General features: G+C 39.3%; 37 protein-coding genes across 41 annotated transcripts; 17 read left to right on the forward strand and 20 right to left on the reverse strand.

Moving 5' to 3' along the window:
- Window positions 1–223: 223 nt before the first annotated feature.
- On the reverse strand, window positions 224–27,609 carry LOC115627157 (protein strawberry notch). Its single transcript, XM_030522740.1, has 11 exons — window positions 27,173–27,609; window positions 19,916–20,033; window positions 11,713–12,051; window positions 4,988–5,431; window positions 4,535–4,920; window positions 4,052–4,458; window positions 3,500–3,934; window positions 1,701–3,406; window positions 1,406–1,544; window positions 946–1,327; window positions 224–865 (listed from the first exon to the last, which is right to left on the reverse strand). Exons 1-11 carry the CDS (start codon window positions 27,173–27,175, stop codon window positions 635–637), a joined length of 4,590 nt encoding a protein of 1,529 aa, XP_030378600.1. The 5' UTR covers window positions 27,176–27,609; the 3' UTR covers window positions 224–634.
- Window positions 7,257–8,706, reverse strand: LOC115627158. The gene has a single exon (XM_030522741.1). The coding sequence runs from the start codon at window positions 8,425–8,427 to the stop codon at window positions 7,330–7,332; it is 1,098 nt and encodes a 365-aa protein (XP_030378601.1). The 5' UTR covers window positions 8,428–8,706; the 3' UTR covers window positions 7,257–7,329.
- Window positions 27,610–29,193: 1,584 nt separating the features above from the next.
- LOC115627361 (protein suppressor of sable) lies at window positions 29,194–37,793 on the reverse strand. The gene is made up of 6 exons (XM_030523010.1): window positions 37,681–37,793; window positions 34,990–35,448; window positions 34,643–34,902; window positions 32,150–33,474; window positions 31,335–31,474; window positions 29,194–31,274 (listed from the first exon to the last, which is right to left on the reverse strand). The coding sequence occupies exons 2-6, from the start codon at window positions 35,318–35,320 to the stop codon at window positions 29,194–29,196; spliced, it is 4,137 nt and encodes a 1,378-aa protein (XP_030378870.1). The 5' UTR covers window positions 35,321–35,448; window positions 37,681–37,793.
- Window positions 37,794–38,403: 610 nt separating this feature from the next.
- On the forward strand, window positions 38,404–39,074 carry LOC115627314 (probable small nuclear ribonucleoprotein G). The gene is made up of 3 exons (XM_030522957.1): window positions 38,404–38,517; window positions 38,585–38,732; window positions 38,793–39,074. Exons 1-3 carry the CDS (start codon window positions 38,486–38,488, stop codon window positions 38,841–38,843), a joined length of 231 nt encoding a protein of 76 aa, XP_030378817.1. The 5' UTR covers window positions 38,404–38,485; the 3' UTR covers window positions 38,844–39,074.
- A 786-nt stretch (window positions 39,075–39,860) lies between these two features.
- Window positions 39,861–40,926, reverse strand: LOC115627144 (40S ribosomal protein S19a). Its single transcript, XM_030522721.1, has 3 exons — window positions 40,869–40,926; window positions 40,485–40,555; window positions 39,861–40,407 (listed from the first exon to the last, which is right to left on the reverse strand). The coding sequence occupies exons 2-3, from the start codon at window positions 40,553–40,555 to the stop codon at window positions 40,008–40,010; spliced, it is 471 nt and encodes a 156-aa protein (XP_030378581.1). The 5' UTR covers window positions 40,869–40,926; the 3' UTR covers window positions 39,861–40,007.
- A 160-nt stretch (window positions 40,927–41,086) lies between these two features.
- On the reverse strand, window positions 41,087–43,403 carry LOC115627195 (CWF19-like protein 2 homolog). Its single transcript, XM_030522809.1, has 3 exons — window positions 42,073–43,403; window positions 41,285–42,007; window positions 41,087–41,227 (listed from the first exon to the last, which is right to left on the reverse strand). The coding sequence occupies exons 1-3, from the start codon at window positions 43,396–43,398 to the stop codon at window positions 41,099–41,101; spliced, it is 2,178 nt and encodes a 725-aa protein (XP_030378669.1). The 5' UTR covers window positions 43,399–43,403; the 3' UTR covers window positions 41,087–41,098.
- Window positions 43,404–43,590: 187 nt separating this feature from the next.
- Window positions 43,591–45,076, forward strand: LOC115627268 (actin-related protein 10). The gene is made up of 3 exons (XM_030522896.1): window positions 43,591–43,729; window positions 43,811–43,963; window positions 44,031–45,076. The coding sequence occupies exons 1-3, from the start codon at window positions 43,659–43,661 to the stop codon at window positions 44,941–44,943; spliced, it is 1,137 nt and encodes a 378-aa protein (XP_030378756.1). The 5' UTR covers window positions 43,591–43,658; the 3' UTR covers window positions 44,944–45,076.
- A 454-nt stretch (window positions 45,077–45,530) lies between these two features.
- Window positions 45,531–51,437, reverse strand: LOC115627187 (exportin-5). The gene is made up of 3 exons (XM_030522790.1): window positions 51,173–51,437; window positions 48,613–51,074; window positions 45,531–47,643 (listed from the first exon to the last, which is right to left on the reverse strand). Exons 2-3 carry the CDS (start codon window positions 51,042–51,044, stop codon window positions 46,347–46,349), a joined length of 3,729 nt encoding a protein of 1,242 aa, XP_030378650.1. The 5' UTR covers window positions 51,045–51,074; window positions 51,173–51,437; the 3' UTR covers window positions 45,531–46,346.
- A 1,286-nt stretch (window positions 51,438–52,723) lies between these two features.
- On the forward strand, window positions 52,724–59,947 carry LOC115627112 (protein ELYS homolog). Its single transcript, XM_030522678.1, has 9 exons — window positions 52,724–52,765; window positions 52,821–53,212; window positions 53,284–53,898; window positions 53,963–54,279; window positions 54,356–54,719; window positions 54,973–55,163; window positions 55,290–55,629; window positions 55,689–56,212; window positions 56,277–59,947. Exons 2-9 carry the CDS (start codon window positions 53,125–53,127, stop codon window positions 59,739–59,741), a joined length of 5,904 nt encoding a protein of 1,967 aa, XP_030378538.1. The 5' UTR covers window positions 52,724–52,765; window positions 52,821–53,124; the 3' UTR covers window positions 59,742–59,947.
- A 684-nt stretch (window positions 59,948–60,631) lies between these two features.
- On the reverse strand, window positions 60,632–63,460 carry LOC115627175. Its single transcript, XM_030522774.1, has 2 exons — window positions 62,526–63,460; window positions 60,632–61,794 (listed from the first exon to the last, which is right to left on the reverse strand). Exons 1-2 carry the CDS (start codon window positions 63,406–63,408, stop codon window positions 60,878–60,880), a joined length of 1,800 nt encoding a protein of 599 aa, XP_030378634.1. The 5' UTR covers window positions 63,409–63,460; the 3' UTR covers window positions 60,632–60,877.
- A 3,429-nt stretch (window positions 63,461–66,889) lies between these two features.
- On the forward strand, window positions 66,890–68,333 carry LOC115627176 (RNA polymerase II subunit A C-terminal domain phosphatase SSU72). Its single transcript, XM_030522775.1, has 3 exons — window positions 66,890–67,186; window positions 67,268–67,526; window positions 67,597–68,333. The coding sequence occupies exons 1-3, from the start codon at window positions 66,960–66,962 to the stop codon at window positions 67,696–67,698; spliced, it is 588 nt and encodes a 195-aa protein (XP_030378635.1). The 5' UTR covers window positions 66,890–66,959; the 3' UTR covers window positions 67,699–68,333.
- Window positions 68,334–71,315: 2,982 nt separating this feature from the next.
- LOC115627412 (glucose-6-phosphate 1-dehydrogenase) lies at window positions 71,316–77,253 on the forward strand. Of its 2 annotated transcripts, none has more exons than XM_030523072.1 (5): window positions 71,316–71,671; window positions 74,710–74,831; window positions 74,893–75,039; window positions 75,676–75,893; window positions 75,954–77,253. In XM_030523072.1, the coding sequence occupies exons 1-5, from the start codon at window positions 71,653–71,655 to the stop codon at window positions 77,023–77,025; spliced, it is 1,578 nt and encodes a 525-aa protein (XP_030378932.1). In that variant the 5' UTR covers window positions 71,316–71,652; the 3' UTR covers window positions 77,026–77,253. The 2 variants fall into 2 exon arrangements, with proteins under 2 accessions (XP_030378932.1, XP_030378933.1); XM_030523073.1 differs by lacking the exon at window positions 71,316–71,671 and adding an exon at window positions 74,468–74,486.
- Window positions 77,254–78,473: 1,220 nt separating this feature from the next.
- On the reverse strand, window positions 78,474–81,591 carry LOC115627362. Its single transcript, XM_030523012.1, has 3 exons — window positions 81,492–81,591; window positions 80,831–81,302; window positions 78,474–79,663 (listed from the first exon to the last, which is right to left on the reverse strand). Exons 1-3 carry the CDS (start codon window positions 81,589–81,591, stop codon window positions 78,511–78,513), a joined length of 1,725 nt encoding a protein of 574 aa, XP_030378872.1. The 3' UTR covers window positions 78,474–78,510.
- A 4,220-nt stretch (window positions 81,592–85,811) lies between these two features.
- On the reverse strand, window positions 85,812–91,534 carry LOC115627210 (cytokine receptor-like). The gene is made up of 3 exons (XM_030522830.1): window positions 90,027–91,534; window positions 88,007–89,073; window positions 85,812–87,570 (listed from the first exon to the last, which is right to left on the reverse strand). Exons 1-3 carry the CDS (start codon window positions 91,181–91,183, stop codon window positions 86,042–86,044), a joined length of 3,753 nt encoding a protein of 1,250 aa, XP_030378690.1. The 5' UTR covers window positions 91,184–91,534; the 3' UTR covers window positions 85,812–86,041.
- Window positions 91,535–91,762: 228 nt separating this feature from the next.
- On the forward strand, window positions 91,763–96,095 carry LOC115627186 (ubiquilin-1). Its single transcript, XM_030522789.1, has 3 exons — window positions 91,763–91,987; window positions 92,387–93,887; window positions 94,254–96,095. The coding sequence occupies exons 1-3, from the start codon at window positions 91,892–91,894 to the stop codon at window positions 94,328–94,330; spliced, it is 1,674 nt and encodes a 557-aa protein (XP_030378649.1). The 5' UTR covers window positions 91,763–91,891; the 3' UTR covers window positions 94,331–96,095.
- Window positions 96,096–97,019: 924 nt separating this feature from the next.
- Window positions 97,020–100,005, reverse strand: LOC115627094 (moesin/ezrin/radixin homolog 2). Its single transcript, XM_030522647.1, has 5 exons — window positions 98,950–100,005; window positions 98,780–98,882; window positions 98,477–98,686; window positions 98,166–98,402; window positions 97,020–98,111 (listed from the first exon to the last, which is right to left on the reverse strand). The coding sequence occupies exons 1-5, from the start codon at window positions 99,501–99,503 to the stop codon at window positions 97,308–97,310; spliced, it is 1,908 nt and encodes a 635-aa protein (XP_030378507.1). The 5' UTR covers window positions 99,504–100,005; the 3' UTR covers window positions 97,020–97,307.
- Window positions 100,006–100,613: 608 nt separating this feature from the next.
- LOC115627288 lies at window positions 100,614–101,582 on the reverse strand. The gene is made up of 2 exons (XM_030522919.1): window positions 101,456–101,582; window positions 100,614–101,258 (listed from the first exon to the last, which is right to left on the reverse strand). Exons 1-2 carry the CDS (start codon window positions 101,476–101,478, stop codon window positions 100,931–100,933), a joined length of 351 nt encoding a protein of 116 aa, XP_030378779.1. The 5' UTR covers window positions 101,479–101,582; the 3' UTR covers window positions 100,614–100,930.
- A 72-nt stretch (window positions 101,583–101,654) lies between these two features.
- LOC115627046 (cdc42 homolog) lies at window positions 101,655–104,840 on the forward strand. The gene is made up of 3 exons (XM_030522583.1): window positions 101,655–101,756; window positions 104,104–104,420; window positions 104,505–104,840. The coding sequence occupies exons 2-3, from the start codon at window positions 104,133–104,135 to the stop codon at window positions 104,790–104,792; spliced, it is 576 nt and encodes a 191-aa protein (XP_030378443.1). The 5' UTR covers window positions 101,655–101,756; window positions 104,104–104,132; the 3' UTR covers window positions 104,793–104,840.
- A 964-nt stretch (window positions 104,841–105,804) lies between these two features.
- Window positions 105,805–107,323, reverse strand: LOC115627363 (probable tRNA N6-adenosine threonylcarbamoyltransferase, mitochondrial). Its single transcript, XM_030523013.1, has 2 exons — window positions 107,160–107,323; window positions 105,805–107,098 (listed from the first exon to the last, which is right to left on the reverse strand). The coding sequence occupies exons 1-2, from the start codon at window positions 107,321–107,323 to the stop codon at window positions 106,048–106,050; spliced, it is 1,215 nt and encodes a 404-aa protein (XP_030378873.1). The 3' UTR covers window positions 105,805–106,047.
- A 694-nt stretch (window positions 107,324–108,017) lies between these two features.
- LOC115627057 (Golgi resident protein GCP60) lies at window positions 108,018–110,358 on the reverse strand. The gene is made up of 4 exons (XM_030522603.1): window positions 110,203–110,358; window positions 109,684–110,111; window positions 108,725–109,231; window positions 108,018–108,656 (listed from the first exon to the last, which is right to left on the reverse strand). The coding sequence occupies exons 1-4, from the start codon at window positions 110,306–110,308 to the stop codon at window positions 108,234–108,236; spliced, it is 1,464 nt and encodes a 487-aa protein (XP_030378463.1). The 5' UTR covers window positions 110,309–110,358; the 3' UTR covers window positions 108,018–108,233.
- Window positions 110,359–110,568: 210 nt separating this feature from the next.
- Window positions 110,569–112,626, forward strand: LOC115627056 (probable RNA-binding protein CG14230). Its single transcript, XM_030522602.1, has 4 exons — window positions 110,569–110,927; window positions 110,990–111,279; window positions 111,344–112,382; window positions 112,460–112,626. Exons 1-4 carry the CDS (start codon window positions 110,756–110,758, stop codon window positions 112,618–112,620), a joined length of 1,662 nt encoding a protein of 553 aa, XP_030378462.1. The 5' UTR covers window positions 110,569–110,755; the 3' UTR covers window positions 112,621–112,626.
- Window positions 112,627–113,483: 857 nt separating this feature from the next.
- On the reverse strand, window positions 113,484–122,948 carry LOC115627222. The gene is made up of 5 exons (XM_030522844.1): window positions 122,836–122,948; window positions 121,104–121,553; window positions 116,198–117,129; window positions 116,056–116,124; window positions 113,484–114,840 (listed from the first exon to the last, which is right to left on the reverse strand). Exons 2-5 carry the CDS (start codon window positions 121,104–121,106, stop codon window positions 114,246–114,248), a joined length of 1,599 nt encoding a protein of 532 aa, XP_030378704.1. The 5' UTR covers window positions 121,107–121,553; window positions 122,836–122,948; the 3' UTR covers window positions 113,484–114,245.
- Window positions 122,949–137,362: 14,414 nt separating this feature from the next.
- Window positions 137,363–152,194, forward strand: LOC115627229 (probable cationic amino acid transporter). The gene is made up of 13 exons (XM_030522852.1): window positions 137,363–137,853; window positions 143,207–143,332; window positions 144,765–144,918; window positions 144,992–145,123; window positions 145,908–146,006; window positions 146,144–146,352; window positions 146,436–146,607; window positions 148,648–148,831; window positions 148,905–149,485; window positions 149,772–149,937; window positions 150,009–150,222; window positions 150,295–150,394; window positions 150,876–152,194. The coding sequence occupies exons 1-13, from the start codon at window positions 137,818–137,820 to the stop codon at window positions 151,133–151,135; spliced, it is 2,433 nt and encodes an 810-aa protein (XP_030378712.1). The 5' UTR covers window positions 137,363–137,817; the 3' UTR covers window positions 151,136–152,194.
- A 4,952-nt stretch (window positions 152,195–157,146) lies between these two features.
- LOC115627260 (AP-1 complex subunit beta-1) lies at window positions 157,147–160,974 on the forward strand. Its single transcript, XM_030522887.1, has 2 exons — window positions 157,147–157,265; window positions 157,610–160,974. The coding sequence occupies exon 2, from the start codon at window positions 157,646–157,648 to the stop codon at window positions 160,403–160,405; it is 2,760 nt and encodes a 919-aa protein (XP_030378747.1). The 5' UTR covers window positions 157,147–157,265; window positions 157,610–157,645; the 3' UTR covers window positions 160,406–160,974.
- A 3,922-nt stretch (window positions 160,975–164,896) lies between these two features.
- On the forward strand, window positions 164,897–168,426 carry LOC115627339 (transmembrane protein 198). The gene is made up of 5 exons (XM_030522984.1): window positions 164,897–165,021; window positions 165,960–166,325; window positions 166,412–166,576; window positions 166,654–166,980; window positions 168,210–168,426. Exons 1-5 carry the CDS (start codon window positions 164,941–164,943, stop codon window positions 168,393–168,395), a joined length of 1,125 nt encoding a protein of 374 aa, XP_030378844.1. The 5' UTR covers window positions 164,897–164,940; the 3' UTR covers window positions 168,396–168,426.
- A 4,278-nt stretch (window positions 168,427–172,704) lies between these two features.
- Window positions 172,705–176,144, reverse strand: LOC115627180 (NFX1-type zinc finger-containing protein 1). Its single transcript, XM_030522781.1, has 7 exons — window positions 175,975–176,144; window positions 175,297–175,907; window positions 174,780–175,235; window positions 174,557–174,724; window positions 173,472–174,497; window positions 173,196–173,339; window positions 172,705–173,135 (listed from the first exon to the last, which is right to left on the reverse strand). The coding sequence occupies exons 1-7, from the start codon at window positions 176,114–176,116 to the stop codon at window positions 172,845–172,847; spliced, it is 2,838 nt and encodes a 945-aa protein (XP_030378641.1). The 5' UTR covers window positions 176,117–176,144; the 3' UTR covers window positions 172,705–172,844.
- A 728-nt stretch (window positions 176,145–176,872) lies between these two features.
- On the reverse strand, window positions 176,873–181,075 carry LOC115627284 (cytochrome c oxidase subunit 6B). Its single transcript, XM_030522916.1, has 2 exons — window positions 180,972–181,075; window positions 176,873–177,455 (listed from the first exon to the last, which is right to left on the reverse strand). Exon 2 carries the CDS (start codon window positions 177,425–177,427, stop codon window positions 177,194–177,196), a length of 234 nt encoding a protein of 77 aa, XP_030378776.1. The 5' UTR covers window positions 177,428–177,455; window positions 180,972–181,075; the 3' UTR covers window positions 176,873–177,193.
- On the reverse strand, window positions 178,309–180,958 carry LOC115627283 (arginine/serine-rich coiled-coil protein 2). 2 transcript variants are annotated; one of them, XM_030522915.1, is made up of 2 exons: window positions 180,209–180,958; window positions 178,309–179,651 (listed from the first exon to the last, which is right to left on the reverse strand). In XM_030522915.1, exon 2 carries the CDS (start codon window positions 179,605–179,607, stop codon window positions 178,471–178,473), a length of 1,137 nt encoding a protein of 378 aa, XP_030378775.1. In that variant the 5' UTR covers window positions 179,608–179,651; window positions 180,209–180,958; the 3' UTR covers window positions 178,309–178,470. The 2 variants fall into 2 exon arrangements, with proteins under 2 accessions (XP_030378775.1, XP_030378774.1); XM_030522914.1 differs by having other exon boundaries at window positions 178,309–179,663; window positions 180,209–180,957.
- Window positions 181,076–181,158: 83 nt separating the features above from the next.
- Window positions 181,159–181,940, forward strand: LOC115627242 (ribonuclease P protein subunit p20). Its single transcript, XM_030522865.1, has 2 exons — window positions 181,159–181,420; window positions 181,481–181,940. The coding sequence occupies exons 1-2, from the start codon at window positions 181,262–181,264 to the stop codon at window positions 181,901–181,903; spliced, it is 582 nt and encodes a 193-aa protein (XP_030378725.1). The 5' UTR covers window positions 181,159–181,261; the 3' UTR covers window positions 181,904–181,940.
- On the forward strand, window positions 181,879–182,415 carry LOC115627245 (transmembrane protein 203). Its single transcript, XM_030522866.1, has one exon. The coding sequence runs from the start codon at window positions 181,910–181,912 to the stop codon at window positions 182,342–182,344; it is 435 nt and encodes a 144-aa protein (XP_030378726.1). The 5' UTR covers window positions 181,879–181,909; the 3' UTR covers window positions 182,345–182,415.
- Window positions 182,416–182,522: 107 nt separating this feature from the next.
- Window positions 182,523–183,181, forward strand: LOC115627228 (uncharacterized protein C24H6.02c). Its single transcript, XM_030522851.1, has 2 exons — window positions 182,523–182,755; window positions 182,816–183,181. Exons 1-2 carry the CDS (start codon window positions 182,567–182,569, stop codon window positions 183,131–183,133), a joined length of 507 nt encoding a protein of 168 aa, XP_030378711.1. The 5' UTR covers window positions 182,523–182,566; the 3' UTR covers window positions 183,134–183,181.
- On the reverse strand, window positions 183,146–184,238 carry LOC115627227. Its single transcript, XM_030522850.1, has one exon. It carries the CDS (start codon window positions 184,207–184,209, stop codon window positions 183,157–183,159), a length of 1,053 nt encoding a protein of 350 aa, XP_030378710.1. The 5' UTR covers window positions 184,210–184,238; the 3' UTR covers window positions 183,146–183,156.
- Window positions 184,239–184,380: 142 nt separating this feature from the next.
- LOC115627155 (DNA repair protein XRCC3-like) lies at window positions 184,381–185,951 on the forward strand. Of its 2 annotated transcripts, XM_030522735.1 has the most exons (5): window positions 184,440–184,498; window positions 184,569–184,625; window positions 184,692–184,934; window positions 184,990–185,333; window positions 185,388–185,951. In XM_030522735.1, exons 2-5 carry the CDS (start codon window positions 184,571–184,573, stop codon window positions 185,868–185,870), a joined length of 1,125 nt encoding a protein of 374 aa, XP_030378595.1. In that variant the 5' UTR covers window positions 184,440–184,498; window positions 184,569–184,570; the 3' UTR covers window positions 185,871–185,951. The 2 variants fall into 2 exon arrangements, with proteins under 2 accessions (XP_030378596.1, XP_030378595.1); XM_030522736.1 differs by having other exon boundaries at window positions 184,381–184,622.
- On the reverse strand, window positions 185,878–186,832 carry LOC115627156 (probable U3 small nucleolar RNA-associated protein 11). Of its 2 annotated transcripts, none has more exons than XM_030522739.1 (2): window positions 186,251–186,832; window positions 185,878–186,179 (listed from the first exon to the last, which is right to left on the reverse strand). In XM_030522739.1, exons 1-2 carry the CDS (start codon window positions 186,755–186,757, stop codon window positions 185,976–185,978), a joined length of 711 nt encoding a protein of 236 aa, XP_030378599.1. In that variant the 5' UTR covers window positions 186,758–186,832; the 3' UTR covers window positions 185,878–185,975. The 2 variants fall into 2 exon arrangements, with proteins under 2 accessions (XP_030378599.1, XP_030378598.1); XM_030522738.1 differs by having other exon boundaries at window positions 185,878–186,182; window positions 186,251–186,826.
- Window positions 186,833–187,337: 505 nt separating this feature from the next.
- Window positions 187,338–191,473, forward strand: LOC115627251 (RNA cytidine acetyltransferase). The gene is made up of 6 exons (XM_030522877.1): window positions 187,338–187,588; window positions 187,650–188,097; window positions 188,791–189,444; window positions 189,501–190,125; window positions 190,210–191,185; window positions 191,258–191,473. Exons 1-6 carry the CDS (start codon window positions 187,386–187,388, stop codon window positions 191,373–191,375), a joined length of 3,024 nt encoding a protein of 1,007 aa, XP_030378737.1. The 5' UTR covers window positions 187,338–187,385; the 3' UTR covers window positions 191,376–191,473.
- On the reverse strand, window positions 191,392–193,195 carry LOC115627252 (ribosome biogenesis protein NOP53). Its single transcript, XM_030522879.1, has 5 exons — window positions 193,027–193,195; window positions 192,784–192,957; window positions 192,398–192,715; window positions 191,934–192,335; window positions 191,392–191,867 (listed from the first exon to the last, which is right to left on the reverse strand). The coding sequence occupies exons 1-5, from the start codon at window positions 193,140–193,142 to the stop codon at window positions 191,468–191,470; spliced, it is 1,410 nt and encodes a 469-aa protein (XP_030378739.1). The 5' UTR covers window positions 193,143–193,195; the 3' UTR covers window positions 191,392–191,467.
- Window positions 193,196–193,385: 190 nt separating this feature from the next.
- On the forward strand, window positions 193,386–195,106 carry LOC115627143. The gene has a single exon (XM_030522720.1). It carries the CDS (start codon window positions 193,699–193,701, stop codon window positions 194,956–194,958), a length of 1,260 nt encoding a protein of 419 aa, XP_030378580.1. The 5' UTR covers window positions 193,386–193,698; the 3' UTR covers window positions 194,959–195,106.
- Window positions 195,107–258,282: the final 63,176 nt, after the last annotated feature.

Raw genomic sequence — 258,282 nt, forward strand, 5'->3', positions numbered from 1 at the left:
TACTTTGTGTTTGATAACATTAGTGGCTAAACTTATATTAAACATTTAAACATTCTAATTACAATCTTCTGGTTTCCCTGCTCAAATTATAACTTAATTTGAAGCAAATCAAAATGCCTTTTTGTCATATAGTCATTTAATTTAAAATTAGAAAAAGCCGCGCTGCGCTGCAGCATAAATTAATTAAAATTAATTAAATTAATTTATATATATATGTGTGTATATAAATAATTAAGAAAAAGTAGTCCATATTTTAAGCGTTTTCAAGTCATATCTTTCGTTCATTCTGTGTGGGCATGTACTCCTTATCTCATCTCATTCGGTTTTGCATTTCATACATAATTATTTGCAATACCATATAATATTTTACTTGCTATGGTTTGTAAGAATGTATATGTAGGTGAGTGTAAAATACAAATAGTTTACGTACGACTACATATTTAAAAAAAAAAATTAATAATAGTAATTAACGTTTAAGCTAATGCCAAAGCGCTTCTTGCTGTTCGTTCCATATCTTCAACACATACTACTCGCGAGATTATCTGTGTTTCTCTGTTTCCATATCCATTGATATTGCTTGGCTTTAAACTCGGAAGGAAATGTTTAAACATGTAACAATACATTTAACCAATATCTAATAGTTAAACTCCTCTTGCTTCTCGGAATCACTGCGCAGATCATTCATGAGCGGCTCAAAGCACGACTTCGGTATCATGGTGCCAACAATTTTCTCACCCTCAGTGGTCTTCATGCGTATCACTTGCATTTTGCTGTTGGAACGCGTATTCAATATATGCTCGACACGTCCCCAAACGGAAAGCACAGATCCGGCTAACACGTGATACAAACGTTGCCGCAAACCCACCTGTAACATCAAAATAAAAAAAATTACATTTTTAGCAACAGCAATTCAAATTCGATTAACATTAATTAGGCGACACACACCTCACAATCATTGCCTAGGTTCACATTTCGACAATTGCCATTCCAATACGCATGTGAACACGTCTGTACCGATGCATCATACTGTTCCGTCCAGTGAGGCTCAGCATCCTCACTATCCACCTTACGATACTTCTTCTCCAGCTCGAACAGCGATTCGTGTCGCACTTGTAACCCCGTATTGGGTCTATAAATCTGGCACATGATTTCTTTTTTGCTTTTTGGTTTTGATGCCTTCTTCTGCGCTGATTTGCTGCTGCTCTCTGAATCCGAAGTGGTGCGGGACTGCTGTTCGATGAGGACGACCAGAATGGCGGTTCGTTTGTGGTTGCGCAACTGATGGGACACATAGAAGCCTTCGTGCTCATTAAACAGGTCCGCATATCTAAGCAAGCAGAAGTGAAGAATATACTTGTAATATATTTTAAAATGTTCTCATTAATATTCTTTTCGTTTTACTGACTTGTCAATGGCTTCCTGCCAGATCATTCCGCGTTCCACCCGCACTGTGTGCAGCTCCGTAGGTGCCACACCTGTTGCATGTTTACGCATAAAGCGCACCAAGCGCACACGCGTCACATTTTCTCCCGCTGCGCCCAGATCTGTAAGCAAAATAAAAATTTATTATAAAGTGTTTCCTAAGAGGTGGTAGCTGGAAAATATTTAGCCCTCAATGGAGTCATTACTTGGTATTGCATTTAATTAAGCTTTATACTTTGTTTTTATTTTATTTTATTTTTTTTAACCGATTTACTTACCCACAATTCCCAAATCGAAACGTCCGCCACGCTTGGCTTGATTGATAATTGCGGTCATGGTATCGGTAAAATATTTAAAGAGACGATTCTGCAAGTCAACGGGACAGCCAAGTATACGATTGAGAAACTTGGATATGTTATTGTAGTCCTTGTCGAGACTGAGCACGCCCGGATGGCTCTCACTGTTCACAATAATGCCAACGCCCACCAGTGCACCCGCAATATCCTTGAAGAACTCGCCACTGTAATCTGTTGGCGGCGGCACCAGCGGCGTCTCGTAGCCCATTATGGTGCGCATTACTGTCTCCAGAGCCTGCCGGCCATACTTGTTGTCTATATTGAATTGGGACAAGTCTCGCGTTTCTGTTGCACGACGATCGCCATGCGTGAGGGCGCCGAGCGATTCAAGTCGCTTGGCCACCGTCGATGCGAAACGCCGCTCGCCGGCCAGATCCGAAATAAGAAAGATGTACTCGGGCGCATTAACTTGGTTGGAACGATGTGTGCGTCCGAATTGTTGTATGGCCCGATCGGCCGACCACGGCAACTCCAGGGTAATGTGCACGCGTCGTCGTTGGTTAAACACGCGACGATCGCTCTGGAGTGAAATGCCACTGGAAGCTGCCTCTGATATGATGGCCACATCTTTCTGGCCATCCATGAAGCGTTGCTTCTCTGTTATGTTCAGCGTCTCGAGCGGCACATCGGATTCTGTGCGGGACTCATACTGTATGGAGCCATCGTCGCTTTGGACGACACGTCCCCGACGACCCGTCATCTCGGCCACATTATCGGGCCCGCCCAGCTCGTCAATCAGTTGGTCGAGCGTATTGGGGGGCAAGCGTGAGCCCAATCGCTCAATTTTGCGCAACAGCTCCTCCTTCATGGTGCAGGCACGCTCGATGGCATCTTTTGGCGGTGGGCCATAATTGAGTTTGACGCCATTGACGCCCACGGGCGTCACAGTGCCTTTTAGCTCCTGTTTCTTTTGGAGGAAGTCTTGAATTTTATCCTGCGTCGAAAGCTGGGCTTTGCGACTCTTAACCGCATTTAGGGCTGCGGCCACAGCTGCAGACATGGCTACGTTTGCGCTGCCACTGGCATCGGTGGTCGTCGTGTTATTGTTGTTGGTGCCGCTGGTTGACTGTGATTTTGATTTGTTAGCCCCCTTTGATTGTTTCTTTGTTTTCTTCTTCTTCTTTTTGGTGGACTTTTTATTTCGCGCATTGACCCAGGGATCGATGTCGCTATCGGAACCGCTAAAGAATGGATTGAAATCGGAGGAGGCGTCACTCGCGTCATTGGCATCACTGTCCCCTTCTTGATCTTCGTCATCATCGTCATCACCATCGCCAAAGGGTCCATCCTCGTCACTGTTCGCCGCATCGCTATCGCTATCGGATTGTTGAAGGTCCAAATCGTTGGTGGGTGATAGCGCTCCTTCATCATCACTGTCGCTGAAGTGCCACGATCCGCAGCGCTTCTTCTTCTTACTTCCGACACCGCGGCTATCCGTGCTATTCCGCGCTGCGCCCTTACGCTTGCCTATTCTACTACTACTATTACTATTGTTGTTGTTCAGACTGGACGTCTCCAATAGCTTTTGCTTGTGCATAGAGACATCGTCATATAAACCCAAAATACGGTTGATCCGATTGCGATCGGGCGCTGGAAAGTGACGCTCAACAAACGACTGAAAGACGCCCCTACAAGACAATAGAGGAATGAAAAAATGGAAGAATTGGGCAAAGAGTTAACAAAGTTTTCGATTGGTGGGAATTTCTGCAGAGTTCACTTACTTGGCTGTCGATACAAAGTCGGTTAGCTCCCCATCATCTCGTTCCAACTGATCCAGGGTGCGCGCCTCACCCGTTGACTGCAGACCAATGACCACACACTTGCCATACTTGATGGACTCGCGTGCCACCTGCACAGCATGATTCACCTTGGCCGCTATACACAGATATTTGAAGAAGCGTTGATGCGACGACCAGAACTGACCCCACATCGTTTTCTTCATCCGACTCTCGGCATCGATTAGCTCGGCGGCCTCTGTAAACTTTTGCATCGCCTCCACCCAGAGCTCGACGGATTGATCATAAATTTTTCGAAATTCTTTGGACAGCGGTACCTCTTCAATCTTGAAGCTGACGCCTTTGAAGCTCAGTTGTCGGGCAATGTACATTCCACGCAGTTTCATGTCCATGGCCACAATCTCCATGGCGCCAACGCCGCTACAAAAATAAATAGTAATACATTTTTTATATAAATATTAAGGACTTTTTATTAAACACCTCTGATTTGAAACGCAAATATGTAAACTATGGTGGGAAATACTTGACTTGACTTACCGTCGTTCCACAGCCGTAATAAACTCGCCAAAATTTGCGAAAGCCGTTCCCTGACCCCACAGGCCCAAACGCACCATGTAGGCCATATTTTTGGGCTCGGAAGCGCCCGTAGCCGATGCATAGACGACACGCGCCTTTGGCAACTTTTGCTGCAGCTCCAGCACCGTCTGACCCGTTTTTGTGGGCTTACCCGATCCCACCGGGCACAGATTCTTCGCTTTGTGACACTCATCGAATATGATGAGACCCTCAAAGTCCTCGCCACACCATTGCAGCAGTTGGCGGAACCGTGAACGATACTTTCCCGTCTTGTTGTTCGACTCACCAATGAGCGCCGAGTAGGTGCTGAAAATGACGCCGCGCTTGCAATTGTTGTTGACATCCGAACTGATTTTGGCGTACTTGAACTGTTCCGGGGGGGATGGGTCAAAGCGAGACATTTTAGCGGGATCTTAAGACTGTGTGGGATGTGTTGTAACGCACCTTGTTTAGCGCATGCACCTCAATACGTGTGGCACCAATGTCGCTCAAGTCCCGCTCTGCATCGTACTTTAAATCGTTGGACACCGATATCCAGAGCGCCTTCTTACGTCCCTTCAGGTAGTTCTCATAGATAATGCCCGCTATGGTGCGACCTTTGCCAACGCCAGCGCCATCTCCGATGAGGAAACCGGCTCGACTGCCATCGGGCAGTAAATGGTCGTGAGCCTGCGATGCATATGTGATGGACTCCAGTTGCAGGGCGCTGAGCTGGCCACTATTAATGGTCTCGAAGGGTATAGAGAGCTTGTAATACACATCAGATGGTTCCACAGAGCTCAAGGAAGCGGTCTCTACCACAGCATCTGGATGCTTCCTCCCCAGTTTTACTGTATAATGGCGAAACAGCAATTACAACTTAAAGTATTCGAATTGTGGGGGAAAAAAACCACTTACGTTTGGCTGGCCAATAGTCGGCATAGGTCTCAGCTACGCCCATTTCCTCATAGTCCACCTCATCCTCCTCCTGTTGGACAATTGCCGCCGCAGCCGCTGCAGCTGCCACACTCGACTGTGCCATTGGCATCGAAATGGAAGGCATTGGCAGCGATTGCGGACCCATGCGCATAGGCTGCATAAACAGCTGGGTCATCACGTGGTTGGGTATGCCACTCGTCAAGTATTCCGGATGCAGGGCAATCAGTTTCTGCAGCTTGTCAAGCATAAGAGTGTTGACTTTCATGCCGCCACCACCGGCGCCGGCAGCACCTGCCGCTGCAGCCGCTGCTGCATTGTTCACCGTCATAGTGTTGCTCGACATTGGTGCAGTGCCTCCGCCGCCGCCGGCAACGTTCGCAACACGTGTGCCGCCTGTGGTGCCGCCGCTGCTAGCATAACTCACTGCAAGACAAGTGTGGTGTGGGATGTTGTGGTCAACCGATTTGTTTTTGGTTGGTTGTTGGTTTTTTTTTTTTTTGGAATGTTGGTTGTTTCATGTGGTTTAGTCGGAATGTTTGGGTAAGTGAGTGGAAGAGGGAGAGAGAGAGAGAGAGAAAGAGAGAGAGAGCGTGCATGATTTGCTTGTGATTAGTATGATTAAAAATTGGTTGGAATTGAGTTGCAAAACGCTTCTACATCGAACACAACACACATTAATTACATTATCATGCCTTGTTGGAAACAATTTAAGAACTTTCCGTTCAATAAGTTCCCATTTCGTCAAGCTTCAACCTTCACATTTCTTGGCATCACCATGCATCCATAAAAGACATTTTCATAAACGTGCAAATGATTTCAAGCAATCTTAACATATGTACATACATATGTTCTACTGTACAGTTCAAATAATAGAGGAAACACATGAAAAAGATGAAGACATATATGGAGAATGTGCCATGCCTGGCGACATTGTCTAGAAAAAGAACAAGAAAAGAATGCTAAAGTCGAGCAAGCTCAACTCTTAAATACCCTGTACCTCCCACCAAAAAGAAAAAAATGAAAACAAACAAATTTTTTTTATAATTAAAAAAAGTATATTATATATACTAATGGGATGTAGCTACATAATTTTAGTTCGAAATTTCAAGAACTACGGGAGTTATGGAAAAAAACACGAAATTATGGGGAGGGGGGGGGAGGGGGGTGTATCAGAGATAAAAAAATAAACTTGACCTGCCTAGGGCTTATGGGAATCTGTGTACCGAGTTTGGTTATTCTAGCTCTTCTACCTTCTGAGATCCTTGCGCTCATACAGACGGACGGACGGACGGACATGGCTATATCGACTCGGCTTGTCGGCCTGATCAAGAATATATATACTTTGGGGTCTGCCACGCCTACTTCTGTGTGTTACATACATTCGCACAAAACTAGTATAGCCTTTCACCCTTTGGGTACAGGCTATAAAAAGTACAATGGAGTAAGACATCAGGGTTGTCCATGCTAGGGACGAATTGACTCTTTTCTTACTTTTGTATTTTGAATCAATTAGGATACGTACCTACTAATGCCATTATTTTTCATATTTTGGCTTACAAATATTTATACATTTAAAAACAATATTTAAAAAATGCGAACTATTTAAAGCTTAATTTGTAATACGAATACGGCCAGATAATACAGCCCTGCTTGGAGCTCTATTCTAAAAATAAAATATATATGTTCTCTTTACACAGCTGGCAATATACTCGCCCATATTATACTCCAAAACTCACTTTTATATGGCTTTTAATTATGAGGCATTCGATTTTCAGAAATAATAATAAAACAATTTGATTGCTAGATGGACAGGCCCGGTTCAGTCGTAAATTTTTCAAATAAAGTTAAGCACGTATCAATAAATAGAAGCCAGCTTTTAGATTCTTAGTGGTGCTTGCAAGGAGACTAGAGACGAAAGCATGAGCATTCATATTATTGCACAGTTGAAGATATCTATTTGAATTATTACAAAAGTTTTGAATTTGCATTTCGATTTAAAAATGGAGAAAATAAAGAGAAGAATTATTTTTGAACAAAAATTAAAATATACTCCTGTGTATATCTATGAATATGAATATGAATATGCCTCCGTTAGCATCATTCTTATCATTTGCATATATTTTGTCACCACCAAACGAAGCTAGAATAAAGTTCATAAGAAGAGCCAATAGATGAAGGTTAATAATTATATGATAAATCGCTTTACGACCCCCATCCGCCACCTACACATTAGAAGAAAACAATTAAATTGTTGAACGCACTTAGGATCTATTCACGAGCTCTTTGAGGGGAATACAAGTATGTATAGCATTGTTCCATCCTTAGCTCTCAGAGTCGTTGTCACTACTACACAATGGTCGCTGCAGCTTGGTACCCTTATAGAGCGGATAGGCATTATTGTGGACACCCCAGTGGCGGCGCAGCGGAACGCAGCGCCTATAGCGGTTCAGGTGGAGAGAGAAGCGCGACTTCTTCAGCATCAACATGTTCAATTCGAATAATTGTTGCTCCAAGCGATGTAGCTCAGCGGGCGGAATCTCCTCCAAGCGTTTCAGGCGCGTCGACGATGTCTCTGAACTGCACCAGGCAGAGTTCCGCGGACTGAGGAGACTGACGAGCCGATTGCGCAGGGGCAGGGCAGAGCATTCAGTCACCAATTCATCATCATTGGTCTTGATATTCGAATTCGACGCATTCGGATCACAGTGTGGATTGCGATAGATGCACAACATTTTCTTAGTCAGATGTCCTCTCACCGATGTCAGGCTTTTTTCAGAGGCTTTTTGGCTGCTGTGGCGACTTATGGTTTCCTTGGGCTCCTCCAATGGCCCAGCAATGCATTTCAATGGTCTTTTGTGCGTTCCCAACGTTTGCCCATCTCCGCTTATTGACGAGATCGTCGGACTATTGCTGCTATGTCCACTGGTCGAGGAGAGCTCACATGTGAATTTGCTTCGTCGGCGCCCGCCAAAAACAGCCGCTTCGAAATTCTGCTTGACACGCCTCATTGGGGAGGTAGAGCGACGGGAGGAGCTCTGTGAGTCCCGCTGAGGACTTCTGCCTACATTGATCACCAGCGGATGCACGTTCTTAACGTTGTTCAGCAATTGAAGGACACGACGAATCAGTTGCTCCTGCTCCTCCCGAGTGACGGGCCTGTCACGGGCGGTCTGCAGGCGTGGCATCAAGTCCTCCATAATCAGTTGCTCCAGTTTGTTCAGCGCGCTCGAATGCACGGAATAAAAGTTATCCATGGCATGAGATACTTCGATTTTGATAAGACGCTGCACCTCGTCCCATGTGAAGTTAGCGGGTCTTGCCCTTTTTACCTCCCTCGAGACTGGCTCACTGGAGTCGCTGGTATCATCTATGGAGGACGATTTCCTAAACGTTTTTCCACACAATGCCATTGAACTCATGGCAGTTTCTGTGCGCTTCAACTGGTCTCTTTGGAATTTGGAATTTTTCTTTTCTTTCTTTTCTTTTTTGAATTTAGAGGCTATTTTCAATTTTTGTTTGTGGGACGTGCAATTTAGTGGGCTAAAAAACTGAGAAAACAAAACAAAATCAAGACGAATAATTATAACTCTTCTTCTCGAAACTATCAAAACACGACTAAACAAGCCTGACACACGGACAGAGAAGAAATATCAAAACAAAAGCCTGCTACCTTGACTACCTCGCCTAGGCAAATAAAAAGGAATACCCGATTTGGGGAAGAGTAATTGAAGAAATCGCTATTGAAATAGATGATGCAAAATATAAAAAAAATTAAAAAATTAGGGATTCATTTGTGGTGTGAGGTGAAAAGAATGGATCGAAATGAAAACATCGAAACATTTTATTTTAAAGATTCCTATCAAAAGAAATTGCAGTTCCGGACCGGAACTATCGGTTTTAGTTAGTTGCTCCAGCTATTCTAGACAGCTTTCGATGTTCCTATAAGCTTATAGTATGTATGTGATTCTTTTGCAATTATCTCAAAACAAGAGAGAACGCTACAGTCGAGCAAGCCTCACAGTAAAATACTCTGTACTCTCCACAAAAAGGAGAATTTAAAATAATTGCTTAAAAAAATTAATTAATTAAATTAAATATAAAATATTCAATACATATGTAAATAGATACACACATATTGATTGTTCTAGCTCTTATACTTTCTGAGATCCTTGCGTTCATACAGACGGACAGACAGACGGACATGGCTATAGCGACTCGGCTTGTCATCCTGATCAATAATATAGTATATATATATACTTTTAGGGGTCTGCCACGCCTCCTTCTGTCTGTTACATACATTCGCACAAAACAAGTATACCCTTGCACCCTTTGGGTTCAGCATATAAAAAATAAGTTGCAAAATATCTTAAGTTTTAGGGATTACTTCAGGATGCAAATAGACCAGCAATACTATGAGATATCAATAATTTTTCTCATATAAATAAATGCATACATATATAAGTATTAATAGGGTATATGGGGTATATAAAATTAACTCACCATGTGGAATTGACTTAAAAAATGAAAAATATTGTGAGGTTTGCAAACTTTTTAATAATTTTCGAATCGTAACGCCTGTTGTTGGCATCCAAACTCCGAGTAGAACAAAATCAGCCACAATACAAATGTATGCAAACAATATAAAAACAGGATAAAAACGAAAAACGAACAACCAAAGGCTTATACAAGCATATATGCATGTGTATGTACAAATGGATATAAAATCGGTATCTACATCAAATGTACGAGTACGACTACAAATAGGTTTCATTAAAATGCAAACTATCGATTGGTTTGGCATTCGCTCGGCCAATCTTGCGATTGCTAGATTACTTTAACCTGCTATAGTATATATAGTAATAACGTTAATTTCTTAATGCATTTTGCGCGGAATTCTTGGTTGTTACCAACATTACAGGACTTACTCTGCGCCAATAAAGACGCGGCCATATTAAAATTAGCAGCAGAGGCAGCCGAGCTGGAAGTCGACGCAGCAGCAGAGGCAACCGCCGGCCCCCCGGCTGGGTAAAAGTTTGAGGCGCTGCCAGCGGCAGGCGGTGTACCACCCTTGGAGGCAACATAGGCGGCCAGGCTCATTAGCTCGTTGGTGCTGAGGCTGTTCAGATAGCTGCCAGCGCCGCTGCTTAGATAGGCGCTGGCAGAGTTTAAGCCGCCGCCGCCACCGCCGCCACCACCGACGCCACTGCCGCCAATGCCACCGCTGGCGGCAGCAGTTAGAGCAGCGCTCAGTCCAGCAGCCATGGATGCTGTAGAGGCTGTGGATGTGGTGTTGATACCCGCACCACCGCCAGGGCTTGGCATTAGACTGTTCCTGGATGTGGCCAAGGCGGTGTTGGTTGTCATGCCAAGCGCTGCAGCAGCCCAGAATGGAGCAAAGAGTGAAGGCAGAGAGGCAAAGAAGGCGGAGTGGAGGAGCAAACAAAAAGGGGTGTACAACAACAAACAACAGAACCAAAGACAATAATAAACAAATGCAACAAAATTGAATTCATAATTGTATATAAAAAAACAAATGCAACATGTGAAACAGGAACGGGAGTTAGATGTAGACGTAGAGAGAAAGAGAGAGATAGAGAGAGAGAGAAAGAGTTGGGAAAGAGAAAAAGAAAGAGAACAACACAACAGCATTAATTTATTTTTTTTTTATGCAGCTTAGATTTTTTCTCTGCCAACTGCTTTCTGTCTTTTCTTATAAATAATAGTGGTCTTTGGAATGCTTGCATGTTGTGTCTGTCTGTCTGTCTGTGTGTGTTTGTGTGTGTGTTTGTGTGTTTGTGCCAGTGCGTAGTGCTGTTGTGCATGTCCTGTACAATCTGCGATGTGTTCTACATTTCGCTTCCTTAGTTGTGCAATCGCTTGAAAAAGCTACACATTTGTCAACTAAATGTCTGTGGTTTTCAGAACAAAGAAAAGAAAAACAAAACTAATATGTACCTGCATACAATTTTTCTGTTTGTCTTTTAAAACATCTAACTATTCCTAAATAAACGAATAATATCTTAACCCCCCAAACACCTTCATTTATACTTCGTTTATACGAGCACGAAAGCAGGAAATCCCTTCAAGATGGGCGCAAAATCTTGATTTCGAGTTAAACACAAATCTTGTTCATTTCATTCTTTATTTTTTTAGTGCTGCGAGAATTTAAGTTTATAGTATATAACTTATTTGTTTTTCTGTTAAAGTAACTAACTATTGCAAAATAAACAAATAAATTTGGAACCCCCATACACTTTCATTTATACTTCGTTTATACGAGCACGAAAGCAGGAAATCCCTTCAAGATTCGAGTTAAACACAAAACTTGTCCCATTTCTTTACTGCATCTGAACGCCAATCAACTGTCTTATTATCGCGCTACTTTTAAAATTTCTGGCAACAATATATTGAGGATGAGGACAACTAATTCAAGAAATCCTCATGCATGATCCTGATTTCGAATTTGCAAGTGTTGGCAGCTCTATGTCACTATTATTTGGCATCTCCTCCTCCTGCCCTATCATTGTCGATTAAAGCTGCGTTTATTAAAATGCAAATCTCATCAATTAAAACTCACGAAGATTCGATTGGGTTGATACGCTTGTTAGTAAATAGGTTTTGTAGAGCACCTTGGATTTGTAGTTTGCTTTGGATTTTAGTTGGAGGCGAAATGCAGAACACTTGGAATGTTGTAACGCACTTACCCGATATTGTATTATTCAATTTCTTTGGCATGTTGTTTAAACTATTCTCTAATGCTAATTTCGTTATCACTCCTCCTCCGCCAACTGGTGCAATGGGCTTCACTGTAATTGCGGCCGCCGGCTTTATCGTCGTCTTCGTGCCACCCACAACGCGACCGTCCACTCGGTTAATTCTCAGCAGCGAACTGCCCCTATTATTGTTGATAATTTTACTGGGGCCCAGGGTACTACTGCCGGTGCTGTTACTGCTGGAGCTGGCGGCGCTGCTGTTGGTAATACCACTACCGCCTCGTATATTTTTGGCGTAGGTAACAGCTGTCTCCAGATCACGACCACCACCTAGAATACAAAGTGGAGAACGTGGCTTTAAATAAGAGTCACTTAATTGCGTAAGTTCTTTTTTGTTTAGAAATCTCCCAAGTTGTAAGCTAGTCAGTTCTTATATCAGCAGAGCTTTTTGCTCAAAAGTGTGTGTTTTTGATTTTGAAAATTATAGATATTACCTTATATGTACGACTGTTGGAAGCGTACTAACTAGGAGCAGATCCCATGTTGAAGATTTGATTAGAATGAGGAGGCGAATGGCATTAAACAATTATTTATATGGCCATATTAGCTGGCAAAGAAATCCACTTACGAAAATAGTGCTTTACAGATTGCTTTAAAAAAACATCTGAACTATTTATGCCTTAAAACTATTTGTCGATGATCTTTTTTATGAGCTCTGCAGAGAATAATTTCCAAGTTTTTTTTTTTTTTTAATTATCTTTACAATCTAGATGTTATTCAATAGTATTTGAAGTCATAGATTATTTTAAAGGTCTTCTATTAAAGACTAAGTTGTACAGTGGAAAAGAACATTTCAAACAGCGGGACCAGTCCGCAAGGATCTATTTGAAATCTATGTCTTGCAATGGTTAAACAAAAATTCCCAAAAAGTTTTTATGGATATAAAGAAAGACTTGAACTTCTCATATTGGGGATATTTTTTTTATAAAAAAAATATATAATATCTAGTGTCGTGTTGTAGTTTCAGGCTGTAGCTTTGACAAAAATTGAGCCCAACTTTTATAGTTCTGTGAAAAATAATTATATAATATAGATATACTATATAGGTATAGCTTTGACAAATCGAGCCCAACTTTTATATTCTGTTAAAAATATTTATATAATATTCAAACTGTTTAAAGGTAACTACGACAAAGAATTAATGCGTACTCCAGTGTTAACTTATTAGTTAATTACTGGACTGGGCCGTTACTAGTTCCCTTCAACTGATTAATAGGTCTTACGCAAAACTCTGTTTGACAAACTGGAGAAGGTGTGGTACGAGTATTGGGGCTGGCAACTCATTATTGTATTAATTAGATTGCTCATTGCTTTCGGATCGACCACGACGATTGCATACTTATTAGTCGACAAGAGGAGAGGACTGCCACACAAAGCTCATACCATATACAAGTAAGTACATATGTGTATTATGTATATATGTATGTATGTATGTATGTATGTATGTATGTATGTATGTATGTATGTATGTATATGTGCATATGGTATGTTCTCGCGTAATTAGCAATATATGTGAAGGGACAATAAAGCAGGCATATGTATATCCACTTGTATATATGTATACATATTTATGTGAGTATGTACATAGGCAGGGCCTGGCCGTGTGGTTGTGCGGTCGAGTGCGGTTCGTTGCATACGAAGGAGACCACAGTCAGTTGCATTCAGGTGGCTATCGTCTGTGCAGCTGGCTCTGCAGCTGGCAGACCTCAAGACGCAGTCCCCGATGGTCCAAACCAAAAACCAAAATCTAACACGCTGACAGCTTCACACAAAACACAGCGATTTGCTTGTGGCCGGTCAATGGGGGTTCTGCTTAGCTTATTGTTGCTGCTGTTATTGTTGTTGTTGCGATTTTCGATTGTCTTAACCGTTTGTTGTTTATGACATCGAAATGAAAATTGTAGCGGTTAGCTTAGGCATGCATCTTGCATATGACAGTTTGACAAGCTCTGGGCCGATGCTGAACGCCTCGAGGCAAACAGGGCCCCGAGCTGTCGAGACAGGCCCGGTCTGGTGCGGTCCGAGCCTTGCATTAATTTAATTAACAGGACTAAACACTGCGGCAGTCCACATCAAAGTCCAGTTCAGTACGTGCATCTCTCCATACCCCCTTGGTTGTCGAGTGATGCGCAATAGCCTTGCATTCATAATGAAATTATATCAGACTTGATGAGTTGGTCGAAGCGAAATTAGCAGGACACGGGCGAGGCTGTGAAATGTATTTTTAGAAGGCAAAATGCAACAGTTAATCAAAACAAATACAAAAAAAAAGGTCATCTAAAAACTTAATCTGCTCTCGCTACTATTGCAAATTAATGCACACTTCCACATCAGACTTCTTCCCCATTTTTCCTTCAACATTGCAGATTAATTTTCACTTTTGTATCTTGTGTGGAAAACACTTTCGATTTTCATTTATACAAATACAGAGCGGCTGGCCTCGCTTCCTTTGGGCTGCAGCCACACTCCTCCTTGGCTTGGCCAGCAATGCCAGGCAATTGAGCGACCAAGCTATGAAAATAAATTACAATTAAGGACTATTTTTGTTGTTGTCTGACAGCACATTTAACCACACAGCATCAGTGGATTTGTGAATATTCGCCTTCATTGTGTGTGTGATGCACAGTGGCCTGGTCTTAAACAAAAGCGTAATCCGTATCGAAGAAAAACAAAACATAAGGCAAGCTATAGGTCCTTCAAAAACTAACTCTGGTAGCAGGACTATTCATTTAAGCAACATTGCATGCTGTTTAGTTATGCTTAGTACTCTTTATAAATATCCTTTCATCTATGATATATTTATTATTTGTTTACTTGTTATTTATTTATTTATTATTTGTTTATTTTACTTATTGTGCGACAATTAAACCATTGGTTTTTAAACAGAATTTATTTATGTATATAGAATGACATTTACATACTCAAAAAAAAAATAGTCTATAGTAATTGGAATAAGCAATTCAATAAGAAATATCGAGGAAAACGTACTGCAATCTCTCAACTACAAACAACTTTGTTGTGTCAATCATTTCTATAACAGAGTTATAAAGGTTACTTAAAATAATTCAGATGTACGATGTTGGCACCAAGCTTAATTTCTAAGGTGCTTACCACAATTATAAGACACCTCAAAATTTTAGTTTCAGCCTTGTATTTTAAGAAAAGTAAAAATATTATAGGTATATACTATAGGGTATTGGCTTTGCGAACAACCAAGTCATTCCTTATTTGCGATTTTTGCTTATCTGCAACTGATAATGATAAGATACATATTAAAAAGTGCAGCGTATGTAATTAGTTCAGCAAATTTTTTGTGGCTTACATTATAAACAAATAAAATAAGATATTTTTACATTTTGGCGCGGAAAACTTTTAACCAGCCAAGAAAAAGGCCTAATTATGGCGTATAACAAATCCGGATGGAATAATAGCCAAATTTCAAGAGAAATTGGACGAAGTCGCACTGAAATCGCTAATTTCTTCAAAGATATGGAGTTAAGCGAAGTTCTGGAAGAAAGCCAATATCTTCTGCACGCGACAAAAGGCAAATAATAAATAAAGCGAGCAATTTGAACTTCGACCAATCGTTTCTAATGCAGTTAAATGATATAGTAATCACATTTCGATGAAACTCATAAACACAACTTTAGCTTAAGATATCTTTATAAACAGAAAAGCTCTCCTGCTAAGGGTGCCACTCAACCGTTCGGTCTTACGGAGGCTATATAAAACAATGAGTACATATATGGGTTTAAAATAAACTTGCTCTGAGTTTGGTAATAGTTATGGTGAAAAGTTCTTGGTGCTCATGCAGACAGACAAGTCAATGCGGATCATTACATGAAGCCTGCCATGCCTTCTTCAACAAAATATCAACTGTGGTGACGCAGTTATGGCTCCAAAATTCTCGACGCTCATACGAAACATATGTCTATAGATTAATTTCGCAATGCTGATCATATATGTGGTTTAATTTATATTTCAGATAGTATTTTTGTATGCCTTTTAAAGACGTAGTTAATGTCTAGATTTTCAAAAGATGACAATCGGTACGAGTTTGCTAGACCAATAGTGTCTTCCCACAGTTAGGAATAGTATTTCAGAAATACATACTCAACAAGGGAGAACGTTACAGCCCAGGTAAACTTCCGACACTGCGCTATATGCGCCTCTAGCAGAAGCAAAAAGAAGAAGAAGAAGAGCGAACTTGATGCTGCAGCTTGTGGACGTAGTACTGGAGTGAAATTGTTTCGCTAATAACTTTTCAATGAATTAACCGATTTAGATGAAATTTGAAACAGAAGTAGATATAGAATATAGAATTATATAGAAATTGTGTGTGCAAAGTTTGGTTAGCGTAGCTTTTGAAATGTGGGCGGTATTGACGAAATTCTGTAGGGGGGGAAAATGCAAAAAATAAAATAAACTCGTCCTTTCTCGGACCTAGGAGAATCTGGATACCAACTTTGGTTATTCCAGCTCTTATAGTTTCTGAGATCCTTGCGTTCATCCAGACGGACGGACAGACGGACGGACGGACATGTCGAGATCGAATTCTCTCGTCATGCTGATTCAGAATATACTTGTATATACTTTATGGGGTCGGAGATGCTTCCTTCTGCCTGTTACATACTTTGCACAAGCCTAATATACCCTTTTTACCCTACGGGTACAGGATATAAAAAGATGAAATGCTCAGAAACTATGCACTTTTACATAATTTCTGTCAGATGATTTCTATTAAGGCATGTTCTTTTCATTTCAGGACTACTGTGCACTGACACGCTTGCCGTATTAGTTATAAATACTTGATTTCAAATTAAGTTTTTGGTCTAGAACAAGACTTGATGCCTACCAACTTGCGATCAGGAGAAGTGGGAAGGTGACTAAAATATGTATTGGGGACAGTTCGGGAAATGTGTGTATGTTTAGGGGTAATACAAAGCGTTGCTTTGTGCATGGCAAATGAAGTATTCGAATGTACATAAGACATACTGCTACGTAGGAGCATGCATTATAATTATACATATAGTATACGAGTATTTGCGTAGAGATTGCTATGAAGTTTGATTATTAACATGAGACGTGCGACGAATGGCGGTCTCTGTTCATAGTTTCGGACCGAATTCCATGTTGCATATACCTGAAGCAATACTCTACTCTGCTATATAATGAGTGGCTGGGGGTAGATGGGTAGATGGGTTGATGGGTGAATGTGTGGATGGGTGTGTACCACATAACTAGATTTTCCAACTGTTCGCTCACAAACTGTTTTAACCACACACACACACACACACACACACACACACACACACACACACACACACACACACACACACACACACACACACACACACACACACACATTTCTGTTGCTGTTGCTGCGCTGCTGTTTGTGTTGCTGTTGTTGTTGTTGTTGCTGTTAGCAGTGTTATTGCCAGCGTCTGGTCCTTCCCATTCTCCTGGTCCCAGACACGCGATACTCTTTGGCAGAGACATGGGCAACTAACAAACTGCCTGTGCTCCGTACATGACTCTATTTATATGTGTGTAGTTGTGTATGCCTTTACGTATGTATGTATGTATATGGATGCATGTATTTATGTACTTGGGGTATCTATATGCATAATGGGTACATGCTATATAGCAACTATCGAGCAAGTCTAATGCAAACAATCCACACATAAATGCAAACACACACTCCCACACACACACTGGGGCATGAAGACATCTTGCCTGGTGTGCCAGGTGTCCTGTAGGATGCTTGTGGTTGGATGGTGGTGGCTTGGTGGTGCAACCAAACAACGTTTAATGCATTGCCTAGTTGCGGTTGTTGTTGTTGCTGTTCCTTTTGTTGTTGATGCACTTGCTTTTATAGCGAAGCATAAACATGGGAGCAGGACTGGGACAGTGACAGGGACAGGGACAGGGAGAGACAGAGACTGGACACTCTTGGCCATGGCAGCTTGTCCTTTTGATTACAAATTGCATGGCATTTCATTAATGTTTCAGTTTATAATGCACGTTGACTTTTAATTAATATTGAAATGGACATAAGTAGATTTTGGATGGGCAATGGCGAACTCTCAACTATAATCATATATTTATATACACACACATATATATATATATATATATATATATAGCTTGTGGCACAAAAAACAATAGGCATTTGTTTGATGAGGACTATCTTTACATATAATACCTACATGCCCATATGCTAGAAATCGAAAACCAAATTAATTTGCCCAGACACTAGTGAAGTGCTAGGCTTTGTTTCTGTGCGAGAGCAAGACGACGTCGAAATGGATGTGGATTGAATACAAGTATAACGTACAGCCTGTAAGGTACATAGTTGCCCCCTAACCCCAAACCTGCACTACCATAACTTTTATTTTACTTCCAATCGTTCAAAAGGCAGTTTGACTCATCTTTTTTGAATATACTGAGGCATTACAGGACTCCTTTACAAATATATTACATTTAGTTCCAACATCGCAATAGACAGAATAATTATTTCACAAAGAATGAAATGATTATTTTATAATATAATTAAGCTCTAAATGGTTTGTAATTCGCTTGATCTGTTTATGCATAAGTTATCCATGGCTACATCGATTCGGGCTGCGCTTCTATCTACGTCTTAATCATATATTCAGACTTTTTGATATACCCTTTCGCCGCTCGAATTCGGAAAATAAAACCGTGAGAGTTTAGCAACTGGAGCTCATAATTGCACGTTTTCTTGAGCCTTATTGAGCTTTATATGTGGCGTGTTCCATGGCCCTGTTTGAGTAATAAATAGAATATTGCAAGAGTAAGTAAAACTTCCCCCATTGCATTTAATGTAGGTATTCGATTCGGGTCTAATAATGTCTTCATTTGATGAAAGGGTATTTCCTATTTACTCGTCAACTGCATAAATATCAGCCATAAATCGCTCTAATTCGGCTAATTCTATGATTTTGCACTTTTGCTTCAAAGATGATAGTTTATAGAAGTTAAAAAGTAGGTCCTATTTTTCAGGTAACCTCCTGCTACATGAATATCTTACTATAATGATGGATAGTTTATGCCAGCTTGAGACTGCTTATTAAATTAGTTTGTATATTTACATATTTTCTTTGTTATTTTTGTGTGTAACTTCAAACTCCTTGTATACAAAGTTATTTAGCTATTGCTTTATTTATGACCTAGTTATCGTTAACTTAAGATTGAATCAGTCTTACGAGCTCACCAAATCGTAAGTTTGAACCGATAAACCGTGAATAATATTTAGCTTGGCTCTTTACTTAATAATTGAAAACAATATTGATGTTTTACATTTTATACCAAGATATTTTAGAATGATCTAATATATTATTTCATTTCAATTAATTTGCCTGTAAAATGGAATGTCTTTTTTTTAACGTCGCCATTATATGCTTTGTAGAAAGAAGAATATAGTATTATATTTTAGCTTTATAATGACTAACCAGATTAGAAAGGGGATTGATTCCCTATGCCCGAAGATTTCCGCCCAAAAATGTTCAACTTTTTGCTATTTTTTCAAAATATATGTCAGCTTTTCAGAATTTTGAATTGAAGCTGTGCTCCTTATATTGAGTGTATACTGTAGCTGTGACTGTGCTCTCCTAAATTCCAGTTGAAATTGGTAACTAACTCAACTGCAGTGCAGCTTAACGAAAACTATAGGGAAGATTGTGGCACTGCCACCAAACTTTCCAGTGAGTCGCTGCTCTGAGTGCCCACCAAACCACCAACAGCATCAACCCCCTTGATTGAAAAGCAACGTTTACGCTTGTGTTGCTGCTGCCGTCAGAATTTTCCTAAACAATGGAACTTGGTAGGACAGAGAAATCCCCACAATCCACTACTGGCATGCAACTGGGCAGCTGGCAGCTGTTGCCCGTTTGTAAGGAAAAAGGACCGACAAGGGAAAATCATCAAACATGGTAAAGTTTTGTGCAAGTTTCATCGTGAAAATTCCTAAACTTTATATACGTACTTATGTACAAACATAAATGCATGTGTATATGTACATATAAGATTATGTATGCATTTGAAAGTGTGCAAGTGGTGTCAATTCTGTTGGGCAACGGAAAGCAGTGAATCCAAGGAACAAACAACTTACCGGGCACTTCTATTTTATCTGGGTCTTCATCATCATCGAAATCTGATCCCGAATCATCATCGTCAAAATCGATCAATTCGTCGTCGAGGACTAACAGGCTTTTTCGTTTTTTGGATGTCTGTAAAAGCAAATCAAATTTTTGTTGAGAAAGAGAGATCCAATTATGTCTATGTATGTAGATTATTGATGCATGACAAAACAATTACAATTACTGAATCGCTGTTCTTATAGACTAAGGCCTAACATTGCTTTTAACTATTGATTGTGTACCAGACACCAGAAATCTATGTACATTAATATATCAAATACCTAATAAACAAAGTATCCAAGCAATACACTAGTATTAGTAGTATCAGTACCTTCGCTTTTTCGCTTTCTTTGTAATTTTGTTTAATGCAGAATTTGTAAGATCTATTTCAAAATTTGCAGTTAAAAGGCACGAAGAAAATGTTGTATACATATGTATGTAAACAAAAATACAAAACCACAACCAAAATAAACAAACACGTGTTCTCTCCACGATCGTTTTTAACGGCCTTTTTTATGGAATCAAGTTACATGCTCAACGAGCCAGCAGGAATCCCACAATGTGAGTTCGTTTCTTGAGTAGGCACTCGGTTCGAGGTTCACGCCGCAACTATCATGACAGAACATGATTAAAAATTGTCATAAAATTTAATATCTGTTCCACCTAGGACAGATCTTCAAAAAAGATTAAAGATTTACAAAAAAAAAGAAGTTACAAGCAAGCTTTCCTCATCGATCATGACTCTAGCCGCTTAATGAAATTAATCATAAATTGTAGATTTCAAACACAAAACTTTAACTGCTGATGAAATATAGTATCCATACGGACATGAAGAAGTATCAACATGTCTATACAGATGTCTATTTTGATTATACATATATGTACGAGCATTTAGGTAAAAAAAAGTATTCATCAACGAACCACATTCATTTGGTTTTACTTTGTTCAAAATGATTGGCAATGGCAATACTTTCAGAAAGGACTTTAAATCCTTATTTCATGTTTCGAAATCGTATAAATAGGTCGATTTACCGCAACATTGTGTGTCAACTTAACGGGGGAATCACCAAAAACAAAGCGGGAGAGAAATTTAAAAAAAAAAATCGTAGCACACTTTTATGCGCCCACCACGCGTTTCTGCAGTCTCCGTTTTTTGTTGAGCAAACACACATACATAGAAGAAAAATGCGAAGCGAAAGATAAAGGGAGAGAGCACAACAGTATGACAGTACAAAAAAAAAAGATTCGCACTGTTTAGAAAAAACGGCACAAAAAGTACGAGCAAAAAAATAAGCACAGCATGCTTTGGAGCGCTAAAAACGCAGCAGACAGGCACTCTTACACACACACGCCTGTATTTGATGTACGTGTGTGTGTGTGTCTGTTTGCCTGCATGTGCATACATACATACTCACACACACACAGAGAGCGGATGAACTCTTTTTTGGTTGGCACTTGAACTAATCACAATGCACGACTGATATTATTATTATTATGAGTATTATTATTATACTGGCACTGTGCTGATTGGGACTGCAATTGCGACTGGTCGGGCGCTCGCTTTGGACGCAACTGCTGCGACTTGACTCGACTCGATTGTGTGGCGGCCAGAGCGGGCATAGAAATTTGACAAATGAAATTTTGAGCAATACACGCTTGCAGTTTTTCGGCGGCGGTCGACGGCGCCAGCAGTGCCAACCAACAATATACTGGCTATGAGTGCGATACGACGGACGGATTTTGCCAAGGCTCTACACCCTAGGGGCACGCACCCTTGCCCTGACCGCACACGGGAGCAGGGCTGGCACCGGCGCTCAGACTGAGGCTGAGGTTGAAACTGGTGAGCGCGGTGGGGCAGGGCGAACGGGGCGTGCGGGGCGGTGGTTCGTTGGTTGGCCAACTTCGAACGGACAGCCGAAATTTTCGCAGCACTGCGAACAACGTCGAGAAACGCCGATAAACATAGAGAACAGAGCAAAACTAGCAATTAAGCGCAAAGCAACGACCAACAGCAACAACAACAACAACACTACCAACCCCGTTCGATTGATGTGCGTGCAGTTTGGAGCGTGGGGTGGAATAGTAGGATGCGTAGGATGGAGAGGGCTAAGGCAAATACTTTCAAAATTGGGGGGTGAGGCACGCGCGACGTTTACGCGCTTAAAACACATAGTTGTACAGTCCCCCCCACCCCATGCCCCCTGCTATACACACCACCAACAAATACTCATGCCACGGCTTCTTGATGCATGTGCCCCTTTCGTTGGCACAGTGCACAGTGGGCCAGGCCAACCATGGCCATGAAATCGTCTCAATAATGCGTTTGATACATTTTCCAAGCTCCAAACTCTCCTTATGGGTGGGTCGTTGATTTGTCATAACTATCATTAGTATTATTACTATCAATCAAACAATACACAATATTGCTACAGCAATTTTCCCACAAAAACGTTCTTAAAATATTTGGAACAATCAAACAAAATAATTAGAGACAAAAAAGCTGGCAGTAGTTTCTGTCGTACTTGTATCCCCATTTCTACAGCATTTCGGGTTATGCGTCTTCACCAAACACCTGCAATATCCCTTTCAGACCCTGATGCATCGATTGTGCGGGTAGGTTCTGACCACAATATTTCCATTTATTTTTATCGAATGTTAAAAAGACAATCGATGCATGATTGTGCATGTTATTGTTTATGTTTGTTTCCCACATTGTTCCCCAGTTCGCTTTACCGTTAATTGAACATGAGTGAATTTCTCGAGAAACTTCTCAGTTTTGACAAAATAAGCTGTACAAGTAAGAAGACACTTAAATTAAAAGTTAAAATTACAGCGAATAAATAGCAAAAATACCGCATTTTAAATTTTTTTAAAATAACTTTTAGTGTTTAAAATGAGTTTCAGTAATTTGTGGCAGAAAAAAAAATGCTTTTCACCTAAAATTTTAAACGGATGTCCTGAAAATCGACGAAGGATATTAAAATTGCGAGACCTAGACATTGAGAATATTTTCATAAAATATAAAGACCATTTATTCCAAAAATCATAAAATATATATTTAGTAGTTTGTGGTGGGGTCTGAAAGGGACATAGTTTTGTCGAATGTTGATAGAGCTGGCTGTGTGCAAAGGAGTTATGATTTGATCTCACCGATTTGTGTCGAATAAAACAATCATATTGTTACTTCACAGGCGTGTTTTTTGTATACACAAATATTTCTATTTTTTTATTTTATACATTAATAGCAATATCTTGAGGCATTGAAAGTTAAAAAAGAAATATAGGAAAACAGCTGATGCTATTTGGATTCTCAACATTTGTCAGCAAGGGAACTAAAGTGTCTTTTTTAGCTACTCTATGAATCAATAATCTTTCTTGAACGTGTTAACAAGTATTAAATTCAAATGACTTTGGAGCTTCATAGTATCATATTTAAATTAAATATCAAAGATATAACCTATTGCATTGAAATAAATTATATTGTCCATTCACCAAGTGAAACATTTTGGTCCACTGTGCAAGCGGCCAAACTAACGGTTGGACAGTTCAGCTGGCAAGCTTCGGCTGTAGGTCGCTACACCGTCCTTCTCACCATCACCCCCCACCCCCCCCCCCCCGGCACCCACCCACCAACGCGCACCACTCACATAGCAGAAGGGTTGAATGTTGTGTTTGGGTGCGCGCACACACCACATCGTGCTCTATGAACAAACTTGAAGGCAGGAGAGCTGATGGAAGGCGGGCGGGCGGACAAACAGTCGAAAATGTTTGGCATGCACAGATACTACAAAATATGCATATACCATCGCTCCAACCCTCCCACACACCCTTGCCAATTTCCAGCCCACCTCTACTAAAACAAAAGGGTTGCTTTGCCTGCCTAACTGGATGGCTGCCTGGCTGCCTGGCTGGCTGCCCGGGGTAGGAGGTGTAGTTCTCTTGGCGCTTGTATGCGTAAGGCATGTACAACAATTAGAGCAAGATAGAATGACTTGCCTGCTGGGTTGGCTGCCTGGCTAAATCAGCGACGAAAGTGGGCCCAAAAGCAAAACACGCGTGCATAGAGTGTGCAACGTGGCAGACGAACACACAAATGTGTAAGCAATTCAATAGACGACGACAGTGAGCCCTATAAGATTGGGACTGAACTGGAAATACTGTGACTACCGCTTTATGTCAGTATTGGCGAACGAAACTCCTATGCTAACAAAAACAATTCAAAAAAAACTTCAAGCTTATTATTTTCTTATCTTATTTTCTTGCATTTTTACGTTTAAATCATACTATTTAGGCTACTCATTTTTCAGGACTGAAAGCTTACGTCAGGTCTTACTCTTGTACTCTGAAAAATCAAATTAAAGTGACTCCGACCAACAAATACAAGCAAGGGCTTAGCTTATTCCAATACTTAACATAATAAGGAAAACATTTGTATTGCGATCTTATAAAGGAATAATTTCATATAAGCTAATTAATCAAGTCTTTCGGAATATATTAGTAACAATTGGAGTAATATGCAACCATAATACAAATTGTTCCTTTAATCAATTGACTGAAATAAATTTTCAGCAGCCCTTTTCTCACAGACTCCTTGGGTTTCTTAGCCTATACAGAGAAATGCATACATTCATTTGAAGTCGATATTTTCTTGTAAAGGCTATCTTGTTTCCCATGAAACAAATTAAAATTTTGTCAATTGAAGTGCTAAAACAATGCAGAGACCCATATCGTACAGTTTTCAAGGAAAAATCAGTCTAGAAATCAATAGACATATGAGAGAAGGCTGCACATCCAAAAATTAAGCCTACATGCTGTTAAGATTTACAATCGCATCATACATATGAATACAGACATACACACATACATATATAAATGCATATACATACGTAAGTATATACACCTATGTACATATGTATAAAAACAATAATTAATAACTTCGTATTAGATATTTTTATGAAACAGCCTCAGGGACTATGTGCAAAATATGTTTAGTTTAAATGCATGTGTGTTGCACACATCATATGTACTTCATCCATTAATCGAATTATTTTTCGATCAATACAATAATTCCACTTGACAACTGCAACGACAGATAGATAGACAGAATTCGAAATATACGCCTTCACTAATCCATCTCCAATCCATCAGTCTCTCCAGCAGTTATTTCTCATCAAATGCACACTCATTTTAATCAATAACAAAACAAACATCTATCCATCTATACAATCCATTCCATCCGCCCCATATTCAAAAAATAATAAAAACACATGAGCTACATTTTTCGGCTGACACACAAAATAAAATCACAACGAATGACCTTGGAATCAAGGAAGTGAGGAACATTTTATCCCAAAAAACATGTGTTTTACATTCCCATCCGTCCGTGCCTGTGTTTATACATATCTATGTATGTACGAGTATGTGCGTGGGTTATGCGTGTGTGTGTATGTGTCTGCAGCTTTCAAGCATTATCAGAAGATACGTATGCGTATGTATGTATGTATATATATGTACATCAACATGTTGTTACAAAATGAAACGAACGGCGATACGAAAACAAAAAAAGCGCGCTAAAATTATGGAAAAAAGGCATACAAAAACACAAGGCAGACAAAACAGCGGGCCGGGCAACAATAAGAAAGGAAAAGAAAAAAAAGGAGCATTCATTCGTTGGAATTTTTAAAAATGTACCAAAATGCACTGCACTGGGTGGTGGGCGGTACACGAAGGGGTTATCTGCTTTAGCTCCACATCCTGAGGGTGATTCAGGAGGCGCATGCGCCAAGCTGGACCTGCGAATGCAACAAACAAAACGAACAGCCCGATAAATAAGCTGCTTAGGCTGGGGAAGTGTGAGCCGCCGAGCAGAGCAGCGCAGCAAGTGGGAGTGGCATGCAACGCAGTGCGTATGCACTGCACATTGTACATAAAAACACAAGTGTAAATACATATATACACATGTATGTATGTACATATATTTACACATTAAAACTTGCTAGCAACTTCGTGCATTTCATAATGAGATTACCAGCTAGCAACAGATCTTTAGCGGACGCAACAGAAGTCGCAATAAAAAGTAAACCAACAGTCTTACACAGCGTTTTTCCGCAGTCTTCAGCCAATGAATGAAGCTGTTTTTGAAAAGTAAGCATTACGGGCTGACCAACTAATACAAAGTACTTACTAGTGTATGTACATATACATACATATATGTAAATATGTCAACTTTTTTTAGGTGCTTGCACACACTTACACATAGTGGACTGCTGGCCGCAGGTTCATGTCTTTGCTAAGCAACAAGTGCAATTGTAGCACGAGGGTCAACCAACCAGCAAACTAACCTAACCTAACACAATCAAATGGCACTTTGAACTCAATAGAAATGTTAATAGAGGGAAAAGCATATGTCAGAACAATAATAAACAAGGCGCGCTTCGTTTTACCCTGATGCTTCACCATGACAACACATGGCCTTAACCCTAACCTAGCACAACTTTAGCGTGGGCACTGCCGGCAGTAATCAATTAATTTAAATTGCTTGCCTACCATCTCGCGCCGTGGAAGTGTCAAAAACTATAACCACATTAATTTGTTTTAAACACACTATGCAAGACATCAGATTAAAACTAGCTAAACAATTTCGAACGTTATCCCAAAAAGCGCGATATTTGCTTGCATAAACATACGTACATACAAATGTACATGCACACATATATACATGCAGACATATGTATATATGCATATGTATGTACACAAAACTGAATGATTTTAGTTTCTTGAATTAAATGTTTTGTTTTTGGTATTTTTTTCGCGGCCTACCATGTGGCCAGACACCATGCGGGAGCTAGAGCGAGACAACTAGCTCGTATACGCTCAGCTGCTGCTGATGTGTTGGGAAAATATAAAAGAAATATATGTATGTAGAAATTGTGTGTGCGTACAAAAAGAAGAGTCATATCCTATATGAACAGGGAAAAGTGTGCTACTAAAATTTGCTTACAAATTGCATTTTATATTTTATTTTATTCAAAAAAGAACTAGCACAAGTCATGGAGTTGTATGGCTTGCTTATGGTTCATAAAATTGCAGCAAGAGCTGGGCAAAGGGACGCGACAACGACACAGCATGCGCACACACAAACACATGGCCAGACGTCATATCAAGCCACAACAACAATGCCAATGCAAATGAGCCATATTTTGGCATGCTTATATTATTTATTAACTTACCATTTCACTTCAGATAAAGTTGCCTGAGTTGTCGCAGTTTTAGAGATTTTTGTTGTTACTCCGGTTTTCCTCGCCGTTGTTATAGTTATAGAACTTTTGTTGGCGCTAATGCCGCTGCCGGAAGAGAACGCGCGCGTTTGGACTTAAACGGCGACACTTCCAGCCACGCATATATATATTTTTTATTATTGTACAATTACTTGCTTTTTATCAAAAACACACGGTTTCTTTCGTTCAGCTGGCCTCAAAAACAACAAAAAATCGCGTCAAATGCGGCACGCGGGGCGAATTCTTTCGGTGGCTACTACTTTTGGAACCCGCGCACAAACATACAGACTGCTATAAAATGCAATGCAATTATTAGCACACAGGTAAAAAGCAAATAATTGGATATTTGTATTTAAATACGCAACGCAAAAAAAATAGCAGTATTCTGCTACTGCAGCCACTCCAACGCAGTCACGCACAGACAATAACAACAAAGGCGAACCCACGTAACATACTCTCTACGATAACGATTAACGCGATAGGCGGTGCTAATCGAGTACTCATACGGTCACCGTAGTAGTCGCTTTTTTACACCACACCTTCCATCGCATTCAACTTATTCACCTACAGCAACGTAATGTTTCGTCAAAAGTTTCTCCTACCACTTCACATAATTCCCCTGAAGATATATTCCAAATTCTGTGGACGGTGTCAGCTTAAACAGTCCCAAAAATAAATCCATCTAACGAATAGCATAAAATTATGGTCGCCAAATACCCAGAAACCTTTACTTTGTAATCATGTTTCCTAAATCAATTCATATTCTGTTCTATATACATATGTACATATTTCGTTTGTTGCAAATATATTTACACCTGAAAGTATTACATTCTACAACAGCATATTACATGTGCCTTGTAAGCCTTAATGTTAATCTTACTCCGAAAAATTATTTTGTATTTAGAATATCTTATCTTAATAACTTAAATAATTTATTTTTGGCGCACAGTATGTAATTGTTACGTATGTATGCTTGTGGTCGCACATCCAGAATAGCAATGGAACCAAAATATAGCGTAATAAAGGAAAATTGATTTAAGTAAATGTACTTATAGTATTTACATAAATCAGTCTATTAGTCTTCCTAAAAGAGTGGAACCTGAACTGACGAAATATATAAAGGGCATCCAATGCAACTAGTTTTAAACATATAAAGTTTTTGAGCTTCAAATATATAAAATATAAAAATAACAAAATTTGTAATAACGATTCACTGAAATGACTTTTGTGTTTCTGTCATTAACTAGTACATTGTCCCCAAAATCAGGTGGCAACGCTAGGAAGAAATGTGGCAGCCCGCCTGTGCTTGACTCATTTACTGGGTCGCACTGGCGCCACCAAATATTTAAATCCCATTTTAATTGAAGTTTCAGTTGCATTTCAAAATTTGAAAGTGCCATTAATCTATAATACTTAAGATTGTTTATTTTCTATGCCTGCTTACATTACATGATTTAAAATGTACGAGCTTTAATTCTAATTTGCATAAATATACAAAATAAATGAATTTGTCTACTTTATCAGTACGTAGAAGGTAGTTGTTAATAAGGCTTTTCAGCAAAAAAAAAAAAAAAAAACTAACTAAACTGTATATATATATATATACATATATATACATAAATATTAAAAAAACCAGCATAGACACATACATGCACATAAATGTAAATGTCTTTGAGTGTAGTTTAAATTGCAATTAAGTAGGAAATGGTGCTTGGCTGTTGTGTGAAATCATAACGCATGTCATTCGATCATTCTGCCAATAAATTGGTTCGAAGCTTAAACGGCACTGAGTGGGCGAATCCTTACAACAGGCATGTACACATCAATCATGATTTATGGTAATGGTTATATTTGTGTGTATGTTTGTGTTTGTGTAACCGCCTAAAGTCGGAGCAAGGGGTAGGAGCCTATATCATATAAGTCTTTTAAGTGTGGGGGGCATGGGGCGCATACATAAGGAGCTGCATCATTATCTAAATGTTGTTGCGGCTTCGATTGCCGCCACCTCCGCCGCGTTGATTGCGGTTCGCAACGCCACCACCACCCCCAAAGTGACGATTTCCACCCCCCTGATTATTCATACCACCACCCCCGCCGAAGTTTCTCATCGGTCCAACACCAATTCCATTAAAGGGCACGCCCAAGTTTCCAATATTTACAGGACCCATGCCAGGACCAGGGCCAGGACCACCCCCTCCGCCAAATGGCTTGAATGGATTATTAGCCCCGCTCCCGAGACCGGCCATCATCATATTGCCCACGTTTCGCGGCATGCCCAGCAGGCGGGGCCGTGCATTCGGAGGCGGTTGATTAAACGGCGGCAATCCCATTTGGAGCAATGTAGTCGGCCCCATTGGTCCACAAAGATTGGGCGGGGGCTGGCGAATCAGATTTGCTAAATTTGGCGGCGGCTGTGACATGTTGGGCAACATGACCGGCATATTTGGGACGGCAGCGGGTGTATTGGCCGGGCCCGCACTGCCGCTCGTCGGCGGCCCATCGTCCAGTAGCTGCACCACCAGGCCATTGTCATCAATGTAGATGTGAAGCTGGCCGAAAATCTGCTGCAGCGTCCGATTATTCACAATAAAGCTCACATCGAAGATCTTGTTCGGCTGCTCCAACTGATGGAACTTCTTGAGCTCCGTGAAGACAAGCGCCAGCTGCTGATTCACCATTATTTTGTTGTTCGAGCCGAGATTCTTGTACCAATTGGATGCCTGGAGTACGTTGCGTATTTCACCGATTTGCCGGTTACCGCCGCCGGATCCAGCCGAAGCTGCAGCCCCTCCTGCAGCGCCGGCATAATTATTATTACTGTTAGCCAGATGGGCTCGCCGGGGATCACGACGCGGATCTGTACGTACTGAGGTGGCCGACGTTTCGGTACCGAGTAGCAAATTTGGCGGTGGGATGTTCATAATTGGCGGTGGAACAGACATAGAAGGCAGATGTACTGATGGCGGTGGCGGCGATGTAGGCTGTGCATCTCGCCCGGATGGCGACATTTGCACCGATTCCGGCGATGATATGCAGGCACTGGTTTTTCGCTCACGCTCCTCATGGGCCAGGCCGTCGGGATGATCGGGCAAGCCGAGGACGCGACGTATGCGCGGATCACGTATGTCGCGCTCTTCCTTGTAGGCAGCAGCTAGCCGGAGCTCTGCATAGGAGGCCAACTCCACATCGACCTCCTGCAGCTGCCAGCGTATTGGGCTGTGCGAGAAGATTGCTGCATCAATCTCGGTGGCGGGCAAATAGTGTTTCATGGGTTCGAATGGCAGACGCATGTCAATATCACGATCTGTGCCCACGCACATTTGCGGTCGCAGATCCTTGTCCGCTTTACGTGCAGCTGCGCGAGCAGCCTGCTGCTCGACCCTCACTGGATCAAAGTCGTACATGGTGGTGCGCGTGTAGAGCGATGGTTTGGCTGGTGTCGCTCCTCCTCCTCCGGCAGCAATCACTGCTGCTGCTTCCGCAGCTGTTGCTGCTATTTTTCCAGCTAAAACCTCCTCCAGCGGCTTGGGTGACTGGGAGCCCGGCTCGGGTGTGCTGGAGGAGCCTGTGGGCGTTGGTGTCAGCGAGCGTGAATCATGCTGGGCGTAGAACTCACCACCGCTATTGGAATTGTCATTATCAGCATCGCCGATGTGCGTTTTAAAGGGATTTCGAATGATATCGCGATAGAAGGCGGCCCGGGCCTCAGGATCCGGGTGCTTATCGCCAAAGATTATTTTGCTAAATATTGTAGCGCCGGAGTTATCGGCATTGGCTTTTGTCTCGCTCGGTGATGTGGCTGAGGTTAGTGTTGTTGTGCTGCTGGTTGGAAGAGCTATGCTTTCGCTGCTATTGTTGGCTATTGTTGTGGGTGGATCGGCCTTATTGTCCTTAAGCATGTTGCTCATAAACGAGGGAAGATCAAATACGGATGGCAAAGGTGTATCGTCCTCGTCTTGCAACTGTAGGGCAGACGACTTCTTCTTGCGCTCGTCTTCCGACTCATTCCCATCATCAATGACCAGCTGCTCCTCATCGTCACAATCGTCCTCTACTGGAACAAACCAAAGATTAGAAGATCTGTTGCCGATGCTAATGCTTCAGCGGCACTTACGTGGATCGTTCCGGTCGAAGTTCACATGAGCATCCTTCAGATATTGTGTGTAGTCTACCATAATAAAGCCATTGCTATTGCTATTCGAATTCGATGATGAGGCGTTGTTCACATCCGTCTCCGGTTTTTTCTGGTTGGAGCTAAAATGTCCATGGCAAGAAATTATAGCATCGATGTGAAGCGTAAGGTATTTTCAGTAGTCATATAACTATCGGAATATATATACTATTATTAAAGTACTGATCACTATCTTATCTTGCTAGAAGAGACACGATTTACAGGCCCAGAGCTCTCGCGAAAGTGACGAAAACTCTGGAAATCCTTTCTAGCTATTATAATTTACACAATGATGTTTGTGATTAAACCGGTTTTAACAATTCTGCAAAAAAAAAAACTATTCCAAAATCGAAATAAATTTTGCAATTAAAATCTGCTTTAAGATCTTGAAGAGAGTTCTGGAAGGTAGGAGAACCGTTTCTATTACTTAACGATACCGCAAGGCTGGCAATTATTGTACTTTCTTTTATGATGCTCATAATAGTCTCTTTAAAAACCACAATGTTATTAGAGCTTTGGGTGTTTGGAAACCCCAGATCATTACGTGAACTTTTTAAGATAAAATTTGTTATAACAATTCTCCTAATAGCGTCTTCCATAATCAAAATAGTATTTCAATTGAAATCTGCTTCAATCTTAAAATCAGCTAGAAGAATTCCGTAAATTCTGTGCTTTTTCTCATAGAAGTACACTTCATGAAAATATTAGCAAATAATATAGTCTTCAATACTTAAAATAGTTTTGGATCATGCACTCACCCCGTGTCTGGGTTGTCGTTTTGCTTTGCAGCTTGCTGATCGGCTGAAGTGTCGGCCACCGCGGCGGCCTTGCGCTGAATCTCACCAATCTCGACGAGCGTTAGACCCACCTCGGTTAGCTTACCGAAAGGCACTTGCATCATCTCTTCCAGATTGCTGATTCCCAGTTTATTTAGCTTCGACATGTGATCAGCGCTCAACACATTTGTCAGATTCTTCAGATCCAGATGGGCAGGTAGCTTTGTGTCCGAAGATTCACAGGTAGATCCAGCTGCGGGGGCGGAACTCGTCGCTGATGTACCAGTCGCAGCTGTTGTTGGTGCTGAAGCTGTTGCTGATGCCAGAGCCGCTGCTGTTGTCGAGGACTTATTAGCAGTAGACTTTTCCGCCCAACGCGACTTACGCTTTTTATCCGCCTTGTCGGCCAGATTCGGTGGCGGGTTGATGACCATGTCTAGCAGCGAAGGTATGGGCGCCAAAGTAGCCGCCGTTTGCGCGACTTGTGGTGGCGGTTGTGACATCAATTGTTGCTGCTGCTGCTGTTGCTGCTGATTCTGCTGCTGGTTGACCTGTTCTTGTCGTCTATTGTTGGCATTCGCCAAAATGTTGTTCCAAGTGTTCTCCACCTTGTACTCCTCACACAAGGCCTCGTGCCGTCTCGTCATCTGCACCATGGCCTGATCACGTGAGATGCGCTTGAAGTCGCCAAGAATCTCTTTAGGAGCGGTCTCCATATGCTTAAGCAGAATATTCCGCAGCTGCTCGGTCAACGGCTCCCCATGATGGAAGAGGCAATCGTCACCAGCATGGCACTCCATACCCAGGTAATAGTACTTACAGGGGAACTCCTTGTGCATGTAAGAGCATTTGTCGCGCTTGGCACAACAGTCCATTAAATAGAATTTGCAAAGCTCCAGTTTGCGGGGCTCGCGTTTTTCCTCAATGGCGGTGTTGCCGCCCGAATCGCGACGATTGCGTTTTCCATCGTGTCGTCGATCATTGTCGCGATCACGATCGCGTCGCTTCCGACCGCGACTCTCCTTGTCCCGGCGTTGGCGCCGTGGCTGATTGGCATTGGATCCAGGACCGACAGTGTCATCGTCCGAATAGGAATCATAGGAGCTGTAATCTTGGGCCGTTTCGTAACTTATGCCACCTTCGGCCATATCCGCCCAATCGCCGGGAAAACGGGGCAAGCTAGACGGTGGAACACCACCTGCAGCACCACCCGGCGGTGGACTACCACCTCGCACATTCATCATTTCGTACTCGTCCATATCCTCGCTGCCCGGTGCCTCTTCCAAGGAGTCTTGGCGCGGTCGTTTCTGCTAAAAATACAATAAGTGGATACACATACATACATACATATATACATACATAAGTGGAGAAGCCAGACAAAAATACCTCAATGACGCAGATAACCGTTGTTTTTTTTAAATCGAAATGTTAAAAATTTTTAAACAACGCTTTTCGGTATTCAAAAACTCAATTTATACATACACTTAGATACGTAATTGGATTTTCTTTTATAATATTAAAACGAATTTCACGCTCCAAAGCAAAAACTCATCAACTATTTCGAATTGCGAAAAAAGAAGAAGAAAAGTTTGACAGCTCAAACCTAGAGATTTGCAATTAATTAGGACCTAGTGAGGAAATCCCATCCCTAGGGACAAGAGTATTATAAAGTATACTGAATGTGAAGCTGGTCGGTAAAACTAGAACCTAACCTAATGTTCGAAAATGTTATGCACCTAATGGCTGATTAATTATGTCCAAAAGCAATGCCAAATGCGGTCTTAACCTAATACCAAGCAGTCAATAACAATTTAAAATAGTTTAAATAACCCAAGTCTCAAAAATCATATTGCTTTGATCTTAATCAATATTCTACACTCTCTAATCGTCTCTGTATTTACAATAATCATCGCTTGAAACTATATTCATTTACATACATATGTATGTATATGCCCTTAATAATTATTATCATATTATTCTAAATAATGGATATGCAATTGAAAATAAATACGTTAAATAGATGTAAACATGTGGCATGAGAAAAATAGTTGCATTTCTAAAAAGTTTCGGTAGATTCAACAATGCCCTTACTAAAGATATTCGATAAAAATATCTTATAATGTACATAGTTAGTCACCATATCCATGCTGCAAAATGAGAATGATATTATCTTACTAGATGATGGGTTGTTAGTAAATGAAAACAAAATTTGAAATAAATCTTCCTTTTTTAAAAAACTTCACTATGGAGAGACATTTAGAGCCCCCGACTGACCTTTATACCCATTGCTAAGGAACTGAAAAATGTAAAATAAACAAGACAGTCTATAACTTTCCCAATTTTACACCTAAACGCGCATGAAATTGTCGATTTATTTTATATATGAGCCAAACGGTTGGTCAAGGGACTAAATGACCAATAAATAAACGCGTCATGTTTAAAGGTCTGGCTTGAATCAGTCGCTCCGTCTCTTACCTTGTGCTCTTTATCCTTCTTTTGTTCGCGTTCCCTTTCCTTTTTGCGCTTCCGTCGGCGACTACTTCGACTTTGTTGTTGCTGCTGCTGTAAAGCTTTACTGGAATCGGAAGTGGGGCCATCTACGGAAGCAGCAGCACTTGTCGTTGCTGTGGCATCGGATTCGCAACTGGTGTTCAACATTTTGGGCATTGGCGGTTCGATACCCTTCTTTTTTAATGCATTGGCAATGGCGATTTCAATGCTGACCGCATGATCGTCTGTGGATGGGGATTTAGAGTAGAATTTTGCTCGAAGGGAGAGTGGGGGTATTGGTGATGGTATATGGCCATCAATGGGCTCTTTACCTTCCAGAGGTCGTGGCTTCTTTGATTTACTGCTGCTGCTGTTGTTGCTGTTCTCTGGCGGTGTTGCAGCTGCGCCGCCGCCACCACCACTGTTGACCATGCCCATAAAAATAATATCATCATCTGGGTTATGCTTGTCGGCTGTGTCCATGGCCACAAATTGCACATCATCGTCATCGTGCTTGTCTCGCTCAGTCTTTGATTTGCTGGAGCCAACCAGCTGTGGCTCATCATCATCATCGTCATCAATCTCACCATCCTCAAGATCCTCATCCAAATCAATGAGTGTTGTCACAGCGCTCTCGCTGTTTGTGGCCACGACAGAAGACATGTTGTTATGTGTACAGTGGGTCAAAGCCAATTTGGCATAGGAACAAAACTATGAAGTATTTTCTTGATTTCTTATTTGATTTTCGATTTGGTATGCTTAACGTATCACGACTTCGCTTGTTAATTGTGCTGTAAGGTGTGAAGAAATATCTGGTATTAGCGTTACGCATGAACATACATACATACATTGGCAAACATATGTATACATATGTTTCCATTCATGTACATACATATATTAACTATTTAACTACTGTTCCAACAATGAAGCATAAATGATGTTTGGCAAAAAGTCGCACTATGTTAAGAACTGCAAAAGACATTATTGCATACATATGTATATACATATGTACATATGCATGTATGATGAAGGTTTGTATTTGTATCAAATTTCTATACATACATAAGTATGTGCATGTGAATGTAAAAACAATGCTACATAGAATATTTACAAATGTATGTAAGTACATACATACATATGTACTTCGAACTTTTACTTCAATGTAACAAACACACATACGGATGTATTTAAATTGGTGCAACACATACATACATATGCAAACTTCAGAGGTTTTCTTTTTTGTATTTTTTTACATTACAACATGTTGCAACGCGTGATATTTACAAGTGCGTGACTAACAGCGCACTGTTAACAAGAGTTGAGAGCGCCATTCACCTATTAACAGCCCCTATCACTATGTTACACCTGAAAACAGCAGGTGATTAACTAACATCAATTGTTCCTACAAACACATACTCGTACATAGATTATGAAAAAGTGCAAGCATTTTGGCATGTTAATAAATACTTCCGACTCTCTCGCTGTGCAAAAAAACCTTAAGTAAAACCAGTTCCCATGTTCGATTGAACAATAATTTCAAACTTTGTTGTAAGAGCGGCATAGCAACAGCTTTTTTATACGCTGTACGCCTCTTTTACATTATAAGCGGAGCAACTACACATACAGACATGCTTGCTCTCCCTACTCTCACACACACAAACATACATGTCACTTTCCCATCGTTCAATTCTGCACACATATTTTTCTAAAAATTCACTCACTTTTTGTGTGTTTCATTTTAGCAACAACAATACACAGCAAGCTGACAAGCAGGTATGATGAAAGGGACTTTGCTAGAGATTCGCAAAATGCATACATATGCCCGCAATTGTGCTGTTTAAAATATAATTTTGTACTTGTGTACGTGTGTGTATATGCAGTTTACTTCACATACAAAAACAATGCTCTCAGACGCTCATTGTGAATCATTTGTCTCACTTGGGCGCATGGGTTTAGCATAGGTCGTTTAGAGAGCATACAAACAGACATACATACATACATACTTGTTGGAAACAAGCGCCGACTGACTGACTGACTGATTGACAGAATATCAGATTTTTTGATTGAACGTAATGGATAAAATGCGTAATTACAGGTGGGATTCATATCAACGCAGCTGAACTTGTTGTTGTTGTTATTGCTTCATGTTACACTTATTTGTGATGTTATTTTTTGAACTTTTTTCCATTTGTTTGCATTTGTTTTTCTACTCGATGCTACTACTTTGGATTGTAATGGTCGAAAATTTTCCCTTATTATAAATACATATGTACAAATGTGTGTATGTACATACATATGGATACACATGTATTTTAATTAACCAATGTGCCGCTTCACCTCCCTTCGACATAGCAATGACGAATTCTAAAATACGGACGTAGCAGCTGCGCAGTTTACTATATACATACATGCATACAAATCTGTATGTATGTTTGCACATACATACATATCTATGTATGGAAGCGCATAAGGCCCCGTGCAAGACGCCTTTGTTAATTTTGCAACAACAAAATGTAAAAACGCTTGCTGGGGTATTTGCGTGCGTTGTACAGTTTACAATGAAAAACAATACAAATGTACGAGTTTCATACTTTTAGAAAACTTTAAACTGCTTGCCATTTGCTGCGCGACAGGGCGGGGCAGGGCCTGAGCTGGCTGACTAATAGTTTGGGCATTGAACATTTACGTTTAACATTTAGGTTTTGCATTTGCAATAAAATTAGCCACAGCCTTGAAGATATTTTCCTTACGTTTTAGCGATCGATGGTTTCAGAAAATTACAGTTTATAATAGTTTATAACATTTCTGTTGGTTTTTAAATAGGTTATAGGTTTGTTGATTTGCTTTTCGTTTTTGTTGGCGATCCCGCTGCTTACATAATGAGGTGGTACAGTAGGTGAATAAATATATATGTATATATAAAGTACATGATGGTATATAGACATATATATGTATGTAGCAATATGTGTACATATATATGTATACATATATGAATTGATAAATAATTTTGTTCGTTTTTATACTATTATATATGCAAGCTGTCGCTGTCTCTTTCTGTGGCCCTGGCCTCTGTATATGTCTGTCCCTTTCTTTCTGTTTCGCTCATAGACAGAATACAATATGCAATACATTAAAATAATTAAAACTTCTTAACATGAGCGTTGTCGTTGTGAACAATTGAACCAATTCAACTTGAATGAAAAGACGCCTGTGACCGAAAAAGCATCGATACCATAGCAACACCGATGTCAACTATGTATCGATAGAATACCGATACCAAAAATCATCGAAGCTTTTAAAGTCCTTAGAAAAATGCCACCCCATTTAAATATTTGACCTTTAATAAGCTTACATATGCCATTATACCTTACCTGCAAGTTTGCAATACCAACGTGCGATAGGAGTTTCAATCTTGCAAATGAAATTGCAATAAATATTTTCATAGAGACTCGGCACAGTGAAATTGTCAGTGACAATACGTTGCTGTGCTACCTAGATTACCTTATCCCAACATTTATTGCTTAATTATATCCGTGCTGTTTTTCATTTATGTCGTAATTTTTAAGTCTACGATTAATTCATGCAAGTAAAATATTTCCTTATTGCTATGATTTGAAACTTAATTCAATGCAAATAACATTCGAAATATGCAGAAATGTTTGTAGTACTTTAGCTCTAACTTCAGAAATCGCTGCTTATCGATAACTGTAATGTAATAAGTGCATCACCATGGATGCGAATAAATCGAATCTTTTACACATCTCCATCCACAAGCACACATTCGCGTTTATTTTCTGATTATATTTTAATAGAAACCTTTACAACAAAATGTCTAAGGCACATCCTCCAGAGCTAAAGAAGTACGTAACGTATTACATTGTTAGTGAACGTGTTCTAAGATTCAATAATGGGCGTCTTTCCTTTTAGGTATATGGACAAGCGCATGATGCTCAAGCTAAATGGCGGACGCGCTGTTACCGGCATTTTGCGTGGATTCGATCCATTCATGAATGTAGTGCTTGACGAAACCATCGAAGAATGCAAGGACAACACAAAAGGCAACATCGGCATGGTGGTAAGCCAAACATATTAACCATCCAACCTATTATAAATAACACATACTTTTTCCCTTTAGGTCATTCGCGGCAATAGCATCGTTATGGTCGAAGCACTTGACCGGGTTTAACACTAGGATTGGTTGCTGCTGGTGCTGAATGATCCATAGAAAATAATTTAAATGTAACAAATATTACAAATTAGTCGTAAGTGTCAGAAAAACACTCACAAACTGCAAATGAAACAGAAATGCATAATATGAAGAACGTGTAATTTTGTATGTAGTTCGTATGCATATTCATTTACATTCTTTCTGAGTGATAATAAACCGTGGCGAGTTAAATTATTAAAATGGAATAAATATAAATGCATTTTTCTGCAGTCGGATCTCGAACATCAAATTAAGCTTATTTGTTACAACTACATATTTGAAGAGAAGCCATCATTATGCATATATTCGATAAATACTGCGGCGCGATTCATATACTTATAAAAAAGGAGCTAATCTCAGCTGAAACTTCCCATAAAAAATAATGGTTCCCACTAATTAAAACATGTCGGCCCGAGTATGGATTTAAATGTTTAACTTAGAATGAAATCTTTTATGTTTTAGCGTACGCACTAAAATGAATTTGAAAACATATAGTATTTTATGCGCAAAAAGTTCCGACGAATATATGTACAAGTATGTATGGGCATTGTGAAATTTGTCTCTTCATTACGATGTGCCGGACCAATTCAAATATGCGATACTAACTACCTTATTGAAAATATATAGTTCTGTTATACATACATATATAGCAAGTTTGCATTTCAGGCTTTGAAGCCCCAGCCTCTAAATTCTCATGCTGTGTTTATTATGAGTTTTAATCTGACTATAATAAAGCTTTCCTTTAGTTTTGACATTTTGTGGCCATTATACGAATGTATTTTCTACCTTCTAGCAAAATAAATGAAATACACTGCATCTCAGTTATAGCAAATTAACTTGCGAATTCCCAAATCCACATGAACTTGGTGCATAACTCCTCTTCATGGCCATTAATGCACATTTTAAACTTCTGCAGCACGCAATAATATACATTTCTTTTTAAATGTTGCACCCAGTCATTTTAATACGATAACCACAAAGGAACAATTTCACATATTTACGCTTTTTTTGTAGAATTTTATGAATAGGTTATATATTTTCTTGTCTCTCGTGCAAACAAAAAAACGCTTACAACAGAAGTTCGAAGATGTTTTCCCATTTCAGCAGGAGCTTCTAATTTTCCCCCACACAGGAACGCAATTTTTACTTGGAAATAACGATGGGACCAGACTGTTTGGCGGCGTCACGCTGCTTAGCAACGATTTGGTTGGCAATGCGATCCAAATCACGCTGTCCGATGGAGCTCAATTTGCGGCCACCCTCGGGGTGCTTCTCGACCAAGCGAGCGTGTTCCAGAGCTTGCAGGGCCTTACGGGCAGCACCGTCGGCGGCGCGGCAGAAGTGAGAGGGGTGCACACCATTGCGCTTGCGGCCACCATAAATTTTAGTGATGGAGCCAACACCAGCTGGGCTGCGGTGATACAAGTGGCGCAAAATCGAAGCGCAACGCACGTAAAACCAGTCAGGGTCATAAGGGGCCAGCTCCTTGAATTTGGCAGTCTTGATGATGTCCATCTGATCGGGCACCTTCAATTTGCCAGTCCTAAACAAAATACAAACAAATTATATTGTGAGGTTATGGTATGGTATATATTGGATCGTTTATAAAGAGGCACTCACTTCTTGAGGAAGACGGCGACCGCCTTGGTAACGGCATGTTGATCAATATCCTTCACAGTGACGCCTGGCATCTAAAATGCGAGAGGAACATGAAATTTGTTAATACTAGGATTTATCAAAGCACGTTAGTAGCTGACAACACTCGCACACGCTTATCCACACTGACGCACACAAACATGCAAACAGAGACACAACAAAAACCCTATCGCTCCATGCGCCTTGATTTAACGTTAATTTTTGGCGCGCCCGTGCTTTGGAACTCAACACAAATTAATTATTTGCTGTCAGCCAATTTCATTACAACTTTTTCATTGATTCCATTATGTTTTTAGCACTATTTCAGCGAATATAAAAAAAAATCTTGAAAAAGTACGCGAACACTACCTTTCTCGCTAAAGTCAACCGGAAAAAAGAACAATACGCGTGAAGTTGGCTGCGCTGGTCATCGATGACATATTACGGATAAAGTTGCCATACTCCTTGAAAAACAGTGCTGACAGCTGATAGAGCTAAGCTTTTAAAATTCGATAATCAAAGTATCGATTAGTTTAACAAGTTAAGAAATTTACGTTTATTTTTAAAAATCATATATTCAGGTAACATATTATGATTAATCACGACTCAGTGCAGTCATATTTCTTCCAGCACTCGGCAAATGCTTTAACTTTGCCAATTGAGTTTTTTTCCTTAGAAGGTTTTCGCCATGTATTTGGACTAAGCTCGAGCATGCCGCCAATTATTTCCTAAAAAACATCAGAATGAGAAAATTTGTGTAAACATACAAGGTATATTAGACAAACCTGAGCAAAATTAGATGGGAAGCGATCTTCATCCTCAATAACGTGAGCAAATCCAGAATCCATGCCGAAATTCACCCACAAGTATGGCAAACCCTTTGGTATGGCAGAGCGTACAGATTTCTTACGCAATGATACAAGCTGTTTATTGATGCACCACTCCTGTTCAGATTCCTCGATGGCCTTCTTGAAATAAAAAGGAGCCATCTCAGCTTGTGCCTCCGGTATGGGTATGCAGTGCAGGGTGAGATGCGGACGCTTGTGCAGCTTGTTGGCTATCTCATAGAAAATTACATCCTTGTTCTGCGTCGCAAACATACGTGTAAGAGCTTTGCGAAAGTTATTCAGCTCCTCCCAAGCGTCTTCGTCCAGCTGAGTGCAGCAGCTAACATGCTGCATGGTCGTCAAAATGCAATGACCGGGCTGCAAGCCCACGTGCCAGGGTAGAGTAAGATAGATTTTCTGGCCCATGGACACGAGAAGCTGCTTGTTTAATTTCTTTGAATCGAAGCAGTGCTCACAATTCTCCAAAGTGGCTGTAAGTTTCTCGTGGTCACGTATAGCCTGCTGCATCTCACGCTTATCAGCTTTTTCTTCCGAAATATTCTTGCGCACCTTGTCAACAAATATGTCCTCGAGATCATCGTTGGGATTTTTGTGCTTGGACAGAATGTCAGCAAATTGCATATTGGAATCGGCAGCACTTGAATGTTTTTCGCGTTCAAACTGAAATAAAATTTAACAAAATTAAAGCTATTGAGTTTAAATTAATTGGTGAATTCTTCACATACCATTTGCTTAATGTCATAACGATCATCGTCTGCAAAGTAGCGAACGCGTTGACCATCCTCATGGGTTTCGACCTTCTTCTTTGTCTTGCCACCATGTTTCTCGCCTTTCCGGCCCCCATATTCGCCATGGCGTGCCTCTGAGCGCGACTGCATTAGTGGTCGGACATTTCCACGTTGGTCTGTCTGTGTCAGTAGGACGTGGTCTGTAGATGGCTTTGATGGTGCCGACGATCGTTTGGAAATTGGTTTACCAGCTGCTAACAGAGCCGCACGAACTTTTCGCGCATTTTCCAGCTGTTGATTTAAGTTTGCTGCTAACTCGTCTTTGCCTTTGAGTTCAGCTTTAATGGCTCGTGCAGCTAATTCATTTATTTGCTGGTCGTTTAAGCATTTAGGCCCTTCTTGATCATCTTCCTTTGACTCTGAAGGTGAACTTTTTTCGTCGCTCGATGAACCCGAAGCACTATCATTGGATGATGAATAATGGCGAGGTGATTTTGTCGGTGGGCTTTCAGGCTTTTTATTAACGCAGTCCTTGGATGTTTTCTGCCAGTTGCGTTTGCCTTCAACACGATGTGTTGCACGATGTGCAAGTCGATCATCGGCCGCATCATCATCAACTTTAGGTTTTTGAAATTCTGGTAGACCAGTGCCGTTACTTTTCCAATATGGATTCAGTTCGTGCTTGCTTCTGGCCGGATCATAGGCATCTATTTTCTGTTGTCTTTCGTTTGGCTTCGTTGGTTCCTTGCGCTCGCGTGTGAATGTCTTCAGTGCTAATGTTTCTGATGTCATCCAGCTGTCTCTTTGAAGAAGTCCTGCTGTGCCACTCGACGACTCCAGCTCCTTAGCAGCCCCTGATGGCTTTTCTATCCATTCCTCTTCGCCTTCGCTTCCACTGTCGCTTTCACTATCGCTTTTAGTTTTCCTGCTTTTTTTCGACTTCTTTTTGTGCCGTTTACGCTTCTTTTCCTCCTCGCTGCTGCTGTCGGAAGAGCTTGAAGAGGAACTGTCGGTATCACTGCTACTGCTTTTACGCTTCTTGCGTTTCTTTTTCACAGCACCTGATTTTATTGAGTGTGACTTGGACTTACGCTTTGCTTTCCTTTGTTTGGATTTTGAAGATGCATTGCTCAGTTTATCCAGTTTTTTTGTCATTGCCGGCAACATCCAGTTGCTTTCCCCACGCAGCTCATTTCGTAGCTCCCGTTGTTGGCGCTGCTCTGCTCTTTCTTGCGCCTCTTTGAGCAGCTCCGCCCGTGCCTCTTTAAGTTGTTGGCGCGCCTTTTCCTTTTCACGTGCGCTTTCAAATTTTATGTAACTCATATTTGATTTAAAATAAAATTGTAAATACACAATGCTATTAGCATTGCTAGTTTTAAGTTTTCACAGACTAAGCGTTGCCACTGCGACTATATTCTAAACTGTATACGTTGGAGTAAACAGCTGATTTTGTGTTGGCGATGTGGCAGTGCCGCCGTTATATCCATATGAAGACTTGACGATTTTGTTGTTTGTTTGGCGGTGGAAATTAATAATTATTATTTTCCCGGTACAAATACTGTACAAAAGAAACATTGAGAGAGATGCCGCTTTATGAAAGTGTAATTCAAGAAAAGCCACCAATTGTGCTGGATATTGGCAATGCCTATACAAAGTAAATAAACTTCACGGCACGGGCTGGCAAGAATGATATCATCGCTTACATTTTGGTGGCTTTCGTTTCCGTTTCTTGCAGGCTTGGCTTTGCAGCCGAAGCGCATCCACGTAAAATAATACCCACAACTGTCGTGCTGTCTACCACAAGCGAAACGAAGCGGCTCTTTGATTTTGCGGACACAACCGAGTTTTACGATCAAATAGTGGATTTTCTGCAAATGATATTCTTTAAGTAAATCCATATAATGTTAATTGTATAGCTATGGTTTGAAATTAATGATTGAAATTTACATTTACAGACACCTGTTGGTCAGCCCCAAAGAGCGTAAAATAGTTGTGGTGGAGAACATCTTTGGCCAGACTGTAACTCGTGAGACTTTGGCACGTGTGCTCTTCAAGCACTTCGATATGTCTTCGGTGCTGTTTGTCCCAGCGCACTTAATTTCGCTCTCAACTCTGGCGCTGCCCACCGCCGTTGTAGTGGACATTGGTTACAGTGAAGTAACCGTGATGCCAGTCTTTAGTGGTGTCCAAATAATGCCCGCTTTTATGGATCAAAGCTACGGCGGCTCTGCTGTCCACAATGAGATTAAGCGTCAGTTGGTGGCATCAGGTATCAAGGAATCGTTGTTGACCGAAAATGTTTTAGAGGATATAAAAGTGCGCGTGTGTTTTGTGACCACCTTTGAGCGTGCACAGGCGCGTCTGAAGGGCAACGAACCACAGCCGACACCATCACCCAGCGTTGATTATCCCATTTGCGATTATGACACGATTATCGAAATTCCAGGCATCGTACGTGAGACCGTCTACGAGATAATGTTTGAGCAGAGCAACGAGCGTGACAGTCTGCCACATTTAATACTACGCGCCATACTCGAATGTAGCGTTGACGTGCGTCGGGCACTGCTTGAAAGCATTTTTCTGATTGGTGGCGGGGCTATGGTAATGGGATTACTGCCGCGTCTGAAGCAGGAGCTGCAACATCTGCTCGAGACAGATGCATACTACAAGGACCGGTTTCATGGGGAGGTGGAGTTTAAATTTTACAAGCCAATCGGAAAAGAGAATTTTACTGCTTGGCTTGGTGGCGCCCTTTGTGGCGCCACCGACTTAATTCAAACCCGTTCGCTTACGAAGGATGCGTACGCAAGAAACGAACATGTGCCGGACTGGACCAATCTCTGCGATAATCGACATGCAGGCTCCTAGGCTTAGTCATACCTATCATATATGTATTTATTAGAACTGCATTATTTATACTATTCTGTTGCAGTGAATTCAGTATGTCAATATCTTATTTTTACTTCAACTGGAAGTTGGAAGTCCTAAAAGCAACAACCGACTTAATAAATAAAAAAATAATAATTAATAATAAAGAAATTAAATTTAACCATAAATCTGAGACTTCAGCTCTTGAGCAGTGTTATAATTTCTGCCCTTGAAACAATTTTTAAGAGATTGCTAATGGGGAATAAAAAGCATGCACTTAAGCGCATTATTTTTCCATTTTAAACATAATATTAAACTTCCTTTCTGGTTCTTCATTATTCGTTTCTTTTTAGCCATGCGTTAAGGTAACTCCCAAATAAAATGTAACTTCTGCAGATTACAAAACATGTTCTTCAGTTAAACATTATTCTTTTCTGAAATCAATATTTCTAATTCTCTCTTCCATAATAAATACAATTTGTAATCGTTTTAATTTATAATTTTTATTTCAATTTATTCGCTCATTTCGATTTGTATGATTTTTCGTTTTTATATAATTTCAGTATGAATATTATATACTCGTATTATATTCCCGATGTGTTTGGGTGTATGTATATTTATATATGTATATGTAGGTATAGGCTTGTATTATATAATAATAACTCGTTCTTATTAGCTAGGGGGCCTAAGCATAATTTCAAAATTTCCTCATAATAGAAAAACAATATGCAATTATATGTATGTATATTATGTATAGGTGAATATACAAACAATAAACATTTTCTCTATGTTAAATAGCTTCCTTGACGCGCATCCGCACACATTTAGAAAAAAAAAATCAATCAAAATTTTAAAAAACCGAGATAGCCATAGCCGCCACTGGATATTAAAATTTGTTGGTCTAATTGGTATAATTGTTTTTCGAGTATTTCCGAATGTTGTTTTTCGTTTTTGGTGCGTATAAAATTATTTAAACAATTTTGAATAATAAATATATAACAGTAATAAAGTTTAAAATTATAACAAAAAACCATTGCTTGTGTTTTTGTTTCAGGAAGGGGCCGGGAGTGTTGCAGATGCCGTCGATGATTAGCAGATAAAAACACTACTGGCTGCATAGGAAAGGAATTGTGGGGCCAACAACAAAATGTTTTATATTTAAAAAATAAATAATAGATAGGTAATAGGGTAATAGATAGGGCAAGCCCAAGCTGAAGCTGCGGATGCGGATCTTAATAATGCGCTTGCACAATTGGCTCGTTTAACTAGTTTACAATTAAATTAAGTTCAGTCGTCGTCTTCGTGGTCCTCGTCGCCGCATTCGCTGCCAGTGTGGTCGCAGCTCCGCTATCGACACCTTTGTTTGTGGTGGAACGATGGCGGCGGCGACGGTTTTGTGCCTGTCACTTTTTGGTGGAAAACAATTTGCTTAGATCCGCGTTTTGATTGCTGTCCATGATGTCCGCTGCTGTCTTTGTTTTAGGCTGCATGGGTGGCAGATTGGCAATTTGGATTTCATGGCGGAACAATTGATTGACACTGCGGCCAACTAATTGGGCAGTAAGCTTCTTGAATATATCTTTCTTGGCACGATCCACCTTGTTGCCCTTAACGGGCGCCACAGAGATTTTCTCGTCGAATTTTTGTATATCAGCCGCATTAACACTGGGAATGTGCTGCAATACCTCGGTCAGAATGGGAAATTTTGGACGTAGCAGTTCATAGAACTGAACACCGAGCGTGACCAAACCAGACTGATTTGCATCGTGCTGACCATGCACCTGCATACCCTGAAGGACAGCTGTGAAGGCACTTACCGCCTTGTTCTCATCCATGAGCTGCTCAGCGGCCAGGAAGCGCATGACAGGCGCCGCAATATTAACCGCCTTCATACTGCACATACCATCGTTCCAGGCAATCGCATTAAGCAGCGTCATCAGTATGTAATTACTCATCATGGTATTGCGCAACAGCTTTCCACCGAGATCGCTGATAATGTCAGAGAGCAGAGCCGACTGGGAGGCACGCGATTGGGGCACACTATCCATGGAATGTTCCTCGTTCTCCATGGCCACATCGTTGCCTACTCCTCCAACGACATGGGCAACGCCGCTGCCCGAACGATCCACGCCGCCCACATGATCGGCTCCGATTTGGCCACCCACTAACGCAATTTTTAACACATCCAGATACTCACGTGTCAGCGTCCGATTCAGCTGATCCTCGAGCACCTCTTGTGTGTCATTGACCTCGCCATTTAACTGGCCGGACTCGTACAGCGATGATATGTACACCCAACGGCGGGTTAGACGCTCGCACATTAGTGGCGTTATGTGGGCAAACAACGGCACTAGAACACTGTCGTAGAAGCAAGGCGGGCAGGAGTAGACGAAGGGCTTGAAGAACACCCGAATGATTGGGCGCAAGCGGTAGTCGGGTATAATGTCTATGCAGCTGAACACATTGCTTATGATTACATCCGCCAGGCCCACCAACTGATATAGGTCGCGACCCAGTGATGGTCCTGCCGATCCCATCAAATGGTAGCAGCCCTCCGTCACCATCGCCATGAATGTTTGCATTTTCTCAAAGGGCGTCGGATCACTCTTAATGGTGGTGTCCAGAGGATCAGCTGGTATGGCGCATACACCCATTAGTAGCTTCTTTTCGTGCTCCAGCATACCGTGTATGTTGCGATAACTGCAAAAATATCAATGTTTACCTTAGGATTTTCCATTTAACAAACTTAAAGCTTTAAATGTTGAATTAACAAGTAAAAAAGCTAAAGTCGGGTGTCCCGACTTTGAAATACTCTGTACATATGTTTACAATAATTATAGAAAATAAAAAAAATTAAGAAAATAAAAAAAAATTTGATCGATTTTACCTCTCTCGGTATTCGAACTCACGTAAAGGGTTTATAATTGCACATTAACATAGCAATTGCGTCTGTGTGAGTGTATGTATGCCTATGCGCATCTATTCGTGTCTGTGTAAGCATTTTCGCAGTCAACCAAATAGCAACATCAACAACAGCCGCGGGCAGCGCTTGAGCAGCGCTGCAGCAGCAAATATATTTATGGCTATAACTTCTTGTTAAATCGGTCTATCATAGTGAAACTTAGCATACGGACACATAATAACTAACTGGGGGTATTTGCAAAATTTTAGTTCGAAATTCCAAGAATTACGGGAGTTACGATTTGTGGGGTAGAGGGGGGAGGGAGGGAAATTCCAAAATATACATTTTCTGCGTATTCACATAAGGACTAAAATTTGGTGTTCCTAGGTCTTATAGTCTCCGAGATATAGGCGATTATACGAATGGAAAATCGGGAAAACCCCCATAGGGGGAAGTGGGGGGGAAAATCAAAAAAATAAAACAAACTCGTATAGAATACACACATAACGCATCTTTGTGCAAAATTTGGTGTCTCTATCTCTTATAGTCTCTGAGATCCAGGTGTTCATACGGACGGACAGACGGACAGACAGGGCTAGATCGACTCGTCTCGTCATGCTGATCAAGAATATATATACTTTGTGGGGTCTGCCACGCCTCCTTCTGCCTGTTACATTTTTCAGCTCCCGCAAACCTAATATACTTCTGTACATTTCATGTACAGAGTATAAAAACTATGTATGTTCTTCAATATTCGCAAAACTTACCCTTCGGACAGCGCCGCTAACGCCTCTGGTCTGAAGAGCTCATTGAGCACCCGCATCAACGACAGCAGATGGGAGAGTAATGGCACCACGTGCTTCGTGGCCGGATTACGGCATATAGGATTGCCCAAATCAGTGCAACCAATGACGAAACCACCACGTTGTGCACGATCCGGATCATCAGGCCAGGTGCAGCGTTTCACGACCCCCAGTACTACGTGCAGTGCGTCCAGAATACGTGAACGATTTGTTAACGACGGATCATTTTCTATGGGATACACTGGTGGCTTATCTAGACCCACAAAGCGTTGGAAGTCCAAGGCCGTCTTGAAGGCTTCGCCAAAAGCCAACCATTCGGATCGTTTCTCCTGAACAATATGCTCAACGAAGGCAGTCTGGCGATTGAAGTCACAAAAGTGGTTTGATATTAAGATGAGGGCCTCCTGAAGCATAGTGCGCACCAACCGGCACAGATTATGCTGGTTGGGCTCCTTGAGCAGGCACTCAACATTCGTATTGATCTGATCGAAGACTGGCAGCAACAGTAGCGGATATTTGTGGGCCAATTTGACAAGCAGAGAGGCGGCATGTCGTTGCAGATTCTTCACCGACTTTATTTGCACCTTCTCTAACTGATTAGATGGCTTGAGCACCAACGCACGAAAGATTTTGTCGAGGACACGTGGTAGCAACGTCACTCCGCTCATGGCTACACAATTGTTCGGAGTTATCTGGCACGAGGACATGCTTAGGAACACAAACAGTGCCGATATGCAGGACAGCAATATGGAATAGATGAGCGGATTAGTTGTTTCCAGCTTCAGGCATTCCTCTAAAAGCCGCAGACCCGATGGCACCGACGGCCGTTCCGCTACTAGCAAAATGCGACTCAGCACACCATCGATGACACATACTAAGGCATCCCACTCCAAATAAATGGGATCTAGAACACTGCAGGTGACATTGCCGGTTTCGGTAAGGGCATTGCGCAAACGCTGCTGTAGCCACTGCTCACAATACCCATAGGTGACCAACGGCTGCACAAGAGTGGCCTGCCGAAAGATCTCAAGGAAGTCGGTGCGACAGCGAAAGAAATAAACGGCAAACTCCTCCTCGCTATCGTACTCCATGCGAATGTATGACTCTGTGGTTACACTTGTTGCTGAGCAGTGTGTGCTAGACGTGGGATACGGCATCTTGACAATGCGTGGAGCTATTGTGTGTATCAACTTGGGAATGTAGGCGATCATGGCATAGTCTTTAGAGCAGAGGTCGTGCTTGAGCAGTAGCTGCCAGATTAGCGTCGCTCCATGAGCTACCGTTATTGATGGGTGCTGGACAAGCAGGAGCAGACACTCGAACATAATTTCAAGATGTGCAGGCCGCTGTGTAGTATCATCCTTGCCCCAGAGCACGGTCAACTGCTGCACCATGCCATTGAGTACCTGCAGTAGCTTTTTTAAGAAATTGTGCTGCTGTTCCACGGCCTGTGCTGAGCTGGTGTCGGCTGGAATTTGGCTAGCGGAAAAGATGTAGCGCAGCAGCTCCTCTGTATACAAATGCAACAGCGGCTTCCGTTCTCTCACCTGACCCTTGCGATTGGTGATTTGTGCGAGACACTCAGCGGCATTGCATTGGAATGCTTTGTCGTTCAGTAAAATGCATAGAAAATGCATTAGTTTGCCATTGCTCGACATGATGTGCTGTATGCTAACCCATTCGACAAAGCCGCTTAGTGTTAGCAGTACCATCTCGACGACACGGCTGTGAGCATTCGCCTGATGGAAGTTGCCCAGTCGCGTAGTCTCGCGAAATGCCGTCACATGTTGCTCCACCAGGCGCAAGAAGAATTCGAATATATCGGTCATATTATTGTTTAATGCCTGATACATGTCCTTGCGTCGTTGATTTGATTCTATTGTCTGCAGTAGAGCCACATCCTCGACGAGACGGAGAAAGACGAGCAGAACCAACTCCGTTTGGGCCTCGCCCTTATTGCAGGCTTGCGACAGTTCGGGCAACAGATCAGACCATTGCTGTGGCCACTCGCGCTTAATCATTTCGACAATAATGCGTGACAGTGCATCCTTTAAATGCAGCAAACTACGATCTTCTGCCGGTCCGACGCCGTTATATAGCATTTTTATGGCATTGTCTTTTATGAAGACTTTCTCCTCGTGTGTGATACAGTTCCACTTAAACTTAATTGTGTACTCAATCAACTGTAGGCCAAAATGACGTACTTGCTGATGATATTGCACCGAGTTAGCCAGAAATAGTCCGACTTGGGCGCACATGGGCGACTCCTCTTTAAACCGCTCGCAGGCCATGTAAGCTTCCAAGCGTGCCTGCTGGGGCGTCATTGGATGCAATATGAGGTCGACCGCCTTTGCCAGCTCTGCGGCAAGGGCTTCTGTGCCACCGTGCTGAGCCATATCTGCCTACCGAGTCTTCTCTCTTGGCCTCTGTAAAGAGATTAATGTGCAAATTAAAATACGTCGCGTTTTACACGAAAACTTCACTATATTTATTTAAATTGTATTTTTTTGAAGTTTTAAATTACCTGCCCGTGAGCTACCTCTGGCCTTTGTATTCTTTCTGCACCTTAATGCTTCTTTTCGGGCCACCGCACGTTCTTTCACTGTCAATTTTTGTTGTTGTTGTGTGTGGATTTGCTCAATTTTTTGCCAATGCGGTTAGGGCCAGACTTTTGCGAATATTTGTAGAACTCCTAATGATGCCGAATACAACAATATATTTAATATTTACAAAAAGTTTAATGTTGTGCTTAGGCCAACAAAAATTCATTTACAATGGAAACATTTCACATTTATGCTTGGATTCAATAAAATGGTGTATTATTCCGGCAATTCTGTCGCGTTTAGAACAATGTGCAATGGGGTCTAGGATTTCATCAGACATTTCCCAGCACTATTGTGAATTAAGTGCTGCCACTTTTATTGCCAATCATGTAATGTTCCGGCCCATTACGAAATGTCAACGAATCAAACATTTCCTAGCAAAAACAACAAAACTAAAAAGGAAAAAAGTGCTTATGCAAGTTTCTGATTCGATGGTGTTATGTATGTAGCAAGCACTAGGCTTATAGCGCAAATAAATGTTAACCTTAAGCAGACATTTCTTGCTTTTCAACACTCTTCTTCAACAGCGTCTCATTAAAAATCAACAACATACACTACTTCTGCAACCGTCAACAACGGAGATGGAAAATCTTATTGTTAGTTTCGTGTTTTCTAATATTTTGCGTAATAAAAAGTATCGCTACGGCAGAGCAGTAAATATTTGTATATTTTTTTTACCGGGAGAAAATTGCATTAGGATATCAAAAAACTGAAGAATCAAATAATTTGACGTTTAAGTACTGTTTACCATATTACACTGAGGAATAATTAAAATAAATATTCAGATTAGCAATAAAAGAAAACATAATATATGTAAAATTAAATTTCTACAATATCAATTCCTGAAGCACCACTGGGATGTTATATCAACTTTATAACAATTCGTTATTTTTTTCACTCACAGTAGCTATAAACTTGATTGCATGTGTTTCTCTATTTACATTAGATTTTACTTAACCAATGTTCTTAACAAATTATGAAGTAAATCCGCTTGTTTTTATCTTAGGAACTTAGTTACCAATAGATAATTAAAAAAGAATTGGAAAGAGTTTGTTTTATTTATAATTTACCACTGGAAAATGCCTTACTTCACAGCATTGAATACAAGATAAATTTAAATGAATTGTTGTAGTATAGATCGAGTCTTAAAATTTAATTAATTTTAAAGAACTGAATTTTGATGTAGTTTTGTTTTTTAATAAAGCTATAACAAGTTACAATAGTTTCAGAGGTTCTAGCACCTGTACATTTTAAATAAATGACATTGCTTTCACGGATAGCACTGTTTCAAATTTCAGTTAAAGTAACACATATTTAAGTTCGGTACTTTCCTTGTAAAAATTACTTAACAAATTTACGCCATTCTGTTCTCACTCATTTTTAACAAACCTTGGTTCAGCAAATACTATAATAGAACGCGAGAATCATGCTAAATAACCACCTTTGGAGTGCACACGGTTTTGAAAGGCTACTCTGGTAAAAATTAATGTGGTAAACAGGGACATGTGGCTCAGGTAATGTGCTGAACAACGCATATTGTAATTTTATTAAATATTTTAAATTCAACAGCACAAGACGTTGCACAACACTATTAAAATGAAGGGCAGCTTACCATTCCTTTAGCAGGAGTTTTAAGCACAGAACGCAGCGACACAGACTTTTTAGAGACAATCAACATATGCATTAAATTATATAGTTACCATTTTCAAAAAACTTGTTAGCGTTTTTGGCCATTTATTTGTTTAGGCCTTTGGGTCTAAAGTAAGTTAATTGGCAGGAAAAAAAGTAGTGACCGGCATACATATGTGGTGAAATGTCAAATTAATCGTGAGCGATAGGTATTATTAGTAAAAGTAATAAAAATATATTAAAAATGGACTGGTATGAAATTAAATTGAACAGCAACCGGTCCGCAAAATTCCCAGAACGTGCTTTGCCCGGCGGCAAACCGGACCCAGATGGTAAGTCTTTTAGGCAGAATTTTGAAGAGATTTCGCAAATTAAATACACAACAATCGCATTGGAATTTAAGGAATTTACATTGGTGGCATCATTTATGACGAAAAATGGGGTTGGATTACGCGCCAATACTCGTCTGACGCTACACTACTCATATGTTGGCTGGACACTGGAGACTGGGTTGCCAGACACACATTTACGAATGAACGCGGCGACTCCGAACGTTGCAATATTCGGTGCGTCGAGGAGATCTCCTCTAAACATGAGAAATTAAAGCTTCTAGGTGTTTGTGTCGAAACGTGGGATCTGCCCGACGCGCGCCCAAGCGACAGTCGACGCGTTAAAATGCACATAGCCATCTATTCGCCCACATACAAGCAAGTGTTGCGCTTTGTCCAAGTGGATGGCCTCCATGTGAGCACTCTCACATGCATCGATTATGAAGTCTGCCGTCACACGTGTCTGGAACTGTTCGATGGTTGCCTGGCCATAGGTACAGATGAGGGGACTGTTCTGCTAATGGACATGAATTTTCAACATATACTTGATTCACGCAATCGCAATATACTTTTGCCCGCCAATAAAATTAAGTGCGCCAACATTAAGCGTATAAGCCCTTTCGCTTTAGATGAAACATCATTGTCACGTTGCAGAAAGGATGACGAGCACTTGGTGCTCGAAATGAGTGGTAAGGTTACACCTTAACCATCAGAGTCACTAAATCTAAACTCTGTCTCTCTTGATATCGCCAGGTCCGCAGCCCAAAAGCGCTGTACGGTGCCTAGTGCCTGTTGAGATGATATCGAGCATAGCTGCTGGTCTGAACGATGGCCGCATTGCAATATACGATCTGAACACATTTAAGTTAATCTCCGTGGTAAAAGCACCTGAAGAGGAACTTCAGATGGCAGCTGAACGCCTTTGCTGCATTGTGCCGCAAGATGATCCAGCGCCCTGCTTTTATATATGCGCTATGTACAGCAATGGTGATAGTCTAACAACAGCACTACATTCCGTGTTCTACCAACGCTCCCGCGTCGATTCTCAAAGCAATAGCATGCGTTATGAGGTAAGTCTAATACCAATTAAATTTAAGAAGCTTTTAATATATGGATATACAAACATATCTAATACCTTTCAAACAGCGTGTTCTCACCTGCTCTACGCGTCTACGCTTGCTGCTAGATAGCAGTTACCCGGCCGCTATAAACTGCAACGTAGTCTCCACCGGCCCACGTTCCGGCGACAACGGCGTTATTCTGGTCGCTCTTAGCTGGTATTCGCCAGCTGAGCGTAAAAGCAAACTTGTCCTATTTGACATTAATCAATGGTATAAGGAGGCGCTGCCCAGCACCATACGTCCGGTTAATAAAAACGTGTATATGGCGGGATACATACTGAATGGATTGACCACGGGTCTGGCGTTATTTCTAAAATCCTCCTCTATCAGTCATTTCAAGGCCATGCAGCGCTACGATGAGCATTTACATCCAAGTGCCCTGACTTTTGGTAAGTTGTAAACAATTTTGTAACACCAGTCAATCAAATGTTTGTATACATTATTCCAAATAAGAGGCATTAACTCCTACCTTAGTCCCTTTCCTGGAATCCTGGAATCTGCTGATTGAGCAACCATTTTTCCCTGAAGAAATGAGATCGTTTTTCAGTGTAGCTCCCCACTGGTGGTTTCATTCGATGCTGCAAAACTTTCAAAAAATTTAAAATATTGAAATATCATTGCATTTTAAAATTTATTTCGCAGAGTGTTCGCTTCTGACCATTAAAGGCTGTGATTATTATACGCATGAAGGTGTACAGCAGCGGTTCCTGAACATGCTGGGATGTCAGAATGCTTCGTTATTTCTCAATCCTCAGCCTTGTCACGACGAAATAATGCGCCTTCGTCTGATTCCTCAGTTCTGTGAGCTAAATCCGGATGCTACATTTTCCAAGGTATTGCCCATGTCTCTCTCTCTCTCTCTCTTTCTCTATCTCTCTCGCTCTATCTGTATTTTGTCTTCTCTGTCGTTTTTATTGTCATTTTGTTAATGGCTGTTGACATTTTGTTGATCTTTACAGAGCGCCATGTACGAAGTGATATTGTCGGTTGCACTGGAAAACAGTTGCATTGGCTTGTTGAACGATTGTGCCAGGAGGTGGATGGATGGCAGCTACCTCTGTGACAAGCGCGATCCCACAGAGCTCTCTTTATCGACACTTACAAACTGGATAGTGAAACGGGCATCCCAAATCAAAACGCGCTCCATTGAAATTTTTCAGGAAATATTTGATCACGGTGGCTATCGGCTCGACGACGCTGAGCGGAAGGAGTTTCAGGATCTATCGTGGCAGCTTCGTCAATTAAAAAATGTGCAGGAAAAGATTGTCAATATGGGCAAGGGAATACTGACGAAAAAATGTATGTTTTCTGCATGATCCGTGATATAGAATACTAATTATTAACTTTTTTATTGACAGTGCTCAACGATCTAGTCGACGTGGAGAAAGCCATTGGCGTGGTCTTCGAATATCAGCGTGTACTCTTTTGGTTCGTAGATCGTGACGTGTTTCCTGAGATTCAGGATGGTGCAGAAGTTGGAAACCGACCTTTGGAGCTAATTCGCAACTTCTACGGGCGACGTCGAACCGAGTTGGCCAAATTGCCAAGAGACATTGACGGTAGAAGTGGAAGTACGCTGTACATTGATGCGCTGCTAAAACATAGATCCTTTGGAGAAGGATTGCGTGAGCATTGGCTACAGAATGGTGGCGATGGTCTCTATCCGCCTACGTCGCTGAAGGCCATGTTGTACGTAATGCTCACACAGGAGGAACAGCTCGAACAAAAACACGAAATCATCCTATACTTTTTGCTTGATCTCAATGAGCAATTGGGTTACAATGGATCGATTGCCATGGATTTTGAAACGGCATTTCGCGTTAGTGAGAATTTGCGTAGATCTGTAAAATCCTTTTGGCATTTGGATCACGGAAACTATAAGGTAAATAATGAACAAACGCATTTGCAAATTCATTGACTCACATGCAATCATCTTTCATATTTAGGAAGCTGCCAATGAGTTGTTTGGTGCCTGCACCAGAATTCGACACTACCAGGAGTGGCAAGTGAAACTGCTAATCGATGTGCTGTTAGCCCATAAAGCCGTCAACCTGGCTGCCCAGGTAGTGAACCTGCCTCCAGGAAACGTGTCTCCGCTGCTGCGTCTGCGCGTCCTACTGGCCAATAACAATATGTCAGATGCATTTTGTCATGCGCGTCTATACGACGACGATGACGGTCAGACGCTGCTTGAACGATTTTTCCGCCATTGCATAAGCAACCGTAAATATAAAGTCCTTGCAGAGCTATTTCTGCGTGAGCACGAGCAAAGGCTTGTCTATCGGCTGCTAAGCGAAAGCAAATCGAAGGATGCTGACTGTGTTCAGCTTATCTTGCTGCTGAAAAGGTCAAAGTATATCGAGGCTGTTTCTTTTATGGATAAGATCGCAGCGGAGCCCAACAATGGAGAGTCTTCCAAAGATATTGTGACCGCTGGCAGTAACTACTATGACGTCTCGAACACGATTTTATCAGCTTACAGAGCCACAATGGCGCCAGTCACTCGAAATATTGCAGACACGTATTTCAACATAAAGGACAGACTCGATCCATCCCAGCTAGAAAACAAATCACCGGTCCCCTTCAGCTGTCAGCTCGTAAAACAGAATGCCAACAAGATGCTGGGTGGTATATTTCAAAGCTCCGCTTTGAGCGTACATTGGGCGACTCGGTATCAGGGCGATAGCGCGATGATAAGCACTGATAATGTTCCTTTCTTGCGCCATCCACAATACGGAATGAGTGCGTGTCCAGAGGTGGCGCCGAGTCGACATGTGGTGCGTCCCACGCCTTTTGTGGACACAGAGAAACGACAGCGTGATTTAGAGGAGGAGGGAGAGGTGCCAGTCCAGAGAAATATGCAGCCAAGCAAGCGTAGGCGTTTGCTCGGCGATGAGATCAAGCATGTCCACGAACAATACACAAAAAAACTAACTATGACCAACCAGCCGAGCAATTCTTTTAGTTCGGCCACGTCTGTGTTAGGATACTGCCCGCTGCCTCCACCTGCGCAACCACCAATACTGAAACGGCGTCCAATTGACAATACCGTTGTCACAGCAGATGAGAGACAGGGCGAGGAAATGGAGGTGGACAGCGATTCGCAAGGTGCCGATGAAATTATTCTAGAAATTGAACCTGCCGTCTCGGACAGCGATCAACTGCAGGCTTCAGAACAACTTGAGACGCCCATACAAAACAAATCAAAAGGCAATCGGACCCTATCACCATCAGCTTCTCTCTCGGATTCCGAGTATCTATCACCACTGTCTTCGGCCAATGTCTCATTTGCGAGTCCACCGCATCGTCAATATTCTGGACCAAAGCCACGTATCTCGCTGCTGGAGGTGCGCGAACCCATAGAGCAGACGACGGCAGCGACTAGCAGCGAGCAGGCTAGCAGCGGCATTGGCAGCTTTGAGCAACCGGAAGGTGCCTTGCATGTGGCCAATACCGTTTCCTTGCGACCCGGAGAGTTTGTTCCCATGGTGTGCTCCTCAAAGATGCATGATAGCGGTCTTTCGCACGCCAAAATGTCGGAGCGCACTACCATATGCGTAAATACGCTGAGTTCCAACCTTTTGCGAGAACCAAGCTCTTTGGCAGAGCCGAGCAGTGAGTACCGCTTGCTAGAGAGTGCTACTAACTGGGAAGCGGTAGCGCAACCAGTCCAAATGCTGAACACTACACTGGGGATGTCAAGCTACGATCTGACTACGCTAGATGCAACGCATGCGGTGCAACCAGCCCCCGAAAGCGATGTGGAGGAAGTAGCTCTAGAGTCGTCTAATGCTCCAATGGAAGAATTTTATTATGAAGAGCGCGTCAGCACTCATTCTCCCAATGAGATGGTAGAGGAGCAGGACTTGGATTATAACTGCTTGTCTACAGAAGAACTTGAGCCTAGAGAGCGCGTGCCCTCGTCCAGCTTCAGTCTGTGCAGCGACATATTGGAGTCGTCGTCATCTGAGGGGGACAATCGGCGAACCACGAGCCAATTGCAGGACGATCGCATGTATTGCATAGTTGCCGACTCGACCGGCTCAATCACCACCTCGCGTTCCGTCACCCACACTCCCACATCGTTTCTGCCCAGCGATACAAATGTTTCGCAGAACTCAAGTCCACGCGATGCACATGGGGCTGGCGATCGTTCCCCTAGGTCCCTTTATGGCGCCAATAGCTTGGAGACGGTAAACGATCTGGACACCACGAAGGGTTCGCTGGAAGACGAGGAGGAGGATGATGATTGCGTGATCGCGTTAGATGGTACCGAAGTGCGGAGCTATGTGCCGCGTCCGTCACAAACCGCCGAATGTAGCAGTGCCGAATTGTTTGCATTTAAGGATGAGCGCAAAGAGGAGGCCGAGGGAAAAGTACAATCGCCAGAGGATGGCACGGCCAACAGTGACTCTGTCATGGTCCACATGGACAGCAATGACGGTCACGCAGGCAGTAGTGGCGGCACTCAACAGGCCATGGAGGAGGGTGCTTTGACTCTCTCAAATGACGCTGCCTCCAGCAATGCTTCTGTGGCCACAGTTGCGTTCAGCGAAAACAAGCAGCTGCTGACCGATGGTGACGGAATGCAAGCCGAAGAATCAACTGATTCCAAGGCTGTCAATTTCGAGCCCAATGCAGCCAACGAAGCAGATGACAGCAAGGACCCCGATATTGCAAACGCAAGTGAAGATACTGCTGTTGATGCGTCTGGGCCTAAGGATACGTCAAAAGCCCGGAATCGGCGTAGCAACTCTGCACCGCCTGAGTCTGAGAGCAGTGGACCACGGCGCTATGCGCTACGTGCCCATGCTCCCATTGACTATGCCGAAAAACGCAAACGGCGTTTGAGCAACGACTCCGATGACATGTCGCTAGAGAGCGGTACCAGCTCAAAGACAAGTAGGGGTTCTACGCCACTAGTTTCGACACCCAAGCCACGCAAGCCAAAGCCAACTAAGAAGTTGCTCGAGGTGATCGAAGAGGACGAACATGAGTTGTCTATCAGCGTGCCCCTCAAACGTTCACAAACGCGTCTCAATCTCACAGTCGATAGCGAAGCCGAGAAAACGCCAGTTAGCTCTCGCCGTAGGCGAGCAACTTCCGTAAGTGCCGATCAGGATACCCCGCCAGCACGCCCGTTGCATAAACTTCGTAGCAATAGCGAGTCGTCGTTGGCTGCCGGCACGAAGCCACCGACACGAGCCCGCAGGAGAATCTCGCAGGATGAACAGGCCCCTCCGCCTTTGGCGGGTACCGAGGAAAGCGACGTGGTAGTAAAAACACGACCGAAGCGGGTTTTAAGACCACGCACTAAGAGCGTCTCCTTAGAGCCAGAGGCCAGTGGTTCCAAAACACCCGAGAGCTCAACACATATGACACGTATAAGTGGGCGTGGTCGCAAGCATTGATAGCATTATAAACGAATATTTAACACCCTTGTTTTTACCACTCAAGAATCGTGCTCCCAAAAAAGCAAAAACATCTAAATTGTTGACAAAAAAAAAATGTACACCGTTCTGGAGCAACATGCGCATAAAAATAAGAGTTTTGAAATTATGTTTTTTGTTAATTCAGTAGAGAGTTGGTGAAATTAAATGTTTTCAAAGAGTTAAAACCGTTTGTATGTGTCTCATTTGTTGAAGAAAAGGGAAATGACGCACTATCCGGAAAAGATTTGCAAGAAATATAGGCAATGGCCAATTTGTAAAACTTTTGGATAACATCTGAAATCATCTAAAAAGAAGGGACCGAATGTAAATAAATGTATTTTTAAATCTTACGAAAACTGTACTGGAGCGAGAAATCTGAATGAGATATCCAACTTAGTAATAAACGTTTTCAAGAGCTAATATTCTGGATCAGCAAAGTTTTGTGGCCCCTTTATACTTGAAGAGCTAACCAAAAAAGATTAGTAAGAATAGCACCTACATGGTTAAGATATCTACGGTATGTACAGACATTGTTTTATTGAGAGGCTATTGAAATAGATTTTAACAAAACACCGAACAATCTTTTGCTGAAGAGTAAGAGATGAGAGAGATTCGAGATTTCAGAGAAGGTAACGCGGATTTATAAAGATATCTACAGTTTTGAAATAACTTCCGAGGCCGACCGCTATTATTTAATTTTCGATTGAAGGTTTTGTCTTTAAAAAAATAGTTAAATGAAACAAAGATAAACCCTCCTACATTCTAGAGCTTTGGAATGCTGATCGAACTGCAAAGATTTTGGCGCAGGCGTGTTCTTCGGCGTCTGAATTAACAACTCCCGCAAAACGCAGTGACTCGTCTCAGTGAGGTGTGATTAATAAATATGTTTTAATTGTCTTAAAAAAAAAACAAAAGTTAATAATACAACATACATGGGCATTCTTATGTACAGCATTGCTCGATGCGGCTAAATGCGAGTTCTAGCCAGCATTGAGCCATGTTTTCGATGCGGCAAGAGGGTTTTCTTACGCTACGTTCTATGTCTACTTATCCCGATACATTTACAAGCCGGAAATAAAGTCTGGTTTGAGTTGGGCTGGCCTGCTTCTTACGCCTTAGACCAAGGTGGAGAGCTCGTGCAGAGAGATGTTCGTGATGTTGCTCATGTCCAGCATTGGTGGGCTAATCGAACCACTGGCTTCGCGACCCACCATGCAGGCGCCATTTCCGGTACTGGCTACTGGTTTGGGTGTGGGCGGAGTGGCAGTCGCTGGACGGATAAGGAACGATGAGTTGACGGCGCCGCCCCCAAGCCCACCAGCAACACTTGTGTTGCCCACACAGAGCAACGGATTAAAACTACCATGCGAATGGTTCGGCGAAACGGGAGTCACTGATGTGGGCTGCAGAATAGCGTGTTGTGAGCCGGCCAGTCCCTGTACTGTTTGAGGATATAGCTGCAAGACCTGATGCGGTGACAACGACTGTGGCGGCCCCTGGGCCAATGGATGACAATGCATGGATGGCAGCTGTCCACCAGATACAACCGAGACATTCAATGGAGCACTGCGATAGCTAATTGTCTTCTCCTTTTGCCAGACAAATACATTATGTACCATCGCGCCGCCACAGAAGACGATCCCCACACCAATCAGAATGCTGGTTATGATCGCCGGCGTCGAGTGGAAATGATTGAAGGTGTACAGTATGATGCCCGTGAGAAACACGGGTATCGATATGAAGAATCCACTGACGGCGCAGGTGCGACTGGCGCTAGACTTCTCCAGGTACTTATTATCCCGTCCATCGAACATCGGGGAGCGCACGAGCTTCACTGCGAAAAGAAATTGGATGGCGCACACCAGCAGGCAGCACAGATTCAACGACAACGAGAGGGCGCACAAGGCCAGCGTTACGTCGTACACGATTATATAGTCCTCGTTATTCACGTTGCGTGTCATCGTATCCTCACGACTGTTTGGCGATATTTTCAGCAAAAAGATCAACGACAACAAAGCAAACAGCAGTGAAACTGAGAGAGAAAAAGAGATGATGCCGAGAGACAACAAATAAGTTCAAGCTTGTTCAAACATTGGATAGTTATCTGATAATTTACCCAATTCCTAGATGTACCCTATTCTTAAGTTCTTCTCCCCAAAAGAGTCAGTCAGTCAAAAATAGATAGATACTTATAGAGATCGGATATTCAGTACAGGGTGCCGAGAAGCGAGTTGATTTTTAAAGAAACGTAGAACCTTTAAAGGTTTATAATTTTTAGGCTTTTTCTTCTACCTTTTCCCTCTGGACGGGCCTCCTGTTTTAATCCCCAATAGGAATGATTTAGTGTGAGCTATAAGCAATCTATTTCGATCAGTATTTCTTTAAACGAGGCATAATGTCTTTATATAACAACTAAATGAAGGGTTTCTCACTTTTTGAATACCTACGATCGAACCCTCATTTTTCAACTGGTTGACAATCATTTGACAAATTGCTATTTGGTTAATTCGAAGAAATATATAGTCCCTGGTTATAAAAAGTACATCAACAACTTTTTAAGGTTTCGAATTTTTAGGCTATTTTTTCTCCATTTCTCCTCTCGACAGTCTCTTTCCAAAATCCCTAGTTCTATGTAATCTGTCTAATAATTTCGTAGAAGAAATATGTAATCCCTGGTTATAAAAAGGCAAGGACAACTTTTAGTCTTCCTGCCAAGCTATATTAAAATTTTTAGGATTTGATCGGTATTTGTTATGGACTTACCCAGACATAGGAGGCCCAGACTGGTCAGGGCCTCGCGCGGACCAGGTCCGTGCTTAACTGGTTTGTTGATGCTGTGAAGTAGCCCCAGTCCCTGCTGGTGATGTTGTTGCTGGTGCTGCTGCTGTTGCATCAGGTTGGCCGTTAGGTTGTGGCAATTACTGTAGTTGTGCAGATTGCTGTGACTGTTGTGGTTGTTGTGGTTACTCTGGTGGTGAAGCTGGTGGTGGCTGTTGTTGTTGTTGTTGTGATTCAGGTTGCTGGCGGCCAGTATGTGTTGATTGGTGTAGGTATGATGATGCAGATTGCTGTTGCTGCTGTTGCAATTTCCATTGGGGGTCAGTGGCGTGAGCGGCGTGAGTGGCGTCAGCGGCTTCATGGGCGTTAGCGGAGTAACCATCGAAATGGGTGGCGCAATGTTGAGCAGAGTGGAGGCATTGCCAGCATTGGAGATGCGTGCGCCGCCATTGAGCAGCGTGCCACAGGTGGAGCCGTTCATTGATGTTTGCAGCAGCGATGCGTTCAATGCGGATATGTTCAGCGGCTGGGGAGGACGCAGGTGTATGTTGCGTGCTGTAGTTGCCACAGCGGCAGCAGAAGCAGCGGCCGCATTCGTCCCATTCGCTGTCGCAAGGGTGGGTGTCGATGTTGCCGATGTTGCTGTTGTTGGGTTCGCTGTTACTGTTGCAGTTGCGTTTGCATTTGCGGCTACAGCAGCGGCAACTGTCGCTGAGGGTGGATTGCCGCCGTTGCAGTTTCCGTTGCTGTTACTGTTGCTGCTGTTGTTGTTGTTGTTGCTGTTGCTGCTGCTGCTAGTGGTGCGGAGCAGCTGTCCATTGAGTGGCACGGGCGGAGCACCGCTTCCATTGGAAGCATGCTTCAGCATTTCCGCTCTGTGTGCAAGTGTTCAGCACTTGTTCGAGGTCGTCGGGGTCGACTGTAGCGCCTGATCTTGTCCGTAAGTCTGTTAAATGGCGCTATGCATGCCTCGTTGCTTGTAAACTGCTATGCCCTCTGCTAGGCTAAGAACTGACCAATGTTGTTCACATAATGAGCGTTAGCTGGAGCTGTCCTCTGAAATGGAGTATTACAAGTTCGTTTAATTTATTGCCTATCTCAATACTTAGCTCTTCAATCTAGACTTTATCAATTAGCTATTAGAGATTGTAGCAAGCGAAAGAAATATTATCTTTATTTCAAAGAAGAGCTTTACTTAGCCAGGTTCTCGACTCACTCTCCATTTGGTGAAAGATTGTATATAATAATTATAATTTTATTACATTTTGAATAATGCTTGAAACCTACACCGCAAGCCCCTGTTTTCTTTCCCTGAGAAATTAATATAATCTACTTTAAAATGAATCCTATTGGTTCCTATACGCTTTTTTGATGATAATGTGCTAGAGTCGGAACAGAAGCTAGTTATGATAATTGGAATTCCAACAGTCTCCTTCTTAACTCAATTTCAAGTCTGGAAGATCGCGCATAAACTTGAAGTCAAATATAGTGTCAGTACTTAACTGTAGTGTTATGGCCAACATTTGCTGGTAACAATTATAATAAAATAAAACAACTTTGTATTGTTTTCCTTATTGTATTATATATGCAGACACAGATTAATTTTCAAAAATGGTTTTGTAAATAAATAATAAATATCCAAATTTTAGCAATTTAATAAAGAAAAGTCTCAAACTGAAACCGAAAAATTACTATAATGTCCGAATAGAAGGTTAATTTGTCAAGAACTTGAAAGATTTTGTACAAACTTAATGGCTATGTAGTATAATTTTTATAATTGTGTGTATTAGTTTTCACTCTTTCAATTAGAAAGAGCTAACTCGTTAAGCAGATGTATGTATGTATGCTATATATAAAGTAAATGGAATTTTTGCATGCATGTGCTTAAAAGTGCAATTAGCCTAAGTTTAATGATGAAGAAAAAGGAAAAGCATACATTTTCGCACGCTGAAGAGGCGAATGCGTTTGAAATGGAAAATGCAGAGCATGTTTGAAATGCGGTAGAAACGAAGAAGCTGGAAACTGGAAGACGCCGCCTGGACGGCTAGGAAAATGTAACGGTTCAGATTTTAAATACTATCTATCTTACAGGTGAATATATGTATATGTATATATAAATGTATAGAATTATGAATGTCGCATACATATACGAGTACATACATACATATGTATGTATGTATGTAGGTACATTGCTGCATTTACGTTTTTTTGTGCTCGTGGATTACTTGGAATTGGCCTTGGCCCGTTTACCATTCGCAGTATGTTTCATTTGTTGGCTTACTTGTACGAATTAGTTGGAAGTTTCTTTGGTGTATCAATTTTTGTATTTTATTTCTTGCTGACACTGGGTTTAATTATTTGAAGTTGGGAGCGCTGCAGGTGCCGGACTGCCGATTTTTAAAGCGCTTCATTTTCACATGCACTTGGAAAAACAATAAACAAACATGTAGGCACAGGCACACTAACACTCATCCATATATACACACGGTCACGCACAATTCGCTGAGATGTACATATGTACGTGTGTACATACTTGTATGTACATATGTAATTGCCGTTTGTTATGGGCAATGGAAAACAAGTTTACATTTGGATTTTCCGTTCTTTAGGCTATTAATTGGCCTGACATTTACATAGTCACAAACTTAAGGCAGTAGTAAATTATATGCTTCGATCTCATCATCATCAGCATGGCTGCTATGGGCAAAACTTGATCAATCCGCGTTCCTCGATGAGCAAAGATCGACCAACAACTGGAAGAAAAACAAACGCGCAGCCGCGGCCAGTGGTGGCAGCGAAAGAGCGACGGAGAGACAAAGCGACAGACAGACAAATCGACAGAGAGAAGGCAGACAGCCAGTGAACGATCAAGTGACAAACTACATACATACTGTATATGTATGTATGTGTGTATGCATATACCTACATACATACATACATGCATATATATTTCAGAGGCTGCCTTTGCTTGGCTTGACTTTGGTATCAGCCGTTGGTTCTAGCTGCAGGGACTGCTGCCGTTGCCGCTGCTGATGAAGCCAAAACAAGCCGCACTATTCGCACAACCAGTTAACAAGTGAACGGGCGGTCTCTCACATACACACACATGCGCAAGCGCAAACGCGAGCGCAGGAGGCAACTGCTACCACAACAAACAATGCACAGTGGTAATGAAACAATAATAATTGATAAAAATTATCAGGTGCAATAGCACTTTAAGCCAAGACGCAGCTGCAAAGGTCATGTGTTATGTTGATACGAAAAGCCAGCTGCAACATTTGACCGAGCATAATGGATAAACGATAAGCAATGGTATCTTTTGTATTTTGCTTGCCGTTTTGAGCCACTGTTTTGCATAGGAATAAACGAACCTGATCAACACTGGACTCACACATACAGATGCAAAGAAAAGCAACGTGAGCGTATAATTGTCTGTTACCTTTACCAACTCAACTTCTTCAACTTGCTGGGCCACATTCCGCGGGTTCCGGCTGGAAGGTGAGCATTTAGTTCTCAACGTAGCGCAGACGGGTGGGCTGCTTGGCCGCTAGCTGCCGTTGTCAGTGGTTGCTATGACTTGATGTTGTTCTTGTTGTTGTTTCTGTTGCTGCGGCAACTTGCCGCAACAACATTTTGTGCCATGTTTCCTTGCATGCCATACATTCATGGCATATGTGTGCTCACATATCTATGTATTTATGCAGATATACAATGTTCATGCGTGTGTGAACGTACGTTGTACATTTGTGAGCTGCGCACACCTATAACCTGATCTACCCTGCGACCATTTGGGAACGCAGGAAGCGAGGTCCCGCCAAAAAAAACTAATTATATACTGAAACAATAAATGTTTTTACATGCACACTTACAAAAATATATGCCAAAATACATTGAACTAAAACATCAATTCTACAATATAGTATGTATGGCTTTTCTAAATGGCAGTTGCAGTTATCACATTTTATTTTATGACTAGCAACGGCTATAAGACCAATTAGTAGACAGAACGAATTATTTATTCACCGAAGGCAATTGATTTAAATTCATCCATAGCCTAAAATCGATGCATGTTAAAATATTTGCACTACAATTTATAAAACTCACCAAATTAAAAAAGAAACGTTCTATTCGCACAAATTTAAAAATCAACATCGATTTCAACGCGCTCCATTTTACGAATGTTTGTTGCCTGCTATCTCTAACCAGCTGTCAGTGCTGCCGAACATCGATAGTGAGGTTTGAAACGTTGATAGGTAGCACTGTCACTCGTCTCATTGAAAGGCAACAGCTGACAGTCACACACATACTCTTACAGATAAGTTGCACACACATTCTCATATATAGTGCTTGTGTATATTATTAGGAAAAAATTGTCATAGTCTGTATTTGTAAAATTGCTGTCACTGCCAAAGAGATAAAATGACTGATCGGAAAAAATTGGCCATAGCACTGGTATGCTCATCGAATCTAAATCGCAGCATGGAGGCCCACAATTTCTTGGCCAAGCGCGGCTTCAATGTTCGCTCCTACGGCACCGGTGAACGCGTGAAGCTGCCTGGCCTTACGTTTGACAGGCCAAATGTTTATGAGTTTGGGACCAGCTATGAAGACATTTACCGGGACTTGGAGTCCAAGGATAAGGAGTTGTAAGTGCACACAAATACTGTTTTCGTAGGCAGTAAACCGAAATACGTCCTTCGTCGTATCGCACTCACCTGTTCAACCAGTTACACACAGAACGGCCTGTTGCACATGCTGGATCGGAATCGGCGAATCAAGAAGTGTCCGGAGCGTTTTCAAGAGACCAAAGAAAAATTCGATATCATTGTTACCGTTGAGGAGCGTGTCTACGACTTGGTTATACTGCACATGGAGTCGATGGACTCAGTCGACAATCGCCCCGTACACGTGTTGAACGTTGACGTTGTGGACAACCATGAGGAGGCTTTGATGGGAGCGTTCTTGATAACGGACATGCTAAATATTGTGAGCATGGAGCAATTTGATTGCCGTCGCTTATTGTGATCATACATATATATTTATATATATCTTGCAGATTTCAAAATCAGACGACATAGACAATGATATTGATGAGATTATACAAGAATTCGAAGAGCGTCGCAACAAAACAATTTTACACTCGGTGATGTTTTACTGACGATCAACGCATCGAACAAACTCAACCTGCGTTAAACATACATATATTAGACCCTTGATATGGACTCTACATTGCAATTTCCGCATTTGCCCAAAGCGAAAAAGAACATTATTTACACACACTAACATACGTATACGTAAACTACACTGTATTCTTGCTTACATCACGAATTTCACAAAGCCAGAATCAATACTATTTACACATGCATACTAATTGACACTGCGCTATTCGTTTGGTAGGAGCCATTGCAAAGGATCGTGCTTTTCATTTACCCCGAATTAAATGTAGCGGACAGCAATACTATTTATACATTCAACTGAAGACGGCATATTATTCGAATTTTCTGATCATACTAGTAGCAATGAAATTAATTTACAAGACCTGTGTATATTTACATATTTATAAAAATTTATATATATGTATCTGTATCTGAGGATGCGTGTCCTTATGTCCTGTTTTATGTTGCATACGTACATATGTTTATACTCTGAGTAAATAATGGCGATATATTAATCTCAGGAAATATTGTTTAATGTTTTGTTATCTGATTCTAAAACTCCATCGAGGCGGGATGTGGTGTATGTGTATCCCGATGGCATCTCACAATCAACAAATATAAACTTTTTTAATCGTAACTTTTTGTTTATACATTTTAATTTTATTTTCTGTAAGTGCATATATTTACATATGCATCAAATACTATACATTCAAATGTCGTATGCATTGATTTAAAGTCAAATATACGTTATTTTGTATTTTATGAATTTTCAGCGGTATTTTTCTCATTAAACCAATATTTTTTGAGGACTTCAGAGAATAACAGAACTAAAGTGTTATGCTGTACAAATAAATCACTTTTTCGTTGTTATACATGAGCCAAAGAGTGGAGATAATTTTTTTTCTAGCACAAAAAAAAGAATAACGTATTATAAGGGCAATGAACGAAGAAAAATCGGTACTTCAATGGATCCTTCATACTTGTAGTAAAGTAAGAAAATATATTAATTTTCCCATAGTTAAAAAGGTCATACTAAGCAATTGGTATGTTTGTTTGTCTGTATGAACGCATCGAACTCGAAAAATGCAATAACTAGAAACAGATACAAGGATTACAATTTTTTTTTTAATTGTCTGCAATTGCTCTATGAAATATTTTTTTTACAAATAATTATATTTCAGATAGAGTGTATTGGTGGATACTCCATGCGTTACTCCAGCATTTTTATTATTAGAGAGTGTTCTTAAAGCTTTTATCATTCTTAATTTAGCAGCACAAAAACAGCCCGGTGAAGTTCTTAGCTCAAAATTCAAGAATCCAATCTTGTTGCCAAGTGTAAAAAGAGAGAATTATCAAAAAACAAAATGATGAAACTATTCCGAACACCTTTTTAACAAATTACATTGATATGAACATAGCTTACACACATACATATGCGTATGATAACATTACATACAATATGTACTTGTGTGTATGTATAATTTAATAAATTTCCAATTTCACGCTTTGGGTGCTATATATATACATATGTATGTGTGTATGTATGCATGTAAGTACATTTGTACATTGTATGTATGAGCATTCAAAAGCAAGAGCAGGGTTAGCATTATCACCGAGAACATGTGCTTTAACACTTTCCCAGAGACTTCACACTACACATACACACATCTATCTGTATGCAAGTGACACTTGGAGAAATTCAACCAAAAGATCTATTTTAAAGCAGAACAACCTTGTTCGGTAACTCTTACATCATTGACAATTGTACATATGTATGTAAGCCACACATCTTGAGCGATCTTATAGGTAAAAAAATGTTCTTTTTCTATATTATTATGATTTAAATTATTGTTGTTATTTTTATTATTATTATATATTTGAACTTAAAGTTAGAACGGCCATCGTAACATGTTGCTAGCCTTGCCTGCCAGGGTGTGTACATTTCACAATTGATATATCCAATTCTATTGATTAAATTTGATTTCTTCTATGTTTTCTAAAGGGGCGTTATCGATATTGTAGAAGAAAAATCCAGGATATCAGAACATGTTGCACTTTGTTTATGGAGCTATGACAAAGCTGGCAGTTATTGTTTATTTGTTACGTTTGTGCTAAAGTGCTTTCTAATTAATTATGTTTAAATCAACTTTTCCTTACTGCCTTAATTATTTTCAAATTCCTTTTAGTATACAATCTTTTGTTAAAAATATTGTTGCATGCAAAAAAAACAAATCAAATACAATAATTATAAAATTATATTTGGGGTTTGGTAAAATTCAACAATAATTGTTGCAAATGTAAAATGTAATGAGAAAAATTAATAATTAAATATTTTTTGTTTAGTGTAAGAAAAAAGTGCACTTGTAATGTACATTTGTATGCAAGTCAAATATGTATGTGAATGTGTGTGTGTGTACCTGTGGATTGTTTTTGGACATTCATACAAGTATATACATAAGCATGTCCGAGTACATATGTAAGTACATACCTTCGAAGGTAGTTACTAACTCTTTGTTTAAAAATTAGACGCGCTTTCAAAACTCTTTTTTCCCACAAGTCAACATTGGCATTGTGACACACATTTACACACACCTGAGCAGGTGATGCCCACACACACACTCACACTTACACACGTCAGTGCATGTGTGCACACTGCATACATACATATGTACACATGTATGTATGAGACGTAATCTTTATAAAGCAGAGAACCGGCACTCGCACTCGCGTTTAAACTTAAAATATCAAAAGTTCGTGCGCTCTTTGTGTTACAAAACGCGTTTTCTCATACCCTTTGCTCGTTGGATATTAGTTTATGAACAATATATGTAACGCATACGATCATTTATCAATTAATCGCTGTCTAATTTTGCAAAGCTGTTTGTACATTTTACATATAAAGTTAAGGTTGATCGAAATTAGATAGCTTTGAAAACCCTTTCTAACACACAGTAATAACTTCGGTGTGATTATATTTTAAAATATTAAATACATATATTGAAATATTAAAAATTATTTTCTAAAATAGGCGATAGGAAATAATAATTATAGTAAAAAAATCTCTCCTTATTCTTCCTTCGGACAGACAAATAATTTACACACAGATTTCTAGGAATTCACAAGTATTCCGTGAATATAATGGTAAAGTTTTTAGAGCAACAAATTAATTAATGCAAAATGCCGCAAATAATGGAAATTGTTCTGTTATTTCGATTGTAAATGCCAATTGAAATGCGGTTGACATTGAATTCAATGCGAAAAGCAGAACAAATTCGATTTATTATCTTGGTTGATTGACTTTATTTGGAGATATGCAAACATTTTTGGGAAACCGGCATGAAAACAGTATTAGCTGGTCCATTACAGTTTTTCCGTTCAGTGTTTTAGAGAAGCACACAAACTCAAGCGATTTGCATTAACACTTTTTGACAATATCTTACAAGTGTAGGGTATGTCTATGGTCGAGAGAGCTAGACCATGCGCTTCATAATGTTTTTTTTTTACCATTGTTGTTGTTGTCAGTGCTGCCATTGGCACTTCGTGCATGGTTAGTCTGTTTGCGCTGGCGCAGTTGTGTTTCGATCGTGTAGAGCTCTGTACTGGATTTTTTGAGGGCTCGCTTCCGTTGGCTTTAAGACAATACAAGAAGACGACCAAAACGCTCTGTGCAAAGTTTTATTCGTATAAGTATAAACACTTACAGATTTTATAAAGACTGTTTAATTATTTTTTTTAAATATTTGTGAGTGCATTTCGGAAAGCAGCTCAACAGCCCACAACGATTGTTTTAAAGATTTCGCAACATAACATAATCTGATTAATTGCAACCGCAAACAACAAACTGAAGCAACAGCGTATTAACTCATTATTATACATACATACATATGTACATGTACATATAGCCGCAATATTTGGACGAGTACATTTTTTGGGACAGCTAACGAGATCTCCACAAAATGGCATATCTAGAAGGTGGTAAGTTTTTGAATTATGCTAAATGATTATGCTTTTATGATCTTGATCTTAAAATTATTTGCTTGACCATGTACTCAATGCGATTTGATTTGGTTTTAAGTGATTTCTCATGACCCACACCACGCCCACTCCCCAAAGTCCGCTGCCTTCAGTACGCTCAGGGTCACCTACAAAACAGCTAATCGCATTCTCAATCTCCAGCTACTGCATTATAATAACCCATTACCATATTTTCATGCCCATGTATTCACGTTGTTTATGCGTTTTTCGCAACCTTTTGAGGGAATGCTCTTTAATCACAAAAGGAATACAAGTGAGCTTATCAAGTTTTTCAGATCGAACTTTATTGATTAGCACAACAGACGAATCGAGTCTAAAAATACTTAAGAGGAAAATACAGCGAGTTGATAATAAATAAATAGTTATGTATATCATGCCACTCGTAAAATATTCTCAATGATACAGAAAGGTGAAATGGTATCTTACTATGATAAGTTCTTTTTCATTTATAGCTATTTTTTGAGCATTTTTACGAATTTTCAATACAAATATCATTGATCAATGGTTAATAAATGATATTTTAGATTAAACAAAACCAGCCTTAATCTTAATATTTCTGTTCCCATGTTGGATGTTGTTTTATGAAATGTATGTACATACAAGTATGTAGATAGTAAAGTTGATTAATGCCGACGACCTTAAATGTATAACATTTTTATTAATTTGTGTCTGTTGGACACAAAGCTAAAGAGCCTTTCTAAATCGGCATATATATATATACATATTTATTTAAAATGCTTTCGAATTCAGTGAAGACCTTTATTGTCATTGCAACATCTATGAATCATTGTTCACGAATGCCGAACAGCTTTCAATTTAGTTGCGATCTTATTAATTCGAATGTTATATGAACAGTCATTTATAAATTCTAAGATAGCTGGAAGATATGCTTGCATTATATACGGGTATATACATATTTTATCTGGTGCTTGATGTTAAAATATCGTACTTGCTTGAACAGATAAGAGTATATTTTATAAAATGTTTATATATTAGACCTCTTTGTGTACATATAGTATGTTGGCTTAAAATGCGGGCTGAGCTTATCGAGTTTTTTCCATTCCCGACTGCTAAACTTGTTATTCCCTTGGTTCCAAGGCGGCCGAATTTCTTTCGCTATGTCATACAAATATTAATCGTATATACATACATACATATGTATATCAAAAGAGCGTCAATATTTGTTACAGAATTGACTTTTTGGCAATCTTTAAATATAATATTGTCATCAAATATTTGTTCAAATTGTTGATTGAAGCCATATCCACAAAAGTTGTTCTAAATATTAAAAAAATAAATATGATTTTAAATCAGTAATTAATTAGCAACAAATATTGTTGTTATTTTGGTGTGCTCAGTAACATTTATTTTTAGTTCCAATTTATAAAATCTTTTATGCAAACAAGATTTTTGTTGAAAATTATATTTTGATTTTACCGATCAGCTGTTTTTAAACATAACAAAAAGGTGGAGTTTCCATTTTCTATTTAAGTATTAATTAGTTTTAAACAAAATCTAGTCTTACACGGCAGTTATCAATACATAATAATGTTGAACTAATTGGAAAACATTGACTACAAAAAATAACAAGAAAAGGGTCACAGTATTTGGATTGTTTGCGATATTAAAATTATTGCGAATAATTGTTGTATCCCCCATATCATATGTATATCTGCAGCTGCATTTGAGCTTTTGTTTTCCAACACCGGCAACAACTTATCGCTCTCTGTCTTTCTCTGTCTTCTTCCGCATTTGAAAATACATGAGCGCGAGCGCGCTTTGCTGTGTCAAGAGCAAGCGGTCATTGGATTTGTGTGCGTGTCGATATCAGCCCATTGACTGCAACTAACATACATACATACATATGTATGTAGCCCCTTCCGCACTCTACGCCTCCTATAGCAAACGAGGCGTGTCCCTTTGCACAACAGCCTTCAGTTTGTATGCACATGCAGATGTACATACATACTATGTATGTATGTTGTGTGTAAATATAAAAGTACATGCGATTTATTCTGTATCCCTTCATAAACATGTGCATTTATAAAAGAGTACAAATAGATACATATGTATGTATGTGCTCATTTATGATGTAGATATGTACATACATATGTATGTAAGTACAGTTAGACCTCTAATAAAACGTATTTATTAAAAAAAAAGTATTCTTTATAATGGAAGGCTTAAAAATGATCTTACAATTAATATTTATGCTTATATTTATGATGATTTAATGTGCAAATGAGAGATAGAATTGAAGAATTATAGCTTATTATAGCTTATATACGAAATATGTATGTATGTTTGTAAAAATATTATGGTGTTGAAAAACCAGGAGCATTGTTAGCTATTTTGAATCACACGTGAAAATATTTCTAAAATTAAAATATTAGAATTTTCGATGTGTTCAGCTTGAAAGACGACTTGGGTGTGTATGATATTACGGGTAGTATTGAGAGCCGCACTATACGGCGTATACTTAACGTTGTTGTTGTTGTTGTTGATTTTTTTTGCACTTCGTGTGTTCCCACTCACTGTCAAGATGATGACGACGGCATCGCAGTCTGCGTCGCTGCCCCTGCTTACATATTTCAATGACAAATACGACGCCACAGCTTATTCAGTTTTTTGCAACCACATCGACAGATACACCGGTTATAGCCATCCAACAAGCCGGGCCCAGCCAATTGCAGATCAGCAGATAAATTGACCTTAACCTTCAAGCCTTCTGGCGGCAATAGGAACGAAGTAAAAGGTGCATTCACAGACTTTTAGTAATGTCTTGAATGTATTTAGAGTTACAAACGGTTCGCAAATTAGGTTTGGCTAGAACGCAATACACCTTTTCCAAACTGTTTCTGCCGGTATCTCTCTTATGGCTAAAAACGTCGCTGAAAGACACATTTGCCAGCACTTTTGGGCATTCAAGAACGTACGAATTTTCAGTAATAAAATGATCATTGGCTTGTAATTCACAGATCACAACACCCAAGGGACATTGGACCTAATAATTAAATCGCTGAAGTCACCAAAAATGATATGTGAGGGCATACATTTTGATAGAAAGATACCGCATACATTTGTAATATTTGGCGCCTCGGTAGAATACATTTCTTATTTGAAAATATATTTGGATACATCAATATTTTTTGCTTTTGCAGGGTGATTTGGCCAAGAAGAAAATCTATCCCACACTATGGTGGCTCTATCGTGACGACCTCCTGCCAAAGCCCACCAAATTTTGCGGCTATGCCCGTTCTAAGCTAACTATCGAAAAATTAAAGGAAAACTGCAAGCAATATATGAAGGTATTTCAAAGTATTTTATGGTTTTCTTGGTAATAGATATGTACATACATGAATATTATTTGGTTGTACTATGATCATATTGTTTGAAATTTTATTAAATTTCCCTTAAAGGAAAGTTGTAACAGATTTTTATTAGCCGAGCTCAACTTTCTATTCTACAGGGTGCGCCATCTTTTATGTCGGTATGCAAACATTGAATATCCTTGAAAATAAACAACCGATTTTTAAGTATGAGATATTTTTATTTAATTTGGTTCTGTACAATTTCTTGAACTGAGGTTTTCAACACTGGTCTACTCAAATCAATCGGTTCACTAATGACAAAGTTATTCAATATCTACATACCGACATAAAAGATGGCGCACCCTGTATATTCTTAAAAATATACATATGTAAAAAATATACATATATGTATATTGAGTCGTTGATATCAAATAGGGCTTTATTGAAAAAAATAAATCGATTGAACATACTATATATTGTATTAATTGTAACTTTCTTGAAGGTTTTCATTTAAAAACAAAAGAAATCTTTTGATCAGCTGTATTTTGAATGAAGGATCAGTTTAGGACCAGTGCTAATTGATTCAAGTACTATTATGAAATCTGTATATATGTATATATTTATTATATGCAGGTACAAGCGCACGAAGTGGACAAATATGATGAGTTCTGGGATCTTAATGAATATGTGGCTGGCAATTATGATGGACGGACAGGATTTGAATTGCTTAACCAACAGCTGGAACTGATGGAGAACAAAAATCGGGCTAATCGCATATTCTACTTGGCGCTGCCCCCAAGCGTTTTTGATGAGGTGACGGTGAACATCAAAAATATCTGCATGTCGACTTGGTAAGTCTGGAAAATTGTTTGATTTAATGAGTGGTTTGTCAACTGTTTTAAATTTTTTAGCGGCTGGAATCGCGTCATTGTGGAGAAACCCTTTGGGCGAGACGATGTCTCGTCAAAGGCATTGAGCGATCATTTAGCAGGACTTTTCAGCGAAGAGCAGCTCTATCGCATTGATCACTATTTGGGCAAGGAAATGGTACAGAATCTGATGACAATACGCTTTGGCAACAAGATACTCAGCTCGACATGGAATCGTGAGAATATCGCTTCCGTTCTGATCACATTCAAGGAGCCCTTTGGCACACAGGGCCGTGGCGGCTACTTTGATGAGTTTGGCATCATAAGAGATGTCATGCAGAATCATCTGCTGCAGATTCTCTCACTGGTGGCCATGGAGAAGCCGGTCAGCTGCCATCCCGACGACATACGCGACGAGAAGGTGAAGGTCTTGAAGAGTATTGCGGCGCTCGAGCTCAAGGATATGGTGCTGGGCCAGTATGTGGGCAATCCGCAGGGGCGCACCGAGGATGAGCGAACTGGCTACCTAGAGGATGAAACGGTTGACAAAAACTCTACCACGCCCACCTATGCCTTGGCCGTGTTGCACATCAACAATGAGCGCTGGCAGGATGTGCCTTTCATTCTACGCTGCGGTAAGGCGCTAAACGATAGAAAAGCCGAGGTTCGCATTCAGTACCACGATGTTCCGGGCGACATCTTTGAGGGAAACTCGAAGCGCAATGAGTTGGTAATACGAGTACAGCCAGGGGAGGCGCTCTACTTCAAGATGATGACCAAAACTCCCGGCATCACTTTCGATATTGAGGAAACTGAATTGGATTTGACATATGAGCATCGATATAGGGGCTTCTATTTGCCGGATGCCTACGAGCGCCTAATATTGGACGTCTTTTGTGGCTCCCAGATGCATTTTGTACGCTCCGATGAGTTGTGTGAGGCGTGGCGCATCTTCACGCCCATTTTACACAGAATCGAAAAGGAACGCATTAAACCAATTCCCTATTTGTATGGATCGCGTGGTCCCAAGGAGGCGAACCGCAAGTGCGAGGAGAACAACTTTAAATATTATGGCTCCTACAAATGGCATGGCAACAGAAGCACCTCGAGTTGAGGGATTTCTTGGGGTACAGGAGAACTGGAGTACTGGGGGCGCATGTTTGGGGTTAATTGGGGTTCAGTTATCAACTGTGTGGGGTTGATGGCGTGTGAATAATGTTAAAATATCGTTTAAAATACATACATACGTTGTATGTATAATTCTGGTTTGTACAGCTTCTTGTTATTACTATACACAATAGAATCTATAAATATATAAAAAATTCAACTTATTTTCAACGTATTCTTTGTCGTATTTAATACCCGCGCCTGGCGCCAATATAAGTTCAATATAAGTATGTGCGTACATACATACCCTGTATATACTTGTAGTATAGTAGTATACTTACAAACATACTTGTATACAAACTGCAATACATATGAACAAGAATAAGTGTATAACGATCTATACATACTTGTACATACATGCATTAACCGTTCGTATCAACAGAATATCAACGATCAACAACAAAGGTCGTTAAACATGCCAGAGAGTTTTCGAACAGTACAAACACCAAGTAAAGGACCGGTCGTATGACGTCACAATAGCATCTGCGATATAATCATAATATTGGCATTGTGGCTTTTTCATGCGTCCAGTTTGACTTGCAGTTCTGTTCAAAAATATTGCGGTTATATTTAAAGGTTACTAATACATACACAAATGATTAATTGTAATAGACTAAATAAAACAAGAGAGCGCTACAGTCCAGCAAGCCCGACAGTTAATTAGATGCTGCAGCTTGTGGGCGTAATACCGGAGTGAAATTGTTTCGCAAATAACTTTTCTTAGAATTAGCCGATTTAGATGATATTTAAAACAAAAGTAGATTATTATAGTATAAATTATGTGTGCAAAGTTTGTTTAAGGTAGCTTTTGAAATGTGGACGGTATTGACGAAATTCTGTAGCATGGAAAGGGGGCTAAAATTAAAAAAAAAAAAAATGAACTCGCCCTTTCTTGGACCTCGAAGAATCTGGATACCAACTTTGGTTGTTCCTGCTTTTATAGTTTCGGAGATCCTTGCGTTCATACAGACAGACGGACGGACGGAGGGACATGTCTAGCTCGATTTCTCTCGTCATGCTGATTCAGAATATATGTATATACTTTATGGGGTCGGAGATGATTCCTTCTGCATGTTACATACTTTGCACAAACCTAATATACGGGTACAGGGTATAACAAGCATCATTTCGGAGATGAGAGCACAAGAGAGTATAAATACTTACGCGGCGGTAATTGTGACGTATTGCGTAGCGTAGAACATTAAAGTCGCCAGCTCGACTCTGGTATACCCTGCACTCTACCCACTATTTTTAAAACTACTTGTATTTTATTAAATACCCACATATTTACAATGTCGTAGTAAATAAAACAATTTGGAAACAATATGGATTTTTATTGCATCCGATGTTAATGTAAATTTTGAAACAAAACTCATTAAATACACGATATCCAGTATACCCTTGACCATTCGAGTACTGGGTATAATAACTGCTATGTTCTTGGTGTCATGAGAATGCTCAATAAAGACAATCGATTCCCGTCCCGAGGATCATCGCAATATTGTTGGCTGTTTCCAGTGGGTAAGTAACCAGTTTTGTGAAATGCTGCTGCCGCCTTCGGAGATATATAACCTGTGCTCACCATCATCGCAACGTTTTCTGGTATACTTGAGTCCCGGAACATGTGTAATTTATTTCCCATTATTTCCGGTTTTGTATAGCCGTTGTTGGCAGACGCTGGTGTATCCATTTGGGAATTCGCTGACATCATTAGATAAGGGTCAGTAAAGCAACTGGTAGTTAACCTACTATCATTCTCATGTATGTATTCCATTTGGGTTTGATTGTTAGCAGGCGCTGGTGAATCCATTTCATAGCAGTCGGGGATTGTCGAGCAACAAGTATCTGAGTTAATATCATTGCCATTTCTATGTTCCAATAGGTTTTGGTTCTCATTTCGCTCCCCTTGCTCAGAGTCAATTTTTGACAAGCTATCATCTGTTCTTTGCTCCTGGCTCTCCCTACGCAACATGTCCCTTATGCCTTCGGGTAAAGTGGCCTTCGCAATACGCTCTGTATTAATTTTTGTAACAATAAAAATTATAAATACAAATATGGGAAAAGCGGCGAGTATTGAATATTTCTGGTGGGAGGTAAGAAAGGTATGTACTTGTACATTTCGCAGACCGATGCCTTCTGCAGTCGATTTATGTAAATGCCAGATCATGCCTCCACTAAGGTTGTCCTCATAAATGGCCGAGATAGCAATGTTAATGGCACCCTCCTGCCGTTTAACAACAAACGAACTCCGACGACTAGTTATGTTCTCAAAACGTATGGGCTCATCATCCTTGCAATCGGACAGATTTTTTGGATTTACGTGACACCAAAATATGGTATAACCTCTTAAGCCAGTTTCATACTTCGGCGGCTTCCATGTCAAAGTAATAGTCTCATCAAAATCAATATTTTGCACTACGCGCTGCTCAAGATCAGCTAAAGTTATGGCAGGAATATTGAAATGGCTTTCATTTATCGAACTTCCAACTTGATTCTTGCTTCTTAGGGCGATAGTGTGGTTGGCAGACATGTCCCAGTTCCGTATGACAGCCCAGTTTTTGTGCATTTCTATTTCTGATACATTCCTGAAAAGTTAAGTATAATGATAGAAATCAAATATTATAGAATTTTTTTATAGTAGGTAGCTTTATTTTATGTTCAATTTAATGAGATTTACAATACATTTCTTAATTTTTTATAGTTACGCCAAAAAATAAAGCTATATTTCAATTTGATCGACTTGGTTTAAAAAACCGTCTGCCGATCACCAACAATTACGCTAAACTATATAGATACCAGATCGTTGGCAGTGCAGTTCGGATAACATGTTGGTGTTACAGCAAAACTTAATTAACAATTAATTTACCGCCGTCAGCCATTGTTATTTATTTATTTGCTTATTTATTAATAAAAGTATTTTATTTTATGTCATTATATTTATTCCTTTCATTTTTATTTGATTAAATTTAATCAAATGTTATATATTTTTTATTATGATTCAATCAATGATTCGAATTCATATAATTTTCAATAGCAGTTCATTTGTCTTCTTCTTATTTATAGACTACCCGGTAGACTATGATTTATAAGAGTCGCTGTTTCTTGTGGTATTCCAGTTTCCCAGGAATATTTGTAATGCGTCGTCTGAGGCTGGATCGGCAACCATTTAGCGGCTTTTATAGCTATTTATAGCTGTGTTTATTATCATTTTCTAGCTAATTTTCTATCGATTTTTAGTGGCTTTTCTAGACATTTTCTGGCGGATTTTCTACCCTTTCTTTAGCTACTTATAAATAGCAGTTTTTTGAGCCATTTTCTAGTGGTTTTGAAGCTCGATAAGCGAAAGCAATAACCATTTTCTAGCCATTCTTTTCAAGATGAATAATTATAGATTATAATTACTAATCTACAAAAAACTGAACTCAAATTAAATCACTTCAATACAACTATTAGGTTTCACTTCTATCGCATGTTTGTTTATTTGCAGTTGTAAAGCTGTTTCATCTTCTTCTTCACGTATACCTACATGCAGATTTAACAGAAGAATGTTCTGGGTCGATGAAATGTGGTTAGCCCACGCGAATGTATTTGTTTATTTGGAACTGCATCTACATACAAGCAGACTGATGATGTAAAGTCTCCTATTATGTACACATATTAACTCACAAATACTTACATTACGTATTAATTTATTTATGTGGATTTCATGAGTTCCCAGAACTGATTAAGTGTTAACGACACAGCCTACTCACCCGGGAAGACCGTTCTTGGAATATCTGCTGATAACAGTTTCGAAATTTGAACCGAAATGATCTGTCCTGTTCAATTGCTGCCAATATACGCGAAGATTTTGTTTGTTTCCAGTGGGAATTACAAAGTAGTTGCCTCTGATAACTGTAGGAGGTCGCGGAGGGATTGCGGGCAGAGTGGTAAAGTTTCTATAAAGTGTGGGACTCCATTCTGTGCTATTCTTGTTAGTACTGCGCACACGCACCGCTACATTATAGTTAAAATTGGCGTAGGGCAAATCCTTACGATATAATGTGTGGGTTGTTTGAAATTTTCCCATTGTAATATTCCACATATTTAGACTGTCGTGCAGATCGGGTATATTGCTGTTTGATTCCAGAAGATTTGGCTCAGCTCTCACATAATACTCAAATGCTTCCAAATTATCGGAGCCGATGCATTTATGAAACCAGTCATGATGGTTATTATCCAAAACTAAACATATTGAGGTTGCGGTTAGGTGATGATTCAGTAAGATGGGTTTATCAGGAATCGCTCTCTCACAAATGTCAATCGTGAAATTCAATGGAACGGAATCCACAGTTAGCTTAAAGTAGTAAAGCCTTTTTATAGACTTAAAAGCAAAGCTACAATTGTATTGCAACATTTCCTTATTGAGCTCACATTTAACGACTTCGTTTGGCTGATTCTGTTTTAAGATCGAGTACTGCAATGTGATTTGTGGATCTAGATTAAGTGACGTTAATTGTATAATGCACTCCATGCGATGGAAGTTGTAGTTGTGACACTTGTAGTCCTGCAGCGGCTGCTTTGGACCCACAGAGACCTAGGCAGCTGCCACTTTGTAGTCCCCACAGTAGCATTGGTAACTGTTGCGATACTGAGGTGGGGCTTCCCAAATTGTGTATATAATGCTGCTCCTGTTAAGCCTCCCAATGGCTGGCAGTCGCTTCCCATCCATCTTGAAGTGCAGATCTGACGAGCAGCGTTCCAAGAGCACTATGTTTCTAAAGTTTGGGTTAAGGGAACACGTTATGTTGAAGGTTGATCCATTTATTTCTTTGATCGACTCTGGCATAACCCAGCCTGGAATCATTTCATTTTTGCAATTTATTAACCGGCAATTGAAAGCGCAAAAAAAAACTACTATAAAAACGGTCTGAGGTCGGCACCGCATTGTATTATTATTTTGTATTGAAAACAAAATAGGACGCGATAAGAAACATATTTAAATGTGCCTGCTCCAGAGCTCGGACGATCAGTTCTCTCGACCGATTCTTATACACTGAACAACTGAAATTATGATTACAGAATTATAATGGATCCGTTTAATGCCAACACATACATATGCACATACTCGTAGCAGCGATCACGTACTCGTACATACGACGATAAGCTGTAAATTATTAAAACTCTGGCAAAGGGTTTATCTCCTTTGCAGAGAACAGCAGAAACCCTAATATGACATATATATTATGCAGGCATATTAATATTTGTATATCTGTGCATCTGGCAGTTTTTTATACTATTACAACATATACTCGAGTTTAAACCATATCTAACGTCTATATCATATAAAACCGATCAGTTTTAAAAAAAATTCCAAAAATGTTTGTTATAAATAAACGACATTTGTATATAATTGCAATTTATAGAAGGGTTTGTAGTGATGTGTATAAATCAGGGACCGCAAATAATGAATATTTTGTTTTTTTTTTAAACGAAAAAATCATTCACTTATAGTACAGGGTGCGCCATCTTTTATGTCGGTATGTAAACATTGAATATCCTTGAAAATAAACAACCGATTTTTTTAATTTGATTCTGTACAATTTCTTGAACTGAGGTCTACTCAAGTCAATCGGTTCACTAATGACAAAGTTATTCAATATCTACATACCGACATAAAAGATGGCGCACCCTGTAACTTTTGGAAAGCGAGGAATTTACTGACATCCTTTTTAAGGATTATCTATGTATTTTCACCATGATTTATAAATTTTAATTTGTATTCATTCGCTCACAATTTAATGAGTTTTACTTTAAAAATTAACCACTCAAAACTCAAAATTAATCATTAAATTGTGAGCGAATTAATAAAATTAAAAAATAATCATTATTTTGTAATTTTTTTAATAACCACTTATAATGATTACAGTCGCTGTGTATAAATAAAAATACATATGTATGCAATGATAAACAAATAAATACATATTTTAACCTTTTGGAATAAGGCGCCTTTTTGTGGAAAAAGCTGCGTACGCCTCTGTACTATATGTATGCATTTAAATATTTAACAATACCGCACGTTTTAGTTCAATTACAATTCAGGGAAAATGAAATCAAATACCCTGTACCCTGTGCCCTATACCCTGTACCCAGAATAGTTGAGTGCGAATTTATGTAACACACAGAAGTATGTGGGGCAGACGTCAGATTCTCCCAAGTCGGAGAAAACACACATTTGTGTTTGCTGCTGTGGCATAACTCTGTACTGCACACAAAAACGTATGTATATGCATACATATATATATACGAACAAATTAAGAGGTACACAGTTCACTGTTGCAATACTTTTTAACCAAAAATGTACCTGGATAGAAGGGGAATTTATTTATTTTCTTTATAATTATTTAAAAAAATGTTTTTCCCTAGCATATATGTACATATTTTTTCCCCCCTATGTGTACACATACATTCTTACTGATTGGAGGTCCCCTAGCAATCGAGTCTCCAGATTCTTATTAAAATGTATAATATTTGTAGAGGCCGTCAAAGGTTAATATATTTTTCCAGAGCTTAACAAATAAAAATTCCAAGTAATTCAACATTTATTTCTTCATTTCATATATATAATACTTTCAAAGTCATTTGTAGTTGATGATGAACCAACCACGTACCGCAAATAATAATTATTTTGATTTCTTCTTAACAAAAACAAGAGAGAACGCTACAGTCGAGCAAGCCCGACAGTGTAATACCCTGTACCCAGGTAAAGTTCCGTCACTGAGTTATATGCGCCCATAGCATTCAGGTTCCCCTAAGCCCTAGGTAGAACGAGTTTGTGCTTTTTTCTGATACACCCCCCTCCCCGCACTCCCCCGCAATTCGTGTTTTTCCTAACTCCGGTAATTCTTGGAATTTTGAACTCAAATTTGGCATATACATCCAGTTCGTAGTTATTTTGAGTTTTACTTTAAAAATTAACCAATTATTATTATTGACGAGCAAAAAAATTAAACTTGTAAAATAATGACTATGCTTTGGGTTTTATTTTGTTGATCAAAAATAAAACTTAAGCTGTATATTTTTCTTTTTCATAAGGATTAACGACAAAATTTATAACATCCTTAATCAGTGAGTCAAGGCAAACATTTTTCAATAATTACTTTTTGATCAACAAAATAAAACTCAAAGCATAATCATTATTTTAGCTCTTGTGAGATCATCTCGTTCACACAGACGGAAGGACAGACAGACAGGGCTATATCGATTCGTCTTGACATCCTGATCAAAAATATATATACTTTATGGGGTATGCCACGACCCTTCTACCTGTTACATACATATGTACATTCGCATTTGAAAATTGAAAAAAAATTAAAAATGTTCGCCTTGACTCACCAACCCAACCAGCGAGAGGGCATATATGTATATTTAAATATATTAATTATATGTTTTGTGAGTACTTTGGAAATGAGCACATGCCTACCATCATGTAGAACCAGCCATCAGAAGTGGACAATATTGGCCCATTTTTCTTAGTATCATTAATATAGTAGAGATAATAATACCAATAAAAAAAAGCGAGCTATCCGACCATTCCGAACGAACAAACCTTTAAATCGTTTGTGTTCATTCTCCACTCTAAGCCAATATTAATACTTATCTTCCGATCGATTTTTGAAATCGCTGATCCAATGGATACAATATGTATAGTATCGTTCATCATCTAGGACCACGATATGATGCTATAACCTCACTGGCTATGATAAAAAGTTCAGTGTTTTGTCTTTCAAATGAAAGTACTTTTTATCCCCACGAACCTCGTTTTACCATCACTAGAAAAACTCACAATTTGACTGCCTTATCGGTTTTGATATCGAAATCCCACGATGAATATCGATATAGCCTATTGAAGATCGTACTTAAATAAATAATCATGTATTTGAAGTCCAAATTTTGAACGACAATATCAATTTCTTAGGCCTTAGATGTATTAGCAGTTTCAAAAGCTCATGCACATAGTTCTGTTTTTACACGGTAGGTTCCAGAAAAAGTCGTGTAAAAAGGACATTGATCATATGTTATTTTGAATCGTGCGCAATGGAATAAAGTCGTGCAACCATACATGCAATTTTTAATTTTCAAACCTACACGGTGAAACTGAATCAGGGGTATTTTTAATCAGAAAGATTAATATAAAGAAAAAATTAAAAGTCTAAATGGAGATAGAAACATACAACCTCGTTCTTGACTCAATTTTGTAGCAGATTTGACTGTGTCCTCTGATTTTAACAAGGATATCTAATTCCGCGAATTAAATTTGAAAACTGACCAAAGTTTATATTTAAGGCTAAACATCTCCGTTGCTTTGTAGGCACATAATTATACTTCAATTTTCAAACCGTTTCATTTGTATCGGTCAGATGGTTCCAAAAGAATAGGAATTTTCTCTCGCATAAAATCTTGAACCTATTTAACTGAACAGAACTGTATGAATTTTAAGAGAGTTTGCGAGCACGCCGACTCTCCAACAATCTGAGATTGTTTCATTTGTATAAGCTTATCAGTAATAGCGTTCGAAAAATATCACATAGTTGAAGGAGCTGGGGCTTATACCACTATTTTATATTGTATCTCGCTATACTTGAATTATGTACATGGAGAGAGCAACAGCAGAACCACAGTAGAATCTGAAGCCCACTTTCTAAAATGCTTAGTATTGTTTAAATTAATAATTTACCATCGGTAGAAGGAGAATTTAAAAACATTTTCGATTTTTATATTTTCTAAGAATAATACATAAGGGCATACAGTTAAAATAAGTGACAGAGATGCGGGTGCAAATGCAGTTTTAAGTGCTTCTAATGTGTCGTATGAGTTGGGTTTTGTGTTTGTGTTTGTTTTTATGTTAATGGCAATGGCAATAGTAGCTGCCAATTGTAGCTGCCATTTTAAATATGAGCTTTTGGAGCAACATCATCCGGCTTTTACAGCACCTGGCGCTGATTATGGTTCTGGGCCAGCGCGTTCAATTCCTGAGGTGTTACATATCCGCTCATGAGTCGTGATTGTGGATGTCCGTTGTTGGCAGCCCCTCCCAAATGGTCACGACTGTTGTCCAGCGCCGACATCTGCTGCTGAGCTAACGTTGGACCCGTCGCCGCACTTTTGATCAGACCAGCGCGCTCCAACTGCTCCATGGTCGTGTAGCCAAAATCGTTTATAATTGGCTTTGGCTTGTCCTGGCCACCATGCGCAGGCAGCTCACTAACTGGCGGCATGAGCTTGTGCAAGTCCGAGACCTGTACGTAGTTGCTAGAATTGAGCATGGATGGGACTGCCTGTTGTTGTTGCTGTTGCAGGCTGGGTTTTGGGGCGGGCCGAGCTTGCAGAACCTGGACGGGTACATATCCACTCAACGGCATGCCACCAGATGCCGATAGTTGCTGGAACGTTTCCATGTTCATGTCCATGGCTGGTGTAGTTGTGTTATTTAGATTGGGAAGCATATTGGCATTCGTTGCCTGCATGGAACTAGGCACTGGTGTGGACCAGTTTTTCATCTGTGTAGGCTTTATGTAGCCGTTATTGCCATTTCCGGCAGCAGCGGCAGCGTTTAGTTCCGCAACGCTAGTATAGTCGGAGGATTTCTGCTCGGCAGTTACGGCATTCTCATTCTCGAGAAAATCACGATGCATGGACATGTATGAGGGCAGTTCCGGATATGCATAGATGGCCGGGTCACTTTCATTGCAGCGTCCAGGTGTAGTGGCGGCCGATAATAACAGCTTGGCGCTCTCATTGCTGTGGGTGCTGAAATCTTGTTGCGAATTCGGTAGCCTGTATTGAGCCGAAGTGGCGCTGTCTCGAATGCAACTACTTATGCCCGAGTCCATCGAACCCATCGTACCACCCTCGCTGGCCTTCTTCAAGCTTTCCATAATGCCAGTGGGCAGCTGGCACTCTATGTTCGACATATAACGCAACTTAACATACGCCCTATGCCCACATATAATAAGGAATGTGATAACCACAATTATCTCAATTACATTCAACATTAGCTTTTGCATCGAACTATCCTGCAAGCAACTAACTCCATAGGAATGCCATTCTGACTTGTAATGACGATACCGTGCCTCATTTTGATACAACTGGATCATGTTCGTCTCCTCGTCACTTAGTTCCGAATGTGAGTTGCACGAATTCTCCGCGAACATATTCTCGCCTTCTTCAGACTCCATGTCAGCAGTATCGTCCAACAATTCCACATTCACAGCCCGCACCTGGTATTGGAACTGATTTCTGGACGTGCATTTAGGGGTGTCCAGGAAAGAGGTGCGATTCTGGCGCGGCAAAACGTAGCTAACACAACGAATGACAGACCGCTCATCGACAGTCTCGGTCACAGCCACTTCATAGTATTCAATACGACCAGCGGGTCGTATCGGGGCCGCCCAGTTCAAGGTAGTCAGCTCATTCTTGGTTGTAGGATCGAACAAGTGTGGCGGCGAAGGTACTGTAATAGAATTTAAGTGAAAGTTAGTTAAAATAGGAACTAGAAGTGGAATTACACCTCCTCAAGTCTCTACTTATATGGTCAGGAATAAATTTGGTTTACGAATGGAAAATACAGGTCTGCATGCTAAGTTGGTGTCCCTAGCTGTTTAAAAATTCTCGGTGTCCATAAAGACGGACAGAGTGATCTTTGCCCACCCACTTTACTATCAAATATCATCCGCAATTTAAAAACAACAACAAAGGGCAACTACTCTGAGCTGAATGGTATATGATCGCCGTTTTGTTTAGAAACTAAATACTTGTTTGTACATACTTTACCGAGTCTGTCATGGCGCCCCCCTTTTACGCTTTGTTTGTTTAAAAAAATATATTATATCCAACGGAAAGTGTGTGCTCCCCAAAACGCTGGATAAGCGTTCGTTTAAAAGACCTACCTCCAACTTTGGTCTGAAAATGTACGGCATCGCTGGGTTTCGAAGGGAAGAGGGTGCGCGCACTGATCCTTATCTCGTAATTGGTGTAGGCAGTCAGATTATGCAACACATACGATACCCTATTCTCATTGTTAACAAGTTCAGCGGGTGAGGCTGGCAGCTCGAAATAGTCAGTTTTGTTGTTGTGCACAAAGGTACCGTTGTATGTACGGACCACACCGTTTGTCCGAAGCGGTGGCTTCCAGCTGAGCGTGACACTGGAGTTGGTGACATTCCGGAATTCTAGCTGGCGTGGCGGCGTGGGGGCGGCCTCATCCGTGCGATTGATACGATCATCACTATACTTGCTGGCCTTCGTTTCCGAAAACATTAACATTCGAACGCCATAATAGGTGTACGGCTCCAGATTATGTATCTCGTAGACCTTCGAGTAGCGATCGCGAATGACCACTGTGGTGCAGTTGTCAGGCTTATCCTCTGATCGCTGGCAATAGGTCAAATTATACCCAGTGAGTATGACTGGACAGACGCGCTCTGTACTCCATTTTACAGTGAGAGATGTGCTCGTGACCTTATCTATGATGGGCTCCATCTTGTCCAGATCGTCGGTAATATCGCGCGTGCAGATCAGCCAATGCATGCCGGTGTTAAAGCGCTCAAAGTTAGCCGATACAGCCATGTTAAGTGTCTTCGTCTGGTCAACCTCCCTCGTAAATTCGCGAACTGTGCTGCTCACATTCTTAAAGTGTATGGATCCTTCGCACTCCGTGGGAAGTGCTGGCTTCGAATTGCACCAGAATACGGTGTAGTTAATTAGTCCATCATCATCCTCAGGCTTCTCCCAGGACAACGTAAAGCTGCTAGTACTTGGATGATACACGCTGCGAATATTTCTGGGCTTGTGTACGCGAAAATCTAGATCGCTGATTGGCGGAATTATCATGTGGCTGGCCTCAATCGAGTCGTTAACAATGTTGCTGCTTTTAATAAAAATGTCGTAATGAGCATCCTTGGTCCAATTCATAATTTTGACCGAATTCGATTCCACTTCAATTGGCGCTGGATTCCTGGAAATTGCCAAAGAGAGCAAAAATAATTTTCTATTTTAATATACATACATATGTACATATGTAATTCATATTACCATTATAAATCTATTTTCTGAGAGGGCTCCTCAAAACTTCCAAACTATAACATTTGTCTACACGAACAGGCAAAAATAGATTGGATAATGGGAGCGCGTAACTATCACATTAATGAATTATTGATTTTGTTGTTCAATTTCCCAGAACATGACCAGGATTATAACAATTAATTGAATACATACTTATATACAGAAATACATACATATGTATGTACATATTTATAGCATACAAAGGCCAAATCATTGCATAAGCTGCCCAAAGAGATTAGAATGGCCTTAATTTATTTACCAACTAATTATAATGAAGCAATCAGACAACTGAAATGTGTACTATATTTATGGAGGGGGCCTTGCATACCATATGAATTATTTCATATTAAGAAGGTATTCCTGTTAAAAGCAATCGACAAGAAATGGAAGAATTCCCCGAATTTTAAAAATAAACAATTTTGTAGAAAAAACAAAAGCGCACATCAAGTACATATGTATGTATATGTACATTGTTTATGTATATACATATATACGTATATACATACATATGTACAGACGTCATAAAGATGCGTACAAAGTGTGCAAATATGGTTGATTTTATTACATATAAATATAAATATATATATGTGTGTGTGTGTGTGCATAAACATGTGTACATTTCGGTGCATGTAGAGCCAAATTTATGCAGAAATTATGGCTCGGGAATGCTTTGGCTTCATCAATATTCAAGGAATGCATACAGATGCACATGTTTGTATGCTGTTTCTGTATTTACAAACATACATACATATACATATGTACATTTTTATGTATGGTGATTGCAGTGGAAACGTGAGGATTCCTAGAAATGCCTGCGCGCTTGTTTCTAGTTTAAAATGTACTTACACGATCGTCCCGTTTTTGCGAAACTCGCTGATAATGTACTTGAAGTCTTCACCATTCTGCTCATAGAGCTCCAATTGCTCCCAATAGACACGAACTTCCTCCTCCGAAGAATAGACGTAGAAGTTGCCTTGGGTAACATTGGGCGGTCGCCTCGGACGCTCGGCCGCCGTTCGGAAGTTGTATTTTAATGGGTCACTATATGTCGAGTTGGTCATATTACTGCGCACACGCAGCTTCAGAGAATAACTGTAGCCGGCGTACGGTAGTTTGTTTAGACACAATTTCTCCACCAGCGGATCCGTATTGTTGGGCCATTCGGGCCGCTTTAATTCCGGAAAGTTTTGCGGTTTCACAACAACATGCCAAAGCAAGCCCTTCTGATAGTTGCTGCGCCTTTCCATACCCCATGATAGACAAATAGAGTCCGACGTTTTATTGACCACTGTAAGATTGTGACCGGGACGCGCTGGAATCTGGCTCAAGTGATTGTTTATTTGGAAGGACTGCGAGATGGAGCCGAGTTTGTTGTGAATGTCCATCGTAAAATGGAAGATAGGGTCGTATTTCTTGTAATTCTCGTCAGTTATGTTGCAAGTGACTACAGGTGCAGCATCGTGATTGCAGTCCACAAAGAATTTGTAATTGGGGTTTTTCAAAGTGTAGCTGACATTGTATGATGTTAACAAATTATTGCTGGGTGCCGTAAAATTGCACACCATGTAGACGTAATCGTAGCCAATGCACCCAAAGTCAGTAACCTCAAGTGGCTTAGTGCCGATATAGACTCGAGACGGCATGATAGCAAACTTGCGGCACTTGCACATATATTCATCCTGCTGTTCAGCTGCATTGTGCGCCATAAAAAGAATGGTCGTCTCATTTATTTTTTGTATATGCGGCTCTCCTTTGAAAATCTTCTCGGTATGGCGCGCCTGGAAATACAACTCTTGCACATCACAGGATTCAGAGCTCTTTTGCTCTAAATGCGTTTTATTAATGCTGCAGCTGATGTTGAAATCCCCACCGACAACCTGCTCAACACTGCTGGGGACAACCCAGCCAGGCTGGCTGTGCTGGATGCTCTGCGCATGTTGGCTGTGTAAGCAAAGGGCAACAAATATGGCTAGTTTGATAGTGCAAATGTGCATTTCTCGCATCAAACTATATATATTTTGTATCTTTTAGATATGTCGTTTCGTTAACAATTTGTTTTGAATACACACACTTGCACTTTTACGTGCACGCTACCTAATACACTGACGCACGCACACCTTTCCACCTGGCACTTGTTGGTATTGGTACGAATTCTCGGAAACCGTTTATAAGAATTCCAGGAACTGAATAAATGACATTTCGATTCCAACGAACTTACAATCCACCTAATTGAAAATCATATTGATTAACGGGCATTAATTAATATGCTTTTGTCAATTTTTATGTTTGTTTGTAAATTTGTAGTATTTAATAGGCTTCCGCGCGACCTTTTTACTATATTAATAAGTGGTGTTTTGCGTCTGCACTACAACAACAGTGTTGTGGCTATATGCAGCTCACAGTATCTTAGCATCGGTAATCGACTCTTTTTAGCCATACTTGTTGAGCAAGCCTGGGTACACTCGCGGCTATTCGATACATTTTGGTCATAGTCGATAAATTTGTCATCAGTATACTTTGAGTTGTCACATTTTCACTTTACACATTTGGCAGCACTGTTTCTATTTAATTGGGTATGTGTGTGAGTGTGTGAGAAGTGACGAATTACTTTTCATCAAATGGAAATATAAACACGTACATGTATATTTTCTAAAATTTTATTAAATTGTGTAAACTTAAGGAGAGAAAAATAGTTCTTGTAAACTTCTAAAATGGCGGAAGGCGGCAGCAAACGCATAAACGTGGTGGTGAAAACACCAAAGGATAAGAAAACCGTTGAAGTTGATGAAGATTCTGGAATAAAAGATGTGAGTACCCGTGTCCGTATCCGTGGTTGGCTATATGCTGCATGAATATGAATGGTTGGAGTAGTGCTCTCGGTGCTTCTGGTGCTAGTACTGGCCCTGTATTGTAAGACAATACAAGAGAGCAAATAAACATGTGATTAAAATGAAATGCATTTTTCCACGGGGTAGCAAAGTGCAAATGTTGCTTGCCGTGTGTAGTCTGTCTCCAAGTGATTGTGTACGTATGTATTTGTGTGCACACGTACATGCGTGCATATGTTCATGTGTATGTAAATGCATGGAAATATGGCAAAAAGGCCAAGCACGTCACTTAATGGACATGGACAACAATATTTCGATAATCCATGAAAATTTACTACAAATGTATATGTATGTATTTTTTTGTTTTGTATTTCTCAGTTCAAAATTCTGGTCGCACAAGAGTTCGAGGCAGAGCCTGAGCAATTGGTACTTATTTTTGCCGGTAAAATAATGAAAGACACGGACACGCTAAAGATGCACAATATCAAGGACAATTTGACAGTGCATCTAGTGATCAAGGCACCAACTCGCACCAATGATACACCCGCCCGTGCGCCAGCCGATGTCCGACAAACACCATTCGGTCTCAATCAGTTTGGTGGCTTGGCCGGCATGGAGGCCCTGGGTGCTGGCTCGAATTCGTTTATGGATCTACAGGCGCGCATGCAAAATGAGCTATTGAATAATGGCGATATGTTGCGCTCACTAATGGATAACCCTCTGGTGCAGCAAATGATGAACAATCCGGAAACCATGCGTCAGCTGATCACCTCGAATCCTCAAATGCAGGAGCTGATGCAGCGGAATCCAGAAATATCACACATGCTAAACAATCCCGATCTGTTGCGCCAGACCATGGAACTGGCACGCAATCCATCTATGCTACAGGAACTAATGCGCTCTCATGATCGTGCAATGTCGAATCTGGAGTCGGTGCCAGGAGGCTATAGCGCTTTGCAGCGTATCTATCGCGACATTCAAGAGCCAATGATGAATGCAGCTACCGAGTCGTTCGGTCGCAATCCGTTTGCTGGTTTGGTCGACGGCGGTGGTGCCGGTAACGCAGGTGGAGTCAATCCACAACAGGGTACCGAGAATCGCAACCCTTTGCCTAATCCCTGGGGTGGCACTGGCAATCGCACGGGAGGCGCACAGTCTAACAATAGCGGAACCGGTGGCGCCGGATCAAACAATCGCACTGGCGACATGCCACCCAACAACATACTCAACACACCGGCAATGCGAAGTATGTTACAGCAAATGGCTGACAATCCGTCACTTATGCAGAATTTGCTCAATGCTCCTTATACGCGCTCCATGATGGAGTCGATGTCGCAGGATCCGGAGATGGCTTCGCGTTTGCTCAGCACTAGCCCGCTACTGGCCAATAATCCCCAGCTACAGGACCAAGTTCGCCAAATGATGCCGCAGTTTATGTCACAAATGCAGAACCCCGATGTCATGGGTATGCTAACCAATCCGGATGCCCTCAATGCCATACTACAGATACAGCAGGGCATGGAGCAGCTGCGCACCGCTGCGCCAGGACTTGTGGGCACTCTGGGTATACCGCCGCCACCGCCGGGAAACACTAACACTGCAGATCCGGCCAGCGGTGATGGTAATCCAGCCAGCACCAATGCAACTAGCACCAATACGACTTCGACAACTACAACACCAGGAAACGCCAGCACAACCACACCAACTCTGGCGCCGGGTGGTGGTCCAAATGCGCAGCTCTTCAACGATTTCATGATGCGCATGCTTAACGGCATGTCGAGCAATGCGGATAATACACAGCCGCCGGAGGTGCGCTATCAGTCACAGTTGGAGCAACTGGCCGCCATGGGATTCGGCAATCGTGAGGCAAATTTGCAAGGTGAGTGCTTGACAGATCGTAAATCCAAAGTCCACATGATTTTGTTTAACGCCAAGAAAATTATATTGGTGTTTGATGATCTCCATCAAGATTCCTACGTTTGCGAAAAATAATATCTTCCGCAGTAGTTGAAACTTTTTTATATCATCTGGGGTCAATGTTAAACCAGTTCAGTTATTTCCAAGGGACTCAGTTGATATCTTTGATTGAAAAGATCGTAACTGTTTTATATACTTTCCTTATTTAGTAATTGCAATTAAAGAACATATAAGGGGAAGCCAGAAATTAAAGCATATTCTATCTTAATATTAATTATATTCTTCTCTTGCTCTAACCCACTGTCTCTCTCTTTCTGTTTCTCCACAGCTCTTACTGCAACATTCGGAGACATAAATGCTGCCGTAGAGCGCTTGTTAGCCCTAAATCAATTGTCTTTGAGTTAACACAGTTAAGCAAACGCCCAATATAACTTTGTATACTGTCTCTACAAGGAAAGTGATGGTTATGCATATACCAGGGAAAAACTATGCAAAATCCACGCTGCTATCAAATTTACCATGAAAGGAAATACCTTGAATCCTATAAGAAGCAACACACAAAAAACAAAAATTAATAATTTCACGTATGCACAGACATAATTGCACGGTCTGCACCTTTGCCCAACGCCTGAAGCAGAAGGCGTAAAGGAAAGATCCATCATACATATAAACGAATCACATTTGCTATTCACCAAACGATGCCCAATCCCGCGCAAACAAGAGACCCCAGATTTTCACACATCAATACATCCTATATTACAAATTTCATTGAACGGCAAACTTAAGATTTTGAGCAAATTTTTGTTAGTTTTTTTTTTGTTTTTTTTTCCTTGAAATTTTTCAAATGTTTAAAGAATGAAACTATTAAAGCGGAAATGAGTGAACTAATTAACAAACGTATACAGACACTTTAATGGGCAACTATTTAGGAAAAACTGTGACAACAAAAACGAAAACACACACACCACACCATAAACAATTCATAAGTTTGTAAATTTAAATGTCTCTGTAAATTTGTTTATCGTTTTCTTTTTAAGAATTGTTCTTTAACTATGTCTTTGTGCAGTGTTGCTAAGGAGCTGATCAAATTTTGGGTTAATTAAGTACTACCTACATATGTATGTATAGATTGGACTTTAAGCATAAACCATACCAATGGTAGCGGCGGTGTATGGATGCAATGGATGATGTTGTTATAAAATCTAAACTTTTATTTTATGCTTATAATACATATATATATATGTAAACGTACATACATATGTACATGAAAAAATAAGTAAACATTTATAAAAAATATTCCATGGTGTTACAAAAAAGACGTAAACTATTTAAACAAAAACGAAGAGAAATACAAAAACAATTCCTCTGCAAACATTGCTTTAGTTGTCATTGTACGATGGACGGACTCTGGGGCGGCTAGTCAACCCATATACATATGTATGTATGCACGTATTGGCCGACCAGATACCGCCCATAGGAACCTTATATACCAATATACATATACATTAAATATACTATATAAAGCTGAGCAACGTAAATTTAAAATACATTAATTACACTTACCTCTATTTTTCTCTCTGTACGAGTTCTTGTGTTTATCAATATTACATATACGAAAAATATAACTACCTACATACATATGTACATATATCTGTATGTATGAATGTATGTGTACATAAATAAGTGCATAATATGCGTTTGTCGCCAGCTGATGAGAGAACTACAAACTACATCCAATGTAGACTAGGCATATCATCAAAAGGCTCTCTGGCGATATTCACGGTGCCGACCCAGACGGGCAAACCCAAACAGACAGCAAAAAGCCAAAACTTTTCCACATTTATGCAATGCTTGATGGGCCGTGGAATTCCTGGTTGTAGAAATGATCGATATCGGCCCATTACATTTATGGGCTAGCATATCATATTTTTTTTTCTTTTTTTTTTACAAAAGGTGAAAGCTCTAGTTCTTATTTTGAAACGCGTAACGGACAATCTGGCCTTGCATAGATGTGGGCACAGTAATGGGCAATTATGTATGTACGATTACGATATTGCGGATAGACGGGGCCTAAGCAGCCACAATCATACGCATAGCATAACTATGTTAATTTGTGTATTGAATATAAAAAAGGAGTAAAAAACGAAATAAAAAATCAAATAATTGTAAATGGTCACATGTTTGAAGAAATTAAATATCTTTAGAGAACTTGTGCGTTTCATTCGGTTCCGTTTTTCGAATCAATCTGGACAAAGGCATCAAATACATGCTGGGCATCATACTAAGTACAACTTTGAAAATAAGAGTTCAAGGAAAACGGCAGACATTCTAGTAAATTAGTTTACCTTTATAAGTATTAAAATGTGTAGCAAACGCTAAACAGAGACCTACGAAAAACTATTTTGTTTCCCCAAAAGTTTCCCAGCGATATGTACATATATAACCAGTGCCCGACATGCTTGCTGTAATCAAAAAATATAAAGCAACTTTGAGCGTTTAACGCTTCGATCTACGAAAGGAATCCAATAATGTATCCATATCTAGGAATAAAAACTCCATTCCAGCTTGGGCCTGCCAAATTGGCTTTTACTTTTAATTGTGCTTTAGAATTGTGGCCTGGATACAAAAACAAAGCTTTTGCCACACTATCTAGATTATTAAAGAATTTTTATGATATTACTAAAAGATAAAACGGTTACCACAACGAACTAACGCTGACACACTCAAATAAATACAAATATAGGTATACAAGAGACGTTTTATACGAAATTGACCGACCGCTGAGATAATTGTCTGCTAAAGCAATCAACCATATCCTTTACTACGATGCAGGTTGCTAAGTAGAAAGGGGACAAATCTGTACAATATTTAGTTTCTTCAACTTTGTTATTTATGCAATTGTAATTGAAGCTCTTTCGTATGTGATCTCCACGATCTTAGTTTTCCATGCATATTTATTCTCGGCATTGTTAGAAGAAAACAATTTCTGTTGCTCATCGCTGAAAACACTTGTACGACTGAGTCAAAATTCATCTGTTCTATAATATATTACGAGTACAGCTGATAACGAAGGTGTAAAATTACCATTATCGTCTTTAAATTTGGAGTCGATCCATTAGTTCGTTATATTTCTTGAAAATAAGTGTTTGACAGTATGATATGCGACGGTTTCAACAGAAAGTTAACATTTTTACAGGGGACGGGGTCAAGGCCAATTACTTTTAGACAGATCTTGCATTTATATAATAGATATATACATACATACATAGATCTCTATTTATAGGCTATAAGGCACCTACATTCGTTTAAGGTTACTTATCATTCACATTCAATTTAATGTTGATAATAGTCTTGTGTATTCCATGATGTGGTCAGTGTACGGTCATAGCTCCTCAAAGAAGGCGACACGCGCCTTTGTTGAGCCCGACTTGAGTTTTTTGAGCGTTGAGTATTTGTTTTCGCCAGCCTTAATTTGCGCCTCGCTCAATATGTCTAGATTACTCTGATTCTCTTCGATCTTGTGCGGTGCAATTTCGCTGCGTAACGTTTGCAGCTGCTGGACCTGCTTCTTCGACTTCCGTAAGTATTCCATATGACTCCGTTCAATCTCATTGGTAATCTGCTCCATTTCGTTGTCAGTGAGTATGAACTCTTTGGGTTCTAAATCATCAGATATGTTGCTTGAATTGTCGCCCATTATGTTGTAGTGTGATGCGGATGTAGTTAAGTCAGCGCCTCCGGCCGTCTCTATGTCATTGGTGGAGATGCTGTTGGTCAGAGAGGGTGTGGAGATGGCCGCGATGCTTGACGATGTATGTACTGCATTCGAGACAGTGGATGTGGTCAGCAGACTGTCCGTGGAAGACTTGCGACCGCTGTTGAGAAAGTTTAGCAGACGCGCAGTCGCCTCTCGTTCCGCCATTTTGGCACAAATGAGCTCCTTTCTGAGTTTTTCCGTCTCTGCTTCCCGTTTGTCGTTCTCTACTGTCAGCTGATGGACATAGAAGTCGGCATCGCGTATCTTCTTTTCCAGATCGTGCTTTTCGCGCTCAATTTTCATTTGGCGTTCCCTCAGACGATCCATTTCGGTCTTGAAATGATTCGCTTTGCATTCAGTCAGCTGCATTTGCTCCTCATTTACACGACTCTTTTCAAAATATAGCTCCTTGGTTTCCTCAGAGCGACGCTATAAATAACAATGATATGAGGGTCTTTGGAGTGAACATCAATATACACCTACCAGTGCGTCACTAGCCATTCGCATCTCGTCCTGCAAATGCTCCAGCCGCTTCTCAAGCTCGAAGCGATCATGCTCCGCCTTCTCGCGCAGCTTCTTTTCGCGTATGAATTTCTTTCGCTCGATCTGACGACGTTGTTTCTCCTCCTTCGCCTGTGCCTTCATTTGTTGTATCTCCATGGTGTCCGGCTTTCGCCGTCGCATGTATAGATCGTGATTGCCCTTGCACAGATCCAGTATCTGTGGCATGGTGCAAGGTGGGAGCTCATTTAATATAAACTAATAGAATGGGGCTTTCACTTGCACATACTCACCATTTTGTTTATGTGTAGGTCCTGCGAGTAAAATATGAAGCTAGAAACTTTGGCGTCCACTAGCCGTATCGTAAACTTCTTGTCATCGAAGCTGACGTGTCGTATTTCATTCCATTGGAACGTTGTCTTTGGCGTTAGCTTGTCACGTTCATCGTAGATGTTAAGCCCCACAGCCGTGACTCCAAGCCACAATTTGGTTTTGTTCTTATTCTGTGTGGATGGCATGTTAACACAATTAACATACATGCTTCGTACATACTATCTATGTATGTACATACATATGTATATACACTTTTTACACACCGTAATAGGAAAATAATTAACACCATACATATCTAGATCCTGTGCGATTTTCAAATACTCCATTTCCACCTCGTCTCGCGTCATGGGTTCATGGTCCATATACCTACAAATAAAAGAATAAAGGGGCTTTCATTACAAGTTATAGACGCTGGTTGCCGCAACGCGCTCACCAGGTTTTGATGCGCTCCTCCCACATCTCCGGCGTCATTTGATATTGATCTGTGACGCCCTTTGGCAAGAGCTCGCCGCCAGCCAGCATGCCATCTTTGTAGGTCTCGTAGTCGTAGGGTCCATATTGAACATGCACAGCATAGGAGGCCAAAAGCACGGATGCCTCTGGACGACAGTAGATGTCCATCGACAGTATGCTCTGTTTCACTTGCAGAAAGAATAGATGCTGGGTAATCTCTTGTATCAGCTCTTCGCTGACATTTTCGGGAAAGAATTTCGCATAGAAACTGAAGACATAGAAATTGTTGTTGGAGTGCAATTCAACACGCTGATCCTTAACCTTCTTGTCCATTTTAAGCCAGGACACATTGCTGCGCGTGTCCACATACTGAAGTCCAAAGTACCACGACTCTCGCAATCCAATTGTACGGCAAACGAGATCAAAGAGATCCTGGCCAGTGGCGCGCTGCTCCAACTCGAACTCCAACTCAGAGTCAAAAGTACTCACACGCACTGACAGGGAGCGATTCTTTTTCGAACCAAATGGGCTCATGGTGATTAATATTTATGGTGTAGCCAATTAGACTTGTTGCTCGCTATCTTATGATGTGTTGTTGTTACTGTTGCTTTTGTTGCTGCTACTCCTGAGTTTCGTAGTCGTCGTACCTCTCCAACATTTCCAATCGCACATATTGCACTCACTCTTTGTTAATGTACTCGAAATTGACTTTTTATAATTCTTTTAATTGCCATGAATATATTAATATTAATAAATAATATGATAAGCTAACGTTACAGTTACAAAATTCGACAAGAATAAAAATGCGAGCGTATAAATAGCAACAACAAAGAATAATGTGTGTGTGCGTGTAATTTGCAGCCAATCGGTCTGTCTGTCATACTTGTGTGTGTGAGTGTTGCGTATGGATGAGAGCGCAAGAATGAGAGACCGACATTTTTACTGTCAAATTTGATACAACAACACGAGGCACCGTGGTGAAAGAACACAATGAATATGAGCTCACCAAATACGCATATCTGACTCCCAATGAGATACCAAACGATAAATTGAATTTGTTTTTTCTAGAAAAAAAAATGCATAGAACTATTTATTAATAGTATTGCCTCATACATATGTATGCATATTTTTATATTCTATATAAATTATTTAATTCGTCGTTCTCTATTAAAGTCCCTCTAATGTGCAGTTCTTGAAAGGTGTTTTGTGGCATAGAATCACTAATGGTGTATTTATATTATGTTGCTTAATATTACACTTGAGTTGTCATTATTACAAATGTACATATATATGTATGCATATATGTACATACATACATATGTTAATGCTTATCATACCAAGTTGAGTGAGGATGTATGTATGATGATTGACTATGTACATATAAAAATAAATAAAACAATTTCATATGTATTTGGAACAAAAACAATTTCAAAATATAAGCCTTGTTTACAAATTTAATGAAAAAAGTAATGTGCAACTTGAATCATGAACATTAATTTAGAATTACAACCAATATGTATGGATGTGTGCATGAACGTATGTGATGAATTATGTATATTTATGCATTTTTAGAATTTGAGATTCATTTCATTGGCACTGTGAAAATAAAATTACAATTAATTTTCTACAATGCGTGTGAAGAAAATGTATTGAAGGTTCATTTATTTTAAGGCAGAGCTGTGCGCCTTTACTGTTTGTCCTCAGGATATAGGATATTTATTTTCAAGCACACATATGTATGCATATATTGCTAAATGTTTTTGCATTCTACAAATACTATGTGTATACATACATACATATGTATGCAATGCACGATAAGTACATACAATTACGTCTCACAGCTCTATTTTCAAGTAATATGTTTTTTGTAGTTGTATGTACAATTATATCCTGCCGTATCTTGCAACTTAAAATAGCAATGGTTGTTTTTATGTGTATTTACGTATCTATGTCTATATATTCTAATGAGTGTTGCGTTTGAGACGCTCAACGTGCAAGTCATACAACATCTTGTTTTTCTCATAGTAATAGGGGTTTTGATCAGCATTCAGCTCCGGATTGTATTCATACTCATACCGAGTGCCATCTGAACTGAGTACTGCAACCGTCTCAGCTTGTCCACCTGCAATCGGTGGTACTATGTAGTTATTGTTGTCATTGCTTAGAGTTGGAATGCTGCAACTGCTGCTACTACTACTATTTCCATCGTCGTAGTTCAAATGCAAATTGTTGATTCGTTTGGAGAGCGGTGTGGACTCACATGGCAGATCATCTTCACGACTACGTTTTCTAAGACAGGAACATACAATAAAAATTTTTAATATTTGGCAAGTTCAGGCCTTTTTAGCAAATTCATAAATTTCATTCAAATTTAGGAGTGCTTCAAATAAATTGCTGGTCACTGTATTGATGGCGATTATCTTTGGTATCACCTTCTGCCGAGGGGTATTGGATTATATGGTGAAACACTGAACAGCCATAAGTACCTCGTCTTTATAAATCCAGCCATTTCGATGACATTTCTTTTTAAAATAGACCTCCCAACAAAATTGCTAGTTGCCTTATTATTGTTCTATTGTGGCACTTCTATTTCTAGTCTTTTGCTTTTTGACAACTACTATCGACAAGAGTGGCAGCACCAAGGCAGAGTTGTCAATTGCTGCAAACGTCAAGTGAGCTTTACCGCGATGACAACCCTGTGTTTCGTCATTCGTACGCATACAGAGCCCAACCCAGCCCAAAAAAAGAACAGAATCGAATTTTGAACATTTAAAAATTAAATCAACTGTAAGTAAAATACGCGCAAAATTGATTCAACACCGGTGTCGATAATTGCAATCATAGAGCATTTAATTTGCGTTAGTGAATATCAGTTCAATTGCAGAAAAAAGAAAGAGAAAATTCTTGAGTGAAAATTGACGAAAACAGCAACAACTGACTGCTGCTTGTCTGCTCTCATGTCAGTATGGCGGTGTCGTGTATGTGTGTTTGTGTAAAATAGATTGGTTGAATTTTATTCTTGCTGCTGGCAGCCTTTTAAATCTGTTTAATTTATGCATTTCTCTGGCCTTTCTTTTAATTGCACTATTGCATAAAATTAGGCAAGCCAAATGCAAATGGTTGTGTTAGTGATGCGTTGCAAAACAAAACTGCAATACATACATACATATGTATGTATATATGTACATAGGAAACGTACTATGTATGCGAGTGGCTTGTACACAAGTGCATTTGTGTCAAAATAAATTAGCATAATAACTAGGCGTTGCAGACAGTAAATTGCAGTTGCTGTCGGTTTTTATAATGTTAGTTTTTTAAATTCAGACATACCCATGTGCATATGTAAATTAATGTACATAGTATATTTATACATTCGTGCTACATATTCTCGGAAACAACATTGTTCTTTAACTACATACAGTACATACATACATATGTACATATATATTTCGTATTAGAACTGTTGGATTTGGCTTATCTATGCACAATTCATATACATACATGCATACATACCCACAGATACATATACATACATATGTACGCTCTTTTTCTTTTATTCTGCACGAACGCTGTTTGAGTCATCGTTGCTTCTAGTGGCTTCAAAAAAAGGAGGAAGCCGGTGGCGATATGCGCCGACTGTCGCCTGCTTTATGTGAAGTTCAAAAGATACAAACGCGTGCGTATGTGTGCATGTATATGTACATACATTTGTATCTATGCATGTATGTATGTATGCATGTAGATAACCACTAGTCAAGCAAAATGACAAAGTAAACAAAGTAAAAGCAATTTTCTATTATTTTATGTCGCAGTGGCTCGAAATAATAATTAACGGAAAAGTTCTAAATCGCAATAAAGTTACGTTAAGAGTGTGTCCAAATATGCTGCAAGACAAGAACAAGGACACTGCCACCTGTGTCACGCATACATACATACACATGTATCCCGTCTTACAAATACACCGTCCTGTTATAAGAAAAACAAATTATTAATTATATAAAAAGTCGAACATTAGTTGATAATTGAAAAATATGTCTGTATATTTGTATACACACCAAAGCTTTAAGATCTGTCTTTGGTATTCTTTCATTGATTTTAATGAAGAATTTCGAGTATTATGATTACGGATGTCAGGGATACATCATAGGTCGTATCGGGGTAGTTCCCGACTTGAAAATATGCTTAAATGCTAGGTTTAATTACGCTTCCCTTTTTTGGCGTTTTGTAAATCTATTCCAATTTTAGATCATACTTTTTCTTTTAAATGCGCGTTTAAGTATACCCTTTTATCCATTTTTTTTTCCTTTTTTGATAAAACTTAAATTTTACTGTTATTATTTACAACAACTTAAATTAAACTTATAGAAATATACAAATACAGCTTAAACTAGGAGTTCAGTCTTATTTATCTTTTATCCAGGACAAAAATATTCGGGGAATATTGGGTTGAGCAAAAATTGCTACTTCCAGAAATTCAATCAAAGTTGTCAGTTCACACCGATATCTAGATAAAGTGAAATATATACATAAGTACTACTAATATTGGTTGTTTTCGTCATAGCGTTTGTCAAGCAGTTCCTGTGCGTTTCCTATAAGAATTAGTCAATCCTTCAAAGAATAAGGGCAAACCACGGGTTGCCTTTGAATAGAACGCAATTTTACTAAAATTCTCATTAAATTTGTTGAAACCAAAGGATAAAAGTATATACTTGATTGATCAGCGTCACTAAACAAGCCGCTGGGATCTTGGAAAGCTCAAAATATATATTTTAATGGTTGTCCGGGCACGAGTCTAGCATTCCATTTTTTTTTTTTTTTTTTTTTAGAGGCATGTTACCAATTTTTACTGACAGAAGGGCTGGAACCCAAACTACTTTTGACTGGTATTTCTGGACATTTTTGTCACTCGCCAATTAAAATAATGAGGCAAGATATACATATGTATGTATATGTTGATAAAGTGTGTGTGTGTGTGCTCCATAATTGGTTCGTCAAATGTTGTGAAATTGTTTTCGATCACGTTCTAAACGAATGCCGCTTACAGACTATTCCCATATTTATAAATTTAAGATCGAGCTGCTGCTTCATTTTAACTCGTCAATGCAAATTTTAATTTTCTTTATTTTATTTTCAGTCGTTCTCCACTAAACAAAGCGTTCAATAATGCAAACTATTAAGTGTGTGGTCGTTGGAGATGGTGCAGTCGGTAAGACTTGTCTACTGATATCCTACACAACCAACAAATTTCCATCAGAGTATGTGCCAACTGTATTCGACAATTATGCCGTGACCGTGATGATCGGCGGCGAGCCCTACACACTGGGCCTTTTTGACACGGCTGGTCAGGAGGATTACGATAGACTGCGCCCCTTATCGTATCCGCAAACCGATGTGTTCCTCGTCTGCTTCTCGGTCGTCAGTCCCAGTTCGTTTGAGAATGTAAAGGAAAAGGTGAGTAGTTGGAATGCGGGAAGTGATGTTTTATATAAATTGTGATAATTGTTGTTCGTCCCGTTTTTGTGCTTTTTATTTCAGTGGGTGCCTGAGATAACGCACCATTGCCAAAAGACACCATTTCTACTGGTTGGTACACAAATCGACTTACGCGATGAGACAAGTACATTGGAAAAATTGGCCAAGAACAAGCAGAAACCTATAACCATGGAGCAGGGCGAGAAGCTGGCTAAGGAGCTGAAAGCTGTCAAGTATGTAGAGTGTTCAGCATTGACACAAAAGGGCCTAAAGAATGTTTTCGATGAGGCCATATTGGCCGCGTTAGAGCCGCCAGAACCATCCAAGAAAAGGAGGTGCAAATTTTTATAATTATTTTTTTTATTTGTTCAACCTCAAAAAACAAAAACACGTACTATATGTTCTTATTGTATTATTCTACTCTCGCTTTCAAACCGACCATCCACGTCTCCCGCTGTTGTCGGCCCCTAGCCCAGTTCTATAACTATAGCCGATTGTCGGCAACAGAAATTTGCAGTCTTCGTTATTATTTGTCAGTCAATACACACATATATCTATATATATGTATATATACATATATATATTAAATATATAAACACATTTTAAAAAAAAATGTTTATGCCCATATTTCGAAACTGTCACAATGACGATGCTCTCCTACGCCCAGTCTCGCCCAAAAGGACATTCGGCTAGGTGAGAAAGCGCAACAACATCTAATATACATATATAAACACATTTTATTTTTCCTTCGCATTTTACTCCCCAACTTGGAAAGGGAATTGAAATCAAAAGTCCGCCTGTTCGGTCTTTATTTTATTATTTCTTTATTTATTTAATTTTTTTTTGTTTCGGCCCAATTTTCTTACAAGTAAACAAGAGAGAGAGAAAAATCAATAACAATATAGCAAAACAAATTATTTATATTGTATACAAAATTAAGAGAGAGCAATTTTCTGTTTTTTCATAAAAAAAATGAAAAAAGAAAACAACAAAATTACGAAAGAGCAATTTTCTGTATTTTCATTTTTTAAAATGAAAAAAAAAAAAAAAAACAATAACAAAATTATGAGAGAAAGAGAGCAATTTTCTGTTTTTTGTATGAGTAAAGAAGCTCACAGTGAAATGGTTGAGCAGAACGAAGATTTAAATAATAATATACCAAATGGTAAAAGCGTCATGCGAGTTTAAGAGGTTATACCGCCTAAGCATAACGAATAACAACAACAGCCACAACAACACAGAATTCGCGTAAACTAAACACAGAAAATAATAGTAATAATAATGAAAAAGCTATTATGTAATAATGTAAGATTATTGAAGTATAAGCGGATGAAGTTGGAGCAAATTGAAATCTATATAACCCAAGTAACAATAAAATCAATAACAACAACAACAACAAAATCAGCAACAACAAAAATTGTATTGTAGTTCAGCATAAAAGAACTAATGCATTTTTTAATATTTTTATATGTGTATCAATTTTTACATATTTTTTTTCTAGATTTTAGACATTGACATACATTATTGATTTCAGATATAATAAAAACAAAAATACATATATATGTAAAACAAAAACGATCGATGGTCCTTTGTTGCTGGCTTTTTTTTACTGTAGCGGCAGGGGCTGAACCCATTTGCATTTAATGGCCGCCTCCGCCACACGCTCCACTGCCGTCTCACTAAATCCTTCGCTGCCAGCAATGTCAATGTTATCATAGTCGTAGCGAAGGTTATTAGCACAGTCGTGAAGGAGCTGTTCGACTCCGTGCCAAGCAATCATGACACCATTGTCGGAGCAATAACCCTTGGAGGGCCGATAAGTGCGACAATTGTATTGGAGGGCCAAATGGCTGATGTTTGCAAAAATCACATCATTGTTAGCCACTCCACCGGACACGACCAACGTGGGGGGCGCATCACCAAAGAGATTTTGATGTGGGTGCAGGCAAAATTCGAGCGCACGTTGAGTGCGATTCATCAGATGGCGACTGACGGCGACCAACAGACCCGCACAAAAGTCGTTGTAGTTGCTGATAACGCCATCGCAAGGTGTACGCTCCAAAAGCTCTCGCATGCGTATCGCTCGAAAGGAGTTGTTCTTGATGCCCGCGAAACTAAAATTGCAGTTACGTTGTTGGGCTAGCGGCCGCGGGAAATCATAGGCATTTGGGTTTTGCGCCGATTTGGCGGCATCTTCAATGGCGCGACCACCATTCCATAGCCGATACTTTGGTAACACGAACAGGCGCAGGCGTCTTGCAATTTTGTCGAACGCTTCGCCAGGCGCATCGTCTAGCGAGTCGCCAAGCAGCGTCAGCTGGCCTGGTCCACGCACCAGTGCTAGCTGGGAGTGACCCCCACTTATGAGGAGACAAAGATATGGATACCCAATGGCAGTGATGTGTTCCATACGAGCTTGAAGCGCATGCGCCTCCATATGATGCACTGGCAGGAGCGGCTTCTTGTTCTTACGAGCCAAGTGTTTGGCAAAGCGCAGACCAATTAGCAGACTTAAGGGCAGACCGGGGCGCGTGGTCACTGCAATGGCAGACAACTGACTCGGCTCCACGTTTGCTTCGCTCAAACAGCGCTCATACGCATGGGCGATGCGTGACCGATGCAGATCCTGGGCACGCGGTGGAATTATGCCGCCATATCTATGAATCCAGATCGAACCATATAAGAAATACTTAACCTGTTGAGTGCACAACAACTTACCGCGTATGAAATTCCTGTTGGCTCTCGAGCACATTGGCATGCACTTTGCCATCTGTGTCCACAATCGCTATGCCCGTGTCATCACATGATGTTTCTATACCCAGTACATAGCCCAAGGAGCGTTTTTGTTGATGTAATCGGACCTTAACCAAATGCTTGAACATAGAAGTGTTTTAAACTGAAACTTAGAATTTTGAAATCTGGTAGCGCTATAAAGTAGAATAGGTAGTGTTGACTAACACTAAAATAAATTTGATATGGTGAGCCGAAGTTGCTTGCTGGGCATGTGATTTGCAAATATGAAAGTGTAATTTATTTTCAAACAATTTTGTTTTTAAAAGCAACTTCGAATTTTAAAACCTATTAGTGTCGTAAACCAGATTGATTAGTGCTAAATATAACTGACATATGTATTCAAATATCAAATTGTAATTTATTTTTAAATTTCCGTTATTTTATTACTAAACAATAAATAATGCGTCTATATAGTATTCATTTAACAAAAATCACCGTTAAAGGATCTCAATGCGCTGACGGCAAAAAAAAAAAAAAACGTTTACATGCACAGTGTGATCTAAAAATGCTTTTAATTTATGTATCCCGAAGCAAAACATCAGTTTTTATTGCATATTAAAAAATCGCCTTAAAGTCAATACCAAAAAAGCCAACGAATTTTTGTAGAAAAAACATATTTTTGTCACCGAACACCCCCTATTTTCTGTTTCCAAAATTTAAACTGCAATGAAAGGAGTTTTTATGAAACCTTTTCGGTGCTAAAAAAATAAAAAAAGAGAGTTTAAAATGTCTATGGATAATTTTTCCAAACGTTGTATTGAGTTAAGTTGATCCGAATAAATATTATCTTTGAAACATAATACCATGCTCGTTTTATTCTATACCTAAAAAGTTCGGCTCTTTTTAGATCACACTGTGTTCGTATGTTTGTATGTATGTAATTGTAAGTGTATATATGTACCACATACATGCGTGTGTATATGTATGTATATACAGACAGACCTTCCGAGGAGAGTAGAATTTTGAGTTTTATAACCTAGGTTAATTTAAAGTTTGGCCTCAGCGTTCGTAGTAGACACGATAATAGAGCGTTTTAGAACGCCAAATGCTGTAGCTATTGTCGAATTTCAGCAAGTAGACGCCCTCTCCGGGGTAGGAGTGCGAACCAACATAGACCTCATTGTAGCACTCACGACGATAGATCGGTACAATGATGGATATTGGCGCTTTTTGAGCAGCGTTCATAGTTTGGGCCAGCGCAGTACGATCCTGCCCCATTGAACCCGACTCAAGGTCTTCAGTAGTGGACAAGTAGTCTTCATCCACACAATCTTCGTCTTCATCGCTATCGCTAACATGGACAGTCACTTCATTGGTGACTGGCTTGGCCCACTCAAAGTAAATACCGAAACCAATGTCATAGTTGTCCGTGGCAAACTCCCAGAAAATGCATTTACCATTCAGATTGGTGGGCACGCGCACCTAAAATGCATACCAGGGTACAAATATGTATGTACACATATGTATTAGCCTTCAGTGACACAACTTACCGTCACGGTATCGCCATGGCCAATTGTGATAACACCGTCGCCATCACCAGCGGAAACTTCAGTCTTGAACTGTTCGATATCAGGACGTGTCCAAATTTTGGCTGGACGTATCATAACATAGTCATCGTAGTCTTCATTACCCGCCTGTTCATTGGACTGATCTGGTTGCTGTTCGTTGTAAGCATCGGAGTGCTCATTGGCTTCCGCCTGAACTTCAGACTGCCTTTCCAATTCGTTTAGTTGGAGACCATCCATGGCATTAGCCAGTTCAGCGCAGCTATTATTATTGTTGCTATTGCTGGCAGGCGTTACCGTGTTTTGATCTCCACCGGCGGTGCTCAGCATTTGTTCCATATTCATGGCAGCTGTCTTGTTTTGTTGTTGATTCTGGTTTTGGTTCTGCAAATGCAGCTGCTGCATGTATTGATGGTAGTGTTCACGTTGCAACTGGTGTATTAGAACGGCTTGCTGCTCAGGATTGCCGGGGAATTGCTTCTCTGCGTAGAGCTGCAAGAAAATATTGGAGCCAAAAACACAAACAATAAATTTATATGTAAGTAGACAGATAAATGTAGTTAAGTTTGATATATGGAACTAAATCTGAAATGAAATTTGGGTCATGACCCTATTTGATGTGTGGGTGCCTAACCAACAAACAAACAAACATCTAAGTATGCTAGACGCGCAAAGCGCAATTACCTTAATTATTTACGTTTTTATGAATGCACGCATACACACGTTCACACGCACATCCGTGTAGACAAATTGTATCGTCTACATATTGGCGGTTTGAAATGCACGGTTGATTTGATTTCACATACATTTGTAACTATAAACAATAACAGGTGCACGCTTCATCATTTCCCCCGAATGTATGACAATTAATGTGAAAGAATGAGGTTGAGGTGTGGAAAAAATCGATTGCACCTGACACTTTTTTATATGACGGGGATATATACCTTAAACTGCTGATATGTTTGCTTATTAAGCGCATCCTGCAGTTGACGACGCTGCAATTCCTCTTTGTAGCCCTCCTCCAACAGTTCTTGTTGCTCACGTTCACGCTTTTCCCGTGCCTCTTTTTCCTGCTCCATGCGACGCAGCTCGGCTTTGAGCGTCTCGTCACGATTTTGTCGGACTGCCTCAATATATGGTCGGAATGCACTGCACATGGTATCCAGCAGATCAATGAAACCCTCCATGGCCTGCTCGCGTGTTATGTCGCCAAGCAGCTGCCAATGCTGCTGACGATCACGGCCAATGACATCAAGCACGCCCAGAGCCGGCGCATGATTTGTATTGAAAGGTCCGAATGAGGCCTGTTGCTTGAAGGCAATCAACTTTAGATTGTCCTCGTAGGAGAGATGTATGGCCTTGCCAGAGTTTTCTGCAAAAATAACAATTGCAATTTTTATCACAGGTACACGTATTTATGTTGAGTGTGGATATAATACGGTTGTCGTTGTTCTTTTACGTACGTTTGTAAAATGTGAAGGCTAGCCGATAGAGCTCCTGAAGCGGAAAGCCGCCCCATTTTTCTAAAGCGGCAGTTGCTGGAACTGTCTCGGTCTTTTTGCTGTCCATGGCCTTTTTCGGACGTCTGACGAAAGACTTATAATGTTCTTATCCTACAAAAGCATTCGCACAGAAAACAAAAATAAATAATAAAATCTTCTGGCTCTGAATTCTGACGTTTACATTTGCCTATTCACAATAGACGCATAACTTGCAGTTTGCGGTTGTTGAAGAGTTCAAAACTACTTACAATTTTGGATTTAGCTAAAAGTAAACTAATTTTGCAAAATTATTAATAATTTTTCTATTTCTTATAGGGTTCATTACATTACTAAAATTCCGAGTACAAACTGGCTCAGACGATTTAGTTTGGCCAGTAGCTCAACTGTGAATGTCAATTTAATCAGCTGTGTGAAAGAAGAAGAGCCGTGTTGTCTTCTACACGTGCCGCTATTTCTTTTTTGTTATTTGTGGTTAAATCTTATTAAATTAATACTGCATTAAGTGTAAATTAAAATGGGCAGCACGAGGTTTTTCTTAGCGGATCTGCCATCGTGCACTACGGAGGATGACCTGAATACGTTATTTCAAGACTATGGCTATGTGGAGCGCGTGGAACTGAAACCAAAAGCGGACTCAAATAAATTGATTGCCTTCGTAACGCTGCAGATCGATGATCCCCAATATTGTATGTGAAACAATGCGAATTATCTGAAAATATCTGAATTATCAGCATTACTTTCATTGCAGGCTTAAATGAGGTAAATTGGCAAAAGTTGCACGGCAGCAAATTGAAGGTGTCTCTTGCCAAAGAATCGTTTCTGGATCGTTTAAAGCGTGAGCGAGATGAGGAGCAACAGAAGGGCCAAGTGCAGAATAATGCTGAGCAATTTCAAAAAAGTAGCTCTGATCTGTTGGTGAGAAATACCCAAAATAAGCGCAGAGTCTTTGGCGAAGATGAGGAGTTGAAGGACGATGATATTGCACCGGAGCTATTGATTACCAAAAAGCGTGCATCAACTTCGATATATAATGGCAAGGTGAGTTTTTAAAATATAAAATGGTGGTAGCTTCTAAATGGGGTTTGCTTATGTACCTCTAAAGATTATTATACCGGTGGAAAATATCTCTGGACCCTTGCACATTATTGAGCAAAACAAAAAGTCTGCTAAACAGCAATTGGATGCTAAGTCGATGATTGCAGATCAGAAACGCAAACAATCACTAAACAAAATGAAACGGCAATTTGAGAGCAAGAAGTCCGCTGTACAACAAGCATTGTCATCCTTTGACGCTGGCAAGGCCAAGAAAATTAAATTCAGTGATGCTGAAGAAGATGATAATGACGATGTCGGAAACAAAAGTACTGCCAGCAAACAGAAAAAGGAACTTTTTGCTGACGATAGTGAGGGCGAAGATGACAATATCATTCTACCTGAATACTCTGGCAAGAAGGGCGAACGCCTTGTGGAAATGCAGAGCAAGCAGAGTTTGGATCCCAGATTTCGTATTACGGCTAGCTTTGTGGATGACCAGGAGCATGATGCGAATGAAGAGGAAGAAAAGCCCCAGGAAAGTGAGCGGAATTGGCAGATGGGAATACTCGAGCAGGTAGTGGGCCGAAAAATGGATACAGATAATGCAAAAGCTCCGATTTCAAAGAAAATGTTGCGATTCGACCCCGGCAAAGAGGAGCACCAAAAACTTGTACGGCAAAAACCGTCAGAGGCAACCAAAACTGTAAAGGGAAACCCGACGGCAAATGAGAAAGCTAAATCAGAGCCAGTCTCCCAGGCTGCTTTTTATGTCGTCACGGACACTTTAAAACAATCTCTAAATATGCGCGGTGACGGATTTAGTTTGTTAGAGATGTTCGGAAGTTCACATAACGAAGAAGTGGCTCAGCGTCAGGGTCAGTTAGAGCAAATAGGACGAGAGAAAATTATAGTCAACCAAGCAGGTACTGCGGTTGCGGGCACGTTAAATCCATTCCATTACGATTCCTCTGAGAGCGAGGACGAAGGCACAGAGAACCAGCCATCAATGGAAAACGAGAAGCAAACTAAAAAGTCAAAAAAGGATAAAAAACCAAAACCATCCATGGAATCATTTTTTATTCCAAAGAATGATCCGCGGCTTAAGGGTGAGTGTTGTTAATATACTTTTCCCAATTTGTGAGTCTAATAATGTACGTCAATTGTATTTTTGTACACTTTTCAGAGGGCTCCAAATTCTTCAAGCTTAGCGGGAACGAAACCGAAAATCATGATTATGACCAAGTGCGATCTCGTCTGAAATTGCTCATTAAAACTAAAATTGTTAAATTGAAGAAAAATCAACCCGAGGGCGTTAAAAAACGCAAAAATAAATTACGCAATTGAATGTGAGTTATATAGTTTTATTCAAGGAGCCAGTAGAAGGTTCAAAACTATATAAATATAATTAGAATAATAGACCGCACATGTTATACGTACATACAAGTAGGTACTTACATATGCACAGCGTCTTGTCTGTTTCAAGCACTACAACCACAGTTTTAAAGCCAACGTGATGAGTCATATTTTCGAGGGACCGTCATATCACCATGTATGTATGTATGTGCGATACGGTTTAAGAAATAGAGCTTGACTCAATAGAAAAAGAGGCACGTTTTCAGAAAATGTCATATAAATAGTATTGGCTATGAACATTTTATTATGTCCTATGGCCAGACAAATTTTTGTGCAAGGGCCTTAGACTAGCAGGACGATTTGCCAAACATTTATGCATTTATGTATAAAAATGTTCAATTGGTTTTTTGATTAGCTTTTTTTTGATATGACACAGCCTCTGTGTGAACAAAATTTAATGGGATTCAATGGCCGGAACTGATGTGATGTGTAAATCGCCCTTCAAAGCCATCATTTTAGATATATATGTATGTATTTTTTTTTTCCAATTTCGTTTGCTGAAATAAGTAATTCGTTTTTATTCTAGTTTCTTTTATGTATTTATCTAATTGAAAAAAAAATTGTTCCTGCACAAATGCATTTGAGCCCCATTTCAGCTCGAATTAATTAAATTAACATTAAATTTGGTATAAACAAAAACGCCAACTTCGGCATGCCGAGTCTGATACGATATCTTTCCATTGAACCAATATTTTGGATCTAAAATTGTTGGTTAACGCTAGTTAAAACATCACTCTTTACAAAGGAAATAAATTATATTTATCATATATTAATATAATAAAAAAAAAACCTACCCCAAAGTTTCTCACAAAGCTCCCCTTTATGGACTATTATTTGGTCAAACCCATTCGGACTGGAGTATTGTTAACTTAGGTTATTATTACACTACTTGTAAAATGTTTGATGATATTCTAAATAAAATTCGAAAATCCTAGAGCCCATTTATAACAGTTATATAAAGATTTTTTGGCATTTATGAAATAGGCCCGAAAACGGTAAAATGTTCATTTCCTTAAAGATCAATCAATTTTAAGTTAGGAATCGGCCAAGGGAAATTAACCATTTACCATTTATATATTGGAAAAAATTAAGATTAATAATTTAATAGTTTTAATAATTAACACCTTCTACTCCATATTTAAATTGGAAGGATATGCCTTTGTGGTTTCCGATTGCTTTGTTGGTTGGGTTGGTTATAATGCTGATGATATTCATGAGTTTGTTTTAGGTATATGTATAATAAAAACTATAGGAGTGCACATTCGATCTTTTAGTTTTTCGAGGTTCCCAATGGAAAGACATCGCCATTAAGCAAAACTCAACCTTAATTTAACTTAAATTATTGCTGGTGAGAACACTGCGATTCGCAATATTTCAATCAACTTAGCCTACAAAGTTTCCAGTTTCGTATTACGAAGAGTTAAGCACACACGCTTTTAAGTAATAGTTGCAAATCTCATATAAAATCGAGACGAATCTCGTCTTTGGCACTGCATTCATTAAGTTTCCTTTGAAAGTTTAGAGTTTAGATTTGAGGGAGACCGAGAGGGATTAGCTCATTTCTCACTCTCATTATCATGTTTATTCCCAACATCATTATCGTCGTCGTTATATTGGCTGCACTTCCCATTTGCTTTGCTGCTGACAGCCTCAGAGTCCTCCTCGGCAATGTCGTCGGGAACCACGACTATGGCATCGTCGTCGATATTCTCTGGCACTGCTCCAATGGCTGTTTTGGGCTCATCTGGTATGGCTTTTGGTGAGTCTGCGGCCTTGTTCTGTTGCTCTTCTGCAGCTGTTGTTGCTAATTGTATGGTTGTTGTTGTTGTTGTCGTTGGCTGTGTTGTTCTTGTTGTTTCTTTGCTTGTCGCCAATGTTTCAATGGCAATAACCGTGCGCTCCAATAGATTCATGAGGCGCTCCTCGCGCGCATCCATGCGTTTTAAAAGCTCCTCATCGCGCTTCTCGCGCCGCTTCAGATACTCGATGAGCTCGTAGTTGGTGCTGTCCCCATCTGTGGAAGTCGACATCTTCCGTTTGCCGGTTTTCAGCGACGCCGATGAACTGCATTCGGACAGATTGTCGGTGTCGACAATGACATCGGGGTGCAGAATGTTCGGATCTATGTTGGGTGAATAAATGTGACCAGACCTGCAACGAGAACAACACACAAGCAACAGTGAGACCAAATTTTGCGACTAATGGGCTATTAGAGTTCGATCTCCAAAATTCCTGATTAACTCAAATTAAAGCTTAAAGAGTTTATTATTCTATTATTAATTACAATTACCAACTACTAAGCTTTTCCTTCTAAGCTATGGGTAGTTTCAAAAAAGAAAATTGTTCAATGCATCTAACAATTTTAAAACCAATTTGATTCTATGGGAAAGATGTACATGAAAGCAAGACGGAATGGCTCCTGAGGAACGAGGCCTTGCATATACAGAAGAAGAATGGACGGTCGCTCGTCCATTTTAAGAACATACCACTTATATAACTTTACAAGTATACATAAGGAGGTAGGACATAAAAGTCGACTTATATACTCGTATGTCTTGTAGCTGTTCCTCAAATGAAATTAACTTTGTTGCATCAGAAACACATCAATTCTAATAAAGTTTATAAACAAGGAAGTAAGAGTTCGACTTTCTCAAGTCTAGCATTCCATTATTGTTTTATGCTTTCGCATTTTTTTTAACTTTTTCTTCTTCTTTTATAAAGATGGATGAACACATTTAAAAGTCGAATTATGAAATTGTTAAACATCTAACTACTAGAGCTAGACCAAAATAAGTAATATCGGGTTCAAAATTGATTCACTTTCTGAATTTGATGGACACCGGCTGACTTTCTCCGACCCAAAGCGGACTTATTTGTAACACAAAGTATAGGGATTAATGTATATGAAAAGAGTAATGTTGTTTTTTTTCTTCTTTTAATTCAATCATTAACAGGTCTTTGACGAGTACGAGTAAAAAATCAATAAATAATTTAAAATATTTATTAAAATTTTGCGTTAAGAAAATATAAAGTGAGCTTTTGCGGTTTTTTTTATATATAAAACAATAAAATAAATATCTACAAATTAATAAAAATCGGTGATGAATATGTGCAGATAATGTTTTATCATATACGAGCAAGGGCGTACGCAGGGGGGGGGGGGGTTTGGCAATATAAAGTCGACCTTAAAATGGAACTGAGTCGGATTTGTTAAAGTTTTTTCATTGACCATATGCATAAATTATTATTTTTAGATGCATCGTGCATTATTTAATCAAAATTTTAATGCTTTGGCTCAAACTTTTGTAAAACCTGCGTACGTCCTTGCACATGAGTATTTATAAAGATTTCCGGAATTGTGCTTACCCATTGTAGTTTGTTTGCATCAACTGTATGTCGTCAGGATTGAACTCGCCCTCGGACATTGGTTCCGATCTGTGTGTCACAAGAAGGGTTAACAGTGTTATTGGCAGATAATGGTCTTCAAAAAACAACCTGCCGTACTCACTTCATGGATATGTTGTTGTCGTTGTTGTTGTGTAAGTTGAGCGCTCCATTACAGTCCTTTTCAAAGTCCGGAACTTCTGTGGGCTCGTCGAGGCCATGATCCTTAAATGCGCTGCTGTGTTGTTCGTCCTCGAGGCTGAGGCAAAGGCCACCCGGAGTTCCCGATCCGCCTGCATTCATGCCGGCGCCATTTGCCATCTGCAGCTCGTGGCGCTTGTGTGCAGCCACAGCGGCGGCAGCAGCTGCTGCCACTGCTCCTGCAACCTGCAACTGGAGCGGATTGTCGTCGTAGACGCCGGGGGGCAAACTCACATTCAAGGCACTGTTATTGCATGATCCCTCGTTTAATTGCGCCTCCACAAAGTGGTTGGGCAAGTAGCGCTCCAGCTTACTGGCCCCACTCTGCGAGGAGTCTGTGGAGTGCGTGAGAGTCTGGAGAAGGGTGTGCTGGTGCGGTGTCAGATTGTCCTTGTTCAGCAGGACGCCCAGTTCGGCGGCTTGTCGCCGTCGCTGATAATAGGACAGCTCGTTGTGGTTCTTGGTGATGAGAGCGAGGCGCTTTCCATTCGAGCCCCAGCACTCGCCACGCTGCTCCTCGATCTCCTTGAAAAGGAACATGTATGGCCAGTTGCGACGCACATGCCGCTCCGGATTCTTCTTTAGCTGTGTGTAGATCTTCTTGAGGTTCTCGTACCGATTGCAGCACTGTTTGGCGGTCCGTTTGCGCGCACTAAATCGGTTAAGGACCTCGGCGACCATTTCCCAAACGCTCGCATGATTCTTCCGGTTCGACTGAAAGGCGCTCTGTATGCGTTCCGACTTGACTATGTTGAGCAGCGCTACCGATTCCGGCACATTGAAGTAGCTCTCTGGTGTACGGGGAGCACGCTGATGGTGATAGCTGCTGGTTACACTGGGCGGGGTTTTGGTCTCCTAAAGCGAAAGAAGCAAGATCGATGGAGACAATTATTAATAAATGTGCAGACATATGTATCTGAAATATTTGTAAAGTATTTAAATACATAGTATATAAGGTTAATGATTCATTTATTTTAGACAACTACAAGCTATTAACTTAAATTCGCCTGAGCCGATGCTATATACCCTGCACTGTGTCTGCCAAGAAAACTTTATTCCTTTATTCCCATGGTCATGGGCATTTCTGTTTCGGTACTATCATATATCTCTGGACCTCACCTGGGACTAGCCGGACAACCTACAACCTCATCATAAATGAAATAAATTACTTGTCAAATTTGTTTAACCAATTTAATGATTATCCACGATGGATTGTTTTAAATAAAAACATTCTGCTAATACAAAAAAATATATATATATTTATATATATATAAGTATATATCTCTGTATATTTACGACAGCAGAGTAGTGCCACACCATCTATTATGGCTAAAACATTGTCGATATGTAATTAGGTTTCCATATCTTATAAATAATAACGATGAATACTCGAACCGTTTTCATCTACTTTTTGATCAGAATATAGTAATACATATTCTATTTTGAGCTTCTCCTTCGTTAAAATTTATTTGAAGGCCCTTTGCCTCTAGCGAAAAGAAAAACAATTTAAGAAAGTGAAAGTGCGGTATTATAAGACCACAACTAATCTAGCTTCATTGATTCCATTATGATCTATAAGTTATATTTGTAATTTATATATATACATCTGGTAAATTATTAAAAATTAAATTTTTAAACACCTCATTCCCTCAGTCCCCCTTTAATATACATATTTGAAGAAAATGTAACATAGTTGAAAAATATATAATATTAATTTTGATGAAATAATCAAAAACGTCTTCATTTATTTTGTATTTTCCCTTACGTTTTTTTGCTTTAATGTTAGGAATATTCAGTTTAGAAATGGTCCGTTTTTGATAGTAATTTCAAGTTATTGATTAATTTATAATGAACCAAACAGGACACGATTGGCAATACACTTTAATTTCAAGATTATTATATTAAATTCTAATTAATATGCAGCAACTTTCCTGAATTCCATCGTTTGTTCGTCCATGAACAGTTCTAACTAGTTATTAATTTAATAAAATGCCATTTATGATTGTACCAGTATATATTTAAAGAGCTTTGTCATTGGAAAACATTTTTCATTCCTAGAAAACATGATGTTCATAGTATATGATATAAAAAATATGAAGCTATAAATGATTAAAAGCATATGACTGAACTGACGAGATCTGAGTCACGTATGCATGTACATACTTGTATGTACGAAGAATTAAGGATGTTTGAACTTCTCTTTTTACTAAACATCACTCAGATTTGAAGAGGTATTTATACATAAATTCATAGATAATGTTTCTCTTATTGCTTATGATGGTTACAAACATAAGTATACTGGCTAATAAGCTATAAAGTGTTTTAAGGATGCTGTTGACGGATAATAGGTGATACAACAAAAGGACACTATGTGGACATGGATTATTAGTGTTATTTGTGTAGAAGAAGAGTAGTGAAAATATACATGAATTAATGAAGAATTATAAGAAGAGAAGCGAAAATATACATGAATTATTCATGAGTTCTCAAAAAGCAATAACAAGAAATATGATATCTGTGGCAAAACATGCCTTAACGAAAATTTTGATTTGCTCAAACTTTAGAGAGCATCTAGTTCAATCAAAGTCCTAAATACAAATAATAGTACCGCCCAGAAAATTTGCAAAGTAATGGCTCTAAACTAAATAATCATTTGCTGTGTCATTCTTTATGGTAAACAAAGAGAGAATGCTACAGTCGCTCAAGCCCGACAGTGAAATACCCTATACCCGAAAAACCTCCAGCCTATAGCAGAAGAAAAAAGAAGAAGATAGGCGAACCTCTCCTGCAGTTTGTGGGCGTAATACTGGACTGAAATTTTTTCGTAAAAGCTTTTCTTAGAATTGATGGATTTGAATGAAATTTAAAACAAAAGTAGAGAATTATAGTTTAGGTAAGTGTGTAAAGAGAAAGCTTTGTTTATGTAGTTTTGGAAAAGAGGGAGAATAAGAGAAAGAGAGAGAGAGAGAGAGAGAGAAAAGGAACTCGTGTTGCGAGGGGATAGGGGAGGGGAGGGCATAGGGAGACTCTACAAGTTTGGTCAATATGGGATCAGCCGTTTTCGCAATCAAGGCTTTCATCCAGACAGACGGACGGGCAGACGGATATGCGGCAGCGATTTCTCTTGTCATCTTGATTAAGAATATAGATACTTTATGGAGTTGGAGATGCTTCTGAGTGCCTGTTACATACTCTGTACAAACCTAATATTTTTAACCTTGAGATACAAGGTGTTTCAATATTTTGTATTGGACAGTCGCATCCACGACCTACCAAATCAGTTTCAATAATTATGACATTGAGAAACATAGGCCATCCGAGAAAATGAGCCAATCTGGCTGAGATTAAAAGCAAAAAGAAAAGTTTCATTGATTACTCATGATGAGTAATCAGCAGTTTTAATTAAATAAATTGTTAATAAGTATGATTGCTGACCAGATAGGGACAAAAGCATTCAACTAAGTTCGAGTATAGATGTGCATAGTGCATTTCGTTTAGAGTATTGCTAGCAAAATTTTCAATACGATCGTAAAGCATTTAAACTTTGTAGGTTCATCTACAATCTACATATGTACATATGTATGTATGTACACGAGTATAGTATACCTATATATGCTTGTATGTACATATGTGTGTAGACAATTATCAAATACAGCCGGGGCTTACAAACTAGAACTCGTAAATATTGGAAATGTGAATAGATTGAAACGAATATATCATAGTCTAAAATGTTTGCATCGGTATTTATATATTTGATTGTTGGGTTTTAAACAGGGAACCAAACGGGAACGCATCTAAGCTTTTTGTGGCTGTAATTTTGTACCGGTATAGTACCATTCGTTTCATATCGCTTTACCGGTATTTGCTCGTATAAGATTTAAGACAGACAGGCTATAGAGTGGAAATTTTTCTATTTTGAAAACTACACACATGGCAGAATAGTTGCCTATTTACTCTTAAGCGTTTCCATACACAATATTACACAATTTTTCCAATTACTGTCGGAACTAAAACGGTTTATATGTACATACATACGTAAATATATATACTATAGGTGTACAAATACTCGTACAATGTAATGTTTAAAAATGTTCCTATGACAGCTACATAAGATAACGCTTTAATCCAATTGACACTATACTATCAAGCCAAATGGTATTAAAAAAATATGCCCGATGGTAAAAATTGAATATCAGTTTAAAAATGTATAACATCTAACAAGTATAGCAGCTGGTCTGGTTATGGCTCCAAATTTCAAATAGGTTCTGATGTGAACCCTGGAATTTCAATAAGAATTTTGGAAAGCATTAAATGGTTGAATAATTGTAGAGAAAAGCTCGAATTATCTGCCAATTTAGCTCCAAATTTCAAGTAGGTTCTGAGGTGAACCCTGGAATTTCAATAAAGTACAATAAGAATTTTGGAAGCATTAAATGGTTGAATAATTGTAGAGAAAAGCTCGAATTATCTAACAATTTAGCTTCAAATGAAATAAAGAGTCCGATTTCTATGAGGTAAAACAATAAGCATTGCTAGTACAAGTATGTATGTATATTCGGATTATTTTTTTTATCAGCCGTGAGGCACATTAATCGATCCCTCACTGTATTACTGCTGCGCTTGGCAACAATGTATCATGAGCTTCGTTTAATTGAAGAAATCACTTTCCAATAGGAAAATCATAAAAGGGTCTAGGAAACTTTGTGGCTCTGCAGCTACCTTATAATGTCAACGAATGCTGGAAGGAGTGGAATAGTTGTGAGAGAAGTGACGTCGTCCCGTTCTACATGCATATTTCTGCCTTAGTAGCCTTTAATTGTGGAGCTTACCATTTGAAAATATGCTTGGCTTAGCAGCTTTTTGTGACAAATGCGGCTCAGCTAAGCACGAGCAGAGCAGTGCTGTTGCTTTTTGCTTCTGTTGCTGCGGTGGCTGCTGGTGGTGTTGGCGGTGTTGGTGGTGCTGCTGCTGCTGATACGGGTGGTGCAGTGAGGGGCGTTCCGCAGCCGTTTCTGCGGAGGAGGCGTCTCAGATTGAGAACGCTCGTTGTCGTCGAGAGAGGTGTTTGGCACTGGGCTCCTCACACGAAGATGTGATGATGCGACCGACGATGCAAGTTAACATACATACATACAGATGTATCTATGTATGTATGTATGTATGTATGTATGCAAGTGTTTTGGATTTACTTTTTATTTTCTGTTTGGCTGGTATCGTCGGTATCGGTGGTATCTTCCGTATGGTGGTGGCCCGCTCGTAGGCAGAGGCAGCCTATTTGGCTGTGGTTAACATTTTAGATTATTAGAGGAAAAACCGTTTAAAAATAACGCACTTGTATTAAGTGCCGATGTGCTCGAGTTGCATGTCTATGTGTCTGTATATACATACATATGTATGCCTGCCTGTCTTTGTTTCTATGTGTGCGTGTGTGCTGAGTCTTTCCTATATCGGTATGTCTATCGGTAATAGCTACGATTGCCGCACATTTAAATAAATCTGTACATACATGGTATGTACATATGTATGTGTACATACATGCATACATATGTATGTACTTACACGTGCATATATGTACATACATACATATGGATGCACGTACATACATACATACATATGTATTGGTTCTGTGCACTACAAAAAAAAATTACATACTTAAAACGCAAACGCGATTTTTGTTCAACGTGTTTCATTATTTTATTTTTGTTTTGTGTTTTATACTTATGTACATTTCTACATACATACACATATACATATACATATGTATGTGTGTGTGTGTGTGTGTGTGTGGTTTTGTTGTTATTTTGCTCCTCCGTTTGGTTTTTGTTGACAACAAAAAACGGGCCGAACGACGACTATTAATATTTAGAAGTTAACCTTTTAGCCTCGAACGGCGGCTACGGCGGCGTCAATGCGCAACAGTTGAAAAAAAGTAAAATACAAACAAAAAACAACAACAAAAAATACACAAAATATGCTCATTTCCACATACATACATACATATGTATGTATGTATGTATGTACAAATCTATGTACATATGTTTATATGTACACTAATGTTTGTGCGTAGTCTGTAGAATTTGTATTTTCGTATGTATGTAACTGTGAATGTACATTTGTCTGTTTGTATTTTTTTTTTTGGCATGTTGGTGAATTATAGTTGAAGCTGCTCCTTTGCTTCTCAGTATTGTTGTTGTTGTTGTTGTTGTCGGTGTCACTTTGCAAGCTTTTGTCGTTATTTTACAAAACTCACACAAACACACATAGACACATAGACACGCACACACGAACACACACTCACTATCCACGTTTCTTGCACTTTGTTGCCGTTTTTTTTGCTATCCGCTCCCGTTACGCTCACGATTGCGCGCTCGCGCTTTTCGCGTTGTTTTCTTTTTGTTTTTTTCTTGCCAGCTATTTCCGTGCAAAGAGCGCAAAATGTCCGCGCTACCGGCGCCAAATGGCAGAGCGAGCGAAATTTAGACAAAAACACACGAAATGTGAAAAAAAAGAACAACAACAGCCACAACAACAACAAATGAAATAAACCAATCAACAACCAACCAGCTACGGTTAACGACTACGGCTGCATAAAATAAAGAAAAGCAGCAACATCCGTTTTAAGAAATGTCAATAACAATGGCAACACTGGCAACAACCAGCGAGGAACAAACAGTACTTTTCGTAGCGATCCCGTTGCCGATACTAACGGCAGTCACAGACACAGGCGCACATTCCGCCGTTTGCTACGTTCTGCTACGATCGTTAGGGGGCCCGCGGCGCTCGTCGTTTTTCAAATTCGCTTTCTTACTTGCTGGCTGGCTGGGTCGTAAATGCGGCGTCGCACAGTGGTTCAGCAATCACATCCATCAGCCAAAACTAACTAGTTAAAAATCTTTAATAAGTTTATATGTGCATATATAATATGCTGATTCAAATTATAGTCACATTCAATTCTTTGTGGGGCAAAAAATTGTGTTTAGTTTACGTTCAAGCTATTTCTTTAACTTTAAAATTCTATTTTACTTTAATTGTTTGTTGAGAAACAATATTTAGGAATGGTCCAATGGAAGCCCTTTTGAAATTTCTGGATTATTTCCCAAATAAAACTAAAGAACCTAATGGGCGCATTCACCAGGGACAACTGATCACTGATCACTAAAACTTCTGATCACTGATATATTCTGCTGAATGCACAGATACTTTTGTTTAAGCCAGGGCGCCGTTAAAATGCTAGGCATGTAAGTGCTATTGCTTGCGGCATAGAATCGCTGTACAAAAACATGTTGATTTGATTAGTTATAGCAAAATACTAATTTCTAATTGTTTTAAATATTTCAGCAAAAGACATCAATGATGAATGAAAGTTTTGCGACGCATTCTAAAATGTTCCTTAAATTGACCAAGTCGGTAGCTTTTAATTATCAATTCGGACAATTTTTTGTTTGTTCAATGGCCGATTATTTTTTTAAAATATACTTGGAACTTGTAGGATCGCGAGGATAGTGTTTCAACATTGGGCAAGTTGACATTAAATGAATTTAAAATAAATTCAACTTCCATTTTACACGCACTTACCAATGCATAAGAATTACATACACATGTGTGAGCAGCTGCTTATAGCTGATCACAAATGTATCACTCTATTTTTATGATACATTTTAAACGATTCAAAATTTGGTGATCGTGATCAGTGATCAATCCATTCAGCAAGGACTGATCAGTGATCAACTGGCACAGAAATGATCGGTCCAAAATACAATACTCTTAAAATAGTTTGTTGTTTCCATTTCTGTATACATATGCATTTCAGAGTTTGATGGTGGGATTATTAAATAGCTGCCTCAAAAAGATTCGTTCGAAACATATGCTGCAGATCAAATAAAAAATCTATACTCGATTTTTACAACGGCACTATATATTTTCTTTGATAAAAGAGAAACCACATATTTTAAGAGTGCTGCAAAACGAAATTGTTCCAACAAGAAACCGTTTTTCATAAAACTCTTTACGTAAAATTCTGCTTAATTCTATATATTTGCACAAAATTAATTAAAAAGGAAGTAAGATTGTAATAGACACTATTTAAGAATGAAATAGTTATTTCGCGGAAGCAGTCACCTATCTTTATTAGCAATTAAAAATAGCACATAAATATCATGGTTTTTATAATATACCAAATGAGTTGGAACAATTTTAATAAAATTATACAGATAATACGATCTTCGTTACTGGATTTTTTGGCTAATAGCTCGGGAGTTATGATCTATAAAAAATAATTCTGTGCCACAGTGCACGATCGCCTTCATTCTCCGCGACTGCGTGTGCTTAACTTAGTAAGTAGATTGCGACGCTCTCTCACATGTGTGCAAGAGCATCGGGTGTACACACACATGGGTATTGGAATATACATAAATACATATGTATGTCTACTTATAGAATCGGCGGAGAGACAGCAGCCGCAGCCGCAGCCACAGCCACAACAGGCAACGACGGTTCCAACCGTAAGAGCAACGGAATATCGTCAGTAAGCCGATGTCTTCGAATTGTTACTGGTGCCGGTACCCGAGAACCAAGGAAAGCGCACAACTACACGCACACAAACATATATACATATGCATGTACATACAATATATACATACATAGATGCTGGTATAGGCACAGATACTGCGATAGAGATTCAGCCAGAGATACAGATACAGATACTGTTGCTACAGCTGCAGTTCTCCGATGCAAATACCAACTATATAGACGGACAGGCGGGCAGGCGTAGTTCGTTTTAGGGCGGGAGGGAGGCGGACAAATGCACAGTTGTCGCATGCTCTTGAGAATGTGCAGGAATCGGGATCTACATACAAATATACATACATATTTATGGACGTACATATGTATGAGATAGCCAGACTGCTTGAGAGCTGAGCACAAATGTTGGAAAGGCAATCATAATTTATAAATACCCGTACACGGCAAGTCCGTGCAGCTTCTGTTTTTCAAGCACACACACACACACACATTTGGTTAGCAGCGTAACGTTTTGTAGGACCAATGGATCGATTGGTGTTCGCTGTGCAATCGTAAAAAGATAACCACCGAAAAATACGGGCCTATAGTTGAGGATCGTGAATGGAATGTGTGATTTGTTCGATCAAATCTTGGCCTATGGGTATATGTACATAAGAAGTTACCTTTCGGTTATATTGAGTATAGTTCAGTCGCCATCTTAGATCAATTGGCTTAACCATTTTTTGAACGATATTACATTTACTATATAAGTAACATTTTTTTAACAAAAACCCACAAAATAGATGAAGATTATCTGAGTTACGTTTTTAAATAAGCTTAAGTACAAAATTAATTTTCCATCGCAAAAAGAAACGCTAGAAGTGCCGAAATAGCAAATGGATCAGAACTTCTTACATTTCAAATTACAAGGAGGCTATTAATAATCATAGTAAGCCATTCTTTCAAAAATCAATTGTGGCGTTTCTGTAAAATTTTAAATGCTAGTTTAAAATTTTTGTTTACTTATAATGAGTTAGTAGTAAACTTTTCAAAATTCGTTTCAGTACAGGTACATATTTATCTACATATATACATACAATATAGTACATAGTATAGTATGCAAGTAAATATGTGTTTTTTGGTTCATATTCAGGACCTTTCTCATTTCCGAATTCATTGAAATTGTGCGGAATTGAAATTGGAAAATGTTTCGAATTTTAAAAAATCAAGTGATAATTTGATTGTTTCTGGAAATGAGAACACACCTGATTCTTCTTGTTCGAGAAATGCCCCACGTTACGCATATTCATGGAAATCCATTTGTTTTAAATAGCATTCAAGCAATTGATTCGTAAGCGTATTTTATTTGATCATTGTTAAGGATTTCGAATTCTGTTAAGTTTGTTTTAGAATTTTATCTAGAGCAATTACATAAAAAATGTATATATGTACATATTTCGTATTACTTCTATTTAATTATCGACTAGACAATTAAACTTAAGTGCTCATTACCTATGTATTTTTATGCACATTTGAATGATTTTTGTGACATACTTGCAGACTAGAAATTCAAATTCTCATAGAAAATTTTATTATTTAAGTAGAGATTTGTATCTGAACTTTATTAGGTTTTTGTGTTCAATGTGGTTGCTAATTTAAAGTATGTCTCGTATATAGTATGTTCACATACTTGTATTTCCATTGCAAAACCAAGTATAGGATGTTAACAAACTATTGATAAATGAATTCGTACAACAGTTCAAAATTGCTTGGGTATTTTTTTTTTTGTTGCTTTTCATTTTTCCATTAAGTTGTAAATGGTTGACCGTTTAACTAACTTCACGGTAATTTCGGTAATTTTGTAGCTAATACATGAAAACTCAGTTTAAATTTTAAATAACTAACGACGATTAGCTTTTCCAAGAGGCCAGGACTGTGAACCTTAACGACCTATACGATGTCTACAAACATACATACATACATATGTGAATGTAAGTATATAGTAAGGCATACGAGCGAGTCGCCATTATAAGTGTATACGAGCATAGTATGTATGTAGTGCGACTAGCAAATTACGGTGCATTTACATATACACCTACACACATACTCGTGTACATATGTACTTGTATGTCTGTATTTTTGCTCCACTTACACGTTAATCATAGCCGTCCAGGTGCGACGATACAAATATGCTACGACCCATAAACAACGATTTATATACAAACATATGAACATACTTGTATGTATGTACATATGTATGTATAAGTGGTTGTGTTGTGTGTGTGTGTGTGTGTGTGTGTGTGAGTATATAGTGTGTTGATGGCGTTTGTGCTGTTTCTCGTTTTCGCAGGGTCCGATATTTGACCTTTGTTGCTATACCCTTTGACCCCTAGTCAATTACTTTGCCTATTTATGCCAATACCAGAGCGCAAGTCGCGGTTAAAATATTCTGTATGTATTTTGCAGCTTGTCGTCGTCGTCGTTGTTGTTGTTGTTGTTGTTGTTGTAGTAGCCCTAGTTTGATTATCGCTCGAAACGAGTAAGTAATGTATTATTTACTTCTCAGCGTTAAGCGACGTGCATCGAACATTTTCTGCAGTCAAGTCATTTCGAAAACGTTCAATTCGATTCGAGCATTTACACTCACAGCCCCACCGGTATTTTTAAATTCTAGTACATACATACATACATACAGCAATGCACACACACACACACACACACACACACACACACACACATACAGAATTGTAGACATATGCATACGCACACAAATATAGAATGACTGACTGCCAAACGATCGTATTCTATTTGTAATCCAAAATAAAATGTACATATGTACATACGTACGTATGCATGTACATATGTACATACATACATATCTCTGTATCGTATGTGGTTCGCTTTACGATTTCTGGTGGCCGATCTTTCATTTTTTCGTTCTGTTCTGTTCTGTTCTGTTGTTGTTTTTGTGTGTGTTTTTATACCGTTTCTGGAGCGCGATGTTAATGCCTTTCCTTCATTCTAAGATATTCAACTAAAAACAAAACAAAACCGATTCACTTACATTTGTACGTACGTACGTACGTATGTATGTATGTTTGTGTTTATACATACATTACATACATACATACATATACAAATACATGTACATATATGGGATGTTCGCCGTGACGGCGTAGTTACGATAGTGTACAACAAAACTCTGGGGTTATCTTCTGCTCAATAAATTACCAATGCGGTCAAGACTCTGTTACATACATTATTCTATGATTAGACAAATCGGAGTAGTACCTTCGTAGCCAATGCTCAGAATAGGCGCAATTTTTGGTCATTTATTTCCATAGCATAACGTTCTATAGTTCAGTTGCAAGCACAGATTTATTAAGCTTTATATAAAGAATAAAATGGTGCTTTATTTGCTGGACTCTAGGCAGAGATCTATACAATGGAAATCAAGTTTTGATGGATGTTGATGCTTTAAAAAGTCAGCCAATTCCATTTCCTCGTACATAAATGTAACTAATGTTTAATAAATAGTAATAAATAATAATAGTTTAATTAATAGATGAAATTGAGACTTTACATGAAAATGTTTTTTAAATATTAGAAACAATTGGAGTCTAGGTTTGTAACATCTTAGTAATATGATTGGTTTATCATTTTGTGTATTAAGAATTGAAATATACTAGTAAATACAAGTAGTTTTGAATAATACGATTTTAGTTGGATCAAAGTCTTCTGCAAAAGTGGATTTCCTCAATTGCCAGAATCTTCGTCCTGACAACTAACTATTCACTTGATTATGAGGGACTGAGAAATTGTAGTTAGTCCTTTATGGAAACAAACGTAGATTACTAGAGGGTCATACATGGAACCGTTTTACGAAGCCAGTCAACTTTTAATTTATATTCCACATTTTAATATAGTTTCAAGCTTATTTAGACTGCTAACCAATGTACATACATATGTAGGAAAGATAACTATAATAAATGAGAATGTAGCATATATACTTGTAAGAATTGCTGGTATTCAGTTGACGCTCAATTTGAAATTTCTACAAATCAGCAATATAGGCAAGTAAACTAGAATATGGTTAAGAATCTATCTAAGTATTAGGAATACTAAAGATATACTAAGCTACGAACGTATATATGTACGTATGTAGATATGTATCTACATATACTTGTACATATGTCTGTAGATATTTGTGTATCTGCTTGCAATTTGTATATGCACTGAGTATAGCAATATCTTAGTATCTTTGTGCTTTATAGCTATTGTCTTTGGCCCCTCAAGCGTTCGTTCATTTCGGTTGTACGAGTATCTTGTTATTTTTTTTCTGTTTTCTGTTTTGAAACAAAATGAGTACAGGAGTTATTTTTAGAACTAAAATTTCTTGATTTTTACTCGTTAACAATTCTTACGCTTCGTTGTTGTAGTTGCTGTAGTTGTTGTTATTGTTGTTGATGTTGTTGTTGTTGATGTTGTTGTTGTTGCTGTAGTCGTCGTCGTTGCCGTTGTACATATGTATGTATGTCTGTATGTCTGTATGTTTGTATGTATGTACATATGAGTATGTCAGTCGCTGCCCCCGACGGCTGCTGTCTGCTGTTTTCTTCGTCACTTGTAAGATTTTCCTCCCCAGCAACTTAAGTAACATTAGTTTCGATATCTGCTTTTCAGTAGCATCGACACACACTACACACTACACACACACACACATGCACACATGCACACAACCATATCCAAATCAAAGCATATGTGTGCGAGTGCATGTGGTAGATTTTGCGGGGTAGAGCAATTTACATGGTTCTCGAAAATGTTTTCGAGTCGCTCGCTCGAGTGAAAGGCAAGACCTCCTCCATTTGTTGGCACAAGGTGTGAGCGAGATGCCTGCATCTACGACTACCAGGCGAACGTTAAGCGAACGTTGGTTGTACGATCCGTACACGATCACGATGGTGATGATGATGGCACACAGAAATAAGATTTATAGTTGCTGCTATTTTTAAAACGGCATATTAACAATCGTAGGGAGAATTCTACACTCGGCTATATACACACACACACACACACACACTCAAATAAATATGCACATATGTGCATATCTGGCTTGTTGTTGTGTATCTATGGGACTCTACTGTCGCGAGATTACGAGCGTTACATTTATACGATCTGCCTCTTTTCTCGCTGACTTTTCATGGCTAATGCCTTCCGGCGCATCTCGCACAGCTCCCCTTGTTGCCACCACCACCATTACCGCATCACCTCTCCACCTCAGCATGTGCAACATTGTTGCCCATCGATCCTCCGCGAGATCTGTTGTCGCTGTGCTGCCGTCGCCGTCGCCGTTGCCGTTGCCTTTGTGGCAACATAAAGCGTTCAGTTTCCACATGCCTCGGGTTTATTCAACTCTGCGCCTCGTCATGCAACGGGGAGTGTGCAAAGGTACAGCAGTTGAGATGCTTCCAATCCCCCCTCCCATTCCTCTCTAGAAAGTATCTTAATGCTTGCTCTGCCGAATCGCAATTCATTAAAACGTTAAACAACATATTTTCCTTTTTAACTAATATTTATTCAAATAAAATGAATGAAAATTATCATTTTTTTGTTTAGCTCTGGGGCTTTTGGGAATCTGCGAATATACTGCCTAATATACTATAAGATAATGATTAATAACAGCAATATACAAGTATGCCTTACGAACAGAATCATTGTTTAGAATTGTAATACTAAACAATTTTCCAGCAGACCATGAAACAAGCATTTATGATCTTCATGATTCTTTCCGTAAGGCACATATTCCTGGTATTAATCATTATTTTATTAGCAAGTCTATAAAATTAAATATTAATTATGCCACGGACATTTAATGACAACACTTGGGTTGTTAAGAGACTTAAATTACATCACCGGGCTTTAACAAGCTTTTCCAAAGTTGTGATTTTATTCGTTGTGCGAATTCATTAATTTGAAAGACCTATTTATTGTTGTTATGGCCTACACTCGAAGCGTAAAAGGGTGTATTAGGTGTGTGCAACTCTGATTATAAAGTATCAGTATAAACATACTCGTATATATTTTCTTAATCAGCATGACAAGACAATTTTATATGTACTATATGTTCGTCCATCTGTTCGTCTGTCTGACCGCACATTCACCAAACTTGGTTCGAAGATTCTTCTTCTTTTAGTCTCTAAGCAGTTTATTTTAATTTATTTCATTTTCGCCATTTCGAAGCAACAGAAGTCTAAAATAACTAACATACGTATGTGTAATGCTGCATTAAAAATTTGGTCCAAATCGATAAGTTTTTAGCGAAGGAATTTCAATATACTTAGAATAGAATGTATAATATAAGAATTTTGGTGTACAGGGTATTTCTCTGTCTGGCATGCTTGACTGTAACAATCTTTCTTGTTACATCCAGAGTGCCAGCGAACTTAATCTTCATTGTACATTGAGTTAAGAAATCATAGTGCATTATTGTACTTATTATAGAATAAGAATTAAAATGCGCGAAATCGGCCTGCAATTTAAAAAGTCAAAATAAAGGCTAATGTGAATAGGCATCTCAGAAATTTCATCAGAAATATTATTTGTAAAGCCACAGACAGTTTTCCGCCCATTTCAAAACAGTTCGCTTTGCTTATGGGGTAAAAGATTTGTATTTTTAAAGACGTACTCGTAACATTGTAAACAGCAGAAATTTGAAAGAAAGAGAAGGACGCCATTAAAGCGAAATTGTCTCTCCAAGTTGACAAGTTTAGCTAAGGATTTTGCTAAGGATATTCTATTCTATTTCTGGACCTATCATAAAGGCCAAGGTTAAGATAAATAGTTATATCAGGCAAAGTATTACACGTAATCAATTCAACGAAAAGCTTCCCCATTTACTCTGCTTGAAAGACATCTAACTACGCAGTGGCTTCTTCTTTTCTTGCATTGTCTGACAAAACGTCGGCATTAAAATTCGCAAAATATTCTTATTGCTTCGAGGTGGACATCTCGGGTGGCAATTCAACTAGAAACGTATGTGTCCTCCCACGGGAGATTGATTTCACTATACTCGTATATAATACTTGTATTGAATATTGATTATATTTGTGTAAAAAAAAAACCATAACGAACTAACAAAACATGCCAGAAATACAACTTGGAAATTATAACGACATATCCATTACGAAGGTTTCCTAAACTGAAGAAAGGCATAATAAATATGTTTTTAGAAATCGTTAGATATCGCTTTAAAAACTAGAAAAATCCAACTGCTTAAATCGTTCTAAGATTTGTCACATTACTTTTCCAAAAAACTTTAATGCCAAAAAAAAGACGGTTGATCTTGATTGTATTATGAGTAGTTGCCTTTCAATATCATAACACAGAATTCACCTTATTTGGTCAGCAGTTTGTACATCTGTGCCAAAAAAGTAGCACTACGACGACTTAAATATATAGTAAGTCTATCGAAAAGTGATATATATATTCGTTCACTGTGATATAAATTTCATTTTGGCCCATTTCCGAATTGAACTGCCCCCACTCTACAAAAGCGGTTACGACGAAATATTTGTTCACTCCTTTTATTTTGTTGTTGTTTGCAATCTTTAAAATAAAAACGAATTACGATCTTAGTCTGTCTTTTCTGATGAATTGCTCACATAGAATTCCGTGGAAAAAGGAACTGCTTTATTTGCAAACTTTGACTTTACCTGCCAATCCATTTTGAGAATAGAAAACGTTTTTATTATTTTTTAAAATATTCCCAAAAACTTTCTTTTTATTCATAAGATGGTATCTTCAGGCCCTAATATTGGAGACTATTGGTCCAGAGAATCCGTAATTAAAATGATTAATTCTCTGATCAAGTCAGATTGTTAATACATTAGTCATTTTATATAGCTACTACAGTAAGCAGATGGTATTTGCAACAATTTTGGGATAATTGGAAGAATAGTTTTGGACTTAAGAGAGAGAGAAAAGGAAGCAAAATTAAATAATCAATAATTCTGTTCATGAAAAGGAGCTAATAATATATATTTGTTTTCAATGACATACCGAAATGGAATTGCTTACTGAAAGAAGGCTAGAAAAAAAATCTCTTAAATTTGAAAAGCGAATGTATTTGAAATTTTTATAAATGAATTTACCTTTTTTTTTAGATTTAAACTGATTTTGATCAAATGGTTGAGTTAAATAAAGCTTTACATAGTTCGGTTACGTATTCGATCTGAAATTTCGCATATAGAATGGCATGGCTATTAAACACTTTAAAGCTCAGACAAAACTTATATTGTTTAGGCAAAAGTACAGAAATATACGTGTATTATGTATGCAACGTTAAGTTTATGTAGCTTATGAATTGTGGACAAAATTGATAAAATTCTATGGGGGGAGTAAAAAAAAGCGTGTATTATCTAGGGACTAGGAGAGTTTACATACCAAGTTTGGTGAACTGTTTGCTCAGCTGTTTCCGATATCCAGCCGTTCATTCAGACAGACGGGCTGACTAGTACTAATATGTGACCAGACTATCACTTCAAAAAGATTTTATTAAATACAATAAGATGACAACTGCCGTAACGCAACGTAGGAGTCGAACAGGTTCATAAGACATGTTGCAACTCAGTCTTATTTATACGAAAATGTTGCCATTTGCAATCAGTGTGCTCAGAAAAGAAGGCGTGCCCGTAGGAGGCATGATACACAAGTCTTTCCTGACGTCCCCGTCTGTCTGTATGAACGAACGGATCTTGGAACTTGGTTTCTAGGTCCGGGAAAGGTTAAGTTTTCTCTGCATCATCCACTTCCCTCGCAGGAAAAATTTTTATTATAGTCCGATAGTATCAAGTCTCACACATCAGTTATCCATTTTAACATAAAATTTTGAAAATTGATCTTGATTTAAGTTGTTTTGAGTCGTTTCAATAATAGATTGTAGTATGAGTGCTTGAATAAAATTAAATAATCGACTAGTTTGAAATAATCTCAGGTAATAGCTATATTGAAAATGAAATTCCATTTTTTCGCTTTTGAAACACATCCAATTACTGATTGAGTGTGCCATGACAACAAAGCTGTGCGAACAGTACGAAGCACCAACAGTTCGAGTGAGTGGAGCACACCTGCCATAAAATCAACATGTGATAACAGGTGTGCAAAAATAAAAACTCAAAAGCTCCCCGAGCCCTACCACAAACAAACCGGGTGCCCACTTCATTTTAGAGCCCAACAACTGCCATGAATATACATATGCACACGTAATATATGCATATGTACATACTCGTACATATACTTAGTATACAAGTAGTATGTCATAGGTGGTGTGCATGTGGGTGTGTGTTTGCGACAGAGCCCTAAGGGTGTTAAACAAAAAACCATTGAGAAAGCGAAAGTGTGCGTATTCGTGGGAGAGTTGATGGCAAAAGTTGAGCACGGTGGAGCGGGCAGCGAAAGTTCTCGCTCGCGCGTCTGCGCGCTGCCAATAAACGTGATTTTCACATTCTGTTGCCTACTTTCGAGCGTTGCTGTAAGTTTTTCGCCGCTCCAGCCCGACATGTGTGCCTATGTGAGTGTGTCTCTGTCTATCTGTCTGCGTATGTGTGTGTGTGGTTGTGTGTGTGTGTGTGTGTGTTTGTGTGGGTGTGGGTGTGTGTGCGTTTGTCATGCTTGCTGGCAAATGGTGCTCTGTTATAGATACTAAAGCGCATGTTGTGTGTGGGTTATTGGGTTTGTTGGTGTTGGTGTTGTTATTGTTGCTGTTGTTGCTCTTACTCTTGCCGCCCTACGGCTGTCGGGCACTATTGCTGGACAACTCGTGTGCGGGTGTTGGCGTTGCCACCCGCCAACAACTACAATAATTATGTTTAAAATAGACTTAAATATGCTTGAAATTCCAGGAACTGATTCAGATTTGTTATTAATTCGTTGATGGATGATTTTGAAAAGTGCACACATACGAGTATACTAGAATTTATAAAAAAAAATCGCTAAATATAACAAATTAATGGAGTAGCTGCAAAAAGCTGGTCTTAAAAGAACTGCTACAAATTAAAATCTTATGCAGGTAACTGTTGTTTTTTTTTTTTTCGAACAAAAACTGTAATAATGATGTTCAAAGTAGATTTTGATATAATCCAGGAACTGATGCCGATTTGTAATTGATACGTTTGTTGACGGATAATTTGAAAAAAAATACATATAATAAATTTCTAAGGAAATAACAAACAACGGAATTTCATGTAGTATCTGTAACAAGCTGCTTAAAAACAAAACAAACTGCAACAAATTAAAATCTTGTGAAGGCAACTGTTGTTCTTTTTTTTAAACAAAAACTGATTTGTTGTTATTAATTCATTGATGGATAATTACGAAAAAAACGCTTAAAATTACAAGTTGATGAGCATCTGTAAGAAGCTGCTTGGCAAAAAAAAACTACTACAAATTTAAATCCATGGCAATGTAATGTTGTTGTTTTCTAACAACAACTGTAAAAATTATGTATAAAATGGACTTAAATTCCAGGAACTTAAACAGATTTGTAATTGATTCGTTGTTGGATGATTATGAAAAGTGCACACATAGAATTATAAAAGTGCAGAATAGAACTCGTAAAGAAATCGCTCATAATTAAAATTTAATGGAGTATCTGTAACAAGCTGCATTAACCCAAAAAAAAAAAACTGCTACAAATAAAAACTTTGTGCAGCCAACTGTTGTTTTTTCGCAAACTATTTTTAAATTATTTATGCAAATGAAATAGCGAAATATATTATATTTGTAATTTTCAGTCATTTATTGGAATTGCACGACTCATCTAGCACGTTTTTGCTTTCAAATATTCAGGATTTATACATAAATCTATCAACCAAGTTGCACTTCCAAATTCTTGATTTTAAAATGTAATTTTGTATTATCTGTTTGATAGTTTTAGTTTTTAATGTCTAGTTGAAAATGTTTTATTTGTTGGAACCAAACTAGTTAAGTGGACATTCTGATAATGAAATGTAGATCAGTCTTCGGGTTGAATTCCTTACTACAAATAAGGAAACTGATTTATGCTTGGAGTTTTTGGGAGCAGCTGTTCAACAGAATCCATTAAAAATCTAACTCCTATTGCACCGAGGTCTGCAATTTTCAAACGCCCTGCAGCATATCTCATGGCATTGACAGGTTACTTTATCCTGGCAACAATTTTTATTTATTTATTTTTAAGAATCGCATTTCATATGTACTTTTATGTATGAAGTAAGCGGCTCTTGAGAAGGACATGCACCAAACTTCGCTCAGCAATTGAGCTCGCCCGCTCTCTCACGCATGGCGGCCTCTCACGTAAGTATGTGTGTGTGTGTGTGTGTATGTATGTATGTATGTAGGTTTCCCGTTACTGAAGCTGTAAGGGCGCTGAAAGCTTTTTCGTGCTTTTTGAGTTGAAACGCCAAAAGCAGAAGAAGAAGCAGCTACAGTAGCAGCAGCAGCGCAGCAGAAGAGGAGTAAAAAGCACTTTTGCTCCCAAAAAAAAAAAAACGTAAAAAAAAGAAAAAAGTTATACACACGGAAAAATTGCAACCATTCATTACTGAATACTGAAGCGAAGCTGTCGCTGCTCGCCAAATTGAAACTGAATCTGAATCAGAAGCCATCATCGTTAAGCGCACGTCGTCGCGCACGCTCCACTGGCAACGTTCGATTCCTTTTCCTCCGACTCGGTGAAAGTGCTTAATTTTTGTTCAATTTTTTTAAAACAATTTTGTATGCTGCCTTTACGGTTTTTGGGCAACGACGGTTTTTTGAAGGCAAAATAAATTGAATACAAAGTTGCAAAGTGTTTGTAGTGGTGTGGTGTGGTGTGGTGCATGAATTGTCGATTGTGGAGTGTGGTATGATGTGGTATGTGTGTGTGTGCGCGCGCGAGTGTGTGGGGGCCACGTGAGATCCAAAGCCCCAAAACGCCATAGACAACAACGACAATAACAACAACTAAACACACACACACACACAAACACACACACACATTAAAACACCAAAAGGCCAACACCAAAGGCAACGACAACGGCAACGGCAACAGCCACGGCTAAAGGCAAAGGCAAAGGCAAGTGGCCAAAAGGTGGTATAAAGTAGAGAAAGTGACAGTGGCGCTCTGGCACGGAGGCAGCGAAGCAGCCGTGAAGCAGCAGCAGAAGCAGCAGCGCTTCTTCCTTTTCTAATGCGCGTGACGTGTGTGGTAGCGTGAGCGGGACAGCGGCAAAGGCAGAGGCGGAGGCAGAAGTAGAAGCAGAAGCTCCACGATAGCCATTGCGAGGCACCCAGCCAGCAGAGCAGCAAAAAGTGAAAGTAAAAGTGAATGTGAAATGTGTACATTATCAATTGTTTAACATTGCAAAAGAAGCCAAATGCTTTAAACACGCGCACACACACACAAACACACACACACACACATACATACATACACACACACACACACACACACACACACATAAATACACACAGAGACAGAAGCATAAAGGCAAGGCCGCAACGTAGCCAAAAAGAGAGCCAAGAAAGGAAAAACCAAAAAACAAAAGAAAAAAACGAAAAAAAAAAACCGAACTGTGCTAGCCTCAAAAAACTGTTGAATATAGAATGACGTTGCAGACAAAAATCAATGTAAAATATAAAGCAACAGTAACAGCAACAGTAACAGCAATAATAACAACAACAGCAACAACAACAACAAGTCTGCGCCGCCATTAACACCCACGCATCCTCACTCACGCACATTTGGGCTTAAGTTGAAGCAGAAGGAAGTCATCAGCATTACAAATTGTTAAGTGTCAGCAGCAACAGCAACAGCAGCAGCAGCAGCAGCAGAAGCGACAGCAATAACAATAGCAACAATAGCAATAGCAACAATAAACAGATAACGCAAAATTAATAATAGACAACATTTTGCGTGGAATATTTTGTAGATTGCTATTGAAAAGTGTTTTCGACTTTCGGTTCGATTGTTGAAGTGTTTAATTTTTTTTGTTTTTGTGTGCCTGTGCCTATTTCTAGTGATTTAAAATGAAACCATCGGATCTTTTGTTGGTACTGGAAAAGGTAAAGTAAAAACAACTTCTACTGCACACTCACACAAACACACACACATACGCACACATACGCACTCAGTCATGGACACACTCCACTAAACACAACCTTGTAGTTAATGCTGATGTTGATGAATATATTTCTTAGATATGCGAATAGGAATGAGTTGAGTTGAGTTGAGTTGAGTTGAGCTGAGGTTGTGCCTAACTGTAAATAGACATTTGTGAGGACAATGTAATAAATTGTGCTCTATAAAGCCGGTCATACAACTATATACATATACATAGTCTATATAGCGGGCTCGTAGATTGCGTGTGTGTGTGGGTGTGTGTGTGAGTGTGTGTGTGTTTGTTTGTGAAGGAATGTTTTAATGTCCATTGTACAAATGCAAGCATTGCCCAAGCGACTTGGCTATAATGCCTGGCTGTGTAAAAGGTCATTATGAGCACAGCTCGCTTTAATACTCAACGCCGACGCAACACACACACAAACATACATCGACAAATGCCAGCACCGACACACACACACACACACACACACACAGAGACACATACATATTTACATATCCACATGTATGTGAACTTATGCAAATCCATTTGGCAGAGGCGTTTGCAGCACTACAAACACACACACAACATACATATACATACATATACATGTATTCACGCATACAGACACACGCACAGCACAAAACCCATACAGTCGCAGACAGTGGCTAAGTAAGCTGGGAGCCCTATAGACGTGGCAAGCGCCACAGCAACAAAGCGCGAAAAATAGCAACAGCAACAGCAACGGCAGCAGTAAGAACAACAACCACACACAAAAGCAACAATAACAGAAACAGCAACAGCAACACCACCACAAACAACAACAACAATAACATAACAGCACCGACAACGAGAGAAGGACAGGAACGAACGCGCTTAACAAAATACGAGCTATACCGAAGCGTAAAAACAAAAACTTTGTGGGTAAAAATGGGTGATGCTTGTGCTTGAGCTTGTGGTGGGAAATGGGGAATGTTGGATGGTGGGCGTTTGGCGTTGGGCGTTGGGTGGTGGAAGGGGGCGAGCTGTATTCAGGTTCAGGGAGAAAGCGAACATGGTGGTTGGTTAGCAGGAAGCATGTGTGTGTGTGTGTGTGTGTGTGAGGGTGTGCGTGTGTGGGTGTATGTACGTTATCTTTAATGCTGCTGATTTCGCCTTTTGCAGCAAACAGCAATGCTTTGGCTGGCCCTTTACAGTCCACACAGAGTCCCCAAAGCACCTAAACAGTCCAACAAATACAATTTGTTAAGTTATTCTATATAGGCTGACTAGCAAACAAAGGAACAACAATGCAGTCAGTTAGTCAGTTAGTTAGTCAGTCAGTCGGTCTATTGCTTGGTCCACAGCACGCTAGGTGGAGTAGAGGAACATGTAGAATGCCAGAACTGGGTTACTTTAATAGCAAAGGTATAGTTCTCGGTAATTCAAGTGCTGTAAATGTTTTCATTGCTTGTGGTCAGCATTGCTCATACGCCCAATTGGTCGCTTGCCCATAACAGTTGCATACCATTAGGCGCAAGACTGACTGCATATGTATGTATATGTAAATATTTTATGCACTCCAGTAGTTTTCAATTCCTTTGTGAAAACAAATAAACCACTTACGAGTGGTTTATCAATAATAAAAAGTCGCTAGTATTCAGTGCAGTGATGGGACAAAAAATACAATTTGCGGCAGTGCAGAGTGAATTCAAAATGTAGTTGGGAAGGTTTCTATATATTATACCCGATATTATTCGTTAACAATCTTTTTTATTGAAAACTGTCAATAAACGCCGCACTGTCCCTTCAAACTCATTATCCATTTGAAAGCAGTATTCTGGTTTGCTTATTTCGTGACCTACAAATGACGCAACATCATTGCCTTTAAAATATTAATAAACGAAAAGGTTTTCTGATCGATTTCGGAACATCAGTAATATGAAGCTTATTATCTTATTAATGTGGAAGGAGCAGTAATTGAAACATCACATTTTATTGGGCTGCAATATACTTATATTGTTCTGGTAGGCTTTTGTGCTCTGGACATGAGCATAGGTTTCGTATGTTTATAAACTAGACAATACAAGTAAATGTATTATGCTTATAAATTGAGAATTCGTTTATCAAGCAAATTTTTAGTGAGATTCTGCATTCTGATTGTGCAAAGGGTAGCCTTCTTCTTAATTTGAAAATTCGTGGTTAAAAAATACTCGAATAATACAAATCAATGGTCAATAATCAATAATTACTGATAATCAAAACAAATTTAAATTCAATTAAAGATATGCCAAAGGAAACTTTTAAACTCAGCTAGACAGTCGTTTATATCGTTTCACAATTTGTGGAACCAGACTAGTTATGGATATTCCACAGAAAATTTGATATATCTATATCTAATCAGTTCTTTCAGCTCAATAGTATTTGAAATATTTATAAATACTGGGTCTACGTAATGAACTATGGGAGACAATGTATTTCGTTTTGGTTAACTCTAAACTGCAATATATTTTTGCTTTAACTAATCCTAGTCTAATCCACAACTGGTTTGTGTTCATTGTTTGTGCTAATAAGTGAACAGCGGGAACTCTGCGAAATAGATAAGCAGACATCCTGGTTACTATTATAGTTGGGTATCAATTATAAACCAGCAACACCAACTAAATACATAAGACAACATTAACGTTAGCGTAACATAGTTCTGTTCATTAAAGTTTTCGAATTGATGTCATCTCTCTCAATTGAAATAAAGAAAAAAGTAGGATATGTAGACATTTTTCAGTCACAAAATTGAGCCAATCAGTAAAAAGACAAATGTTCGACTCTCTTCAAAAATAAAACAAGGAGATTTCCAGCTGAAGAGACTAGCGGCAATTAAAAATAAAACCCATTTGATTTGACCATTTGCTATTAACATGTAGGTTTGGAATTGCTCTTCAAAGCGCTTACGAATGCTCATCTGCTGTCAGTCTCAGACTCAGCGTCAGACACAGCTTCAGCCACAGCGTCAGAGTCAGCCCGTTAGCCCGTTAGTCCGTTAGCATTGTGACCTTTCGCGCCATCTTTTCCATTTTCTGGTCGTTTCGAATCGTTTACGACGCATGCTTTCTCCTTCCACGTCACCCCACTATCCCGCTGCCCCGCAGCTCTTTAACAAAGTCAACGTCAACGTCAACTGACTAAACGACGACAAATGTCACCGCCGCATGCAACTTGTTGGCCGAGATTGGGTCCCACGCTCGAAGCCTTACATACATACATACCCGTATACGCTTGTTGCACTCGAAGTCCGTATGTACTTGTAGTCGTACATGCAACTCTTTTGGTGGTGGCGTAAGTGTGTGTGGGTGCGTGTTTGCGTTCGGGCGTATCTCTGGGTGCATGTGGGTGTGCCACACATTTGTTGCCGGTACTAGCGGAGGCAGCTTGTGGCCCACTACAGCCTTACTAGCTCTTTCGCAGTCACGCCACACTTCCTGCGCATTGCCGCTAACGAGGGCCACATGACAAATCTACGACAGTTGACCAAGGTCCAAACTTTGGCAAGTATTGTGCAGAAGTCTATTTTTGAACAGCAGAACGATGCTGAGATCTATTTGTGGAACAGCGTTCCTTTGAACCACAAATGCCACCAAACTTGCTGCTCTCATATTGCTCTTATATTGAACAGCGACTCAAAGCAAATGGGTTTTTAGGATTTGATGATGCTTTCATTAAATATTTTATAAGTATGCAGCCAATATAAAATCCTTGATTGTATTACAGGCATTGGCATTCAACATTTAAATTGCTAAAGCGTTCTAGTAATGGTATTACTCTTCCTACAAAGAACTCTTTAGAGACTTATGTATTAAATAGTTTTGCGCTTGGAGGGGGTTTGGGGTATAGCTGATAGCGGTTGCTGTCATAAGTGACTTAATTTCCTACCATGCCTAAGCCATACGTATCCTTAATGCTATTTTCTTCGTTAAACTGACAAATTATTTGTTATTACTATGTCTTTATTATTTTTTCAAAATGAAAAGTAAATACAATTTCTGCTTTCTATGATAAAATTCAACTCGCTGTCTTATAGTGGAAAGCGGAAAAACCTTCTCTGCGATTCGCTCAATAATTTCCAAAATCAGAAAGGATTGAGCTAAATTCCCAGTCATGGTCAGACATTCAAATAATTTGGAGACATAATTTCCTTATTCTGCAAGTAGAGCCTCAAAATTAAATCCCCAAGAAGGTTTTTAACTTGGGTTATTTTTTTTTTTTTTTTAAGTATCACTGCATTTGCGACAAACTTAAGAAATTCGATGGATTTGTGCGCAAATCTGACCAAATAATTTGCGAGTAGACTATGAAAAAGTTTGCTGTGGTATCTATTGGTTTTATTTGCAGAATGGCATGCTTTTGAGATTCAACAAATTAGTTGAGAAACGAATAAACCTCAACATTAAATGCTCTTAAGAACTGCATTAACAAAAATACATATTAAAAATATGTATGGTATAAGGCAACTATAATATAACATACGATATATTCTGGCATCTGAAAACATGGATTTGGTGGCACTTTTAGAATTTTACATATTAGTCCATTTTTTACATTTAATTTCAAAATTCAAATATAAGGAAATTTTGGATTGGTATTCGTGGCGATGTAGAACATTAGATCTTTGCGAGGCGCTTCAAATAAGGTGCTTCTCTTCCCTGGCACGTCTGAAGTACTTTCACTCCGCCTTCGTTCTACCCAACCGTGTATTGTTCAGATATCAAGCACCGCATCGGTCCAATGCTTCTGCCTGGCATTTGACTGCCTCGGCCCGGGGGCTCTTGGGCAGCAGGTTGTGTGTACGTGTACGCCCAAAACTTGTTGCAAATATCGATTGCTCAGTGGTGCAGTGAGCTGCGTGTGGAGGATGAGGAATGAGGAAAATGTGCCTGATGAGCAAATGCTTTGTGATATTTTCCTTTTTGAGAATTTTTCCTTTTCTTTTTTTTTAAAGAAAAATGAACGCTGGCAAGTGGCGTTGAGTACACTCGACTTTTAATAAGTTCTGCCTGCTGCGACAGTGAAATTTATGACAACGCCACAGATAGGATAGAGTGAGGCACAATACGCAGTGCCTGAGGATGCGGATGCGGATGCGAATGCGAATACTTGATGCCAAGGCACCCACGCACCCACACACACATTCACACACCCACACAATATGGCCGTATTTCATTTGCAAACATCGCTCCTTTCAGTTCATTTGGCGCTGAAACACACTTGCTCGAACACATTCACACTGGAGCCGGTATTGTTGCGCACAGTTTCCCAATTAAAATACATTTCCATTTCGCTTGCAGGTCAAGTTCAGGGTGCCACTGCCGCACGGCGTCAGCTCGACAACTCTGCTGCCAAAGCTCATACGCACGAAGGATGTCAAGCAGCTGCAGGATGGCAATGCGCAGCCCACAAAGCCCAAGCTAACGGTAAGCAATATTCCATATCAAATCTATAAATACAAAGTCATAAGCGCAGCCACAACCGGTCCACTATATCGATTTATTAACCACTTACGATTATGAGTTAAAATAAACCAATCAAGTCAAACGCCCTACCCCCTCCCCCATACAAAAACCTCAGCTCATTTCAATTCTGTGGTGATAGATAGATAGAAGAAGCGATTTCTATCTAATCTTTTGACGTCACTATCTGTAAATAATTAAAGGAATTGTAACAAGAAGCTGTTGATGGTTCTATTTCCGTAGGGCGTGACTTTTTTTGTGTCTAGCTTTGCACTTCACTAAATAAATTTTATTGCACGATTTAATGTGAAATATTGCAACTATACTTTTTTCATATTTATGAAGCAGCTATTTCTGAGAACTTCATAATTTCAAATTTGCCTGGCAGTCAATAAAAGTAATTAATGTTTTTCAACCTCATTTATTTTTCATACACTTTATCTATTATGTATATATTTGTTTTTAGATGATTCGCATTTCATTGGAAAAATGAATGAACAATTTGAATCACAAATATTTTTCGGCGCCTGACAGGAATCCCACAATGTGAGATCGTTCCTGAGTATATGACTCGGTTCCAATCTCAGCACTACCATCATTGCAAAAAGCATGATTTTAAAAAGCACTTGCAGTTTTAAAAAATTCTGTAAGAGTTAAAAATAAAAAAAAAACACAAATATTTTGCGAATACTTTGCATTTTAATTTAAAAGGTAATCTTTTCTAAAGTTAATTGTCCACCGACTGCTTCCCAACTGCCATCTTAAACTCATTTTCCCACTCGTTCCAGTGGACGGTTATCTGTTCCAGAAATTTCCCCTTAAAGTATGCTTGTCTTTTTTTAAACTGTGTTTCATTTCCACTCCGTGGATTAATATATTGTTTCGAATTGCTTGGAATGATCAAAGAAGTTGTGGCATTTGAAATGTAAACAGTATATTAATTATGTACATATATTTATTACTTGGTACGCCTTTTCAGATATAAACTCGTATATATTTTTAAGTCGACTTCGAAAAAAAATGAGGTTCTCAATTCGACTGTATTCTCTTTATGTTTGTTACCTCAGAACTTTTGACTGGGTGACCCAATTATGATGATTCTTTTTTATACAAAAATTTATTTATTATTTTTCAAACCAGTATTCTGCTACCAATAAGAATAATTTATAATAACAACAAACAACTTCAACGTATAACCAATGCAGTTATCTTTATACTCTAATTTTGTTTTCTTACCCGATTTGAAATAATTCAATTTTCGGAAACTGAACTTTGTCCTTCCAGCTAGTTGTGGGCAATCAAGCCGTCATTTATACACAATTTATAATAATATCATCAGGGATTTGGCATTCTCCGACTGTCTCCTAATTGTACAAAAAACGTAATTCCTTTGCAGAAATGTCTCAACACGCTCGATCTAACATCGTTGGGCATTGGCTCGTGCTGCGGAACTGGCATGTACCTGGTAGCTGGAATGGTGGCCCAGAAGATAGCGGGACCCGGTGTGATTATAAGTTTTATTATAGCCGCGATCGCGAGTATTTTCTCAGGTAAGCATTCCATCTCCGATCACCAGTCAAAGGATAAGCCCTCTATAGTGCATCTGTTCGTTTCGGATTCCAGGCGCGTGCTATGCAGAATTTGGCGTTCGTGTGCCACACACATCCGGCTCGGCCTATATGTATTCATATGTGGCAGTTGGAGAATTTGTAGCTTTTATAATTGGTTGGAACATGATATTGGAATATCTAATAGGTAAGAAATAAACTAACAAAAAAAAAAAAACCAACATTTTCTAAAATATTCAGAATTTAAGAATCAACAAAACCAGTGCTTAAGGCGTGGGTTTGTAATTATGAGAATAACTTATTCGAATTACTCATAAAATGTTTATGACACTAATTATATTAAAAGCTTATTTACAAATTTTTTGTTCTCGCTATCAAAGGACTTTTTTCCACAATCAAGCACCATTTTTAGTGCAGTAATTAGTGTAGGCTGTGACTAAAATAGGAACTAGGCAATAATAAATTAAATTTTGTTTAAAAAATGTGCACCTACTACCGAGGGGGGAGTGGGTGTAAAAAATATTTGTAAATCAGCATTTAAAGCATTTTCTTGTTGCCTATATAAACAACATTGTGTATTAAATTTTTAGTTCATTAATTAGTGTAGGCTTTGATTAAAATAACAAATTAGGTGGAATTTCGTTAAAAAAAATATGCACCTAACTCCAATGTTGGTCTAGGTATAAAAAGTATTTTGAAATCAGCATTTAATGCATTTTATTGTTGTCTATTTAAGCCACATTGTGTATTAAATTAGTATTTATATTATTATTTTTTAATTAATATAATACTCCATTGTCTTATAGGTTGCTTTAAAATTAGTCTATACCCATCTATCCAATCAACATAGTTGTGTTAGATTCTTCAGGAGAACTTGCGGAATAGGGCTTTTATTTTATTCTCCAGCTCATCTAGCTAGACTGTATATATTAATATTGATGACATCTATTGAATTGCTCGGATCGTTTCAGGAACAAGTGCCTGTGCCTGTGCGTTAAGTTCAAGTTTTGATTCGTTAACTGGCAACGCGATTGCGCGGTGGATGAGCGATTCCATCGGTACAATATTTGGTGAGTTTCAAGTAGATGTATCCTGCCCCGGCACCCCTGCATTATAAAGGGATTGTGCCCCCGCCTTCGAGAGTGTCGCATTAATATTTTTAGAACATTGTCATCAACTGGTCTTGCTTCCTTCCACTTTATTGCAGGCAAACCACCCGACTTCATAGCGTTTGGCATAACGCTCATCATGACCTGCATATTGGCGATGGGCGCCAGTAAATCTGTTATTTTTAATCATTCCCTAAATGCCATTAACCTTGCGGTGTGGGTATTTGTGATGGCTGCTGGCCTCTTCTACATTGACACAAAAACGTGGTCGGAGCACCAGGGTTTTCTTCCCTACGGCTGGAGCGGCGTAAGTATACAATGGCATGGCATGGCACCCACAGCCCCCAAGCCGAGAATCTCAACCCATTATTCCATTATATCTATCCATAGGTATTTTCTGGCGCGGCCACATGTTTCTATGCATTTATTGGTTTCGATATTATCGCAACCACCGGCGAGGAGGCGCATAATCCACAGAAGAGCATACCGAAGGCCATTGTTGGCTCCCTCATTGTGGTGCTGATTGCCTACGTCACTGTCAGTCTAGTTCTTACTTTAGTCGGTGAGTAGCAGGGCACACACACACACACACACACACACTCGCACAAGCTCCACACCAACGCACATGCCACACGGTGGCGCATAGGGCAGCCAGAAGGTCCTTGGCACAGAGCCCATGACCTACGACTGGCTTAAAGGTCAAGCACACTACCTGCCTGTTCAATAGATTTTCAGATCTGTCCGATTATAAACATATTGTTGGTTTACGACCAGCAGGCGGAAATAAAGTGTCGACCTGGACCAGCTGATGAAAGCCATCAAATGGATGCGTACATCATACTTGTACGATCCAAGTCAATTAATTAAATAAGGAATAATTAAAAAATCTTTTAAGCATCGAACGTTTTGGTTTTAGAATATAAACGCACCTGTTCTCATTAGTTCAATATGTGAAAATTTCCAAACTACAATTGGAAACCACATTTCCTCATTCGAGTAGAATTTTTAGACCGTTCCGAAAATGTTCTTGCATATTTTTTCGAAGCACGTCCAAGAACTGTCAATTTAAATACCAAAGTAGTGGATGACGAAAAAAGTAACAATAATAAATTCATTAAAATAATCAGTGATTATGCTAAATAGCATATAGCTTTGCCAACCTCTGATTATTTTAGGGCTTTTTTTTTCAACAAAATCACACGCTTTTTTCTTCCACAAATGTTCGGAAATTGTTTGTAATTAGAAAAGTTGTAAGAGTTTTCTGAATCTAAAATTACCTGTAAGTCGTGTTCTTTTCGTGTCTTATCACCAGCATTGATAGCCTAATGGCTTCACTCTTTCTTTTCTATTGTAAATATTACTCTAAGCTAGCCAAGTTTACACCAAGCTTGTACAGCTGGAATATTAAAACGTAGTAGACGTGTGGATGAATTCTTCACCATGTCTTATACTATATGTGGAAGTCTGCTATGGACTAAAAAATTTGTTTACTTTAAAAATAGATGGGCACTGAAAAGGGAGACTTTCTAAGTCTTTCTTACATCATTGGGACTACAAAACGTGTTACTTTAAAAATAGTTGGGTACTGAAAAGGAAGACTTTCTTACATCATTGGAACTACAAAATTTGTTTCTTTAAAAATAGTTGGGTACTTAAAAGGGAGACTTTCTAAGACTTTTTTACATCATTGGAACTACAAAATTTGTTTCTTTAAAAATAGTTGGGTACTTAAAAGGGAGACTTTCTAAGACTTTTTTACATCATTGGGACTACAAAACGTGTTACTTTAAAAATAGTTGGGTACTGAAATGGGAGACTTTCTAAGACTTTTTTACATCATTGGGACTACAAAACGTGTTACTTTAAAAATAGTTGGGTACTGAAATGGGAGACTTTCTAGGGCTTTTCTTACATCATTGAGAATACAAAATTTGATTTTTTAAAAATAGTTGGGTACTTAAATGGGAGACTTTCTACAACATTCTTACATCATTGGGACTACAAAATTTGTTTTGTTTAAAAATAGTTGGGTACTTAAATGGGAGACTTTCTAAGTCTTTCTTACATCATTGGGACTAAAAAACGTGTTACTTTGAAAGTAGTTGGGTACTGAAATGGGAGACTTTCTAGGGCTTTTCTTACATCATTGAGAATACAAAATTTGATTTTTTAAAAATAGTTGGGTACTTAAATGGGAGACTTTCTAAGTCTTTCTTACATCATTGGGACTAAAAAACGTGTTACTTTAAAAATAGTTGGGTACTGAAATGGGAGACTTTCTAAGACTTTTTTACATCATTGGGACTACAAAACGTGTTACTTTAAAAATAGTTGGGTACTGAAATGGGAGACTTTCTAAGACTTTTTTACATCATTGGGACTACAAAACGTGTTACTTTAAAAATAGTTGGGTACTGAAATGGGAGACTTTCTAGGGCTTTTCTTACATCATTGAGAATACAAAATTTGATTTTTTAAAAATAGTTGGGTACTGAAATGGGAGACTTTCTAAGTCTTTCTTACATCATTGGGACTAAAAAACGTGTTACTTTGAAAGTAGTTCGGCACTGAAAGGGGAGACTTTTGTTGTTTCATCTTGCAGTGCCCTACGATCACATAAATTCTGATGCGGCACTGGTGCAAATGTGGTCTTACGTGAATGCGCCCAAATGTCGGGCAGTGGTGGCGATTGGGGCCACAGCTGGTCTTTCCGTAGCTATGTTTGGCTCCATGTTCCCAATGCCACGCGTCATCTATGCCATGGCCCAGGACGGCTTGATCTTCAGGTGAGTTCATAAATCGCGTTATAAAATCCCTTTAGGACGGAATGGTGGCAATGATGTGCTCAACAATTTGCAGGCAACTCTCGCAGCTGTGGCAGCGCACAAATGTGCCTGGTCTGGCCACCATTGGTAGCGGTTTGGCTGCGGCACTAGTGGCCCTCACCGTGCGTCTTGAAATTCTTGTGGAGATGATGTCGATTGGCACACTACTCGCCTATACGCTGGTGTCGACGTGCGTGCTGGTGCTGCGCTATCAACCCCATAGTACATCGTTGGTGGAGCTGCTGCCCGCTCAATTGCGTACACCACTGGCGCCCGGGACGGCAACTGACCCTCATGCTACGCCCGCAGAGGTGCTCGAGCCGACCAAGCTGACCATCAAGCGAGTGACTCGAGGCATGTCCGACTCGGACGATTCGTTCATAGACGATAGTCCCGAGGGCTATTTGGGACGGGACGATCAGTTTTTAGTGTCCGATCGCTCAGAGAATAAATTTTATGGCAGCGTTCATGGGGCACCCACCGGACCCACGGGTCAAGCGACAGCTTTCGACACCATGGGCTTGAACTTCATTACACGCAAGATACACGACTATGCCTATCTTTGTCCCGGCTTCTTTCCCTGGATCAATCCTGGCCAGGCAACCTCTGAAAGTGGTATGTTGTAAAATTTATAGAAAGACTGAGAGAGAGAGAAAAAGAGAGTGAGTGAGTGAGAGAACGAGTTGGGATTGCGAAGTGTGTTGATCATCATGTAGTGAAATGATAATGATCTTCATACTCCGATCTGTAGTCCAAATTCGAAATTCTTGTATATTGTATTTGCAATTCTCTTTTGCTTCTTCATTTCTTTGTTTCCTCCCGAATCGAACCGCCATCGTCACCGACCAATCAACAAAATTCTTCAAAACAAACAAACAACCAACCAACCAACCACAACCAGGCATGTATGTCACGAAACTTGTTGGAATCATGTTCGGTCTCATATTCTTCTTGGATTTATTTGCGGCCATTGGCTGGTCCGGTGGCTTCGCCGCATTCATTTATATTATTTTATTTATCGCCATATTTGTGATATTATTGATTATATCGAGACAACCACAGAATAGGTAAAGCTATATTGATATTTTTGCACCCTGTACGGTCTGGTCTAAAGACATCTCTTCTTTGCCATTCACAGATATGCACTCGCGTTTCTAACGCCTGGACTTCCATTTGTTCCGGCTATCGCAATAACTGTTAATATTTATTTAATATTTAAGCTAAGCATACTGACCCTAGTTAGATTCACAGTCTGGATGTCGCTCGGTCTTGTCATGTACTTCTATTACGGCATCACGAACAGCAGCCTCGAGCCCAGCGACGATATGGAGCTGCATGTGGAAAAGGACTATGTAGGTTACGATTTAATCCAGCTGTTCCATTCCATTCTATAGTATTTCATGCCATTCCATTTCATTCTTCAGAGCAAAAACGTGGACGATAAGGCCGTTTGGGATCAGCAGTCCTACATAAACCAAGCGCATGAGCCCGTCTGGGCCAGCAAAGAGGTCAAGCAGCCATCGAGTAAGTAAAACTACAATTCGTCCATATGATTCGTACTTTTTTTTTAAATATTTAAGTCGCAATTTACTTACCCTTATGCTTTATATCAGTAGGAGTATCTAGAACAACTATAGAGCTCCGTTATATGATCAAGAAACATATACAATTTCAATAACGTTTATAACTAAAGGCATGATAGAAGTATTGAATAGGAAACAAATCACACTCAGGGAAATATAATGGAAAATTCTATACCATTTGGTACATAGGGTATATAATTATATTTCGTACTCGTGTTACTTGAATCTTGTATGAAGCAGAAGTTGACTAGAATTTCAAAGTGGGTTTTTGTGATGCTGTCCCATAAATACGCGTTTTCACTATTTTAGTAAAATGTTTAGGATCTACGGATAGCTAAAAATTCTAGGGGAAATTAAAAGGAAAGGCACCTACTCTGACAATTAAAGATTCCTTGTGACCTAAAATGCAGATTTACTTTCAGAACAACGGTATAACTATGGTAAATCGTCGACTACGAGCACACAAGGCAGCTCAAGAAATGCGGCGAATGCGACAAAGTCCGCCCGAAACTCAGGGCCTCCGAAACCAGCACCTGGTGGCGACAAAACGCGCGGTGCGACAGGCTCGAAAGATGCGAGCGCCGGAAGCGCCCCGAGCGGTACTGGCCAAAGGGAACATCAATATACTGGCCAATTCAGTATGTTCGTGGATGAGAATCAGTTTCCGACGTGGGACGATTAGGCTGGCCGCCATGTGCTTTCCAAATAAAAGCAGTATATACATATTTCAGTTGACCTAATATCAAATATTTCCAAATACATATTTGGACAGTACTTTTATAATTCATACTATTCCAAAATGCAGCTTGGGAGTGATAAACAAAGAACAGAAACAGAGGATTAGGGATTGAGAGGGACACAAAGAGAGAGAGAGAGAGAGTAATGTGTGTGTAATAGACCTGTGTGAAAAATTTGTAATGTTTTGAAGAGCCCTTGCTCCCCCACTTACCCACAAGTACCAGCATGCCTGTACACAAGCTTTTTTACCTAAACCTATCCCAAGAAGATGAATACTCATACACACATACATACATACATATACAAATATATATATACTTACCTACCTGTACATATGATTAGACATACTAAGTGAGAATATATTAGCAGATATACTTACAAATACTACATATATACATGCGCATGTATGTGTGGATATATTCGGTATGGAAATTAAACGAAATATTTGTTTGTATATGGAAGAGCCATATGCCTATATATACACATACACACATATGTATGTATATATGCATAGTACATGCATTGAACGCAGCTTACAGTGGAACTTCAGTTCGCCTTTGATCTACCGATTAGTTTTCCGACATATATACATACATGCATTAAGTTTTTTTTTGTATGTAAACGATGCACTTACTCAATAAGTAGCTAGCTATGTTACAATTCATTTACGATTACTCAAGTCTGCTACGATATTTCATTTTGGAATTGTGGGGAATTGGAATTGATACATACGTGTGCCCATATCTGAAAAGGATTGAGTTGTTCTGTTTCAATTGGAATAGTGTCTTGAAATTGAAACAATTTACCAATTTCGATTCCGCATAATGGGATCGAGCTCGGAAACGGGAACATGCCTACTCGTAATTATCTATGTTTAATTATTTACCATTCTGCTTAGTTAAAACGCCAATTTGTTAGCTAGCCTCACGATTGTACAGATTTGGGAAATAGCAACCACTCGAAGCTCCACTGTAGCTGCACACACAAATGCATGAATACAAAAAAAAAAAAAAAACATTAAATATATATGTATATGTATATATATCCATATATATATATATATATATATATATATATATATATATATATATATATATATATATATATGTATAGTATACATATATATATTGATTGGTTATTGGTTACGCTAGTTTTAAATGACGATAATTATTAATAATGTATATGAAATATTAGTTAAATAACAGCTAAAGTGAAATTAAATTGCATCATTTGATAATGTAAAGGTTATAAAACATTTCAAAATTTTATCCAAGCCTAAACGATATTCAAATCAAGTCAAGTCAAGCGAAGCCAAATACATTTATCAGTTATCAGAAGTAACTGTGCTGTGTTATCTTTTAGTATGGCAACAACAAGGATAACAATAACAGCTCCAAACTAAATCTGGGGATCCACAATGTTGTCCATTCTTGTGGCTAATCTAATTTATAACACACACACTCACACACACATACATATGTATATCCCTGCTTGCATATACATACATATATACATAGATACAAAGTAGAGGAAATGAAAATATGTATTTTTGAAATGTTAATTTATAATTACATATACATGCATACATACATATACTATAAGCGTACCAAAGTGGCACAATGGTGCAAATAGGAAACCAAAAAACTAAATTAACAAGTTAAATGCAGCTATTTATTATACTGTAACATTTATATAATATATGTACATACCGTACATGAATAATATTGTACATGCTATAAATATTCAATACTAGTTGCATATGTGCGAAAAACAAGAGCCCTTATTTATATACAAGCACATGCATACATATATTTAAAGTGTGTAAGTGTGTGCGCCCAACATTGTAATTTTATACACGAACACATCTACACAAACCCACACGCACCCACACATCGACACATTCAAAGAAACACACTTACATACATACATACATATGTACACGGAAAAGCTGTGCTTGCGGTGACCAAAGTTCGAAGCGAATTCGGCGCCGATAACGAATCACAATCAATAAATGATATCGATATACAGGCTGCAACGATATTGCGTATACGCTAGAGTGGAGCCAGATCGTCCGTGGAGTGTCAGAGACATCAAGAAATGTGTTCAACAGCACTGTTATTCTTATTGCGTTCTTCACGAATCTTGGCACAACAAGCACACTATAGAAGCATATACAAAAATAAATGATAATTGAAGAATAAATTGAAAATGGCATACTAAACTCCAAAGGAAACCCTTCTCTACTGTTGCACATACATACATACAAACATACTTGATTATTAATTAACACTCTTATGTATTATAGTGTTCATTGTCAATATCGTTACTATGTGCATTATGTACTCTCGTTATGGTACAGTACTCAAAATGTTATCATTTCTATTTTAGGCACTCGCGCTAAACTCATTTTAAAACTGTATTCGTATATGTTGTAACTCAATAATTAACTTATCTTACCAACATATGTATGTAACGCAACCAAGCGCCATAAAAAAAACTTAAATTTAAACTATTGCAACTTTAATGTGAAAACCAAATATATCAAAAACCAAAACAAAAGCAAATATCTATACATACAAACTATGTACATACATTAATATACAACATGCATACGTTTTTCCACTTTATATACAAAATACATACAAAAATGAAAAGAAATACACATATGTATATGTATATTTTAAACTACATTTTATGCAATTTACAATTAATATTTATTTATTTTCTACTAATAATACTATATATTACTATGTAACAAGAGGTAAGCGTTTAATACGAGTCTTGTATGGATTACAAATGAGCACCAGTAACAATAACAATAACAAGAACAAAGCCAAGAGACATACATAGATGCATACTATATGTATATACAGCCCATGTACAAACCTATACTGGCACATACTCGAAACTTAAAGGCAGCTGTTGTATGTATATTGCTAGGATCTATAAAGTACTAAGAAATATCGAATACCAAAGATTTGAACACAAAAACAAACAAACTTAAACTAACTTCATGCTATAAATATTTATTAATAGCAAACTTATTTACATAATTATGCTTAAATCATCATACAACATACTTACATAGTACATACATACATACATACATATGTACATACATATTTGTATTGTACATTGTGGGTTAAAAGTTATCAAAGTTATCCAAGTAAGTGACTTGTTTGGCCCCAATTTAAAAAAAAATATTCATACATACCCTGAAACAGTTGCCGTTGTTAAAATATTACAAATTTTATTCACGTTAACTCGCCACATACATATGTGCATATACGAGTATGTACATAAGTAATATATATTCAAAGCTACATAACTCGATAATTCCAATACCAAATATATATGCATTTTAAAATGCCATTATGTTTCTATTGCACTTATTAAGATTACTTATTTGCTTAATGATTCAGTTCAGTTTTGCTGATTTCAACCAATAAATATACATATATGTATAATCCATTCACTTTGAGTGCCAAATGCATCTGAACTAAGCATATGTTGGAGCGGTTAGGCGGTGCTCTCATTTCCCAAAATTTCAGCCTTTTAGTTCCTCCTTAGTATATTGTTATTAAATGCACAGCTCCACACAATTTTCTGTCGTTAGCATTCGGTAACGGATATTGGCGGCTTAAATGTGCTCTCTTTAATAGAGATTTTTCGGACCAACTACTAAATACGAAAAAGAAACTAGATATTAGCCAATCGCGGTCTGATGATCAACCCAATTGGATTCGAGAGCATCACTCATCGTGCTGTTCGTTTAAGTTTAAAAATACAAATCATTTGGAATTTCTTTATAGATTTTCAGTTAGAGTATCAATATTCTATTGACTGGGCTAACATATTGTTCAAATTAAAAACCACAAAACACATAAACAATTTGTACAAAAATATTTAAGCACACGCAAACACACACAACCAACACACACACACAGGAATATGGATTAAAAACGAATAATAAAGAAAACTAGTTTTTAAGCCTGCAACGATTAAGTGTTAACATATCCAACCATTGAAAAGCAAACAAAATACGAATTTGAATTGAAACCATATTGAGTAGACCGAGCTCGAAACATACATATGTAAGTATTCTACATACGAGTACATACATTTTTGTAAAGTTTGGGATCACTATGGGCGTAATGCTAATAGTTTGGTCTTCCACCTTTCGGTTCTGATACCACCAAGTTATTGTTAACTACAGAATGACAAAATACAAACGTATTATACATAGATTTTCTACAGTTCCAATAGCAACAATAACAACAACAACAACTACACAGACATATTCCTAAGGCGAAAAGAAACCAGGAAGCTTCCGTTAATTAAAACAAAAACCTATGCATTTTTCTTGAAATGAACAAATAACACAAAACAAAACAAAACAGGGAACATTGGGTCGATGCTTCTAATGTCAAGAGTCACACCCCACAAGTGTGGTCTGCAAGCACAGAAACATGAATGAGGAGGTTTAATTGTTTATTGCTTAAATTACTTGTATGTATGTATTATCGGAGAGGACAACCTTAAAACAACAACAACAACAACATCACAGCAATAGCAACAAAGCAAAAATGACAGCAAAAAAAGATGATAAGCAACCAACAGCAACCAGCAATAAAGCAACAAAATAAACATTATTTAATTGATTGCATTGATTGATTGATTTTCCTGCTGAATGTAATGTACCTAAGTTTTTATTTGTTTCATAAGACTGAATTACTAAATATGATTTATTTTAATGTTTATGGATTAATGTAAATATAACATTTAAAGTATATACATAATTACATACATACCGTTTTAATTCTTACTATGTATATAATTAAGTGTAATAGCGACTTTACAACTTTTACTAATGAAGCATCAAAATTTTGAAATTATTCTGAAATTGATTATTTATAAAAATTTATAAAAATGCAACAAGGAGTTGAAATGAAAGAAGTTAAAATACAACTATTTTAAAAGTATATATATACACACTTATGTATATGTATATACATATATAAACACACACACACATATGTATATGTACATATATATATGTAGTAATAAACAAAGATGTATTAATAATACACAACCACTAAAACAAAACAAAGAAGATTAAAGCAAAAAAAAAAATATATATATATATATATATATATTTCAATGGATCGATAAATGAAAAAGCAAACAAACAACCAACAAGCAAAACGATGTTAAAAATTAAGGAACAACATTTTTTATTCAAATACTACTCTTAATTTGTTTTATGTGTTAATAACTTATTAAATGATATTTCTTGAGAATATTATAAAATAAAATTGTTAGGATATTCAATATGTCGTCTTATATTTATTATTGGGGAATGAACGTTGTGTAGCGTTCAAATACATTTTTTTTTTAAATTCTAAATTTCAGATTCAATAGCCAAAAAAGGAATCAAATAAATTAAAAATTTCACACTTTTTTTGCTAATAGCTGCAAAAAATATGGTTAAAGGGAACTACAAAAATGTAGACAGGATCCTCCCATTTTAATATGAAATTTGCGCATATAGTAGGAAACTTAATAAGAAAGAATACAATTGTATTTAGCTTAAACTTATATTATCAAAAAACAAAATGAAATACACAAATATGGAAGCTGAAACAATTTAACTAATATTTAACTTATATATATACATATATCTCATATACACCTAATTCTGTTTTTACACGGTCTTTTTTACACGATTTTGATATAACACGGTTTAAAAATAAAAAATTGCATATTTATTTCCTTAGAGATAAGGAACCAATCACCTACTTTTGCATATGATCAACGTATTTTTTTACACGGTTGTTTCTGGAACCAATCTACCGTGTAAAAACTGAATTAGGTGTAATTCAAATGCCATTCCATTTTCGCGCAGGCATGCATGAGATTCATGAACCAGTGTCCGTACTGCCAGATCGCGTTGGAACTGCCGACACCGATTATAAGTGAGCAGCGACCGAAGCTGGCAACGCTATTCTGTTCTGGGTAAATTGTGAAAAGAAAAACCAACAATTTTTGTGTCTGCGAAAATTACTTAAAAAGAGGTAAATATCTTAGGTGTATCCATTATATAAAAATATGCCTAGGGCAATTGAAGTTTTGAAGAGGGCGCCTGCATACAATTTTGCCATAGCACTTCATAAAACTGAGACGTGTTCAAGCTTAGCATGATTAAGTTTTTGTATATGTGCGTGTGTGTAGGTGTGGGTGCTCCGCAAACGCCCCTACCAGGAATTGACATCAAATCAATATCATATTTTTTGTTGACTTCGACTCTCGCATTGGCTCTGCGTTTTAGTGAACTATCTAATTGTGTAGTTACTGAGCTTAAATAAATATGAATATAATAGGATATTGCTAATTATTTCAATTATTCTGTATTTTAAAGCTAGTTCCAAGCGCCGGGTGTGAGAACAATCGCAAAATGACCGATTCAAAGTATTTCACGACCACCAAAAAAGGCGAGATATTCGAGCTGAAATCCGAGCTAAATAATGACAAGAAGGAGAAGAAGAAGGAGGCCGTGAAGAAGGTCATCGCCAGCATGACTGTGGGCAAAGATGTGTCCGCACTTTTCCCTGACGTTGTCAACTGCATGCAGACCGACAATCTCGAGCTCAAGAAGCTGGTGTATTTGTATTTAATGAACTACGCCAAATCGCAACCGGACATGGCCATCATGGCGGTGAATACGTTTGTGAAGGACTGTGAGGACTCAAATCCGCTAATACGGGCACTTGCCGTCCGCACCATGGGCTGCATACGCGTAGACAAAATCACTGAATATTTATGTGAGCCATTGCGAAAATGCCTGAAGGATGAGGATCCATATGTTCGCAAGACGGCAGCGGTGTGCGTTGCCAAGCTATACGATATCTCGGCCACCATGGTCGAGGACCAGGGTTTTCTGGATCAGCTGAAAGACCTCCTCTCCGACTCGAACCCAATGGTTGTGGCTAATGCAGTTGCAGCTCTGAGCGAGATTAACGAGGCGAGCCAGTCGGGTCAGCCGCTCGTAGAGATGAATTCGGTGACAATCAACAAACTGCTAACAGCGCTTAATGAATGCACCGAATGGGGTCAGGTGTTCATTCTGGATTCTTTAGCAAACTACAGCCCCAAGGACGAGCGCGAAGCGCAATCGATTTGTGAACGCATTACGCCACGTTTGGCTCATGCTAATGCTGCCGTCGTGCTCAGCGCTGTCAAGGTACTGATGAAGCTACTCGAAATGCTGTCCAGCGACAGCGACTTCTGTGCCACGCTCACCAAGAAGCTGGCGCCACCGCTAGTAACCCTGTTATCGTCGGAGCCAGAAGTACAATATGTGGCCCTGCGCAACATAAATCTAATCGTGCAGAAGCGACCCGATATCCTTAAGCACGAGATGAAAGTGTTCTTTGTGAAATACAACGATCCCATTTACGTGAAGCTTGAGAAACTGGACATAATGATACGCCTGGCCAATCAGAGCAACATTGCTCAGGTGCTCAGCGAACTCAAGGAGTACGCCACCGAAGTGGACGTTGATTTTGTTCGGAAGGCGGTGCGAGCCATTGGCCGTTGTGCCATCAAGGTGGAGCCCTCGGCGGAACGGTGCGTGTCCACACTGCTAGATCTTATACAGACCAAGGTTAACTATGTGGTGCAGGAGGCCATTGTGGTCATTAAGGACATCTTCCGCAAGTATCCCAACAAATACGAAAGCATCATTAGCACATTGTGCGAGAATTTGGACACACTGGACGAACCAGAGGCACGTGCCTCGATGGTTTGGATCATTGGCGAGTATGCGGAGCGAATTGATAATGCTGATGAACTGCTGGACAGCTTCCTGGAGGGCTTCCAAGATGAAAACGCACAGGTGCAGCTTCAACTATTGACAGCCGTCGTCAAACTATTCCTGAAGCGTCCATCCGATACGCAGGAGCTGGTGCAGCACGTGCTCTCACTCGCCACACAAGACTCTGACAATCCCGATCTGCGTGACCGCGGCTTTATTTACTGGCGGCTGCTGTCCACTGATCCGGCCGCAGCCAAGGAAGTGGTGCTGGCTGACAAGCCGCTCATTTCCGAGGAAACAGATCTACTAGAGCCGACGCTTCTCGATGAGCTCATTTGCCATATTAGTTCGCTGGCAAGCGTCTATCACAAGCCACCGACAGCCTTTGTAGAAGGACGCGGAGCGGGTGTGCGCAAGTCTCTGCCAAATCGGGCGACCGGCACCAGCAGCAACGCCGAACAAAACGAAGCCGTCGGTTCCGAGGCCATGGTTATACCTAATCAGGAGTCTCTAATCGGCGACTTGTTGTCGATGGACATAAACGCACCGACCATTCCCGCTGCTCCCGCTACCACCAGCAATGTTGATTTGCTTGGCGGTGGTTTAGATATTTTACTTGGTGCTCCAGCTGAGCCAGCGCCTGGTGGGGCCACCAGCTTGCTGGGCGATATCTTTGGCCTATCTGGCACTTCGTTATCTGTAGGCGTGCAAATACCCAAGATTACCTGGCTGCCGGCTGAAAAGGGCAAGGGTCTCGAAATACAGGGCACATTCTCACGACGCAATGGCGAGATCTTCATGGACATGACGCTGACGAACAAAGCAATGCAGCCAATGACTAATTTCGCCATACAGCTAAATAAGAACAGCTTCGGCCTGGTGCCATCGTCACCTCTACAGGCGGCACCATTGCCGCCCAATCAGAGCGCTGAGGTGAGCCTAGCGTTGGGCACCAACGGACCGATACAGCGCATGGAACCACTCAACAATCTGCAGGTGGCGGTGAAGAACAACATCGACATCTTTTACTTTGCATGTCTGGTTCATGGCAACGTTCTTTTTGCCGAGGACGGCCAATTGGATAAGCGGGTCTTCCTCAACACCTGGAAGGAAATTCCGGCCGCCAATGAGTTGCAATACAGCCTAAGCGGCGTCATTGGCACCACAGACGGCATCGCCTCCAAAATGACAACAAACAACATTTTCACCATTGCTAAGCGCAATGTGGAGGGCCAGGACATGCTATATCAATCCCTGAAGCTTACCAATAACATTTGGGTGTTGCTCGAGCTAAAGCTCCAGCCAGGCAATCCAGATGCCACACTAAGCCTCAAGTCGCGGTCCGTGGAAGTGGCGAACATCATATTTGCCGCATACGAGGCCATCATTCGTTCACCGTAAGCAATCGGCACGACCAACCACACCAACCCCACATCAACAATAACAATTTGAAATTGTAGGTTTTAATGATGTTTTTCGTGTTGCAACATACATATGTTAAAAGTGTTAAACTCAATTAGAGCAAGAAAATTCGTAGCGACGCATATATATTATTACTATTATTATTATGAATATACATACATATATATTTACAATATATAAACCATTATCTATGTATTATCTTATTGTGTCTTACAACACACACATATATACACGTACACTCGTTTTCGCATATAATTCTGTTACATCTGCATACCAACATGTAGTACATGAGCTGATCATCGATTTCCAGGTCGAGACCTCAATGGACTCAGCACAGAGCATTGCATTCCAAACCATGGCTCTACATACATATACGATTACATACTATAAATGTATCTACAAAACTAAAAACATACCTACTTATGTATATGTGTGCATGTGTCTAGCAACAAATTGAATAATAATTATAAATATACATTTAACCCATAAAACAATTGTGTGTGCTATTTCTGATGTATGGTACAATAAATCTAAATAATTCTGCACTACCTTTAAGAATTAACCATAATGGCTATCCATTTGATTTTCGAACCTAAAGAGCTGCAGTATGCATAACAAAGTGGGCCTTTGTTGTTGTTGTTGCACTAGATCTAACACATTTTTAACTGGTCTCCATACTAAAAACAGTCTTCATAAATACTATATTTGTGCAACGAAAGAAGAAACAAATTTAACCAAATGATAAAGAATCGTTGTCTGAGAAGGAAACGGAGCAGCACATCGAAGTCCATTTAAAGAATCTGAAGGCGTCTGCGAACGAGGCAGCAACTACGCGTCCTGATCTGGCTGATAAGGATGCGGTTCCAAAAAGATTAAGAAATTAATTATTCAATTAATAATTCAACTTTGTTGTCACATTTATTTACGAAATGTGCTATCATGTGTATGCCTTTATTGGATTTATGGAAAAATATCCATTTATAGAAACACTATATTCTAAAATTCAGACCAAACGTACTTTATTTTGGCTTTTCTCGTGCAATCTTAAAACTGCATGGTACATTTATGTACTTAAGTTAATCGCTATCGATATTGTTCAAGCACATAAAACATATAGCAATACTACTTCAACGAATTAATAAGTATACAAACTTCAAATGAAGTATAGGAGAGAAACATAAAACTCTCACCCGGCTGTTTTTGCATGCTCTTAGTATTCGGGACCTTCAACGACTCTTGACTTTTTGGCGCTGATAAGCATTATTTCCAGGGGATGCGTCAAATATCAGTTCTGGTTATGTAGATGTATTTGAAATCTATTATTTATCTAGAAACTTTATTAAAATAGTCTAAAATGATTAATTTTTTGTGTTGAAAAAATTGTGTACTTTTGTCCGTGGTACGTAGAAGAATTATCAAGCAAACCCGATTTTGTCAGTAAAAAGTTTAAGGGTATATTGTTTATAACAGCTAGAAGGAAGCGTGGTAGATCACACGTACATACATATGTATGTATATGATCGGCATGACGAGACAAATTGAAATGGCATTGTCCGCCCGTTCGTCTGTCTGTTTCAATCACTACTTCACCCACAGCTTAAGTTAGGAGAATCTGGATGCCAAGTTTGGTAATTCCAGCACGTATACTTTCGGAGATCCAGGCAGAGAGACGGACAGACGGGCATGGCTATATCGACTCCTCTTGTCATCCTGATCAAGAATATATGTATGTATATACTTTGTGGGGTCGACACACATTTATCCGTCTGTTATATACATTCGCACAAAACTAGTATACAATACCCTTTTACCCTTTGGGTACAGGGTATAATAAATTGTAAACAATTAATTAATTATGTTGGTATCAGCATATGACTGTCCAGTAACAACATACTGCATACATTTACCGGACATTTATGAGATAGATAAAGATTAATATGTTTAGGAATGACATAGTTCAAATAAAAAGAAATAAGGAGGTTAAAAAACGTACAAACAGTATAACTTTTCTGATTTCGATAACCAAGGGATTTGGGTAAAAAGATGGACTCTTTTTGTGCTCTGGCGTGCTTGTAAAAAGAGAATAAAATAAAATATCGAACTTAAACAAAAATTAAATTGTAAACAATTAATTAATTCTGATATTAAATAAATAAATATAAATAAATAATTATATATTAAATAAAATAAAATATGGAAAATTATTAATTGCAATTAAAACGGTTGAAAACTAAAAAAAATCGTTGCATTCGCGGTCGCTGTCCTTGCTTATAAATCCCATTGAAAGAATATCAAAATAAAATTAAAATTAAAGTAAAAATTCAAAAACACAAAACTTAAAATCACACATCTTGTTGGCCCGAAGGCCGTGTAGATAATGGCAAAACTTTTCTACGGGGGTAAATTAAATGACAATTGAAAAGGGTTGATAAGCGTTTACAATAAAAAAAAGTGTTGAAATACGTTTTCTAATACACAAACGATTTTTTAACTTCCCTAGCACTGGACTTACCAATAGAAACATAACAAGAATGGAATGGCTATAACTTTATTAATAATTCACATATGCACCAACAGGAGATAATTGTCATTTCCATGAATTTTGGAAGCTATAGAAAATCACTAGCAGCGGGCGAGTGAGGCCGTACATCAGAAGAAAAAAACATTAACTTGTTTTGCCTAAGCTTAGAGGAACCTGAATACCAATTTGGGTTAATTAAGCTCTTGGACGGCAAACATGGTTAAATCGACTCGTCTTATCATAAGATCTAGAATATATATACTTTGTGTTACATACAAATATCGCACTAAGCTAATACACCATTTGTCCTTTGGGTACAAATTAAAAAAAAAAATTCATGCAAAGCAACACTTATGTACAAGTATGTAAATATTTCTAAAACGAACGTTTTTGCCTCACCCACTCATTTAGCATGTGGACAGGCAAAAAAGTTTACCATATAAAATCGACCACACGTTCATTATTAAGAAGCAATATTTCGCCTTAAAATGGATCTGAGTTGGATTTGTTGAAGTTTTTTCATTAATCATATACATAAGTTATTTTTTAAATGCATCGTGCATTATTCAATCAAACATTTAATTTTAATTAATAAATTAATTACATTTTTTTCAATGTTTTTTTTTTATTTTGCTTTTTTGTGGAGAGTGCAGGGTATTACTGTCGGGTTTGCTCGACGGTAGCGTTCTATCTTGTTTAAAATAAAAGTATTATAAGCAAAACGAACAAATTGAATTTTATTTTTAATTTTTAGTACTAATGATTAGTATTACCCAACATTTTCAAAATTAAAGAAAGTCTTGTTCTTAGCAAATAAGTATTGTACATTTTTATTTTTTGATCCAAGTTTTTTAATTATTGTGTAATTCGCGGCCCACAACTATGGCACCATATGCAATTGCAAATGGAGGGGGGCTTATACATTTATAAGTATATAAGTAACTGTTATTTTGCGGCATTAATAAATATTAAACTTACTTCATAAATACTTGATTTTTGACGCCAACTTTAAATGTAAGCTTACAGTAATGAGAAGCTTTTTTACATGCTAGGCTTAAAGCTCTTTACTCGCCCCTTGCTTTGGGGTTGAACTCGCAACGCTCTCTCATACCGCTCTCTGTTACTGCAGCTTCTGAGTTAAATAGTTATGCGCGCGCCCAGGTGTCGGCGGTCGGTCGGTCCGTTTTTTGTTTCTGTCGCATCCTGCGTAAGCTCGCTCTCGCAAAAGCGCGCGCCTTTAGTTAGGGAGTGCGCGTGGCTCTGTTGTACCACAAGCCAGTTTGTCTTGGCCCCGATTGTGACTGCCATTATCGAAATATGTGTACACAATAAAATGCCTGGTCCTGCTAACACACAGGAAGGAGACAGGAAATAAATAAATAAATAAAATTACATATACGTGTAGATATTAACTGCAGTCCAGTGACGGTTTAACTACAATAATTCGATTGCGACAAAGCCACTACTAGGACGTGTGTGTGCGTCTGTGTCTATGTCAGTGTGTGTGAGTGCGTGTGTATGGCAAGGCTCCTTCTAGTGTGCAGGACATGCGAAACAACTCCGCCCCATTTTAAGCTGCAGCAGAAGCGTTGACGTTGACATACAAACGAAGAAGTACCAGAGTACCTGCAGAGGCTGTGCCTCTGTCTGCCATGTGCGGTGGTGTGTGTGTATGTGTGTGTGTGTGTGTGTGTGCGTGCCAGCATAGGAATGAGAGTGCAAAACAATAAATAGTGAAATGAAAAGAACAACAAACATGATGCACACAAACAGCGACAGCCATCCAATTGCATAAACAATTAAGAGAAAAAAGAAAAAAATACAAAAAAAAAAATAACTGTCACGCCTTCCTCGACGATTTTTCCTCCACACGCCCATCGATGCGCCACAGAGCACAAACACAATGAGAGGCAGTGCGGTAGTTGGCGGCGGAGGGGCCGCGGGAGCGAGTGGGGTTGCGCCAGCAGGCGTGGAAAGCACCGCAGTACACACAATGGACAACTATGATGTGGCCTATGATGGACATGACGATGCCAAGGATATCATACAGGTGGATTGGCCCTTCCTGATTAAGGTGCGTCTTCCAAACCACTTTCTCTCATCTCTCCCTCATCTCTCCACTCATGTAATTTTAAAGCCACATTGTAATGCACATACATACATAAACATATATGTACATATGTATATAGTACATGCATACCCATTTACATTTGTACTTTGTATGTCAACAGCAAGCAGCCAGCCAAGAGAATTGAGTCACTTTTTTTTATTTTAAATATTTATTATGCTTAAGAGGGGGATGTGCCACATCCGCAATGGGTGCGAACGTGTCAGGGCTACCTACATACTCATACATACATACATACATGCTTACACATCACATATGTACGCCAACATATGGGGGGCAGCCACCCTAAAGTGGTCCTTGATCGAATTACACGCAAAAATGCAAAAACACAAACACATGCATGCGTACATACTTGTATGTGCAAGCGAGCAGCAAGTACAGTCGGGGTCACCAATTTAGAACACCATATACGTCACACTTTCATCAACAACAAGAAATTGTTGCATACTTCGCGGCTACAGTTTGTTTAGAGAATTTCCAAAAAAGCAGCCTTAAGCTTTCATCTGACCTCATACGCATAGCGGTGTCTTAGAATCTGTCTGCGAATGAAGAATGCAAGCTCTGCGGGGAAGCTGCAAGGATAATAAAGCCCTATTCTGGAGTAAATGGCAGCATCTTCGTCAAGAGCTCTTAAACTCTATGCAAATAATGCAGTCCTCGTAGAGAGAGCTGTCCTCCTTTATAAGGCAGGTGGAGCAACGCACCTCATTTGGGTCGCAGATTTTTCCATTTTTCAAAAACAATTGTAATAACATGATGTGCTTTTAAAGCGTCTCTATTGGATTAACTACTCTTATTAAAAAAGATAAATGTACCACATTTTGAAGAATTTATACATATGACTGAACTGGTAATATTTTAAATATTTGATTTACAATTTTTAGGGCATATTAGAGAATCCGACATGCGCGCCGACTGCTCCGGATGCTCTGGCTGCACTGCTGTGGGCGATTATTGCAGTGTTTGGCATTGTCTACGCCCTGCTAGGATATCGCTGTCTGAGGGCCGTGGGCTTTCTCAGCGGTCTACTTGTCGGAGCAAATGGCATATTTATACTGCAGGACTTTCAGATAACACTGCTGGGCAAACCAGCGGATTCGGCGCTGGCCATTGTGGCGGGTCTATTGGGCGCAGTCCTGGGCTCCACATATCCTGTGGCATCCGTACTGATAAGCGCCTTCGCAGGTGCTCTACTCTCTGGTGCCGCTATGGCCGTTTGTGTCGCCACAATGCCGGATAATGAGTTCGGAGTGAGTTCAACCCAATTCGGGGTCGACGATTCTTACATCACTAATGATTTTGTCTCTCTCTCTCTCTCTCTCCCTGCTTCGAATAGTACCGCGAGATTTACGTTGCTGTTGTGGGTGGTGCCGTCATCTGCTCGGTGCTGACGCTCTGCTGCGTTAAATATGTGACTATATTGGCGTCCAGCATCGTTGGCACTGCCATGATCATAAGCGCCATCGACTTCTATATGCATGGGCTGGAAACAATTAACTGGGTGAGTAGCAATCTCTTTGTAGCCATGGACATAGACAGCAGCTTAATTCATAAATCCGCATGCCACCATCGCTACAGATACTGAACATGAAGCCGCTGCCCGCACCCCCGCCATGCTACGGCGGCCTGCTGATCGCCGCCTGGCCCGTGGTCATCGTTATTAGCATAATGGTGCAGTGCTTCATCACCGCCTGGCGGGTGGATCATCGCAAGCGTGTCTATATGCGACACCACCAGCATCATGCCCATCATCTGCCACAGAGCCAGCAGCAGACAGCGGCCAATGCTCACGTGCCAATGCGGCGGGCCCAGTCGCGCACCCGTGAGACTCGTGAGGAGGCCAGACAGAGAAAGTTCCGATATCTGTACCAGGTCCGCACGGCCCGCGGCGATATTATTTCACAGGTGCGTTCCATACTTTCCAATAGCAACAATGCCTTAATATATATAATCTGTGCAATGCCAAAGATTTGTTGAGTCCCATCGAATTTGGGGCAATCTAAATCAGGCCTCGGAAAAAGAATTTCTCAGTTCGCAACTCGACAGTTCCATTATTTCAGGCCTATTTCAGAGTAAACGTTTCGCTTTTAGTTACGATTAAACTTCCGAAAAGCTTCTATCATTAAAATGATTCGACCTTGAGCGATTTAGGGTTAGGACTTCAATATGGAATCTAAATTCGTGTTCCGATAATTCCATTATACCAGAACTATTCTTATTTTAGAATATTCTGCTTAACTAATTAGTCCAATTTCCAATTATTTCGTAAAGTTTCTATAGCGCTAGCTAACAATATTATAAGAACTGGAATCAGTCAGGATTTTAATCAAGTATACAATCTCACTCCGATGATTCCTATAATTCCAGTTCTAAATTAGGACTCAAATATAGAACCTCAACGTGTATGCAGATATTCCAAATATAATTTTAAAAAGTACAGCTAAGGTAAGCGTCCAGCTATTTCGTATGAGAAGGGTAAAGAGACTAGAAACTCTAGCCTTGCAGACCATATAACACGATAAGGCACATATCTATATGATCAGCATGACGGGACGACTCGATATAGAGTATATACATGTTTGTCCGTCCGTCTTAACCAAATTTGCTCCTTATAGGACTTGTAGTGACTCACAATATTCGGAAGTTTCTTCAAAATTGTTTCACTATATCGTCTAGCTGCCATGAAAAACCAATCTTTGCACCAAAAACTTTGTTGTTTATTTTAAAATCGTAACTAGGAGTAAGTTTTGCATTTCTAAATTTCCTATAGTGCGTAAAATTTTATAAAAAAAAAATTTGTAAAATCATATAGCTGTGTCATAGGAGCGATTGGTTGAATGGCTGAAGCGGAGAAATGTTTGGATACGCGGTATTCTCACTTATGTTCTATTTTATAGGTTAGTCTTTTTTATTTGAGAACAAAAAGTTATTGTGTTTAAAGAGGAGGAAATTGAAATGAAGTTTTTGAACTGAAGTCGAATTTAGACTCTATAAATTACAAAAACGTTTACATTCCACTTAAATAGACTATCCAGCTATTTGTGAGTTCGACCAATCTTCATGTCGAATTCTACGATTCTACATTTGTCTAAAATTCTAAATATATGTTCTTCACACGCTTGCTTTCTCCGCAGAATTTTGTATCGGCGCTCCAGAAGCGCATACAGCTGAGCGGTACAGAGACGCCGTCGGAGCGCTCCATCAAGACGAGCTCCAATGAGCGGAACACTTTCCGGAGCGATCGCACACACTTCACAACCATACACGACCCAGACTCAGAGCTGTGCGACAAGATCGAAATTGTCCGTGACATTGGATAACAAACAAGCAATAGTTACATGTAACTATATCCGTAAGGGGGGAAACAGAGTTGGCAATGGGTCGGGGGGTTTACAGCTCGAAAGAGAGGCAGTTGGCTAAAACGGTTGCATGTAGCTATGGAGCACAAAAAGGGATAACTCATAGACACAGATCTATATTGAGAAGCAGAATAAGATTCAAAATTAGAATCAGAGGTAGATGGCACAAAGTGCCACCATTAGGTGGGAGAAGGGGAAGGGAATGAAAGCGACTAAATTAAAGAGGAACAGCAAACAGGCAGTTAAATGGAGTGGGGCTGAGTATAGGAATCGGGATCGGGATCGTCGTCGCAGACCATTTGGGGAAAGGGAAACACTCCATGTGCTGGTGGATCCATTTGAGGGAAGCTTTAAATATCAACTTATGATACGAATTCTTGCCAAGCATTTGGAATATTGGGATTGGCTTGGTTGGTTTCGGAAATCGGTTTTAATCATGAACAGAGTATTTCATTTAACGCGTTACGTGTTGTGCATTTAATTTTGTAAAAATAGAGAAACGGAAAACTAAATTCTAAAGCAAACAAAACGAAACAGAAAAAGCGTTGATATTTGAAAAATGTCGCGTTTCACTCGCCATATTCGCACTCGCAAATGAGCAAGCAGATTCAGGACATGCGATATAAATGAAGTAGTAGTATATACATATACATACATAATTATAGGCATATAGTTGAGACATGCACACAATACACAATATGCGTAATTATAGAGTTTTTAAGATACGATTACTATGCTGACTAAGTCTAAATCTGTTTGTGGTACTTAACTCCGATAGTTTTGTTCGTCTCTACACTACACCTAACGTTACTAAAGAAGAGGAACCATGCAGCCAGTATAACCAATATATATATAAATGCATATATATATACTCCTAGATTAGAAAAGTTTTTTCTTATTAACTAACAGAAGAGTGTCCGAGGAGTTGGTGAAAATTTTATGTTTATGTTTATTTTATGTTAGATATGGCCCGAGATTCCGATACAATTCGATGAGTTGCCAATTAACCCGCACAGTTTTTGATTGATCCAATATATTTTCTACACCAATAGAAAGTCGATGATACAAGTAAAAATGCAAAATCTGGTGGTATATCTCTTAAAACTACAAGAAACTAACTAACTTTAAACTACAAGAAACGTTATATACTTGTATGTAGTTTTTTGTCAATTTCGACAGACTTTGGAAATGCAAATTAAAAGAATGAGAATTGCGTACAAATTCTCAATTAGTAGCTGGACTCTCAGTACCATTATAAAGACGCATGAGTGCGTTGTATAAAAAAGCCAATGACAAATATTTTCGAAAAAGCCCAATTTCTTTCAATATATATATATATAGTATATATATTTCATTAGAAGTTATAGTACTTTGCTTTGTGAAAGTAGTAAGGAGGTTCCAAATTTTCACCAATTCTTCGAGACACCTGCGAAACGCCCTACAAGTATTAAGTTGACTTCAACTCTAAATTCCTCTAAACACGTACATACAAGTAAATATACAAACAAATATATATAAATATATATATTTATTCGAGCCGTGATTATATCGATGACAAATACAGATTGTGATGGGGAGTGAGCTCTACGGAATCAAATAGCAAAGATTTGTTTAATTGTTGGACTTCAAATAATATACATACATACATATTTTATTTACGTTTGGCTTTAAGAACTAAGACACACGCACACACTGGCACTAGCCAACTAACCTAAAAATGGAAGATAAAGATCATATTTAAGCTCCTGAGATTCAGGATATTTCATTACAACATACACACATACATATGGTACATATGTATGTGTGGACATGTGTTTATATGATTACTAATTTAATTATCTGTGTTATAAACATACGCATTATCGTTAGAAACTTATACTGTATAGTCACTCCAATATCTGAAATTATAATGGACACAATCCATATCCGATTCCATTCGTTTTGCCATCCCCAGAGAAATATACATACACTTACATACATACATATGCCGTCGGGGCGTTACGAGTCACTCTAACTGAGTATTGATTAGTTAATTAGCGATAATATTGTCGGTTCGCGTAAGGTATAGATATAGATTATGTATTGTGTCTCAATAACTGATGTTTCCTTCGATCAAGTAAATTAAGTGTACGAGTATATATACAACATACATACATACATACCTATTAAGTACAATAAATCATACAAGTATAGCCAATAAGCTTACAGAATACTACATACACAGATATACTAATAGCTAATTGTCCAGAATACTAGAGAGTATTTATAAGCCCCATAACCGTATGGTGGCTATGCATTTTTAATCCGTACTACCAATCTGTACATAGAGCTATGCCAACTAGCTACGTATTAAGCCAAATTAGAGAAGGGGAAACTATGAAGAAATTCCCGTGCAGAGCGGTACTCACATACTTATACACATGCAAGTATTATCAATTGCAGATGGGGCTAGGATCTACGATTCTATAGGTGGGGCGGGGGGTGGTGGCCAAGGTCGCCACTCATTTTATTTCCAAGCTACTTACACATAGAAGTGCATACAGATGCATGCATACATTATATACATATTTGTATGTATGTTTGCATGTGTGTGTGTGTATACATCATATACATGCATACATACATACATAAGTAAGCCTAGCAAATAATATATTGTTCGATAATTATATGGCAAAATCGACGGCCCATGCAAATTGCAGTACAAATTCCAATGAATTCAATGAACTCAAGCGTTAAATGCACATGAAAGCGAAAATAAAATAATTATATATAAAAACACACACACACGCAGACACACATGCATACATACATATATAAACATTCGGTTGAAGTTTGGAAAAGTGCTGGAACTACTACTCCTTTGATTTAAACCATGTATGTATGTAATTCTAATCTGACATAATTCCCAGAAACATTCATCACAAAGAACTAAAGCTTCTTTTTTTTAATTTCAATTGTTTGCTCAACCATTCTCGTATTCGATAAAGAGTAAGGTGAAGGCCCAAGAAAGCCTTCTATTTCCTAATAGGTATGTTGATAATCGCAGATCGGCATAGCCAATTGGAAATCATCCTTCATTATCCTGCATTATTAGTTGATATGTTCTTGTTTCCCAGCCCGAAAGTCTAGCTCAATGGAAAGAGATTGTGTCTCGAAATAATGAGATAAAAGTTGGTATCAGCGAAATGGAAGTATTTTCACTGATATACTATATGTGCTTATCCGCCTTGCAGTGTCCAAAATATGATTTCAAGATATTTATTTAAAAATGTTATATTAGTAGTTAGGAGAGGCTATTTATAAACGATTCTTATAGTTTTAATTTATTATTACATCAACAATAATATATTTGTTTAAGCTAACACCTGATTATTTATCTATTTTTCATAATTATTAATATGCAGAGCTTTGTTGAGAAAAGATTTTTATCAGATCAGGAAATAAAATTTAAAGTTTAAGAAGACATGAAAATGCCAAACAATATTGTTGCTGGCAAATTCTCAAAGTGTTTTGATTTCCTTTCACATATCACATTATTTAGAATATATCCCATCCTATTGTAATAGGGCACTACTGTCGAATTTGACGTGTGAGTTTTTACTATCCGCAGCTTCGGCCTATAATCTACCAGAAATACTAGCATATACTCCAGATACTATCACTACTACACACACACACACCAGATACACACTATTCAGAACAGCTTGTCGAAGCAAAGAGGACCTTTTGTGAAACAAGGGTTTGATAATTCAATAAAAATAACTTAAATCTTAAATTATTAAGCATAAATGTAATAATTAAGATAAATTAAATGCATACTAAAGTAGTGCAAATGTTTAAAAATCTATATATAAAATATATATATATATACAGGCATAAATTCAAAGGCTAACAATCGCATTGAGCTAATGATAATATTATACAAGCCTAAGAACAATTATTAAATATAAAAAATAAATAATGCAAGTGAATAAATGGATAATGTCAGCAGATTTTTAAACCAGTAACCGAGAGTTTCAAAGCTATATTTGCTAATGGAAATACAAATCAACCCATAGGAATATGTACATTGGAACCAAGATACGTAATTTGGAAACTATTACAAATTTCGATATTACGATCCAATCCATATCAGGGGCAAACATTCAGCCCGAGAACTAAAGAAGACTGGACTAGAATAGCCGCATATTAGAATATTGCGATGGAAAAAGATTTTACTAAATTCAACAACCTTTTATTGTTTTAAAAAAGTTAGTTCAAAAAGTCTTAATCTAGTCCTTCTTAAGATAAAATTAGAATTGAACATCACTTTGACCATTTTTGGTTTTGTTTTCAATACTGGCTGATTAGAAGGCTCATAGCCTTTGCCAGAGTTAGGAGCCAACGAGTTATACTTTAAGTAACGACAAGTTAGGCAACTTCAATAAGTGGGAATTCATCACCAATGCACTCGAACGACAACAATTTCTTCTCAATAACAGTCCATAGATTTTTACTTCCCCTCTTCAGTGACTCCATGTCGCCAATTATATAGAGAGCCCAACGAGCCCGGGACAACGCGACACAAACACGATTGGGCTGACGCAAGAATCCAATAACTCCAGAGTTATTGCTTCGCACCAACGAAAGCAAGACAATGTTAGCCTCCAATCCCTGAAAACTGTCGACGCTTTGCACTGCAACAGCCATCGATTTGGGCAGCTACAAAAAATGTATATGTTTATTTATCGATCTCTGCTAGCATGATGTCTGGCTACTCACCAGACTCTTTATGTAGTCCACTTGAGCGTTGTAGGGTGTCAGGATTACAATGTCGCTGCTTTTATACTTGCCCCCGCTGATTAGGTGCGACGCCAGTGAAATCAATTGGCTTGCTTCGTAGTTGTTCCTAAAAGACATGTCCAACTGCAAATATAAAAATCAGAAACCATAGATTACGATTATCAACAAATCATAGACATTATTATGCTATTAATATTTGCCCTGATAATGTAGAAGTAGGCTAGGTAGAAGTAGGTTGCAGGTAATATGCCTTACCAGGTGCATTTCCGACTCATTGTGAGTAACAAAATACAGATTCTTGGACATCATGCGGACGTTTTCATATTCAAGAACTGTGTCATCACAGACCAGTTCATCGTAAAATGTGGGAACCAGCAGAGACGCAATGCAGCTGCGCATTCGGTACTGTACATTGAGGACGGTTACAGGGAATCCTGCGAGAATGAGACGCTCAAACAGAGAAACATTTAAGCCATGATTTGCCTGACTGCCCGTGTAGGGTTGCAGCTGCTTATGGTCTCCAATCATGATGACATGCTCCGTATATTGCGTTAAACAGGCGACTACATGTGATTCCTGTATTTCAGCCGCTTCTTCAAAGACGACTATTTTGCTTTTAAGGAAACGAAAAAGGAAATTCAACCGGGCAGCACAAGTGGTGGTCATGGCAATGAGCGCTGTATCTTTGGCCTCATAGAACTGGAAGATGACTTGAACGGTATTTAGTTTCTCGGCCACTAATTTCAATTTCTGCTGAGAGGCAACAATTTCCTGATATGCTTCCTCACTGCCGTCAAAGTCCTTTTGTAGCTCCTGCAATCGCTGGAAGCTTTCCTTATATTCATTGCTGACCATCCACCAAACGCTTTTCAGGCGTGGCGGCACAAGTCCTATATCGACATTGTTGAATACATTGAATTTGGCTATTTGTGGCTGCCGGGTCTTGCTGCCGAAGCGCAAGATCTTATGCGTATATTGCGAGATTTTCAATAGGAACTTGTCCAGTGAATCGTTGGTATAAGCCAATACAATTATAGGTCCGGAGTCGATCTGCTTTGCATTCTCTATCAGGGTTTTCACTATCTCGACTGACAGAAGCGTTTTGCCAGTGCCTGGCGGCCCCTGTATGAGACAAAATTCGTTGGAGAGCGCATCGGCAAAAGCGACACGCTGTTTCCCATTGAGGGGCATATCATTGGGCAGACGACTTGGTGTGAATGCGGATCCATTATTTGTGTACATAGCGTTAGACTTGAAGTATGCTGGCGGATTTGTTTTCAACTAGAATAGAGACCAAGAATTAGGAAAGGTACAAACAATCCAAAAACTCTTTTACTTGCCTGTCCATCTACTATATAGCGAGACATTGGAAAGTTTTCAATGCTGCATGTACTCAGGTAACTAAACACCCGTTGATAAGGTTCAAAAAATGCCGGCGCTTGGAACATTATAAGGGGCTTGTTGTAGATATGGCCGATGTTGTATTGGTTTACAATTTCCACGCCAACCTATGAAGATAAATTCAATGAAGTTAATGCGAAATTTCAGTTTGCATGAACTTACGTAACCTTCCCGAAGAATAGCCGGTTCTGTGTATGTGACTGTGGCCAAAATAAGATTCTCCAACTCGTTGGTACTCGTAAAGCAGAGCAAGGCACCTGTTTTTAGGTTCTCCACAAAATGGAGTTTTAATTTATTCAGTCGTTTATTGGATTGGCGCTTCTTGCTGAAAAAGTCTACGAAAATTAGACCACGACGCTGCGCATTTGCAAAATCAGGGTTTAGAAATATCTGTGTATCTCTGCACATCAGACCCTGATTCTGCAACTCGCTCAAATTTTCTTCTGTTCCGGAACGTATCATTCTAACCAAATCCCGCAGCGGGAGGAAAAAATCTTCTTGTAAAAGCAAACGTTGTTTTCTTATATAACCTATAACGTCGCCTGATTGGACAGGTCCAGTGGCATTGACAACATCCTCAGCTTCGGATCGCAAAAGGTCTTCCCGAGTAGGATATATCTTTCGAAATGCATGGTATATTTAAATTTCAATTACAACTGATTCGTATAGCTAAGCTCACCTCATCCTTTGCTCTAACATGGATTGGTAATGCGGCGCAGCCCTCTGGTTGTTTACCAGGCACAATGTCGCATGCTTTAAATTCCTGCGCCAGTTCGATGCACAAGGGATGTTCTAGAATTTGTGGCAACCGACATTGCGTCAACATTGTTTTCAACAAGCCCAAAAATTCGTAGCCCTGGCTAGTTAAAAGCCCACACTTGTGAGCCCGCACCAACAGCCATTTCATGTTCCGCATCATCAGCTCCGATTCAGCATCCCAGCCGCCTTTTTGACTGGGCGCAAACATTCTTACTGAAAAGCGTTTTAGCTGCTCCAGTAACGGCACCTGCGTGGCTATCGACGACAGTATCTGACCATCGAAGCCTGCTAACTCCAATTTGCCGAGTACCGATAGAATATCTAGATACTGCATAACTCGCTTCTGGGAATCATTAGTGGCTATCTGATCGGCAAAAATGTTGCGGTCCTCTGCCATAAAGTAAAGAAACATGTCTAGTGGGGATAGTTTTAAAGCTTTTTCGAACTCTCTTGCTGTAAAACGACCGGCCTTTTTTTGAACGGCGTCGACGGCACTTGCACTTAAGTTTAGTTGATTCAGATAGTCCTGATCTGCTCGGATTTTAATTAGTTTATGATTTTCAAAAAGCTCCTGAATTTAAGAAACAACAACACTTACTTATAATATTGCTGCATTTAATGTGCTCCTCCTTATCCACATTTAAGGTTTCGTCATTATGTTTGACTTGGACTTGCTTCTGCAAACCTTGTACAATTTCATCTTCGTCCTTGTTAAACCAATCATCCTCCGAGTCTGACATAGTTTTACTTCTTGCGCTGCAAAAAATAACAAAACGAAAAGCCACACAAGGAACGTACGTAAACAAATAATACCCTCCAATCGGTATCGGTATTAAGCAGATTTAAGGGAAGATTTCGATAGCGATTATTTTAATATTAATTACATTTCAGTTTGTTAAGCGTGCTGCATCAAAAAAGTAGCTTTTAATAGTGGGTTAACTTTTAAAAATAGCACATAAAGAGAATCCAGCAATTTAAATAGCTGGTAGAAACAGGCAAAATAATCGTTTGACGATGTATTTTACTTGTCTTATATTTACATATGTATGTATGTACATGGCACCTGTTGAACAGCTGATATTAAAAGCTGTAAGCAAGCAAAACAATCAAAGCTTGGAATGCTTGTAATCAGCTAGGCTGATTATTTACATACATACATATGTATGTATGTGGGTTCTCTCAGTCTGGAACAGCTGATTCATATCAGAAATTGTGGAAGTACACTTATTGGCTAAACATTTTTTGAATTTATTTGAAAATTGTACACAGCAATGAGAAAAAAAAAACAATGGAGTGCCTGTGTATGTGTGGCAACCAACAACGGCTGGTTGCAGAGCATGGACAGAGATTACATTTATGGCTTTAACAAATTCCTTTCCTTCGAAGAGTCTGTCAAATAATATAATATTCCAGCAACTTTTTTTCTACAGAATGGACACCCCTCATAACATACACATTGATATGTAAATTAAAAGAGTTTCAGTAATTTTTTTTTAGTTTTTATTATTACACATCGATAGTATGTGTGTGTTCGTATTTGTTGTAATTGTTCCTAACAATTTGTATAGTTTAGAAGCGACGTCAAACAACAACAACAAGATGAAGAAGCAAACGACCGACCAGATTCTTAACTAAACAAAATTGTTGTTGCTTTGTATTTGTTGTTTTTGTTGGTGTAGTTTAAAAACATTTTTTAATACTAGACCAGCCACTGCTGCTATTGTTGTTCACATCCTCCCCGTTCTGGTTGGTATGTTTGTATGCGTATGTCTGGGTGTGTGGTATTATTAGTGGCTTTATCAATGGCGGACTACATCTTAAATGCGGCCCGGGAATGTGCCGCTCTCGCGCTGATCGTCCCACTTCTCAATCCAGGCATTGGGGCACATCGACTTGTAGACCTTCTTGAAGTAGTTACATGGTGCGAAGTCCTCGCCACGCTTCTTCACGCAGCGTTGGTAGTCGATGTACGACTGGTAGCAATAGCGCGTCACGTTCTGGTTAGGGAAACGTGGATCGAAGGGTGCGGTTTCCATTTTGTAGGCGGACATGTTGCTGGTGTCGGCGGACGACTTGTCGCTGTTTTTGTTTTTGGACATGAAAAATTGCATATATATAGACTTTGGTTAAGAAACGAAAAAGGCAACCAAATTATAAACCAAGGTTTAGGATAGACAAAGACAGAGCCATCAGTTTCAAAATAAAACGACGAATAATGTAAATAGTATCATGTATCATGATCGATAAACATGTGCATGTACATGAACGAAAAGTTAGAACAAAAGTGAATGGTAAATAAAAGGCAATAAAAAGTGCGCAGTTTTGTGGATGAGAAGAGCAAAGTAAACGCAAAGAGAAAGAGAGAAAGACGGACACACAAGAATTCGTATACATTAGTAAATGTTTATGATGTTGGATGAGAGTTTTCCTTCAAATACATAATCAATTTATACATACATCCATACTAAATAATATAGTACTAACGCACACATTGATATGTGTATGTTAGTCTACACACTATATATATAAATCTGCATACATTGTGCTTCCTTACTTACAGTCTAAGCTATTCACACGCTGACATACGGTTTCTAACACAATCTTATAACTTACAAACGGCTTGCCGATTTAAAGAAAATTAGGAATTGAGCGTAATGTGTGTCAGGATATAATTGTTACCACTATCTTACAGAACTAAATGTGTTGCAGAAAAAAACATTATCCAAGAAATTGTGAGTGCTTTCATAATTTCTCACTTCATACTATTGTTTAATTCTTACAGAGTTAAGGGGGGAAACTAGGGGGAGATTTTTTAATAGTGGCGTTCTCTCCTGGCAGTTAGGAGAGGAAAGAAAATGTCATAACCTCTTAAGGGGCAGCACGTGTCCCACGGCACCTCAATTGGGTTAAATGAATTTAAGATGCTACTACATTGTTTAATTATCTCACTATATATGTAGCTGGTGTCGTTTGCGTTCAAGTTCAAATTTTCATGGGGTTTTAGTTTCTATACAAAGTTGCTTACGCTATGTTTGTGTTCGTCAGATTAAGGTAAGTGTATATGTAAGTGCGGGAGTTATTTTCCGATCACCGTCTACTTCACCAAAGGCCGCTTGCCATTGTCCGTGTCGCAGGTATTGCTTTTATATTTATCCACTTCGGCTAAATAGAGGGACCAGAAATCCTTTGGATCCACATCCCGTTCATTTGGCGTCTTCAGCTTAGCCACCACACCGGTCTTTAAAATTTTTCCACCACGTCGACGACCCACTAGAAGTGGCGGAGGCGCCGTTTTTCCAGCAGCGGCTGCTGCAATATATGGAGCGGTAGCACTGTTTACTGCCCCAACTGCAATAGCTGGCAATGCGCCAAATTGATTCGCACCCGTAGGCGCTTCTAAATGACCCAATGGCTCTCGCTGTTGCTCTATGGCAGCTGAATTGGCGACCGGTTCTGTGGGAGCCTGTTGCTGCTGCTGCTCCTGCATTTTCTTGAAGAGTTCCATGAACGAGCCATCGTTGGCAAATACCGGATGCGATGGCTCCGGTTTAGGCGGCGGGTAAACTTTGCCATCGCGCGCCAATGTCTCACGAAGCTTTTCCTCAATTTCACGATGAATGCGCTCCTTGTCGACTGGTCCGTCCAGCTCTAAATTATAGTAAGCGCCTACCGCTGACATGGCATTGTATTTTGGACCACCAAAACTTGTGCTAGCTTCAGGACCTACTTTGTGATTAAACTGCTTGTTCCCAGTGATCTTGTCATGCTCTGAATCTGCTCTCGATCTACCATGCTGTCGTCTGCTGGTGTTGCTCTGTGCAGCCGGAGATTGAGAACGGGTACGACTCCGCGTACGTGTACGCCTGTGATGGTGGTAATTTCCACGCTTGGAATAATCTCGTTCTTGATCACGAGAGCGCTCACGTGAATCTCTGTGGCGCTGCTGCTGATGATGGCGACGCTCACGGTCGCGGCTACTGCGCCTTCGCTGGCTGCGGCTGCGACTGCGGCGACGTTCTGTGGAGCGGCGACGCTCTGTAGAGCGACGGCGTTCTGTAGAGCGACGTCGTTCAGTGGAGCGACGACGCTCTATAGAGCGGCTGCGATCCCGCGTGCCATGACTTTTGTAGTAGCCGCTGCGTTGGCCACGTCCACGACTGCCACTGCGTCCACGCCGCTGGGGCTCCATGGAATCCATCTGTTGATAGTACGGTAAACGCGCCGCAGACATGCCGTTGCCGTTGGCGTGGCCGTTGATCCCTTGTTGTTAACAATCTGCAATTCAAACTGTGCCGCGTTAAATCAAGCAGATGCATATGTACGAATGCGGAATACCTATTTACACAATATAGTTTCGCTTTTACATATATTTTGATCAGCTTGACTTTGTTAGCACTGCCTTCATTGATTTTGAGATATCGTGAAGGTAAAAGATAGATTTTTATTGTGCTGATGTGCCTCTTTTGATGCCTCGCCCCGCCTTAAATATATACATTTTGATATGCTTATGTACATAATATGTACATACATACATACATATGTATGTATGAGCGGTGTGGAAGCGGACCACAACGAAACGTGCTAGAAGTTATGGGCATGTAGTGTATCTTGAGAGGATACTGATATGCTTGGATACAAATGAACAGTAAATCGCTCACGTTGCCGTTTCAATTACTCCATTCATTGATGAACAAATCAATTGAAGTAAGGAATGGCGACGGCAGGGCAGGCAAAAAGAAAATATGCACGCTCTTCAACACTTATGCAATTGTTATTTGTATCTTTTTTTCTGTTTGGTTTTGTTGGTTTGTAATAAGAATTGTAAAATTTACTTGTTTGCGTATTCCGCTGTCGTTATCCGATGACTGGGCTGCTGTGTTTTGACTGCTGGCAACGATGACTGCGAGTGCGACTGGCGGTCAATGATAGTAGGTCTCGGTTAGCTCCGTCACCACTTGGCAATTTAATTAGTTGTTATGCGCCGCGGTTGCTGGATAAGCTGAAGAGGGCGCGCGGTGGGACGCGACGCGTGCGTTTGAGTGTATTTGTGCTTGCCTGCTTTGTAACTGTTAACTGAAATCGGAATTTTGTCCTGCATGGAAAAATGAACTTGAACGCATGAATACAAAACGCTACTTGGACCAAAACGTTGTGCAAGGAGTTTGTTTTTGTTTTTCTATATATTTTTTTTTGTGGTTAGGAGAATACTTTTTGGGTTCTTTTCCGCATACGACATGACGTTGGAATAAATTGCGTTTTTCTTTGCACACTTAAACTTATGTAATTTTCGTAAAACTTAAGATGCTTTCTTAATCCGTAACTTACTTATGTATGCAGAAAATATAATTTTTTTCCCAACTATTTGGAATAAAATTAAATTAAGAAGTTATGTAATTTTTTCCCACAGCTACCGCTGAAGCCTTCAACAGCGGCGTTCGTTCATATGTATATAAGTGAGTATGTATGTATATGTTTCGAGTTAATGGCAAATATTTGTTGTTTAAGCATATGTTGCATTAAATCAATAATTTAACCAAGGCTTACAATTTGTTTGAAAATGTTATTTGTGCCACTTGCGCTGGCTGCAAAACATACCTTTGTTGTTCCGAAAGAAGAGCTAAAGTTTTCAACTGGCGATTTTTGCTGTGCACCCGAAATGTTACGAACGCTGTATGGTGAGGAGCTAGAGAAAAATCGACAAGTCGTCCTAGTCAAAATGACAGATAGCGCAGCGTTGCCATATCAACTACGCAGCATTGTTCTGGTATTCCTCATCGATAATATTTTACCAGCCGACCGGACCCGAACTGTGACTGTGTAATTGATTTGTAAGGTAAACAGGCAATGCATTAAATTATGGGCAACTGATCGTTGTTTATCTGATAATGGACAATAATTCAACGGAGCGCGGGGCAAAGCCAAGAAACAATAGACACAAGCAGCAGCAGAACAATCGTGCACATCACAGAGTCGTGCGGAAGGTTCCTCCGCGTGTCTATAACGACAATCGTAATATTTACATTACAAGCAAGTCAGATATAAAGGTATGTGTGCTATATATTTATTTTAATACTTCATTTACAACTGCTCTAAATTGTCAATAGGCACAGCAAAAACGATGCGAGGATATCCTTAACTCGGGTGTCAACGAAATATACTTGCATTGCATGGGCTTTTCCATCACACGCGGCCTCAACTTAGCACTGCGTCTAATCAAGAATTCGGAAGGTGCTCTTAGCTACGCTATTAACACTTCCACTCTACGCCTGGTGGATGAACTGCATCCACTTTGTGATGAAGACGACATAACATTTCGCCACCGCAACAACTCGGCGCTACATATAAAAATATACAATAGTAATCTGTTCAATATCATCGTGCCCAAACTACCAGCACAACCCGCACTTCCAAAGCCTGACCACAGCGAAGACAGGCGACAGACGTATAGCGCCCGACAGCAAACGCCTCGCAAACCACAACAACAAAAGCAATTTAAAACAAAAAAAACAAAACCCACAGATAAATAAGAAAGCATGTTCAAACTATCGGAATTGGTGCGCTGGCTCGGCCTAACAGAGTTTGAAATATTGTTGAATCTCTGCGGTCTGTTAATGTTTACCATAACGCTGTCCCTAAAAATATCTGGCGCGCTCAACAATATTGCGCTGGATGTCAAGAGTGATTGGTTTGCCGTATTCAGTCCGCTGTTTTTCATCGACATTTTCAACGCTTACTTCTGCGTGATAGTCGGCATACGAATGTATCTGGACTCTGACAACAAACGCAAGGCTCTGAATCGCTTTATGTGGAGCACATATTTTCTCGTCCTCATTGCTATATTCAAGTATCTGCTCTGTCTTAAACTGTCGGGAAAGACGGGTCTGGAGTATAGCGAAGTGTTTTCGCCAATATTCGTACTGCTGCAGTTAGTTGCTGTGCGTGCTTGTCAGTTACCCAATTCCATATAATACTTGATCATGCACATACACCCCTAGTATAAGCTATAAAAATACTTGTGAATAAAGTATGTAAAACGAAATTGTGTCGTATCATATCTTTTGCAGTGAATAATACCGCATCAGAACACTAGCTGTTAATTCAAATAAATCGTTATCGATAGTCGTCGATACGTCATTTGAGGATGCGTTTATAACAATTTGAGTTCGGTCTTTTTTCCAAATCAATTTAAAATGAACACCATCAGGCAAATGTACAGGGTTTGTACTAGCAGAAATGTCCTGAGTTCTACACATTTATTTACTAAGTCAGTACAGAGGCTCAGCAGTGCAGATATTTCTAGAACGGGAATAACAACAGCTGTTAACCCGTGCAACAAAACAAACTTCACGTGTCGACGAGCTTTCAGCGACAACACAGCGGTAAATAATGATTGGGAACAGCCATAGTCATTGGTAATTCTATACAAATAGTATTTACAGAAAGATGGAGCTCACATTGTATCAAACAGTATACCCCTTGGCGAACTGGAGACTAAAATGCAGCTGATCTACACATGCAAAGTCTGCAACACCCGAAACATGAAAACCATATCGAAGGTCGCTTACAATCGTGGTGTAGTTATAGTGACCTGTGATGGTTGTGGAAATCATCACCTAATTGCCGATAATCTAAACTGGTTCACCGATCTAAATGGCAAACGCAACATCGAGGAGATATTGGCGGAAAAAGGCGAAAAGGTTACCAAAATCGTGCACGGGAACCACGAGTTTGTGCCAGCTTGTGAAGAATTGAAATAAAACATGTGTATAAATAGTTAAAATTAGGTATAAACGAATGCAACTTTATTGAGTAAATAGTGTAAATCAATAGACTGTTTAAGCGTGCGAAGCTCACCATAAAATTGATTGCGACATGGAGAGCTTGAATCCAGCATCAAATGTGTAACGTAAAGAACCTGATCCAGGGGCAGTACAGGTTTCGTCTTTCCATTTGTCAATTTCAATTCGTTTAAATCGACATGCTCCAAATGACGAGACCAGTAATTATAGAAAAACCGAGTAAGACTGCTGGCAAAGCGATCACTGTATAATCCGTTCCAGAATTTCTGCAACTCCATCTCAGTACCATCCGCAACGTAAAGGTAAATGTTGTGCACGAAAGTGGAACAGAGCGGTTCTGTTCCCTTATCAAGTATATCACAGATCATATGGCGCAGTACGCAGCAACGGTTATACAAGACGCTCTTCGTGGACTCGCGAAACATTTGCAGCCATGTCCCAAAGCCCATACATGCCATAGCGCGATGCAACGCCACCTCAATCTCTACCAGCGTCGGCAGGCTAAAGATTCGATTTACAAAACGATGCATTAGCGTGTACTGTCTTTGCAATGCCAATGTCAATGGTTCCGTTTCATTTTCAGGTTGTTTCCAGTCCAAAGTGCTTATGATCTTCCACTCCGGCTGCACATCAGCAAAAGCCTTGTGCATGTAATGCAGCATTGGCGCATGCGTATGCCCATCAACTGTCCCCAAAATTCTGTAGCATAGCTGTTGGATGACTTGCTCACGACTTGATAAGAATGTGTCACAAAATCGCAGCACAATTTTATGCGAGTCCGCATGAATTTGTTGAATGAGTTCCTCCACTGCCCCTACCAGCTTATCGCCTAATAGCTTATGACACTCAAACACATACAGTGCGGCCTTTAACATGCTCTCGATGTCCCTGTAGCTGAGTTTTAGGACGTCTTTGTGTGTTTCCATTTGTTGATGACATTCCTGGAGCCAGCTTAGCAGCTTTGCGCAGTGGGGGGCCACTTGATCAATGCTTGTACTGGGACTAAGACTCAGCTCCCTTATGAAGGCGTCCATTATTGCTGCATGTCCAGAATTTGCACTACTGAAACCTCATCCTCAGACTTCGAAATGCGCCGGCTTAACACTAAATTATCGATAGCATGGATAACGATTAAAAAATGTTCGATGCCGAATATTGAGCTGTTCTTGACTATTCCTTCGATCATACAGACTGAAAAGATTGGCGATAACGGAATTTTAGAAGCAACGGGCTTTATGTATACTGTTGTTTATGTGCCAGTTAATTCATGGGTCTATTTAAAGCACCAAGCGGCCACTAAGAAAAATTTGTCATTACGCTATGGTATGTGAGTGAAAGGGAACAACTGATCGCCAGCTACATGAACTTTAAATATTTTCGAAACCACTCGCAGCGATGACGGATTTCTTAAAGCAGCTGCCTAAGCATATTCGGGATATGGCGGAGCGTGGTGAGCGTTATGGGTTAGACTTGATGATCTCGTATATATTTCTTAAGTCCTTAACTCCACTTCCAGTCAATGTTTGCACGCCAGAGCTCATACTGGTAACGTCCACGGAGAAGTTTCTCGACACGCGTGTATTGGAAGAGGACAGAGCTAAAGACAAATCCTCATTCCAGTCGGTTCTAACAAAAACTAATCCCCATTATTGCTATAAATTGGAAAAGTCCGTTAGTAACGATGTAAAATGCAAGCCGGAAGATGTTCGTCAGCTAAAGGATGCGGCAGCAAAATGGTTGGCCCAGTCGCCAGTTGCGGGTGAGTAGCAAGCAAATCCGTTGCCTTTCACTCATCAGATTTATTTGCTCTGCAGCTGACTCTCTTCTTCAACCGCCAGCCTGTAACAAGTGGTCACATCTGAGCTTTGGCTGTGCTAGCCTCGATCGCTGCACTGGCGGTGGAGTTTCCACGCGTGGCATAACAGAAATCTGTGGAGCCGCTGGCGTGGGAAAGACACAGTTGCTTCTGCAGCTATCGCTCTGCGCACAACTGCCCACAAACCTGGGTGGACTAGGCAGGGGCGTAGCTTACATATGCACCGAGGATGTGTTTCCCTCGCGCCGTTTACTTCAGATCTCGAAAGCTTTCGAGACTCGCTACCCCGATCAGAAGCTACGGTATATGAGCAATGTATTCATTGAGCAGTTATATGATAGCGTGAGTAAGTATAGTCATTCGAAGATACCTGGCTGTTATATGATATTATTATAGGAGCCACTGCTCAACTGTGTCTGCAAACGACTGCCTAAACTGCTGGAGCAACAAGACATTGGTCTGATAATCGTAGACTCAGTGGCCGCCATCTTTCGGCTATACACAGACTTCATAGAGCGAGCACGGGACCTCCGTCGATTTGCTCATGCCCTTCTCGGCTATGTGGATAAGTATAAGCTGGCGGTTGTTTGCTCCAATCAAATGACGGCCAGCTCCGCCAATTCTGAGAATGGAACACTGCAGGATATGCCATGTCTGGGCCTGCAATGGGCACAACTGGTTCGCACTCACCTGCGTATTAGCAAGGGGCCCAGGCAGCACTGGAAGGCGGCCGAGATGTTGAGCGTGCGAAAACTGGAGGTCGTTTTTTCACCGGATACGCCCAACCAGTCCACCGAATTTTTTATCACCTCAGATGGTGTAGTCGACATGCCTGTGCCTCCTGATTTGGAGGTGCCTAGCAAAAGAACACGACGTTAAGACAATATCTCTTTCCAAATACATTGTTGCATAGTTTTTAATTTCGTAAATAGGCCACGGTACGTAATTAATTATAAAATATCTTATTACTAAAAGCAGTCCTCTTTATTTTTTCCGCTCATATTTGAATTTAAAAACAGGTGCGCTGTCTTTCGTGCCCTTTTGCACCTTCTTCGGTTTAAGCAAACGTGGTTGCTTCAGCGTGCGCTGCAGCTCCAACTTTTGTTGCACAATCGCCAACTCATGTTCGCGTTCTACTCGTTTCTTGTACTCCCTTAACCGTTGCTCTTTGTATGTAATGTGCTCTTGCTTCTGTGGAGAAGAATAAGATGATTATGTTACCACCCTGATTATGTTGATGCATGTTTTCTTGCACCTACCTGCTCTGAAGGGATCGATGTTTTTTGCGTCTTTAAGCGCTTTTCCAAAGGGACTATCGCCACCGCCTTAGCCTTAATTTTAACGCCATTCTCATTGAATTTGAGGCGTTTATTTGCCGTTGTTGTGTCATCTACATCGATGAGAGATGCCCGCAATCTTTCAAGCTTGCGACGTTCGATGGTGCGCTTCATCACCACATATTTGAGGTCCTGCGTCTGCATAAGCGATGTTTGCGCGGCACTGTGTTCGTCGGGTTCCTCCTTCTCATGATGCTCATCGTTGGTAAGCTTAGAATTGATCATATGGTGATAGAACTCATCAGGATTTTTGTGCTGGGCGCGCTTGTATAAAGCCTTCAGCGTGTTTTCCTTCCGTTGGGCATCGAGTGCGCGTCTCTTATAGTCTTTCTTCTTCTCAAGCAGACCAAGATGCTTGCGTGCGTCCGGCTGGTGGCGCTCGCGGTGCACCTTTTGATTGCTTTTCGAGGCCTTTTTCCAGGACGACATCGTGCCCTAATATTTTCTGTTCACAATAAAACTGCACGATATGTTTAACAACACAAAAAACGTGCCCGATGTTGCGGTTTTGATCGGCAGGGATGGAACAGTAGAGTTTAAACAGCCGGTATAGGGCTGCATAGCCGGTGGTAAATTGTGATGGGTAATAGCATTGGCTGTGACTGTAATTTTCGGTTGTAATTATCGGTACATATATCTAAAAGCTCAATAATTAGAGACATAATAAAGATACATATATAGCAACATATAAATAAATTGTGTTTGAATACGTTGTAGATTGGTAATAACGTAAAACAAAACTAAACAGAGTTATTCAAAATACTGAATTATTATTTGTGCTATTATTATTACATAAATAAATATGTATAGAAATCTCATTTTCAAATATCTGCTAAATAATTGTCTTGTAAATGGTTCTACCGTTTCATATGAAACTAATTGAATTGTAAAAACTGCGACTAGTGACTTTGTCCCTAGTGATTTATAATCGCAGTTATATAAATATCACCCATCGCCAATCAACACGTGCGTTTGAACTGCGGTGGCGGCCGCGAATACACTGTGTTATTGTTTAATTTTTACCAATTGGCGCAGGCGTTTAGACGAATCGGTGAAAATGGTTAAAAAGAAAATAGATAATCGTATTCGGGTGATGATTGAGAATGGCGTAAAGCTTGGTCATCGAACAATGTTCATTATTATTGGTGACAAGGCGCGCGACCAGGTACCGATTCTATATGATATACTGATCAAATCGACAGTAAAGGCCCGACCCACTGTGCTCTGGTGTTATAAGAATAAGGACGAGGCTATATCCAAGTGAGTTTTGCAGCAGTCTGTGTGTGCTTCCATTTAAAACTCTGCAATTCTATTTCTTCAGTCATGGCAAGAAGCGAGCCAAGAAGATTGCAGCCGGCAAAGTGGATGTCAACGAAGCCGACTTGTTTGATTCGTTTCGTGTGGCAACCACAATACATGGTCGCTACTACTCGGAGACACATGCGGTGTTGGGCCGCACTTATGGCGTCTGCGTGCTTCAGGACTTCGAGGCACTAACACCCAATCTGTTAGCACGCACCGTAGAAACAGTGGAGGGTGGTGGCCTTATCATTCTTCTGCTAAAGACTCTGCAGTCGCTCAAACAGCTCTACACCATGAGCATGGATGTGCACAAGCGCTTTCGGACTGAGGCGCATCAGACGGTCACCTGTAGGTTCAACGAACGACTCATTCTCTCCCTGGCCGACTGCAAACGTTGTCTGGTGGTTAATGATGACCTCACAGTACTGCCCCTTAGCTCCAAGACAATAAATGTAGAGCCTGTGAATGTGAGTATAACCGTATGAATGTGTATATATCACCCACTATTGACAAGCTGTATAGCAGAATCGTACCTTAAACACAGGTCAAAACTAGTAGTCTCTTCTTTTTGAGATTATTTGCCATCAAAACGGCAATCAGGTGTACCCATAAAAAGCCGAAATGGATGAGCAACCCTAGCAGTAGGCCTTGATTTGTCAGTACGGTTCCAAATATAATTAGTCCTTTTGTCAGTTGCTCAGTCTTGTGCGGAAGGTTGTGATGGGCACAGCTCAATTCATTTATATTTTTTTTGTCTTTTTTACATTTTTGTTATATGACCTATTTTTTATTTATAATTATTTTATTTTTAAATTCTATTACTTGTTTGGCTCTAGTACATATACAAGACCTTGTCGTGTAAAATTGCCCCAGGCTTCCTGAATGCTTAAATATCGGTTTATTTTTCCTTCTTTAATAATTATATTTAATTAATACGATTTTTGATTACCTAATATTTTGTGTTGAATTATAGTATATTGATTTTTATTATTTAAGTTTTAATACTTAGAGAAATATTTTGGATAAACTGGAAAATTCCCAATTTAATGTCAACTTAAACCGTTTTCCCCAACGGACTTAGTGGAACAGTTCTTTCAGTTCTTTAATTGTACACTTTACTTCGTTTAAACAATTGGCCTTTTGTGTGTTTGTTCCCACAGCCAGCTCATATTTCAAAATCGGAAAATGAACAGACCCTATTGGAGTTGAAGGAGAGTTTGCAGACCGTACAGCCCGCCGGCCCGCTGGTGAACTTGTGCAAGACCTACGATCAGGGCAATGCCGTGGCTCAGTTCATAGAGGCTCTGGTGGACAAGCAACTCAAGCCGCCCATTTCGTTGACTGCGGCCCGTGGGCGTGGAAAATCGGCTGCATTGGGTCTGTCAATAGCCGCCGCCATTGCCTTTGGCTATGTCAACGTCTATGTAACCTCCCCGCATCCTGAAAACTTGATCACCCTCTTTGAGTTCGTCCTGAAGGGTTTCGATGCGCTGGAGTATCAAGAGCATGCTGATTACACTATCATCCGCTCCACCAATGTGGAATACAAGAAGGCGATTATTCGCATCAATATAACGCGCAGCAATCGCCAGACCATTCAGTACATAGCGCCCAGCGATACGCATTTGCTGAATGCGGCCGACTTGCTACTGATTGACGAGGCCGCCGCTATTCCACTACCACTTGTGAAGAAGATGGTGGGCCCCTATTTGGTGTTCATGGCCTCCACGATCAATGGCTACGAGGGCACGGGTCGTTCGCTCAGCCTCAAGCTGATTTCGCAGCTGCAAAAAGAAAACAACGCACGCCCACCGGTGAGTGACCATTTATGTTGCTGTTTTCAGTACATTTAATCTATTTTCTGCTGTAGATCACGCTAGAAGAATCCATTCGATATCAGGAGGGCGATGACATAGAGCGCTGGCTGATCAATCTGCTGTGCCTGGACGCCACCAGTGTGCCGATCGTCAGCTCGGGCTGTCCTACGCCCGCAGCCTGCGAGCTCTACTATGTTGATCGTGATGCTCTCTTCTCGTACCACAAGGCTGCAGAATCGTTTCTACATCGTATCGTCTCCATCTACGTATCCTCGCACTACAAGAACAGTCCAAATGATCTGCAAATGATGAGCGATGCGCCAGCACATCATCTGTTCTGTCTGCTCGGACCTGTGCAGCGTATGGATCAGTTGCCCGAGATTCTGGTGATCATACAGGTGGCTCTCGAGGGACAGATTTCGGCACAAACAATCAGCGATTCGTTGGGGCGTGGCAGAAAGGCGGCTGGGGATCTCATACCCTGGAACATTTCTGAGCAGTACGGGGACCGGGACTTTCCCAAGTTAGCGGGAGTGCGAATCGTCCGTGTGGCCACTCATCCCAATTACCAGCGCATGGGCTATGGCAAGCGGGCTATAAAGCTCTTGAAGGATTATTATGCTCGCAAATATGCCAATCTCGACGATTCGGTGCCGACGACCACACAGCCTGATAATGGTGAGTAAGGAGGCTGCGTGATTCACTCCGCGCAGCTAAATTAATCTGTATTTTTATTAAATATCTATTTTTGTACTCTCTCAGGTATCGAGGAGGTCGAGGAAGAAGATGTGAGCCTATTGCGAGAGAATATACGACCTCGGAACAAGGTTCCCACGCTACTCAAGCGTCTTCACGAACGACCACCAGAGCTCGTGGATTATGTTGGCACTTCATATGGTCTTACATCGGATCTGTTGAAATTTTGGAAGAGTGCTGGCTTTGTGCCCGTCTACCTCAGCCAAAAAGCAAACGATCTGACAGCAGAGCACACCTGTATCATGCTGCACACCCTGGACGAAGATGCTAGCTGGCTGGGTCTTTACTACAATGACTTCAGGCGGCGCGTTCTTAAACTGATGGGCAAGACGTTCCGGGAGTTTGAGACCAAGTTGTGTCTGGCGCTACTGCGCAACAAAACGGTGCAAATGTCAACACAGGCGGCGCTGGACAAGCACACCCTGGACGTATATTTTCTGCCGCACGATCTGCAACGTCTGGAGGCCTACGCTCGACAGCAGGCCGAGTTCCGTTTGATAATCGATTTGGTTACGGATATCAGTCAGTTGTACTTCCAGGGCAGGATCGAGTCGCTGCAGCTGGACGTTGTGCAGCAGGGCATATTGCTTGCCATGGGCGTTCAGGGCAAGAGCGTGGATGCTGTAGGTGCAGAGCTGAACATGCCCGGCAATCAGATACTGGCGAAGTTCTTCGATGCCATGAAAAAATGTAATCAGAGCTTCCGCAGCGTCATCGAGGGACACATCGAGGGCAATATGCTGGCCGAAGAGACGCTGCCGCGTGGCGAACATCTTGAACCATTGGCTCTTTCCCTCAACGATGAGCTCGATCGGACGGCCAACAAGTTGTCCAAACAGCAGCGCAAGGAGTTGAAGCGTCTAAAGGCGGAGAGTCTAGCCGAGTATGAAATAAAGGGCAGCGAGGAGGACTGGTCGAAGGCATTGCAAAGCAGCAACTCCAAGGCACAAACCAACGGCAGTGGACTCGTGTCCGTTAAGAGGTAGATATCAGATGAATAGTTCAATCTTCTCTCCCTTTCTTACGCACACGAACTTCGACTTCAACATTGCAGCGGCGTCAAGCGTACGGATGCTCCTATCGATGATCAGCGCGAGGATGTGACAGAGCCTATAGCCAAAAAGCGAAAGGAGAAGAAATTCAAAAACCGGACAAGCAGATCTTTGATTTAGTGTGCGCGAGATGGCATTACTTTTTAAGGTGTATATTTATAGGGAAATATTTTTTACTGCTAGTACCGCGAATTATACAATAAAAGGTTAGCCTATAACTTGATGGTATCTTTGGCGGCTGCAGCTGCAGCAGCCGTTGCCTTGCGCTGCTGGCGCAGATCCTGATATGAAACGCCCGGCTCCTTGTGCGAGCTACGCGGGAAGCGCTTGATTTTAGCCAGTTTCCTAGATGCGATCACCGTTGTTGGCAGTATATTTCGTTTCTGCATGTTCTGGAAGCGATCCTTGAGCAGGCTGCTCTCGGGCTTTACGTTGCGCAAATTGCCGGCAATGTCTTCGGGCATATTAACATCGATATCGGGTTCAACAAACTTGTGACGTCCCAGGCGTTTGGGCTCAAACTTTTTCTTCTCGGCCACCTTCTTGCGATGTTTCTTTAATTCATTGAGTTCTTCAGCTTCGGCATCAACTTCGGCACGTATGGACTTAATTCTGGAGAAAAGAACGAGTGATACATTCCTTAATAATTTTTTCTTTCAAATTGTGGCGGCTACTTACCGCAGCAAATCAGCAGTCTGTTTCTTGAGCGCCTTCTTCGCCTCATGCTGACGTTTTAACTCCTTTTGTTTAAGCTCATTGCGACGCGCATGCTTGCTCTTCTTCTTATTTTCGACGGGCGCATTTACCGTGTGGTAGGCCTTATCGTCATTTTCATCGGCCTTGTCTTCATTTTCAACAACTTCGTCAGCCTCATCTCCGACGCCTTCGCTCATCTCCATGAGGCGACGTAGATCACGTTGCTCGGGCGTTACTTTGCTGAACATGCGTGTCGTGACCCGTTGCAAATGTTTCTCCGTCTTGATGATGCCTTCTTCACGATCTACCACCTTGGCCAGCAGATCCTGATGTGCCTCTAGTGAGGGATTATAGCTCAGGCCCGGATGCGGTGGCTCGAACTTTCTGTGAATATCAATAACTATTATGGCGGGTTGCTTTGCTAAAGCTGGAAAAGGGTGACGCACTTGGCTTTAGTGGTGCTGTGGCGCAGACTTTCGTGTGTCTTGACCACTTTTCGTCCCACGTTACCCGTAATGTGCAGAGCCAGCTCGCGGGAGATCCAGCCTTTCTCGTCCTTCAGGCCCGGTATTTTATCACGGAAGTCTTCGACCTGCCAAATGTCCTTGGCTGTTTTGAGGTTGCTATTTTTGTCGGCCAATCGTTGATCTAACTTTTCATAGTAGCGGGCACGGTCGCTGTTCGCTTGCCGATGACGCCCTTTAGTGGGATTGCAAACCTCCAACTCAATGTTTCGGCCATTCTTCTTCTGTTTAACGTGATTCCTGAAATGTAGACGAGTTAAATAAATAAGTAACAACTATAGTAAGTATTCTCTGATGCTTTGACCTACCGCTTAACAATGGGATCCTGCACCTTTGACGTGTTTTCTAGAGCCTGATGCGAACGCATTGGTTTCTTAGCATTTAGTTTGCGTTTCTCTTTCGGAGTCAATATGATGGGCTTTACTTTTTGTGGCGTGGCATCTACCACGAACAGATCAGCATCCTTTTTATCTGCAAACGTACTGTCATAAATTGGAAAGTGGATTAATATGTAGCCAAGAAGTTGTTTACAAATCTTACGATTCGCTTACCCAATGCGCTCCTCTTGACGCTGATCCTCGAGAAACTGTTCGACATCCTGTATGTCTGTTTTGCGCCATGCGGATTTGTTTTTCTTCGAAATACGTTTCTTTTTCGTCACAGACATGGCGCTAGCTGGTTAATTCTCTATAAAAACAAAAATCAAAACGCAGCCAGTGAGGCACACGTGCAATTCGCTAAAGTCGTTGCTCAACACTGAACACAACTGTAACAGTCGATATCAATCGATACTAAAGTTCTACAGCTGATTTTAAATTGGGCGGCAAACATTGTTGGGTTTTTTCCATTTACAATTATATTTTTGCAATCATAAACTTTTTGAAGCATAGGCTGCTGCATATCGCAGTTAGGAGACAACTCTAATCACAAAACGCCTAAGGCTGCTTAATTCTGATGTGGCGGTCAACGAGGTCAAACCAATAACTATGAAATATATCGAGCATTGCATGTATCTACTATAGAACTAAATTACACTTGTTAAACGCCCTTAATTCAATAGGGGCCGGCACACACAGTGTTGAGCAGTGTTGTGTTTACAAGTGTTTATTTTGCATTATCGCTCAACTATTGAAAAGATACACGTAAGACATATGTACATACATATGTATATATAAAAAAGTCGAAGCTAATAGTTGGCCAGTTTGGAAGTAGCTGTTTCGAAGATGAGCGCCACACCAACTTTTGCCGATATCTCCAGCAAATTTTCGGAGACCACGCTAGATGAGATTATTCAGCACTCTGGCGGCACAAAGCACACGTCCTACAAGTTTGGGGAGGGCGGCAAAAAGGGGGACTCCTACTTGAGTAAGGTGTTCCGGTTATGTGTCTATGGCGTGAATGAGAAGGATGGCAAGGAGTTGGAGGTGAATGTGATTGTGAAGGCCATGCCGGACAATCTGAATAGGCGTCGACTCTTTCGCTCAGTGGACTTCTTCCGCAATGAGATTCACTTCTATACCAAGGTAGTGCCGGCAATTGAGGCTTTTCAGGCCGCACGTAAGCCCAAGAATCCCTTCAACGAATATCCAAAGTGCTTGGCATCGCTTTGTGATGGTGTCAATGATTTTATCGCTCTGGAGGATGTTGGTTTTCGTGGTTACCGTGCGCCAAATCGCCAAAGTTACATTCCTCTTGATGATGCCCTACTGACGATGCGCACCTTGGGTCGTTTTCATGGCGTTGCCTTGGCATTCAATGCACTGGATGCGCCAGGCTTTGAGAAGGCAGCTGCAGCTCTGGAGGAGACCTACTATGCGGATAGGCTGCGTAGTTGGTACATGGATTTCCTGAAATTGGCCCAGAATGTGGCACGCGATGCCGTCACCAAAAGCTTCCCCGATACTAAGTACGAGACACTGGTCAATAATTTTCTGCAGCCGCAGCTCTATGATGACCTCATCAAGCTGGTCTCCACACGGTCCAAGCTAAGCGTGTTCGGCCACGGCGACTGCTGGACGCCCAACTTCCTCACGCGCTACTCGTCTGAGGGGAAACCCGAGGCCATCATCATCATTGACTTCCAGCTGACACGCTGCTCGTCTCTGGCCCTCGACCTCACCTTTTTCACCTACTCCTGCACCAGTCAGCAGCTGCGAGAGGAACACTATGAGAAGCTTCTGCGCACCTACTTGGAAAGTGCGCAGGATTTGATCACGGATCTGGGCGGGGATGCAGAGGCGATCATTTCGTGGGACACATTGCAGCAGGAGTTGCGGGAATTCGGTCGCTTTGGCTGTGGAATGGGCATAGAGTCGTTGCCCATGTCTCTGATTGAGGATGACGAGGTTGCAGACTTGGATGCCATTGAAGAGAAGGCGGTACTAACCGATGTCTGGAATATTACACCATTCGAACAGCCCGAGAAGCGCCAACGCATAGCCGAGATGTTCAAGCATGCCATCGATCAGGGCTATATCCACTAATGTAGTACCAATAAGTTCATATTCTCCCCTCATCTAAGCCATTAAATGTATTGAAGCGCAAAGTATCAAATACCATTTACAATAATTGTTTTTAAAATGTACAAAAGAATTAAAACATGTAAAAATATATATATTTTATACCTTTCAATTGAGAGATGAGAAAATGGATGCGCCAAATGCTAGATAAAAAGAAATTGTACACGACAGAATAGGGTTTCCAGTTTGGGGAGCACTACGCGATTTTATCGTCCAATATTTTCTCAATTGTAAACAAATTAGAAACTCAACGGATTTGAAAATGTCTTCGTATCTGGTTGTGGTCTTCGAAAAGCTGTTGTTGGATTGCTTAGCCGAGACATACACCAACGGCTAACCTGACTGTGTCTGTGGATTTTATTGTGTACACCCGTATCTAATTTACGATATAATGCAGTTTAGTTTATTTGCCGCCTGGTGGCGCCTTGTACACTTGTTCCAGGGACCCTACAAATAGTTTGAAAGTGTTTTATTTTTGAAAAAAATGCTTTTGCACGCAAATTAAGGTAAACAACTATTTTGTACAAATTTTTTCTACTTTTTTTTTTCAATAACACCAAACTTAACAATTCTACAAATATGACTCGCAAATATTGTATGATTTGTAAAATGGAGCGGTTGCTGCGATACGAACAAAACTTTATAGTCTTAAGCCATATTCTATATACTTGTACAAGTATTTGCCAGTTTATTTAGAGACTTGGAGATTTCGTTGAAAAAAAGCACTCTCATCAGAGTGTGCCTTTGATGGTGTTTTAATCTGCCAGACAACTTCTTGACGTCTGCATTATTAAAAAAAAAACAAACAATTTCATAAGTTTTTAAAATAAGTTCACTTGAAAGAAAATTGTAAGTGAATCTTTGGGAAAGCAGCGCTGAGCTACATACAACCCCCAAGCTCGACTTTTTTTTTCAGCATAGCTCAAAGATTTTCCATGGGATTCAGGTTTGTCGACCATTTATATAAATTATAAATGTTAAATTGTAATTAAGACTGAGCCCCTAGTTTAAGTTGTATTTGTATTTAACTATAAGTTAAAGTATAATTTAAAAAAAATAAAAAAAGTCGGCCATTATATATATGTATATATACTTATTATAGATAAACGTGGCATATTCCTGCTGCTCTTTATAATTCAGTTCTGTAGCGGCTTGAAAAATATGCAAATGCCCAAACGAGCGAGCAAGTCAGTCGTCACTGAGGCATGTCCTTGCTCGTGTCAAATGTCCTGTCACCTTCACCAGCGGTGTTGATGATGATGTACGAAAAATTCTCATGTCAAAAGCACGCGATTAGCGCGTGTCGGGGGCGGTGAAGCGGTGAATTAAGATATTTACGCTAACAAAACCATCGATACAAAGAGGACATTAGTGGGCGGGCACGCCTCCTTTAACCATTCACCACCCAACCACCCTACCACCCATCCATCCAGCCGTCCGTCCGTCCGTCCGCTTGTCCGCTTGTCTGGCAAATGCGTTTACTGCAAAATCAAGATAACACGCCGGTTTCCGCTGCTACCTGCCCCAAGCCCTCCCTCCCCCATCCGCCCATGCACAGCCTCGTCATCGCTTTTGAAACCCAATCCAATCCAATCGCTCTTGTTGTTGTTTTTGTCCGTCTTTGACATTCCGGGCGGGCAGCCAACACGCGCTGTTGTCAAGTTGCGCTTATCACGGCAACGGCAGCGACGGACATTGGGCGCACGATTCACGCTCTCCCCGCTGACACGTGCGGTCACGTGGCCGTCATTTTACACGTGCACTGCGCTGCCGACGTCAGGATGCCAGGATGCCAGGACGCCAGCATAGCTCGGCCGCTTCTGTTGCTGATATGCCGCATCAGCACTGGAAGTTTTAGTTACGCACGTTTCGCAGGACAGCCATCCATTGGGTCAGTCACCGGAAGTGGGCGGACACTTCCGCCAGCGAGGAAGCGCCTTCATTCTCGAGCCAGCGCCGAGCCACAGTATATGCGTGGAGGAGGACCACCCAAAATAGTTTTGGCCAATTTTTCGCGAACATCACTACTTGAGGGGAAGTTTTCTCCCCTTCGAGTATCTTTAATGTGGCGTAGGGGCTCTGCAGATTTAAATATATCTTTTTTGAAACAAATTTTTACACGATTTGCTTAGCTAAATATTTGAAAAATAGAAGCCATTCCACTCCTGACTCCTGAGTAATAGTTGTTGGTTGCAGCTACCCAGATATTTATTAGTCATAAATAAATGGTACTTAATGTAAGAGGTAATAAATAAATAAGTTACAAATGAAGAGACGATAATAAGACGTGAGTAATAAAGTTTATAAAATGAAGCCTATTGGTATAGAAATATAATAATAGAAATTTCACAACGAAAGGAATCTGTGAAGAAACCGATAGTATTATTAGATATATTGGAGATAAGTAGTTAGACCCGCAATAGTTGAACAACAGTTTAGCTCGTGATGCTTTTAATCGAGTTCATCGCGCTTCATTTATATTTCATGTATTTCATATATTTCATATACTTCATATATTTCATATATTTCATACATTTATTTACATATTTCATTTATTTATTCCATCAACAAACAAAGCTTCCGATGTAAAAAAAATCAATCCAATAGCGAACTTTAAATAAATAATATTAAATATTAAAAAAAGCCTATAAAAAAAAGGCCTATGATAATATCTAATATAGAATCTGACGCCACAACTCGTCAGTCGTTATTAGACCTTACAAGAAAGAAATTGATATGAAATTGAAGTTAAATTAAAATACTTAAACAACAAGCAAAGCTGTCGATGTAAAAAAATCAATACAAATTAAATATATAATATTAAATATTAAAAAAAGCCTATAATCATATTAATATAGAATTTGACGCCCCAACAAGAAAGAAGTTGAGATGAAACTTAAGTTAAATTAGAGTACTGAAATAATTAAAGATAAAAATATAATTAATTCAATTTCATTGACTTTTTTGCGATACATTTGTAGTTGGTCTGGCACTGAAATACCAGATAACCACACTACTTTCGCCTATATTGTCTGGGTATTTCCTCTATTTGATTACTCGGAATTTGGTCCGAAGTCAGGCAGCTGGGCTCACGATTTCATCTTCAGTTGTAATAGCAAGAGGCGCGATATAAACGAGCGGCTCTATCCACTTTGAGATAGTTTCAGGCGCTATTATTATATCTGACTATATTTGAATTATCTTCAGATTTTGGTCATTTATTGCAAACGTTTCTTAACAGCTTTGGCGGTACAGTGGCCGGCTAATGAGACCGCAGCGGTCAGCCGGTTTTGAACAAACAATTTTCAACAACTTCGTATTACTTCTTGATCCAAAGGCTTTATCTAGAATGTACAAGTACTATTTCATAAGTATTTGAAAAGTAATGCCCCAAAGGCTTTACCTAGAATGTACTATTTCATAAGTATTTGAAAAGTAATGCTCGAAGTTTAAAGTCTAATTAGTTTCAATTGTGAAACATTTGTGTGCAAATTATTTGGCAGTTTGAACAGCACGTCAGCTATTTAGTAGCACTCGATGATGGGCGTTATCAAAACTATCGAGCCATTAGGAACTATATGTATTTACCGATGTACGCCAATGATTTACTTCCCAAAGTAACTCTTGATGTGGTCGCGGCATTCACGCACAGGTACGAGTAGAACACAACAGTGGCAGGGTTGCCACCACCCCTCAACCCTCAGTTGCGTTGCGAGGGGCACACAACGTTTCAAATTACAAACCCAATTGATGCTAGTTAAGAATGAAAAGGAAAAAACCAACTTTTGTGTGTGTGTGTCTGGTTGTAGTCGCATTTTAGATTTTGATTTCGACAATTGGCCCAACAATGCGCGCAACCCCCGACTACCCTGGACCCGGTTTTGAAGCGTTTGTTGTGATGCAAAAATGACAAGTCCGATTAGGGCGGTGTTGTATTCCCTTCTCATGTTTTTTTTTTTTTTTTTGTTCTCTGTTCACCTCCGCTCTCCAACTAGGTGGTGAGGCCAGCGGCTGTCACTTTCAACTTGTCCGATCTGTCTGCCGTACTCGTACATGGAGAGGAGGTGGAAAGCCGCAAGTTGGAAGTGTCAACACGACCATCTATTCCATGCATAATTTGGCATGCCAAATGCGACAAAAGCGCGACCAGCACGGCCCAACCCGGCTCGGCTCGGAACGGCACGGCTCGTTCATCAAAATGGTGTCATATGTTTTTATGGAGGCAACTGTTACAACAACAGCAACAACAGCAACAACTACAATGCCGACAATATTAACAACCACAACAACAACAGCAATAGCAAACTGTTTTGTAATTTGTATACAGAATGCGCTTCAATTTGATTTTATTTTTTCGTTTCTTTTTTCTTCTACAACTAAAATTTTAGCCAATTTTGCAATTAGAAGTTCGGTTCTAAGGCTATGGGCAGACAATGCAAATAATTTGCACACAAATTTGTGTTCATTCACAAGTTGGTTTTGAAAAGTAAATGACAGAAAACTAGATTTCGATGTAGAATTCCTATTGCGCTTGATATTGGTTCCCTTTTCTCTGTTTTGTACCTAAAATCTAGTGCATTTTGTTTGCTATTCATTAATCAATTTTTCTCTCAATTATGACTATCTCAATACATCCTTTTTTTCCCAGTGTCAATTTGTAATTCTGCTTTTTAAACAAATATTTAAAGACGGCAATCAGGAATCCTCTTTTTAGGAATGAAGTTGATTCGTCTTCTTAGTCCTATTTTGATTCGATCTGCTTGTGAGGAGGTTAAGCTTCTTGTGTAGGCAATATTATTCGTATATGGAGTTGTTCCACATATTTAATAAATATCTTCAAAAAACTGCGCTCACACTCTTCGTATTTATAGCACAGGAATAACTTTTGGGAATAGTGGCGAATTTCATGCAAACTGGATAATATTCAGAGCAATTAGAAGAATTTTTGTAGCCATATTGATAAAGAATCTATTATTTCAGAGGGCAAAAAACGTTGTTTAATTGATCGTTTTAAATGTTTGGTGCTCAACGGGATTCGAATACTATTCTACTTCAAATGGCACCACGTTTTTTTTTAAGTCTTATGCCAAAATCTTATGAACGAAAAGTCTACTGTTTAGCCCAGCAGCAAATAGGTCGGGTCGTATAATCATTAGTACTTATAAATATGGAAGAAGAAGAATCTAAGAATCTAGTTTGTAAAAAAGAAACTTCTTTACTTTTTGGCGCGTGTGTCCTTTGTTGGTAAATTCCCAAAGCAGCAAGATTGGCTTCCAGCACGTTATAGAACGATTTCGATTATTTCTTTAAATGCCTTCTCGATAGACTAGCATTTGGATTGCCATCGAATAGTTCTATGCAATTGATGATAACTATCGATAGTAGAGTCCATCGATGTTTTCGATAGTTTTGTATAAGTCCACCGGTACTATCGATAGTTCCATCGAAATTTGATTGCAGTAAAAGGAATTAAAGGCAAACGTTATAATTTATTTAAAGTCACGATCCTGTACAATGCTGTAAGGCTGCACATCCAATGCGATCATACGCATCAGAGCTTTAACCATAATTAATTATTGAGAAGAAATATAAATGAAACACACATTTTATTAACACAAGGCTTACTCATTGAAACATGTTAACTTTCACTTTAATTAAATAAATATTAAAAATTAAGATGTTCTGTATTCCTTTCAACGTGCAGTTCTACGAATGAACTATCGATGTTGATCATAATTCCATCGATAGTTCCAAAAATTTTAAACTACCGATAGGATCGATAGTGCCATCGATATTTCCCATGCTCTAGCTCTCACTGTCGAGGGCCATTCGCGAGTGCAGCGCGTGTGTCGTGGATGTCGTTATAGTATTCCCCCTGCTGTATTGAATAGACCATCGATCATTTGATATGTAATTAAAAAACGTGATGTACGCGAAATTATCAACAATATGTAGGGTTGGCGGTCGTCCCCGACATAGACTTGTTTGTAAGTTCCTCCGCAGTGATTGTAAAAATTGCACAACTTCTGCAGACGCACTTGACAGCCAGGATGAAGATGCTTATTCAGTCTAAGTAGCGATCCTGGGCGTTCTTTTCTTAGGGTAGGTCAGTTTAGAAGACTACTGTTGAATCATAAATTCTTAATTATTTCAGCGATCCTGGGCTATCTTTTCTTAGGGTAGGTCAGTTTAGAAGACCACTGTTGAATCATAAATTCTTAATTATTTCAATTTGATGAATACAAGTTAACGGATTCGATTGAGGCACTCCGATTTGTCTTTATGGGCCTATACGCTTCATACGCTCACTAAAGTGCTGCTGAAAAGGAGAGAGAGAGAGAAAGTCCTTGGCGCTCTGCCGGAATCATTAATATAAACGCCAACTAGAAGTCAACAGCATGAGTAAATCCTATAAGCAAGTCCCGCCTGCCGTCGCTTCATTTCGTGTTTTCGCATTCATTTTTTTTGTTAGAGCCCTCAAGTGCAACCCCTTTGAAGAGAAGAGACAGAGCAGGTCCAGAGAGGCAGGGAATCAACAACGAGCCCAACAGTTAACAGAATGCGATTGCGTTTGCGACCAGGACCTTAGCACACTTTTGTTCTCGAGTAGTGGCCTGGGAGGCACAAAACCCAAACGAATGTGCTACAAAATAAATGTGTACGAGCATGTAGTTGGTACGATATTTTTTATTGTGCGAGTTAACTTTGAAGTGTCGCTGTTTATGGGCTGCGGAAATGCCAGCCCGCTCCGGCAAACGAACGAGCGGACGAACCGGTTGTATTTCCGCCCGCCCATCCATTCGTCTATCCGTTTGGTTTTCGTCCCTTTTGGCAGGCGCGCGCGCTCTCAGACTAACCCCTAAATTGACCTTTAAAACTCCCAAATGCGCAATTTATCATTTCCTCACCATTCCATTTCAAGTCAACTCAACTCAACTCGACTCGACTCGAATAGGCTGGATGTGTAAAAAAGAGTAATGCAACAAGGGGCGCACGGCGAGCGCGTGTGTGTGGATTTTGACAGACCTTGGCCGCTGCCATCAATCGTTTAGAATGAAGACGACGATGGTTGATGGCCTGATGGGGCAATGGGCCCAACAAATCTGATATCAGATGCGTCCCGAGACGGGCTTTAAGTGCGTGTAAAGCGCACACCCACACCCACACCCACATCCAAGCCCACACCCACATCATCAAACGGCCGCAAGCCACATCTGTGGGTGGACGAGTGTGTGGAAAAGGTTAAGAACGATGTCGATGTCGGCGCCTCTTAGGAATGGGGTCACCAATTTTTGGGAGCAGCTCTTTTTAGGACCGAATAGATGTGAACAGATTATCTTTGATTTTCATTCCTTAATCAGAGCCGACTAACACATTCTACGCATAAATAATCACTTCTGTCATCATTTCTGACTCGCTCTCCAAATCACCCAGCCCCTCACTTTCAATTAAAGTCTGCATAGAGTCTATTTAGCTTGAACTCTACCCTCACTTGCGTCTCTCTCTCTCTCTCTCTCTCTCTCTGTTTATCTCACTAGACAGAAAGTTGTACTTTATTAAGCATAATTATACCTGTTGAACTGAGAATTTGTTTCGAGTGGCAGGCCTTCCTTTCAAGCAAAATCAAAACCATTCAGCACCGATTTCCGCATCTGGACATCTGGACAGCTGGATTAGAGGCGGACGAGTAATGTCTATTTCACCAGTTGGGTTACAAATATAAGATAAGCGAAATTATTTACTTTAGCCAACAGGTGTCACTTTTCTTAATGCCTTCCATCGAATCCTGTAGTCTGAAGACGAGTCTGAAGTCGTCGCCCATCATCTTCGCTGCGTTTGTTTTGAATTTCGAAAGAAAATGTTACTGGACGTTTGGTATGAAAATTGTTCCAGGATAACAAAAGCCTTAATTAAATTTAGAGCAACTACCTCGAACTGATCTTCCCCAGCCGCAATTTTTAATTATTATTGATTATTTTATTACTATTATTTATTTTATTTTCGCTTCCATTTTTAACTCGCACTGTCATTTATTGATAACAATTATTGATGTTTATTATTTTTGACTGTTTAATTTCTATTGTTTTCCGTCTTAGTTTCTTTGTTTCTCAGGAATCCACATAGGCTTTTATTTAAACCTTTTTGAAATATCACGAATTAGCAGCAATTAATCGAGTTAAAAGAAGGTTGAGAAGAATGCATCTGTTTTTGTCGGCTTTCGGTCAAAACATCTATTGTTGCTAAGTACGTACTATTTGAAAATTTATGAAGAGCTATGGGAATGGCAAGACGAAAAGGATAATCAACTTCTGTGAGCAATTTATTTAACGTGTTTATTTTAACTATAACATTAGAAATATAAATGCTTTTGCATTTGCAACAAAGAATCAAAAATTATAAAAACACATTTGAAAAACAAAAGACAAAAGGATGATTATGGCATTTGATTTGCATTGAAAAGCAAGTCAATATTCAATGGATCTGATAATTAAATAATCATTACTACTATTATTGATCAAATTGTGTTTAAGCTTCAATTAAGGACGATTAGAAAAATGCCGCACAATTATATATTTAGACACTTAGAATATACACACATTTGTGAATGTACATACATGCATAGTTCCTTTAATAATTTCCATTTTCATTATATAAATAAAATTGTTTTAGATTTGAATATTTGTTCAATTGTAGTCTTAAGAAATTCTTAAGCGATTGCCTTTTTATACCCTGTACCCGTAGGGTAAAAAGGGTATATTAGGTTTGTGCAAAGTATGTAACATGCAGAAGGAAGCATCTCCGACCCCATAAAGTATATATATTCTGAATCAGCATGACGAGAGAAATCGATCTAGACATGTCCGTCCGTCCGTCTGTCCGTCTGTCCGTCCGTCTGGATGAACGCGAGGATCTCAGAATCTATAAAAGCTAGAATAACCAAAGTTGGCATCCAGATTCTCCTAGGTCCGAGAAAGGACGAGTTTATTTTTTTTTTTGGAATTTTCCCCCCCTTCCCCCGCTACAGAATTTCGTCAATAGCGTCCACATTTCAAATGCTACCTAAACCAAACTTTGCACACATAATTTATATATAATTGTCTACTGTTGTTCAAAATTTTATTCAATTCGGTCAATTCTAAGAAAAGTTATTAGCCAAACAAATTCTCGCCAGTACAACCTCCCCAAACTGCAGCAACAAGTTCGCTCTTCTTCTTCCTCTTTTTGCTGCTGCTAGGGGCGCATATAACTCAGTGACGGAAGTTTACCTGGGTACAGGGTATTACACTGTCGGGCTTGCTCGACTGTAGCGTTCTCTCTTGTTTGAATTTGAATTTCCGTGTAAGTTAAATGATTTTGTTGCATATATATTTCAATTTAAATTATTCGAATAATACTTTTCATTGTCATTTGTTGTAGAAGTGAAATAATTAATTGTTATCACTTACTACAAGTATAATTTGCTTAATTTTTGTAATCAAAGCACATCTTCAGTGACATACAATGTTTGAACAAAAGTTGCATTTCAATTTGAATTTCCATTTATCGACAGTTCGATAATTTTCTCCCCCCCCCCCCCTCACCGACCACCGTTACTTAACCGACCAGTGTGGGTTAAGTTTGGTTTGGTTTGCAAGTTCGTCGTTTCGGGGCACTTTAAAGCTGAAAGACTAATCGTATGCACCACAAAATGGGCATTTGAACATAATTTACGTAACACACACTACACACTACAGTAGCAATAACAATAATAACAACAACAACTAGCACAGCAACAACAACAACAACAGCAGGAGGAATAAAGGGAACAATGTGTGGTTGGAAAGAGAAGCGCGCACCTCGTCGGTGGCCCATTAATAATGCACAGTTTACCTTAAGAGGATTTTCAACGCCTCTCATGATAATAAGGGCACAAAAGCAAAGGCCCAACCCCTAAAAGGTCCCCAAACCAGCGGAGCATGGCATGGATGGCATGGGATGGCATTAGTGTTGAGCAAATATGAGAAAATATGTGGGAATATGACGTGTTGTTGTTCCCATATTTCTCATCGCCATCATCATAATCATCAACATCATCATCATCATCATCACCATCGTTCGCATCATCATGATTATTATTGTTGTGCGAGTCGTTGGGGGCGCAACACACGCCCTAATTTTGGCTTATAATTAACCAGCTAGTTGGCGTCTTTGGCAGCTTTTGGGCGTGGGCGTGGCAGCAGTTAACGGCACCAACATCTGTGAGGATGCTGCCAACAACAGCAACAGTAACAGCAACGGGAACAGGGACAGGGACAGGAACAGCAAGAACGACGCGCGGCGACAACAGGCAGTCTGACATAATTATAATAATCATTTCATAATCATATTTTATTTTACTTTCATTTTTTCTCTCCTTTGTTGTTGTTGTTGTTGTTGCTGTTCGACTCAACGAACCGCCCGCTGACAGTCACAGTCACAGTTCTAGTCCCCGGCAGGTCTTTTATTTTCATTTTATTTTATTTTTTTTGAAACAGTTGCAGAATTCGCGCCACCCTGTGCGACAGGACGAGCCCGAAGGACGAGGACGAGGACGAGCACAACGACAGATGTGTTTCTCATTCGATTTTTAATATGCGGCCAATCTAACTGTAATTGGTTTGTTATTGTCTCCATGTGTGCGTGTTTGTTCGTATGTGTGTGCGTACCTCGACATCCCCCCGCCCCTCCTCCTTCAGGCTAAAGCTTGCCAAACCTCAGGAGACTTTTTCTGCCTCGTTTCCTGCTGCGGTGCGACCCCGAGACGCCAGCAAGCGAACGATTCGAAAACCCCTTCTTGCCATACGAGGGTCGCCCTCGTTTTCGCCCTCATCGTCCATAGACAGAGAGAGAGAGAGAGAGACCCTGGGCTCTGGGCCTTTGGCCCGCCTGCTGTGGTAAATATCTATCGTTTATTGTTATTGCTCTTGTTCGCTCTATTGTTTTCATTGTCCTGCCTGGCTGCCCGCCTCTCGCCTGCTGTCGACCTGTCGCCTTTGCCTCTGCCTCTGCCTCTGCCTTTACCGTGCCGTGCCATGCCTGGCTTGCCTGTTAAATTTATGAAAAATGTTGTTCACACTTTTGTGAAATTTGTGCGGTGCAGTGGCGGTGGCCAGCTCGACAAACAGACAAACAGACAAGCAGACAGTGCAGGAGGCGGGCGGACACTGCCTGCTTGGTTGGTTGGCTGCTCGGCTGGTTGGTGTACAAAATGGGTTACATGGTTGCACATGTTATTGTTTGCTTTTTAACCGTAGTGCCGGCTAAAGTTTTCAGCAAGCAGTCTGTGGTAAAGGGGGGGGGGGGCAGGGGGGGGGTAGGTGTGTAACTGCAAGCAATGTCCTGGGAAAAAACTTCCTAAAGTTGCTTACCATAATAAATAAATAAATGATAGGTGGAAAGAGTCTGTCAGTCTGGCAGTGATAGCGAGGAATAGAGGAAAATATTTGCAGTTCCTTCAAGGTGCCAATAGTCGGTTTTTAACCCACAACTGTGTTACATATTTAGGCAGAAATAAAACCTCAAATTTGTCTTTTGTGTATTTTTAAATAAAAGTTGTCCTACAGCTGCCTACCACAATGAATAAATAACTGATACCCATAAAGGACACTGCTGGGCTAACATTTTTAAAGTTCCCGTTTGACGAATGCGTTCAACAGTTACAAGCAATTATCTGCATTTTAATGTTGTTGTATAATTTATAAAAAAAAGTGGTCATAAATTAATGACAATCAAGTCTAAGAAGGAAGATAGTTTTGTGGAGCTTGGAACCTCCTCGGAATTTTCCCAGGCTAAGTGTTCCTTCGGCCCAAAACAATATTTAAAGCTGTGAGGATATACATTTTTGTTTATACATACGAGTATACATATGTACATCTGTCCTCAGCATCTTGTGTTATTTCTTTCTCTTTGAATAAGCTTACGATCACAAAATCCCTAATTCCTTGCATTGGCATTGAGATTAGATGCAGAGCTTAGTTTTGGTGCGTGCTCTGGGCAAGTGTCCTGTTCTGTCCTTTCCACACTGTTCCCATCAGAATCATTTGTTCTGTTGCCGCCTCCTTGCGCTTGTTACAATTTAAATGTTCGATATTTTGCGCATTTGAGTGTAAGGAAAGCAAAAGATTGGTTTTTGTTTTTTCTTGCCATTACACCAAATCGCCTGCACCTTGCCCCGACCCCCCCTCCACATCCCTGGCCACGACCCTGGCCAACAAGCCGCTTACACAAGCACGCACACAAAAGTTCAATCAACTCAACTCAACTGCTGCTTCTGCTGCTGCTCTTCTTGTTAAGTACTAGAGATGAGGTGATATTGAAGTATCTATGAGATTGCAACCGATATCTGCGAATCACAATGAATTTATCTTTTTTAAGCTCATTTGTGTGAGAAACAAGGGTGTTTCACAGTCGTCTAGTGCTTAAGGGCTTATCGTTGCTCTGCAACTTAAGAGAGCTATGAAGCTAACATTTTTTCAAATGCATTGAAGGATCTCTTATCACGGGTCAGATTTGACGAACAAGTCCAGAAATTACAGCAATTTGCTAGAATAATATTATTTTTTGTTTGTATTAATAGTTTAATTTAGTCGTAATAGAACTAGTCAGTCAGTGGAAGATTTTAAAAAGAAATCTTTAAGTAACATAAGAGTGACATTTTTTTGAAGAATTTACAAAAGTTCTCTTCAATCTTTCAAAATAACAATACTCAAAAGTTGATCTATTTGTAATTAGCAAACGTTAATGTTTATTAATAATATTTTCAAATAATATAATATATTGAATATATACAAGTATTGCTCATCTCTAGCTGTGCCAGTTGCCTCGAATCGACTTATTATTCACCTGTGTGTCCAGTTGCCAGTGGAGTTGGGCGCCACATCTATATGTGCGGGTATGTATTTGCCTATCTGTTCTTGAGCCACTGCTTAATATTATAAGTAATGCATTCATTTTTTGCTCAGCTGCAGCCTCTGCCTCATCCTTACATCCATCTCGCCAGCCCCATCCTCACATCCTGCCCATCCATCCATCCATCCATCCAAACATCCAACCATCCACTTTCAATGCCAGACTGTGGCCTGTGAACGCGTTCGCTGCTTTGTGATGTGGAAACGATGCGCATAAAATCAGCAGCGCGTATGGAGGCTGGCAACTGCCAACTTCCAATTTCCAACTTCCCAAATGGCAACTGGCAACTGGCGTCTGGCGGGATATCAGGATTCTGTGTTACTGTGGTGCTGGGTTGTCGACACCAAGGCGAGAGCTCGTCGTTTCGTTTCGTATCAATCAAAACAACGCGAATGACAGCAAGCCAAGAGGCAATGGGCGATGGGGAATGGGATGAGGTTGGACTTGGACTTGGACTCAGACACGGACACGGGTACGGGTACGAGTTCGGGCTCGAGTTTAGGTTCGTGTTCGGGTTCGGGCTCGGGCCTGGGGGTAGGCAAAACCCTAAGCCAAAGATTTGACATGGATCAGTAATCTAATACCAGATTACGTATACGCATGGCTCGTCGCTCATGCTTCGCAGTGTGGCGCAGTAAGTCACACAAATGCAGAATCGTTTCCCCTCCCCTCCACTCCCCTTCGCCACCACACTCACCTCCCAGCCACCTTCACGACATCGGCTTTAGTCTCGGCTTGTGTGTATCGGTTTGCTGGCTGGCTGGCTGGATGGCTGGCATGAATGAATGGATGAATGAACCAACAACTGCGACTGAGACTGCCTGGCCGTACTATCTAACCATCTCGTCTGACACTCGGCCACTTTGCCACTCTGCTCGTCCCTCAGTCAGTCAGTCGGGCAGGCAGTCGGGCAGTCCGTCCTTCCGTCAACCATTCGAGCAGCCAGAGTTTATATCGATGATGACGACTTTGCCAACGACGACTGCGACGATAGCTTTGCTGATTTCGCTGATATAAGTACAGCGTATATCGCATAAATGCGATTTCTAAATCCCACTGATTAGCTGCACCTTTTTTTCGTTTGCTTGCAACAATTATTTATTTATGTCAACAAACATTGACCTTCGGCATAGGAGGAAAATATATATGAAAATTATAAAAATCATCTTATGAGCTAGAGAAGCCTAAGAAGGAGAAATCTAATCAAATTACAATAATATCTAATTATGCATTTATTATTAATGTTTTATGGATTCTAAAATGTCTAAATATGAAACGTTTTATTTATTTTCTCTTCTCGAAACTATTATTTATGAATGCGTTGTTTCAAACCTTTCTCTTTTCCCATGATTGGTAAATACATTAAAAATACTTATGATTATATATATTTAAAGTATACTCAAGGTTTTTTGTTCTAATTTTTCCCCCGCCTTTGTTACATATTAGAAACTGTCCGTTGGCTCATAAATTGTAAAAACCCACTTTATATCTAATTGTAGATTTTTCATATAAACGTTGGAGCCTGTTTTCCACCCTTTGGAGCTCGAATTTTCCAAACTCCCTTCTTAGTGTGCACTTGAGTGCAAAATTCAGCTTGCTAGCTTTTACCGTTTGGGCTGTGTGTTGATCACCAAACAGTCAATCAGTCAGTCAGGACCAACTGTTTTATAAATATAGATTAAGTAGATAAGGGAACTCTAACTAATTAATTAACTAATTATAGAAACACACAAATTTATGGGCCATTTTTTTGTGAATAAATGAAGTGAAAAATATGTTTGTATGTTAATTGTTAGTCCCTATTTTATTTGTTTGATTGATTGAGTGCTGACATTTATTGCTGTACTTGTACAATTTCCTTTAGGCAGTCTCCACTGTCTACAGACAGCGGAGGCGAATGCAACGGCAACTTGTCTTGTGCTTTGGGGGTTGTTGCATAGTGCTTGTGGCAGTGGCAGTGGCGGGGGCGATGCCTATGCCGATGCCGATGCTGATGCTGGCGATATTGATGGCAGTCGGCAGGACGAGGGACGATGTGGTGGCGGAGGTGGAGGTAGGAAGCATTGAGCAACATCATCATCATTGGCGTTTTGCAAGTTTTATGCTTGTTTGGGTCTGATTTTGGGCGCTCGCCGCAGTCGCCGACTTGGCATAAAGTTATTACACGACAGGGGCGGCCAAAGGTAACAATTTTCATGCTGCTGTTGTTGCCATCGTTTGTATTTGTTGTTGTTGTTGTTGTTGCTGCTGCCGTTGTTGCTGGAGTGAGGATTACAAATAGCCAGGTAAATATTTTTGCTTCGTCGTTGCTTGGTTGGCTCGGCTGCTGTACGAGTCATCGGCATCCGCAAGGCACTATGGTCGGCGGGATCTATGGGATCAGGGCTCTGGGCTCTGGGTAACCGTAACAAACGAGTTTGTCTGTCATGCGGACTCATGCTTGCTTGCTCCAAGTGCCTGCCTGCCTGCCTGCCTGCCTGCCTGCATAGACGAAACAACAAACAAACAACACACATCGAAGCGACACGCAGATAGCTGCACAACTACAAGCATATAGTACATACATACTTGTACATATATACACACATGCATACAGATATGAAGATACTTGTAGATAGATAGTCAGGCGCCCATGGCCGCCAAAGCGTGGCAACCAATGCTCCAACAAGCTACGCCCAAACACACACGCACACACAAATTTATGCATAATACATACATACATACATACATACACACATACATGCATATGTAGAAATACAGTTGGAATGAATGTGTGGCACCAAAACACATACACACACACACACACACTCAACTAAATTTTGTTTATATCCGGCATTTTTCTTAACAGCAGCCAAAGTTCCCAAAGTTCGAGCCCCTTCCTATTTAGATGTGATCGTAACGGCCAGCATGAAAGTTAAGAGCATTAAAAAGAGGAAGAACTAGAGATGACTAGGAATACGAATGCTTGATATTTCAAATAAATGTTATTTCATTCTGTCAGTGTTTGTATATTTTAAAGAAAATAATTATAAATGTAATATACTCCTTTTAGACCCTGATGCATCGATTGTGCGGGTAGCTTCTGACCACAATATTTCAATTTATATTTAACGAATGCTAATAACACCTAATTGCATAGATTGTTCATGCTTGTGCACGTTTGTTTCCCACATTGTTCCCCGGTTCGCTTTACCGTTAATTGAATATGAGTGAATTTCTCGAGAAACTTCTCAGTTTTGACAAAATAAGTCGCAGAAGTAAGAAGACACTTAAATTCAAAATTAAAATTACAGCGAATAAATAGCAAAAATATGCATTTAAAATTTAAAAAAAATTAATTTTAGTGCTTAAAAGTGCTGTGTGGCAAAAAAATGCTTTTCATCTAAAATTTTAGACGGATGTCCTGAAAGTCCATGTCCTGAAAATCTATGAAGGATATTAAAATTGCAAAACCTAGACGTTGAGAATATTTTCATAAAATATAAAGACCATATATTTCAAAAATCACAAACAATTATTCAGTAGTTTGGTCTGAAAGGGATACTATACTCTCGAATTAAATGTTCATTGCAAAATCAAAACATTATTCTAAACTAAGTACTATTATACGGTATATGCTGTTAAAGTCACGAATGTGTTAATTCATAAAAAGAAATCGATAGTTTGTTAATCGTCCATCTTTAGCTTCACTTTAGCGCTCACCACTTATAGTTGGTACTGCACATTGTTTCAATAAAGACGCACAATATCTTCCATATCTTTAATATATGCAAGTCAAGTTTTCAGATCATTAGAGACATTTTTTATTTCTGACATTTAAAACAGATTTACAAGTACAATACTACCATATAGTCCCATTGCTGAGGTATTCTGAAACTAACAAGTGCGTAATGAATGTTAAACAATATTGCTTTAAAAATATTGTAAAATGTTGCCAATAGGGCATATATCCATTTGCAATATTCTGGGCAAATACAATCGACTCACGAGTCCATCTCTAATACGGATAGCTCTCGCCATTATTGGTGTCTTTGTTGTTTTTGTGGCTTTGCTTCTGACTCTGATTTTGACTCTGCTTACGGCTTACTTATCGTTGCTTGAATTTTTCGTACGTGACTGAAACGTCGTTGAACGGCGTATTTGTTGTGCTTCAAACACACTTGCACACAATTTACACACACACACCCACACCCACACGCACATACATGCATGCATACATGTGAAATGGTTTTTATAAATGTAAGCATCGTTTTTGAGGACAAATTCTTTTTGATGGGCTGCAAGCATCAAATGAGCTGCCACAAGAATTTGTGACACCAGCCCAGAAAGGATGGTTACTTATCCATTCAGGAATATGTCTACATATCTGCACAGATATATGCTCAGCGACATGTTCGCACATGTGCAATGTGTGAAGGCAGTTCTTGAAAGAAGTGGAAGAAATGTGAAGGTGATATTTTTCACAAATATACTCGTATTTTCTTCAAAGGTGCGTGATTTCAAAAGTAAGCAACGCAGTTTTTAAAATATAAAAAAATTAGTTAGCTAAACAAAACTGTGGAGCATCAATGCATAAATAACTGCAATTAAGGTGCTTGGAAAGAAACCACTTTAGAATTTTAATATAACATTAAAACAATGTGGAATTAAATCGAATGTTCAGTGTATTTCGAATACGAGAAATATGGAAGCAAGTGCTCAAATTAGAATTATTAGAATTAGAGAAAATAATATAACTTAGCTTAAGTAGGCTTAGTATGGCGAAAAATCGCGCTGATGGAAGCAGTTGACTAAATTAGCAAAGAAGGGCAATCTTGGAGCTTTTTCTGAAGGAAAAACTCGCTGATAATTTAGTGAAAAGCTATAATAATAAACGAGAAGCACTGCCTTTCACTAAGAACTAGAACACAATAATTAATTTTACAATTAAATGTTGCTCTCTTTTGGGCGCACGACCTAAGTCATTATTCGATTATTGTTCCAAACATTTATAAGCTTTCCTGAATCGAAAGCAAAAATACATACAAATTATCATTAAATACACAATAAACGCACTTAAAATTCGGTAAGGTATAAAGTGCCTGTATATACAGGTTTTTTTTTTTGCTTTATAAACTAAGATGTTTGCATACCTTGTGATCGATCCGGAAATTTTAAAATTATCTGAGTTTTGATTCATTGACACACTTCTGGTAGGTCTGGGAATATATCGCTTTAGGGTCGTTTTTCGAATTTTGTTTAACGTGCTCTTAACGATTTCGACTTAACAGCAATTTAAGTTTTTGAAAGAGGAAAAAATCGCACGGGTCCATAATCCGTAAGAATTCATGAATTTTTTCTATGATCCATCCATAATATCCATATTTTCACTTTAGGCATGAATTAGACGACACTACAATAATCTTAACTTCACTCGCTTTTTGATGTTGTACGACAACCAGTTGGAGGCAACATTGAAGAGCGTCCTTTTTTCGACTAACAACAACATATGCCAAACCACTAATACTAATAAACGAATCAGAATATTAAAAACAATTAAGTTCTACCAATATAATTAACAAGAAAACACAAGTTCCTTTGGCAAGCGCAGTTGATATCAAAATTTTTTGATAGTATATATCTTTTAATAAAAGATCCTGTTAATACATCTACCATTTACTGTTCATGCTAAAGGCGCCTTTTCTTTTAACGATTTTATGTTTCATGCGCTAGACCCAGTAACAACAATAACAACAGGAATGACATTGACAACGCAATTTCGCATTCAGAGTGCCAGAGACAGAGCCAGAGCCAGAACCAGAGCCAGAGCCGGTGCCTGACACTGACTGATGCTCCAGTGTCTGACTGTCATTCATTTCTTATCTTTCGCTGTTGCTGCTGAATGTGTCTCTAGGCTGTCATTTTCATTTCGATGAATATCTCGCACACTCACACCGCTCTGACATACACACACACACACACTAACACACCCACACATACGCAGTCGTCATCGTCAACGTAATCATCATAGTCATCAACATCAAGCACAGCAGAGGCACCAACAAAAGCAACAACGCCGGCAATCATTTTAACAACAGAGCCTTGATAACGACGGTGTATAACAACAGCAACAACAACACCAACAACAACAACATCAATTGGAACAACAGGAGCAGTGGCAGTAGTAACTACAACAACAGCATCAACGCGAAATCGTTTTGCTCCAAATAGCCTCATCGAGCGGCTCTCCTCTACTCTGATTCGACTCCAACCTGGCTCTGACTTTGAATCTTCATTCTGGTCGTGAATCGGGCTCTAAGATTTTGACTTTAAATACAGTGGAACATAGATAACAATGAACAATTACATTTGAAAATCTGGAAGAGCAAAGTTTTGCTTTCGGGATCGGTTCTGTTCTAAATATTTCAATATTATTCGTAGAACCTGCGGATTAGCAAATAAAAATAATTCCAAACAGATGATCATTAACTAGGAGAACCCAATGTTGCTTATAATTAATACAGAGATATAACAAAAGATTCCTTTGCCTTTAGTGTGTTTTCGTAAGATGGAACCAATTCGTGTGCATATTCATTCATTTCATGTGTAATGTAAGCAGCTTAAAACAGATTATAAATAAAGGCCTTCAAACATTTCAGGAATAGTTCTTTGAAGTTAGAATTTCAGTTAAGTTGAGTTCGATTCTTTTCTCTAATCGCGTCTATTTGTGATCTATTTATTGAAATGACAATATGGTATATGAAAAGAATTTGAAAGATGACTTTAAGTTGGAGAAATTAAGGATACAAAAATTGTGGGTCAGTCTTATTTTTCTCCCTTTCATTAAACGAAAGGATATCTATTCTCTTTTTGGAACAATTTTTCAAGACATACATACGTGCATACCAATCGAGCTGAAATACATACATACTATATGATAGAATTTATAATAATGTATAAAATGGACATGTGTGCCTTGTTAAATATTATAAATATTATAAACTTTATAATAAACTTTAACCATTTTTATAATTCAAGCTTTAAACAATCCTCACATTAGAAATTCGTAGACCAAGCATTATAGCATCATTGCTCTTGGTTGGTGCGCTTGAAGGAAGTGGGACTGTTATGGCTGCGACTTAAGTATGTAAGTATTATATGTGCATGTGGCTTGGGAGTTACCTACTGCGGGTATTGCCAAGAAGATGTGGCAGTTAAAGCAGCGTTGTTGCTGCTATAACAACAACAACAACAACAACAACAAGAGCAAGAACAACGCCTGTTATTACAATAAGAAGGAAGAAGCACAGCACAACTTTTTATCACCGCTGCCACCCTCAAAATGCCAGTCAGCGTCGCATCGTCAAAAGCAGCAGCAACAGCAACAACAGCAACAACAACAACAGCAGTAGCACTAGAATGGCAGTAACATCAAGAGCAGGGGTAGACGATGGGTGGGCGGGGCAGCACAGCCAAGGCAGTGCTTGTTGTTGTTGTAGTATGTCGAGCTTTTTTGGAGTTTATGGTCTTTGTCACACACACACACACACACACACACAAACTCACTTTTACTGGCAGCCAGTCAACTGTTATATGCCCAGCCATTGAAACGTTTTATCAAAACTACCCACGGCAGCAGCAACAGCAGCAGCAACAACAACAACAAGGACGACAAGCCATGGATAAGTTTGGAGCCAAACCCACAAAAAGCAAAAGCAACCTGTCGTTCAACTCCCAGCCTGCTGTCCAGTCCTCATCGCACGTACCATGTCTGTCTCTCGGTCTCTCTGTCCAACTGTCTGTCTCTCTATGCATGTATGAATGTGTGTGTGTGGGTGTGCGTGTGCGTGTGTATGCTCCTCGTGTTTGTTATTGTCGTCATCGTGTCGTTGCTGTTGTAGTTGGCTATGTGTGTGTGTGTGTGTGTGTGCCTTTCAAGGGTCAAATTGTAAACGAAATACGAGCGTTCTGGGAGCAACACCAACAACAAAAACGGCAACAGCAACGCTTGATTTTGATGTGCTGCCAACAACAACAGCAACAACAACCAGAGCCTCAGTGGATATGTAGGTGTCATCGCCATCGCATCACATCACATCGTCATCGTCATCGCATCGCTTCGCATAGCATTCGCAAAAGCAGCGTCACTCTCTCTAACGTCTGGCAACTCTGGGGACAATGTTGCTGTCGATGTGTCGATGTGGCTAGTTGGACAGCACCTACACCTACACACACAGCCACACAAACACACACACCTACGCTGTAATATCTGTCGTTGGGCTTTGCTTTGTCCGTACTCGCACACATGCATCGCATTGCGTTACGGCTCTTTGGGGCGCCATGGCATGCCATGCCACGTACACCGATAAAAATCAAACATACAATGTCCAAAAACTGCAGCCGAGGCGACATTCAAATCTCCACACACGTTCTCCATTCCACGGCGCCAGTTTGCGAGCCTGATGTGACTGCCCAGCAGAGATGGGGAGGGTAGTTACCAACTATCCACAAAAAGCAAAGGTCGCAAATTAGCGATCACTGAGGATTTCCCAATACCATACATATGTGCATATGAATTAATGCAATTGTTTCGCTTTCTTAAGAGAAAATGGAATTCAATTATTTAAAGTAAATCTACAAACAAAAACACAACATGATCAGATCGTTTACCTTTATTATTATCTTTGCAGATCCTTTATCCAAATAAATGCTTTGTTAAATTCCAAATTACAAATATACTTTTATTCCTTATATACTATATAAAGTTAACTTTTAAATATATATGTATGTATGTATGTATGTATATTTCGACTAGCATAGCTACCATAGCTGGTTAGCCCAGATCAAGTAGTTAAGCGATTTGAACGTCAAATTCATGGCAGGCCGATTCCTAAATGCTTTGTGCCCATCTATTTGCGCGGATCATGCCCAGGTATCCACGAAATGGGGTTCACATAAATTTGGCACTTAAACTTTGTAGTATACCCTACCTTAGCTTGTCATTATCCTTATTCACATTTCGATAAATATGCAATATAAAAGTTCTACGTATTGATGGTAGCTTGTTTATCATACTTATATTCATTTGGTATTAAACATTAAATATTAAAATAGTAAGACAACCTGAAAAAGTGCTCGAATATATAAAGGATTATCCCTAAAATTGAAATAAAAAATGTAAAGAAATAAAAAGGGTAGAAGGTTTTTGTTTTTGTAAAAAGTTGATAAGACAATAATAAAGAAGATAAAAAGAACCATAATATGAATTCAGTGGAATTCGTGAAAAAGTATCTGTTTTTTGGCAGAAAATTTGGCAAATTTTGGCACATACTCGTATAATTCCTGAATTGTTGATTTCTAAAGTGATTAGTCTATAAAATCAAGTATTTGTTGACTCTTCTCCATTTCAATGAGCTCAGATGTGGGCATATAGTGCGTTCAAGTATGTCTGTGTAGAGTATTATAATGTCATCATCTCTTTAATGCGGCATGCTGTTGAGTCCGCTTATGTCTGCCACCTAGCGTCTAATCTCTGACAGTTTTCTAAACCTCTCCACACCCTCCGAGGCTACAACCGACGCGACGGCTCCCAGCATTTATAGCGCACATCTCGGCGCTCTGGCAGGCACAGACTTCGTTCGGTATATTTAGCATAAAATCGAAGTTACTTTGTAACTTTGAATTTTCGTGCTCCTTCTTTTTTGTTTCCTTTCCTCCTGCGCCTCTCGGTAGCTTAAAGTATGGTAATTCCGTTTTTTTTTTCTTTCCAGAGCTCAGACCACATTCGTAGTCTCTATTCTGCCGCTTCGGTGTAGGTGTGTGGGATGGAGGGTGTGTAAGGAGGTTGGTGTGTGCGTGTTCGGTTTTTTTTATGGCATAGATTATCATAATTATTGTAATACTTTTGCATGGCTTGACTTTAATGCTCGCCGCCCACCAAATGCCACACTGTTTATGTAAATGTGTGTGTGTGTGTGAATGTGAGTGTGAGAAAGAGAGAGAGAGAGTGTATATATGTACATATGTATATATATATATATATGTATATAGATGATTGTGTGTGCGAGTTGGTGTGTCGCTGGGATTTTGAGCTTCAGTGATTTGCATTATTTTTGTGTTACTTGCCCTGCTGGTAGGCCATTGTAACATATTTCCAGACATACATATATTTGTATATCTGTCTGTATGTACTGCATAGTACTTGTATGTATATGGCCAGATATATGGATGTACACTGTATAGCATGTGTGTATGTGGATGAATACTCTTATTGTTTGGCGCTGGCTTTGCCAGCCAGCTAGTATGTTTGACCTGTGTGGCAATATTAAGGTGTTTCTATTGCCGTTCATGTTGACTTAAAGTCAAGGCTTTAATACTGCCAGCAGTCTCAGTCATTGCTGCTGTTGTTGTTGTTGTAATTGTAACATCGGCGCCATGCAGTAGCAACAGCGATAACAACAACAGCTCCCTTGGGGCCATGAACGAGTGCAGAGAAAAACATTGTTACGAGTAGCATCTGTTAGGAAAACGGAAAACGCAAAGGGCGTCCCATGTTCGAAAACTGAACAAACTCATTGGCAATAGAGATGGCAAAATGGAATTACACTCCAAAAGTTATTCACAATAATCACGAAAGAGGCTGTTTTTGAATTGCTTCGCAAGTATGCCATTTCCTCTTTCCTTGTCAATTCATGAATGAAATTAGCATTAGATTTATACTATAAACAACGAGCTCAGGCTAAAGTTTTTCTAGAAAATATGCATACTATTATGAAGTTGGCCGTTGTTGCTCGAATATGTTGAATTGCTTTCCGATTCAACCAAACTGAAACCATTATTATTCCAATTACTTTTTGATGAAAAGTGTTTAAAATTTAAAAAATTACTTCACAAAGTCGTGCCCCATTTTCCTAAAAATTAAGTAAACAATAATAGACAATTAAATGGCTTGATCGAAGTTAACGGCTGTTAAACCTATTTTTAAAACAACTGTGAATAATCAATAAAATAGGTAATGAAGTAATAGTAGTAAAAAAAGACTGATGCAGCAAAGTGTAGCTTAATTTTTCATTATAACTGAGTATGTGAAGTTTTTCAATTTTATTTTGCAGTTGTTGTGTAAAGTTGTTTGGTTGATTGTTTTTCCACATTCCAGAAACTCTTTTAAAGTCAAAACCCCCAACCGGGTTGCATTTCAATTTTGCACTCAATCGGCTGTAAAGATTGCTCACGCACTCATCGCTAAGAAGCCACATGCGGTGCTCGTCGATCAATGGCACAACAGGTTTGCGTCTTGGCTATGAAAATGCCGCCCTGAACCTTCATTCTCGAGCCCGACATCCACAGCAACAGCGCGGCATCATCATCACCATCATCATCACCATCATCATCATCATCATCTGACTATTATTACTGTGCTCATTATTATCATATCGTTCGCTGCTGCGCTTGCTGAAAAGATCAATCAAAATGTTTTCAACGGCAACAATGAAAATGATGAATTTTTAATTGAGTTGCGCCGACGCAACGTGATATTTTCCTCTTTGATCTCGTAACGCAGAGGCAACTGCTTGTGCTCGGGTGACTAGGCCTAGGGAGCCATAGGTCAGTCCAAAAGTTGTTCAAGCATATATAAATATATATAGTTGTAGTATATATATATATATATATGTGTGTGTGTGTGTGTGGGGCTACATATTTGCATTTTACCGCCCCGCTATTTGGTGGGCACGCGCATTTTCCAGGCGTTGTTTGGTTGGTTGACAACCCTGGTTGCCTCGATGGTTGTCTGCCTAGCTGGCTGGCTGGCTGGCTGGTTGGTTGGTTGGTTGGCTGGCTGGCTGCCTCATTCGTTTGCTCTTATGTATGTATGTGTGTGTTTGTTGCTGTTTTTGCAACAGTTGCTGCTGTCGCTTCATTTTTTCCTTTTTTTTGTTGCTTGCCGTTGCTGTTGTCAACTTTGTTGCGCCCCTGCTGTGGCAGCCCACTTGTCTCTGTTGCATTCAACAACAGCAACAACTACAGAATGGATGGCTTGGGTGTGGGGGTCAGGAGTGGTTGCCAGTCACTAAGCAAGTGACCCGAAGGTCTCTGCGGGTGCATTCTGAGCGTTTATTTGCAGATTCGTTCGCCCGTCCGTCCGTCCGTCCGTCTGCCCCCCTGCCCTCCTACTGCTCATCATCGCACGAGCCCATTACCTAGCCAGTCACTCCATGCTGTGGCCCTCTACACTCACAAGTGGGTCGGGCTCGTCACCATCGCCATCACCATCATCATCATCTGCAACTGCTACTGCGTTTGCGACTGGTCTGGCATTTGTTCTTCTTGTTATTGTTGTTGTTGCTAAAGCACTTGGTTCTCTTTGTTGTTGTTGTTGTTGTTCGACAACAGCATGGCAGCTGTGTTTATGGCCTCGCAAATATACATATGCCTTCATAGGCCTAAAAAGTTGTAAAGGGCAAGCGATTATCTTGAATTCCCGGTTAAAAACTGAAGAATAAAATATTGCCAATCTTTGTGCAAGCCATTAGTTGCTAGTTATGAAAATTAATGGAGACTTTAAATGAAAACAAAAGTCTACTTTTCTGCTTTCCTATCGTATACTATAGATACTTATATTTTCTGTGGTTGTTATCTTATAATATCCAAGCCTAGGGAAGCTTACGTTGAGTCTCAAGCAACTTGAATCTAACTTCTTCACCATATTTCTAAACTGCAATAAATTGTCTAACGACCTAAGCTGTTACAGAAATTTAAACCCAACTCAACTTTATTGAAGAGTATCTATAAACTCTGAGATTGGAATAAGAAATAGGAGCACTTGGAAGGCAGCTTTTATGATAAGTTATTTGAGAGAAAACACTGTATAGATGGGCTAGAGTAACTTTTTTCGTTTAGTGGCAGAAAATGTGAGTTCAGTTTTCTAAGCTCGTTCTCTTTAGTATGACAAAATGTTTTCTAAACGATTCGAAGAACAAGAGCATGCACTGAGAAGTGTTCATGAATTCCTATCAAATGGAAGTCTTGAAGTCAGAGGCAAACGAAAATTTAAATTAATTTAAATTTGGCTCAGTTGTGGAAAGCGACTTCAATTTGAACTCTTTGTGAATTGACATCGGTTATAGAGACCTTACACGGTTCTTAAATAGCCATCGTTTATCGTTATTTTTGATTTAAAAATACAGCTTTTTCAAACCAGGACAAATGGTACGAATTAAATAAGTTTTGACAATTTCTTTCAGAGTTCAGAGAGTAAATGCTGTTCGACAGTTGTCAGATCAGCTAAATACTAGCTTCAGGACTATTGCCAACTCTTCTTATGTGTGTGCTGCACACATTTTTAGAAACCATTTGTCCCCTAACTGGTTATGAGGTCCCAGTAATTCCTCTTTTTTGACTAACAGTATCAGTATCTTTCCATTTAAATAACAACAATTAGAAGAAAGTGAACTTGAAAACTCTCCATTGTGTCGTCCACTTGCCTTAAATCCTCCTCTCCCCTCCCAGTCTCTACTTGTTCTCTTTTTTGGAGTGTCAAGTCGGTTATGAGTCGTCAGCAGGTTGCTCAGTTCAAGATGCCGGCACTTCAATAAACACGACACGTCACGCATTTTGGATTGCCTGAGTGGGTTTGTGCAGACGACTGTGTGTGTGTGTGTGTGTGTGTTTGTGGGTGTCTGCATATCCTGTAAGTTTCCGTTTCCGCTATGAGTTTGGCATTTGAATTGCATTTAGCGCCAAATCAAATCGTCTGATAATCGTGTTACAAAAGCCAAATGCGTTGAAATTAAAGACAAGAACCATCGAGCACGGCATGTGGGCTCAGAGCTCGACCCCAGCCCTCGCGATTTTTGTCATTCCTGCGACAAAACAAGCTTCGTTGACGTTATCCCTGTCGCTGCTGCCGCTTCTGCTGATGACGATGACGGCGACAGGTCAACCCCATATACAAGTAAGTATATGCATGCACGAGTATTTGTATATATGTATAGCCATATACTCGTATAGTATAGCATAGTATTTGTATACATGTGTAACAGCCGCCGATGGTCGCTGTGATTTTCGGCCCAAAACTCGAACGAAAACTCCCGCTGGGATCACAAAGATGCGCCGCTGTCGCTGCCGCTGCCGCCTGTCGCTTGGCTTTGACATGGCCCCGTGTTTGTTTTGTCGCAGAGGGACATGTGCAACACTCCGGGGCATATACGAGTATGTGTGCATATGCCAAGCGCGTCCTGCACTGGGCTGTGAGGGGGGAAGGCGCGGTCGCGCTTGCCATTGAGTGTGTATTTCAAAAGGGTGGCTGGCATCGGCACAGCGTCGAGCACGAGCACGAGGATGAGCAAGAGGATGGGAATGAGGACGGGAACGGGAACGGGACCGGGAACGGGACCGGGAACAGGGACGTCGACAACCCTCGACCCTCGACCACTATTTTGTGTTTGTGTATTTAGATTGCATTACTAAGCAAATTGCGGAAAAATTAGCGGCTGATTTTGGGATCATCTAATTATGCTTCAACTGCTCGGGCTGGGCTGTTCGGACCATTCCAACTGAGGCGGGGATTACAATTTACACTCAGCGAAAGCAAGCTGCTGGACTTAGATCTAAATTCAAATATCAATAAATATTACTACTAATAAGAAGTCTTTCTTCATATTCTTACTTTGCACAAAACGTTCGAAGAAATAATACGTACATTTTCATTTTTTAAATATTTATATACTTGTATAATACGAAGTTTTATATAAATAGTTGATTCGAAAAGTGTATAAAAAGATATGATATTCTTACTTTCCACTTGGCATATAATACTCCCTAGAAATTCATGTTTTTAATAAACTGTGTTCTCCAATCGGAATGATAAGTATATTGGTTGTTTTAAATGATTTCGAAACGTTCTACAAGTATATTAAAAAAGTAATGCTCCAAGTGGAAATAAAAAGCGTATAAAAAGATGTCATATTCCTTACTTTCCACAAAGAATATAATTTATAATTTATGTTCAAAACGTTCGTAGAAATAATAGCTGCATATTCATATTTTAAATATTTATATATATAATAAGAAGGTATTATATAAATAGTTGGTTAGAAAAGCATATAAAAGATATGATATTCTTGTTCTCCTTATTTAAAACGTTTGTAAAAATAAGTAAATTGGTTGTTTTAAATGTTTCCAAGTGGAAATAAAAAGCGTATAAAAAGATGTCATATTCCTTACTTTCCACAAAGTATATAATTAATAATTTATAATTTATATTCAAAACGTTCTTAAAAAAATAGCTATATTTTGTTCTTTGTTCTCTAATCCTATGAAATTGAAGTTAAAAACATATGTCGGATTTTTCTTTCCGATTTTCAATATGTTAAAGGCTTCTGCTTCTCTCTATTCTGCTTCTCTCTATTGCTGGCTAAATGCCTAACCAGCTTAAAATGTTGTAAATAGGGAGCGTGAGATGCCAAAAATCTGGTTCCAAATGTAAAAATTAGCTTCCGTAACTTCGCAATTACATTCTATATTTTAAATATTTAAAATAGCTTTCGAGCTGAGCTAAAACAGGAAACCCTTTCTTACAGAAAAATAATAACTAATAATATATAATAATTGTTTGTTTCAGTAAATAGTTTCAATTGTTGTGTTGATTGCTGCTATAAAATTGTTTTCAGTGCACGAACATTACTTTGATTTCGATTGGCTTTTGGGATTGACATCGCGCATTCGAATTGACGGCGAGAGTGAGTCGTGTTTGCACCATATGCGATACAAAATGTATCTTTTACACAACAATGTGCAGCGAACTGTGAGCTCTGGGATCTGGGATCTGAAATTTGAAATCTGGTATCTGAAATTTGTGTCCTGGTCGTTGTACAATTCAATTGGTTGTTTAATTGCTGCGGTAGCCAACCGATATAGCATCATGGCCTGCCGGCTTTAATAGGCAGTCAATAAAAATTTCATATGCCACGACTTCCATAGCAACAACAACAACAGCAGCAACAACAGCAGTGGCAGCATCTACAACAACACTGTCGTCATAATCGCCATCAGGGCGCTCATCATTATGAGCAGCGGCCGGAACGGCAGCATTGTGCGAAATTGGAATATTCATGCAAATTTCCATCAAAGTCAACAAATGTAAGGCAACAACAGCAACAAAACGAAATATGCGTGAACACACCGAAGCTGTAATACCCTTAAAAGCTAACTACAAGTATACCATGCTTGATTTCAATTGAGGCGCTGGTACGGGAGGATTATAGTTTGCAACTTTGATTGATATTTGGATTTTGATAAATAAATATTTAGATTTTTCTTTTTGTTTTTTAACATTAGAGTTGCTTGAAACTGTAGAAAGTATGTATATAGGAGGTTCAACGAAACTAAAAGATACATATGTGGAAATTAAATTAAAATAATATGAGAGCATTGCTGGTTGGTTTTGCTAGAAAGAGGCTAAGCTACTTAGCTTAATAAAATAATTAATACATTGCAAATAAATTAAAATCAAAATAAATTTTTTAAATAATTAGTTTCTCAGTTTTCAAGATCTGGCTACTAATGGAAAAATAATGAAAAATCAAAATGAACGCTCGAATTATTTAAAACTATAATAATATTTATTTCCTTATTATTTATTTAGAAGAATAGTGAAGCACTGCTTACCTAAATATTTATTTTTGAATTTCCAATAAACCAGAAGTCTCCAAATAACTTATCATGAAATTAAATGATAATTCGTACCAAATATGAATGAAGACAAGAAGATGATCTTTCTTTTATTTATTTTTTTATTATTATATTATTTATTTTATGTGGGAAAACAATATAGAAAAATGATAAAAAAAAACCTTATAAGCTAATAAAGCCTAAGTAGGAGAAATCTAATAAAATGACAATAATATCTAATAAACGCCTCCTCCCCAATGGGGGAATATTATTTGCCTTTCGATCGATTACGCAGTCGTTTAGCGTTTCATATTTGTACAAAAACGATATAAATACAAAAGAAAAAATAAATATTGCGAGATGTGCTCAGTCCGTTTAAAATCAAATATGTATCGACTATACATTAAAGATAAAGATGTTCTCAATTTCTTGATTAATAGGATGCTTACTCCAAAATTGTCCACAGCTATAATAATTCTCAATGAAAGCATACTCAACCTTCAACTTTCAAAGATTTGTTGGCTTGCTTTGACTGAGTTTTAGTCGATATTAAAGTCCTCTATATAGCATAATTTTAGGTCCACATATTAATCCCTGTTTGCTTGGAGTTTCAATTCAAACGAAAGAGAAAATTGTGGGAAATATCTTATATACTTGAGTTGGATTTGTTTTTGTCTGCTATTTAGTGATTCTGTATAGTTCGTAAATATATAGTATATAGTAATATATTGAATCGAAATTGAAGCTGAGTGTGCGACTGATTGCATAATACCTGTTCCAACTGAAGAGTATATTTAATAACAAGAATAGCGAGCAAAACTTTTGCCAAGACCGTGGCAAACATTTTGAAATTTGTTGAGTTCTTTTCTGCTGCTCACTGTTGCTGTTGTTGTTGTTGTTGTTGTTGCTGCTGCTGCTGTTGGTGGTGCTGCGCGCAGCCAAAAATCCACTTGAGTAAAAGTTAAACAAGTCGAAAAGGAAGCTGGCCCCATCCCTCCATCATTCTATCCGCCACACCTCCACCTATAGGGCGTGTAAAAGCATTTTTGTTGTATTTCCGTTTTTCAGTTTTTAACAAAACACAGCCGCAGGCGATTTTCCAAAAATGATTTCGCAATGAGTTTTCTGGCTTGCCAGCGTTCCCTGTAAATGTGTGTCTGTGTCTGAGTGTGTGTGTGTGTGTGTGTGTGTGTGTGTGTGTGTGTGTGTGTGTGTGCGCAAAAGTTACAAAAGTGATTCAGGCATAAACAGGCACACACACACACAGAGACAGACAGGCGAATGGTTGGATGGTTCGATGGTTGGATGGTTGGATGGACGAGGCAGTCAAGGAGACGGCAAAAGCCTGACAGTCAGTCAAAATGGCGGCACAAGCCAACCAAAAACGCAGCAGCTGCCAACTTGTCGTTCCCCCCATATAGATATACTACATACATATGTATATATACAATATATATTTGGTGTGCGTGTGTGTGTGTGTGTGCTACTTACGCCCCAATGAAGTAGAAGTCTTTGAAGACGTTTGACTGAATATGCCACTCAGCCTCACACCCTGCGAGCCTCTTCTCGCACTGCATTGGGATTGACGTTGAACGTTGCTTGTGGCGCAAATACTACCTGAAATTAGGGCCACGTTCACACTCTTCAAATCTTCATCGTAGCGCAGATAAATGTAGTACAATATTGCCTTATGTCTCTAATATTTTGTCTTTCTTTATATGTATTTTGTTAAGCCATTTAAATTGCATTCAATATCTGAAAGCTCAGAACTCTGAAAATGAGCAACTAAAAGTATTGCTATATATTCTAAATTATAAATTTCTAAAAATAAATCATCGTTATTTGAAATGCCTGAACAACATGAGTGATACAAAAAAAATGTTAAACCAAAAAAAAAATGTTAAACAAAAAAAAAAACCGATTACAATAATGCAGCACAATTATTATTATTTTTGAAATCGGTGCAAATCGAAAGTTCTCAGATGACAAACATAAAAAAACAGTCTAATTGAGAACCTCCTCCTTTTTTGAAGTCCTCAGGTGTATGGGAGTATGTGTATGTGATGTCCCCAAATGTTTCATATTTTGTTTGTTTATTTGTTATTTGTTGTTGCGCCTGTGAGGGGGGAGGGAGGGAACTTTCAAAATACACATTTCCTGCGTATTTATATAAGGCATAATTTGGTGTCCCTAGATCTTATAGTCTTCGTGATATAGGTGATTATACGATCGGAACATCGGAAAATTCCTTATAGGGGGAAGTGGGGGAAAATCAAAAAAATAAAATAAACTCGTTTAGCATACACACATAAGGCAAAATTTGGAGACTCTAGCTCTTATAGTCGCTGAGAGCCAGGTGTTCATACGGACAGACAGACAGGGCTAGATCGACTTATACTTTCGACGATATACTTTGTGGGGCCTGCGACGCCTCCTTCTGCCTGTCACATTTTTGAGCTCGCGCAAACCTAATATGTATATGTACTCTTGTACATTTCATGTTCATTTTTCAATTTCTTTACATGGCCTCAGTATTTGAGAAATGGACGTGTAAACAGAGCCTAATGTACAGACGGAATAGAACGAATGCGACCAGACTGTCAACTTCGGGGCGCCCAGGCAATGACAATTCCTAGCTGAGGCTATGAAAACACACTCTGCACGAGCTGAAGCTGTCCTAGGCCCAGGCTTATGGGCCAACCGCCCTCACTCCCTCACTCTCTCTCCCCTATCCCCATCCCTATCCCTATCCCTGGCCCGAAGAGCGCTATTGGCAACAGCTAAATTGCTTTGACTGCTTTCAGCATGTCACCTGCCACTTGGCGTGACTCCTATGGCCGACTGCAATGCTACACGCTTCAACTAAGCCAGGGAGCTATTCAGGAGGAGCAACAAAGGTACTACAGTCCTCCACACCCTTTGTATATATGTGTGTCTGTATATCTGTATGTACAAGTATGTTTGTATGTACGTACGTATGTAAGCATCTAAGTCTTTTGAGGCCTCGTTTGTTTGTGCCACGCAGCTTGTTGAGCTGCCTCTTTCGTCACAGAGTAAGCACAAAACTTGTCGCTGCCAGTGGGCGTAAAAAGGAAACAACAACTGGCAGTAAGGACGGGGAGGGAGGGGGAGTACTTAGTGGAGTGTGGAGGGAGTGGGTGGTGCTGGGTAATAGCAGGCAGGGTGAGAGCGAGAGAGAGAAAGAGAGGGAAAGTAAAGTGTATGTTGTTTGTCTAATTTTGTATTTTTTTTTTTTCGCTTTCTTATTTCTTTGCATTACTAGGCATGAGAGGGACCGGACCTGGATGAGGGAGTGGGGGTGCTATCGGGTCGGTTATTGAGTGGCAAAGGAATTTCAAAAAATGACAAAGCAATATGCGTTGTTTTATGTACGGAGTAAATAGGCCTTAGATAACTAGGTAGACACACCTCTCTTCAAAAGCCCTAGCAACAGGCTATACAAGTATATATTGTAAATGAAACAAAATATCGCTATAGATGTCGGATTGTAATCGGGAATTTTTCCCAAGCACAAATCTTTTAGATTTCTTGAAGTTATAGATATACTTATATTATATTATTAATTAAATTAAATAATTTTCCAACATAGGACAGATCTTAAATAAAGAATAGAGATGAAAAAAGAAAAAATAAAAAATTATGTTACAAATTATTAATATGTATTCCCAATATTCAAGGGCCACGATTAATATTAATGGGATACATGCTATAAATATACTCATAAAATGCAGAGGAACATCATTTAAATTAAGTTTAAAAAAACACAGCATACTCTCAGGCTGAACGATTCCGTTTTGCTGCGACTTGCAAGCATTTTCAACTAGCTTAAGCTGCCATATTGGTAGCAGAATACTGGTTTAATAAACTGTATATACAAGTACATTTTTTATGATTGAGATATGAGATTTGCAAGTAATTAAAGACTGACTAAAGCATCATAAGGCATATTTAAAGAATTAGGAATATAAACACTATTTTTTTTTGCTCAGTATTCGTGCAGAGCTTCGAGTCAGAAGCTTTCGAACTAATACTTTTGATTTCACTAATCTGTTTATTTATGGAAACGAAAGCGGAACGTTTTATAAAGTGATAATCGAAAAAGGGGCAAAGTATTTGCCTTTCCCTGCCTAGTTTCATTTGAGACAGAGAAAGGACCCACACATTTAGAAGATGCATCTTTTTTGGAGAAAAAATGTACTATTCTTTCATGCTTGATCGGGAATATAGGGAATTAGCAGCTGTGAATTCTGGAGTCAAAGGCTGATTAAAGCATCTCCTCCCCAGCCCTAAAAACCACCGCTGTCGTCAAAAAATTGACCTTAAAACAAGCATGAAGTACTGGGCATAAATGTCGTTCAATTCCCGCGATTTAAGTTCACAAAAATAGTCGAGGGCCTAAATAAACCTATGTACATACATACCTATATATACGTATATATGTTTGCTAGCGTGTGTGTGTGTGTGTGTGAAGCAAAGTGTGTTTATGTACGCACCATCGCCATTCATCCATCCATCTAAACATACATATATCCATCCATATTCATTCATACAAATATATATCACCCGCAAGCGACAGGTAATTGTGTTTCTGTGCAGCAGCAGCAGCAACAACAACAACAATAGCAACTACAACAACAAGCGCCACAGCAACAGAAACAGCATCATTGAGAGCAGGGGTTGGCCACTGCTGTTGTTGCTGTTGTTGTTGTTGCTGTGTTTGCTTGTTTGTTTGTTTGTTTGCTTGTCATTGGGAGTCCTGCCTGGGTGTGGGTGTGGGTGTGGGAGCGGGCTCTGCTTTGTAGCCTTGAGAGTCCGTCGGCACAGCGGCTGTGGAAGCTGCTGCATGAAACTCATTCGAAGTTGAAAGCAATTTTTCTTTGCCATTTGCCTTCGCTGCACACACACACATATCTACATACTTATGTATGTAAGTACGATTTTTAAACACTAGTTGGAGTAAGTTTTCAACAAACCTTCAAGTCCTTCAAATCAATAAATCCTTTTGACTTGCTACCCTTCGGGTACAGGGAATCAAATCAAATCGTTCAGTTATTGCTACACTCAGAAAGCGGCTTGGTAGACCCCATAAAGACTCCTCTTGATCAGCATGACAGGGCTAGCGCTGTAGACATGCCCGTCTGTCTGTATGAACGCCTGGATTTACGAAAGTATAAGAGCTGGAGCCACAAAACTTGGTATGCATGTTCTTCTGAGCTCGGTGAATTACAAGTTTCCCAAGCATTCCCACAATGAGCTTAACAGCTTAACAGTTTGACATCTTAACAGCTAAAATGTCCAATCTAGATACTACTATTTATGTTTCTTCTCAATCCCAAATATAAATTTTGTAGGCACTATTTGCTTGATTTTGTTTGAAAATAAGCGGTTTTTTTACGGCCAATAAATTAAATTCGCACCAAAACTCTTCCTTTTTAAATTTGCTAAATTTGTATAGATATCTTTTGAATTCTTAATTAACACTTAATAATACTTAATGAATAGAAATTGTAATATAGAAAATAGTAATTATTATTATAGTATTCAGCTTAAGTTATAATAATAATACTCTGTATCAAAATAAATAAAGAAAAATCATAAAGATAATAATAATAATATTAAAGCTAATGTTGGAAACAATAATATAAATATTTAATAATATTTAAAATGATAAAAACAAAACAGAATGCCAAACAGGAATACTCTGTACTAAAGAAACTTCCTTATATCCGCCCATAGCAGAAGCAAAAGGAAGAAGAAGAGCGAACTGGGGGCTTAGTATTGGAGAAAAGTTGATTCGCTAAAAACTTTCCTTACAACTAACCGATTAAGATTAAATTGGAAAAAGCGATGCATAGTTTAGTTCTGAGATTGTAGCTCTGAGATTGTGGACAATATTAACGAAACTCTGTAGCAGGAAGGGAAGGGGGGAAAGGGGAAAGGGGGGAAGGGATGGGCCAAATCAAAAAATTCAATAAACTCATGTTGCATATCCCTAATAAGAGAGTCTCCAAACCGAGTTCAATCAATGGGGGCTCAGCCGCCACCGAAATTCAGGCGTTCATCCAGACAAACAGATAGAAGGACAGAGGAACGGACATGTCTAGATCGATTTGTCCACTCAAGCCGATTAAGAATATATACATATATACATTAATGTGATGAGAAATACTTTCTTCTGGCAATTACACATACACTTTTTATCCTTTGGGTACAGCGTTTAAAAATGCTGCAAAGTTGAACCAAATACATTTAAAATGTGTGAAAATAACTTATAATAGAAACTCTGAATATGTTCAGATGTCAAGATAAAATAATGGAGACAACAGCAGCCTTTCGCCTTTCGAAATACTTTTGTGGGTGAGTGTGAACGCTTTCTTTAGCATTCTCATCCCTTTCCCTTAGATCTTCTCAGTGCCCCTTTTGCCAAGCAGCGTATTACCTTGACGCGCTTTATAGGACACACGCACACCTATATATACCACACACAATCACACGCACACACTCACACACACACACGCACACAGCTTCAGTTTGGCAAAGAAGCAAACGAAATGTGTATAAAAATAAAAAATGATAAAAGTTGGCAGATAAAAATTGCACACGCACGCACACACACATACACCTGGAAGACACACACACACACACACACACACACATACGCATACAGACGCAGTCAGCTTCGGCAATACACCTGCCATGGCAAATGCTGCATACAAAATGGCGTCGTCGCGTACCAAAACTCAATTCCAACCCCAGTAAGTGCCAACAGGAGCAGAAGGCAGGAGCAGAAGGCAGGAGCAGGCGGGCGCAGCAGGCAGGAGCAGGAGCAGAAGTAGCAGCAGCAGCAAAATCAACAACAATAAAAACAACAAGCAGCAGCAGCAGCCAGAATTGTAATTTTTCTTGCTTCATTTCCTTTGGCGTTTCATTTCGTTTTATTTTTTTTCCTTTTTCTTTTCCTCGTTTCGTTTTTCTTTGCGCTTTCAGGCTCCATGTTCGATGCTCACCCCTTGTCCTCCCCATCCCTTTGCCACTGCCACAGCTCCTTCTTGCCACTTAACATCGTTCGCCGTACCCTTGCCAGCGCTGAAGGAGCTGCAGGAGGCACGGCCAAGTCCTTAGTCTCCCAATACCGTGTTTCTCAATCCCACGAAAACGCCTTTGTGCACATTTTTCTTTTGCTGCTGCTTGCTGTTGTTGTATTTCGACTACTTGGATATTTTTCATGATTTTTTCCTCTACATATACATTCATACGTATGTAGGTATAGTCGTGTGTGTGTTGCAGCTTTTTGTACTTTTGGTTACTTTCGTTTCGTTTCGTTTGGTTTCGTTTGGTTTGGTTTCGTTTCTCGTGCGCTTCATTGAAGCTTATGAGCTCGGCTCTTGGGTTTGGCAGCTCATCAAAGACAGCAAGTTATGTCTGTATGTGTGTGTGTGTGTGTGTGTGTGTGTGTGTGTGTGTGTGTATGTGTGTATGTGTGTGAATATAAATCATCATGGTCTTTAAAAATGCCCCGAATCGAATTTAATACGCATTATCGTCATAGTTTTTTTTTCAAAATGTATAAACAATGTTCTCATCGAAACAAGTCCGTTGAAATATTAATTTTAATAGCTAAACATTTTTAGAAAGTACTACAGAGCTATGCAAGTATATTGCCAGACAATGTCATCAAATGTTTGCTATTGCTGATTATTATTTGTTTCCCGTTAACTTATAAAAACAGTTTTGATCCATTTTTAAATTAAATCTGAAGACATTTTGTAAAGATTTCCAAATAGTTGTAACATAAAACTATACGAGTATTTTCTAATAATACACAAAGTTTTTAAAGTTTGAAATTTGATATATGGCGGGCGATATATGGCACACTTTTCCCCCACTTAGGGGTTGAATTTTGTCCATCTTTTGATAAATATTGATTTGTTTGGTGGAGTCGATTAATTAAAGTTTTCAAAACACGGATTCGTTATTAGATATTTATGTCATTTTTATAGGCTTTTTTATTTCTTTAGTTTTACTTAGTTTAAGATCTCTATTGTATTGTATTGTCGACTGCATTGTTTGTCGATGGAAATAAATAAATAAATACCACATGAAATAATGTATCTCATAAAGACGTTGACTATTATTGAGGCATTTTATAAAAGTTCGATTTTTACATCTAAAAGATACGTACTTAAAAATTATAGGAAAGTAATTTTAATTTCTGTGAGAAATTTGGAAGAATCTTCTTTACACTTCTTTGTCTAAATACTATATAATACAACCAGTTCCCAAAATTCCTGCACAATTTTAAGTTATTGCTTAAATAAAATCAAGTTATAAGTATTATAGTTCAAATGTCTAGATAATGTGCGAGAATGTTTAGTAAATCCGTGTACTGTGTGAAGTACAGTCTGGGAAAAGAATTTTGCAAGGTGATTTGGAGCATTCAAAACGGCATTGTGCGATTTCGATTTCACAATTCCAAACACTATTATAGATGATAGCTTGGGGTGTATGTTTTCATCAAATATAGTAGCTCGTGGAAGAATTCTATTATTCAGATTTGGATTTACTTTCCTACTGCCTAGCGTATATGGAAGTCGTTTAGAGTTCAGCACTAAAATATTGCCAGTGGCAGTAGCTTGGCTTTCTTGAGGAGCGAGTGAGCGCCTGCTCGCGAGCTCTTTACCGTTGCTTTCTATTATTTTTGCGAATTTTCTTGTAGAACATAATTTATCTGTTTGTAGAACGAATGATTTAAGGTGCATGTTGTGGCGCTCCCAGCTCGAAGGGAAGTCGATGGGTGGATGGGTTGGTGGGCGGATGGGCGGATGGGCGGATAGGCGGATGGCCCAAACGGATGAGTACTCGTAGTAGGTTGGTGGGCGTTGCGACTAAGGTGGCAGCGAATGCAATTTAAATATTTGCATTTGCTTTTGGAAATGGAATTCATGGCACGTGTAATGCATTGCGAGCTCATTGTTGTTGTAGCAGCTGCTTTTGCTGCTGTTGGAGTAGTTGTTGTTGTTGTTGTTGTTGCAGCTGCTGATAGAAGCTGGCGGCAATGTTTCAGCTTGATTTTCATTTTCGGGTGAAAGTGTCGTTAGTCAGAATGCACTTCCACATTAAAGCTTTAAGAGCTGCTGCTGCTGCCGCTGCTGGTTTGGCGCCCCTTCCTGCATTTTGCTTTAATTTTATGCGCTGCAGCTGCAAAATTACATTACGTAGTAATTTTTTTTTTATTATATTGTATTTTGCGCGTTCGTTTTTGAAATGAAATTGAAGTGAGACGTGTCGAGGTAGCAGCAGGGTGTTGGAATGGGAATGATGTTTTTGTTGATGTTGATGATGGCGATGGGGTGCGGGTGCGGGTGCGGGTGAGGGGGCAGAGCTGACGATGGCAATGTCGCAGCATTTACAGTTAACTTCATAAAGAAAATTTAACGAGCAACATCCTGTGCATTCTGACAGGACAGGCCATAGCAAAAGCAACAACAACAGCAACAGCAACAGCAACAGCAAAGGTACTGAGACAGACAGAGACACAGACGGAGACGAAGGCAACAAGGATGATGACAACAAGATAAAATGCATGCCTAGAACCAGAACGACAAAATACATTTCACAACAGCAGTAGCAGTAAAAACAACAATAACAACAAGTAGCTACAAGGAGGTGCAGGAGCCAGGATAGCGCACAACATGCGACAAGCATGAAACGGTAGCAAATAGAAAGCGACTGAGGGGACAGCAACAGCAACAACAACAGAAACAGAAACATCGACAACGATAGCCACCATCTTCCCATCACACACACACACACCCACACACACACACACACATGCAACGAGTTGCAAATCCGGGCAGGGCAAGACAGGACAACACCAGGATAGGACAGCCAGTCAGCCAGCCAGCCAGCTGCCAATCCAGCGCAATGGAATACCAGTTAACGAGTTTTGCTATTTTTTATACCCTCGCCATGACTTGCCAACTTTCTGGGGATGTTTGCAACACTTAGAAGGTATCATCATCATATTCTTCTTCATACAAGTATATCGACACACTATAGAAATGATTCCGATCGGATCTGTGGCATCTTCGTTCAAACATTATTGCTTCATCAGTTTCTGGCAAGTCAGCGATACTTTTCCCTTTTCTTCATTGTAGGAAGCCACGATGTGGACAATATTCGAGCTTTAACAAAGACCAGGATTATCTAGCAACCTCTCAGAAATCGAAATAAAAACACTGCACTGCGAATATAAAAATAGTTGCATTATCTAGACGAGTATATTCTTATTATTGTGATAAGTAGATGATCCACAGCTGAGTGCAGTTATCAGTTATACGATGCTGAGAGCATTAATAGATTATAGAAACAGCTGCTAAGCTATAGAGATATAACTTAAATTAATATTTGGAATATTGCATAAGATAAGCAAATATCAAAATCTTATTTAAAGTTCAACTTGAAGGTCATTCGAGAGGAATTCATAATTAAGTTCGAGTTTCTCTTTGAACTGCAACTGTTTATAAGTATTATTAAGCACTAGGAATACACTTTACACATAAATAACTGCCCAGATTATCATTTCCAATTAAAATCTTCTCAGTTTTGGAGCACCTGCATCTGTAGGGTAAGTAGCTTTCGGCCATCTGGGGAGTAGACATTTTTACTGAGCTTTTTGTTGTTGTTGTTTCTTCTATATATTACTCATCAGTTGGGTACGCGACTTTGACGGCCCTGGTCCTGGTTCTGGTTCTGGTCGTGGTCCTGGTCGTTGCCGTTGTCAACTCCGGCGCTTTAAAACATCATTTCGTTTGGTTTGGCAATTTTTTTTTTTAAGTACCCATCCCTCCTTCAGGTCTTGCCGCAGATGACTTGCTACCTGGGCTGTGTTTTTGGCGTCAACGACGACGAGGTTGACGACAACAGGGGTTAGCCAACCATCCAGCCATCCAGCCATCCAACCATCCATCCAAGCAACCATCGTGCATGGCCCTGGGTAGAAACTGGGAAAATTCAGTTATGAATTCATTTCGAATTGAGGTAATATGATTACCGCTATGATGATGTTCTTCCGCTTCAACATCGTCAATATATTTCGCTTGAGTTATGTTTATTTACGAGTTGAGTTTGCGGGATGGCGAAGGATGTGGGAAGAGGGGGGAGGGGGGCATGGCAGCTGGCGGCAACTGACGCCTGACGGCTGACGGCAGGATGGCGATAACAGCATGAACGCAAGAATGTGAACGAGTGGGCGAGTCAGCGGCAAGAGGCAAGGTGCTGATGGGGGGTGGTGAGAGGGGGAGGGGGTGAGGGGGTGAGGAGATGAAGGCGAGCACCCTAAGTCCTTCAAATGAGCTTTTGCCACGCAAAGGTGCCGTTGCTCAAATAAACGAACGCCTCGTTGAGCTCGCAGCAGACAATATCATGAGAGGGGGGGTGGCGAAGACGGGGGGCCAGAGGTAACGGTAACAGCAACGGCCACGTCGAGTGCTTGTTAAGTGAGGCGCACCCACACACACACACACACACAAACAAACACAGACACATATATTTACAAAATGGCTGTCAACAACAACATGGCGTATACGCGTTATGAATACGTATTGCTTGTTTATGTGGGCGGCTGGTAGTCGGGCGTAGGCGGGCGGTGGCGGGCGGAGGCGGGCGGAGGAGGACTCGTGGCGTATGGGCGTCCACTTGCCCGCGAGATAGCAGCATTGGGTGCCATCGGCAATGGCAGTGGATATGCCTCTGGCACTTGCAGCAGTACTTAAAATTTCACACTTTTGTTGATTAGTTAAAGCAGCAAAGTTCCTCCAAAAATTCAAGTTGCGCTTCTCCCTCTCCCTCTCTCTCTCTCTCTCTCTCTGCTCTTCTCTGTTGAGTTTTAGAAGCCACGCATGGCAGGAATTTTGGTCATTATGGCAAATAAATTATAATTAAGAGCAATAGATTTGTGTAGCCATTAATATAATTAGAAAATGTATGAAACAGCTTAGGCAACAACGGCCGCCTGAAATCGAAATAGAAGATGAAGAATAAAAAACAAACAAATATAAGTGAAAAGAAGAGAAATGTCCCAAGATTAAGATCATATTATCGATTAGAATTCTAAATGCGTGCATCGAATTTTGATGAACCTTTGGAACATAGTGAGACATCATTCTAAACGTATGAATTCCAATCGATATCGTGATAAATACAAGGCTCGTAAAACATTTGGTGTTCGACAGACAAACTGGCTACGCTTTTGCGAATTTCTTAGCCTAGTCTTCGGGTACAAAGTATAAAAAGAAATGTTGTTAAAGTTTTCTTTATTCATTTAAATTGTTAGAGATGGGTGATATATATACAGAATTAGGCAATCTATTAGCAATCTGGTAAATGTTATTATTGTATTTAGTAATTTGATTTTCAACCCCAAATTCTAGGGGGTTGATTCTTTTCTTATATTTTTTATAAATATTCATGAAACTGCTACGTACTTAATTAGAGATACTTAATTATGTTTTATTATGACACTATTTTCCTTTATTCCAGACGGTTTTCAAGATACTTGAGGAAAAGAACATTTAGCTGCTTGTTTTAAATTTTCATTTTGAATTATAATATTTTTTAATATACTTGTAGTTTTTTTGAAGTACTAATTGTTAATTGTTGTTATTTCTAAAAAATTTAACTTCGATTATTAAATGTCTTTGTATTAATTTTCAGATTACAAATTAAAGATCTGAGTTCATTTGAGCTTAGCAGAAAATATCTTGAATATGCCGCAGTGTTGATTTAGAAATATCAGATATTTATGGGTCAGAACTTAGAAAGAGGCTCGCAATACACCTTGACACATAAGTATATTAAAATAAATGCGTGATTTCCTGCATTTTTTTATGTATTTTTTATTATTATGTTGCGAATCGGCCTGCAATAAAAGTCCTTTCATTCGAATGGAATTCTAGGTGTAAAGAACTGACGTGCAAATGCTAGTTAGAGGCAAGTAATTAACCTAAATAACATATTTTAAGCAATGTAATTTAAATTTGATATTATATTAAAAATAAATGTAGGGGCTAGACGTAATGTATAGAGAAGCATCCTTTTTGCTCAGAAATATTATTTCTACAACATTATAGATGAAAGTAAAATATTGAAAATAAACATTAAATGTAAGCTCAAGAAAATGCAACGAAGTTAAGAATCAAATTATATGATTAAGGAAGCTTTTCCAAAAAATTAAAAATTTCAGAATCTTTTTGTTTCACGGACTCGTTGTTTGAAAATTGAAATCCTTGGAATGAAATATAAACCGAAGGTGGACAGTTTCTTCATTTTCGAGCTCATTATTAATATTTGCAAATGTTGTTTTGAAGACTGTAATTTCTTCTTCCCCCACCACCCACACGCACACCCACACGCACACACACACACACATGCACATGCACACCAGAAAGCTGAGAATGTTGTAATGCAGCCAAGTTATAGCGAGCATTTAAAGTTGGTCAAAAGCGGCTTATAAACCAGAAATCCGAATGCAAATTTAAAGCTAACTCAAGCGCCGGCAACAAAATTCCAAACTCCCACACATGGCGTATACGTAATGCCCACAACAAGCACACACACACACACACACACAGATACACATATAAATGTCGACAAAAAGTAAATAAATATGCTAATAAATTTTTCAAAATAAATCTGTAATAGATAGAGAGATAGCACAAAATACATGCCAACTAAGGCTGCAGTTGGGAAAAAGTGCAGTTTACAGCGTGTGCGTGTGTGTGTGTATGTGTGTATGTGTGTGTCTGTCTGTGGCATATAAAACTGTAACCAAGCAACATGGAAAAACTTTTTAATCCACGTTCGAAAAATTTTTCACACAAATATTTACACAACTCTTCGCTCTAACGATTTGCGCAAACACAGCTACAGACAAGCGGCACACACACACACACATACACACATATACGAGGACGCAGCAGCAATTTTTGATGCCGATAAACACACACACACACACTCACTCACACCAGCAGCAGTTAGACAGACATTTTAATGTTTGTAAAGCTTTTAAATGCTTCACACATGCACACACACACATGCACATAAATATTTCTTCTGCTCGCCCCATTTTCTTTCTTGCTCCTCCCTTTGCTCCCTCCCTCTCTCCCTATCTCTCTCTCTCTCTCTCTCTCTCTCTTGTTTCCTCGCTCTGTTGTTTTTGTAAATTTTATTTTTGCATATTTCCCTTTAGTTTTTTTTTACTTTACGTAAAATTCGTTTTACAAATAACGCGCGCACATACTCTTAAACGGTTTGTATGCATGTGTGTGTGTATGTGTATGTGTGTGTTTGTGTTTGTGTTGCGGCAAATGGTAAAACAAATAATAAAGAATATGTACAACAATAACAACAACAGCAATGACAGTGGCAGCAGCAGGAAAAGCAAATATAAATTAAATATTGTATATGAGAAATTGTAATAAGAATTTTATATTTTTAGAGACAAAAAGCGGCGCGCATGTAGCTCTGTGTGTATGGTGGTGGTAGTGTGTGTGTGTGTGTGCGTGTGTGTGTGTGTGGGGCTCGTAAATCTGTTGTTGGTTTTCATTTTTGTTGTTTGTCTACTAAACACAAAACAAATAAAGCACCAACAAATCCTCCAACTGAGCGACCAAACAGTCAACCAACCAACCAACCAGCCAACCAACAACAACAACAACAACAACACCAACAATAACATCAACAAATACTATAGTATAACAAAAACAGAGTACAACAAGCTCGAGAGCGAGGAGAGGAGGCGCGAGGCGAGGCGAGGCGATCAAATGAAACGAACGAAAAGCCAAACAAGCGATGCTAATGCCCGCTACACTAATTAACAGGAATTCTGAAACCAAACACCTATGTATATGACAATAAATGTCCTCGGGAATATACACAAGTACATATATAAATAGATAAATAGTAGACTCAGATTTCAATTCAACTTCTTCTCATTAGCCTTAAAAGAGATATAATTATATTTATAAATTGAAACGAGTGCCAAATTCAAATTTTAATTTAGCTTAAGTTAGAGAATTTATTTAAAATTAGTATTTAAGTTTACTCCACAAATGGAAATACTGCTCCAGAATAGCAATCATTTCCACTTGAAAAAGTGGCTATTAAGTAATGACAACCAAGTGTGGAGCACGAATTAGTGACGACTCATAACTATCTAACAAAGGAACTAAATATAGGAGAACAAGTTAACTTAAGCGCTATCTAAAATAGGTCTGACATATGTGTATATAATAATAATAATAATATTCATTTCCTATACTAATATAAATTACAATCGTGCTTGTATTTGTTACAGAGAATTTACAATAATTTTAGCTATATTGATGATATAGTATTTGTTTTGGTTTTAAATCGATATATGGTAAGATTTTGGGAATAAACATGATATGCGTTTGCATTCTTTAGCTCATATATATAGTATATGTCAAAAAAGTAAAGAAGAATTGGAGATATTAATTTAGAAACGCTCTTGGAAAGGTACTATAAATAAAAGTAGGTATAAAATTCGCACAAGAGAATGTAATGTATATGGTTGGGATGGTATTCTAATATTTTCGTCTCAGTACACGATACATTTCCAATAATACAATTCAATAAAAGAATATACCTGTCTTCATGCTGATCAAGAATATGCAACTATGCTCGATAGAGTGGGAGACACTTTCACTGTAGAGTTCAGAAAAGCAAACGAACTCGATTTCTCAATTATTAAGCTATTGCAATGTTTCTATTAAACACTTGACTCAAATCATAGTTCATAGTTCTTCTAAAATTCAGCCTCTCCCCATCACATACACCCCTCATAGATGTTCGAAAATGTTGTTGGCCAGTGCTATTGGTGGGTGGGGTGGGGTGCGGGACGAACTGCCGTTAGGAGTCAATAGCAAGCAGCTCATGTGGAACTTTATAAATATATAGAAATGGCAATGGCAACACAAACAACAATAACAACATTGGCAGAGCTTTGGCTGTTATGCGAAATGAAAATGTTATTATTATTTTTTTTTTTTTTTTTATCAACCGCATGCCGCATAAATGTTATGATGAAATATATATGAGCATACAGGAGTGTGTGCGTGTGCCAGTGTGTGTCAGTGTGTGTGTGTGTGTGTGTGAGTGTGGGCGGGCCATCTCATAATGGCCAAACAAGGCAGCAGAGCAGATCCGATGACAATAGCAAGTCAATGGCGACCGCCCAAGCCCAATCCCAGGCGCGGAAGGCCCAAGTAGGAAGAGGCCTTCGCTCTGCTCCGATTCGCTAAGAATAAATTGTAGCATAGTTCTGGGCGCCAGCCACAACACACACACACACTGGTAAATAAAACATCGGCTACGAAAAGAATTGCCATCGATACTTATTTGTTGTTAAAATATATAGTTCTTTGTGCAAATATGTACATAGAACGTGCTTTGAGAGATCGAAGACAAAAGAGACGGCGGCTCGTACATAAGACTTGCGGGTAGTCTGAGAATTTCAATGAAGGAGGGTTTTCTAAAAAATCTCTGTTTGTGCTGGCAATAATATCCAATAACTAATACGGCTTTGTCGGGTTTTTAAGTGTCTCTCTCTTGTCAGATTTACAGCCAAATATAGCCAGAGATTTATTAGATTGCAAATATTAAAAGTTTAAGCAAAAACATAATAAAATATCAAGCGCAATGATATAGAAAATAGTAGATAGTTTTTAAGTATAAGTTAATAGTATATACGAATTTTCCAATTCCTTATTAAGTCTGTGGAGGATAACAAGAGCAAAGCTCCTATTTCGAAATAATTTATACTAGCAAATAGAACATTTTTAAAGTGAACTATTATTAAGAATTGAATTAACCTAAATGAAGCTTTCATGTTTCAGACAAATATCCTTTTGTATTTTATGTACAAAAGGTTTTCTAATGCAAAGATGTTGTTAGTTTGCAATGATCTTATCTTATCTTATTATATGTATTTTATTTTATTTTATCTTTTATTAACTTATGTTGTCTTATGTAATCTTATGTTATCTCATGTTATATTATGTAAACTTATCTTATCCTATTTTATATCTTATCTTAAATTAACTTTTCTTCACTTATCTTAATTTAACTTTTCTTATTTTATTTTAGATAAGATATTAACTTATGTTATCTTATCTTAACTTATCTTATGTCATTTCATATTATTGTATTTAATTTGATCTTGCTTTATCGTATCTTATTTTATATCTTAACTTAACTTGTCTTAATTTAACTTTTCTTATTTTATCTTATCTTATATTAACTTATGTTATCTTTTGTTATCTTATGTTAACTTATCTTATTTTATATTATTATATTTTTTTTTATCTTGCTTTATCTTATCTTATTTTGTATCTTAACTAACTAACTTATCTTAAGTTAGGAAGGAGCAAGCCATTTATTAAGGCCGATAGTTTTCACCAACTTTTTCGACCGCTCATTGAGTTCGCAAAATATTTTCCATTTACAAGAACTAGTCTTGCGCAGCTCCAATCTTTATGGGAGTACGGGTTCGTGTGTAGACCACACACTGTCTATGTATGTATGCCTGTGTACGTAAATATGAAAATGTATATTTTGGCAACTGTTTTGGTTTTGTCTACTGTTTTTTCATATATTGTTTGCTTTGATTTTATTACATTTTTGGGTGCGTGTGTTTGTGTGTTGATTTTGCTTTTATTACAATTCAAATGCCATTGTTGTTGCTGTTGTGGTTGCTGATGTTACTGTTATTGCTGTTGTTGTTTTTGTTGTTGTTTTTGTTTCAGTTGCTGTAGCAGCGGCAACTATGGCTATGGTCTCCGGTCACGACAACGTCAGCACAAAATGTACAAAATCGCACAAAATGCGCTTAAATCAACAGAAAAGAAAGAAAATCGAAATGGAAAATTATAGAGCTATGCTTACAAAGTAAACTAAGGACATAAAATGTTCAATGAAATGCCATAATTTAATATTAAAATCAATTCAGGCACAAACGCTTCTACATGAAAATATGTAATAAAATATACAAAATTATGTTATTATGTGAGGAGAGACAGTTCCCAAATATATGGATTGTTAAGCCAAATGATAAAATTGGCAAACACTGGGAATTTCAGTCAACTATAGGCATATTCATATGTACAATTAATAATTGTGAATTTAACTTGGAGACTCTGCAGGAACATATTTCACGACTTATACGACTCTAAAGCTAATTCCTTTTTAAATAGGGAGCGAGAGGGCTGTCAGAGTCAGAATGTAAACAAAATGTAAGTATTGTATACTAAAAAATTCAGAAACCATTTTACTTCATAATTCAGCAGCAGTTCATTTCCATTACTGAGAAATTCAACAAAAGCAGCATATTTAACAGAATTATTAATATAATTATTATTTTGAAAAGCATTTTTTCAGAAAATATAAAATAACATAAGAAAATATTAATGTTTATTTAAATTTCATAAAAGAATCAAAATTTTTGAGAATAATTTATATAATTTCATTATAAAAATAATTTAGTAAACTAGTCTTCTAAACACTTGCTATGTCTTCAATGAGTTCCGATTTAGTTGCGATTTAGTTCTCAGGACTGGAAAATATCCTTGATTCCAGGAGAAGCCATTGTACCAATGTTGTGGTATTCGCACGGGGAGTAAATCATTCAAGGCAAGTATGATTTTCCTTTTGAAGATCATGCAATTGGTAAGCATAGTGAGAAGACTAGACTTCTTTGTTTAGAGACTGAGTTTATCCGAAGTTGATTGAGAGGTGGATTTTATACACGTTTAGTGCGAATATTTATAGCAATCAGAATCACACAGACCTCAAAAAGAATACATATTCTACATCTATACGAAAAGACGAGTCATATACATACAAGTATGTCTGTCTCTTCGCTGTGTCAGGAATTGTAGGAGCTAGAATAACCAAACATGGCATGATAGCTCTCCTGGCTATAACCATTCTTAAGGCTGCAAGAAGTATGTTTTATGGCATTTGAATGCATACAATAAATACGTAATGTTCTCAAGCAATATTTCAATATTTATGCAAGCACTACCTACATTCTGATTATTGTGTAAAATATATATTTCTTAACATTTAAAATAAATAAATACCATCACAAATGGACATTGAAAATATCGATTCGTAGTCAAATTGCAGTAATGGGTGTAAGCCGGAGCTGGCTCGTAATGTCCAAGAAAAGTCAAAATAACTTCGATCGAATTGTCTGTGGTGTTGGCAACTTAATAGATGCTTGATATTATTGTGTGATTTCTCAGCATTTGCAATTAGATATTTGTAATTTGCATAAATTTAAATACTTGTATTGATGTGTGGCAATTCATCAAAATCCGAATGCGTTCGAATCGAGTAAGCAACAACAACTTGCATATTTCTACACCCACATGCGTATGTAAATTGGTCTGTCTGTGTGTGTGTATGTGTGTGTGTGTGCTCATAACTCGTGTAATAAAGCTGTCTGTTGTCGCCCGAAACAAACACGTGTCAGCGACACGTATCGACAACAGCAACAACAACAACAACAACAGCAACAGCAATGGCAGTTACAACAAGACAGGAGCAGCAGCAGCAGCAACAACATCAGAGACAGAAAATCTACCCACGTAAAAATTGCGAGTCATACACACACACAAGCACACACACACAGACACACGCCATGAGGCACACTTATCGATATGGGTAGACACGTAGCCGCAGTCATAGCCCAACCTAGATGGATGAATGGATGGATGGCTGGATAGATAGATTGAGCTAGATTGTGCAAAAAGCGCCACCCAGACGATGGAGACGACGACGACAACAACGGCGATGAGAGCGACGATAAACAGTGGGCCCAATCGCCCGTCCACAAGACAAAAATCACTGCTCTATTTTCCAGTCCCCAAAATCTCAAAAGTAAACTGCTCCTCAATTACAGAGATTCCAAGTGGAGGGCAAGTCTTTAGATTGAAATTGTGGTTTATGTTTTTTAGCCGATTTGGTAAAAGAAATGAACAAAAATCAACACATTCCAATAAAAATATTGTTGCGTTCAGAGAACTCCAAAACAATCCAAAGGGGACAGGTCTTTCAAAACTGAATTGTATTGATATGAAAACAAAAAGTTTTAAAGAGTTTCTCATCTCATTTATTTAGCTCTTAATTTTTCCACTCTTAATACATTTTTTAGAAATGAAAATTTCTCGTCAACTTGTTCTTTTGAAAATCGGAAACTAATAAGCAGTAATTTAATTTTCGCTTTAACTTAAATGTAATGGAAGCAAAGTTAAAGAAAAATTGGAAAATAAAGCGTTTTAAAAGGGAATCCTTTCAAAGAGAAAACCTTCGCCATCACAGACTGGATCCCCTTCACATACAGTTCCAACAAGAGTTATTAAGTTCTGTTATAAACAAGAAACCTATTTAAATCTATTGGTTAGTAATATTCAGCAATAATTTGAATAGACAATTGAGGATAGTTTTTGTGCAGCTGTAATTACAGTCTGGCCCACTGTGCGACGCCCACTAACAAAATGAAATGTGCAGTGGGGCAGACTAAAACGTAGATGGCAAAGGCAGCCAGTGAGGCGGACACCCAAAGAGCTACAGAGCTATAGAGCTATAGAACTGAAGAGCTGAAGAGACGGAGAACTGAGGAGTCAGTCATCCAGTCAGACAGCTCATCCGTTTGAGGCGGCGTCAACATGCCTGTCAATATGTTTGACTTGACAGTGAAAAGTTCTCGCATTTGGGACAGTCAGTCAGCTAGCTAGTTGGTCTATAGTTGGCGCTCTAGTTCCCTTTCCATATCCCCCCAAAACACTCCCCCCAATCACTCCCAGACTGCTGGCTTCCGAAACTGTGGTTGTGGTTGTGGCTGTAACGGCGATGGCGATGGCGAACGCGACAGCGACGGCGACGGCGGCTGCCTTGCTGCTTCATTTGCATTAAATAAGCTGAAATTCAGCAGCGGTATGCTTCATTTAAACGCTTTATGTGCGCTGCCGGTTGCGTTTTGAGTGCTGATGCGGTCAGTCAAGCAAAGCAATAGCAGAGGCAGAGCCAGAGCCAGAATCCCAGTCGACGTGATCGTCCTGCCCGCTGATTTCCACAGAAAGTGCAACAATGCCAATAGGAAGAGACAGAGGGATGCTGAGATGATGATGTTGATGAATGTTGCGGTTGGGGGCGAATTCCTTTCCAAAATCATGCGAAATTATCGTGTAATTAAGCGTGTCAATGTGGATGACGACGACGACGACGATGTTGATGATGATGAAATGACTCTCAGCAATGTGCGTGGTGTTTGTTACTCGTATGTATTTGTTTGGGGTATATACATATATGTATCTATGTATGTATGTATGTGTATGTACTTGTATGTGGAAATTGGTATCGCCATTTCTGCACAATTAATATTGCATTAATAGTGTTGCGCAATTAAGTAACTCCTCTTTTTCATCAACAATACTCAAATACTCCAAGAGAGCTCGGCAATTGCTATAAAACAGATTATATTTTGTTTTATTTATTTATTTTATTTAAACATATTTAACATAGGCAACACAATACAAAAAGTTACACAAGTCTTATAAGTCTTACAAGTCTTATTGAAAAAATCGAATCAAATTACAATAATACTCGATGGAGGATGTTTATTTGCCTTTCGGCTAGCTATGCTCAGAAACGCAGCCAAGTGTAGTCAGAGGCATTAACAGAGCTACAAACAAAAATTATAAAAATGCCATTTCCAAAAAAAAAAGCAAACTTATCAAATGATACTTAGAATTAGTTAAAAGCTTATCTATGGAATTTAAAAGATTACAAAATTTACATAAGTAGTTGCTTCAACTTTGCTGGTAACATGAAGATAATCGCCTTTGAGTAGATCCCCCTCTGCATTAACCCTTTAAGTTTTAAGATATTCCTCTCTTTTATAAAAATTTGTAAAATTTATAAGCAATGTTTTTTGGCCAATTTTCATTACGTGTTCATTAACGTTTCTTTTTTCAACAACTTCATAAGTTAGTAATACTTATTAGCATAGGTTATCGAAAAACGAAATGTACATTACATTAAATAAATTCTATTAGAGTAAGAATCAATATGTATGTATATATTAAGTAGGGTTTATTATAAGCATATATGTATGTATGTATATTTCACTGGCATAATAAACAAGAACAACAACATAAGTAGTTGCTGATAAGGACGACATTATTGTGAGAAAAGTGCAGAGAGCGTTGCAAAAATAAAAACCATTTATTTTAAATAAATTTACAAGTCAACCAACTTGTCACCTCAACCATTTCTAACTATAGATTATTGCGAAAGTGAAAAACTAGGGTGGCAGCGGTCAAAATAGATAAAACTTTGTGGCAACACTTTTGTGAATCTTCCAGCTGTGCGATACGCAAAAATGTTCAGCACTGGTCTAGGCGAGGCTTGCCAAAACATTGCAACGTTTCACAACACTGAATAGCAAATAATTAGCTGCAAGCTTAGAATATACATTCAAATGTGTGTGTGGCTTAAAGTTGTGTCAAAGAAACTACTACCTTAATGCTAAGTTTTAAAGCACTTGGGAAACAAATCATGTTTGATTAAAATTTCTTAAACTCATACACACATATATATTTTTCCTGTTGCGTTAAGCTGAGATTCTAATGCATTTTTCAGAAACTCAATGCCGTTTTTCCAAGATAATACGAATTCTTCAAAACCAGTATTTTATGAGACCTGGCTAATCTTTTGTCAAATAGACATTTCGCTTATTGGATTGGTTCCTCGTCCGATCTAACACAATTATAGTCCATTAGTCATTGTGAACTTTTGAGGAACAATTTTTTTTAGCATAGTTTCGTCTAATCATTTATTCGAGGACTGGCCTGTGTAGTATTTGTATCTAGGTTTCTGACGACATTCCGCGTGCCATTTTATTCGCTTCGCTGTCTTATATAATCGATATAATTCGTGAGAAGTGGGCCCAACCCATAACTCAGACTGGGAGTAATTTGGCCTCCATTCGCTGGACACGCGAGCGGGCATGAAGCGCACTTGACGCACCATGGGCGCCATCCTCGACCTCGGCTAGTGAGGTGAAGGGTGATGGATGGAGGGTGGAGGGTGGATGGTGGGGGATGAGGCTGGCAGAGGGCTGAAGGAAGGCGAAAGCGTCGCATGTCCAATCATTAAGCCCGAGACAATGCGAACATGTCAGAAACAAAATGCGCGCAGCGACGACAGTCGAGCAACTCGAACCAACCATCGCTGTCACTGAAGTTGTCACTGTTATTGTTGTTGTTGTTGTTGTTGCAGTCGCACAAGGTGTCAAAGTGACAGGCCTTAATACTTTATCGTAACCATTTTCCAACAGTTTTGGGTGTCATTTGTGCACAGGACTCTCACTCTTATGCACAAAACCGGCAGCTGAAAGTTGGCCGGCAATGCGACCTCGTCCGCCACTCACGTGTGTGTGTGCGTGCTTGCGCGCGCTTGTTCGTGTGTGTGCGTGTGTGTGCATGCCTCACGCAAGCCTAAAGCGTTCCCAAACAGTGTTTGTAGCAAAAATCGAACCCCACTGGCACTTACAGTTGCACCTTTCTATAATGAATCATAGCCCCCAGACTTTATGTTCTAAAGTTTGGGCTCGTTCAGCAGTTCGTAGGGATTTGCGATTTGTGATCGATCATTACTGATTTCACCTGCTGACCTCTGTGATTTGTGATTCGGATAATTAAAAATGTCAGTCGAAATCACCAGGCACAAATCGGGAAAATATTATGATTACTCGATTTCGATTTTGATTTCGCATAGTCAAAATTTAGTCGAGACCTTTGCAAAAATATAAAAAAATCAGAATATTTTATTAAAACAGTCATCACAAGCGGTCGGCAGAGGCAAATCAACAATCGATAACCAAAAATCACAAATCGCAAATCGCTATGACCTGCTGAACGCGCCCATCTAAATGCTCGTAAATATATATAAATGAGTGTCCTAGAAATCGTCCACCACTCGAGCTTCAGTTAAATGTAGCTTAATAATAAAATTATCTACTACTTAGTATGAACATGAAATATTTTATTTGAAGACCACTTATCAACCAATTTGGTGTCGAATCAAATAACTTGAGCTTCAATCACAATCTCAAATCGATCTAAAATCGAGTTTTTAAGTTTAAGAAGTTAAGTAAAGAAGTTAGTTTTAAGCTTAGCCGAGCTTTAAGATATACATAAAATGCTATTTGGAATGACAGATAGTTGAAGATATTGAAATGAAAAATTATTTATAAGTAGGTTGAACACTTGATTTCTTTTTGATTGCGCTGAAAAAAAGTGTAAACTGAAATGAAGAAGTTTAGCGAAAATTGGAGCAACAATTAGAACGGATATCGAAAACAAGAGCAGTATAATCTTAGAAATAATCAAATATATCCTAGGATTCCTGTTGATTCTACAAATACAGTGGTTTTATCAGGGACCGCAAATAATGATTATTATTATTATTATTATTATTATTTTTTTTTTTTGAAGGAGAAAATTATTCACTTATAGTAAATTTGAGATAGTGAGGAGTTTACTTTTAAGGATTAGCTATGCATTTTCTTCATGATTTATAAATGTTAAACTTTTTATAGATTTCATAAAATAAAATAAGTATAAGAAAGAGATAAGAGAAAGATATTGCTAGATTCGCTTTGCCTGCAATATATTTTCTTCATTCTTCACATTCAAATATCAATGCAATTCTCGACTCTCCCAAGTTCGCTGCAAATGATTTTCGCTGTACAAGCATATATATATGGACACACATACATACATGTTTATAGGAATATATATATATATATATTTATATATATGTGCGTGTGCGTGCGTGTGTGTGTGTGTGTGCAGCGTGCCGGGGGACCACATATTGAGCTTATCAAATATTAACACATTTTCGAACGCCGACATACGAATACTCGTACTACATATACAAGTACATATGTATGTGGGCCGCCGTCCTCTCTGTTCATGCTGTCCCATCCGTCGGACCGTCCCGCTACGCATGCGCCGCTAAACGGACCGCTGCGGCTTCCTCTGTTACGTGGCCACCACGTGAGCCAAAAATTGGAGAAGCCTAGCGTGAAATGTCATTGCGTGCTTATATCGAAATCGCGGCCAAGTCAAGCCCAACTGATACCGAAACCGAAACAGTAGCGTTGCATGTACGCTGTACGATATACGATGCATGCTCCAAACATACGAGTACACGTACACGTATAGCGGACAGCACATATCAGGCAGGAACTGGAACTGTGCCCCGGCACCCAAGTGAGTCGCCGCTTTCCGCCTACGAGGGTCGTTTTAAACTTAAACTTAATAAATGTCTCTAGTGGAGAAGGCAAGAATTTAATGCTGGTTCTCTATATTATTATTTGAAGTTTCTATGTTGAACGTCATCAGAATGCCGCTATTGAAAGTGACTGTCCCTAATAATGTTAGGGCCTGGCGCATGGCTTTCCTTCCTTCATTTCGGACAAGCAGGAACCTGTTGGAGGAGCAAATATTTGACAGTCTGACTGCAGCTGGATTGTCTATATATTAGCTAGAAAGTTTGTCTGTTTGTTTGTCCTTGCAGTATGAAATTCTGTGTTGCTCTTGTGCGCTTTGGGAAATTTGACTCGCAGGTGGGTTAAAATGCAAATAAAATAAAGTGTTAGTTTCAAGCAAACTGTCAACTTTTTCAGCAATTTGGACAAATTTTGTAGCTGTAGTTGTTAAGTGTTTGAGTAACAACTAGCTGCGGAGTGCAGAACAAAAAAGTGAAATGGCTTTGTCTAAGAGGTCTTGGTAGTACGAAGATGTCGAACCATGAACATAAAGAAGAAGCTGCCACAAAGCAGTAATTGTGGATGATCTACCATAAATTGTTTAATGAATGTAATTAGCTAAGGTAATGGTAATTATAGTAAGTTTGTCACCTTCATACTAATGATTAACAACTGACTAAATGTTGGAACAGCCCTTTTTCTTGGATCGTCTCCTGCTCCAGTCCACTCCACTCCACTTCAATATTCTACCGTCGACCACTTAACTGAACTAATAAGCCCTTATAACAAATGCGGCATTGTTGTTGCTGCTCCTTTTGTTTGGCATTTTCAGTTGCACCGTTTTAATGACAAAACACCAAACAGCAGGGCAGCGGGTAGAAGAAGGCGGTTCGATGTAAAATCCTTTTGCCGGCTGACACTTGGCAGACACACGAGACACGAGTCATGAGACATGAGGCCCGGCACCGGCACCGGCTCTGGAAATTGGAGTAGGTTTGCGTGTCAGCGGCGGCAGCGGCGGTGGCAGCAGCGGTGGCAACAGTGGCACAAAGCCAGTCAAACTCTGCAGGACCATTCCCTCGCCAGCAACAGCAACAGCACCTCCACACTTTTGCTGTGGCTGTCTGTTTTTACAACTTGAACTTTTCACTTTGGGTATCGCTTGGCATTGTTTGTTGCTGTTGCTGTGTGTGTCAGCTAGCCATGTGTCCGCTCCACCTACTCCCTCCCCTCCCCTCCCCTCTCCACTCCACCCCCCAAACACCAGTTGTCCAACCTGGCGTTTCGCTCTTCCTGTTTCTGTTTGTTGTCTTAGCTGCCTTTCGACAGCTTCAAATCAAATAGACAGTCACTGTCCCCTGCCCCCTTACCCCATTTACCCATTTACCCGCTCTGCTCCGCCCCCGCCCCACCAGAACCTTGCGTGAAGTGAGAACCGTGCTCTCATTTAGTTTGCCCAGTACTTGTGTTATTGTCTGGCCACACTCACACACTCACACACACACGCACACACACACGCACACCCAATCAAGTGCTCGACACACGCACTCTGAGCGAGTCAGTCGGCCTGTCATTCATTCGAACAATCAGGCAGTCAGACAGTCGGACAGTCATTCATGTTGATAATTGCAGGCACTCTCGCTCTTTTCTGTTCAAATAATTGTCAAAATTGTCTCAACATTGGGCGAATAAGAATTGAGTCATTAGTTGTTGTGGTTAAGATTACCCATCACCCTCCCCCTCCCCCACCCACATAATATTGCTACCGACTTGACCATGCACTTGAAAATTTTCCATACATATGTATCTCTTCAAATATAGCTTCAAAAATCTGAGAAAATGAAAGAATGGAAAACCAGATTCTTGAAAAGAAAGAAAGAAAAAAAAAAGGCCAAAGAACTTTAAATTACAAGTATAATTATTAAATTCTTTGTTAAAATAAAAAAGAACTGATAAAAATAACATTGAATCAGAAAGGTATATTGATATCGATTTAAGTATTTAATGACTAGCGAACTAATTTAAAAGTAACCTAAAACTTGTAATGCTAGGATAAACATAAAATAAATAAATATTTCAAGTTTATATCAAAAAGAGAACGGAGATATTAAGTTTGGTTATTCTAGCGCCGTAACAGACAGATAGACGAGTGATTAAGATGATAATACTTAGTGGGATCTGCCTTGTTTTCCATTTAGTGCTACAGACATTCGCACTAAACTCCATTTATCCTTTGGATGCACACTTTAAAATGCTTAAGAGGGTTTGAAACTTCCACTCCATTAATAAAAACGAAATCGAATTAAACGAAATATATACATACTTATTTAAATCTTCAAAATATTTTTAAAATCACTAATAATTCGATCTTGAGCTATGTATATACTTATAGCCACTTAAAAGATATATTTGTGTGGATCTTGATGAAAAACTAGTTGCAAGTCTTTCTTTTTTTCTATCACGGCAACTAGTGGCTCTCCAACCAAAAGTAATTATTAGCTGTGTGAAATAATAGCCTTGAAAGAATATTACCTGGCAGGATAGACTTCTAAAATCACAATCAGATACACATACATACAATGTAAATATGAAGTAGCCTGATTTGGTCCTGTTTCGATTCTACGTGTATATAATTTCCAATTGTTTTTTATGCGAAAACTTTGAAAGTTATTGAGCAAATTCTAAAAATTGATCACATTCGCAGTTTCGTTTTATGGCAGGACTGCATTCTAAATATCGGGGTTTCAACAATCGATTCAAGACAAGCACCATCGATGAAGCAGGAACATCGAGTTGTTTTAATTAAAAATTTATTATAATAAAACATAGTATTTATTAATATTCGTATTTTTGAAATTTAGTATTTGCTCAGTCCTTTAAGATTAGAAATATTTTGTTATAATAGCATTTGTTCTTAATCATGCACTTTTTTCTATTCATATGCCGTTGTGGCTGATAAAAAAATCGATTAATATAGATAAATTATGCTTTTGAAAGGCCCCTAGCAGGCAAAATGTTTTTTAAAATAAATCTGTCTGTAATTCGAACGCAGCTCACACAGTTATTCTGAAGCCATTTAGTTTGAGATTTTCTCTGAGTGTAGACACATGCCTAATGCTGTTGCAGTTGTTGTTGTTGTTGCTGCTGCTACTCCTCATTATATTCAAGTGAAGCAATCAACAACAGTTGCTCGTCGCTGTCGATCAGCAACATCTTTAAAGTTGCTGCCTCAGTTAGTTTTGTGGTTGAGCTGTTGTTGTTGTAGTTGTTAGCTGAAAATTGAGTCAGTCGGCAGATTTATGTTTTGTTTTGTTTGATTTTTATTATAAATGAAGGCTAAATGATCTTTGTGGTTTGCCTTGCGTCTTGGGAAAGGCGCGTGACTAAGTTGCAGCTAAAGTTGAAGTTGAAACTCGGACGAATGGACAGACAGATGGACGGACGTGGAATCAGAGTGCAAAAAGCACATTTATCAAAACGGCTCAACGGACTGACGAGCTGAGATGAGCTGAGCTGAGCTGAGTGGAGCGTTTTGTGCCAACAAATGAGAACCCGAACCCACAATGCGAACGAACTGCTGACGTACCTGACACGTCCACCGGCACATGAGTGATGAATGCAACGCAGTTGGGGGTGCATCAGGGGCCACTAAGGGCTGCACTCACTACACAGCGAAAAAAGTGCTGAAGGAGCCAACAAGATATTTAATTTAATGCTCGCAAGTATGCTAGATTGAAATTTTACGAAGCAAAACTGCACTAATAAGCGCAGCTCTATTAATTGCAATCGGGAAAGTGCGGAAATAATTTGGAACTGAAAAACTGAAATACCAATCTGAAGTAAAGTTGCTTTGTTAACTATATACACAACAATCCTCATAGTCCCTTTAACATTTAATAACCACTGCAATTATATTTCTCACACAGAATTCAAGTCAAATATATTTATAATTTTCTGCCCCACAACTACAGGATCTGCTTCCAGCTACTAGACAGTCTATATTATGGAATATACACATACATACATACATATATATATACATATATATATATATATATATATATATATATATATATATATATATATATATATATATATATTATATATATGAGTCTGACTTTTAAAGCTTCTTTTGTCTGCTCTGAAACGCTCACAGCAGTTGCTTAAAAATGTTGCATGAAGATCTTAATGGCTATAATATTTTCGGCGGCAAGAAGAGATCCGCACCCCGAGCAATGTGCGTTCAGCAATTTCAGGCAGCTAAGGGCCTGAAGAGGTGGGCGCTGGAGCAAGCCTCGCTGTGGAGGGTAAATGCCATTTAATGTTAACAAATTCATTTTTGGCGACACCCGAACACACACACACGTGTCTACCTTTATATATGTTTGTATGTACGTATGGCATATATATTTAGTCATTTGGTGTAAGAACCGAACCGAACGAACTTGCAACAGACTGCAGAAATGTCCAGTGTGTCTGTCCATCACTCACTTGAACGAACGAACGAACGAACGAACAAATGGACGAATGAACGAATGGGGGGCAGTGGACAGTGGAAGGTTGACGGCGACTGATAAACGAACGTCACACGTCAGGCGTTGCACGTTCATTCATTCATTCAGCTGCTGCTGCTGCCCCTGCTGCCCGTTTCCCCCCCTGTCCAGTTGTCCAGCTGTCCAACGGTCCCCGGACGCTCTTTTGCTCCTTTGGTCCATCTGAAGCTGAAGCTGCGGCAACCATTTGGGCGACGCTATGTGGATTGATGGCTGGACAGATTGAACGCACGTTGGCCTGCGTTGATGGACGTTTAATATGCGTTTTAGACAAGCTGCCTCTAAGGGTGTAAGGGCGTATGGCTACAGTGTGTGTGTGTGTGCGTGCGTGTGTGTGTGTGGGTGTGTGAACTGCAACGCTTGCATGACCATGGACTCTGACCGCTGACCATAGAGATGGGCGGCACAATTACAAATGGCGTGCTAATCACGATTTCATGAGAAGCGCAGAGGAGAGCTCTTCACAGTTTACATTACACATACATCTGGTTGGATTGGACTTTCATATATTTGTTTATATTATTTAATTTATTCAAATTCAATTCAAAAAAAAAGAGATGGAGATGAAATAGCAATAAAAAAGAAAGGAAGAAGTAAAATTAGCTTCAAATAATAATCAATTAAAATTAAAATACCTAAATAATAAAAAATAAAATATAATTGAAAGCTAAACGAACAAAGTTGTCGAACACGATGTCGATAAAGACATAAATAAGCCGTTAGAAATTACAAAAATATCCAATAATGAATCCGACTGTGCCGATTTAAAAAAAAGAAATGGATATGAAATAGCAATAAAAAAGAAAGGAAATTAGCTTCAAAGAATAATAAATTAAATTAAAATACCTAAATAATAAAACATAAAATATAATTGAAAGCTAAAAGGTGGAGAATAACTGATCCGGTGGAGGTCTAAAATATATAAATTTTAAATAAATAATAATATTATTAATGTTCAACGATATAGAAACACTTTAAGCTGTAGTTTCATATACTTAGTTTATGACAAAAAAATACTATAATAAGAGTTTTATTAAAAGAAATTTAAATTAAAAACTAAAAACTAATATACCTAAATAAGAAATGATAAAATATAATTGAAAGCATCACTGATCGGGTGGTGGTCCATAATATATAAATTTTAAATAAATAATAATATTATTAATGTTTAACGATATACAAACACTTTAAACTGTTGTTTCAGATACTTAGTGTATGACAAAAAAAAGCTACAAGATGTTTTTTTAAAAGAAATTTTAAATGAAAAACCAGTAAAGAAGTTCTGAAAATATTACAATAGGGAGAGAGGCCGATCGACTTCGAAATCAAAAAGCACTATAAATCTATGAGATTATGAAGTGATGGATGGATTGAATATATTGATGGCAAGATGGTGCACATTTTTGAAGCCAACTAAAATAATTGTATAGCTTTAAATGTAGGTTGGTCTTTAAAAATAGATTTTAGTGAATAGTTCAACATGTTAGGCTATAAATTCATTTAAATTTATTGAAGTACAGAGTGTTATCTTCGAAGATTATTCGATCGATTGAAAAAATGAAAGTAATGAATGAAAATTACTTTCAATAAGTTCCTCTTCCACAATTGTTGTTAACTATCGGTGGGAATACTAGTGGGAGAAATGTCCATCTCTAGCTCGCTATTGGCCTCTGCTTCTGGCGATTTCGTGTCCGTGTAGCTGGCCAGCACTGCTGCCGCTATTGCTGACCAATGCGTGTGTCTGCGTGCCTCGGCGTTTCTGCAACGCCTGCAAATGTATTTTGGTATCTGCAGCACGACACGGCAGAGCACGACTCGGAACGGCAGAGCACAACACAAATTCGTCATGGCTAAGTGTGTAGCATGCATGCATGCATGTCTGCGTGCGTGCGTGTGTGTGTGTGTGTGTGTGTGTGTGTGTGTGTGTGTGTGTGTGTGTGTGTGTGTGTGTGTGCATATGTGGGTAACAGCAACAACAACAACAACTGCTGTCGTTCCATTGTTTAGTATTAAATGCTATCACGCTGCCGTGTTGCCATTGTTTCCCATCCTACGCCACGAAAACAGCAACAACCACAACAACAACAACAACAATAATAAGAACAACAACTACAAGACTATAAGCAATACCAACAGCAACAACAACAACAATAAACTGTGGCGTAGGTGTGAATGCGCGCACATGTGTCAAAAGTCGAACAAAAGGGTCCAGAACCAGAGCACTGCCATCCCATCCCCACCAATTGGCCAACGAATATCGCTTAAAGGCTCACACCCACACACACACGCACACACACGCACATGTACATTTGCAATATAACATTAATAATGTTGCCCAATATTAGACACGCATTTTAACTTTCATACATGGCGTGTTTATCTAGTCTTTATGGTCCTTGCCCCCCTCCCATGCTTCACACAATCTATTTATAAAGACCGATTTTACATAGATCATGTGTAATAAATCGTCGATATAAAGTCTAGAACTTGAAAATTAGACATTAAGTTGTAATTACTCCATTTATTTAATTAGCTGCACTCTCCAGTTTAGTTTTCCTCGCAATTGTTCAGTTTTGTATTTTCTTATCTAAACTTCTCTGAACATTAATTCACAAAGAATACTTACAATGTTCGGAGAATATGTTAAAATATTGACTTATCCCAAACGTTGCATCGAATATCCGATACGTAAATGCAACTTTCCATTCCGACTGAAAAAGTTGTCACACCAGCTTCTTCTATCGCCCTCCAGGTTGTTACAAATGGCATTCATAAATAGGATTTTGCAAGCTAAGAAATAGCAATTCCATCTGATTTTTTCTGAGATCAAATCCTTAAATTCTGCGTGTTGTTGGTATGGGGACTTTTTAGCTTTTCAGGACATCTTGGGCATCTTTAAAAAATCGTGAAATTTGTTAGCCGCTCTTTTCGTCAAAGTTCCAGTCTTTTTTTTTCGCCTTTTGATTCGTTTGGTTAAAAAAAAAAAAAAAAAATGGGAAATGATCTCGCAGATCAATCGTATAGCTTAGAGTGGAAAATATGCAGAAGCAATTTTTTATATTTATTGATTTCCATTTCTATTCGGGTAAAAGAAAGAAAAACACACGATTTTTGACATTTTTTTATTTTTATATTTTGTGTTTTTTTTTGCTCATCAAATTTTTATTTCTGTTTTTCATTTGTTTTCATATTCTTTTGTTAACAATTTGTGTTTATTTATGTATTATTTATTATTATTGATTTTTCTTGCTCTCTCTCTCATTCAATTAAAGTTTTCGTTTGTTTTGCTCTTTTCTTGCACATACATGTTGTTATTATATATTCATGGTAAATATACGATTTTGTTTTTGTTTTTACTGTTGCTGTTGTTGTTGCTGCTGCTGTTAATAAACTTACACATTAAGCTAACACTAAATACTTTTTACAATAATAATAATAATAATTTTAATAGGGTGACACGGCCATGCGAGGCCATAATATCAATTCGAAACTCAAATCGGTAGCTGATCGATCTCGCCATATATACTATAATGTTTCCTTTTTGTTTTCTGCGATTCCTCTGCGATTCATTTAGTTATATGTTCACATACATATATCTTTGTATATATATATATTACGCTTGTTGTTATATTTTTCGCTAGTTTTACATTTCCTTTTGATATTACATTTAATTAGCATTCGCAAGTGTTTTCCTTCTTTCTTTTGTTTATATATATATTTTTGTATAATAAATTACGTTGCTTACTAGCTAGGACCACAAAAAAAAAAAAAAGTTTGCTA

This window comes from Scaptodrosophila lebanonensis, unplaced genomic scaffold (assembly GCF_003285725.1).
Source record: "Scaptodrosophila lebanonensis strain 11010-0011.00,11010-0021.00 unplaced genomic scaffold, SlebRS2 tig00000092-arrow-pilon, whole genome shotgun sequence".
Classification (NCBI taxonomy): Eukaryota; Metazoa; Arthropoda; class Insecta; order Diptera; family Drosophilidae; genus Scaptodrosophila; species Scaptodrosophila lebanonensis.

Bases quoted from the DNA above. Each gene is read 5' to 3' on its own strand.
- LOC115627222 (XM_030522844.1), bottom strand. The intron at 116,125-116,197 runs GTGAGTACGGCA...TGTGACACACAG, and splicing joins GACAACAACATATCCATGAA to ATCGGAACCAATGTCCGAGG. The intron at 114,841-116,055 runs GTAAGCACAATT...TTCTCGTTGCAG, and splicing joins ATGCAAACAAACTACAATGG to GTCTGGTCACATTTATTCAC.
- LOC115627046 (XM_030522583.1), top strand. From the start codon at position 104,133: ATGCAAACTATTAAGTGTGTGGTCGTTGGAGATGGTGCAGTCGGTAAG. The intron at 104,421-104,504 runs GTGAGTAGTTGG...TTTTTATTTCAG, and splicing joins TTGAGAATGTAAAGGAAAAG to TGGGTGCCTGAGATAACGCA.
- LOC115627251 (XM_030522877.1), top strand. From the start codon at position 187,386: ATGGTTAAAAAGAAAATAGATAATCGTATTCGGGTGATGATTGAGAAT. The intron at 188,098-188,790 runs GTGAGTATAACC...TTGTTCCCACAG, and splicing joins TAAATGTAGAGCCTGTGAAT to CCAGCTCATATTTCAAAATC. The intron at 190,126-190,209 runs GTGAGTAAGGAG...GTACTCTCTCAG, and splicing joins GACCACACAGCCTGATAATG to GTATCGAGGAGGTCGAGGAA.
- LOC115627056 (XM_030522602.1), top strand. From the start codon at position 110,756: ATGGGCAGCACGAGGTTTTTCTTAGCGGATCTGCCATCGTGCACTACG. The intron at 111,280-111,343 runs GTGAGTTTTTAA...GTACCTCTAAAG, and splicing joins CTTCGATATATAATGGCAAG to ATTATTATACCGGTGGAAAA. The intron at 112,383-112,459 runs GTGAGTGTTGTT...TACACTTTTCAG, and splicing joins GAATGATCCGCGGCTTAAGG to AGGGCTCCAAATTCTTCAAG.
- LOC115627176 (XM_030522775.1), top strand. From the start codon at position 66,960: ATGACTGATCGGAAAAAATTGGCCATAGCACTGGTATGCTCATCGAAT. The intron at 67,187-67,267 runs GTAAGTGCACAC...CTGTTCAACCAG, and splicing joins GAGTCCAAGGATAAGGAGTT to TTACACACAGAACGGCCTGT. The intron at 67,527-67,596 runs GTGAGCATGGAG...TATATCTTGCAG, and splicing joins TAACGGACATGCTAAATATT to ATTTCAAAATCAGACGACAT.
- LOC115627260 (XM_030522887.1), top strand. From the start codon at position 157,646: ATGACCGATTCAAAGTATTTCACGACCACCAAAAAAGGCGAGATATTC.
- LOC115627195 (XM_030522809.1), bottom strand. From the start codon at position 43,398: ATGAGTTACATAAAATTTGAAAGCGCACGTGAAAAGGAAAAGGCGCGC. The intron at 42,008-42,072 runs GTATGTGAAGAA...ATTTTATTTCAG, and splicing joins GTTATGACATTAAGCAAATG to TTTGAACGCGAAAAACATTC. The intron at 41,228-41,284 runs GTTTGTCTAATA...GATGTTTTTTAG, and splicing joins TCCCATCTAATTTTGCTCAG to GAAATAATTGGCGGCATGCT.
- LOC115627057 (XM_030522603.1), bottom strand. From the start codon at position 110,308: ATGGACAGCAAAAAGACCGAGACAGTTCCAGCAACTGCCGCTTTAGAA. The intron at 109,232-109,683 runs GTATATATCCCC...ATTTTCTTGCAG, and splicing joins AAACATATCAGCAGTTTAAG to CTCTACGCAGAGAAGCAATT. The intron at 108,657-108,724 runs GTAAGTTGTGTC...TATGCATTTTAG, and splicing joins GCCATGGCGATACCGTGACG to GTGCGCGTGCCCACCAATCT.
- LOC115627157 (XM_030522740.1), bottom strand. The intron at 3,935-4,051 runs GTAAGTCAAGTC...TTATTTTTGTAG, and splicing joins ATTACGGCTGTGGAACGACG to CGGCGTTGGCGCCATGGAGA. The intron at 3,407-3,499 runs GTAAGTGAACTC...ATTGTCTTGTAG, and splicing joins GACTTTGTATCGACAGCCAA to GGGCGTCTTTCAGTCGTTTG.
- LOC115627094 (XM_030522647.1), bottom strand. From the start codon at position 99,503: ATGAGCCCATTTGGTTCGAAAAAGAATCGCTCCCTGTCAGTGCGTGTG. The intron at 98,883-98,949 runs GTGAGCGCGTTG...TTTTATTTGTAG, and splicing joins GAGGAGCGCATCAAAACCTG to GTATATGGACCATGAACCCA. The intron at 98,687-98,779 runs GTGTGTAAAAAG...CCATCCACACAG, and splicing joins TTAATTATTTTCCTATTACG to AATAAGAACAAAACCAAATT.
- LOC115627242 (XM_030522865.1), top strand. From the start codon at position 181,262: ATGGACAATAATTCAACGGAGCGCGGGGCAAAGCCAAGAAACAATAGA. The intron at 181,421-181,480 runs GTATGTGTGCTA...AATTGTCAATAG, and splicing joins CAAGCAAGTCAGATATAAAG to GCACAGCAAAAACGATGCGA.
- LOC115627363 (XM_030523013.1), bottom strand. From the start codon at position 107,323: ATGTTCAAGCATTTGGTTAAGGTCCGATTACATCAACAAAAACGCTCC. The intron at 107,099-107,159 runs GTAAGTTGTTGT...CTGGATTCATAG, and splicing joins CAACAGGAATTTCATACGCG to ATATGGCGGCATAATTCCAC.
- LOC115627187 (XM_030522790.1), bottom strand. From the start codon at position 51,044: ATGGCTCAGCACGGTGGCACAGAAGCCCTTGCCGCAGAGCTGGCAAAG. The intron at 47,644-48,612 runs GTAAGTTTTGCG...ATATTTTTGCAG, and splicing joins TTAGCGGCGCTGTCCGAAGG to TTATCGCAACATACACGGTA.
- LOC115627228 (XM_030522851.1), top strand. From the start codon at position 182,567: ATGAACACCATCAGGCAAATGTACAGGGTTTGTACTAGCAGAAATGTC. The intron at 182,756-182,815 runs GTAAATAATGAT...TAGTATTTACAG, and splicing joins CTTTCAGCGACAACACAGCG to AAAGATGGAGCTCACATTGT.
- LOC115627112 (XM_030522678.1), top strand. From the start codon at position 53,125: ATGGACTGGTATGAAATTAAATTGAACAGCAACCGGTCCGCAAAATTC. The intron at 54,280-54,355 runs GTAAGTCTAATA...CCTTTCAAACAG, and splicing joins GCAATAGCATGCGTTATGAG to CGTGTTCTCACCTGCTCTAC. The intron at 56,213-56,276 runs GTAAATAATGAA...TTTCATATTTAG, and splicing joins TGGATCACGGAAACTATAAG to GAAGCTGCCAATGAGTTGTT.
- LOC115627210 (XM_030522830.1), bottom strand. From the start codon at position 91,183: ATGCGAGAAATGCACATTTGCACTATCAAACTAGCCATATTTGTTGCC. The intron at 89,074-90,026 runs GTAAGTACATTT...GGCAATTTCCAG, and splicing joins CGCAAAAACGGGACGATCGT to GAATCCAGCGCCAATTGAAG. The intron at 87,571-88,006 runs GTAGGTCTTTTA...ATTCTATTACAG, and splicing joins TTTTCAGACCAAAGTTGGAG to TACCTTCGCCGCCACACTTG.
- LOC115627143 (XM_030522720.1), top strand. From the start codon at position 193,699: ATGAGCGCCACACCAACTTTTGCCGATATCTCCAGCAAATTTTCGGAG.
- LOC115627144 (XM_030522721.1), bottom strand. From the start codon at position 40,555: ATGCCAGGCGTCACTGTGAAGGATATTGATCAACATGCCGTTACCAAG. The intron at 40,408-40,484 runs GTGAGTGCCTCT...TATTTTGTTTAG, and splicing joins GTCGCCGTCTTCCTCAAGAA to GACTGGCAAATTGAAGGTGC.
- LOC115627156 (XM_030522738.1), bottom strand. From the start codon at position 186,757: ATGTCGTCCTGGAAAAAGGCCTCGAAAAGCAATCAAAAGGTGCACCGC. The intron at 186,183-186,250 runs GTAGGTGCAAGA...TCTTCTCCACAG, and splicing joins CATCGATCCCTTCAGAGCAG to AAGCAAGAGCACATTACATA.
- LOC115627175 (XM_030522774.1), bottom strand. From the start codon at position 63,408: ATGCTGAAGCATGCTTCCAATGGAAGCGGTGCTCCGCCCGTGCCACTC. The intron at 61,795-62,525 runs GTAAGTCCATAA...TTTCTCTCTCAG, and splicing joins TCTGGGCCTCCTATGTCTGG to TTTCACTGCTGTTTGCTTTG.
- LOC115627314 (XM_030522957.1), top strand. From the start codon at position 38,486: ATGTCTAAGGCACATCCTCCAGAGCTAAAGAA. The intron at 38,518-38,584 runs GTACGTAACGTA...CTTTCCTTTTAG, and splicing joins CATCCTCCAGAGCTAAAGAA to GTATATGGACAAGCGCATGA. The intron at 38,733-38,792 runs GTAAGCCAAACA...TTTTCCCTTTAG, and splicing joins AAGGCAACATCGGCATGGTG to GTCATTCGCGGCAATAGCAT.
- LOC115627283 (XM_030522915.1), bottom strand. From the start codon at position 179,607: ATGTCTGCGGCGCGTTTACCGTACTATCAACAGATGGATTCCATGGAG.
- LOC115627245 (XM_030522866.1), top strand. From the start codon at position 181,910: ATGTTCAAACTATCGGAATTGGTGCGCTGGCTCGGCCTAACAGAGTTT.
- LOC115627339 (XM_030522984.1), top strand. From the start codon at position 164,941: ATGGACAACTATGATGTGGCCTATGATGGACATGACGATGCCAAGGAT. The intron at 166,326-166,411 runs GTGAGTTCAACC...TGCTTCGAATAG, and splicing joins TGCCGGATAATGAGTTCGGA to TACCGCGAGATTTACGTTGC. The intron at 166,981-168,209 runs GTGCGTTCCATA...CTTTCTCCGCAG, and splicing joins GCGGCGATATTATTTCACAG to AATTTTGTATCGGCGCTCCA.
- LOC115627227 (XM_030522850.1), bottom strand. From the start codon at position 184,209: ATGGACGCCTTCATAAGGGAGCTGAGTCTTAGTCCCAGTACAAGCATT.
- LOC115627412 (XM_030523072.1), top strand. The intron at 75,040-75,675 runs GTATTTCAAAGT...TATTATATGCAG, and splicing joins ACTGCAAGCAATATATGAAG to GTACAAGCGCACGAAGTGGA. The intron at 75,894-75,953 runs GTAAGTCTGGAA...TAAATTTTTTAG, and splicing joins AATATCTGCATGTCGACTTG to CGGCTGGAATCGCGTCATTG.
- LOC115627268 (XM_030522896.1), top strand. From the start codon at position 43,659: ATGCCGCTTTATGAAAGTGTAATTCAAGAAAAGCCACCAATTGTGCTG. The intron at 43,730-43,810 runs GTAAATAAACTT...CGTTTCTTGCAG, and splicing joins ATTGGCAATGCCTATACAAA to GCTTGGCTTTGCAGCCGAAG. The intron at 43,964-44,030 runs GTAAATCCATAT...TTACATTTACAG, and splicing joins CTGCAAATGATATTCTTTAA to ACACCTGTTGGTCAGCCCCA.
- LOC115627155 (XM_030522735.1), top strand. From the start codon at position 184,571: ATGACGGATTTCTTAAAGCAGCTGCCTAAGCATATTCGGGATATGGCG. The intron at 184,935-184,989 runs GTGAGTAGCAAG...TTTGCTCTGCAG, and splicing joins GGCCCAGTCGCCAGTTGCGG to CTGACTCTCTTCTTCAACCG. The intron at 185,334-185,387 runs GTGAGTAAGTAT...ATATTATTATAG, and splicing joins TTGAGCAGTTATATGATAGC to GAGCCACTGCTCAACTGTGT.
- LOC115627186 (XM_030522789.1), top strand. From the start codon at position 91,892: ATGGCGGAAGGCGGCAGCAAACGCATAAACGTGGTGGTGAAAACACCA. The intron at 91,988-92,386 runs GTGAGTACCCGT...TGTATTTCTCAG, and splicing joins AAGATTCTGGAATAAAAGAT to TTCAAAATTCTGGTCGCACA. The intron at 93,888-94,253 runs GTGAGTGCTTGA...GTTTCTCCACAG, and splicing joins TCGTGAGGCAAATTTGCAAG to CTCTTACTGCAACATTCGGA.
- LOC115627158 (XM_030522741.1), bottom strand. From the start codon at position 8,427: ATGAGTTCAATGGCATTGTGTGGAAAAACGTTTAGGAAATCGTCCTCC.
- LOC115627229 (XM_030522852.1), top strand. From the start codon at position 137,818: ATGAAACCATCGGATCTTTTGTTGGTACTGGAAAAG. The intron at 144,919-144,991 runs GTAAGCATTCCA...TTCGGATTCCAG, and splicing joins GATCGCGAGTATTTTCTCAG to GCGCGTGCTATGCAGAATTT. The intron at 145,124-145,907 runs GTAAGAAATAAA...GGATCGTTTCAG, and splicing joins GATATTGGAATATCTAATAG to GAACAAGTGCCTGTGCCTGT.
- LOC115627284 (XM_030522916.1), bottom strand. From the start codon at position 177,427: ATGTCCGCCTACAAAATGGAAACCGCACCCTTCGATCCACGTTTCCCT.
- LOC115627361 (XM_030523010.1), bottom strand. From the start codon at position 35,320: ATGTCTTCTGTCGTGGCCACAAACAGCGAGAGCGCTGTGACAACACTC. The intron at 33,475-34,642 runs GTAAGAGACGGA...TATTTTTAGCAG, and splicing joins AGAAGGATAAAGAGCACAAG to AAACGACCGCGCCAAGACTC. The intron at 31,475-32,149 runs GTGAGTGCATGA...TGGACATTTTAG, and splicing joins AACGACAACCCAGACACGGG to CTCCAACCAGAAAAAACCGG.
- LOC115627252 (XM_030522879.1), bottom strand. From the start codon at position 193,142: ATGTCTGTGACGAAAAAGAAACGTATTTCGAAGAAAAACAAATCCGCA. The intron at 192,716-192,783 runs GTAGGTCAAAGC...TCTACATTTCAG, and splicing joins CAGGATCCCATTGTTAAGCG to GAATCACGTTAAACAGAAGA. The intron at 191,868-191,933 runs GTAAGTAGCCGC...TCTTTTCTCCAG, and splicing joins CAGACTGCTGATTTGCTGCG to AATTAAGTCCATACGTGCCG.
- LOC115627180 (XM_030522781.1), bottom strand. From the start codon at position 176,116: ATGTCAGACTCGGAGGATGATTGGTTTAACAAGGACGAAGATGAAATT. The intron at 175,236-175,296 runs GTGAGCTTAGCT...GCATTTCGAAAG, and splicing joins ATGTTAGAGCAAAGGATGAG to ATATATCCTACTCGGGAAGA. The intron at 174,725-174,779 runs GTAAGTTCATGC...TTATCTTCATAG, and splicing joins CTATTCTTCGGGAAGGTTAC to GTTGGCGTGGAAATTGTAAA.
- LOC115627288 (XM_030522919.1), bottom strand. From the start codon at position 101,478: ATGGCTGGATTTATAAAGACGAG. The intron at 101,259-101,455 runs GTACTTATGGCT...TTCCTGTCTTAG, and splicing joins GCTGGATTTATAAAGACGAG to AAAACGTAGTCGTGAAGATG.
- LOC115627362 (XM_030523012.1), bottom strand. From the start codon at position 81,591: ATGGAGTGCATTATACAATTAACGTCACTTAATCTAGATCCACAAATC. The intron at 81,303-81,491 runs GTGAGCTCAATA...CAATATGTTTAG, and splicing joins GCCAAACGAAGTCGTTAAAT to TTTTGGATAATAACCATCAT. The intron at 79,664-80,830 runs GTGAGTAGGCTG...TTAACTTTTCAG, and splicing joins TCCAAGAACGGTCTTCCCGG to GAATGTATCAGAAATAGAAA.